This window comes from Amblyraja radiata, chromosome 28 (assembly GCF_010909765.2).
Source record: "Amblyraja radiata isolate CabotCenter1 chromosome 28, sAmbRad1.1.pri, whole genome shotgun sequence".
Taxonomy (NCBI): Eukaryota; Metazoa; Chordata; class Chondrichthyes; order Rajiformes; family Rajidae; genus Amblyraja; species Amblyraja radiata.
The window spans coordinates 29,780,033-30,032,425 of record NC_045983.1 but is presented as its reverse complement, the minus strand read 5'-3'; the positions used below and the strand labels follow the sequence as shown (position 1 = coordinate 30,032,425).

Here is a 252,393-nt window from a genome sequence, read left to right as displayed (position 1 = left end):
CATTCACTCCTCAGTCACACTCGGTGGTGGTAAGCTATTTCTGTAGCCACAGCTGCCCTGGGGCAGACTGACGGAAGCGTGGCTGCCATTCTGTGCCTACGGCCCCTCCGACCACCACCAATCACTCACACACATTCACACACAGGCAAAGGTGGGTGAAGTGTCTTGCCCAAGGACACAACGACAGTATGCACTCCAAGCGGGATTCGAACCGGCTACCTTCCGGTCGCCAGCCGAACACTTAGCCCATTGTGCCATCTGTCGTCCCATAAGTCTAATGTCTTCCTTTGTTTATTCATCTCTTCCACAAATGCTGTCTGGCCCATTGAGTTACTCGATTTACTGTCTGTGGTCACACCAGTTGAATGTTGCAGTGGAATCTCTTGTAGCTGTACACAATACTGTGTAGCCTGTACCAGGGAGAACCCTGTAATACCCTCCTCCAGAGAGAGGATGAAATCCAGCATAGAGAGCTTCAGTAACTTCCCATGAGTGAATGTGAAAGGTAGTACATAGCGGTTGTGTCATCTGAGGAGGAGCCGGACCTATCAAAGTTAATTGCTGCATTACATTGATGCTCCCTTGCAATGTAATACCAAGTCTCCTCTGAATTTATGGCAATAGCACTTTTCAAATTTCATTGTGGTCCTTTTTATTGAAGCAAAAGCATATTACCTGTTAGATACAAAGTGTCTAACGTGACTCAGCAGGTCAGGCAACATCTCTGGAGAAAAAAGGATGGGTGACATTTTGGGTCGGGACCCTTCTATGCTGCGATTCAGATTAGATCATTCCGTTTTCCCTTCCATTCTCTTCCACCTCTTTACAGGTAATCCTGCCTCATATGCTCACTCTTGTTCATAAGGTGGTGACATATTCTGTGGGAATATCTACTGATTTTCACCAGTACTTCTTGATAAGTACGGGTGCCAGAGGTTATGGGGAGAAGACAGGAGATTGGGATTAGGAGGGAGACACACTGTAGATCAGCCATGATTGAATGGCGGAGTAGACTTGATGGGCCGAATGGCCTAATGCTACTCTTATCACGTGATCTTATGATTTGTCTTTAGCTGGGAACAATTCATTTTTCCTGAATCCTTGAAATTAGCAAAACTTTTCTGTTTTTCCCACTTCATGGCCTATCATCTGATGCAACATGAAACAACTATAGGCAACACTAACTACTTATGGCATAGCAGCTACAGCCAGAAATTCATCAAGCATCAACTATTTTGATTGGAGCTGCTCTTTTAAAATTATATTTGCGAACAACAAAATAATTTATGGATATTTCAACATCAATTTCTATTCAAATACAATATCTAGTCGAAGCACCTATCGGCAATTCTTAGAGTGAATGAAAATAAGACCTGAATGGTTGCCAAATGAGTACGTGTAAAACACTTAATTATACATTGTCTGCTTACAAGCTTGCAAACACTTAAATGTAACGTTAGCATATCAAGAGTCTGAAGAAAGGTCCTGACCCAAAACGCCATCTCTCCATGTCCTCCAGAGATGTAGCCTGACCGGCTGAACTACTCCAGCACTTTGTGGTTTTATTTAATTGCACACAACAATCTGATAACTGTGTTTTCTAAATATAGGAAACACTGAAACTACAATATAACTTTGCTGTCCATAATTCTTGCCAGGCATGAAGATCAAACATGCTGTCCAAAAGTATGTATGCGGGCAGCATGAATGTGGCCTGGTGGGAAGGCTACAGGAATGATGAATTTTGGAGGGGGGGCACTTTCCCAAACTTGCAAAGAAGGCAGGATACTTTCTACAGTGCATCTTTAAACGTTTGTTAGAATCATAGAAAATAGGTGCAGGAGTAGGCCATTCGGCCCTTCGAGCCTGCACCGCCATTCAATATGATCATGGCTGATCATCCAACTCAGTATCCTGTACCTGCCTTCTCTCCATACCCCCTGATCCCTTTAGCCACAAGGGCCACATCTAACTCCCTCTTAAATATAGCCAATGAACTGGCCTCAACTACATTCTGTGGCAGAGAATTCCAGAGATTCACCACTCTGTGTAAAAAACGTATTTCTCATCTCAGTCCTAGAAGATTTCCCCTTTATCCTTAAACTGTGACCACTTGTTCTGGACTTCCCCCAACTTCGGGAACAATCTTCCTGCATTTAGCGTGTCCAACCCCTTAAGAAATTTGTACGTTTCTATAAGATCCCCCCTCAATCTTCTAAATTCTAGCGAGTACAAGCCAAGTCTATCCAGTCTTTCTTCATATGAAAGTCCTGACATCCCAGGAATCAGTCTGGTGAACCTTCTCTGTACTCCCTCTATGGCAAGAATGTCCTTAAGGGGTTGGACAGGCTAGATGCAGGAAGATTGTTCTCGATGTTGGGGAAGTCCAGGACAATGAGTTACCCCAGCATTTTGTGTCTCTTCGGGGTAAACCCGCATCTGCAGTTCCTTCCTACTCACTCTTGACCTCGTCATTCTTGCATCTTCTGCCCTGATCAAGAGTTTGGTCAACTGGTCCAGTTTCTTACAATGAGATTCCATGTCAAATATAGATTGTTAACATTCCTGTGAGGTGGTTTATAATGTCTTATTAAAGATCATTGAAGTTAGTGTGTTTCTCAACTGTCCACAGGAAATTATTTTAAAAAATGGTGGTTACATAACAGGATCGGATGTCCAATGTAAATAATATCAATGATTACTATGTTAGCAGAACTATTTACCAAGTCAACTTGAGGATGTACGAACTGTCATCATCATTGTGGCGGATGTTGGGATCAGCAGCCAAACTCCTCAAATCCTCTTGCCAAGAAGATGCTCAGGAGAAGGGTATGTCATACATCTTGACAAATGGCAAACAAATAGAATTCACAGAGTACACCTGCGCCAGGTAAAATAAAATTTGGATTAACAGATAGTTTAATACATCGTTGTCAGTGATGATGATGCAAAACAAATTAGAGGTGGAGAATTACTGTAGTGCTGTAGGAATGGGGCAATAATTGAAATTATGTCACACAGAGGGTGGTGAATCTCTGGAACTCTCTGCCACAGAAGGTAGTTGAGGCCAGTTCATTGGCTATATTTAAGAGGGAGTTAGATGTGGCCCTTGTGGCTAAAGGGATCAGGGGGTATGGAGAGAAGGCAGGTACGGGATACTGAGTTGGATGATCAGCCATGATCATATTGAATGGCGGTGCAGGCTCGAAGGGCCGAATGACCTACTCCTGCACCTATTTTCTATGTATGTGTTTTTGCAATGTATTCAGATGTCCTTGATGCAAAGAATGATAAAGAGAGCTAACCATTGATTTGGGCTTGAAAACCCAATGATTGTTTTTGCAGGCTTCATTTCTCCTGTTGTGGAAGAGAAACTTTAAATTAATTTGCCAGTACGTTTTTGCAGTGCTCGCTGGTGGTAGAACTGAGAATTTTAGCCCAACATTGAACCTGGAAATTGTGAGTCTTGCTTCACAATCCCAACAAGAAATCATTTGGCAACTTTACACCTGCCTTTTTAAAAAAAAATACTTGCTTTTAATTCAATGTCAAACTGAACTGAAAACACTGCTGTACAAAATTCTGCATGTCCTTCACATTTTGTTCTACTAAGGGCCTTTACTGAAGTATTTAATATTATAACAAAAAGTTCATTGAAAATATTGCTGTATCTCATTGACATTTATTACTTAAGTTATTTGGCAAGACGTGGAGCTTAAATCAGTAGTCCAACAAAACATGTACTTGTAATGGAATATCTGCATGTATTGGAGCTATTTTTCCAGAAAATGAAGTTTTAGTGCAGAACAGGCAGAACTGCCTTCTAGCGAAAGGCAGAAGTTGCAAGCTCTGAGGTTGCTCACAATATGATTTATTGTAGTCTGAAGAAGGGTTTCGGCCCGAAACGTCGCCTATTTCCTTCGCTCCATAGATGCTGCTGCACCCGCTGAGTTTCCCCAGCAATTTTGTGTACCTATGATTTATTGTAATACTTGCTAATTTCAAACCTATTTATGATTAAAAAGACAAGCTGAATTAGGAGCTGATCATCCTACACTTACTACAAAAAGCAAGGATGCTCAACCATATAGAGAAAAATAAAGACACAAAGTGTTGGAGCAGGTCAGGCAGCATCTGTGGAGAACATGGATGTGACATTTCCGGTCAGGACCTTTCTTCAGACTAATTCTAGTGGGGTCGGAGAGAAAGCTGATGAAAGGAGGGCCACAACAAAGTCTGAAGAAGGGTCTCGACCCAAAACATCACCCATTCCTTCTCTCCAGAGATGCTGCCTGTCCCGCTGAGTTACTCCAGCTTTTTTGTGTCTATCTACGGTTTAGACCTGCATCTGCAGTTGCTTCTTACACATCTGTCAAGTAATAGATGGATACAGATGATGTGGGCTTTTGATAAGCAGATGGTTAGACAAAGGCCAGAAGTGTAAAGACAAAAGGTGCGTGATAAGGATAGAAGTGCTGTGAATTGTGAAGTCTAGAGGAAATAATTATAGGTGGATTGGGGGGGGGGGGGGGGGGGGGACAGGTGAGAGACCAGGTGGGGCACAGGGAAGAGAGGGGAGGGTGGAAGAAAGGAAGGGCTGTTTGTAGGTTAGCTACCAAAACGTGGAGAATTCAATGTTCATTCCACCAGGTTGGAAGCTACTCAAGCAGAATATGAGGTGCTATTCCTCCAGTTTGCATGCTGTTGGTAATGGAGGAGGCCCAGGACAGAAAGGTCAGTAAGGGGAATGGGAAGGGGAGTTAAAACGATTAGCAACCAGGATAATCCAGCAGGCATTGGCGGACCGAACGCAAAGGTTTGGTAAAACGATCATTGATCATCAGCTGATCGTTGTAGCTATATAGAACCACGGTCATTTATTTTAAATAAAGCACCTCCCAAAGTGAAATCAGTCAGAATCTGTTTTTGTGATCATTCAAATGTACTGCATATGTGTGCAACGTGTCATACTTACTAGCTTTCTTTGTTTTTGGTTTTGTTTCTGAGCCTCACTCATTATCCAAATGAACTCTGCGTTTTGGTGACAGTTTGTGGGTTCCACCTCGCTGGTAGTCATGTTATCCCACACAGTATCTCCCAATTTAACAATGTATTCCTTCATATTTTCTTTACTAGTTCATGAACTATCCTAGTTCACCTCACGGATAGTTCAAACAACTTTTAAATAACCACACTTTGCATCTATTTGCATATGGAATTTGGCTGATTCTTTGAATCAGCGCCACCATTTCAAATCACAGATGTTATTTTCTTTCTTTTAAATCGCTCCTATTTTTAGTTTAGTTTAGAGATACAGCGTGAAAACAGGCCCTTCGGCCCACCGAGTCTGTGCTAACCAGCAGTCCCCGTACACTGGTACTATCCTACACACACTAGGGACAATTTACAATTTTACCAAGCCAATTAACCTACAAACCTGTACATCTTTGGAGTATGTTGAAGGAAACCGGAGATCCCGGAGAAAACTAACTCAGGTCACGGGGAGAACGTAGAAACCCTGTACAGACAGCACCCGTAGTTGGGATCAAACCTGGGTCTCTGGTGCTGTAAGACAGCAAATCTACCGCTGCGCCACCGTGACACTAATGTCCATATTTTCACTCTTTTTGGGGAATGTCCTCTCAGCTTTGTCCCAGACTTTCATTCTACTCTCCTGCTGCCCTCCGAAGATGACTCCCACTTAGATATGCCGACAGCTTTTGTCCCTTATTCTCCAGTTGGCCCATTGAGATATTTAGCATTGCCTCATTAAGGTCAACATACATCAAACTGGCCCATCTTACTTTCTTTCCAATCCAGTGCACAAGCTAGTCCTAATCTTAGTAATGACTTCCTATCCATCCAACTCACCTTACCTGTTTCTTACCTTGTGGACTCTGCCAGCGGATCAACTAAATTAGCTAAGATGGCTCTGCACCCTGAAAGTGGCAACCACAAGTAGAAGGAGCGGTAAAGATGCTTGCCTTCATCGGTCAGGACATTGAGTATAAGAGTCAGGTAATCATGATTCAGCTCTATAAGACTTTGGGACTGGGTCAGTTCCCCTTCTTCAAATTGATGTGAAGGAGGGAGAAAGCTGGTGAAAAGAGCTGGGGATGGGGCAAAGCAAGTGGGGAGGGTGGCGGGGGGGGGGGGGGGGGGGGCGCAGATGGGTGGAGTAAGTGACAAAGGCTAGAAGTGAAAAATGGATTAAAAGACGTCAGGTATTGAGAGGAGGAGTGAACTGTAAAGCCGGAGGGAGAGATATGGGTGAAAGGGGACAGGGGAGAGGGACTTGCGGGTTGGAGATGAGCATATCTAGGATGGGAAGGAAGCAGGGTGGCTGGGAGATGGTGGGTGAAATGTATGTGAGGATGGAGGGAGTGAGCGGGGAGTTTTGGGGAGTATTACAAGATTAGAGAATTCAAAGTTCATACCATTGGGTTGCAAGCTACCACTATCAGAATATGATGTGCTGATCCTCCAGTTTATATGTGGCCTCAATCTGGCAATGGTGGAGGCAATCTTGAGCAAAACACAAGGTTTTGAAAGTCAGTATGGGAATGGGAAGGAGAGTTAAACTGGTTAGCAGCCAGGAGATCCAGCAGGCCTTGGTGGGCCGAATGCAAGGGTTTGGCAGAACGTCGCCTAATCTAGGCTTGGCTTCGCCAATGTAAAGGAGGCCATATTATGAACACCGAATGGAGCAGATGCGGTTGGAAGAGGTGCACTTTTCCCACCATCTTTTCCCTCCCCCTTGTTCCCTTCCACCCATATCCCTCCCTCCAGCTTTACATTTCACTCCCTTCTTCCCTCCTCAACTGACACCTTTTTATCTCCTTTTCACTTCAAGTTCAAGTTCAAGTGAGTTTATTGTCATGTGTCCCTGTATAGGACAATGAAATTCTTGCTTTGCTTAAGCACACAGAAAATAGTAGGCATTTACTACAAAACAGATAAATGTGTCCATATACCATGATATAAATATATACACACATGAATAAATAAACTGGTAAAGTGCAAATAACAGAAAGTGGTTGTTAATAATCAGAGTTTTGTCCGAGCCAGGTTTAATAGCCTGATGGCTGAGGGGAAGTAGCTATTCCTGAACCTGGTTGTTGCAGTCTTCAGGCTCCTGTACCTTCTACCTGAAGGTAGCAGGGAGATGAGTGTGTGGCCAGGATGGTGTGGGTCTTTGATGATACTGCCAGCCATTTTGAGGCAGCGACTGCGATAAATCCCCTCGATGGAAGGAAGGTCAGAGCCGATGATGGACTGGGCAGTGTTTACTACTTTTTGTAGTCTTTTCCTCTCCAGGGCGCTCAAATTGCCGAACCAAGCCACGATGCAACCGGTCAGCATGCTCTCGACTGTGCACCTGTAGAAGTTAGAGAGAGTCTTCCTTGACAATCCGACTCTCCGTAATCTTCTCAGGAAGTAGAGGCGCTGATGAGCTTTTTTGATAATTGCGTTAGTGTTCTCGGACCAGGAAAGATCTTCAGAGATGTGCACGCCCAGGAATTTGAAGTTCTTGACCTTTTTAACCATCGACCCGTTGATATAAATGGGGCTGTGGGTCCCCCTCCTACTCCTTCCAAAGTCCACAATCAGTTCCTTGGTTTTGCTGGTGTTGAGGGCCAGGTTATTGCGCTGGCACCATATGGAGAGTTGCTCGATCTCTCTTCTGTACTCTGACTCATCCCCATCAGTGATACGCCCCACAATAGTGGTGTCGTCAGCGAACTTGATGATGGAGTTCGCACTGTGGTTCGCTACGCAGTCATGGGTATAGAGTGAGTACAGCAGGGGGCTGAGCACGCAGCCTTGAGGTGCTCCCGTGCTGTTTGTTATCGAGGCTGACACATTTCCACCAATACGAACAGACTGTGGTCTGTGGACAAGGAAGTCGAGGATCCAGTTGCAGAGGGATGCGCAGAGACCCAGTTCTGCGAGTTTGGTAACCAGTTTGGAGGGGATGATTGTGTTAAATGCCGAGCTGTAATCAATGAATAACAGCCTGACATATGAGTTTTTGTTGTCCAAGTGGTCCAGTGCGGAGTGGAGGGCCAGCGAGATTGCATCCACCGTTGATCTGTTGTGGCGGTACGCGAACTGCAGTGGGTCCAGGTTTTTGTCGAGGTAGGAGTTGATTTGCTCCATGATCAACCTCTCAAAGCACTTCATCACCACCGGCGTTAGTGCCACTGGTCGATAGTCATTGAGGCACGTCACCTTACTCTTCTTGGGCACCGGTATAATTGATGCCCTTTTAAAGCAGGTGGGGACCTCAGACCTCAGAAGTGAGAGGTTGAAAATGTCCGTAAAAACTCCCGCCAGTTGGTCCGCACAGGTTTTTAGAACACGACTGGGTATACCATCAGGTCCAGGTGCTTTTCGGGGGTTCACCCCTCTGAAGGATTTCCTGGCATCGGCCTCTGTGACTGAGATTGAAATTGCGAGAGCCTTGAGGTGCTCCAGCAGCTTGTCTGAAACGGCACCGATTTCTGCCGTTTTTCTGATCCAGGTAAGTTGTTGGTAGTTGTAGTTGAGCCTTTTCTTTTCCGGAGCTCCGCAAAAGTCGCCGCTGGCAGGCGCCATCTTGCCAGTTACGGTCTCTTCTAACCTTTGTCCGATTCCACACCTCTCTTTTCCAGCTTTCTCTCCCCTAACTCCTATCAATCTGAAGAAGGGTCCCAACCCAAAACATGGTTTGTCTATTCCCTCCACAGATGCTGCCTGACCCTCTCGCACTTTGTGTTTTGATCAAGATTGCAGTTAATTCCAAAATTATATAATTGTTTGAGAGGAAGATATGTGTGTTAGAGTTTCGTGATGCACTGTGGAAACAGGCCTTTCGGCCCACCGAGTCCATGACGGCCATCGGTCACCCATACACTGCTTAGAACCATAGGAAATAGGTGCAGGAGGAGGCCATTCGGCCCTTCGAGCCAGCACCGCCATTCATTGTGATCATGGCTGATCGTCCCCTATCAATAACCCGTGCCTGCCTTCTCCCCATATCCCTTGACTCCACTAGCCCCTAGAGCTCTATCTAACTCTCTTAAATCCATCCAGTGATTTGGCCTCCACTGCCCTCTGTGGCAGGGAATTCCATAAATTTACAACTCTCTGGGTGAAAAAGTTTTTTCTCACCTCAGTCTTAAATGCCCTCCCCTTTGTCATCTCACTTTTGCATCCAACACACTGGGGAAAATTTACAGAAGCCAATTTACCTACAAACCTGCAAGTCTAGGGAAGTAACCGGAGCACCCGGAGAAAAGCCACGTGGTCACAGGACGAATGTGCAGACTCCATACAGACAACACCCGTGATCGGAATCGAACCCGGGTCCCTGGTGCTGAGAGGCAGCAACTCTACTGCTCAGCCACTGTGCTGTCCTGTAGCCACAGGAGACTCCTACTCTATCTGCCTGCCTCTCCTGGCAATCACCCATCTATCTGGCTAAAACGGTGACCCCCTTCCCGTAACTACTGACTCTCTCTACCTCCTCCATGTTCCTCAGTGTGTCCACCGGCTGCTCCAACCAATCCATGAGTGTTTGAGAGGAACTACAACAGAACCTTTCCTGCAGATAGAGTCATCAGGGACACTTGACTGCTCGCTGATCTGCCACATCCGATAGGAAGAGCAGACACCCCAATGACTGGCAAAACTGCCCCTTAATACAAACTCAAAAATAAACCTAGCGGACTTTAGAAATAAATCTTAAACTCCTTAACTTATCCTATCCTCATTTCACCGAAACACAGATATTCATCAAAGCCTCTAACTGCTGCACCACGGTTCTGACACTAACGTGTAAAACTTCCACGACACTTCAATTAGAAATTAAATAATATCAGTGCATATTAAGATAAATGAAAATATGATGTCTGAAGAAGGATCTCGACCCTTCTCAATATTGCTGCCCCATAATGGCCACTCATTTAGAGCCTACCTCCCTTTTACTTGCAGCTGAGGCTGTCAAGCCTAACATATATTTTTTGGAAGAAATTCTGTTCTAGAGAGAGCCAAAGAGAATGACACCGTTACATGGTGGCTGAAGGGAGGGGGGGGGGGGGAGATTCCCATTTGAGGCTAGGGGAACCTTGGAAATGAAGATTCTTGTGGGAGAAATAAAATGTATTCATCACATCATAGAACATTGCAGCATTGAAATAATTCCATTGTCAAATCAAGTATGTGCCCATGTATTGCAAAATATTATAACATTCAATCTTAAAATGTGACAAACCTTGGCTTCAACATTGAAATATTTCATGTGTTATGATTTAATCTAAAGCAGCTGAGTGGAAAACAATTTGTTCATGCTGTGGCAATGGATCGTGATTTGTTTTTGGTCCTTTCCATGCACAGCAAGAAATGTATTTTAAATTACCCAAATTGTTCTCATCTGCTGGCACCAACTTAAACTGCATTCTGGCTTTTTCACATCATGGATTAGCCAAATGTATTTGAACTTCGTTAACAAATTATAATTTCTGGACACACTTAATATTCCACAAAGCTTCTTGTGTGAACGCTGTTTGCAGCAGATGATGTCATTGAAACTGAAGAAATTGCAAAATATAAGCCAGATGTTTGGTCTTACTGAAGTGGAACAATGACTAAAATGTAGTACCTTTAAATGATTGATTAATTGAAGGGTACAGTATGGAAACAGGCTCTTTGGTCCACTGAGTCTATGCCGACCATCGATCACCCGCTCACACTAGTTCTTTGTTATCCCATTTTCCCACTACCCTACAGACTATGGGAAATTTACAGAGGTTAATTTGCCTACAAACCCGCACGACTTTGGGATGTGGGGGGAAACCCAGGCAGTCACGTGTAAACTACACAAGGACAGCTCCTGAGGTCAGGATTGAACCCAGGTCTCTGGCGATGTGAGGCAGCAGCTCTAACTGCTGCACCACAGTGCTGACACTAATGTGTAAAGCTTCCACGACACTTAAATTAGAAATTAAATAATAGCAGGCATATTAAGATAAATGAAAATATGATGTCTGAAGAAAGATCTCGACCCGAGACGTCACCCATTCCTTCTCACCAGAGAAGCTGCCTGTTCCACTGAGTTACTCCAGCTTTTTGTGTCTATCTCCGGTTCTAACCAGCATTTGCAGTTCCTTGCTGCACATCAAATTAATAAAAACTGAATGAAGGGAAGGATGATTAGATAAGGTTATCTAGAGAGTATACATTGCCTTTCACTAGTTCAAAGCTTGATTGACAATGACATACTCAGGTTTAGTCTGTTGCAGTATAGGAACATGCAGTAACCAAATTGTGCACAACAAATGTAGAAATAAGGAACTGCAGATGCTGGTTTACACAAAAAAACACAAAGTGCTGGAGTAACCCAGCGGTTGAGGCAGAATCTTTGGAGAACACAGATAGGTGACGTTTTGGGTTGGGACTCTTCTTCAGTCTGAGTTACTCCTTTTGTGTACAACAAACTCTCATAAACAATAATAAAATAAATTATTTATGTTAAGAATTGGTTGAGATATAAATATTGGACAGGATATGGAATTATTTTTAACTCTTCTTTGGAAAGTGTCATGTATTCTCTTTGGCTGGATGAGCATAAATCATTGAAACCAGAAGGGCAGTTTGAGAAAATGGTTAAAACAGGCAAGATTATCATTGTCTTTAGACATTGAGGCAAAAAGTTGAACTGCCAGGAGGTCACGATGACGCATTATAAAATGCAATGCAGAAGTTTTCAACCTGAAATGTTAACCATTCCTTCCCCCACCCCACAGGTGCTGTTCGATGAACCATGTAACACAAAGTGTCGGAGGAACTCAGCGGGTCAGGCAGCAGCTGTGGAGGGAATGGACAACGACATTTCGGGTCGGGACCCTTCTTCAGACTGATTGAAGTGCCAGCACTGATACTTGCAGAACATCAGGGCAGCACAGTGGTGCAGCGGTAGAGTTGATGTCTTACAGCGCCAGAGACCCTGGTTCGATCCTGACCACGGGTGCTGCCTGTACATAGTTTGAATGTTCTCCCTGTGGCCGCGTGGGTTTTCTCCATGTGCTCCAGTTTCTTCCCACAGACGTACAGGTTTGTAGGTTAATTGGCTTTGTTCAATTGTCAATTGTCCCTAGTGCGTAGGATAGTGCTAGTGTACGGGGTAATCGTTGGTCAGCGTAGACTCAGTGGGCCGAAGCGCCTGTTTCCACGCTGTATCTCTAAAGTCTAAAGTAAAGTTAACATCACTGCTCACAGGCCCCCAATCAGAGAAACACACTTCCACCAGTCTCACGCCTTCTGAATGCGCAGCCCTCCGCTCACCCTGCACCAGTCCCATGAGATGTGGCCTGTCCATTCCCTCCACAGATGCTGCCTGACCCGCTGAGTTCCTCCAGAATGTTGTGTATTGATTAGGAATGCTGTTGTGAGCTGAGAGTGTTACAGAAGAGATTTGCTATAGTGATCCCTGAGATGTGATGTGGTAGACTGAGGAAACTGGGATTATTCTCCCTTGGACATAGAAGGTTGAGTGTTGATCTGACAGAGGCATTTAAGATAATTAGTATAGATATGAAGGTTGGAAACAGGCCCTTCGGCCCACTAATACCACGCTGATCAGCGATCACCCATTCACACTAGTTCTACATTTTCCACTTTCATATCCACTCCCTACACACTAGGGGCAATTTTACAAAGGCCAATTAACCTACGCATCCACACGTCTTTAGGATATGGGAGGAAAGCATAGCACCCGAAGGAAACCCATGCAGTCACAGGGAGAACGTGCAAACTCCACATAGACATGACCCATAGTCAGGATCGAACCCGGGTCTCTGACACAGTAAAGCAACAGATCCACCAGCTGCATCACTGTGCCGCCTTAGGGCATATACACAATGAAGATGATTTTGAAAACAACAAAAAGCGCATAAGGAATGCATTTCGAAGAAGTACTGCTAAGAAGGGTTCCAACCTGAAACGTCACTTATCCATGTTCTCTAGGGATGCTCTCTGAACTGCTGAGTTACTCCATACTTGTGTCTTTTATTTTGCATATAAGAAATTGGGTTTCTCCCGAAGATAGACACAAAATGCTGGAGTAACTCAGCGGAACATTCAGCATCTCTGGAGAGAAGGAATGGGTGATGTTTCGGATCAAGACCTTTCTTCAGTCTAAGAATCAGGTGCACGGGAAACTGGAGATATGGAAGGGTAAGGTGCGAACAAGATAGATCAAAGCAGACGTTGATCAAGGAAACATAGAATGGTTCATTGTTGGCTGTGGGGAAGGTGACTACGAGGCATACAATCAGTTCAATTAGCAGGGGGACAACCACCATTTTCCACTGTAAATGGTGAGGATGTGGAATGCATTACTGGGGCACCACCGAGTCACAGCTGATATTGGAAGAGTAGAGGAAATCTGGAGTGCGAGAGGAAATGCACGGAGTCAGCCAGACTTCCAATGGAATGGAACTGAAAATGTAGAGCCTGACAAAAATAACATAAAAAAATATGCAGTCAGCTATTCCAGCTCTTAAACCTGGTGTCGACCTCAGCATTATTTCCTGTCTGGTTTCATTCCTCCTGACACTCTATCCAAGCAGAAATATAAGTTGTAGAAACAAAGAACTGCAGATAAGTTCATTAGGAGCTGAATTAGCTATTCGGCCCATTGAGTCTACACCACCATGGTTGATCTATCTTGTGCTCTCAACCCCATTCTCCTCCCTTCTCCCCATTACATTTGACCGCCATACTAATAAAGAATCTGTCAATCTCCACTAAAAATACCCAATTGGCCTCTACAGTCATATATGACAATGAATTCTACAGATTCTCCACCTTCTGACTAAAGAAATTCCTCCTCATCTCCTTTCTAAAGTTAAGTCATTTTATTCTGCGGCTGTGCCCTCTGGTCCTAGACTCTCCCACTAGTGAAAACAAATCCTCTCCACATCCACTCTATCCAGGCCTTTCACTATATGGTAAGTTTCAATGAGGTCGCCCCTCTGATGCTGGTTCATACACAAAAGGACACAAAATGCTGGAGTAACTCAGCAGGTCAGACAGTACCTCTGGAGAACATGGATGTGACTTTTCGGACCTTCTCCAGACATTGTTGGGAGTGGGGAGGGGGAGAAAAAAGTTGGAAAAGGGGAGAGACAGGACAGAGCCTGGCAGGTAATAGTTGGAATTCTAAGAAGGATCCTGACACAAACTGTCACCTATTCTTTTCCTCCAGAGATGCTGCCTGACCTGCTGAGTTACTCCAGCACTTTGTGTGTATCTTTTATCTCCAGGTAACAGGTGGACAGAGGCGAGAGGGGGTTTGATAGGCCTATGGTTGGAACAAAGGCCAGATATAAGAGCAGAAGGTGTGAGACAGGTTTGAAGAGTTGCAGATTCTGAAGACGGGGAGGAGGGGGAGGGTTAATGTGAGAAATTGGGCGAAATATAAGTTGATTCAGGCAACCTTGGATATTTTACATTCAATGTACGGTGGTGTAACAGTGGAGTTGCTGCCTTACAGCACCAGGGACCCGGGTCATGACTACGGGTGCCGTCTGTATAAAGTTTGTACGTACTCCCTGCTCTCTCCTGGTGCTCTGGTTTTCTACCACACTCCAAAGACGAACAGGATTGTGGGTTAACTGGTGTTGGCAAAATTGTAAACTGTCCCTAGTGTGTAAGATCGTGCTAGTGTACAGGGTAATCGTTGGTCGGCGTGGACTCAGTGGGCCGATGGGCCTGTTTCCACGCTGTACCTCGTAAGTAAATGGGGTTGAGAGGGAAAGATACATCAGCCATGATTGAATGGCGGAGTTGGCTCAAACCCTATTTCTACTCCCTAGCGTTTTTGAGTCCCTATGAGGGGACGCCGTAAACAGTTTATGTATGTGTTGTTAGGTCTGTGTACCATTGTATGTAGCACATTAGTATCTGCACTGATGTACAGCACTTTGGTCAACGTGAGTTGTTTTTAAATGTGCTATACAAATAAAATTGACTGACTGACTGACTTGATTCAGATTCAGATTCAATTTTAATTGTCATTGTCAGTGTACAGTACAGAGACAACGAAATGCATTTAGCATCTCCCTGGAAGAGCGACATAGCAAATGATTTGAATAAATAATAATAAGTGATAATAAGTGTCCGGGGGGTGGGGGGGTGATTGGCAGTCACCGAGGTACGTTGTTGAGTAGAGTGACAGCCGCCGGGAAGAAGCTGTTCCTGGACCTGCTGGTTCGGCAACGGAGAGACCTGTAGCGCCTCCCGGATGGTAGGAGGGTAAACAATCCATGGTTGGGGTGAGAGCAGTCCTTGGCGATGCTGAGCGCCCTCCGCAGACAACGCTTGCTTTGGACACACTCAATGGAGGGGAGTGAGGAACCGGTGATGCGTTGGGCAATTTTCACCACCCTCTGCAATGCCTTCCGGTCGGAGACAGAGCAGTTGCCATACCATACTGTGATGCAGTTGGTAAGGATGCTCTCGATGGTGCAGCGGTAGAAGTTCACCAGGATCTGAGGAGACAGATGGACCTTCTTCAGTCTCCTCAGGAAGAAGAGACGCTGGTGAGCCTTCTTGATCAGAGTTGAGGTATTGTGGGTCCAAGAGAGGTCATCGGAGATGTTGACTCCCAGGAATCTGAAGCTAGAAACACGTTCCACCTCCGTCCCGTTAATGTGGATGGGGGTGTGCGTGTCGCCCCTGGACTTCCTGAAGTCTACAATGAGCTCCTTAGCCTTCTTGGAGTTAAGGGCCAGGTTGTTGTCAGCGCACCAAATGACCTAAATCTGCTCCTATAACCTACGGTAGACACATTAGACAGCATCTCTGGAGAAAAGGAATAAGGTGACGTTTCTCCAGAGTTACTCCAGATTTTTGTGTCTATCTTCGGTTTAAACCAGCATCTGCAGTTCCTTCCTTTTTATGAAATAATTGCAACCGCTGCACGCATGCTGTGACTAACATTTTTTATTTCAAAATAGACTTTATTCAAGTAATAAATATACACAATACATGATCAGTCTGAAGAAGGGTTTCGGCCCGAAACGTCACCTATTTCCTTCGCTCCATAGATGCTGCTGCACCCGCTGAGTTTCTCCAGCATTTTTGTGCACCTTCGATTTTCCAGCATCAGCAGTTCCTTCTTGTACACAATACATGTACCGTGCAAAAAATACCTCCATCCGACATTCTGGGAGGCTATAAACATACATTCAATTCACTACCCAAATCGCAATTTCACCCCACACCCTCGCCACTCATGTGGCCCACTGGCGTGAAATCCCTTCCCTTGTTTAAGGGGGGCGTCTTCGCCACACCCCATACATTGCAACGCCGCTTTGCCCGTGATACACTGTAGCTTTAAGGTTGTGTCCAGAGCAGCGGATGAAATATAACAGGCTGTGAAATGCTAAGAAACTGCCCGCTTGCGGCTGCGCGCCGCACAACCAGCGGGTTAGCCCACCTAATTGCAGGAATGCAATCGCTCTCTGAGTGACTGACTACACACAGCAGAAAAATAGCCCAGGCGCTTGGAATCTGGCACCGGCCGACGATGCAGATAGAGAGGGGGGTTGGGCAGGGCAAGACAAGATGAGCTGCTGCTGGCATTAAGAAGCAACTTTTGGCTCTTTTAAAAAAAAAGAAGAAATTGCAACAGTAGCCCTTTTTACATTGCACAAGGCGAGAGTGATGGTGGTTATTTCAGGACCCAAGGGAAACCAGCAACCAGATGATACAATGTCGGGTTCGGAACCAGAAGACGACGTGAGGAAGCCAGCTCTCAACACACTGATTATGCAAAAGGTAAGGACGGCTGGTACATTGTACGACCTGCTGATGCTTCTAGCTGTGCGGGAAGGAACTGCAGATGCTGGTTTGCACGGAAGATGGACACAAAAACGCTGGAGTAACACATCGATACAGGCAGGATCTCTGGAGAGAATGAATGGGTCGAGACCATTCTTCAGACATTCCTTCTCTCCAGAGATGCTGCTGCCTAGTCTCACTGAGTTACTCCAGCATTTTGTGTCCATCTTCGATGGTTCCACTTGTCTGCATTCCACGATTTCCCGGTCAGTGCTTCCCTTTCGTGTAATTCCGACTCGCCCAGCATGGACCCCGGCACTATTGATAAAAAAACAAACGCCCCACATTAACAGGTTGTAGCATCCATCCCCGTTATTTACTGACCCACTTCCCTGTCCTATAACCAAAGGAGCTATGCGATGCCGCCTTCCCGTTGGATGTACCGACTGTCAATCCCCAAATCCCGGTCGAGGGTGACCTGAAATTGGTTTACTGGATGTCAGTTATGACATATGGTACGAATATTCACTTCAAGTAACCCATTTTATCTCTATCTGTTTTGTTGTTACCTTCAAGCTAACAATAATCTATTCTACTTTTTCCTTGATCTCCATCCCAGTTGTGTCGTTTTAACACCTTACACTTCCTTGTCTCTGTGTCACCCCCTCCACTGATTCGGTCTGAAGAAGGGTCTCAACCTGAAACATCACCCATTCCTTCTCTCCAGAGATGCTGCCTGTCCCGCTGAGTTACTCCAGCATTGTGTGTCTATTGTATTATCCGTGCCGTGTGACAAATGTGACTGCTAATTGCTGTCCGTTTTACATTCTTTACTGATCCTGAAGATAGACACAAAATGCTCGAGTAACTCAGCGAGTCAGGCAGCATCTCTGCAGAAAAGGAATAGGTGACATTTCGGGTCGAGACCCTTCTTGAGACTGAGAGTCATGGGGATAAGTAAAACGAGAGATATGAAAAGGTACACAACAAATCAGAGCCAGCACCGATGACCAAGGAAAGGTGGAGTCCACAATGGTTCGTTGTTGGCTGTGAAGAACATTGTTTTAAAGGGTTCTCTGCCAAAAACGTCACCCTATCCATTCCCTCCACAGACGCTGCGCGACCCACTGTGTTCCTCCAACACTTTGTATTTTGGTCAAGATTCCAGCATCTGCAGTTTCTTGTGTCTCTATCCTTCGTACATGTTGTCAGTGTGAAATTCGAGTCAGGAAGAACTCTCAGCTTTTCCAACTGGAGGTGTGGGTGTAACTAACCCTCGCTCCATAGACAAGGGAACAAGCATTCAGTATCATTCAGATTCAGCAAACAGATACTGCCGTTCAGTATCGCAGCTGGTTAAGGATAGATGGAAACAAGGCACTGCAGATGCTGGTTTACACAAAAGGACACAAAACTGCAGGAGTAACTCTGCAAGTCAGGCAGGATATGTTCTCCAGAGATGCTGCCTGACCCATTAAGATACTCCAGCTCCTTGTGTCTCTTTTAAGGTGAGGTGGGGGATAAGTGGCTGGTGGGCAGGTACACTGGGATATAGGAAAACACTGCCCTGGTACAACGAAGGAGAAAGAGAGAAATAATCCTACTTACCAGTCGATATTTGTCTCTCAATCCACATCAATAAGTTGTATAAATACAACGTTATAAGATGTATAAATAAATGTTGCTTGGCCAGCGCAAAACCCAACAGTATGAACATTGATGCCTCGCATTTCAAGTGACTCCTGCATTTCATCCCCCCCCCCCACAGTTGGCCCACTAGGTCTACTGTTCACATCCTTGTATTCCAGTCAATAGCACATCTTCCCCAGCCAATAATGGGCCATTTTAGATTCCACCCTTCCTGAGGTTGTCTGTTGCCGGTCCTGTTTTGTTCTGGCCTTCTCCATCTTGCAGTCTAGAGAGGGATTCTGACCCGAAACGTCACCTATTCTTTTGCTCCGAAGATGCTGTCTAACTCGTTGAATTGCTGCAGCATTTTTTTTGTCCATCTCCGATATAAACCAGCATCTGCAGTTCCTTCCTACACATAAATAAATTGTGTGGTTATCATCTTTAATAGCTGCATTTAATCGTTTCCTGCATGATATTGACAATAGTTTAGGAGTACAGTGCTTTATCTGTTGCAAAATGCTTTGCTTCAACTTGAGTGTGTAATGTGTGGCATAACATAAGTACACCTTTTTCTTTCTAGAAAATAGTAATTTCAGGGTATGGCAGGGAAATGCAACAATATTAATATTGACCCAATAAGATTTGCAAAACTTTACAAAGATTTGCAAAAAATTGAGCAAAACTGCAAAACTTGAACAAAACTGCAAAATGCAGATGGCACCAGTCAACCTCGGTTGGAGTGAAAGCCACTTAATGTTAAGAAAGATTTGCACTACGCTCTGTTGCTGAAGATCACTTTACAGAGTCATACAACTTGGAAACTGGCACTTCGGCCCACCTTGCCCATACTGACCAAGATGCCCCATCTGCACTAGTCTCACCCGCCCATAACTTAAAGCTCAAATGAGTTTATTGTCATGTGTCCCTGTATAGGACAATGAAATTCTTGCTTTGCTTAAGCACACAGAAAATAGTAGGCAGTTACTACAAAACAGATAAATGTGTCCATATACCATGATAAAAATATATACACACATGAATAAATAAACTGGTAGTGCAAATAACAGAAAGTGGTTGCTAATAATCAGAGTTTTGTCCGAGCCAGGTTTAATAGCCTGATGGCTGAGGGGAAGTAGCTATTCCTGAACCTGGTTGTTGCAGTCTTCAGGCTCCTGTACCTTCTACCTGAAGGTAGCAGGGAGATGAGTGTGTGGCCAGGATGGTGTGGGTCTTTGATGATACTGCCAGCCTTTTTGAGGCAGCGACTGCGATAACTTTAGTCAGAGGGTGGTGAATCTGTGGAATTCTTTGCCACAGAAGGCTGTGGAGGCCAGGTCTGTGGATATATTTAAGGCAGATATAGAATTATAATCATAATCATATTCATACTTTATTAGCAAAGTATATTTTGCAACATATGAGGAATTTGTTTTGCCATACAGTCATACTAATAAAAAGCAACAGAACACACAAAACACATTTTAACATGAGCATCCACCACATTGACTCGTCCACATACCTCACCGCGATGGAAGGCGAAAAAAAAGTTCAATCTCTTCCTTTCTTTGTTCTCCCGCGGTCGGGGGCCTCGAGCGTTCCGTTGACGGGACGATGTTGGCACCCGTAGTCGGTGGTGGGCCTCCTTGTCGGGGCGATCAAGATCCTGCACCGAGGGGATATATTTAAGGCAGAGATAGATAGATTCTTGATTATTACGGGTGTCAGAGGTTATGGGGAGAAGGCAGGAGAATGGGGTTAGAGTGGAGAGATAGATCAGCCATGATTGAATGGTTGAGTGGACTTGATGGACCGAATGGCCTAATTCTGCTCCTATCACATGATCCTGCATCTCTCTAAACCTCTCCTCTCCAGGTTATTATTGGAAAATAAGCAGTACCAACCACAACAGGAAATTCAGGCAGCATCCGTGGAAAGAGAAACAATGACCATAACAGGTCTTTCCCAAATTGGGAAAGAGACAAAAACAAATGAATGGTGTTGCAGAGAAGATGGGGATAGAAATAGAGGGGGCAGAGGTGATATCTGTCAGGGTGATCCATGTTTGCATGGGGAAGGAAGAATTAATGGTGGTAATTAGAGAAAGATGTTAGAGACAAAGGGAGGTAATACGTTGCAATCTCATGTGGCCAACAGATCAGGCCATGATAATGGAGAGAGAAAACTAAGGCAATATTCCAGATGGTTTGGATACTTGTGTTTAAAGGTGCATAGATGGAAAAAGCTGCCAGAGGATGTAGCTGAGGCAGGTACAATAGCACCATTGAAAAGACATGTGGACAGATATATGGATAGGAAAGGATATGGGCCAAACGTGAGCAAAGGGACTAGCTTAACTAGTATATCTTGGTTGGCATGGTTGAGTTGGGCCGGAGGGTCTGTTTCTCTGCTTTATGACACTCTAAGGTTAGCAATCCACACCAGGGCAGCCCGAGGTTATTCTGCAAGGTCATCCGTGGCCTCCTCCATCATGAGTCAGCAGACCTCCGTCAGTTATAAGAGCATGGGGGCAGGCAAAGTCACTTGGAAAATTCGCAAGGGTTATTGATGTTGACATAGTTTCATATTTATGTTTGATTTGGGATTTTGATTTTCCTTTGGCTTTTATCTCAGTGTTCTTGTAAAATGGATGGTCAATGTCAGAGAAGGTAAGATGGGAACTGATATCATCGTGTATTGGAATTGATTTCATACCAGTCAAGTTAGTTGGCTTCAGACTAGCTGGTGGAATGTTTTTTTTTTTACTATTGCTCTCCTTCCATTTCCTTGTTGTCCTCTTTATCCCCTACCATCCAAAATAGGTTTGAAAGCCAAGAATCCTGAAAATTAATCAGAACATTTCTGTTGTTTAGTTTAGTTTAGAGATACAACATGGAAATAGGTCCTTCGGCCCACCAAGTCCAAGCCGACCAGCGATCCCCACGCACTAGCACTATCCTACACACTAGGGACAATTTACAATTTTTCCAAGCCAATTAACCTTCAAATCTTTTGGTCTTTAGAATGTGGAAGGAAACTGGAGATCCTGAAGAAAACCCAAACGGTTTCATGGGAAGAAGGTACAAACTCCACACAGTCGGCACCGGTAGTCAGGATTGAACCAGGGTCTCTGGCGCTGTAAGGCAGCAACTCTACCACTACGCCACCATGCCGTTTTTCTCCAATTGACTTTCATTGGTTCTGTTCTACTTTATTTTTTAGTTATTCATTCGCACTCTACGCGTAGAAAATTATGAGAGGCATAGACAAGGTAGACAGTCAGAACCTTTTCCCATGGTGGAAATATCAAATATCAGAGGACATTCTTTAGGTGAGGGGAACAAAGTTTAAAGGAAAAATGTGCGGAAAATTACATATATATTTTTGCACGTAAGTTGGTGAGTGCCTGGAATGTGCTGTCGGGGTTGGTGGGGGAGGCAGATACGATAGTGGCATTTAAGAGACTTTTAAGGGACCACATGGATATGCAGGGAATGGTTAGATATGGATTATGTGCAGGCAGATAAGAGTTGGTCTTGGCATCATGTTTGGCAGAGATATTGTGGGCTGAAGGGCCTGTTTCTGTGCAGTAGTGTTCTGTGTTCTTATGCTTGGTATGTGGACACATATTGCTTTGAAATAAGTATAGATAACCTTACTCCAATTTGGGTGACATTGCTATGTATTTGTAAGCACCTCTGAATGGTTTCTTCCAGCAAGTTTAAACACATGCGGACTATTTTTTAACCAGATGGTATTTTCCCCGTCAGTCCTGCTGAGACGTCCGATACAAACTGAGCACTGAGGTAACATTTTGTTATGTGTATTTGCTTTTTAGTGAGAAAGAAATGCTCAAATTAATATTAGTCTTATTGTACAAATTTTCCTCTGAGAGTTACAATATTATTGGATAATATTCGGGAAGCTGGCGTAGAACAGTGAACTACATAATATTGCAAAATGCACAGAGGGAATGTTAATTTGAATGTAGAATAAAATCCAGAATCGTTGAATGTATATTTTCTGCTCTCCCAGCTAATAATCAAGTTATATTAATTTTCGAGGTAATTACAATAGTAATCAATAAAAGAAGATAACTATCAGTGCTTGTAGAGATTTCAAAAGTAAAATAGCTTCTTCCCTTCTGTTCAAGAAGGAACTGCAGATGCTGGAAGGGTCTGAAGAAGGGATTCGGCCCGAAACGTTGCCTATTTCCTTCGCTCCATAGATGCTGCCTCACCCGCTGAGTTTCTCCAGCATTTTTGTCTTCCCTTCTGTTGTCAGGCTTCTGAAAAGTCCTTCCATAAATTAGGTTACAGTCCGGTTCTCCTGCCTCATTGCAGACATTGGACTTAGTTTAGTTTAGACATACAGTGCGGAAACAGGCCCTTCGGCCCACCGGGTCCGTGCCGACCAGCGATCCCCACATGTTAACACTATCCTACACACACCAGGGACAATTTTTACATTTATCAAGCCAATTTACATACATACCTGTACGTCTTTGTCTCTGGAACTATAGCGTTATAATGTTGAGAACTATATTCTGAATCTCTGTATCTTTCCCTTTGCTCTATCTATCGTACTTGTGTTTGGCTTGATTGTATTAATTAACTGATTTGATTGGATAGCATGCAAAAAAAGCTTTTCACAGTACCTCGGTACACGTGACGATAATCGAGTTAAACCTATCAAAGATTTCTAAAGTGTTTTCTATACGTTTTGCTCTTTGCTTCTGCAGTTCCCAGAGGTTGTACCACTGAATGTAGGAGGCATGTATTTTACTACAAGACTCTCCACATTGAGGCGCTATGAAGACACTATGCTAGCTGCTATGTTTAGTGGCCGTCATCATATTCCCACTGATTCAGAGGGCCGATTCTTTATTGATAGAGATGGTACATACTTTGGGTAGGTAACTATATCATTGTTCTTAAGTTATCTTGTTTTCGACAGTCGACATCTGCTGTAAAAGTGCTCCGATATTCAAGCTAAAAATACCGATACAAATAGAGTCATAGAGCACGGAAACAGGTCCTTCGGCCCAACTTGCCCTTGTCAGCCAATATGCCCCATCTACACCAGTTCCATTTGCTCGTCTTTGGCCCATCACCCTCTTACTCTCTCATATCCATGTGCCATATACAAATAAACTGTATTGGAGATAAACAGAATCTTTAAGATTCTCGCTTTAACATCAGATATAACTATGACCTCTTGAGGTTAATCTGGATTCGATCCCGACTTTGGATGCTGTTTGTGCGGAGTTTGCACGTTCTTCCTGTGACTTCATTGGTTTCTTCCAGGTGCTCCGGTTTCCTCCCACATCCGTAAAACGGCGTTGTTGGCAATTGTTATAATTGGCTGCTGTTAATTGCCCCGAGTGAATTGCAGAATTTGGGGAGGAATTGATGGATGTTGGAGAGCATAAAGTGGGTTGGGGCAGGATTAGTGTAAAGATGGGCGCTTTATGGTCAGCACAGATTGAGTGTGTGGAAGGGCGTGCTGCCTTGCTCTATGACACTGTAACCCCAAGTGTAGGTTGTTGTTGCACAAAGCCAGAAAGCCAGAAAGCATCAGTTTGATCCATTGCTGTTACCGTGTTTGCTGTGAGTAACTGGGATGAGAGTAGAGCTACAACAATTAACATTAACGTGTTCGTTTCCAAATGTGAGAAGTAAATTAGGCAGGGTTATTTCTCACCCGAGCATAGTTTAGGAAAAGATGTGTGGGCCAAGTTTTTTTTACACTGAGAGCAGTGGGTGCCTGAGGTGGTGGTGTAGGCAGATACGGTAGCAGCATTTGGACTGGTTGCATTGTGGCTTGGTTCGGAAAAAACTACAAAAAGTAGTAAACACTGCCCAGTCCATCATCGGCTCTGACCTCCCGTCCATCGAGGGGATCTATCACAGTCGCTACCTCAAAAAGGTTGGCAGCATCATCAAGGACCCACACCATCCGGGCCATACACTCATCTCCCCACTACCTTCAGGTAGAAACATAGAAAATAGGTGCAGGAGTAGGCCATTCGGCCCTTCGAGCCTGCACCGCCATTCAATATGATCATGGCTGATCATCCAACTCAGTATCCTGTACCTGCCCTCTCTCCATACCCCCTGATCCCTTTAGCCACAAGGGCCACATCTAACTCCCTCTTAATTATAGAAGGTACAGGAGCCTGAAGACTGCAACGACCAGGTTCAGGAACAGCTTCTTCCCCACAGCCATCAGGCTATTAAACTCGGATCAGACAAAACTCTGAACATTAATAGCCAATAATCTGTTTATTTGCACTTTATCAGTTTATTTATTCATGTGTGTATATATTTATACAATGGTATATAGACACACTGATCTGTTCTGTATTCGTGCCTACTATGTTCTGGTGTGCTAAAGCAAAGCAAGAATTTCATTGTCCTATCAGGGACACATGATAATAAAACTCTCTTGAACTCATTTCAGAGGCTTTTCGATAGGCACATGGATATGTAGGAATATGAATTATGTGCAGACAGACATTAATTCAACTTGGCATCCTGTTCGGCACGGAGATTGTGAGCCATAGGGCCTGTTCCTGTGCTGTATGGTTCTATGTTCTGGTGGGGGAACAATATTTAAGGCAGAGCTGTTAGATATGAAGGAGCAGTAAAATGTAATCCAGAGCTGCCTTTCCAACAGGCTGTGGTGAAATTTTGACAGGTGTAGTTGCATTTTGGGGGTAAAATATCAAGGAGACAAATGGAGTAGATGTATATTGAATTAGTGAGTGCCCGAGTCTTGCTGCAGCGACACACTACCTTGCCTAATCGCCCTGTCCCACGGTACGAGTTCATTCCAAGAGCTTTCCGAAGTTTAAAAAAAAATCAATCTCCTGGTAAGCACGGAGAATGAACGTAGCGAGTACGTCGGAGCTCGGGGACATCTCTTACCGGCTCGTAAAGCGAACGGCAGGTTCTCTGGAAGACACGCTAACGGCAGGTAAGCACGGGAAGACTCGTGAAGATTTTTCAACATGTTGAAAAATGTCCACGAGAGCCCCGAGTACCGACGAGTGGCCATTACCGTAAATCTCCGAGTTCGAATCAGGGCAAACTCGGGAGAGCTCTTGGAATGAACTCGTACCGTGGGACAGGGCTTTTATGTTTGAAGAAAGAGGCAAAACGTATTGTTTTGTTAAATCCATTTATTTATATCCTTGACTTGAGCTACCAGGCTTGGGTGAAACAAGATTCAAATGTAATCGGAGAAGTACTTGTAGAAAGATGATCTTGACCAAATTTAACACCAGTGTTCAAAAGTGAGTGGAGGAGGTGTTATAATATATGCAGCAGATTAATATTAATCAACTTTATAAATATTCGTCTACCCGGGTCATGCACTAATAATTACATTACCATAAAGAGTATTCATCTAAAGTTATACTGTATGTACCATCTTTCTCCTTTCAGAGACATTCTTAATTTTTTACGGAGTGATGACTTGCCCCCTCGTGAGCGAGTGAGAACTGTTTACACAGAGGCACAGTATTATTCCATTGGACCATTGCTAGAGTGTCTGGATGAGCTGCAACCCTTGGCTAGTGAAAAAGTCAGGAAGGCATTTTTGGACTTACTGCCTTATTACAAAGGTGATGTTTTATTGGTGAAAACTTTTTATTGGTGAAAACCGTTAATGACGAAGAGTCCAGCGGGATTTATTCGGACTCTAATGAGATCTAATTTGAACTTGTGTGTGCAGCACACTTGCCTTCATCAGTCAGAAATGGACCCTTAACAGCATTAATGTCTAAGTTCTAGTTTAAACTACTCCGGGTATAAAATTCAGGCAATGATGTTGCATTTGTATAAAACTTTGGTCAGGCCACGTTTGGAGTATCACGTGCAGTTCTGGTCGTAACACTGCAGGAAGGATGTGGAAGCTTTGGAGAGGGTGCAGGAAATGTTCACGGTGATGGTGCCCGGATTAGGGGGTATTAGGTAGATTGTGTTAGTTTCGTTTAGAAATACAACTTGGAAACAGGCCCTTCGGCCGACTGAAGCCACGACGACCATGCCAATCACCCGTACCCTGGGTCTATCCTACACGCGAGGGACAATTTACCGGGGCCGATTAACCTACAAACCCGCACGCCTTTTGAATGTGGGAGGAAACTCTGAGAAAACCCACGCGGTCAAAGGGAGAATGCACAAGCTCCGTGCCGGCAGCGTCCGTAGTCAGGATCAAACCTGCGTCTCTGGCGCTGTAAGGCAGCAGCTCTACCGCTGCGCCACCATGCCGCCCCTTCTCTGGAGCGTCTTCGGTTGGCGGGTGATCTGATGGAAGTTTATAAAATGATGGGAGGCATAGATAGGGTAGACAGTCAACAGCTTTTGCCCAGGGTGGAAATGTCAAAGACTAGAGGGCATTGCTTTAAGGTGAGAACGTTTAAGGGAGGCATATTTTTACAGGGCAGGTCGTGGGTGTCTGCAACATGTTGTTGGATGGGGTGGGATGGCTGGAAGCAAATATAACAGTGAACAGTGCAGGCAGATGGGGTTAGTTTAATTTGATATCATGGTCAGTGAAGACATCTTGTGCCAAATAGCCCGTTCCAATGTTGCACCGTTCTCAGTTTTAATACTGAGATCAAGGAGATGTAGAATGTTCTTGATTTACTTCTGAACTTTACCACATGAGTCACAGAAGACCAGGAATAATGACATAAATTACATTAGGCGTGTGAAATCACAGTAATTTAGAGTATATAATGACTATTGATTCTGTAACTTAATTCCTATGAGTCTGGTCTCAGTACTCTTGTTAATGTGTGCAAGCAAGGACACAAAGTACTGGTGTAACTCAGAGAGTCAGACAGTATCTCTGGAGAATATGGATGGTGACATTTCGGGTTGGGACCTTTCTTCAGACCGGGTATTTAGGCGTCTTGTCCACACAGTTTTAACTTGCACAACCATTTAAAACTGGATTTAATGAAAACATACTAAAGGGTATGCTGCAAAGATAGTAATAAATACGCAATAATCTAACTCAATACTTAGTTATGTTTCCATTATTGTTACAGACCCGTGATAGGTATCACCTTTATTGGCCACAGATCCAATTTCTTAGATTTGCAGTTTTAATCTGAAGGTTAGCATGATATGTATTAAAAACTTAAAAAAATATCTTTTAAGACTTAAGAACAAAATAGTTTAAACAATGTTAATTTCAAAGGTTTACACTTCATTTTCAAAAGGTATTTTTTTCATTTTCCTTTCTTTTTTGAGATCTTGGCACCAACATCTCCCACCAATAAAAATAGACAGCTTCCGTTCATCTGCACACACATTCTTTTCAATGTGTTGCTGCTCTTTGAGGCATCCTGTGCAGTTTTTAATGCTATGGTCATGACCAGCTGCTTTTCCAATTAGTGGAGGATCATGAATAGAAAATCAGCTCCTGCTTCTTTGTGATGCAGAATATTAGGAAATTAATGCTGAATAGAGGACTACAATAACATTTCATTTTTAATCCATCTTGGTTTACTCCAGTGATGTGAGGATCACATCAGATAGAATATTTAAGTTGAGTGAACTCGATTGTACAATAGTCGTAAGTTCATAACTGATCGGAGCAGAATTAGGCCATTCGGCCCATCAAGTCCACTCCATCATTCAATTATGGCTGATCTATCTTTCACTCTTAACTCCATTCTCCTGTCATCTCACCATAACCCCTGACACGTGTACTAATCAAGAATCTATCTATCTGTGCCTTAAAAATATCCATGGACTTGGCCTCCACAGCTTTTTGTGGCAATGAATTCTACAGATTTACCATCCTCTGACGAAAGGAATTCCTCCTCATCTCCTTTCTAAAGGAACATCCTTTTATTCTGAGGCTATGACCTCTGGTCCTGGGCTCTCGTACTCTCCTACTAGTGGAAACATCCTCTCCCCATCCACTCTATCCAAGCCATACTATTCGAACTAGTCAGCGGCTCATCAGTTCTTCATTTATACAAGATGAGTTTTCTAGGTCATTTTAATTATTAACATGAATAGCCATTCGAGATGGGAATAGGGTGTGAATGTGTTTATTGTTAACCTCTGAGTATTTTTATCCAGACTTGCTTTTGGGGCCGAGCTCTTTGCTGATGTACATAGTTACTATGAACTTGATTGTTGATGATCGACTGCTGTGAACCCACTCTCCAATGTTGTCCCAATCCTAAATGGCTCTGTTGGAGTACGTGGGGAGAGAAAGTAGTTGTGGGCGCACGTGTGTGGGAGGGGACAAAGCAAGGCAGCCCAGAAAAGAACATTACTGTAGCCTCGGAAGCCTAATGCGTCTCCTCCTTAATAAAACATTGGCAATTTACTAGACCACAACCAATGGCTTAGCCAGCTGTCCTACTTGGAATGTCTCTTAATATTCCCGATACTTAAAAACATTTAAAGATTATTAAACATTCCATTAAATATATTTCAAAATGATTAAGATCATAGGTTCACAAGTTATAGGAGCAGAACTAGGCCATTTGGCCCATCAAGTCTACCCCGCCATTCAATCATGGCTGATCTATCTTTCCCTCTCAACACCATTCTCCTGCCTTCTCCCCATAACCCCTGACACCCGCACTAATCAAGAAAATATATGTTTTTATAATAAAATGTTTTATTTAACGTCTAAATTAGTTAAATAAAGCATTTAAATAAATGCAATTTGTTCAAAAAATCTAACTTGTCCAGTGTTGATTTAGTGTCTTGGAGCAGTTCCTTTCCAGTGAAATGAATCATCTTGTATTTTCCTCACAGCGCTCCAGTACAAAAGAGCGGTTGGTAAATTGCTAGTGAATTGTGCCCAACATATCTGGGAGTTCTGCATTCATGTGGGGTGTTCAGGTGGTGGCAATTGCAAGTTGAAATATCATCTGCTCTGTTTCAAACTTTTCTCAACTTTTTCCCACTTCTCAACAGCCTATAACTTGCAAAGCAGTCATTTTAACTTTAGGTCAGAACCTTTCATTTAACACAAGGGACTAGAGACGGAAATTAGCTACTGATTGGCTACAATCTCGCATATTTACATGCAAATGTTCATTAATATGCACTGTCCCTATAAACAAAATTTAAAAAAAAAAAAAAAAAAAAAAAAAAAAAAAAGTTAACCTTTTATATCCGGACTGCTGTTTTTGGGAAATATATAACAGGGCAGCACAGGATCCGGCTCTTTGGCCCACAATGTTTGTACTGAATACAATGCTAAAATAAACTCATCTCATTTAGCTGCACATGATCTATATCCCACCATTCCCTGCATACCCATGTGTTTGTCTAAAAGACTCTTACATGCCACTATCGTATCAGCCTCCTCCACCACCCCTGTTGGTTTTTAAGTCTCTGAGCTTGAGGTTAAAACTGTAAATCTATAAGAAAATGGACCTGTGATCAATGAAACATATGATTTGCGGTGTGAAACATTAATTTTGGGGTTTATTGATTTGTATTCCTGAAAAAAACGACATGATAACCATCTAGTTAATAGTCTGGAGTTTGGTGTAAAGTAATCTGTAAGAAGTGATGTCAGGCAGCACAAATGTTTGCATACAAGTGTCCATTCCACAAAGTACATTCTTGTGTCAGGTCAAATTTATTAGCCCCTTAACCTGGTTTGTTTGCTTAAGCAAGATGCCTTTGTGAAGCCTAAAAATGCAGTTATACTTAACAATCTCTCTTACTGGTAAATTATGCCGTTCATTAGATTCCTCGTTTCTCCACACTTAACCACAGCTTATAAGGTCATAAGGAATAGGAGTAGAGTTAGGTCATTCGGCCCATCAAGTCTATGCCGCCATTTAATCATGGCTGATCTATCTCTGCCTCCTAACCCAATTCTCCTGCCTTCTCCCCATAAACTCTGACACCTGTACTAATCAAGCTATGGGAATTATAAATGAAAGTTTCTACTTTCTGTGTTTCATAAAATATCGTAGTGAATAAAGCAAATACATTGAGTTTCATAAGCACCGCTATTTTCCTCTTTAAATTTTTGGTTTCCCCTCTACAGAAAATTTGGAGCGGATAATTGAAATTGCAAAACAGAGAGCAATTCAACGAAAGGCAAGGTTTGCAAAATTGAAGATTTGTGTGTATAAGGAGGAGATGCCGGTGACTCCATATGAACGGCCACTGTACAACACGCTGCGCTTTGACAGAAGTGAGAATGAGACAAAACTCTTTGAGCATCATTGTGAAGTTGATGTGTCCTTTGGTCCATGGGAAGCGATCGCCGATGTCTATGACCTTCTTCATTGCATCGTGACTGACTTGGCAGACAGAGGCATTACAGTGGACCACCAGTGCATTGGCGTGTGCGACAAGCACCTCATAAACTATTACTACTGTAAACGCCCCATCTATGAGTTCAAGATTACTTGGTGGTAACGGAAATGTTGTGATTATTCTGAGCTTCCTTATTTATCTGATAAAATGTTATAAGAAGATGAACTTTGAAAGTTAACACTGAAGGCACCACCAAAACTCGGCAATCCCAATTTCTCGACGTGTTCTGCAGCCAGGAATGTGTCTTGTAACGAGGTGGATGTGATTAGGTTATTTGCAAACTGGAGTGTTAATATACTGTGGCCATTTTTTGTGCCAACGGATCAGATCTACTAATGCCTTAACCTGAATTGTTTGCATGATCAAGGTGTCTTTTTGAAAGCCTCGAAATGCAGACATACTTCACAAAAATCTCTCTGATTAGTATATTATGCAGTTCAATCGTTTCCTCATTTTTCCATGCAAGTACAGTGTGACGGTATAATGTGATGGTATAAAAAATGCAAGGGATATATAAATATATATATATAGTGCCTTCCATAAACTCAGGATGTCCCGAAGCACATTAATGCTAATGTAATATTTTTGATATGTGGCCACTGTTGCAAAGTGTGAAAATGTCTTGTCTGTTTGTGAACAACAGGGTCCCACAAAAGGTAAGATGATAATGACCAAGTGATCTGTTTTGTGACATTAATCAAGGCATAAATGTTAGCTAGAATATATGTTGGTTGTCTCCTTCAATGTCTCCTTTCACATCCACATAGGAGAACAGATTTAGTTTGGTTAGTTTAGCTTATTATTGTCAAGTGTACTGAGGTACAGTGAAAAGCTTTTTGTTGCATGCTACCCAATCAACAAAAAGACAACACGTTATTACAATAGACAATAGGTGCAGGAGAAGGCCATTCGGCCCTTCGAGCCAGCACCGCCTTTCAATGTGATCATATGTGATCATCCACAATCAGCACCCCGTTCCTGCCTTCTCCCCATATTCCCTGACTCCGCTATCTTGAAGAGCTCTATCTAACTCTCTCTTGAAAGTATCCAGAGAACCGGCCTCCACCGCCCTCTGAGGCAAAGAATTCCTCAGACTCACAACTCTCTGTGTGAAAAAATGTTTCCTCACCTCCATTCTAAATGGCTTGCCCCTTATTCTTAAACCGTGGCCCCTGGATTCTGGACTCCCCCAACATCGGGAACATGTTTCCTACAATAGAGCCATCCACAGTGTACAGATACAGAATAAGGGAATAACGTTTAATGCAAGATAGAGTCTGATTAAAGATAGTCGGAGATCACCAATGAGGTGGATGGGAGGTCAGGGCCGCTCTCTAGTTGGTGAGAGGATGGACGGTTCAGTTGCCTGATAATAGCTGGGAAGAAACTGTTCCCGAATCTGGATGTGTGCGTTTTCACGTGGGCTCAGTATAATATCTCGTCTAAATGCCCGCACTTCCATTCTGCAGGATTTCCTCAGTATTACTCTGTAGTGTTAGCCTAGATTTCATAATATCAATAAAGTCATGGGGATGTTGATTTCTTTACAAGCTGTTGTCCATTTGAACCCTGTTCAAATTTCGTGCTGGAGTGATGACCTAATATTTTTTCCCCACAATTAACTTCAATCATATTAAATAATTTAAAACTAAGGTATCGGTGTGGGGTTTCCTTGCTAGAAGTTGGAATTCTCTGAGGATGTTGCAAAGGAGGGTTCAACAGTGATTTTTAATAGAGATTCAAACAGGTAACAGAGAAAAATAGAAAATAGGACGAGACCATTCGGCCCTTCGAACCAGTACAGCCATTCATCGTGATCATGGCTGCTCATCCACAATCAGTAACCCGTGCCTGCCTTCTCCCATACCCCTTTGATTCCGCTAGCCCCAAGAGCTCCATCTAACTCTCTTTTAAATTCATCCAATGAATTGGCCTCTACTGCCTTCTGTGGGAGAGAATTCCACAAATTCTGGGTGAAAACGTTTTTTTCCTCATCTCAGTTTTAAATGACCTCCCCTTTATTCTTAGGTAGGTACATGGATAGGAGAGTTTAAAGTGAAATAGGCCAAATGCAGGAAAATGGAACAAGCTCAACTGTTCAGCAAGCTCAATTGGTCAGCATGGATGAGTTGGGACGAAGGGCCTGTTCATGTGTGGTATGAATTTGATTCTATAACTCTGGCACTGCAGATGGTAAACATTTCTTAAAGGGCTGAGATAGCTTTTGAATGATGGCCGATCTTTGCACATATTTAAAATGTAACTTTAGGCTCGGCCTGGCTATTGCCATTATTATGTCTCTGAAATGTTCAGCATTTCTTGTCCATATTCTTTGAAAACCACATCAATGTTGTTTTTTACATGAAAATCCTGAAGCTGCTGCCAGTGATTGCTACTTCTCCATCTATTGTTTTCCAATCTACTCCACCCCAAACAAGGTAGATTGATAAACTGAGGAAACATTAAAAAATGTACAAATCCATTTCTACTGTGTAGCAAATTCTGGTCTTGAAAAATCCAAATTTATTTATATGGATTTTCATCCTCTCAAATATTTAATTAGATTTTAGACTTAAATTAATTTTATTTTTTAAATGTTTATTTATGTTTCAGCTGCTATTTAATCTTATATATGTGTTGCAACATTTGTTTCGTACTTTGTAAAATATTTAAAATTGTAGTAAGTAGAAATAAAATAACGTTTGAAAATTGCGCTTTATCATGGCTGGTTATCTGTGAAAATTCTTCTCAGTCATTGATTACTTCTGCATCACTTTCATCATCCAGAGATATTCTGGATTTGTTTAAGAAGGAACTGCAGATATTGGAAAAATCGAAAGTAGACAAGAATGCTGGAGAAACTCAGCGGGTGAGGCAGCATCTATGGAGCGATGGAATAGGTGACGTTTTGGGTTGAGACCCTTCTTCAGACTGATGTGGGAGTGGGGGGGGGGGGGGCGGGAAGAAGAAAGGAAGAGGCGGAGACAGTGGGCTGAGGGAGAGCTGGGAAGGGGAGGGGAAAGAGGGAGAAAGCAAGGACTACCTGAAATTGGAGAAGTCAATGTTCATACCACTGGGGTGTAAACTACCCAAGCGAAATATGAGGTGCTGCTCCTCCAATTTACGGTGGAACTTACTCTGGCCATGGATTTGTTTGCTCTCTTGATGGGAATGTCATTCAACTGTACCTTGAACCAGTTCTTTCTTACAGATAAGGTAGACACACAATGCAGGAGTAACCTAGTGGGTCAGGCAGCATCTCTGGAGAAAAGAAATAGGTGATGTTTCGGGTGGGACCCTTCTTCAGACTGAGAGGTGAGAGGGGAAACTGGGGTATGAAAAGGTATAGAGTAGTCCTTTTTACATTCCAGTTTTGCCTGTCAACATTTGGTTCCAATTTACTTGGGACAGAGCCACTCTCATTCCATTGAATTTGGCCAACTTTTATTCATTATTTTATTACAGGTACATCACTAGGAAAGGTAAAGAGGGATATGGGCCAAAGGCAGGCAAAGGCAGGACTTGCTTAGATGGGGCATCTTGGTCGGCATTGACGGGTTCGGCCCATGGGCTTGTTTCCATGCTGTATCTATGTTCAGATTACTTTCTCCTCGGGCGGCAAGGTGGTGCAGCGGTAGAGTTGCTGCCTTACAGCGCCAGGGACCCGGGTTCGATCCTGATTATAGGTGCTGTCTGTATGGAGTTTGTACTTCTCTCTGTGACTGCGTGGGTTTTCACCAAGATCGTCTGTTTCCTCCCACACTCCAAAGATATACAGATTTGTAGGTTAATTGGCTTGGTATAAATGTAAATTGTCCCTTGTGTGTGTAGGTTAGTGCTAGTGTGCGAGAATGGCTGGTTGTCGTGGACTCCGTGGGCCGAAGGGCCTTTCTGCGCTATCTATAAACGAAACTAAATCAAAAGTAAACCTACTAAACTTGGTGTACTTAACCCACTTCATTCCCTAGATCCAGATCTGGCAATGATTACTTGTTTAACCAGAAACATACTCCTTTAGAAATCTATCCAGGAAACCATTTAGAAAGTCTTCATGTTCTCAACCCTCAACACTATTACTCTCCCAATTTACAACTTAGACCAAGGAGATGTAGGGTCCAGAAAGAAATTACAAAACTGGTTCCTGGGATAAATTAAAATACCTTATAACAAACATTTAGTTTTTGCATTTTTTCTGAAAAAGCATATTGGTGGTTCTACTTTTTCTCAAATTCATTGGTGTCTTTGTGAGTGTAATATCCCCCTTACAATTTCTTAGCTCTAACAAAATAAATTACTTAATGCCATAAGACTCATACTTCGTGGCACAGCAGGTTAAAACACTTTATCTACTACAACAAACGTGGATGAACAGGCACTTTAACATTGGAATAGAAGTAAGAAGTCAAGCCCATAAACTCTGAATATAAACACAAAATGCTAGAGTAACTCGGCGGGACAGACAGCATCTCCGGATAGAAGGAATGGGTGACATTTCGGGTTGAGACCCTTCTTCAGACCGCTGACCATTCCTTCTATCCAGAGTTGCTGCCTATCCCACTGAGTTACTCCAGCATTCTGTGTCTGTCTTCCGTGTAAACCAGCATCTGCAGTTCCTTCTTACACAAGCCCATCAACTCTGTTCTGCCAGTTAATAAGATGGCTGATATGTGACTTCATTAACTATCTTGGTTCCAACTCCAAATGCCCTTGCCTAAAATATTCAATTGACCTAGCCTAAAAAGGCATTTAGTAGGGGACAGAGTTAAATGATTACATAGCGCTTTTGCCCAAACAAATTCTTTACATAATCATTTTGGAATTATCTACGCACATGAATTTGAAGAAAAATGAATTACAGGGTAATTAAAGAGAAGTGGATTAGAACTGACTAAACAGCCACAACAGACATGATAGGCAGAATGGTCGTCTGTGCTGTGTGGTCAATGATTCATTGTCGTTCGTTTTGTTCCCACCTGTGGTGAAATCAAACGTCACGACAAAAAGATCCTGAAAATGAATCTCTTGGTAGAGTTCGACCACTGATTTTACAGCACCCTTGGTTCTAGAGCCTTTCCGGATTATCCATTTTGCTGGACCAACAGAGGACACAGCCTCTGAGAGGAATGGAACGGTACCAGAACGGTCTGCATTGGCTGTCGGGGCTGAGGTACAATGTCAGCCTCAGAAGTCTTCTGGGAGAGATTTCAAGGGCACTCTCAAAATTTTGTTGCAATCAAAGGAGGTGCCGGAATATTGGTGGTGGTCTTGTAATTTATCTATCATGATTGTGATTAGCTCGCACATAATTAAACTTTGCCGCTCAGTATCCATTCCAATAGTATAATGGTGACAATGTAAAACCTACAGGATGATTCTGTCTTGAAAGAGCTTTCTGGTCTAGAAAATATGTAGTGTGACGACCCTTATCGTAATTTATGCGACATCAGTTTCGTAATGCTGGGTATTCAAGGTCAAATATAACTATATATATAATTTGGTCTTGTGATATTATGTGTAAATGCAGAGCAGTTTACGCAATAGTATATTGACTCAACTGCAGTTACCCAATGGAAACTTCCTGGTTCTCAGACAAAATCTCAGGAAGAGAAGGAAGTACATGAAGCTGTCAATGTAAAATACTTACAAAACAGCAACTTAACCTTGCACTGAACGCCTTGCACTAAACGTTATTCCCGTATCATGTATCTATACACTGTAATGGCTTGATCAGAGTCATGGAATACAAAATCAGAGATGTAATGCTGAGGCTCTGTAAGGCGTTGTTCAGGCCGCATTTAGAGTACTGTGAACAAATTTGGGCCCCATGTCCGAGGAAGGAAGTGCTGGCGCTGGAGAGGGTCCAGAGGAGGTTTACAAGAATGTTCCCAGGAATGAGTAGGTTAACATATGATGAGCTTTTGACAGCACTGGGCCTGTACTCGCTGGAGTTCAGAAGGCTTACATAATTCTGGGTTTTATCAATAGGTACATGGAGTTTAAAATCGGGTAATCAACAATGAACCTTTACTGAAAATAGAGATTCAAGGAACTGCAGATGTTTAGTTACAAAAAAAGAACACAAAGTGCTGGAGTAACTCAGCAGGTCAGGCAGCCTCTCTGGAGAACATGGATTGGTGACATTTCCGGTTAGATCCTTTCTTCCAAACTTTATATAACAACGACACATTCTTGACGTTAGAAAGGTCCAGAACAAATAACAAAAATAGTTCCTGGATTGAGGGACCAGAGTAACTGGGATAGATTAGAGAGGCTGGGACCGTTTCATTAGAGAAGAGAAAACATTGATACGTATGAAAAATGATGAGGGGTCTGGGTACAGTAAGATGGCATTAGAGCGTAGCGATTCTTTACACGCTGGTCCCAGGTGAGCAGCTACAGTCATCCAATACAATCGCTCCACTCTTTTACGTATTGTACTAGTGCAGGGCTTGAACATAATAATAATAATAATAATAATAACTTTATTTATAAAGCACTTTAAACAACTGCAGTTGCCACAAAGTGCTGTACATGAGAACTCATGAACAAAAAGCTATTACAAACAATTAAAAACCATTAAAAACCGTAAAACGAAGGACTATAAAAAACACACTAAAAATTAAAAGACATTAAAAGCACTAAAAACAGGAACATGTTCATGTACACTGCCAACCCCTACTGTGCAGTGTCTACCATTCAGTGGTGGCCAGTGCTCTGTTTTTTGCTGTGGCCTGTTGGGGAGATGGCGCCCGTATAGCGGATAAAAACAGACTGGACAAGCTAATCAGGAAGGCCGGCTCAGTGGTCGGGGCTGAGCAACGAACGGTCCAGCAGGTGGCAGAGGTCAGAACTCTGAACAAACTAGGTTCTATAATGACCAACCCCACTCACCCACTCCATGCCCTGAAGGTGATCAAGAGCAGCATCTTCAGTCAGAGGCTGATTGCACCAATGTGCAAAACTGAGAGACATAGGAAGTCCTGTTTACCAGCTGCTATAATGCGCATAAATAACTGCACTTTTTTTTTAAATTAATTGTATTTTAACTTGTATTTTAACTTGTATTTTAACTTGTTAAGTATGGAAGCCATTTGAGGAAATGTGTGGTGTTATGTCTGTCTTGAAGCTATCGTGGCACTGTAATTTCCTGTAAAGGATTATTAAAGGTATAATCAATCAATCAACATGGTGCCGAGCTGAACTGATCTCATCTGCCTGCATGTAATCCATATCCCTCTTCTGCATCTCCATGTGCAGATCTAAAAGCCTCTTAAATGCTCCTATTGTACCTGCCCCCACCATCACCTCTGGCAATACCTTCCAGGCCAACACCACCCTGTGTAAAATACTTGCCCCGTACATCTTCATTAAACTTTTCCCCTACGCCTTATAGCTATGGTATAAGGGAAAATGTTCTTGCACAGCATGTGGTTGGAATGTGGAGTGCACAGTGTGCAGGTGTTGTACAGATGGATATCAGTCTGAAGAAGGGTCTCATCCAGAAACGTCACCTATTCCTTTTCCCCAGGGATGCTGCCTGACGTTTCGGGTCAAGGCCCTTCAGGCGAAAGATACAGACGGCGATATAGAGAGATATTGAACAAATGAATGAAAGATATGCAAAAAACTAACGATGATGAAGGAAACTGTCCATTGTTGGCCGTGGGCTAGTGATAACGAGTTACAGACAATGCAGTGATGTCCAAATATGCTCTGAACTACGTAGACTTACTTGGTTTTGTCTTTTTGCACTATTATTGTCTGTTGTCTGTATTGTTTTTATGCATATGTATGTGTGTTTATATATATATATACATACACATACTTAACTTTTATTCTCATTTATTATATTGTTTACAGAGTACTATGTTTACATATTCTGTTGTGCTGCTGCAAGTAAGAATTTAATTGTTCCATCTGGGACATGTGACAATAAAACACTCTGGGCCTCTTGCTCTGGTATCTTTACTCTGGACCAGGGGTGGGGAACCTTTTCAGGTCGGAATGCCGCATTAAGTTAGCTGTAATCTAATAAGGCTGCATCCAAGAAACTGCAATTAGATATACTTCAAAATGTACAATATTTTGTTAAAATAGCCCTTATGACTTACAAATGTTTTAATTGTGGCCGTCAGTCAGGGAGGTTTATTTCGTTGAATCTTCTTTTACTCTTTGGTGTTTTAAATAGGTTCATTTTAAGTTTAAAATAAAAATAATAAAAGATGAACAAAAACATATTAATAGAAATAAAAGGATTTGTCTACATAATTTGGATTCATTCAAAAGGCCGCGCCGCCCCCCCCACCCCTGCACTCTGGACTCTCGAAGCAACGCCACTTTGGATACACAAAAATGCTGGAGAAACTCAGCGGGTGCAGCAGCATCTATGGAGCGAAGGAAATAGGCAACGTTTTGGGCCGAAACCCTTCTTCAGACTTCTATTCTCTTCGCTCCATAGATGCTGCTGCACCCGCTGAGTTTCTCCAGCATTTTTGTCTACCTTCGATTTTCCAGCATCTGCAGTTCCTTCCAAAGATCCTAGAGGAGCTAGGAATCTTTGGTTCCTTCTTAGCCACTTTGGATTCCTTGGACTACAACTCCCATTGGCCACTGCGCTACAACACGTGATCTCGCGCCCTGGGAGAGGCGGCAGCAGCAGCAGCAACAACAAGGTGACGCGTTGCGTCACTGCGCCGCTCTGTGCGTGTAGCGCGGTGACGCCATGACGCCGGGCGGGTTGCCGACGGGGGACGGCGGGCGGGCGGAGCCGAGCGGCAGTTGAAGGAGACGGGACGAGACGAGACAGCGGGGGGTCGATCGATTGATCGATCTGATCTGACGGCCGAGGTGCGAGCGGACGGGACGGGACGGGACGGGACGAGCCGGGCGCGGCGAGTTCTCCAGGTGATTGATGGATGGATGGATGGCGTCCGGCCCAAAGGGCAGCGTCGCTGTGAGGCGGGGGTGTCGCCGACTGACAGGCCCAGGGCCTGGCGGGGGGCAGCGGGGAGACCCGGGCAATCAAACCCCAGGGCCCGGGCGTCTAGCAGTGGGGAGACCAGGGCCAGGTGTCAGGCCCCAGGGCCCGGGCATTGCCAGCTTGGGACCTGGCACCCAGCAGTGTTTGTTTCTGTTTCTGTCGCTGGCTCTGCAGGGAGGGTGTGCCGTGAAAGCCGGGTCCGCCCTTGGGCTGGTTGGCTGGTAAACAGTGAGAGCTAGACCTGGAGCGAAAGGTCGCACTGGAAGCGGGTAGGAAAGATAGGGGTGCCCTCTTACCCCTGTCTGAGAGGTACCCTCCAGACCCACGCCCCCATTCCCCCTGTCTTTCCCACGCTAATAATACAGGTGCATGGAGACGGAAGAGCAAGTTCTGGGAAATCCAGTGGCACTTTTATTGTGTAAATACGCTATTATCCTCAGGTGCTATCCCAAGTTCGATGGAAGGTCATCGTACATTGTTGTGCTCTGACTTTGAGTCAAAAAATATCATGGGTTAGTAGAATATCAAAAAATATCATGTCTGAAAAAGGGTTTCTGCCCGAAACGTTGCATATTTCCTTCGCTCCATAGATGCTGCCTCACCCACTGAGTTTCTCCAGCATTTTTGTCCACCATGGGTTAGTAATCCAGGTTCACATTCATCTGAAGTACCAGTTGAGTGCTGTATTCTGGAATGAAGCATTAAACTGTTCTGTTTTCTGAAGACTACATACACTGTTTGAATCGAGAAATTATTCTGGCGATTAAGTGCAGTTTAGCCAATGTTGTCCGAATAACATCATTTGGTTGTATTCTCATTACTGCCGTTTTTTGTGTCTCAAACTGGATGTTGCTTTTCCCTGTATTGCAGACGAGGCGACACTTCAAGAGTAAATGGCGAAGCACTTTTTTAATGTTTCAAAGTTATGAAAGCAGTCTGTATGTAGATGTTATTTGTCCCACTTTAGGTGAAAATATTGCATATAAATTCTTTCTTCCTCAGTTTATAAAAACATTGTGAAACACTTTATGATATTTCTGTAAAGTGTTGTCCGTTTTTCTCACTTTTTTATTTCTAATGATGCCTGCTTCACGTGCAAAGTTTACAGTTTAAAAATACTGTACACTTCTCTACCCTGTTTTTTTAAACAAATTTTTGAGTATTGTTCTAATGCTGCCAAGTTAATTGCTAATAATAAGGATTTTTGTTTGAGGTTATGATATATGAGTATATCAGTTGATAAGAAAATGTTTCAAACACATTGCAGGTCTGGACATCTGAAGTAGAAGATATTGGAAGGTCTGACAGGGTTTGTGTAGTGATAAATAGGTGATTATTTTGGGTTACTTATAGAACTTGGGAAACGTTAGTGCAAAACCATGCTCTGATATGCAAGAATGAGCATGGTGATAAATGGGTCTTCATCAGATTGGCAGCATGTTATTAGCAGGGTGCCGGAGGGGTCACTGCTGTGGTTCCTGCAGTTAATTATCATTATTAATGATTTAAATAGGCGATGAAGCATACTTTAAATTAATTGACTCTATAAAGTATGATGTCAATATGAATTGTGAAGAGAATGAGAAGAATAGACAGTGAGGTTAAGTGAGTAGTTCAAGGTACAAAATGAACTATAATGTGGGAGTTTATTCAGCAACGCTTGCCTCCTGATATTCAGTTTGGATTTTGCCTGGATCACTTATCCTCGGATTTTATTCCAGCATTGATCCAAACAAGGTGAAACAAATCTAAATCATAGTAGCAGGTTATAGTAAAATTGACTGCCTTTGACACCACTATCACAGGATCTGGCTACAGAAATGTAACTAAATTTATATTTTAACGTGAGCCAGAGACATATCCCAGAAAATGAAACGAAACTGGTGGTAAGAAGGATTGGGTTACTTTTGCAGATAAAGATAGCCAGATAGTTATCATGAATGGAAACAAGCGGACTCTGGTAGTTGGCTGTCACTCCTTTGATATTGTGACAAATCATACTTGATTAGTTGATCAATGGCATAATTGTAAATGTCATTTGATAAATGTCAGCATTTTAATAGAAGAACCAAGAAAATCATTACTGCTTATGACAGATCTAAAATGAATGTTGGGTCACATGCAACTTTATCAGTCTATTTTTATCTTGACATTCAACATTAATCTGCTATCTACATGTAATATGTGGTCAGATGACTGATTTATTGTTTACATTTTTGGACTGCAGATCTTATCCATAAAATTGGAACCTTCCTGCTTTCTTTTTCCACAGTGAAGATGTTGCTTCTGGTCTAGTGCTTTTGTGAAGGAAAATGCTGAGATCTCTCTGGCATTATGTAATGCTGATGTTTAAATGTTTTGATGGCAAGGCCATAAAAATCTTCATAATGCTTTCACAATTCCAACAAGCATTTCAGTTTTATTTTATTGTTGCAGATTTCAGGTTTATCTTGGTTAATATAGACCAATACATGGGCTTATAGAATACAATAAGTAACTGTCTAAATTTTGCTCAATTACCTTTTTAGGTGGAGTTACAAAAACCCACCGCTCTTTCGTGATTATAAATTTCTATAACATCTTTTGCCTTGATGTGAAACATAGAAACATGTGTGCTGTTATTGACCTATTTCAGAAAAACTACAGGAAAAATTGATTTGCTTTCTTTACTGCTCACTTTATCGCGGACAGGATTCTTTACATTTTCACAGATTTGCCGGAATTCGCTCAGCTGCCTTCATAAATGTGCGCCCCTGGAAAATATTTTCAGAAATTAATCACCTTGATGCAGGGCAAATTTAATCTAACACAGTTGGCAGATAATCAATGGGATTAGATTGGCCTCTATCTTTGCATATCATTGATGGGTATAGGTTTATTATTGTCGCGTGTACTGAGGTACAGTGAAAAGCTTTGTTTCGCATACTATCCAAACTGATCAGATATACCAAACATAAATACAATTTAAGTTAAACTCAAGTATAATAGATAGAGCAAAGGGGAAGATACTTTAAAATATAGTTCTCAGCATTATACTGCATCAGTTCCATAGACAATGTCTGCAATGGAGTAAATATGTATCAGACAGTCAGTCACTAGCTTATTTGATATCAATTTTCAACTTATCCTGTGGCTGAATATCCAAATTGTGCAAACCTGGATTCACTTAAGGATTTTGTTTTCACTCAATTGTAACTTTTCCCACCTAACTCCCATTGAATTTAGGATGAGGTTTAATAACGTTATTAACTTGGAGTATTTGGCCCATTTTTGGTTCCCAAACTTAGCATCAAATGTCCAGTAAAATGAAGAGGAGAGAATCAAATGGGGATAATTAAATTTGAATCACTGAATTTGGGGATAGACTTGGAGAGTTAAGTAGAAATATACTTCTGGGTTGAGATTTAAGATTTTTTAATGGTGGAATTTCATAAAATTATTGTGAAAAGTGATGGTAGCATTAGAAGCCTTTATGAATAAATCTATAGACATATTAGATGTTGATAAGTAAAGTTGCTGCTCTTTGAGATTTTATTGCTGGATGTGATACAGCTTTTACAAAATTCCAATGTTTTGTGATCACTGAAGAATTTTATCACATGATTGAGTGTGTGAGTCATTAAACACACAAAGGTTCATGATGAATAAGTACTGCTTTAAAAGAAAAGGAACTTAACAGAGCTTTCCTCAAATTTCTATTTTAGCATGCAATAAAAGATTTTTACTGTACCTCGGTAAATGTGACAATAAACTAAACTGTATTTTCTGCTTTGACTTTTCTTTGGTATTGACATTACTTATATTTCATTTAGTTGTCTCTTCACCCATTTCCTGTCAGGCAGAAGATACAAAAGCTTGAAAGCACACACCACCAGATTTGGAACAGCTCCTTCCCTGCTGTTATCACACTCTGGACCTCTCATAAACTGAAGGTGTAATCCTGATCTACCATTGTGACCATTGTGGCCATTGCACTTTAAAAAAATTGAATGCAGTCAATGTAGGACGTTTAGCTGTCATTTTGTAAATAGCCTCCACATGAATCTGAAAATGAAGAGACAATCTGTTTAAATTATGTTGATTAATGGATGAACATCAGACAGAACCATGGGAATAACTGGGTTATTTTTGATTCATGTTATCTTTAAATCTGCCCAAGATTACGGGTAAAGATTCAATTTAATGTTCCACTTGAAAGGTGGCATCTCTGACAAGCAACTGTTCCGTTAGTACTAAATAGGGTACCATAAATTCAAATGATTATACTTTTCTCAGGAGCATGACTTGACGCTACAATCCCCTCATGGTGAGAGTCCTGCTTTGTAACCACAGTTCGCAATCTGGGCAGAAAAATTGGATAGGAAACCAAAGATCACACAAGCCATTACTGCTTGATCAATTTAAAAGAATATATGAGCTTCTCTTTTTTTTTTAACATAGATCGGGTGAGGGATTCTGGGCATGTTTCTTTAATCATCTTTTTGCGTGTAATTGTACGTTACCGTTAGCATCTGAGTTTGCCCACAGCTTTGAAGAGCTAATTTGAACTTTTACACTTATGCTCAAGACTATCATGAGAGCATTAAGCATTTTGTGTCACATTTAGTTTTATTTACATATTAACAGTGGGTGGGAATGCATTTGAATATTTTGGAATATTCCAAATCAAAAGGAGACGTGTTAGAATAAATAACCTTTTTCATTTCAGATAGCGGAGTCAAGGGATATGGGGAGAAGGCAGGAACGGGGTACTGATTGTGAATGATCAGCCATGATCACATTGAATGGCGGTGCTGGCTCGAGGGGCCGAATGGCTTATTGTCTATTGCCTATTGTCAATGTGGCCTGGGAAGTATTTATCTTGTATGCATCAGATCTTGTCCCAGACCTGAGCTACATCATGAATGTTTTTCCATTTTGCTTTACCTCCTCTTGTTTTTTCATCCTGAATAATAGCAGTGGGTGGGAGGTGGAAGCCATGATAAATCTCCATTGATTGGTGAATTAAGATGGGCCAAATAACCTTCACCATCACCAGTTATCATTGAAGGCTATTTACACTGTAATATCTACATCAATATAAATAAATAGAATTGCTTTTCAGATGCTGGGAATAGTTTGAACAATTTGTGCGAGGAGTGTCATGAATTAACCCAAATTAATTTGACATCTCCACCATTACAGTTGTATCTGGTATACAGTGGTTATTGAAAGATCTAAAATTAAATTTGTCCAGTAGATCAGTTTGATAATCTATGTTAGCGATGACCCAGATATCAACCTTAAGAGTGAGAGCCAGCAGTGCATACTCGATGAATATTCTGTTGCTAGCTTACTACAGCAGAGGTGAGGGGGGACTATTTGAACCTTTCACTAATTTTCTCTGAACAAATTAAACCAAGTTTATCACTTACCACATTAAAATTATTTTGCAGTCAAACGATTCACAATATTAATTTAATAGAGAGGAAGTTTGCATAAATTTTTTTTTTTTAAACCGGATTTCTGTTGCTATTTTATGCATGACTGGATAATTTTCCTTTCAAGATTTAAGCCACAATTTAACTTTACCAAAATCTTGTTTGTCTCCCAATAGAAAAATGAGTTTGAAATCGGAGCGTAGAGGAATCCATGTGGACCAATCAGAGCTACTATGTAAGAAAGGTTGTGGTTACTATGGAAATCCTGCCTGGCAAGGATTCTGTTCCAAGTGCTGGAGAGAAGAGTACAGTAAAGCGAGACAGCGACAAATTCAAGAAGATTGGGAGCTTGCAGAACGGTAATATAATAATAATAATAATAATAATAATAATAAATATTTTATTGATCCCCTCAGGGAAATTCAGATGTCCAGAAGTCCCCAACCAACAAACCCACAGATTCAAAACGAACGCAGACAGAAAATACATAGTATACAATGTGGACACTACCTGAGAGCAATAAATATTTAAAAAGACCAATAATTAACAATTAAAAATTGCAAAATGCATCCCCCTACAGCCTAGCGGTCCGAATTATAAAATCTAATGGCTGCAGGGGTGAAGGATCTCCTGAACCGCTCCGTTCTACAGGGCAGGGAGAGGAGCCGGTTGTTGTTCCGAGTGCTCTTTTGACTCTCCAGAATTACATGGAGGGGATGCCCGGGGTTTTTCAGGATGACCTGCACCTTGTGCCTCATACGCCTCTCAAGCACATCCGTCCCAGAGTCTACTCTCCCCTCCAGCACTGAGCTAGCTCGTTTGACCAGCTTCTTGTTGTTTTTTGCACTAATGCTGTTGCCCCAGCAGACAACAGCGTAGAAAATAACACTTGCAACCACAGTGTTGTAAAAACATGTGCAGCATATCATTACACACATTGAAGGATTTGAGCCTTCTGAGGAAAAAGAGTGCTCTGGCCTTTTTTGTAGAGGGAGTCAGAGTTGACAGACCAGTCCAGTTTGTTATCAAGGTGCACTCCAAGGTATTTATATGTCTGCACCACCTCAATATCAGCCCCTGCAGCGTTGACCGGCTGAAGGGGGAGCTTGGACCTGCCAAAGTTAACCACCATCTCTTTAGTCTTAGTTGTGTTCAGAATGAGACAGTTCTCTTCACTCCAGGCACAAAAGGAACTGGTCAAGTTCCTGTATTCCTCCTCCTGCCCGTTCCTTACACATGCCACAATCGCTGTATCATCTGAATATTTCTGTACGTGGCATGTGTCAGACTTATAGTTAAAGTCTGCTGTATACAGGGTGAAGAGGAACGGGGCCAGAACCGTTCCCTGTGGGGCTCCAACATTGCACACCACTGTGCCAGAGACACTGTCCCTCAGCTTGACAAACTGTGGTCGACCCGTCAGGTAGTCGTATATCCAGGAGATAAATGTGGAATCCACCCCCATCTTCTTAAGCTTGTCATTCAGAATCAGGGGTTGGATGGTGTTGAACGCACTTGAGAAGTCGAAGAACATAATCCTCACATAGCCACCGGGTTTGTCCAAAAAGGAGTAGATCCGGTGCAGCATGTAGAGGACTGCGTCATCCACCCCAATGTTCTCCTGGTATGCAAACTGTAGTGGGTTGAGTGCGTGCTGGACTTGTGGTCTCAGGAGACGAATGAGTAGTCGCTCCATTGTTTTCATGATATGGGATGTAAGGGCCACCGGTCTGTAGTCGTTGATCTCGGTCGGCCGCCCTGCTTTGGGAACCGGCACGAGACATGATGTTTTCCACAGACCTGATACCCTCCCTGACTGGAGGCTCAGGTTGAAAATGGTCTGGAGCGGCTCCGCCAGCTGAGCCGCACAGTCTTTTAGTAGCCTGGGACATACACCATCAGGGCCAGCTGCTTTACCAGGGCGCAATCTCCTCAGCTCAGCTCTCACCTCGTCCGCCGTGAAGAACAGTTGAGGAGATGCCGGCATAGGAGGTGCTGCAGCTGTGGTGTTGGGGGGGCTGCCTCGTGGAGGTGATGGTGGGGGATCAAACCTGTTATAGAACAGGTTAAACTCATTGGCCTTGTCCACGTCTCCTGACGGCTGGCTTCTCTTCTCCTTGAAGCCAGTGATGGTCTTCATTTCTCTCCACACCTCTTTGATGTTGTTGTACTGCAGTTTCTTCTCCAGCTTCCTTTTATAGTCCCCTTTTGCCTGCTTCATACTCCTTTTCAAGTGGTGCTGTACCCTCTTGATTTTTTCCCGATCACCAACCTTGAAAGCCTCCTTTTTCTCGTTTAGGAGGCTCTTGATGTTGCTTGTAATCCAAGGTTTGTTATTGGGAAAGCAACAAACAGTTCTTACTGGCACAACAACATCCCTACAGAAGTTGATGTAGTCCGTTATGCATCCAGCCATCCTGTCGATGTCCATAACACTGTTTAATTCCTGTGGCTCCATCAGTATGTCCCAGTCTGTGCATTGAAAGCAGTCCCTCAGTGATTCACTGGCCTCTGGTGTCCACTTTCTGAAAGACCGGGTGGTTGTAGGCTGTCTCAGTACACAGGGTTTGTAAGAAGGCCTTAGATAAACCAGGTTGTGATCGGATTTGCCAGGCTAAGACACTATAGGCTTCCTTGACATTGACATAGCACAAGTCCAGTGTCTTATTGTGCCTTGTGGGACAGTCAACATACTGTGAGAAGCCTGACAAGTGGGGGTTGATGTTCACATGATTGAAGTCCCCTGATAAGGCAATGAGTACGTCCGGGTGTCGGGTCTGTAATCTCGCGACAGTCTCTTGGATGACGTCACATGCGACTACAGGCTCCGCTCGAGGAGGAATGTAAACAATAATGGCGACGATGTGGGAGAACTCCCTCGGTACATAATAAGGTCTCAGTCCAACCGCCAGGAGCTCAATATCCCGACAACAGATCTTATCTTTCAGTTATGTGACCTGGATTACACCATCTATTGTTCACAAGCAGAGCAAGTCCCCCACCTTTGATCTTCCCACTCGCCTTCGGGTCTCTATCTGCTCGTACCGTAGTGAAGCCGGGGAGATCCACACAGGAATCCGGGATGATGTCCATCAGCCACGTCTCGGTAAATATACTCAGATTTGATCATTTTGTGCTTGGAATGCATGTTTGCAGACTGATAATATATATACAGATCTTTTTTAACCAAGCAACGTGAAGAGTGGTGGACCCAACACGACTCCTGCGGACCATCACTAGTCACTGGCAGCCAATCCGAAAATGCTCTCTTTATTCCAAATCTTTGCCCTCTGCCATTCAGCCAACCTTCTCTCCGTGCTAGTATCATCCCTCTAATACGGTGAGCTTTCATCTTGTTTAGCAGCCTCGCATGTGCCACTTTATCAAAGGCCATCTGAATATTCAAGAAAACAACATCCATTGACTCTCCTTTCTCTATCCTGCTACTTCCTCAACGAATTCCAATAGATTTGTTACGTGAGATCTCCCCATCACAAAATCATGCTGACTTCGGCCTTTTTTAGCATGTGCTTCTAAGTACTCGGAAACCTCATCCTTGATAATAGACTCTCAAATCTTACCACCAACAGGTCAGGCAATAACAACCTATAGTTTCCCCTCTTTTGTGATATAGTTGGCATCTTGGCCTTATTAGAGATGTTTTTGGGGATGATACATTTTCCTCTTATGTGGCTTATCCCTGGGCATACTTTTAATTATCTGTGCAATTCCATCCATGATGTGGTAGTATAACCTTTGAAACCGTGGCCGACTTCTTTATTCCTTTGGGGACCGCCTTTTGAGAATTTTCTTACTTTATCCCTCGGGCCACTCATTTAGATTGGGCAGACAATAAAAAAATAAACGATCATCAGTTTCATCTTCTCTACCTTTCTCTCCGTTATTCAGTACGGTGAATATCTTCCCCCTTTTTCACTTTGTTGGGAGTATCAGTGAATGCACATACAGACAATTCTGCCTTATATAATTTATAAAATGACTGAACAAAGCTTTGTTTAATCAAATGTGAAATGGATCTTTTTGATTGCTTTCACAAGTGCAACAATGTCTGGTGCAGGAAGAAAACTAAACTAAAAGTTGCAGAGCAACTGAAATCTCCCTTATTTTACCCAAACAATGGGTTTTATTCTGTCCTTACTGATTATTTTGTCTGTCTGTGTTGAATAGAATAATCCCCTATGGTTTCATCCACAGTTTACAGCGGGAGGAAGAAGCTGCATACGCTAGCAGTCAGGGGGCTCCGTCGCTAACTTTCTCTAAGTTTGAGGAGAAAAAAACAAATGAGACTAAAAGGAAAGTCCAGACTGTCAAAAAGTTCTTCAGCCCCTCATCCAGGGCTGCACCAAAAAAAGGTGAATACTACTTAGCTGAATAAATGTTTTAATCCTTTATTTTGCAAAGAGAAGTAATGGTTCAGCATTTCGGTCTTGAATTTACAAACTATTTCAGAATTTAATTTCTGCTATAAAGAAATTGATGCTAATATTAAAATCACAGTTGTGTAATTGTGATATTCTATTTTCTATGGGTTGATCTTGTGGCTCCATAAGGAAGGGAAAACCATTCACTTTTGTTTCAGTGCGAATCCAACTGATTTATAAGATCTTATTTTTGAACAAAGCCTCTACTGAACTGGTTCTGTAAAACAACATGGTAATAAAATAGAACTCTGAGAAAAGGAGATTCCTGTGAAAAAATATATAAAATCATCGAGCAATTGGGCCAGATTATATGTTTCTGCAATTTAGACTTGCTGCGATCAACCACTTTGAATGTAATTACGAAATGAAAATGTTAGAAAAAATTAGCAATTAAGAGGAACATTCATTCTCAGGTTGATGACATTTCATCTCTCGATGTAGACACAAGGAACTGCAAATGCTGGTTTACTTAAAAAGACACAGAGTGCCGGGGTAACTGGATCAGGCATCATCTCTGGAAAACATGGATAAAGTTTTGGGTTGGGACCCTCCTTCGGACAGAGTGGGGTGGGGGGGGGGAGAAAGCTGGAAGAGAGGTGGGATCAGAGGTGGGTGGGGGGGTGCGGTGAAATAGGGAGGTTGGGCAGGCAAGGACTTTATTTCTTGGAGCACAGGAGGATGATCTTATAGAGGTATACAAAATCATGAGAGGAATAGATCAGGTAAATGTACCGAATCTCTTGCCCGGAGAATGAAGTACCTAGAAATCTGTGAATATTTACTTTTTATCATACTCTGTGTTTTTTCTTTTTGGATTCTTAGTTCTTTTAATCAAATTTAAAAAAAAAAAATGTAAGTTAGAAAACTCCTCAGAGCTTCTAGCCTATCAGCACTGTGCTGTTGGAAGTGATATGGAAACCCACTCGCATCTAGGAGCACAGTGGGCTTTGGAGCAGTTCAGAAATCTTTTAGCCTCCATAATTCAGGAATTGTTATTTGTATTTGGACCCACGTATCTGTCTCCAAACTGCAATATTGCCCTTTCCTTAAATCTTGTATACATGCTGCATATTTCTAAAGCTATAATCAACTGCAGCATAAACAGAGGAAACAATATTGCTCCATTTCATACACTTCAGTGTTTTCCTCTCATTTGACTCAACTTGTTATTGATTGACCGTATCCAATTGTCTTTATCTGTACTGTTTCTCGACTGGTCCAAATAATGATACATTCAGTTTGTTTCTCTCCATTCATGCTGTTTTTCTCCTTGCTCTTGCTGTCTTTTGTTTTCCTTCTGTGTTTAGTGAATCAAGACAAAGCTCTTAAACAAGGAATAGGTGGGAGGGAATGCAATGCGGATAACATTTTTAGGGATTTGAAGGAGATGTTTACTCCACCTTGGGAGCTGGCTTCTCCTACAGAAGGTAATGCAGCACAGCCTCCAAGCTGTCTGCCGGAACTGGCTGGTATTATACGTTACCCAAACCTGGGTAACTGGGGGTTACTTTTACTGCCCATAGTTGTTGATCATTCAATTTGTTTTTAATCATTAAAATCAAACGCTGTAATTCAATAAATAGCATGCAAGTTTTTTAATCAGGGAATGACATTTCTTAAAATTCTGCTATGTGAAAAATAATTTCAGCTTTTTAAAAGTTTGGTTTCAATTTTTAATATTGTTTATGTAACAATATAAAAAATTAAAACCAAACTTTTAAAAACTAATATTTTAGTTTCAACTTTTTAAAAGTTTGGTTTTAATTTTTTATATTGTTACATAAACAATATTAAAAATTGAAACCAAACTTTTAAAAAGCTGAAACTAAAATATTTCTTGCATTATACCTTTTTTATGCATCTGAATGCTGAGACTTGAGCAAAACATGCAATATGACTTGTTAATGATTTTCTGCTGCACACCCAGTAAAAGTCTGTACCTGTGTAGCAACCTCAATTTTCTGAATCCTTGATGATTGCTGTTAGAGGATGAAATGGGTTCACGCTCCAAGTATCTTTTGAAGAAATTTCTCCCGACCTTCCTCGGGAGCTTGTTTTTTGAAATTCTGCCACTTGGTGCCAGACTGTAAGGCCATTAATATGTATTCAGTAATGTCAGATTTATCCACTGATATTTCAGCGTTGATTTTCACAAGGTAGGGAATTGGGATAGTAAAGGATCTGCTTATATTTTAAAAATCAATAATTTCTTCCATGAATTGTATCCATGGAGCAAATTACCAAGCAAATTACTACCAGTGATTTTTTTTCAATTAAAAAAAAACATTTACAACTGTGGCCATTAAAAAAAATTAACCTCTGCTATACTTATTTTGAAAGATGTTTGATATAAAATATGTATATATTATCTAACTAGCTGAATCAAAGTTCCTTCTGAAAATGATGCTAAGGTTACTATACTGTTTCAGTATATTTTGACTTTAAAATATATAATCCATATCATAAAAGTACGTAGGTGCTTGTATACTGTAACGCTTATGTGCCATTAGCTTTTGTTCCTAAAAATAACAAAAAGGTAATATTTGCAATTGGATTCAACCTTTCAACAATTATAAAATTGGCTTATTAGAGGACAATTCAGATTTTTGGATTAAATATTGATTTGCAGAAAATGCAGGTAAAATTAATACTAGCTCAGATGCATTTATCAGTTTGTTACTTGACCAGTTCATTGGAGCAATGTGACATACTTATGTGTTTATTCTTAACAGCAACCTGTCTAAACTGGTTGCTCTCCCCACTACCAAACTGGTCATGTGGACCGAAACGTCAGTGTTAACCATAAGGTACTATTGACGTTTCTGCTTGTGCAGGTGGGGTGATTGGGGAGAAGAGGAGGCAGCAATAATTGGGATTAAATAAATAACTTGCAAGTGTTGCAGACATGAATAAACTGACCTTTTTATCATAAAGTTAGAAGGGAGTAAAGTGATTACAATTCACTGTATCTGGTATTGCTTGCATCAGAGTGGAAGGGGGAAATCCATATATCTGTAGTTGGGGGTTAAAGATAAGTGGTGTACATTTTCGAAAGTAAAATATACTTGTGGTTTCTTGTTTGAGGCAGTATTTTGCCCTCTGATTTGAACCTGGCCCAGGTGAAAGCAGTGCCAGGCCTCTCTCAGTCCCACAAGAAGTAAGCCATCCCTTTATGTCATTCAGAACAGCTGAAAGATGTTTTAGGCATAGGAAAATATCATTGATGCAAGTGGTATGTTTAGGCCTTATTGCATTTGTGAGCTGTGTGAAATGATAAATGTATGAAAATGCATTTTGACGCTTACAAAAACTAGATCTGATTTATAATATTGGTTACTTGCTGCTGTAATTATGGTGGAAAACCATAATCATTTTGTATTTGTTTCATATGTGTATTTGGGGAATATGTCAGTTTTTAATGTGCTCTGTGTTTATTTGGTAATTACTTACCCTTATTTTACTACAGTGTTTGCTGCCAAATGGCAAGGTGGGTACCAATCTGTTCATCATTGAGCTCAAAATTGTTACAGAACATTCAGAACTATGTTTTTGAGTTATAATTCTGTAAAAGAGGTTGGAGTCATAGAACAGCACAAGAACAACCCCTTTGGTCCACAATGTCTGTGCTGAACATGATGCCAATGCCATCACTTCAGATTCAGATTCACATTTATTGTCACATGTACCAATTAAGGTACAGTGATATTTGCGTTACCATGCAGCCACACAATTAAAAGAATACAACGCAATTAAAAAGAACGATAGAACTTAACATAAACATCCACCGCAGTGATCACTGTGATGGAAGGCAATCAAGTCCAGTCACTCTTCCTCCTTTTTGTCACCCATGTTTGGGGCCTTGACCCTCCGCAGTCGCCACTACGGACGGCTCGATTGTACAGGCCCTCTCGTCGGGATGATCGAATCTCCGACGTCGGGACTTAAACCACATACCTCCATTCCTTGCATATCTATATGCCTCTCCAAGTGTTTTAAATGTCACTAATGTATCTACTTCAACCACCACCAGGCACTCGCCACCCTCTGTGTAAAAACAAAATTTACCATGCACATCTCCTCACCTTAATGCTATGCCCTCTGGTGTTTATTTTTCTATCCTCGGATAAATATTTTGACTCTACCCTAACCATGTCTCTCATAATTTTATATACTTGTATCAGGTCTCTCTGCAACCTCCAGCATTAGTTAATAAACCAGTGCTGTCAAATGGCACTTAACGATACGAGTCCAATTTGACAGGACCTATCACCTCAGAGCTCATCAGACCCTTGGTTCAACATAGGTCGAAGGTGAAGTAAATGCAACTGCCCTCAGCATATACTTTGGTATTGGTGAATTTAATGGGCACTGTTACGAAAACAGTCCAATTGTTGGAATCACATCCTGTACATCCTGTCCCATAGGTCAGTCATCCCAGCCTCAGAAGACCTCTGTAGGAATTCCTCATGGCCGTTTCGGAGGCTGGGTATTCTGTAGTGAGTGACTCGCCTCCTGACACCTTTTCAGCCAGTTGCTGAATGCTGCCCTGACTTGGAAATATATTCTTCATCATGGCTGAATCTAAATCTTAGGACCCTATAACCAACCATGTGGTTGAAATATCTTCAGAAGAACAATCCCGGTATTTCAAAAGGTTGGCTCTGAAAAAGAGGGCATTTTGGGATGGGCAATAATTACCGGCCTTTTCCTAAAGTCCAGATTCCAAAAAGTGAATAAATACCAAACAGTTGTAATACCCTCTAAAACATGTTCTTATTCACCATGGAACAAATAGTATCTTCATCAGGTTAGGATGATTTTTATACACGTGTGGTTGTGCCTACATTATCTAATTATATCACTTTTTTTCTTAACACAATATCTGTGAATGTTTTTTATATACTTATGAGTCTCCAAAATAGTTCCAAATCTTCAGCACATTGCATAAAACAAACATATTTTCTATTATCTTGTTTTTCACATTGATGAATATTAACCTGACTTAAACTTCAGGATTTTAGTACCCCCTATGATTCTTGTGGTGGGAAGACCAGTTAGTTTCATTTTCCTTCAAGAATATAAACAAAGAACCATGAAATATGTGAATAAGCAGAAGAAACCTTGTGTAGGAAAATATATGATAATAGCAGCTGAATCTCACTATATGTTGAAATAATTTCTGGCGTAATCCTTCCACCCAGAAAACTGTCCTCATTCTGTCCTGACCTCACCATGAATCCTCGCCCCATGACCTGATCTGGATAATCCTTAATATACTGGAATCCAGCTGCGTGGTCAGTGTTGGTTTACTAGCAACATAGTGAGATGGCCCTTTTGCTGACAGCAAATCTACTGTGGAACTTTGCAGGCTATTAAAGCTGAAACTTAGTTTTTATAAGTTAATTTTAAAAAAAGCCCTGGTGTTATCAAAAATTCACAGCTTAAAAACATAAATGTATGTTTTGTTAGTTTCAAAATCATGTAATTTTACTTTCTGTCTCCTAATTCTTTGCTCCTTAATTCATATTGAAACCAACTGGTTATCAGATCCTGGTCTGGTTTGACCCGAGTTTGAATCTGAGTTTGTGATTCAGCTAGACTCCTTGGGGACACCAGAGGCAGAGACAACCGACTGATTCTGTTTCCTGAATGTCAATAAATCTTTGACATCCACCTCTTGTGAGCATATCTATGAGTTATTGCAGTTCAAACAGATGCATGCCACTGATTCCTAATGAAACCATCTGCAGTATCCTATTTGTTTGGTCCTATAAGCAATATAAAACTTTATTTTTAGTTGGAGTATTATTAATGAGAATGTTAAAATTATAGTTTGGTTCCCTATCTTTTCAATTTATCATAATAATCAACAGTGATTACCTTTATCCTGTTACCATTTATATCGGCTGAGAATTAAAATCTGTCACCACTTTAAAATCTATCTTAATATGTTGAGTTGTTCCTTTCAGCTAAATCACTGGCAATTTTATTCAGTTTCTGAAATATGTAAATTAGTAACAGTTCTGAGCTCCTTGAAATTAGTTTCAGTAGTAATTATCTCTTGTAGTAAGCTTGTTATAGTTTAGGCCAGTTAATAGAACGTTGCTCTGACTTTGAATTATCAAATTTAATGATAAATATGTAGTATGGAATGTTTCAGTAAAATACAGCTTATAGATATGATTGCCGACATAGAATATTTGGCATGTTACTTTTTAATTATAGTTGCGGTGATTTTGTTTATTAGTATTGCATTGTATTTTCATTTGCAAAATAGAATAGAAATTGCAGTTGGTGATACTAGAGGATGAATATAATCATTAAAGGGTCATTCCACTGTATGCTATTTTACATGTATGAAGAGATGGATCACAATAAATAGGCTCTTGTTTTAAGGATTTTGCTACATATGACCTCTGCATGTGCTGTTGCTGTGATTTTGGTGCCAACATGAAGGCAAGCAAAAAAAATTACGACTTCTGGTGCCTTCGAAATTGATGCAATGAAGTACTTTTCATGATTTCATTGCGCCTTCTCAAACCAAATGCTATGTGATCAAGCAGTTGTGATGAAGCTCTTTGAATGCTAACTTTTTTATTTCTACAATTGTATCAAAATAGCAGACAGCCAGGAAGTCAAAGCCTCAAGTCCCTCCATAAATAGGCAGGCCAGCCTTGAGACAGAACGAGCTACCAAGGAATTTATTGACTTCCTCAAGGTCTTCCGCAGGCCTGGGCAAGATATACTGAAACAATGTAGGGGATTTATTGAAGCTATGCAGCATAAAAAGGTAAGATTTGAAAGAAGTTTGTTGCAGTTATGTTCAACTGAGGACGAGAGATTAAAAAAATCTCTATACATTTGAAAGTTGCACTTAATGCATTGAGACCTAAAGATAAACCTGACACTTGAAATATTCATAGTTTTTAATTAAAATTGACCCATCATATTTATGTCTGGTAATATTTACAAAGCAAATGTTCTATTAAGTTTCCCTTTGAGTTAAACATTGGCATATTTTCCATCTTAACTATTATCGCTGGAAATGACTATCATACTCCAGTAAGGTCTTGTAGACCTACGTGAAGAGGTTTGTCCTGCTTTCTGTTCTAAATGTTGCGAGTTATGTCTTCTATAGACTCTGCATAAAGTACATTTCTGCTACTCCTTAATTTTTTGAAGGTCTTATCAGGTCTTGTTTCTAATTTGCCAGCCAAATTACTTGATCAAAATCTGTCTGTAGTTAACTCTGCAGTAATGAAAAGAGCTGTGTAGTCTCTGCTCATAATGAAAGTCTTTCAAGTTTAGTTTCATTTTAGTGAATCTCAGCTACAATGTCCTTTTGGGCAGGATTTTGTTCTCACGATGATGTCAGCAGTGGCTACCATGTCTCGGTTAGTAAATTTGTGATAGAGCCAAAGGATTAAGATATCAGGATATTGTGTGAATTCCTGACTCGGGTTCAAACTACGAGGAGGTGCAGGACTAGTTGCACTAGTTAACAAATACACACTTTTGAAACGTGAGCTGCCTAACATTTAGCGCAGGCCATTTACTCAATTGACTGGCAAAATAGTGACTAAATTAAGAAGAAAAAAAATAATAGTCCCCATGCCCTTTATATTGACCAGTGATCACCCCGTACACTAACACTATTTTTACCAAAACCAATTAACTAACAAACCTGTACGTCTTTGGAGTGTGGGAGGAAATGTTCATAGGGAGAATGTACAAACTCCGTGCAGAAACACCCGAGATCAGAATCAAACCCGGGTCTCTGACGCTGTAAGGCATCAACTCTACCACAACAACACTGTGCCACCCTGCTTCATAAACAGTCTTGCATATTGGCAAAAACCATTCACACTCAGGCTTTTGTCTCCTTCGCTTCGCTCCACTTTCAGTCACCCTGATTTCACACTAACTGGCTCCCAATGTCTTGGAAATGTTTCCATTCCCTGTAAAATATCTCAGAACCGTGTCTATGCCTTTTGGCTATTATCCCAAGTTTTCCTCCGACATTTTGATTGTATCATTGCCTCTGCAATGGATGTTTAGGATGTTTTACCACAGATAAAACACTACGGAAATGCAATTAAAAAAAATCAAAAAAAATCCTATTGTCAGGGCTTTTTGCAACAACAAAATAAATCAAATCTACACTTGCTGCTGGTCTTGAACTGAATTTGATGCATTACAACTTTTCTCAGGAATTGAATATTGAGGAGCAGTCGGAGTGTGTCCAGGACTTCTATCAAAACATGGTCGACCGATTGCAGTCACACTCCAGTTTTAAAGGTACCTTGCTTAGGACGGCATTTTTTTAATGAAGTAACTCACATAAGATTAACTTGTAGATGCATGGCAGATTAAGTTTAATGCGGATAAATGTGAGGTTATCCACTTTGGTAGCAAATACAGGAAGGCAGATTACTATCTAAATGGCGTCAAGTTGGGAAAAGGGGAAGTACAACGGGATCTGGGGGTCCTTGTACATCAGTCTATGAAAGTAAGCATGCAGGTATAGCAGGTAGTGAAGAAAGCGAATGGCATGTTCGCCTTTATAACACGAGGAATCGAATATAGGAGCAAAGAGGTCCTTCTGCAGTTGTACAGAGCCCTAGTGAGACCACACCTGGAGTATTGTGTGCAGTTTTGGTCCCCTAATTTGAGGAAGGACATTCTTGTTATTGAGGGAGTGCAGCGTAGATTTACAAGGTTAATTCCCGGGATGGCGGGACTGTCATATGCTGAGAGAATGGAGCAGCTGGGCTTGTACACTCTGGAGTTTAGAAGGATGAGAGGGCATCTCATTGAAACATATAAGATTCTTAAGGGTTTGGACACGCTAGAGGTAGGAAACATGTTCCCGATGTTGGGGAAGTCCAGAACCAAGGGCCACAGTTTAAGAATAAGGAGTAAGCCATTTAGAACGGAGACGAGGAAACACTTTTTCTCACAGAGAGTGGTGAGTCTGTGGAATTCTCTGCCTCAGAGGGCAGTGGAAGCAGGTTCCCTGGATGCTTTCAAGAGAGAGCTAGATAGGGCTCTTAAAAATAGTGTAGTCGGGGGATATGGAGAGAAGGCAGGAACGGGATACTAATTGGGGATGATCAGCCATGATCACATTGAATGGCGGTGCTGGCTCGAAGGGTCGTATGGCCTACTCCTGCACCTATTGTCTGTTGTCTATTGTAACTTTTCAAAAACAATTTCTAACTTGATTTAGACTATTCCCAACGACAGAATTGTATATTGTTCCAATCCATCATGGTTTCAATTTTCTTTTTAAATTTCATATCTCTGGTTGTAATTTTACCTTTTCTGACTCTACTCAATCCTTTCACCAGCAGAATGGACTGCTTATTAGTTTATGACCTTTTGTTGCTTGGGGGTGATTACATTTCAGTCGGCCTGTCAATTACAAATACAGGCACCTTGCATTTTACATAGTGGTTACATGCTGGAAAAGTAGCACGTACTTTTAAAAACGAGTAAATTAAACTTATACACGGCTACACTGTCAACGGCAAATTTGAGTGTGTTATTCCAAGAGTGCCAGAGTGTAAACCAAGCTTTATTATTAAGTGAACAAGCAGGTTTTTCAAAAACGCATAACTTAAACATGTGTAATATGCGAGCTGCCAAACCTGGATTTGTTTAATGAAATTGAGAGAAGTCAAAAGTGACAGGTAGTCACTGCCTGTGTTGAAACATACTCTGGGCTAATTGAGGAGCCAATATTTCACACAGTAGGTTATCCTGAATTGGGGATCTCAAAATAAAGGGTTGACCATTCTGGATGGAATAAAGACATTTCTTCTTCCATAAGATAGTGAATCATTGGAATTCTATATCTAATTGTTCGTGTTACCCATCCAATAAATTTACCGCCTTGAGTATGCATACACAAGCACACACTATTTCAACAGGACAGGAAAAGGCAGTCGTGATTCACAAGCCAACAAAACCTATCTCCATTAACCGAGTGATCTAAGGTGAGATAGCTAGAGATCTCACAGCTGCATCTTCGTTCAGTGTTGCATACAAACCTCTTCAAGAAGTCTCTGGAGGCTCAAGACAGGTGGAATTTTTTCTTCAAACATTTAAGGAGACAAGAAATATGGGGTTAGTGCTGGTAACTGGCACTGAGTTAAAAGGTCGGCCGTATCTCTTTCAATGCCAGAGCAGACATGAAAGGCCAAATGTCTAGACTTGCTACCTTTTTGTTTCACTCTCTGGCAGATATCGAACACATAGTTGACTAGGTTTTAATTACTTCTGCACCGTATTACTCTGTTAGTAAAACCAATATTCATTTTTAACAGCCTTTTCAACTTGTCCCCTTCATACTTTTCAAGTCTGTTTCTGCGCGGTCTTCAAAATTCTGTCGTCATTTTTTTTTTAAATTGGATTTTGCTTATTAATTATGTCCTTACAACAACAAGTAGTTCTGACAGATTTTATCTGGCTAATTGTTGAATTTTTAAACCAGAATATTTCAGTTTTGATACTTAGTCTCTTAAATGAACACAGCTGGAGTAACTGCATGTGGTAACTGCACATGTGGTCTCATTGTTTTCTAATGTAAGGGGTAACTATTCATCGATCGTATCATTTGGTCACATCTAGAAAAGTATTGCAATGCTGAACAAGAGTGCAGTTAAGTGATCTCTATCCCCCATAGCTTGGATTGCTTGGTTAAGGCAGATTGACTCTTTCTTTATGAATCATAATTATTTTTGAGTGCATGGGATGTTGCATCTTTGCGGATTTGTATCCCAGGTAGTAAACCTGTGGAGAGCATACAAGGAAAAACTAATTTATCCTGAGACAGTGTGATTATTTCAATATTTGAAAAACAAAATCAAAATGCATCTGATATCTTTGCCTAAGATTCTCTAAATTTCTGTTTCATCCTTCCACTTTGGCAGGTGAAATTTTATTCCTTAATTCTACTATCTGCTCTTATTTCAAAATAGGTAATGATTATCGATGATTTCTTCGCAGTGTGTCGGTTGATGATTGATTTTTAAAAAGAAGGATTTAGATACGCTGTTTCTTAAATGTTCAACCTAAAAATGCAAAATGATTATTTTAAATGTGTGCAACAATTATTTTGTCGATACTTGCAGCAAAATCACAGCATGTGCTTTAATTTTTATATGCAAAACATTCACATTTAAATAATTTATCTTTCTAATACTTTCTGTGATCTCCATATTTTCTCATGATTAAAACAAAAAAGACTTTGCTCTCTGGATGTTCTTATAAAATTAACAATTGATATTTTAGGTTCTCCTGAAGGGATAGAAAAGATCATGGACCAGATTGAAAAGTATATCATGACACGACTCTACAAAACTGTGTTTTGCCCAGAGACTACTGACGACGAGAAGAAAGATCTTGCCGTTCAGAAACGAATTCGGTGAGAATATTTCCTTCAGTTGGATTTTTTTTCGAGTGACGCTCGACATAAAACTCTTGGGAGGGGGAGCATTTAAAAATTAAATAAATGCATCAGGAATTTTGGCTCCAAATCTCTACTCTGAAAACCATTTCAAATATTAATCAAATGTTGTATTAAAATACTTACAGATGTGTCTGATAATTACCTTTTGCTATTTTGAGCTTGTATCGCATAGTACATTTAAAGTTAAGTCTTGTTCAAGTTACTATGTAATATATCTTATTGAAAGTAACCTCCAGAATCTCAACTTTTGTGGCTGAAAAACATAAATATTTTCAGTTTCTCCTTGTGTCAGGCCCATAATATTGCAGAACATTTGTTGCTAAGAAATCAGTGGCCATCACCCTGATTCTCTTATTTTATTCCAGTGTGATCCAATCTATAACATTCGCAGGAGTTATAAGAGCAGTGTTAGGCTATTTGGCCCATCAAGTTCACTCCACCATTCAGTCATGGCTGATCTAACTTTTCTTATCAACCCCATTCTCCTTCCTTCTCCCCATAACCTCTGACACCCTTACTAATCAAGAATCTGTCAATCTCCGCCTTAAAAATATCCATTGACTTGGCCTCCACAGTGAATTTGTGGCGATGAATTCCACAGATTCACCACCCTCTGACTAAATAATTCCTCCTCATCTTTCTCAAGGTCTTGAAGAGATAGTTAGTTGGAGTATAGTCGGCAGCCCTGAGTAACTTCAGTGAAGGATTATCCAGAAATTTTCAGAATTCAAGTCTCTGACATCCTTGTATGGACATTTGGTAGGGCAAAGGTTATGGAGAGAAAGCAGGAGAATGGGGTTGAGAGGAAGAGATCAGCCATGATTGAATGGCGGTGTAGACTTGATGGGCCAAATGCCTAATTCTGCTCCTAGACCTTATAAATGTAAGGTTCTGTAATTCTAAGCTGACAACTTTTTTTACTCCAGGGCATTGCATTGGGTGACACTTGAAATGCTGTGTGTTCCAGTAAATGAGGAAATCCATGAAGTTTACGAATTAGTTGTCAGAGCAATCACTGGTTAGTGTTGTAGATTTTTTTAATTTGTGATTAATGCCTGTAAAAATACTTTCAGGATTATTGGAACTTGCTTTACAAAATTAAATAGTTTAAACCTACATCAAAACCAATATACATTTCTTGTTTTTTTCTTTTGGTATCAGAATCCAACATTGACAAATAGAAAATAGTGGCATGAATTGACCGTTTGGCATTTCAATCTTGCTCATGGTTGATCTTTCAGCCACAATACCATATAACTGATTTCTCCTTGTATTCCTTGATGCCATTTTTGTCTAAACATCTATCTACAGTTACCTGTTGCGTTCCTTAAAAACTATCCATACAATGAACACTGAATTCCTGGTATCCCAAGAAAGTCTCATTTATTTTAACTGTTTGTTGTTTCAATCAAGTCCAGTCCAGGACATCACCTCCAATTCCATATGTTTATATTTTTGCAAACTAAATTCTTATCAGGAGCTTTATCAAAAACCTTTTGAAAAAGGAAATACACCAAACCCATATGTTCTCTTATCTATTCTACCAGTTACATCCTCAAAAACAAAACCACTGTAGGTTTGTCAAACGCAATTTCCCTTCATAAACAAACACAGGCTTTATCTATTCCTGTTGATATATTATTTAACTGTCATGTTACAATTTCAAACTTCCTACTTTACCTTGTACATTTTGGCTAGCTGGTCTGTAGTTTTCCTGTTTTTTTTAATCTCTTTTAATCGTGGAGTTACATTTGGCATTGTTCTATAATCTAGACAATGTTGGTAGATAACAACCAATGCATTTGCTATTATCAACACTCCCTCCTTTATTATTCTTGAATGCAAATTTTCAATTCCAAGGGATTTGTTGGCTTTCAATCCCATTAATTTATCTTGCACTTCCTCGTACTAATTTCCTAGAAGTCATCCTTTTCATCAGAATCTGGTTTCTATTGCAACTGGGGAAGTTATTTGAGTCCTCTTCTGTAAGCAGAACAAAAGGAAAAAGGGGACCCTTCATCAGGACTGGAAAACAGGTGTATTTTAAGTTGTGGAGAAGATGGGGAAGGGGTGGTTAAAACAAAGGGAATATCTCTGATCAGCTTAAATATTGTGGATTCATGTGATAACTAGAAGTATGTTATACTTTATCTGTGTTAAGTGTTGCACCTAGCATTGGTCCAGGCCATGCTATTGGAGGGAGGAATACATCTTTGAATTGTCATTCTTCCTAGACAACGATTTCACCTTTCTATGCATTTTAGGCTTTTTATTTTTCATATTTCAGTTATGTTAAATGCAATTTTATGTTTCAGTGCTCTGCAAACTGTTCTAAAAAAAAAAAGTAAAATATAAATGCTTTTTATGTCGTTTTCAATGTGGCTGGTTCACCTGCTTGATACGAGAGTTCTCTTAAAGTTGATACCCGGACAGCAGTGGTTATCAGACGTTAAACCTACAGCATCTTGTATTTTTAGAAGTTTTCTTTAATGTCAGCACTTCATGGCTTCACTCAGGATGGCAAAATCCAAGCCATTGTGTGAGATTTGACAGCAGCAAATCTTTGAACGTGTATACATTAAGTTGGCTTTTTTTTTTAATGGTAGAAAGTAAAGTTATGATACCTTGATATTGTAAATGTGATTTTCTGAATTTTCATACAGCTGTAATTGAAATGGATTCGAGGCGTGTTCCACGTGAAAAGTTGACCTGCATCACTAAATGCAGCAAACAGATTTTCAATGCCATAAAGATTACAAAGAATGAACCTGCTTCTGCAGATGACTTCCTACCCACACTAATCTACATCGTGTTAAAGGCGAATCCTCCTCGATTACAGTCAAACATTCAGTATATTACACGATTCTGCAATCCAAGCCGACTGATGACTGGTGAAGATGGGTATTACTTCACTAATTTAGTAAGTGTTGTGATAAATTTAAAATGCTTTTAAAGCAGCCAGCATGTTGGACTATATTCAAAGCTAAGTTAGGGCGGCACAGTGGCCTAGCGGTAGAGTTGCTGCCTTGCAGTGCCAGAGACCCGTAGTCTGGGTGATGTCTGTACGGAGTTGCTTATATTTAAATATGTACAAGTAAAATGAAAGGTTATTATGTATTCGAGCAGTTATTTGGTGACCTGTGCATCTTGGGTAAAATGAATCTTTAGCAGTTTGTACATATAAAACTATAGCTCTCCAATGTAACTGTTCAATAATAATAATGGAAGTGTAAATAAGATATGAAGTTTGGTAGTTCTCTGCATTCTAAATGGATGATTGAGGATCAGAATGTAAATTGTGCTTACCTTCTGATCCGTTGGTAGCCGTGTTCCGTTGTAAATCAGTTTTAAAGAGAGGGTTCATGTGATATGCATTCTAATCCTTGGTTCCTGCTCTGATTCTCAGTAATAATAGCATCTGAGTTTCATGTACTAGTTCTTTATGTGTAGGAGTAAACCTCATTATCTGCTAGAAAAATGGGTTAAGAAATGTTGAGAATAGTAAGTTTATGATGAACGCTTTTACGATGTTTGTGAATGTACCAGTGCGTCAAATGCATTTGAGGTAGAAATCTGGCTGTAACTAATTATTAGTTTGAATACTTCAGTATTTACATTTATTGACATTGTTTAAGTATTACTTAATGGGTTTTAACATGAGCTTTTACAGACGATGAAATAACTATACAATAGTACTGATAATTTTGAAATGTCCTTCTTGGTTGCAGTGTTGTGCAGTTGCCTTCATTGAAAAGCTGGATGCTCAGTCTTTGAATTTAACAGAAGAAGATTTTGATCGTTACATGTCTGGCCAATCATCACCTAAGAAGCATGACTCTGAGGAATGGTCCCCTGAAGAGTGCGCAGGAATGAAACAAATGTACAAGAACTTAAATCTTATTTCACAGCTGAATGATAGGCAGCAAAGAATAATTTCAACGGCCAAGCAGCTTGAAAAAGACTTAATTGACTGGAGCGAAGGTGTGACCAAAGAGGTTGAAGATATTATTGAGAAATACCCACTTGATATCAAACCCAAGGGCCAGTCAGTGGTGGCAATTGATTCTGACAATGTAGAGAACGACAAGCTTCCGCCACCAATCCAGCCGCAGATGTTTCTTGGCTGAAAGAATTAAAACTCTTAAAGACGAGCAAACTCTGTGTTAAGGTTTGTTCATTTGTAAACTACATATCGGCTGAGAATTTGGAACTTAAATGTCTTTCTATGTCAATGCTTGAGCTGTTTTTTTTACAAAATACTGTAGTTCCAAAAATTGTAATCGGTACTTTTGAAGTAAAATATGAACGGAAAATGCTGCAAACATGCAGCCAGTCAGATAGCACCCGTGGAGTTTGCAACTTGTACTACTTACTAGCTGAACATTTTCAGCACCGTGTTATTCCTAATACCCAGTTACTGGAGTATTTAGTTTGTTCCTTCTTTTAAAACTAGAAACTATGTTTTATACTTTTGATGTTCTCTGCAACATTATTTTCTTAATGCCTTCATTGAGAATAATTATATTCAGGGATTCTTGTTTAAAGTATCTGAAGAAGTGAAATTCTGTTTAATAATGTGGTTGAGATTTTCACCAGATTTTCAGTGCTCTCACAGTTTATAGATTGTAATTATATATTAAAAACCAGTAGCATTACTATTTTGGCTGTCTTATCTTGGACATAGATTTGTTACAAGATTTTACCCATTGCAGTATAGATGAATTTTTATTTTATCCATTACGGCTTAGATAGATAATTTGGTCATACAGGTTTCCCAGAGCACCATCAAAACTTTAAAGGAGTAATGACAACGTTTTTAGGAGTTCATTATTCCCCTCTAGTATTAAATAATTAAAACTGAATTATCACATTGGCCAAATGCCCTTTTACCTTCCTCTATTTTTAAAATTTAAGCAATGATACGGATGACTTGGTGAGAGGTTATTCCGATGTGACCCGGTAGAACCACTTTGTAAATCTTATACTTGTAGTTAGGTATTCAGTTAGTAAATCGGCCATCTGCAACTATTTATCCTCAATGTGGCTGAAAGAGATTGAAATTCAAACAACAATCAGATCTTGACAAAATATATGCTATTATTTTAACTTTGAATATGCCCTAACTATTTTTGGTTGCTAAATTCTTTTAATTACATAACCTTTTTCATTATTTGGAAAACTGATTTAAATCGTCCGAATGCTTGTGTGTACTTGTTTTTTTAACCCCAGCTCAAATATTTGAAGAAGGAAGCACACACTTACTGTATGTGTTAACACACTTAACTGTTTAACACACTTAATGTTAATGGCACCTGCTATTTACCATTCAGAATGTCTTGCATTCAAATGTAAAATAGATGGGCAGCTAATGAATTGTTCCATCACATTAGTTTTATGACTCTACAATTAACGACTTAACAAGAACTATTCTGTGATTGCATCTCTACTGGCAGTGGTTAAGCTAGATTTGCATTACATAAATAGGGTGATTCCTTTGGCAGTTCGAAACTTCATTTGCTCGAAGGGTATAAAACGCATCATTTAAATATGTCCTTCTATTTTCTTTTCCAGTCTTGAGTTGAGTTGGTTGCTGTAACTTGAAGTAGTTTAGAACTTGAAAGTTGGCTTCAGTACTCTGCCCAAAGGAGGCAACACGCCAACCAATTTTCAAACTATTGATAAGTGTATTTGTGACTATCTGGCTCCCTTTGCTGACAAATAACATGTGGATTCTTAAAGCACACAAACTTGCCACCTTTGTGAAGTACTATAGATTTGTACACTTGAATTTGTGACAGTTATAATTGTTCACAACACTTCATCTAACTTTCATGTACTGGTTATTTGTACATTTTATTAAAATTCCTTCCTGAGTTTCTTGTCTGCCTTGTCAAGCATGCAGATAATACTCTTGTCAAAAACCAAAGCAACCTTGTCTATTTTCTTTCCTCCTTCAGAGAAATCAGTGTAGCTGTACAAACATTTAAAAGAAAGAGAATACATATTCATTTTGTATTTAAGATGTGCTTTTTGTGAATCCTTGTAAAGTAGGTTAAGCACTATTGTATGCAATTGCACTAATTAGTGCACTGTGTTATGTTAGTGAGTGCACAAAATCGCTTAATGCAATGAGTCCATTCTTCCTGTTAAAAGTCATACATAAACAAATAAGATGTTTTTTAAATGTTGCAGGAAATAAGAACTGCTGTGAAAACAAACTACAGTGCCCTCCATAATGTTTGGGGCAAAGACCCGTCATTTATTTATTTGCCTCTACTCCACAATTTGCGATTTGTAATAGAAAAAAACACATGTGGTTAAAGTGCACATTGTGAGATTTTTTTTTTAAAAAAGGCAATTTTTATACATTTTGGAAATGTGTAAAAATTACAGCAATGTTTATACATGTCCCCCCCCCCCCCCATTTCAGGGCACCATAATGTTTGGCACACATCAATGTAATTGAAATGAAAGTAGTCATGTTTAGTATTTTGTTGCATATCCTTTGCATGCAATGACTGCTTGAAGTCTGCAATTCATGTATATCACCAGTTGTTGGGTGTCTTCTCTGGTGATGCTCTGCCAGGCCTGCATTGCAGCCATCTTTAGCTTATGCTTATTTTGGGGGCTAACCCCCTTCGGTTTCCTCTTCAGCATATAAAAGCCATGCCCAATTGGGTTCAGATCAGGTGATTGACTTGGCCGCTCGTGAAGTGACCATTTTTTAGCTTGGAAAAACTCCTTTGTTGCTTTAGGATCATGTTTGGGATCATTGTCTTGCTGTAGAATGAACCACCGGCCAATGAGTTTTGAGGCATTTGTTTGAACTTGAGCAGATAGGATATGTTTATAAACTTCAGAATTCATTATGCTACTACCATCAGCAGTTGTATCATCAATGAAGATAAGTGAGCCAGTACCTTCAGCAGCCATACATGCCCACGCCATAACACCCCCACCACCGTGTTTCACAGATGAGGTGGTATGCTTTGGATCTTGGGCAGTTCTTTGTCTCCTCCATACTTTGCTCTTGCCATCACTCTAATATAAGTTAATCTTTGTCTCATCTGTCCACAAGACCTTTTTCCAGAATTGTGGTTGCTCTTTTAAGTACTTCTTGGCAAACTAACCTGGCTATCCTATTTTTGCGGCTAACCAGTGGTTTGCATCTTGCTGTGTAGCCTCTGTATTTCTGTTCATGAAGTCTTCTGCGGACAGTGGTCATTGACAAATCCACACCTGACTCCTGAAGAGTGTTTATGATCTGTCGGACAGGTGTTTGGGGATTTTTCTATTATAGAGAGAATTCTTCTGTCAGCTGTGGAGGTCTTCCTTGGCCTGCCAGTTCCTTTACGATTAGTAAGCTCACCAGTGCTCTCTTTCTTCTTAATGATGTTCCAAACAGTTGATTTTGGTCAGCCTAAGGTTTGGCTGATGTCTCTAACTGTTTTATTCGTGTTTCTCAGTCTGACTTCTTTGACTTTCATTGGCACAACTTTGGTCCTCGTGTTGATAAACAGCAATAAAAGTTTCCAAAGATGATGGAAAGACTGGAGGAACGACTAGGTGCTGAGAGCTCTCTTATACCTGCATTAAGGAGGCATTTAAACACACCTGAGCAACTACAAACGCCTGTGAAGCCATGTGTCCTAAACATTATGGTGCCCTGAAATGGGGGGGACTATGTATAAACACAGCTGTAATTTCTACATGGTGAAACAAATGTATAAAAATGGCCTTTAATAAAATCTGACAATGTGCACTTTAACCACATGTGATTTTTCTCTATTACAAATCTCATATTGTGGAGTACAGAGGCAAATAAATAAATGATGGGTCTTTGTCCCAAACATTATTGAGGGCACTGTATTTCTAATGGGTTGTATAGAATTTAACACATCATAAACCCTAATTTTATTGATTTGTCAGACATGTTCATACTAATGTGCATGCTTTAAATAATTCAGTAAACTAACTACTGAATTGCATTAGACTTGACTAACTTGGCTGCCTAAGCATTAAAATCAATATAAGAATGGTCTAGTGTGAGACCAGGACATTTATCAGATCAGGCAGAGTAACTACCATGTACACAGTTTGATTGGAGTAATTAATCAAACTATTTATTTTGAGCTCTTGAGGTTTAAGCTTGTGAAAGTAAAGGACAATGCTCTTGGTTTGTGAAGTCATAGAGAATCATGCAGTATGGAAACAGGCCCCTCGGCCCAACTTGCCCATGCTGACCACGATACCCCATCTACACAAGTCCCACCTGCCCACGCATTATTTTATTTCCCCACATCAAACTTGAAGCAAGGGGCTGTATCTGAATGTCTAACTATTGAATAGTTAAAAAGTGGTAAATTAGTTTTAAATCATCTAAATTTGGTCCCCAACTAAATATACAATGATAGGTTTGGAGCAAAAAGATGTGCACTTATTGCAGAAGCATTTCTTGGTGATTCACTTGGTCCATGCTGCCTGCATGGGACTCTGCAATTGGAATGCATGCCAGAAACATTCAAGTTGACAATCATGAAATGGACTGTTCTTGAAATCCTTTGAATTTATTTTTAACATGCACAATGCATAAATAATATAAATATGGATAAAGTTTGCATTCTAACATAAATATGAATTTCATTTATTTTTCAGAATTTTGGAGCGAATTAATAATTTTGGTTTTGGCTACCTTTGATTTCACAAGAAAGAAATAATTTATCATAAACTCATGTTGCTGGGCATATTTCCCCTCAGTGGAACGACTTATTTAAAGCTTTCAATGACTTGAGATTGAGTTTAATTTTAGTGGAAAGGAGGTAGAAAAGTAAGCTTATGTCACTTAAAAAGGTCACAAAAAATGATGGGAAGATGCCTCTTCTACATTAATACAGAACTGGAGACACCTGCAATTGTAACACTAACTTTTTCACCTGTGTGAATCAATCAGGAGGTATTGAAACAAATTGCAATGGTTAGAATTATTTAAACTTGCTGGCATGTCAGCTAATGTTTTAACAAGACTGCAATACTCTCTTTCTTCCGGTGAGCTAATATACTGCATGTATTGAACAGAGAGTAGATAGCACAGAGGGAACCAGGAAATGTTTACATTCACAATTTGGCCTCTGGTTCATCCAACACTCCAAAGTGAAGTTGACTTAGTTGTTCAATGGCTTGAATGAGGAGATTGAAAACAAATTAATTCCTCGGTTTATCAAAGAAGAATCTTTAAAAACTGGTAAACTGGTACAATTGAAGTTTGTATTGTTTCTGCGGATTTTTATTGTATAGTAAAAGTCAATGATATGAATAGGAATATCTTGTCATCATATTGAACATGCTCTTTATTTTAATTACACCTTGTATAAGTGTAACTGCATTAACCGTATGATTCTGTGGTGAATTCACTTTTGGTGTCTAAATGAGTTTTGAATGATTAAGCAATGACATTTGCTTAAATGATTATATACTACAGACTGCACTTTGATTTTAATATGTATAATAACTTTGGTTTTATGTCATTGTGGAAATGTTGGGTACAATATAATCTTTGGATCCTGTTCAAAATAATATGGCATTTCCTGAGCAAAATATTAAAAGATATTTGAGAAATGCACATGACTTTGTACAGCATATCATTCATCTTAGTTTTAGTTTACAGCATAGAATTAGGTCCTGCGGTCCACTGAGTCTAGGCCGACCATTGATCACCTTTAGACTTTAGAGATACAGTGCGGAAACAGGTCCTTCAGCCCACCGAGTCTGCGTCAACCAGCGATCACCCCGTGCACTAACACTATCCTACACTCTTGGGACAATTTACCATTTTTTACCGAAGCCAATTAACCTACAAACTTGTATGTCTTTGGCGTGAGGGAGGAAACCAGAGCACCCGGAGAAAACCCACGCGGTCACAGGGAGAACTGATAAACTCCGTACAGACAGCACCTGTAGACAGGATTGAACCTGGGTCTCTGGCGCCATAAGGCAGCAGCTCTATCGCTGCGCCACGCTGCTGACTGCTCACACTAGTTCGATAAAAGAATCACTACAAATTAAAATATCCACTGTCTCCATACACAGGGGCATCTATTCCCCACACATTAGGGGCATATTTGGAGGCCAATCAGTTTACTAATCTGCTGTCTATCGGTTGTGTCGACTGTACCCAAGGACAGGATCAAATTCAAGTCTCTGGTGCAGTGAGACGGCCCTTCCCTCAATCTTGAATTAACAATCGGGTCTATTGCCTTTAATGACCACAATTGTTTTTTGATATCAATATCCTTAACTGCATGTTACATTCAACTGCATGTTACAGTCACTTTCAAGTGGAAAAACTGAAGAAAAGGAAGTCACAACCACTTCTAATGCATTCAAGCTTACATTTCCCAGTACACTTTGCCAAAGTGATCCCCTCAATCAATCTCACAAGATGGGGTGCTTTGCATATGCCCTCTATCTATCTATCTATCTATCTATCTATCTATCTATCTATCTATCTATCTATCTATCTATCTATCTATCTATCTATCTATCTATCTATCTATCTCTTCTCTCCTCCCCCTCTCCTCACCCCTCTCCCTCTCCCATCCCTCTCTACCCCACCCCCCTTCCCTCTCTACCCCACCCCCTTCCCTCTCCCCCCCACCCCCTTCCCCCTATCTCTCTGTCCCTCTTCCATCACTCCCCCTACCCCTCTCCCTCCCCACTCTTCCACTTCTCTCCCCTTCCCCTCCACTCTCCTCCCCACTCTTTCCCCTCTCTCCCCCACCCCTCTCCCCCTCCCCCTCCCTCCCTCCTCCCCATCTTCCTCATCCCCCCTCCCCCACATCTCTCTCCCCATCTCTCACCCCCTACCCCGCCCTCCTTTCCCTCCAAAATCTATCCCGTTTCCTCCTCCTCCTCTCCCCTCCCTCCCTCCCCTCTTCTCACCCCCCCCCGCAAACGCCGTTGGGGAAACAGACCCAACGGGTCTGCACTTGGTCTAGTTAATATATAAAACTCTCGTCCGGCTGCCTTTCTGCCTTTTGATTTGTTCCCATCGTGTGATGTCACAATGCCCAATGCTCGCAGATGTCCAATCGCAATGCCCAATGCTCGCAGATGTCCAATCGGAATGGATCCATTTATATGGACGGCTGCCAGCTGCATTTCTTCCTTTGATTCACTGCAACTCCGAAACCAGACGCAGAATCGCCGACATCTTTTCCATTTCGGTAGAGATTTCACTTTTCTTTCTAAGTATCCGCTCCTCATTACATTTCGTCGTGTTTAAGTACACGTTTTTTAAATCAAATCCTTCACCCCCCCCCCAATATTTCAAAAATAAACCGGCTTCTCACCCATAGAAGCAGCACCAGCCCCAGCCCCGGTGAACGTTCCAACGTGTGATGTCACAATGCCCGATGCTCACAGATGTCCAATCGGAATGGATTCATTTACATATGCCTTTGCAGGAGCCCCAGCCCCTGGTGAATTTTTATGCTTCTATGTTTCCCTCTCCACACCCCTCCTCCTCTCCCTCCCATCACTCTCTCCCCCACCCCCCTTCCCTCTCTACCCCACCCCCTTCCCTCTATACCCCACCCCCTTCCCTCTCTCCCCCCGCCCCCTTCCCCTACCCCTCTGTCCCTCTTCCACCACTCCCGCTACCCCTCTCTCCCTCTCCACTCTTCTACTTCTCTCCTCCCCCTCTCCTCACCCCTCTTCCATCCCTCTCTCCCCCACCCCTTTCCTCTCTACCCCACCCCTTCCCTCTCTCCCCCGCCCCCTTCCCCTCTGTCCCTCTTCCACCACCCCCCAACCCCCCCCTCTCCCACTTCTCTCCCCTTACCCCACCCCTCTCCCTCTGCCACCCGTCTCCCCCTCCCTTCCCCTCTCTCCCCCACCCCTTCCCCTACCCCTCTGTCCCTCTTCCACCACTCCCCCTGTCCCTCTTCCACCACTCCTGCTACCCCTCCCTCCCTCCCCACTCTTCCACTTCTCTCCCCCCCACACTCTTTCCCCTCTCTCCCCCCACCCCTCTCCCCCTCCCATCCCACTCTCCCCCTCCCTCCACACTCTTGCCCCTCTCCCTCCTCATTCCCTTACCGTGCACAGTCTCTGTCTTTAAGAAGGAACTACAGATGCTGGAAAATCGAAGGTAGACATAAAAAAAAGCTGGATAAACTCAGCGGGTGCGGCAGCATCTATGGAGCGAATTGAATGGTCAACGTTTTTGGCCGAAACCCGCAAACGCCGTTGGGGAAACAGACCCAACGGGTCTGCACTTGGTCTAGTTATTATATAAAAGTCTGTGGCTGCCGCCTGCCGTCCGTCCGTCCGGCTGCCGGCTGCCTTTCTTCCTTTTGATTCGTTCCATCGTGTGATGTCACAATGCCCAATGTTCACATATGTCCAATCGGAATGGATCCATTTACATATGCCTTTGCAGGAGCCCCAGCCCATGGTGAACGTTCCATTGTGTGATGTCACAATGCCCAATGCTCAAAGACATTCTTGCCATGGAGTACAGAGAAGGTTCACCAGACTGATTCCTGAGATGTCAGGACTTTCATATGAAGAAAGACTGGATAGACTCGGCTTGTACTCGCTAGATTTTAGAAGATTGAGGGGGGATCTTATAGAAACCGATGTTGGGGAAGTCCAGAACAAGGGGTCACAGTTTAAGGATAAGGGGGAAATCTTCTAGGACCGAGATGAAAAAAAATATTTTCACACAGAGAGTGGTGAATCTCTGGAATTCACTGCCACAGAAGGTAGTTGAGGCCTGTTCATTGGCTATATTTAAGAGGGAGTTAGATGTGGCCCTTGTGGCTAAAGGGATCAGGGTGTGTGGAGAGAAGGCAGGTACAGGATACTGAGTTGGATGATCAGCCATGATCATATTGACTGGAGGTGCAGGCTCGAAGGGCCGAATGGCCTACTCCTGCACCTAATTTCTATGTTTCCCTCTTCTCACCCCTCTCCCTCTCCCACCCATCCCTCTCTCCCCCACCCCCCTTCACTCTCTACCCTATCCCCTTTCCTCTCTCCCCCCGCCTCTTCCCCTACCCCTCTGTCCCTCTTCCACCACTCCCCCTACCCCTCCCTCCCCACTTCTCTCCCTCACCACACCCCTTTCCCTCCCCCACCCCGCTCTCCCTCCCTTCCCCCTCCCTCCCCTCTCCCCCCCACCCCTTCCCCCTACCCCTCTGACCCTCCCCACTCTTCCACCTCTCCCCCTTCCACTATCCCTCCCCACTCTTTCCCCTCTCTCCACTCACCCCTCTCCCCTTCCCTCCCCCCCTCCCTCCCCACCCCCCCCCCCTCACCCACATCTCTCACCCCCTACCCCGCTCTCCTTTCCCTCCCAAATCTGTCCCGTTTCCTCCTCCTCCTCTCCCCTCCCTACCCTCTTCTCACCCCCCCTCCCCCCACCTGTGTGTTTGGGGAGTGGTTAATGTGAGTGTGATGCCTCTGCCCCCCCCCGCAAACGCCGTTGGGGAAACAGACCCAACGGGTCTGCACTTGGTCTAGTGAGTTCTTAAAACTCTTTTAGTTAAAGCTGTCACGAGAATGAGCTTCATGTTCGCACAGTTGGGCTTATAAGACTTGATATTGCAAAATAGGGCAGCACGGTGGCACAGCAGTAGAGTTGCTGCCTTACAGCACTTGCAGCGCCGGAGACCCGGGTTCGATCCTGACTGCGGGTGCTGTCTGTATTGAGTTTGTACGTTCTCCCCGTGACATGCACAGGTTTCCTCCAAGATCATCGGTTTCCTCCCACAATCCAAATACGTACAGGTTTGTAGATTAATTGGCTTGGTAGAGGCGTAAATTGTCCCTAGTGTGTGTGTGTGGGATAGAGTTAATGTGCGGAAATTGCCGGTCGGCGTGGACTTCGTGAGCCGAAGGGCCTGTTTCTGCACTGTATCTCTAAACTAAAAAACTAAAATAAAGCTTTTCATGCGTGACAATAATAAACCTAAACCTAGTCAAGATCCAAATCCTGTACAGTTATCTTAATAACTTAAAATCCATGCTATTTCCTTTAACTTTGTTTTAACAGTTAAACTTTCTATTGCCTTAACATCAGAGCAGTTTACACGATCGTACCAGTTGTCTACTAATTAAAGGTAACATTGTAGTTTAGTTTTTTTTAAATTCCTAAATCCACGAGGTTGCAACTAAATTTATGATTTAGGTTTGGAAATAAGAAAATATTTCTTAAGTTATTTGCCAACAACTTTGCTGCCTTATTCGGTTGAATCTATCTAATGAGTGGACCTTCAGTTGCCTGATAACAGCTGGTGTGCCTAAATCTGGAGGTAGGCATGTACATCTTGCCCGATGGTAGAGGGGTGAAGAGGGAGTTACTTGCGTGGGACAGGTTCTAGATTATGCTGGCGGCTTTGCTGAGGCAGCGTGAAGTGTAGATGGAGTCAGTAGAAGGAAGGTTGGTTTATGGGATGGTCAGGACTACGTCCACAAACCTCTCCAATTTATTGCACTCGATCTCCTTTCTGTACTCTGTCTCATCATTATTATTTAGTCAGAGGGTGGCGAATCTGTGGAATACTTTGGCACAGACGGCTGTGGAGGCCAAGTCAATGGATATTTTTAAAGCAGAGATAGATAGATTCTTGATTAATACCGGTGTCTGGGGTTATGGGGCGAAGGCAGGAGAATGGGGTTTGCAGGGAAAGTTTGATCAGCCTTGATTGACGGGCGGAGTAGACATGATGGGCCGAATGGCCTAATTCTGCTCATATAACATGATTATTCAATATCTCTTGCTGTTACGCTGCTGAGGAAAATATATACTGGATTTCTCATTTTTATTTAACATGCCCCTTTTATTTAAATTGCCTGTCAATTGTCATTTCTGGGGTTTATTTTATAAACACTCCCTTTTCACCTTGAACAATTCAGTTAAATGATCTTGGTCTGCTGCACTAAATAAGATATCATGTTCAATCTCTTTATGTAACGGGTTCTTTACTATCATTTCTACTTTATCTGCATGTTCCCAGGGACAATAGATGCCTTTTAACAATCAGGTTAGCAGAACCATACCAGACACCATGGGAAAATGACATACGATGAGACAATCTTCCAAAGAGAGCAGCATTGAGCAGCAAAGTGGGCATTTGCATATTTAGTGAGATATATATGCTACATCTGTCAAACGGTGGAAAATAAATTCAGGAAGGGAAATCCTGAAGGGCATATTTATGTAGAAAATTCTGAACATTTTCATTTTTAAAGCTCCCTTGTCCTTCAGTTAATATGTAGAACCAAAGAACTGCAGGTGCGGGCTTATACCGAAGATAGACACAAAGTGCTGGAGTAACTCAGTGGGTCAGGCAGCATCTCTGGAGAAAAAGGATGGCTGATGTTTCAGATCGGATCTGCAGAAGGGTATCGACCCGTAACATCACCCACCCTTTTGTCTCCAGAGATGTTGCCTGACCCGCTGAATTACTCCAGCACTTTGTGTCTATCCTTGTTAATAGTTATGTTCCATTGGGAAAAAAATACAGTTTGAATCCAGCAATGATGTAGAAATAATGTAGAAAAATTACACAGAGCTATTAACAGAATAGCCTTCATTGCACATTCAGTAAAATGCCACCTTGATGTCATTGCAAGAACTCTCACTTCACCTTTGAAATTCAGCTCCTTTGTCGATGTTTGTACAAACACTGTGATGGTGTTTAGATCCGTGTGGACTTAGTGAAATCTTAGGCTAGCAATTGTGAGTAGGTTATTGAAAGCACTGTCAATTGCATCTTCCATCATCTTGCTGGACTTTTTTGACAGGTTACAGCTGATAAATGTCTGCACTATAGCTTTATTGAAACAAATTGGCAATATCTTTCTTCTGACTGATGGAGTAGAGGGGAGATATAGCTGGTAGAAAGAGATGAGGGGAAGGGTTGGGAAAAGAGCAAGAGACAGGTGAAGTTTGCAGATGACACCAAATTTGGCAGAGATGTGGACAGTGAGGAAGGTTGTTAAAGGACGCAGTGAGCTATAGATCAGTTACTGGTATGGGCAGAGAAATGGCAGATGGAGTTTAATCTGAGCAATTGTGAGGTGTTGCACATTGGGAGGTCAAATGTAAGGGTGAAGTATACAGTTCATGGGAAGACCCTTAACAGCATTGATGTACACAGAGATCTTTTGGTGCTAGTCCATATCTCCCTGAATGTGGCAGCACGAGTAGATGAAGTGGATAAAAAGATGTATGGTACACTTGCCTTCATCGGTCGGGTATTAAGTTTAAGAGTCTGGCAGTCATGCTGCAGTTTTATAGGACTAGGGCTAGGCCACATTTGGAGTATTGTGTGCAGTTTTAGACACGCGATTACGGGAAGCAAATGGTGGCTTTGGAGAGGGTGCAGAAGAGTGCAATCTGAAGACGCGTCCTGATCAGAAACGTCCTTTTTCTCCAGAGATACTGACTGGAGACACAGAGTTACTCTATCACTTTGTGTCTACCAGAATGCTACATGCATAAGAGGGTATTAGCTGTAAGGCCAGGTCGGACAAACATGGATTGTTTTCCCTGGAGCATCGGAAAGGGGAAACCTAATAGAAGGATATAAAATTGTGGAAGGCATAGATAGGGGAGACAATCACAATGGTCCCAGGGCGGCAATATCCAAGCATAGAAGGCATAGCTTTAATGTCAGAGGGAGAAGGTTTAAAGGAGATGTGTGGAACAAGATTTTTACATAGAGAGTGGTGGGTGTCTTGAACCCTCTGGGACTGGTGGTGTTGGTTGCAGATACCATAGTAGAGGCATTAAAGAGGCTTTTAGATAGGCACATGCAGTTCCTATTTTATACAAAAGGTGGCAGTATGCATATTAATTCAAACTTAGCTACTTTTTATCAACAACTTTTTTACACCAACACACCCAACGTTGGGGACACATTACCTACCTTGTGATATAATAATCAAACACTAAATCTAAACGAATGAATGTTCTAATTTATTCTCTTGTGTTATCCATTAGTTAAGCATGATTAATAAACATACATGTCACGGTAGAGGTGATGATATACCATGCAAGAGTGTAATATCACACAAAACGTGTTGGCCACAGAGATATGCAGGGAATGGAGGGATATGCATCATATGCAGGCAGATGAGATTGGTTTAGCGTGAAATCATGTTTGACACAGACGTTGTGGGCCGAAGGGCCTGTACCTGTGCTGCACTGTTGGTTGTATGTTTTGTACTACTATATAAGTTTTAGTTTATAGATCCAGTGTGTAAACAGGCCCTTCGGTCCACTGAATCCACGTCAACCATCGATCACACGCACACCAGTTCTATGTTATCCCACTTTTGCATCCTATACACTCGGGGCAATTTACAGAAGCTTATTTAACCTACAACACTGAATGTCTTTGGAATGTGGGAGGAAACTAGATAAAACCCATGTGGTCAGAGGGAGAGCGTACAAACTCCGCACAGGCAGCATCAATAGTCAGGATCGAACCGTGGTCTCTGGTGCTGTGCACTCCACCACTGCCCTACACATTGAAACATGCTTTAAAAATGTATGGGAGGATTTGTGAAAGTCAGATTTTCATAAGTCTGGCATACACACCCTGGGAAGCCCCTGCATTAACACAATGTAAATAGGTGCTCAAAAATTTGAGTATGAGTCTGAAGCAAGTCTGTGTGGGCAGACTCATTACTAAACATTTTGATCTAACGAAGAGTAGCTATGATCAATGCCCTTATGATCTTGAATAGCATAGCAGAAAAAAGTGAAATATATTTCAGAGGAGGTAAATGATTACATTTCAAGGATATGCGTGGGGTAGGTTTTTTATATAGAGACTGGTCAGTGTCTGAAACACGCTGCCACAAATGGTAGCAGATACGATAGTGGCATTTAAGAAGCTTTTAGATAGGAACATGCAGTGTTAGACTGCACCTTAATGCTGTCTCCAATCCAGGTTGCCCAGAAAAATAATCATGTTGCTGGGCAGCATGGGGAAGAGCCTCTGGGACTAAGTCCCATCATCAGGTGTTCAAGTTGTGAGGAAAGAGACGATTGAATTATCAGGAGTATTAGGTGTACAAAATCATGAGATCGGTTAGATGCGCAGAGTCTCTTGCCTGGAGTGGGGGAATCGAGGACTAGAGAGCATAAGGTTAAATGGGAAATATTTTATAGGGATTGGAGGGGTAACATTTTCACACAAATGGTGGTGGGTGAATGGAACGAGTTGCCAGAAGATAGCTGAGGCAGGAACTATCACGACATTTAAGAAGATAAATGTCGTGATATGATACGGGTACATGGATAGGACAAGTTTAGAGGGATATGGGTCAAACACAGGCAAGTGGGACTAATGTAGATGGGACATGTTGGACAGTGGGGGCAATTTGGGCTGAAGGACCTGTTCCAAACACTGTGTGACTCTAGGAGCCACCTGGGATGTCATCCTTGAGGCATTTAAAGTAGAAGCCAAATAGTAAAAATTATTTATTTTTTTAAGAAGAGTAAGGCTGTTTGTAAATCTATTTAAAACATTCAGAGACACAAAAAAACGCAAATATTTTAAACCACAAAATATTTAAAATGAAATCCATGTACAGTTTTATGAGCTAGAGCGGGACATTTATTAAAATTTTGCAGCAGCATTAAATATGATAATAATAATAATAATACATTGTATTTGTTGGGCGCCTTTCAGACATCTCAAGGATACCTTACATAGATTAACAGGAATATAAACATATAATCAGAGTAAAATAAATAATAGAGACATCACAGAGACACAAACTAAAAACAGAATTCAGTCCAAAAACAGAAAATCAAAAACACAATGTGAAGAGAGAGCAGCGGCAGCCAAAGCGCGCCAGCGTCCACTCTCCCTTCATGGCAGCCATCTTGGACAAAGACTAACAGGATTACATTACAGACCAAAAAAAAAATCATATTCCCACAGTGGATACCACTGTGGGGGAAGGCACAATGTCCAGTCCCCACCCCAAGTTCACCCCAAAGTCAGGCCTATTGAGGCCACCGCAATTGCCTCTACGGAGGCCCGATGTTCCAGGCCATTCTCACCGGGTGGTGTTGACCCGGCGTCGGGAGAGTCCTCTCAGCGGCTGGGCCACCTGGAACGGCCGCTTTCTAGTTGGAGACCGCGGCTTCCAAAGCCGACAAGGCTATTAATATATTAATATATATATATATTAATTAATTAATATATATATTAATATAAGATATTAATATATCAAGCTTCAATTAGAGATGGGTTTCATAGACAGGTCACAATCTGTTCGAATTGGCAGCAACATTTGGAGTCATAGAGTCTTACGGCCTGAGAACAGGCCCTTAGGTCCAACTTGTCCACATCGGCCAAAATGTCCCACCTACACTAGTTCCACCTACCTGCGTTTGGCCCTTATCCCTCTAAACCTGTCATATCTATGTACCTGTCTACATGTTTCTTAAACATTGTGATAGTCCATGCCTTAACTACCTCCACTGGCAGCTTGTTCCATACACCGACCACCCTTTGCGTGATAAAGTTACCCCCTCAGATTCTTTTTCCACAATAACCATCAGTACGGGAGCACCTCAAGGCTGTGTGCTCAGCCCCCTGCTCTACTCACTCTATACTCATGGCCGTGTAGCCGGACACAGTGCAAACTCCATCTTCACGTTCGCTGACGACACCACCGTTGTTGGACGAATTACAGATAATGATGAGTCAGAGTATAGAAGTGAGATCGATCGACTGAGCAAATGGTGCCAGCACAACAACCAGGCACTCAATGTCAGTAAGACCAAGGAACTGAGTGTGGACTTTGGACGAGGAAGGATGAGGACCCACAAACCTGTCTATATCGGCTTGGCGATGGTGGGGAATCAAAAGCTTCAAATTCCTGGGAGTGCATATTTTTGATGATCTTTCCTGGACCAAGTACACAGATGCAATTATAAAGAAAGTCCATCAACGTCTCATTTCATCAGAAGACTGCGGAGATTCTGTTTGAATAATCTTTCCACAATTCAGTATGTCAGAGATGAACTTCTGCAGGTGTAGAGTGGACAGAATATTGACTGGTTGCATCACAGCCTGGTTCAGCAACTTGAACGCGCAGGAGTGAAGAAGACTGCAAAAAGTTGTGAACGCTGCCCAGCCCAACATCGAAGGGATTTACTGGAGTCACTGCCTCAAAAAGGCAGCCAGCATCATCAGAGACCCACACTACCCTGGCCACACACTCATTTCACTCTTGCCATCGGGAAGAATATATAGAATCCTGAAAACTGTAACGTGCAGGTTCAGAAACAGTTTATACACTATAGCCATTGGGCTATTAAACACTACATGCCAAAGAAGTGTCTGAAGAAGGTCTTGACCTTAAACGTCATCAATTCCTTCTATCCAGAAATGCTGCCAGTCCCGTTGAGTTTCTCTAGCATGTTGTGTCTGAGCTCTGAACTACATAGACTTGGGGCATTGGTTTTGACTTTTTATGAGTATGGATGTGTATGTAGACACAAAATGCTGGAGTAACTCAGTGGGATAGGCAGTATCTCTGGTGATGTATGTATATGTGTGTGTGTGTGTGTATATATATACCTCCCTACCATCGAGGGGATCTACCGCAGTCGCTGCCTCAAAAAGGCTGGCAGCATCATCAAGGACCCACACCATCCTAGCCACACATTCATCTCTCCGCTGCCTTCAGGTAGAAGGTACAGGAGCCTGAAATCTGCAACATCCAGGTTCAGGAACAGCATCTTCCCCACAGCCATCAGACTATTAAACTCAACTCAAACAAAAATCTGAACTTTAATAGCCTATTGCACTTTATATGCTTATTTATGTGTGTGTATATATATATATATATATTCAATGGTATATGGACACACTGATCTGTTCTGTATTTATTTATGCCTACAATATTAATAATAATAATAATAAACTTTATTACGTACTCGAGGTCCAGACAAGGGGCAACATTACATTAAAAAATGCATTGCATATTAAATAAATATCATAAAGTACATATAAAATCTTAGTATATCACTTATAAAAGCATCATAAATTATATATATTTAAAAGCACAATACATAAGTTAAAAATCCAGATTAAAAGAATGATCAATGTCCTACAACGAGACAACGATACCAGTGTCTCCACAGCTGGGATTCGTAGTGTGTAGTGCTAACCCTTATGTTTGACAAGGCCACAATAATTACATTTTTAGAGTCATTTATCCTGCAAATGAATTTATACATGTGATTTCTTAGGATTGCTTCTAAAGTATTGACTCCTGCAGCCACAAACATATTACTGGCACTACACCATCTAGGTTTCCTTAGCAGTGTTCTCACGGCATCGTTATATGCCACCTTTAGTCTCTGCAAACTTGTCTCCAAAGAATCAACAATATTCTGTTGTGCTGAAGCAAAGCAAGAATTTCATTGTCCTATCTGGGACACATGACAATAAACTAGTGGGGTACCGCAAGGCTCAGTGCTGGGACCCCAGCTATTTACAATTTATATTAATGATCTGGATGAGGGAATTGAAGGCAACATCTCCAAGTTTGCGGATGACACTAAGCTGGGGGGCAGTGTTAGCTGTGAGGAGGATGCTAGGAGACTGCAAGGTGACTTGGATAGGCTGGGTGAGTGGGCAAATGTTTGGCAGATGCAGTATAATGTGGATAAATGTGAGGTTATCCACTTTGGTGGCAAAAACAGGAAAGCAGACTATTATCTAAATGGTGGCCGATTAGGAAAAGGGGAGATGCAGCGAGACCTGGGTGTCATGGTACACCAGTCATTGAAAGTAGGCATGCAGGTGCAGCAGGCAGTGAAGAAAGCGAATGGTATGTTAGCTTTCATAGCAAAAGGATTTGAGTATAGGAGCAGGGAGGTTCTACTGCAGTTGTACAGGGTCTTGGTGAGACCACACCTGGAGTATTGCGTACAGTTTTGGTCTCCAAATCTGAGGAAGGACATTATAGCCATAGAGGGAGTGCAGAGAAGGTTCACCAGACTGATTCCTGGGATGTCAGGACTTTCATATGAAGAAAGACTGGATAGACTTGGCTTATACTCGCTAGAATTTAGGAGATTGAGAGGGGATCTTATAGAAACGTACAAAATTCTTATGGGGTTGGACAGGGCTAGATGCAGGAAGATTGTTCCCGATGTTGGGGAAGTCCAGGACAAGGGGTCACAGCTTAAGGATAAGGGGGAAATCCTTTAGGACCGAGATGAGAAGAAACTTTTTCACACAGAGAGTGGTGAATCTCTGGAACTCTCTGCCACAGAGGGTACTTGAGGCCAGTTCATTGGCTATATTTAAGAGGGAGTTAGAAGTGGCCCTTGTGGCTAAAGGGATCAGAGGGTATGGAGAGAAGGCAGGTACGGGATACTGAGTTGGATGATCAGCCATGATCATATTGAATGGCGGTGCAGGCTCGAAGGGCCGAATGGCCTACTCCTGCACCTATTTTCTATGTATCTATGTAACTCTCTTGAATCTTGTATATTGTTTACAGATTAAATATATTGTATTTATAATATATATATTAAATTGTTTACAGAGTTTACATATTCTGTTGTGCTGTTGCATGTAAGAATATCATTGTGCTGTGTGGGGCAAATGGCAATGAAACACTTGCAATGTATAATAATTGTGTTCTCACCCAGTGAGTGTACTTTGGGGAGGTTTTGATGTTGTGCGTTGTGCGTGTGATCAACGCAGGCAGCGTCGGCCTAGTCACGGGTGGAAGCGGGACGGGCGGACACTGAGCGGCTTCATCACCCTCCTCCTCCTCCACCTTCCCCGTCGACTGTAGGCGGCCCCCCGCCCCTTGACCCCGCCATGCCGAGCCGCCGGCCGCCCCCCCGGTGGTGATGATGATGATGATGGTGGCGGCCTGAGAGATGCCGAGAGGCGGCCCGCAGCGCAGCCCAGCCCAGCGCCGCCGCTTCCCTCCCCTCGCCGCCTCGACAGCACCGCCGGCTCAGGAGGCTCGGCCACGGCCTGAGGATGGTGAGTCCCTCCCCCCCCCCCCCCCGCAACCCGCTGCCAAGCGACGGGCCCGGGCCCCAGGAAAGGCGCAGGCTGCGCTGCTGCCAAGTTCGGAGTAGGCCGCGACCTGTTAAACCCTTCAGGTAGGGGTGGGACCCACAACATAGACACAAAATGCCGTCAGCGGGACATATTGACATATTTGTGTTTGGGCCTCGACCCGAAATGTCACCCACTCCTCTCCAGAGATGCTGCCTGACCCACTGAGTTACTCCAGCATTATGTGCCTTATGTGTAAACCAGCATCTACAGTTCCTTCGTACACATATTTGTCTTTCCTCCACATATTATCCTGAAATCATCTCCACATATTTTACAAACCCATTGTTTCTACCTGCCCCTGCCCCACTGAAATCATCTCCACATATGTGTCTCGCTCCGCCCTGTTTACTCCTCGCTGTTTGTTCCTTGTTTTGTACCTGGAGCTCAGGGAACGAGGGCTTTCCTGCTGTTCCCAATACACATCCAACATAAACATCTCCAAAGAGATTTGCAGTGCTTTAGATTTTAACTTGCTGCAGGGTAATGTAACATTATAGAGTCATACGGCGTGGAAACAGGCCCTTGCCCACACCAACCAACTTGTCCCATCTACACTAGTGCCACCTGCCTGCGTTTGCCCCATTTCCCTCTAAACCTATCCTATCAATGTACCTGTCTAAATGTTTCTTAAAAGTTGCGATAGTACCTGCTACTACCTCCTCCAGCAGCTCGTTCCAAATGCCTGCCACCCTTTGTATAAAAAAAGTGACCCCTCAGGTTCATATTAAATCTTTCCCCCTCACCTTAAATTATAAGGTGATCATTTTGTGTGTCAGAATTAACTTAATGAATTGTTTAAATATCTACTGTGACGTAAGGAGATTGCATCGCAGAATTTTGAACTGTCTGTTATAACAATGTTATGTAATCGATACCATCCATGCTCTGTGACTTGGAAATGTTATTATTGATTCTATTCTTAGTTATGTGGCTGATGCCTCAATCGTGCAGGTGACCTAAAAGAATAGACCATTTAAGTTTTTATACTGGCGGTAGACACAAAATGTAACTCAGCAGGACAGGCAGCATCTCTGGAGAGGTGGAATGGGTGACGTTTCGGGCTGACACCCTTCTTCAGACTGAAGAAGGGTACTGACTCAAACATCACCCATTCCTTTTCTCCAGAGATGCTGCCTGACCCGCTGAGTTGCTCCAACATTTTGTGTCTATAATTGGTGTAAACCAGCCTCTGCATTTCCTTCCTACACACTTTATATCGGTGCTGTTTTGTTTGAAAGAGTAGTTAGACTTAGTTTGACATATTTGTCTTTTTCTTTCTCACCATCGCTTCATTGTCAACGACCTATTGCAAGCTTGTTTAAAGTTATCCATAGAATCAGTTATTCAGTGATTCAATCACATAATGTTCTCTCCTGATTAACTAATCCAGATGCATCAGTCTGAAGAAGGGTTCTGACTCGAAACATCACCTATACATGTTCTCCAGAGATGCTGCCTGACCCGCTGAGTTACTCCAGTACTTTTATTCTCTTTTGTAAACCAGTATCTATAGTTCCTTGTTTCTACGTGAGTTCAAATTCTATCTCAATACCTGAATGTAAAACTAGTTCAATATAGGAACAGGTATTAGTCTAGAATTCAGTCTTAGTGTCAGTAATGGGAACTTTTGTAAACTCTGGTTGTTAAAAACCAAAATGTTCACTTATGCCCTTTAGAGAAAGAAAGCTCCTTTTACTACTCCCTATAATTTGATTCCAGACCTACAACACTCAGAGTAACGCAGCAGGTCAGGCAGCATCTCTGGAGAAACGGATGGGTGACGTTTCGGGTCGGAACCCTTCTTCAGACTGGAAGTAGAAGGGAGGGAACTGAAGGTAGGAAAAGGCAGAACAAATCAGAGCCGGTAACAGATGATCAAGGAATGTGGAGCCCAGAACAGCCCATTGTTGGCTGGGGAAGAGGTGATACAGATAGGTCAGTATGGGAAGGGGACTTAAAATATGTCAATCGGGAGATCGCACAGGCCAATCCCGGACTGACGGTAAGTGTTCAGTGAAATGATTGCCCAGTCTGCGCTGATCTCGCGAATATATAGGAGCACACACACTGACAACAACGGTTACAGTAGATGATGTTGGAGGAGGTGCAAGTGAACCTCTGCCTCACCTGAAAGGACTGCCAGGTGACCCTGGATGGAATTGAGAGTGGAGGTATAAGGACAGGTGTTGCATCTCCTGTGGCTGCAGGGGAAGGTACCTGGGGAGGGGGTGGTTTGGGTGAGAAGGGATGAGTGAACCAGGGAGTTGTGTCTCGAGGGACTGGTCTCTGTGGAAAGGGGTGGAGATGGGAAGATGTGAGTAGTGATGGGATCCCGTTGGAGGTGGAAACATTGACGGAGGATTATGATGAGGATAATGCCTTGGAATGTTCCACATTGGTCTTTCACTAATAAATTGACACGTTCTCCCATGATACCAATTCATGAATCATTATAAACAACTATTCACTGTTCATTTCCTTTCAGAGTTGTTAAAAGCATTATCATTTATTTTTAATGCTGCTGAGTAACAAGCCATGAAATATTTCCATAACTTCAGTTTCTTATTAGTTTTATAATGATTCATTGATTTTAATATGTTTCTATCAAAGTGGTAAGAGTTGAGAAATAACTGTTTGGGAGGAATTTTTGGCCAAAGAACTGAAAACAAAGTTTTCATTAGTGGAATGATTACAATTGTGGATGTGGATGAGGCTATAATTGTATGAGAGTTCTTCCAGACCTACCGATGTTTATCATGTGTGTAGGAAAGAACTGCAGATGCTGGTTTAAACTGAAGACAGACTCAAAATGCTGGAGTAACTTAGCGGGACAGGCAGCATCTCTGGAGAGAAGGAATGGGTGACGTTTCGGGTCGAGACCCTTCTTCTCCAGAGATGCTGCCTGACCTGCTGAATTACTCCAACATTTTGCTCTTTTTTGTAAACTGATGTCTACAGCTCTCGAATAAAATGCTCGGTGTTAAGTTTACATTGGATGTCATTGGAACAAAGTTAATCGGCCAAAGATGAATGCGTTACAGTTGTTTTCTTATGGAATGTGGGAGTGTGGAAGGAGTTATAATAATGAAATATGTAAACAGTTAGGGCCTGGAGGCCCTGTAAATTTAGGAACCGGCTGAGAGAGAGCGATCCCATGAGTTCAGGTCTTTCTTAGAATATGAGAAAAAGAACAACAGTAGTACATTAGAACAACCATAGTCTGAAGAAAGGTCTAGACCCGAAACGTCGCCTATTTCCTTCGCTCCATAGATGCTGCCTCTCCTGCTGAGTTCCTCCAGCATTTTTGCCTACCTTCGATTTTCCAGCATCTCCAGTTCCTTCTTAAACAGTAGTACATTCATACCCTTGTGTCTATTGCATTTTTCAATAAGATCACGAGTGATTTAAATTTTTTTTTACATATTCTCTTGTAATAATTCCATATCCCTTGATTCATTTTGTTTGTACAAATCTGTCAATCTCTGCCTGGTACATCGTTATTGAGCCTTCATAATCCTATTAAGTAGTAAATTCTGAAGATTGGTGACCCTCTATGTGGAGACATTTCTCCTCATCTCTATCCTGAATGGTATGACTCCATACATTTGATTAATAGGAGCTCCATATCTATTCTCAAGCCCCTGAAGAATATTGTACATTTCAATGAGGTCACTTTTCTTATGTACAAACTCTAGTACAAACCTGATCTACTTAATCTCCAGCCTTGCGTCAATTCAACCGTGTCAGAATCAATCTGAGGAACTCCCTTCTCAACAGGTAGGGAAACTAGATGTTCACGTAGTTCTAAAGGCTCAAATGGGACTGGGCCAAGTCAGTACTGAACTGAAATGCACTAAGCTCATTTTGGCAAGTTTCTTTTCCTGCCTACGATGTTGACTAGGTGTATTGCTGTGAACCTACATGGGATTCTGAGCAGGAGTATGTTTGGCAATTCCAGTGTCTTCCTGCATTAAAGAGCGGTTACGTTCCAAGAAAACTGTCCATATTGCAATTTCCTAATTTTCCCAATTGAATCCATCCTGATCAGATATATCTGACAACACTGTGGGAAGCCAAAGAAGAAATTGCAGACACCCTGGCTGAGATATATTAATCAACATAGGACACTGGTGAAGTACCGGAAGACTGGAGGGTGGCTAATGTTGTGCCTCTGTTTATGATGGGCTGCAAGGAAAAGCCTGGGAACTGTAAGCAAGTTACTGAAGAGTATTCTGAGAGGTGAGGCATGCATTTGGATAGAGAGGCTGATTAGGGATAGACAGCATGGAGACCATGGGTACGTTGGAGACCATGTCTTATGAATCTGAGTTTTTTGAAGAAGTAACAAAAAAGTTATAGACATTGTCTATTTGAACTTCATAAAGGCTGTTGATAAGGTTATGTATGGTAGGCTTCTCTGGAAGGTTAGATCGCATGGGATCTAGGGAGAGCTAGCTGACTGGATAGCGAATTGGCATCATGTAAGGAAGGAGAGGGTAATGATGGATGGTTATTTTTCATACTGGAGGCCTGTCACTAGTCGTGTGCCTTGAATCAGTGCTGGGCCCATTGTTGTTTGTGGTTTTAACAACGATTTAGATGAGAATGTCGAAGGTATAATTAGTAAATTTGCAGATGACAATGAAGTGTGTGGTGTCATAGATAGCAAAGATGGTTAACAAAGATTACAGCAGGATCTTGATCAGTTGGGCAAGTGGGCTAAAGAATGGCTAATGCAGATACGTGAGAGGCGTTGCATTTTTGGAAATTTAACTAGGGCAGACCTACACGGTGAATGGCAGGGCCCTCGGGAGTGTTGTGGAGCAGAGGGATCAATGAGTGTGGGTACGTAGTTTCTTGAAAGTGGCTCTACAGGTAGGGTGGTCAAGAAAGCTTTTGTACATTGGCCTTCATCTGGCAGGGTATTGCGTACAGAAGCCGAGATGTTATGTTGCAGTTGTGCAAGACGTTGGTGAGACAGCATTTGGAGTATTATGTTCAATTTTTTGTCACACTGTTCTAGGAAGGATGTTGTTAAGCTGGAAAGAGTGCAGATAATATTTACAAGGATGTTGCCAGGACATGAGGGCCTGATCTATAGGGCAGGCTGGGACTATACCTCTTTGAGCACAGAAGGATGGGGGTGAACTTTTAGAGGTGTGTAAGATCAGGAGGAGAGCAGATAGAGTGAATGCACAGAGTCTGTTACCCAGAGTAGGGAATCAAGAACCAGGGGATATAGGTTTAAGGTGAGAGGGGAAACATTTAATAGGAATCTTTTTCACACACAGGGTAGTGGCTATATGGAATGAGCTGCCAGAGGAGGTAGTTAAGGCAAGAACTATAACAGCATTTGGACAGATACACGGATAGCAAAGGTTTAGAGGGATATGGGCCAAACACGAGAAGGCGGGACTACTGTAGATGGGGCACCGTAGTCGGGCATGGGCAAGTTGGGCTGAAGGGCCTATTTCTGTGCTGTACGAGTTTGATTCCCATTTTATAAATAGAGACGTGATGCTGTAGGAAGTTTTTCTCAACAGTAATGCTCCTCTGGGTGCATGCTCTATAGACAAGGGAATTCTGATTTGTTTTGTAAGCTGTAGAGAAATGGTTGTTGTTTTAATTAACTAGAACATTGTTTGATAGAGTACAGCGCTCAATGGAAGAGATTGCCTTGTCATTTACCAAAGTGAACCTCCTTAAGTGGTCTGTGAACCAGCAGTCTGCGATTGAACTTGCGCAACCACTTCTGTTTTCTGTATACTCTGTGTTTATTTTATTCACATAAATTCATTAAGTGTAAATTTGTATCCTGTAATTCAACTTATTTGGTAATACTTGTGTATTCTGCCCAAGAAAATAACACAAAGCAAATATGTATAGGGCTTGTACACCATCTGCACAGCATATTTACATTTCAATAATTACCTTCTGCAAGCACCTATCATGTTGCATTGTATCCGCATATCCTGTTTTTGAGTTCCTTTTGTATTCAGTTCAGAATACCAGGTAAAGGATATACGTAATTCTGTGGCAAGAGTCAATTAAGGAAAATAATGTTGCACAGAAATATCTCCCTAAAGTTTTGTGGTTGATTCCTTTGGGTGGATTAAAGCTGCCTGTTTTTTTTCCTCCTCGGCTCAGTATTGATCTACTGAGCTATTTTTGATTCCATCTGGAAATTAAGAATTTTTCCTTGGTGTGCAAACAACAAGAAGTAAAACTGGAATAAAAGGTAATTAACTTGCTTGAAGCAGTTTAAAGTCATTGCATTCAGAAAGGTAAATTACATTTTTGTACATTTTTGTGAAGTGATTGTCTCAAGAAAATAGCCATGCAGTAAGAAATGATTTGTCAATTTGCATTTTTAAAAGATGTATTTCATGAACTACTATCTGTAGGATTGCTTGCTTGTGGGAATGTGCATTTTAATTTTAGACTATTAATTGAAATAAAAATTATTTGGATGACAGCTTTATTTCTGGTCAGCTCTTCCACACTTTAAAAGAGCTGTACATTGGATATTTGGATTTTAACTTCGTTCTAAATTATTTTGTGTATCAAAATTGAATATTTATCAACATTGTCACTGAACGCAGCATGCATTCCAAAAATATTTCCGCTGTTCTTCCAAGTACCTAAAAGTTTATCTGCTGCTTATTTTCCAAACCTATACTCAGCTTCAATTTTCATTCAGCATGATCTCATTGTCTCTCCCTAAATAAACCTGACCAGCTTTTAAAACCGACGTACTAAATCATGAATTTAAGTATATCTCACGTTCCCTTCTACTTAAGGCAGTGGATAACATCAATTCTTCTTGTGAGTTTAACAAACCTTCTCTTTTGTAGGTTTACTTAACTGGAACCATGCTGACAGTCCATCCACTGGAGAATCTGAAGGTGTACATCAGCAGCCGTCCTCCCCTGGTGGTGTTTATGATTAGTGTCAGTGCCATGGCCATAGCTTTCCTGACATTGGGATACTTCTTTAAAATAAAACAGATCAAGTCTCCAGAAATGACCGAGGTATCGTTTCTCTTCTATTCTCTCATTTATTGGTTGGAAGTGAATTTAATAAAAAAAGCTCCTGCCATGTTTAATTTTTACAAGATTGCTACCAACAATTCATAGACTAGATTAGAGTGTAACTTTACTCCAAGGTCAATTTATACGGGCTGGAAGCTGGAGTAAAGCAAGGTTAGGCTCTCAAACTTGCTTTTGTATGTGTAAGCAATCTGTCCCTGTTTTCATGCTAAGACTTAGAAGTTTAGAAGAATGAGGGGTGACCTCATTGAAGCGTACTGAATAGTGAAAGGCTTGGATAGAGTGGACGTGGAGAGGGTGTTTCCACTAGTGGGAGAGTCTAGGACTAGAGGTCATGGCCTCCGAATTAGGAAGGGGATGATGAGGAATATCTTTAGTCAGAGGGTCTTTTCCACAGAATGCTGTAGAGGCTAAGTCAATGGATATTTTTTAATGCAGATAGATAGATTCTTGATTAGTACGGGTGTCAGGGGTTATGGGGAGAAGGCAGGAGAATGGGGTTAGAAGGGAGAGGTACATCAGCCATGATTTAATGGTGGAGTAGACGTGATGGGCCGAATGGCCTAATTCAGCCCCTATCACATGACCATGTGAACACGCACTTGTAATTTTAGATAACAAACAAAATCTATGTCACTAATTATAATGAAGATTTTAAAATGTAAACCATTGTTATGTTCATAGTAAATACTTGGTTACCAGACCTCACTTTTTACACCACGAATGCACTATTCAGACATATTATTTTCATCTATTTTGTCAGCGACAACTCAAACTGAAGGCTAGTCTGGGTTGTGATAAGCACTGGCGTTAAAAGCCATGAATTTGTATATGGCCCTGGATAACTGTGATGTTGAGATAACAAGTACAATAGTCATAAATGGGAGAAGAACATTTGGGAGGAGAAAAAAAAAGTGCATTAATATGGAATCTTTCACGTCCCAATAATCAAAAATTGATAGTAACTAGTAGACAAGGTCGAACTTCTTGGGAAAGTTAGTTTCCATAGTTTCATTCACAATAGGGTTCATAGTTATCTTCCAAAAGATTTACTTCATGCTTTTGTTAACGGCAGAGGACTGGTGCTTTGAGCAATATTTATACTTCAGCCAAAAATAATTGGGGAACTTGCTGGGGCACACACTGGCTGTCATGTTCCTTACAAAATGAACCAAACTTTAAAACTTATTTTTATTTGGCACTTTAGAGATGTGGAAGATTCCGATATTAATGCATATATTTTAAAGTAGAATTGCGGAAGAGAGGATGGCCTCTCTTGGTGACTAATGGCTGAAGAAAAAAATACTGTTTAGCCACAGCCTGATTATTCAAGGAATCTGGAGCATTTAATCTTATTAGTTTTCACTGAAAAAGCTTGCCATTTGAGAATGTCGCTTCAACTTTAATTGTACATTTGAAGGGACAAATACATTGGTTAGGAGTGTAGCCTAAAATTGTTCTTTGGCTTTTTGGAGCAGGGAAGTCACTATGTTGTGATAAGGCTTCCACCAAAAGGCAAAAGGCCAGAGGATTCCTTTAATGATGAAGCAGCTATGTCAATAAATATTTTTGTCTTTAGGTCCAGAATAGTATTCTGTTACATTTGTACTAGTCTAAAATTTTATCTTGTGTTTTTTCTTGTACTTCTGATATTATTCGTAGTAGGTGGTTGTTAAATTGTCACTGGTCAATTCTACCTCCTTTCATGTTCCTTTTCAAGTACGTGAACATTTGATAATGATTTTATCAGAGATATTTTTCTCAAGAATTAGCCTCCATATTTCTGTTGAGATTATTTTTATTCCAGTACTTCCTGGTTGGTTTCTTATTTTCCACGAACTTCAACTATTTCACAACAAAATATATTATCTATTGGATAACAGGTAATTCTCTGGTCACTAGACAATAGACAATAGGTGCAGGAGTAGGCCATTCGGCCCTTCGAGCCATTCAATGTGATCATGGCTGATCATCCCCAATCAGTACCCCGTTCCTGCCTTCTCCCCATATCCCCTGACTCCGCTATCTTTAAGAGCCCTATCTAGCTCTCTCTTGAAAGTATCCAGAGAACCGGCCTCCACCGCCCTCTGAGGCAGAGAATTCCACAGACTCACAACTCTCTGTGAGAAAAAGTGTTTCCTCGTCTCCGTTCCAAATGGCTTGCCCCTTATTCTTAAACTGTGGCCCCTGGTTCTGGATTCCCCCAACATCGGGAACATTTCTGGACTCCCCCAACATCGGGAACATAAAAAAAAAAAAAATTATATTAAGAACAAATGCACAAAAGAACAAAAGCACATAAAAGAACAAATCCCCATATTAAGCAAGCACTGATTCGACTTGACTCCTGGCTTGCCAACGCTTTCTATTGAAAGTTTTAGATTCTGTTTAAATTGTGGAGATTATTTCCCCGTAGTAGTAAAATCCAAATTAATTTATAATTGGAAGTGGGCTTGTCTTTTTTTTAACGGTTGCTTTAATTTGTTTTTAAATGTTTTTGTTCTAAGTTTGTTTTATTTAGGAATGGTAAGCATGTGTCTGTAGAGAAACGTTGCTCTAATCAATTGTCTGATCTGCAATCATAAATAAGTGATGCTTCCGGAATGCCAGGAAGGCTCTGGCTGCAGCTGAGGCTGTTGATAGGTTGGAGGCCTACTTGAGGAAGGGTGTTTGACTTCTGTGTTAGAACTTTGAATCATAGTTTTCATTCATAGAACTTCATCACATCTTTGAACCCAATTCAAGTTCCTTTAAGTTCCTTAAAGTCCACAATGTGATGATGAGGAATTACAAGCCTGGCCAGTTTGGTTTGCTTCATTGAAACTGGCCATCTTGCTCACATTTGTTTCTGGAATAATTCTAGAACATAGAAAATAGGTGCAGGAGGAGGCTATTCGGCCCTTCGGCCCTTCGAGCCAGCACCGCCATTCATTGTGATCATGGCTGATCGTCCCCAATCAATAACCCGTGCCTGCCTTCTCCCCATATCCCTTGATTCCACTAGCCCCTAGAGCTCTATCTAACGCTCTCTTATATCCATCCAGTGATTTGGCCTCCACTGCCTTCTGTGGCAGGAAATTCCACAAATTCACAACTCTCTGGGTGAAAAAGTTTTTTTCTCACCTCAGTCTTAAATGGCCTCCCCTTTATTCTAAGATTGTGGCCCCTGGTTCTGGACTCGCCCAACATTGGGAACATTTTTCCTGCATCTAGCTTGTCCAGTCCTTTTATAATTTTATATGTTTCTATAAGAATCCCCCTCATCCTTCTAAACTCCAGTGAATACAATCTTGTGAACCTACGCTGCACTGCCTCAATCACAAGGATGTCCTTCCTCAAATTAAGAGACCAAAACTGTACACAATACTCCAGATGTGGTATTACCAGAGCCCTATACAACTGCAGAAGAACCTCTTTACTCCTATACTGAAATCCTCTTGTTACGAAGGCCAACATTCCATTAGCTTTCTTCACTGCCTGCTGTACCTGCACGCCAACTTTCAGTGACTGGTGTACAAGGACACGCAGGTCTCGCTGCACCTCCCCCTTACCTAATCTAACCCCATTGAGAAAATAATCTCCCCCCTTGTTTTTGCTGCCAAAGTGGATAACCTCACATATATCTATATTATACTGCATCTGCCACGCACCTGCCCACTCACACAACCTGCCCAGGTCACCCTGCAACCTCCTAACATCCTCTTCACAGTTCACACTGCCACCCAGATTTGTGTCATCCACAAACTTGCTAGTGTTGCTCCTAATTCCCTCTTCCAAATCATTAATATATAGGGTAAACAGTTGCGGCCCCAACACCGAACCTTGTGGCACTCCACTCGCTACTGCCTGCCATTCTGAAAAGGACACGTTCACTCCTACTCTTTGTTTCCTGTCTGCCAACCAATTTTCCATCCATGTCAACACCCTATCCCCAATACCATGTGCTCTAATTTTAGTCACCAGTCTCCCGTGCAGGACCTTATCAAAGGCTTTCTGAAAGTCTAGATACACTACATCCACTGGCTCCCCTTCAACCATTTTACTTGTCACATCCCTAAAAAATTCCAGAAGATTAGTCAAGCATGATTTCCCTTTCATAAATCCATGTTGACTTGGACCAATCCTTTTACTGCTATCCAAATGCCCCATTTTTACCTCTTTAATAATTGACTCCAGCATCTTTCCCACCACCGAAGTCAGGTTAACTGGTCTGTAATTCCCCGTTTTCTCTCTTGTTCCTTTCTTGAAAAGTGGGATAACATTAGCTATCCTCCAATCCACAGGAACTGATCCTGAATCTATTGAACATTGGAAAATGATCACCAATGCGTCCACTATTTCTAGAGCCACCTCCCTGAGGTCCCTGGGATGCAGACCATCAGGCCCCGGGGATTTATCATCCTTCAGTCCCATTAGCCTACCCAATACTATTTCTCGCCTAATGAAAATTTCTTTCAGTTCCTCTACCCCTTTAGATCCTCTGTCCACCAGTACATCTGGGAGATTGTTTGTGTCTTCCTTAGTGAAGACAGATCCGAAGTACTTGTTCAACTCTTCTGCCATTTCCTTGTTCCCCATAATAATTTCACCCGTGTCTGCCTTCAAGGGAACCACATTTGACTTTGCTGCTCTTTTTCCCTTAACATATCTAAAGTAGCTTTTACTGTCCTTCTTTATATTCCTGGCCAGCTTCCCCTCGTACATCTTTTCAGCCCGTATTGCCCGTTTTGTTTCCTTCTGTTGTCCTATGAAAGTCTCCAAATCCTCTGGCTTCCGGCTACTCTTTGCTGTGTTATACATCTTTTCTTTTAGTTTTATTCTATCCCTAACTTCTCTTGTCAGCCACGATTGCCTCCTACTCCCCTTAGAATCTTTCTTCCTTTTCGGAATGAAATGATCCTGCGTCTTCCGGATTATGCCTAGAAATTCCTGCCATTGCTGTTCCACCGTCATTCCTGCTAGGATCCCTTTCCAGTCTACCTTGGCCAGCTCCCCTCTCATGCCTTCATAGTCCCCTTTGTTGAACTGCATCACTTCTAGCTTATGTTGACCATCCCAGTGACATCCAGGCACACGTCACTGCTGTCCTTTGTGCTACCAACTGGAAAGATTAGCTGCTGGTCTAATTCATGCACAATCCTGTTTTTGATAACCGATGAAGCATTACCTTTTTAAAACAAAATTGTCCTTGTTTTCAAATTCTTTTATCAAGGTCTCTCCACCTCTCTATCATTGTATTCCCCACCTAAAGTTGTCCTAAAGTTCTAGTTTCATTATCATCATCAATACTGATGGATTCATAATTGTGGTAATTCACAAGTTCACAAGTTATAGGAGTAACATTAGGCCATTAGGCCCATCGAGTCTACTCTGCCATTCAATCATGGCTGATCTCTGCCTCCTAATCCTTTTTTCCTGCCTTCTCCCCATAACCCTCAACACCAGTTCTAATCAAGAATTTATCTATCTCTGCCTTAAAAATATCTACTGACTTGGCCTCCATAGCCCTCTGTGGCAATGAGTTCCATAGATTAACTACCCTCTGACTAAAGAAGTTCCTCCTTGCCTTCTTTCTAAAAGGACACCCTTTAATTCTGAGGCTATGACCTCGGGCCTTAGACTCTCCCACCACTGGATCCACTCTATCAATGCCTTTCATTATTCTGTAAGCTTTAATGAGGTCCCACCTTAACCTTCTAAACTCCAGCGAGTAGAGGCCCAATGCTATCAAATGCTCATCGTATACTAACCCACTCATTCCTGGAATCATTCTTGTGAACCTCCTCTGGACCCTCTCCAGAGTCAGTACATCCTTCCTCAGATATGGGGCCCAAATTTGCAATCATCTGCCATAATATCTCCATAGCACTGCCCAATTTTGACTGATAATGCTTATGTGATGCCTCCTAGAACACTTTACAGCAGGTTAACTGCAGATCTGTGATGTTCTATTTTTTTAACGGCACCCTTGGATCATTAGTTGGAACATTCAAAGGAAGTGCATCTCTCTCCCTTACTTCAAGAAATCTGTCTGTTTAGAAAGGATCTTGACTTAAAACGTCACCTATTTATTTTCTTCAGAGATGCTGCCTGAGCCCAACTACACCAGGTTTTTGTGTCTACCTTCTGTCTGCTTAATCTGCAACTGGCTCTGAGCCCCAGCCCCCTTTGTGCTGGGAAGTTGGATATGAGGAAGCTCCAGTGGCAATGAGTCACTTCACGGTGGCAGGTGGCCAATAAAAATAGGTCATAATTAGTTTGATTTATGCCAGGATAATGATTGTTATTAAGGTTTATGTTTAAAGATGAAACATCAAACACTTAAGCATGGTTTTGTTTCCTGTTAGGACTGGAACACATTTTTGTTGAAGTTTAATGATCTGGACTTGTGTATATCTGAGAATGAAACATTAAAGCACCTCATTAATGAAACCACCACCCCGGAGAGCACTGTAACAAGTGGGCAAATGCGAAGCTCCACTCAATCCCCACAACTTCGGGAAGATCCTGGACCAATAAACATTTCTGTTACAATAACGCTCACACTGGATCCTTTAAAACCCTTTGGTGGCTACTCACGCAATATTACACATCTTAGCACAACGATCTTTGGACATCAAATCGGATTGTCAGGTAAAAGCACTAAAATCAGCAGGATCTTTGTCTGTGTTAATGATCCATTGTTTAATCTTGTGATTGCCTTTTATATCATTTCATATCTATTGCCTAATATTACTTGCAGACGTGTTAATGTTGACTTAATTTATAATGACATTTTAAAATTCTGCCTCCTTTATGCTTAGCAAACAGATGTTTTTTTTAACTTTTAATTATACTGTAATTGTTGATTTGCATGATTCTCATGGAATTGAATTTCCACAAACAAAAATACTTTAGATAGCCAACCGAGTCTTCGTCAACCAGTGATCACCCTGTAAACTAGCACTATCTTACACACCAGGGACAATTTACAATTTTACCGAAGCCAATTAACATACAAACCTATATGTCTTTGGACTGTGAGAGGAACCAGAGCAACCAGAAAAAACACACACGGTCACAGGGAGAACACACAAACACCCGTTGTAGACAGGATCAAACCCGGATCTCTGGCGCTGTAAGGCAGCAACTCTGCTGCCGCACCATTGTGCTGCCCCATGACTTAATGTCCTATAGCGTATCATTTATTACCATTTCATATATAAACTAAATTATCTTAAGATTATAAAATTGAGTTTTGTTTCAGAGATCCCACCTGTAAGACCAAAGTGAGTGACTTACGATTTTGCATGACATTTTCAGCGGTTTAGATCTCTTATCAGAAAACGCAATCGAGATACTTTTTAATTTTCTGAATAAATAAGACTTTGTTTTGCCTTCTAAAAGTGAACGAAAGATGCCGCTAGTGGTGTTGTAGATATGAATGTTTTCTGAATTGATTTTAAGAATTGAGACTAGTTTGTTTCAAAATATTTTTGAGATCGGGTAGCAGATATTCACGAGATTGTGGCTGATGTATATTGACCAACTCCTCTTTTGTTGTCTACTCAACTGTGCAGATTACCATTACCCTTAGTTCCATGATATTTCAAATAATTACCTATCTCCACCTAATGCATATCTGATGATCTTGACTCCCCCACTTTTGGACGGAGAATTCCAGGGATTCACTAACCTCGGTGAAGTTTCCATGCTCCTCAGTTTGATATGATCAGCCCCATATATTGTACCTATGTCCCCTTATTTGTGACCCTCCCACTAGAGAACCATTTCACCATCGACTCTGGCAAGCTCCTTTAGGATCTTGGGCAGAAATGTTTTGGGTCCCAACTTCCGAAAAAGGGTTCCGCCCCGAAACATTGTCTTGTCTATTTCCCTCCACTGACTCTACCCGAGAGGCTGAGTTCTTCCAATGTTTTGTACTTTGCTCAAGATCTGCAGTCTCTTGTGTTCTCCTTAGGATCTTGTATGTTGCAAGAGATTGCCTGTGATGGGGTGGAGGCAAAGGTTTAGTTTAGAGATACAGAGCGGAAACAGGCCCTTGGCCCACCCAGTCCGCACCAGCGATCCTCGCACGCCAACACTGCCCTACACACACTAGGGACCATTTACAATGTTACCAAGCCAATTAGCCTGCAAACCTGTACGTCTTTGGAGTGAGGGAGGAAACTAGAGCTCCCAGGGAAAACCCATGCAATCAGGGGGAGAACGTTCAAACTCTGTACAGATCGCACCCGTAGTTGGGATCAAACCAGGATCTCTGGCGCTGTAAGGCAGCAACTTTTCCGGTGTGCCACCGTGCCTCCCTGATCGTGGCTGATGTATATTGCCTTCAACTCCTCTTTTGTTGTCCACTCCACTATGCCAGTGAATGTTGGCCAGTCGGCACAATTGGTTGCAGTTTGTGTAGTTTTAGGTAGAAACCCCCAAATTGCTAGCAATAATTTAGCTTTTCTCCACAATTTGTCTTGCATGTTGTCTTGCATCTTGTATATGTCTTGCATAAAACAATAATGTTTTATTTTTAATTGTCTACTGCATATTTGTTACTTGCGAGCAAAGCACCAAGGCAAATTCCTTGTATGTATACACATTTGGCGAATAACATTTATTCAACTCAATTCAATTCAAATGAAATTGAGGGAAACAAATTGAATAAAATACCCTGAAAATATTTCTACTTTGTGGTCTGGAGCCTAAGCATGTTTTGAAAGTGTATCAAGTGACTTGTATTCCTGAACAATTAATTACTGATTTTATTTCAATCATGTGATTTAATACACATCAGTTTCATTCTTCTGGTACATTTTGTTACATGTTGCACCCATAAAGTATACAAATAATATATTTACCCCTTCCCTAGTATATGTTGGTCAATGTCGTGCAAAATAGAGGTACCAATCTTTTTAATAAACATTACAAGCATTAAATACATTTCAACATATATAAATTAATTTTAATCAAGATCATGTTCTTTACTTCAAAATTAGCTGCTCAGTGGCAGGCTTTTGAGTATTCATAAAATAATGTGTTGTATTGTGGTTATCTTGTAGGACGAGAAGCACATGAAGAAATGAATATTACATTTACCTTACCAACTTCCTGGAATGCAGATGAATGTATTCTCCACAGTCACTGTGAGCAGATGGTTTACACCACTTGTATGACCGTCACTGCAGCAACTAATGTTTTCCCTGTCACTGTGTGAGTATTGCTCTCTGATGGATTTTTATTAAATAGATCTAGAGAAATCATGTTTTCAATTTTTTTAACACATGAATTACCTTGTAATAATCTTAAAATATTATACACGAGGCACAGTATGAACTTTTGGGGATTGGACATTGTGCCTTCCCCCACAGTGGTAACCATTGTGGGGGGATGTTTTTTTGTGTGTAAATGATTATTTTATTCTGTGTCCAAGATGGCTGCCGGAAGGGAGAGTGTACGCTGGCGCGCTTTAGCTGCCGCTGCTCTCTCTTCATATTGTGTTTTTGATTTTTGTCTTTGGATTGAATTCTGTCTTTAATTTGTGTACTGGTGATGTCTTTACTATTTATTTCATTCCGCTTACATGTTTTTACTCTATTTGCTAAATTTTGTAAGGTGTCCTTGAGACTCTTGAAAGGCGGCCATAAATAAAATGTATTATTATTATTATTTTGAGACTCTCCAGTGGCAGATGACAGATTTTATTAAGTTTATCCATACTTAATTCAGACTCTTTGGTGGGGTGGGGGGAAATAAATGAAATTGCCTGAATTGTGTCTAAAACTTTGGCAGTCTACTGTATTCCATGATGAAATTCAAATTCTGCTTGCTAAGCTATTGTTTTTGGATAGGGCAGACTCTCAAACTACAGCGGAGTTGACAATTCTTACAGCAGCCATCAAACATTAGTTTGAAAGCAATTTTCTGCCCTTGGAATAGCGAGAAAATTAGATTTTCAATACATAGTTGAGTCACAAAATAAAAACCTTGCTTGTTGCAGATGTGCAATAATGGGTGAACTTTAGACTACCAAGAAAATGGAACCAGTTTCTGTTCCTGACCACTCTCATACATATGTGGATTGAATGGTTGGACAAAAATGGGCCTAGTGGCGACTTTTCTTTTATCTACTTCCATGCTTGATCAGCTCCCCAAAATTCTCTGTGATTTTCTGAAAAATAATACACTTGATTGAGATACTTGAGAATGCCCACTATTCCTGAAACTGAATTTATCAGTGACCTTGTATCTTCAGAAATGAGATTGAGGAAAGGAATTAATTAAAAATATAATGCATCTAAGTATATAGATGCAAAATGCAGGAGTCCGGAAACTGAATTTATCAGTGACCTTGTATCTTCAGAAATGAGATTGAGGAAAGGAATTAATTAAAAATATAATGCATCTAAGTATATAGATGCAAAATGCAGGAGTCACTCAGCGAGACAGGCAGCATCGCTGGAGAGAAGGAATGGGACGTTTCGGGTCAAGACCCTTCTTCAGACTGATGTCAGGGGGGAGGGAGATAGATAGATAAGGAAATGTGAACCTGTAAAAATGGGGCAAAGGGAATGGAGTTCAAAAAAAATGTAGAATAGATCATTGTTAGCAGAGAGAAGGTAACAACAAAGCAAACAGATAAAATAGTAAGATTAAACGAGAACTTACCAGTTTGAAGTTTGATCTTTATTTTATGAGGAGGAACGTTGAGGGAATACGTGAAGAACCCCGCCTACGGCGCATGCGTGTCATTCTTCAAAGCAGCGGTGTGAGGTCACAGATAGAAAATAATGACCTAAGATAGTAAGATTATTAAAGAGATACCAGTTTAAGATATGACCATATAAGGGTGGGAGCGGAGGGCACGTATTCCCTCAACGTTCCTCCTCATAAAATAAAGATCAAACTTCAAACTGGTAAGTTCTCGTTTAATCTTACTATTTTACTTCGGAGTCACGTGAGTGACTTCGTGAAGACTTCAAAGCTCTGTGACCTCATGCCGTGGAACGAGTCCAATCTTCACAACTGCCTTGGTAGTTTGGGAGAAATTGTTACTGGTATTTAAAAAAAAAAAAAAACACAATGATACCAACATTTTTAAGCAAAAATTGTAAATAATATTTATTAAATCAATTTATAAACCTTATAAGCTTCAGGTGTAAATTAAATAGAACTCAAAATTTTGCCCGAAAACGTTTCTTCTTTTCTAACTGGTTTGTTGTAATATGTGCGAAACGTTTTCTCTGATGACCATCCTGCAGTTCTGAGGATATTGTCCATCGGTACCTCCAGGCGATTAGCTGCTGATGTAGATGCAGCCCTGGTGGAGTGAGATTTGAATACATTAGTGTCCACTCCTGCCTGAACTAAGCAATATCTCAGCCACCGTGAAATGGTCTGAGTCGAGACTTTATGGTATGGCTTCTTATGGCTAATTAAAAGAGCCTTTTCATTGCCTCTGATAGCCTTCGTTCTGTCCATATATAACATGATGTGTTTTACTACACAGAGACGTTCATCCTGTGGATAGGCTATGAACTCTATCACCTGACCCGCTGATCCTGGTCTATTTTGCTTAATAAGGCCCTGGATCACGAAAATCAGCCTTCCTGTCGCCTCCGTCAAGTTATCCAATCTTAACTTCTGTAATGACTGGACCCTTTGCGCTGTGACCAGCGCCATAAGCATAACCATTTTCATAGTTAGATAGTTTAGCGGTAATGCCGTAGCCGGTGACCAATTCCGTAACATTTTTAGGACTACGCTCACATCCCAGATTTGGCTATATCTAGCCCTTGGTGGGTTAGTGTTAAAGATGCCTCGTAGCAGTTTTATTACTAGAGGATGTGAGCCCACACCCTGTCTTTCTGTGCCTTCCCATAAATAACTGGACAAGGCACTCCTAGCACTATTGACCGTGCTGTAACTGAGTCCTTCAAAGTGCAGGCTTGTGAGGAATTCTAGGACAGCTGGAATATCCACCTTTCTGTGGTCTAGATTGTTGTCCAGGCAGTATTTAGTCCATTTCTTGACATGACATAAATATTGTTTTTGAGTGGAAAGTCTCTGTGCTGCTGTGATCATGTCCACAGTTCTATCAGATAAACCCATATGCCGAAATGGTTCCTTCAGAGTCTACAAACCAATAAATTTAGATAATTATGGCAAGGATGGCTGTCCCCAGTCACCGGATGCACCAGCAACTGAGGACTATGTTTTAAAGTAATATATGGTGTAAGCACCAAATCCTGCAGCACCGAGAACCATGGTTGGGTAGGCCAATCAGGTACTATGAGAATCCCAGATGCCGAGTCTAGCTGAATTTTCCGTAGTACCCGATTGATGAGGCAGAAAGGAGGAAATGCATAAATGAACCATTTCCCCCAGTGCAAAGAGAATGCATCTGTAGCTTCTGCCTCAGGATCTGGTTCCCATGATATATACCTAGGTAACTGATGATTTAACCTGGATGCAAAAAGATCAATATCCGGCCTTCCGTACTTTGCTGTGATATCAGCAAATATCTTTCTGTCTAACATCCATTCCGTATTTTCATTAAATTTTCGTGACCTGGCGTCTGCCACTGAATTAAGTATCCCTGGTAGATACGTAGCCGATAACCAAATATTCCTTTGGATACACCATTCCCAAATATGGTTTGCCAATTCATCACAGGATATTGATATATTTCCACCCATATGATTTATATATGCCACCACCGTGGTATTGTCTATCTGCAATCTAACATGCTGGTTAATCATTCCCGAGCAATAAGATTTTAAACCATAAAAAGCACTCAACATTTCTAAGTAATTTATACCCTTTGTGGTAAGTAGGTTAGTTTCCTGTATATTCCATCTCCCTCCAGAGCTCGAGATGGTATCCGTTGCTCCCCAACCCAGTGCACTGGCATCTGTTTGTAATACCACAGATGGGTTTGGAATAACTATTGGGTTGGAGCTATATATAACATTTTGTTCCCACCATTGTAGTTCTTTTATAGCTCTAATTGTTAGCTCCATAGGCCTATCAAAATGGCCTCTATTAATTTTTAGTGCTCTAATTTTTTCTCTCTGTAAATTTTGGTAATGCAATCGTCCAAATTGAATGGCAGGAAACGTGGCTATAATTTTCCCAATAATCCTGGCTACCCGTCTAATGGATGGTTTAACGGTATTAATAAGCTCTGTGCAATCCTTTTGGAACTCAGTGGCTTTCCCTATAGGTAAAGTCACTAACATATCAAGTGTGTTAATAGTGAACCCCAAGTAATCAATATTAGTTGCAGGTGTTAATCTTGACTTAATTGGATGGATAATGAATCCCAGCTGTTCCATCAATTTTCTTGTGGCAACCACTGCTCTACTAGCCAATTCATAAGTTTTCCCCACAATCAAGATATCATCCAAATATGCCATCACTCTATAGTTTTGTTGTCTAAGAAATGCCAAAGCTGGTTTAAGAATTTTTGTGAATAATCTAGGGGCTGACGTTAGCCCGTTTGGTAGCGCCTTGTATTGCCAAAGCTGACCCATCCAATTAAATTTCAAAAACCGTCTGTGTTCTTCTCTGATGGGTACCGTATAGTAAGCATCTTGCAGATCAATACTTGCCATAAAGTAGCCTGCCGACACTAGCTCTGTAGCAGTACTAAAAGTATCCATTTTAAAATGAGCATATTGTACAAACTTATTAAGTGTTGATAAATCAATAATTATCCGGCAACCCCCATCTTTCTTATGTCTAATGAATATATTTGAGACAAATTCCTGTTGTTCATGTTTGGTTTTTTCAATTACTCCTTTCGTGAACAACCTTTGTATTTCAATTTTTGCTTTAGCTCTGTCTAATTTGGTAAGCATATAAGTTCTGTCCGGTGTATGTTGTACTGGAGGTTCTTGTATGTGTATAAACTCTATAAGATATCCCTTAATACTGCTAAGGATATACCTATCCACAGTTAACTTACACCATGCTTCCAAATGAAATTGCAACCTCCCTCCAAGTTCTGTGCTCCTTATTAATTTTTGAGGCACAGACCCACCTACCTCCATGGTTATCGGTGGTGTTACTTTCTTGGTCTTAACCGAGGTTGCGGAGGGCCTTGAGGTTGAAAGTGGGGTAAATGTTGAAGTGGAGGCTTCCGCATTTTCCATTGTGGGCGTCCCGGGCCAACCCCTAAAAAAGGACGCTGTTGTTGGTTTCCTCTGGCCTCTCTCCAATTTTTCGTACTATACATACTAGTACTTGCTTTTTTAGTCGTCCCATAAGGATGATACCGTTTTCCGACATATCCTTTGGTCGCTTTTATTAGGCCCAACGTTTTGGCCTCTTCCTCCAAATCTTTGACCTGTTTTGATAGGTCACCCCCAAACAACAAATTTTGAGGTTTTATGGCTTTCTGTTTGCACAGGATTGCAAATTTTGGGTCTAACGTTGGCTGAATAGCCCCTTTCCTGATGTTGTTCAGTTCAAATTGAACATTGCAAAACAGTGCTAAAGCGTCTTTCATGTCATTGGACATATCCACATTTTCCAGCCTACGGGCCAAAGCTGTTATACCCGCCGAGAGTCCTTTACTAGCATTCTGTATTTTTATATCCAGACTCCGAATATCCTGCCCCACGTGTCTCCAAATGCTTCGGTTCACCTTGGGTACATTCAGAGCCGCACAATTTCGCGGAGGTAAATGTCTTGCCCATACCTCAGCTAAGGTATCAGTTTTGAGGTGATGGGTCGTCATATAATCAATGCTGGCCGCCATCCTGGCCTCTAGGTCTTTTCCAGTTTCTTCTTGCTGGAAATATGTGTGCACCATGTCCAGCAACTGTGTTCCCTCATCCTCCATATGGGAACGTGGCTCTGACTCTTGTTCAGAGTCCGAGTCAGGCAGCCCTTGAACACCCTCTTCAGATGAGGATGATATGTCCAGCAGCCTTTTCTGGCCATGCTCTGAGGGACTTACACCTGTATGTGTGCGGCTTTTATCCATTTTCTGGAGCCTGACACTATGGAGATGTTCCTCCCACAACCGCTCCAGCCGACTTTCGTGCTCTCCCGCACTAGTCGCTCGCGGGTGTTTCTTTTTAGCCCACCGCTCCTGCCGACTTTCGTGCCCTCGGGCACTAGTCGCACGCGGTTTAAATCGCAACTCGTCGCCATGCCTACCGGCTCTGGTTGCTCCCGGCCGCTGCAAACGCCGTTTTTCGCCGTCCCGGTACTCCTCCAAACAGATAGATGACGGCCCCACATGCTGCAGCCACTCGTACTGTTTTCCGAGCTCTGCAGATGCGATCGCTGCCGGCTGCTCTATGCCCTGCAGCTGGTCATCATCACTGCTATACAAGTAAGTATTTACCGGCGATTTTTCGGGCTCACTTTCCCAGCGGTTCGTTTTGCGTTTCGCCTTCCCGCCCGGTCTAGAATTAGTTTTTCCCGGCGCGGGGTTTGAATCTGGCACAGCTGGCTCAACGCAAACTGCCTGTGCCGTCGGCTGCTGCTGCGGGTCCCCGGCACCTTTACCGCCGACATCCTGCAGCTTCTTCACAGCCTTTCTGCGTCCTCTATCCATTCCTAAAAAACGGTGAAAATGCAGAATCACTTACCTGCCGTCGACCGGCTTTTTAACTCTCCCGTTCAAGGGGACGTCCTCCCCAGGTCCGACACGTTCAATGCGTGTATGCGATATGACACGCATGCGCCGTAGGCGGGGTTCTTCACGAAGTCACTCACGTGACTCCGAAGTAAAATGTGGTCGAAGACGGTAAGACTGGTCGGAGAACTGGGAAGGGGGGGGATGGAGAGAGAGGAAAAGCAAGGGTTACTTGAAGGGGGGGGTGGCTGTTTGTTGGTTAGTTACCTGAAATTTGAGAATTCAATGTTCATACTTTTAGGTTGCAAGCTACCTGTGAAGTGCTGATCCTCCAGTATGCGTGTGGAGAACTGTTCCTACGCGGGTTTTTTCTCTCAACAGCTGTGCCCCTGTGAATTGACGATCTATAGGCATGGGAATTCTGGTTGTATTTAGGTTGAGAAGAAAGCGTTGTTGTTTTAATTAACTAGAAATGGCTATTGCATTAGTTGAGAAAGTTTTGTTATACCGGTAGAAATTACCTTGACAGTTTCCAAAGCAAATCTCCTTAAGTGCTTGTTCGTTATGAACCAACAGCCAGTGATCATAGTCATCGGTAAATCAGTTAAGTTCTCTGAGCTTAATAGTTGTTTGTTCATTATATAAAACGTTGGTGAGGCCACATTTAAAATATTTTATTCAGATTTGGTCACCATTTTATAGGAAAGATGGTTTCAAGCTTGAAAGGGTTCAGAAGATTTAGGCAGGATGGAGAAGGATTATCGTTCAGAACTAAAAGCCAGCAGTGATTGTGATATGGTTGTTAGAAAACTCAGTTTCAAGTATCAGAAGTGATTATAATCTAGATAAAATCGCATTTTAAATGGATATTTGATTTGAAACTTTTGCCTTTTTTGGCATAATCCAAAGAGTGCAAATTGAGTGATGCAGTACAGGGTGTCACGGTGGTGTAAGTAGCACACCTGTCTTATTGCTCCAATGACCTGGATACGATTCTGACCTCTGTCCGTATGGAATTACACGCTCTCCACGTGACTGTGGATTTCCCCTGGGTGTGTTGGTTTTCTAGCTCGTTTAATTAATTGGCTACTGTAAATTGCCCCAAGATGATAGGTGAGTGAGAGAGTTCTAATGGGCATGTGCGAAGGAATTGGTTGCAGGGAAAGATGTGGGAAGTTACTCCAGCATTTTGTGTCTATCTTCGGTGTAAACCAGCATCTGCATTTCCGTCTTACGCAAGATGTAGGAAGTGATGAGATTGCTTGAAGATTCAGTACAGACTAAAGCTCCTGTCCCACTTACGTGTCCTTGGCACGCTAATTACGCGACCTCGTGGTCGCGTTGAGGCGTGACGGTCCCGTGAGATTCGCCCGCGTCTTCATGCGCCCGCACAGCCGTCTGGAGTGCGTGACGTCATTTGAAGATGGACACAAAATGCAGGAGTAACTCAGCGGGACCGGCAGCATCTCTGGAGAGAAGGAATGGATGATTTTTCAGTTCGAGAATCTTCTTCAGTCTGAAAGAAGGGTCTTGACCCGAAACGTCATCCATTCCTTCTCTCCAGAGATGCTGCCGGTCCTGCTGAGTTACTCCAGCATTTTGTGTCTATCTTCAATTTTCTTGGCCCCGCTCTGGGAGTAGGAGTGGGGGCGGATCCCGATCCACAACGGCCGTGAGCCCCAGGCTGAGCTCGGCGATCGTTTGCCTGCTTCTGCTGCTGTTGGAGGTGAGACGTTGCGTCGCGCCAGGGTCTTGGGCCTGTCCCACTTTGGCCGTTAGTTACGCGACAGGCCGGTGGCGCGCGAAGATATAGTTCGGTACAAAATCCCGGAGCGCCACGCGATACCGCGCACAACTCCGTACCCCTCTGCGCTTCTCAGTGGGACAGGCCCCGCGCGCCCACATGATGCCCATGCCCCTCAACGCGACGACGAGGTCACGTAATTTGCGTGCCAAGGACACGTAAGTGGGACGGGCTTTATTTGGCGAATATCCTCCTCCGATGTTGTCTGGAAATATGACAGAAACATCAAGGTGATGAATGGTTGGTGTTCAAAGCAGATAGAACAATAAAATAATAAGACAATTGTGTTTCACAGCCAACCTCCACATTGCATTCCTGAAACTTACAGTAATGCCACCGTCTGGTACAAGATCTTCACCACAGCGAGAGATGCAAATACAAAATACTCGCAAGAATACAATCCATTTTGGTGTTACAAAGGAGCAATCGGGAAAGTTTATCATGCACTCAATCCTAAACTAACGGTCATCGTGCCAGATGTAAGTAATCATCACGCTCTTTGTTTGTAAAACTAAAGTTTCTAATTTTGTTCCACATCTGTTATTTTTTCCTTTTTGGGGCTACGATGACTCAAACTTTTTATACATTAATGTTACGTGAAATTCAATTTTTAATTTTACCTTTCAGTATTGTGTAAATTAAAAAATAGTCTATCTTATTAAGTTGCAGTTTTTGGTAAATTGTAAATTGGCTACACTACTTGACCACTGGACCAAAGCTAATCAGTAGACTGGAAATGTGATGTTTCTAGTTTATCGTATCAGATTCTGTTGAATACTTGCCCCTTCACAGTTTATTAGCTGTTCCAACCTTATTTATTCTTGCAGACATGGGTAATTGTACTTAATACGACGTATCAAAAAGCTGGAGTAACTCGGCGGGACAGGCAGCATCTCTGGAGAGAAGGAATGGGTCACGTTTTGTGTCGAGACCCTTCAGACTCGATCTGAAACGTCACCCATTGCTTCTCTCTAGAGATGCTGCCTGTCCCGCCGAGATACTCCAGCATTTTGTGTCTATCTTTGGTGTAAACCAGCATCTGCAGTTCCTTCATACTCAATATATATATATATATCATGTTGTTATTGCAGCTGTTGAGTCTGGTCTCAGTGGACTACGTGATATAAATTGACCTTTTTCATGTATAATAAATTTCCATTAAATGCACCACTCTATGAGTAATAGAATTAACTTGGCAGTAAGAGTTCTAAGAATACCAATCAAATTTATTGAGTCCATCTGCATCATATCAGGTTTTTCGGTAATTGATGTTGAGATACAATAATGTCAATTAGCGGTACCATTTTGTAGTAACGTGCATTTTCACTTGGCACAGCGTAACTTAAATGGTTATACCTCAACCTCTGGTCAGAGTTAATGGATTCATGGTTGGAGTGTATTGATGGCATTATATTCTCCAGTATGAAACTAGAATGGATCTGTCCACATGACAGCATTTGCTTATGTAGTCGTTTTTTAATTTGCTCAATCCTTGTGACTCTTGTAAAAAAAAGATTGAGCTTTTTTTGAAGGAAAGTTAAAGCAAGGTAGATGAGTATGAATGTTGATTCTTGGCTAATGAGTAAGGGAGCCCCAAAGATATTTATTACTACAGGATAAAGCACTCTAGTCTGACACCTTTGAGGCTGTACCATAGAAAATCCTGTCCACAAAAATTGCCCAAGATCATATTCCTCTGAGCAGGAGAACTGTTTTAAATTATACCCACTCATCAGGCCTCATAAGGGTTCTAAGAACTGTCGATAAATTAGAAACGTTATCGGCTGAGATCATAAATATTGCACTGGTAGGTTATCTACGTACTAGTTTAGATCATAGTTTTAGATCTTAGTTAGAATAGAATTAGTTAATTAAAATAAATCTGTATGGAGTTTAATCTGAGCAAGTATGGTATTGCTCTTCGGGAGGACAAATGCAAGGAAAAATTATACACGTAATGTCAAAACCCTTAACAGTATTGAAGTACAGAGAGGTCTCAGAGTCTGAGTTTACAGCGTTCTGAAAGTGGCAACACAAGTAGATAGAGTAGTAGAGAAGTGTATGGTATGCTTGCCTTCATTGGTCGGGCATTGAGTATAGGAGTGAGGACGTCATGTTGGAACTTTATAGGACTTTTGTTAGGCCACATTGGGAGTATAGTGTGCAGTTCTGGTCACCCCTTTACAGGAAGAATGTTGAGACTTTGGAGAGGTGGTGGAATAGTTTATCATAATGCTGTCTGGACTAGAAGGTAGACTTTGGGCAAACTTTGGATTGTTTTCTCTGCAGTATCGGAGATAAAATCTGTGCAGTGAGAGATTGGATATTAATTGAGCTATTAAAGAAACGTGTATTCTATGTAAGGCAAAGTTCAATGGTGTACAAACTGAGTTTATGTGCTAGTTTACAATGGTCAAGGGTTTATTAACCTGGTGACACATGTTTATTTACACACAAGGGACTGCAGATGCTGGACTTTTAAGTTAAAAAAAAAAACTGGAAAGCTGGAGGAACCCAGAGGGTCAGGCAGTATCTGTGGAGGGAAATGGATAGATGATGTTTCAGGGTTGGGACCCTCCTTCAGGCTGTCAGAAAAGCCAAGGGTTGTGATAATAGACTGCCTGAAAGGGTGAGGTCAGAAGATTCCAAGAACACTTTCAAAAGGGAATTGATTAAACCACTTGAAGAACTAAATTGCAGGGATATGGGGGAAATATTAGGCGAGTTAGATTAATTCCAATAGCAGTTCTTCCATGATTGACCAAATTCCTCTGTGTTATATCATTCAGTGGTTCACTTTAGTGAAAACTACAGTTAAATATGAACTGGAGCATCCAACAAAGCAAAATTACTTAAATATCAGGAAACCAGAGGACACAGAAAATGAAAAATATACCTTTGTGATTTTGTATTAATTTTGATCTTAAAAATGTATTGATTTTATTTACAGGATGACCGTTCACTCATTAATTTACATTTGATGCATACCAGTTATTTTCTGTTTGTAATGGTAATTACAATATTCTGCTATGCTGTCATCAAAGGGCGACCAGGGAAAGTGCGGCAAAACAATAGTGAATTCTGTCCAGAAAAGGTAACTTCTTCTTTTTCTGTGACTCGGACTGATTTAAAGAAAAATTGTACTCTGATCGTGATGCCTATTAAATACAGACACTAATGCAGTACATAATTGTGAGTATTAAATTATTCTCATTTTCCTAATTTAAAATGGTATATTGTAGCATTTACCTGGATCAACACTACAGACTTTTCAACTTAAAAGTTACTAGAGAGTATTCCAAGGGATAAGATATACATGTATTTAGATGGGCAAGGGCTGATCAGGGATAGTCAACATGGTTTTGTACATGGGAGGTCGCGTCTCTCGAGCCTGATTGAGTATTTTGAAGATGCGACCAAAAAGATCTATGACGGTAGATCTGTAGATGTTGTATATGTGGATTTCAGTAAGGTATTCAACAAGGTTCCGCATGGGGTAGGCTGTTCTGGAAGGTTAGATCGCATGGGAAAGATAGCTGGATGGATAGAAAATTGGCTTCATGGAAGGAAGCAGAGGGTAATGGTGGAAGGTTGCTTCTCGGACTGGAGGCCTGTGACTAGTGGTGCGCCTTGGGTGCTGGGGCCATTGCTGTTTGTCATCTACGTCAATGATTCGGATGAGAATGTACATGGCATGATTAGCAAGTTTGCAGATGAGACTAAAGTGGGAGATGTAGAAAGTGAAGATGGTTGTCAAAGATGACACCAGGATCTTGATCGGTTGGGCAGGTGGGCTGAGGATATGAGGGTTATGGGCCAAAAGCAGGCAAGTGGGATCAGTTTAGATGGGGCATGTTGGCCAGCGTGGGCAAGGTGGGCCGAAAGGTCTGTTCCACGCTGTATGACTTGATAGTTAAATGTCTCAGCCTAGAGTATAAATGTACTCATTTGAGCTGGTATTTAAATTATCTAACTATATGTATAACAGATTATTTGTTCAACGTATACATTGAACACCAGAAGTCCCCAAGTTTCATAGTATTATTAAAAATTCAAAATGTTTAAATATTAATATACTGAAAATGTTAATATGATATATTACTTAAGTGTTCCACTATCTGTACTGGACTTTGATAGCCAAATTTGAACATAAATTGGGGCTTAATTTCTAACCAAGAATTTGTGCAGTCAGGAGCATTACTCTTGCTTTCACACTGCCTAACTCTAATTGAACACAAATTACCCTGGAGTAAGGGGTGGCATTTAATGATAAAAACTGATAGAAACTGACCTCACAATGAATTGCTGCTGATCTATTTTTCTAATTTGTGTTGTTTTCACCATTGCAAATTATTTTTTAATTTTATTTTCAGGTTGCACTATCAGAAGCATGAAACAGCTTCATTTTTGAAAATGGACAGGTTGTAGCATTTGCACGTTAAGCCCAAGAGAATGGGTATTGACGCTTTGAATGCAGTATCCTGCAAAGTTGGTTCATTCCAACCAAAGACGTTTTAAGTGCCTGTACTTACTTTGTACATATTTGTAAGGATATATCCAAAAGAAATCCATCAATGCACTTCCGCCACAAGCTAACTGCAGTTTTATTTTACAACAAAATAAATCAAAAGTTTGTCTGCTGCCAGACCATGTGGGTGTATAGAAATGAGGTTCATGTAGATTAACCACGCAATCAGAAGCAAAATTTTTTTTTCTGTTAAAATTTACTAAACCCTTTTGAGGCTTTGATTTGCAAGAATACTTTCACTAAGGTTTTATCAAATATGTAAATAATATGTTGGAAATATGTGGTGTAGTGGTAAATACTGCATTTCTGACACCAATGGTCTGTTGAGTATTTGGAGTTGACGTGTATATGTGGTTCAGCACAATTATCTCTTGTTAATGCTTGACAGAAAAGTCATCATCTTTTGGAAATTTGAAGATTGATGTATAATATAAATGCATTTTGGTACTGCTTGAGCTTGCAGGAAAGGGATACAGAATATGGTGTGTATTTTACAATACTGCTGTCCAACAAAATTGCTTGCTTAGAATTGCCCAGCACTGGCTGTGGACTATGTATGGCTTGCAAGTGTGCGTGCAGTTTTGTTTCCGACCATCATCTAGTCAAAATGTATCGCATGTATAGTACTGTCAGCAAAATGATCCACAAAATTGCCTTAATTACCTTTTTCTATTGGCCTTTATGTCTTCTTGTCTGTAAATGTTGCAAAATCATTAATGTCCCCCTCCAGTACACAACTTTTTTTTTTTTTAATTCACATTGCTTAAATGGAGGTTATTGATTTATTTGAAGCAAGATGTTCCAAATAATAGTCACAAAATATATGGCTTCAGCCCCAGGAATAAAATAACCTATGCGATCCCAGTAGCACCTGAACTTGGCACACATTAAATATCGGTAACAGATTTCTAAAATTGGTTTTGCAGATTCTCAGTCTTTTAAACTACCGAGTTTCTAAAAAAATAATTGCTGTCTTGAACAGAACACAATGTAATCTGGTAAGTCGCAGGTGAAATGTGAATAAACAGCACCGACTTGGCTTGGTTATTGGCTTGGTTTCATATAGTTCCTTCCTGCCATTCATTAAGTTTTGAAATGAGCCCATGTTACTTGATGCACTGAACCTGACCCAAGTGGATTGTTTGTTCAGCCATTGATAACTCTATGGATCCAGATATGAGTGAGAAAGTTTTTCATTTAAAACGTGTGAACAAGTCTGTGTCATTGTGCACTTTTTGGACATTATTTTATTCTCCAAGCAAGTTTCTATGAATCTCTATTTCAGACTTACTGATGTTTGGCTTAGTTTGGAAAATCATTTTTTTTTGTCAGACAATTTTTTTAGATGGGTGTACGTTTGGTTGTGTTAGTGTGTAAGTATGCAGGGATCAAATAGTTAATCACCTGAGGTTACCTTGTAGAAAGGAACAAAATATCCTGGGAATGCATGCAAAATATGCAGGCATAAATTAGTGAATTTAAAATACATTTTAGTCCACCAGCCTTGACTGATGCTTCAGGTTGGCATGATAGATACTCCATGTCGTACATGTGGCACATCTTACTTTGGAGGTGACTTACTTTGTTTTTTGATGCCTTCTGATTCAAATTTAGGGATGTGCTGATTAAGAGCTATTGCTTAAACTAAGATTGATTGCCTATGTAAGTGTAATTTTTTTAACAGTCGCTATGTGGCCTCAAATCTCAGTTCATTGGCAAAGTGCCTGAGCACTAGTTAGGATACCCTGTAGTTTGTTTAGGAAGGAAAAGCTTTGTGACGTGTATTATTTGTTGCATGAATGTAATCATAGCACATTTATTTTATGACAATCTTTCTCATTTCTGGAATTACTGTGCTTTTGGTAAGATTTGCATTTGCTTTTGCTGAATAAAAGAATCCAATAATTACGTGTTGTATTTTCCTTAATTGGACTTCTTAATCCGGAGACCAATATAATGCATCTGTTTGTATGTTGTTACTTTGTGAAGTAAGCTGGTGCTTGCTGCTGACCGAGAAGAGGCAGCCTTCCAAAGATTCAGTCATCTCTTCCAACGGAGGAGAAGCAAATGGAATTTCATTGCTCAGTTTTGTGCAATGACAATAAACATATTCTATTCTATTCTATTCTATCATTTGCTGAGAGGCGTCAACTTGAAGAGATCCCTTGGCAACCAATTGTAATGAAATCATCAATCTGACTGAGCAACCCATCGCATTAAAGCGTTCCCACTGATGACAAACCACACCAACAGAAGCAGCACAATTTATACTGAATATTTGGCAAGTATGACAGGTGCAACATGGTAGACCTGTTGCCTCACATGCCAGAGACCCGGGATTGTTTCTGAGCTTGACGTATGTAGAGTTTGCATGTTTTCTCTCTGTGATCGCATGGGTTCCCACTGAGTGCTCCAGTTTCTTCCCACATCCCATAGACGCTTGGGTTTGTAGGTTAATAGACCTCAGTAAATTGTTCAAAGTGAAGAGAGTGGTTGCAAAAGTGGGATTACAGAATGTATACCTGGGGAAAATCAAGAACATGCAAAACCCACACAGCACCCAAGGTTAGAATCAAACCCAAGTCTCTGGTGCTGTGCGGCAGTAGTAGGAGCAGCAGTTTAAAAAAATAAATAAAGAGATGTTGCACAGAAACAGGCCAATAATATAAAGGAGGACAGTAAAGCTTCTTTAGGTATGTGAAGAGGAAAAAATTAGTTAAGACCAAAATTGGACCCTTGAAAACTGAAAAGAGCAAATTTATTATGGGGAACAAGGAAATGGCAGACGATTTGAACGGGTACTTTGGATCCGTCTTCACTAAGGAGGGCACAAACAATCTCCCTGATGTATTAGTGGCCAGAGGATCTCGGGTGACGGAGGAACTGAAGGAAATTCACATTAGGCAGGAAATGGTGCTGGGTAGACTGATGGGACTGAAGGCTGATAAATCCCCAGGGCCTGATGGTCTGCATCCCATGGTACTTGAGGAAGTGGCTCTAGAAATCGTGGACACATTGGTGATCATTTTCCAATGTTCTATAGATTCAGGATCAGTTCCTGTGGATTGGAGGGTAGCTAATGTTATCCCACTTTTAAGAAAGGCGGGAGAGAGAAAGCTGGGAATTGTAGACCAGTTAGCCTGGTGGTGGGGAAGATGCTGGAGTCAATTATAAAAGATGAAATAGCAGCACATTTGGATAGCAGTAACAGGATCGGTCTGAGTCAGCATGGATATACGAAGGGGAAATCATGCTTGACTAATCTTCTGGAATTTGAGGATGTAACCAGAAAAATGGACAAGGGAGAGCCAAGGGATGTAGTGTACCTGGACTTTCAGAAAGCATTTGATAAGGTCCCACATAGGAAATTAGTGGGCAAAATTAAAGCACATGGTATTGGGGGTAGGGTGCTGACATGGATAGAAAATTGGTTGGCAGACAGGAAACAAAGCAGTGATTAACAGGTCCCTTTCAGAATGGCAGGCAGTGACTAGTGGGATATCACAAGGCTTGGTGCTGGGACTGCAGCTATTTACAATATATATTAATGATTTAGATGAAGGGATTAAAAGTAACATTAGCAAATTTGCAGATGACACAAAGCTGGGTGGCAGTGTGAACTGTGAGGAGGATGCTCTGAGGATCTGTTTGAAGTTTGTTTGGTTGTTTGTCTTTTTGCACAATGTCCGCGAGCATTGCCACATTTGATTTCACTGCACATCTCGTATGTGTATGTGACGAATAAACTTGACTTGATCATATGTTCATCTGAATTCTCTGCAACCTCAGATCGTTTTCTCCTTATCAAAACTCCATTGCCTTGGCCTTAGAGGTATATATATACTCAACAACTAAATCTCTACAGATCTCTGGGGCGCAGAACCAAAGATTCATTACCTTCTGAGAGAAAAACAATTCAATAAACAATAGGTGCAGGAGTAGGCCATTCGGCCCTTTGAGCCAGCACCACCATTTACTGTGATAATCGCTGATCATCCACAATCGGTATCCCGTTCCTGCCTTCTCCCCATATCCCTTGACTCCGCTATCTTTAAGAGTTCTATCTAACTCTATCTTGAAAGCATCCAGAAAATTGGCCACCACTGCCTCTGAAGCAGAGAATTCCACAGATTAACAACTCTGTGTGAAAAAGTTTTTCCTCATCTCCGTTCTAAATGGCTTACTCCTTATCCTTAAACTGTGGCCCCTGGTTCTGGACTCCCCCAACATCGAGAACATGTTTCCTGTTTCTAGCGTCCAAACCCTTAATAATCTTCTATGTTTCAATAAGATCCCCTTATTGCTCCATTCAAAGTCAAAGTTAAAGTCAATTTTATTTGTCACATACACCCGAAGGCGCAGTGAAATGAATTTGCAACATATCAACATATGACAGTCCCGCCATCCCGGAAACTAACCTTGTGAATCTACGCTGCACTCCCTCAATAGCAAGAATGCCCTTCCTCAAATTTGGAGAACAAAACTGCACACAATACTCCAGGTACGGTCTCACTAGGGCCCTGTACAAATGCAGAAGGACCTCTTTGCTCCTATACTCCTCTTGTTATGAAGGCCAACATGCCATTCGCTTTCTTCACTGCCTGCTGTACCTGCATGCTTACTTTCAGTGACTGATGAACAATGACCCCCCAGATATCATTGTACTTCCCCGTTTCCCAATTTGACACCATTCAGATAATAATCTGCCTTCCTGTTTTTTGCCAACAAAGTGGATAACCTCACATTTATCCACATTAAACTGCATCTGCCCACTCACCCAACATCCTCCTCACAGTTCACACTGCCACCCAGCTTTGTGTCATCTGCACCCATCCCATTCCTCCCCACCCGCATCCTAAATGGGCACCCCTCTATTCTGAAACTCTGGCCCTTTTTCCCCTCGATGCCCCTTTGAAGAGAAACAGTCTCCCCCCGGGAGGGAGAGCTGCGTGGTCTGCTCTCCTTTTGAGCGGTTTCCCACAGGAGCCCAGGTGAGCTCACTTGCTCCCGCCCCAGGTGAGGCCAACACACCTGGCCGGCTGCACTAATGGGAGGAGAACGGCAGATGACGCACGCGAGGCTCCCGGGCGGTAACAACAACAACAACAACAACCATTTGCAGAAACCCCAGAGAAACATTACAATGTTTTACAATAAGAGCTAAAAACAAATGCAAATATTTTATTTTTTTAAAACGCGTGTTTTATACGGCGCAGAACTGGCGCGGGGAACGCAATGCATCTTGCAGCCTGGAGCAGTATTTGCAAGGAGGTTGCTATAAACATTTGCAAACACAGCAACAGTACAGCAACGGGGAGGAACCGCTGGTGCTGGACGGTTTACACCGAAGGTAGACACATAATGTCCCGCTGAGTCACTCCAGCGTTGTTGTGCCCATTCAGCTCTGCGGGACAAGTGTGGCGGCGGCGGCGGCAGGTGAGTGGCGCCGGGATAAAGTTCGCGGGGTGGATCTGACGCCTCCGTCCGTGGCCGCTCCCACAATGGGAAGTTTGTCCACAAAAATAAACTCCCACCCGGGGATGATGCATCCTCCCAGTGAAACAGGGAAGACAGACAGAGAGAGACAGACAGACAGAGAGTTCGGATCATTTACCGGGCGGTTGCGACCCCTTCCTTCCTTCCACCCCCTCGGCTCTCCCTTGCTCAACTCTCGCTTCAGCTCAGCAGTCAGATAATCCTCCCCGGGCACAGAGAGAGAGAGGGGGAGACTATCCAACATAAGGGAGACGTGTCATCTCGTCCCGTCCCGGCTCCGCCACCCTGTGTCCGGTAAGTGGCCCGTGTGGGTGTTTGTCGTGTTTGTGTCTCCCTTGCACTGGACTGCGGGTTGGGGTGGGAGTTGCGGCCGGCACGGTGTCAGGTATCCCGGGAGTTACTGCTGGCCGGCCTGCCTGCCTGCTCCGGCTCTTCCCACAAGAGGCCTGTCAATAGCAGTGAACTCAGCCCTGCGAGACGGGTCCCGAAGGCGGCCCGGTGTTTTAGTAGACTTGCTTTCCAGCCACCCTCTGCCTTGTCCTCGTTGTAAATCACGTCTTGCTGCCTGGACGGTTTAAATAGCAGAACTGAACATATTTTCCCCACTGTGATTGTACATTTATCAACTGGGCGCCTTCCTGCTCTTCTTGTTTAACTTTATTCTTTGTACCATTTTCCTTCCAATGCCAATGCAATTCCAATCCCTCCCCCATCCCCCCCCCCCAACCATGTCACCCCCGCTCTTCCCCACCCACATTACAGCCCTCTCTCCCCCCCACCCCCTGACCACCCACCACTCCTCCAACACCCACAACCCCCCCCCCCCACACATCGCCCCGTCCCCAGTCCACCCACCTGCCTTCCTCTGGCCCCAACTCCCACCCCTGCCGGGTGTTCACCATCCCCCCCGACCTCACCCTCTCCCACACCCAACGGTCTGTCCTCAGCAGAGGTCTTACCTTTGTCCCCCTCCGTCCCCATCTCAATGAGTTCCGCGCCCACCATGACTTGGAGCGCTTCTACCGTCGTCTCCGCCTCACAGCGCACTTCCATGGGAAGGAGTCCTCGCCCCCCAATGATGACCCTTTTTCCCGTCTCCAACGCACCCCCTCCTCGTGGAACCCCTCTCGTAAAGTCCCGGCTCTGGAACTCTTTATCCAGAACTGCCGCCGCGACGTCAACCGCCTCAACTTCCCCACTCCCCTGTCTCACTCTAATCTTTCCCCCTCTGAACGCACTGCCATTGAATCACTCCGCAAAAACCCAGATTGGGTTATCCAACCAGCCGACAAGGGAGGTGCCGTGGTAGTCTGGCGCGTCGATCTCTACAAAGCTGAGCCCACGCGCCAACTCTCGGACACCTCCTCCTACTTACCCTTGGACCATGACCCCACTGACGAGCACCAGGCCACCTTTTCTAGCACCATCACTGACTTCATCAATTCCCACGCCCTACCTGACCAAGCTTCCAACCTCATCGTTCCCCAGCCCCGCACGGCCCGTTTTTACCTTCTCCCCAAAATCCACAAACCCGGCTCTCCCGGCAGACCCATTGTCTCTGCGTGTTCGTGCCCCACCGAACTCATCTCCACATACCTTGACTCCATCCTATCCCCCTTGGTCAAATCCCTTCCCACCTATGTTCTAGACACCTCAGACACTCTCCGCCGCCTCCACGCATTCCACTCTCTGGGCCCTCACCCCCTCATCTTCACCATGGATGTCCGGTCACTCTACACCTCCATCCCCCACCAGGATGGCCTCGGAGCCCTCCGGTTCTTCCTCGACCAGAGGAGCAACCTATACCCAGCCACTGACACTCTCCTCCGCTTAGTGGAGTTGGCCCTCACCCTCAACAACTTTACATTTGACTCCTCCCATTTCCTCCAAACACAAGGCAAACTATGGGCACACGCATGGGCCCCAGCTACGCCTGCCTCTTTGTCGGGTACGTTGAACAATCCTTGTTCAATACGTACCAGGGCCCCATCCCCGACCTCTATCTCCGTTACATTGACGACTGCTTTGGGGCCACCTCCTGCACCTACACACAACTGACTGACTTCATCCACTTCACCACCAACTTCCATCCAGCACTCCAATACACCTGGACCATTTCCGACACTTCCCTACCATTCCTTGACCTCACCATCTCCATCGCAGGGGACAGACTCCTGACCGACATACATTACAAACCCACTGACTCACATGGCTATCTGGACTACACGTCTTCCCACCCTGCCCTCTGTAAAGACTCCATCCCCTACTCCCAATTCCTCCGCCTACGCCGCATCTGTTCCCAGGATGAGACATTCCATACCAGGGCATCGGAAATGTCCTCGTTCTTCGGGGAACGGGGATTCCCCTCCGCCACCATAGATGAAGCTCACACCAGGGTCTCATCCATACCCCGTAACACTGCTCTCTCTCCCCATCCCCGCACTCGCAACAAGGGCAGAGTCCCTCTGGTCCTCACCTTTCACCCCACCAGCCGGCAAATACAACACATAATCCTCCGCCATTTCCGCCACCTCCAACGTGACCCCACCACTCGCCACATCTTCCCATCTCCCCCCATGTCTGCCTTCCGCAACGACCGCTCCCTCCGCAACTCCCTCGTCAATTCTTCCCTTCCCTCCCACACCACCCCCTCCCCGGGCACTTTCCGTTGCAACCGCAAGAAATGCAACACCTGTCCCTTCACCTCCCCCCTCGACTCCATTCAAGGACCCAAGCAGTCGTTCCAGGTGCGACAAAGGTTCACCTGTATCTCCTCCAACCTCATCTACTGCATCCGCTGCTCTAGATGTCAGCTGATTTACATCGGGGAGACTAAGCGGAGGTTGGGCGATCGTTTCGCCGAACACCTCCGCTCAGTCCGCAATAACCTACCTGAACTCCCGGTGGCTCAGCACTTCAACTCCCCCTCCCATTCCCAATCCGACCTCTCTGTCCTGGGTCTCCTCCATTGCCAGAGTGAGCAACAGCGGAAATTGGAGGAACAGCACCTCATATTCCGCCTGGGGACCTTGCGTCCGGATGGCATTAACATTGAAGTCTCCCAATTTTGCTAGCCCTTGCTGTCTTCTCCCCTTCCTTAACCCTCTAGCTGTCTCCTCCCACCCTCCCATCCGCCCGCCCTCGGGCTCCTCCTCCTCCTCCCCTTTTCCTTCCTTCTCCCCCCCACCCCCCATCAGTCTGAAGAAGGGTTTCGGCCCGAAACGTCGCCTATTTCCTTCGCTCCATAGATGCTGCTGCACCCGCTGAGTTTCTCCAGCAATTTTGTGTACCTTTGTAAATACCCTTCTCGTGTACTGCATGCCAACTCCCAAATACAGTGTATTTCATGAGCGTTTGATGTTGATTGCAAGATTCTTATCTCCCTCTGGTCTCTGTGGCAACCAGTTGCTTTTGTGTTTCAGCGATTCTACATCTCAAATGCTCTGGCATTGATTATGACCAGGGTTAATAACATGATCACGCACAAGCTGGCATTTCCTGATTTCAATGTTTCGCTTTGCAAATTGTCTTATGGCCTTTGAACAGCTACTCAGAGGAGTTGTGGATGTGGGAGGAAACATAGAGGGTTTGTTGTTCTGAACGTTATTCCAGATTGTAGATATGACATGTCAAAATAGATTACTTTTCTAAACGGAAGCTGCTCCTTTTTAATGCTCAATACTAACAGGAGAGAAAAGATAGACAAAGTGGAGTAACTCAGCGGGTCGGGCAGCATCTTTGGAGAAAAACAATAGGTGACCTTTTGGGTTGGGACCCTTCTATAATGTCTCTGGTTTAAGCCTGGTTTGCCTGTTGTCAGGCAACTGAATCATCCTACCCCATCTACCTCTTTGATGCCCCTCGGACTATCCTTGCTTGCTGGCTTTACCTTGCACTAAATGTTATTCCCTTATCATGTATCTATGCACTGTATATGGTTTGATTGTAATCATGTATTGTCTTTCTGCTGACTGGTTAGCACGCAACAAAAAGCTTTTCACTGTACCTCGGTAGTCGTGACAATAGACTAAACTGAATTGAAGCCCTGCTGGTTCTAGGTTCAAGTCTTTGTCGACATTTGTTCCAACTGGCTGAAACAAACCATCGTATTACTCCAATGAGTGTGTTTCAAGAACACAAACACTTCCTAAACTTTCAATTACCTTAACTTGCAGAATTATGGACGTTGAACCCAAAATGGGGAGAATGGGGTTAGGAAGGAGAGGGAGATCAGCCATGATGGAATGGAGCAGTAGACGACAGGCCGAATGGCCTAATTTTGCTCCTATCACATATGAACACCTGCAGGTTCAGGCTGAACACCTTCGCTCAGCCCACCTGAACCTACCTGCTCTCCCAGTTGCTAAACACTTTAATTCGCCTTCCCATTCCCACACTGACCTTTCCATCCTGGGTCTCCTCCATTGTTAGAGTGAGGCTAAACGTAAATTGGAGGAACAGCATCTCGTATTTCACTTGGGCAGCTTACAGCCCAGCGGTATGAATATTGATTTCTCTAACTACGGTATTCCCTCTCTCTCTCTCTCTCTCTCTCTCTCTCTCTCTCTCTATATATATATATATATATCCCTCCCCCACCCAAGTCACACCAGCTTCTCATTTTCACCCAACAACCAGCTAACAATGGCCTCTTTTTATCATCGTAACGTTTTTGCATATCTTTCATTCATTGTTCTTTATCTCTCTACATCATCATCTATATCTCTCATCTCCCTTTCCCCTGACTAGTCTGAAGAAGGGTCTCGACCCAAAACATCACCCATTCCTTCTTTCGAGAGATGCTGCCTGTCCCGCTGAGATACTCCAGCATTTTGTGTCTATCTTCGGTTTAAACCAGCAGCTGCAGTTCCTTCCCGAACATCAAATGCTCCCTCCACCACCTGCCCTATTTCCTTCTCAAAGAATACTGCACTTTGTTAGCTCTAGTTAGTTCGTATAAACTGCTATATTATTGTTTATTGCATATTTATTTGCTGTGTTATTGGGCCTGTAAAACTGCAGCAAGTAAAGCATTAATTGTTTCATTCTTGGTGCAAGTGACTATGAACCACCCCTGACTTGATTGTTCCTCATAGGACTCTTTACATTAAAACTGAGATTGATAGGTTCTTGATTAGTAATGGTGCCAAAGGTAACAGGGGGGAAAAGGCAGGTGAATGGGATTGAGAGGGAAAAAAATAGATGGGTCGTGATTGAATGGCGAAACAGACTCATTGGGCCAAATGGTCTAATTTGGGTGTCATGTCTTATGATAATCAGTGGCGTAACTCCTCGTTTTCTTTTCCACTCTTCTGTGTCACATCTGAAACTTATATAATCCAGAACATGAAGCTGCCAGTCCTGCCCTTCTCTCGACCACATTTCCATAATTGCAATGACATCTTAATTCTAGCCGTGCTGCAGGTTGGGAGCAAGTGTTATTCTGGAGAAGACATTTGCCAAAGGTCAGATGATTAATGACAACAATCTTGAGCTGAATGTGTAAATACCCATTATCTTATGAAAGTGCCAGACCCATTAGCCGCAATGAACAACATGACACTAATATGCAAAATCTGCAGGTGATAATGTTGTCCATCGGAAGGAATTGATTGCAAATCTGTGGTTGGGTAGCTATGCAATGGAATACTTTATTGTCACATTTGACAAGGCACAGTGAAATTCTTTGCTTGCACACCCGAGGCATGCAAATAATCGCTACAAATGGTGCTGACGAAGTTACAAAGATACCAGATAAAGAAGAAATTCATGTGATTTGGTTTTGGCTTTAGTGTTTTTATCCCTTGACAAATAAAGTGGATTGAACAAAAGGCAAATGTCAGCAGGATACAGGAAAACTGATAAATCGCTAACTAATTATTTAGAAATCACAATAGTTCATTATCTGGGTCACCACGTGACATTTCCCGTGCTTCCTTTAAACTCACTGGGTTTTGTTTACTGCGTTCCCTTGAATCTCCCCAGGGTCCCGTTTCATGTGCTCCCTCAGAACCTGATGAGTTAATTCAGGAAAATGTATACTACTGTGCAACATCTTAAAAATAAGTTAAAAGCGTGTTGGGGAATTACATCCAATAGTCCAGAAAATCTGTGGTCTGGCACCATCGATATCCCAAACATGCTGGATTAATGGAATTTTACTGTTTTTAGGTACAGCATTCAAAGGTAGAGATTTCTAAATCCTTTTGCATTAAATGGAATAATTTGTATGTCTTTGTGTATTAAAAAAAAAAAATGATAAAGGAGGTGACAATGGAATATAAGAAACTAATAATGGAACTATTACAGGTAAATAAAGAGAAAGAGGAACACTAATAACAATTGGTTCTATGGAATCAGTGAATTAATATTTGGGCACTTGGAAGTGGCAGTATCGTAAATTAATATTTTGTGACTTCACGGCAGAAGCAACTGAAATTGCACAAAGTAATAAACAATTAAGGGGCACAATTGAGTGAGGAATTTTTAAGTGAAAAATGTTCTAGACAAACACGTAGGATTATGAACTGACATATCCTATAAATATTGATATTCAGAAATTATCTCCGTATCCTTGTACAAAAAATGAAATTAGCATGCAGGCAGAGGAAGTAATTAAAAAGACAAATGAAATGTTGACCTTAATGGCAAAGGAAATTACCACAATAGGGCTTGACTGGGGTATTGCACACAGCTTTAGTTTTAGTTAACCAACAAAGATATTTTTGGCTTAGAAGTAGTGCCATGAAGGTTAGTTTTGGGTTGAGGTGGCTGTCCTAGGAGATAAAGCTGAGCAAAGTATGCCTGTGTTCTTTGGAGTTTAAAACAAGGGGAAATGATCTAATTGAAAAAAATTCCAACAGATCTTGACAGGGTGGATGCTGTGAGTTTGTTTCCCTGGTGTTCCAGAACTAGGAGGTATAGTCTCTAGATATGGGGATGACACATAATTGAGGTGAGAAGGGATTTCTTCTCCCAACATGCTGCAAAGTTTGAGAATTCGGAAACATTTTCGTCAGATGTGAGATGTTGCAGAACTCCTGAAAGTTTATCATCAGGCGCACTTGTTAATCCGGGATGTGATCTAGTCATATGACAATAAAACACTCGTCATTCTCTTGACCCTTGATCTGGTACGACCAATGTGTTGGAAGGAACTGCAGATGCTGGTTTAAATCAAAGCTAGATACAATATGTTGAAGTAACTCAGCGGGACAGGCAGAATCTCTGGAGAGAAGGAATGGGTGACGTTTCGGGTCGAGACCCAGTTCTTCAGACTTCTTCTGGTACTACCAAGTTGGATTACTGGAGTTTTTCTGAAGAAACAATTTTAATATACAGGGCAATCAAAAGGTATCAAGAAGGAAACTTTTGGAGCCAAGGATCAGATCAACTAAGGTTTTATTGAATATCGGAGTAGTTTGGAGAGACCCTGTAGCCTGCTTTAGGTTCCTATTTATTGTGTCCTTGTGTGTTGTGGATTGTATACATTTTGTCCATTGTTAAACATACTTATAGTAATTGCCATTAATTTTAAAGAGAGTCTTCAATCATAATTTAGTGTCATTATGTTAATATAAAGCGCACTACTCTCCAGAATTTTCCAAAAATGAGAAATGTTTATTTACATTATCCACATAAAAAAGAATACTATTGTAAAGGGCTCAAAAGATGATGAACCCAACTATTGTAGAACTGGTTGAGGTGTGATGCCTTAATTAAACTGATGGATGGGGCAAAAGAGACGATTAAAAATGCCATGGTAACAGTGAAAAATTAGCCATTATCAAGTAGAGTTCCTCCAGAGTTATTGATCGCATTTTGCTTTTAACAAAGATGTTTTGTACTCTATTGCTGTTATCATCCAATTATTCTAATGGCAAAATAGCCTTTATTGCTTTCCTGGAACCCACTTCTTCCTCAAAGTCATTGCTAAGTGAGTTTTCGTAAAGTAACATGCTATGATTGCAGCGATCCGCAGCTTTCCCGTAGGCACTTGTTGTTGATATGTATTTATTTGTAGCTGGTGGATTATTTGCACCATATGTTGACCGTGTAGGGGAGTCCCAACAACAATTCCAAAAATGTTCAACATTGTTGTAAGATGAGATGGGTATCGTCGGAACTGAGAATATTTCTCTTTCAAATCTGTAGTAAGACTTTTTGGAAGCTCCTGTTACTTCACTTTCAGAAAACATTATACTGAGGGAGTTCTCTTGGAGATCTCTGGGGTTGAATGCAGATGAGGCACATGTAAAAGCCATTCGACTATGGAAATTTGCCTTTACAGGATTCGCATCACTATCCAAATATATGAAATAAAATTTGGTCTTTCAGAATTAAAGTGGGGGGAAAAATTAATATAAATTGATTAAAAAAAAACCCGACCATAATGTGAAAGAAACTTGTTGAATTGTAAAGTTTTCAAAGTGCATTTCTTGACACATGCGCTGATCATGTGGCCTTTTCTTTGGTTCAGTAAGTTCCTTCTGAAGAATGGTCTCGATCCGAAATGTCACCCATTCCTTCTCTCCAGAGATGCTGGCTGTCCCGCTGACTTAGTCCAGTCTATCTTCGGTTTAAACCTGCATTTGCAGTTCATTTTAATTTCTAGCAGTTTTATTCCCCCACGCACATTCTTTTATTATTTGCCCTCAAGGTGTCGGAAGCAGGGCCAGGAGGTTTAAGTGCAAGTTGTAAACCTCAAACGACCGCATAAGGGGATTTTATAGGTAAAATGTGATATTATTAACAGAGGTTTGATACTGGCGAAGCGCTTTGTGCAATAACTAAAGCCATCGGACTTGGAAGCTGCTTTTTAATAGTGCCTTGTGATTTAATGCAAATGTTGCCCATAGATCCCTCAGTTCCCATCCTCTCTTTATGGGAACTGAGTGATCTGTGGGACATTTTTGCATTATGCCTATCAATATGCCTATCAAAATATAATTGCATGCATTTTTCTGCATTGAATTTCACCTTCCATGTCCATCCATCTGCATTCTCTTGAATGCCTCGCACCAATCTTTTTGTGTTTCTCTGTGCTCTTGTGCGGTTTGCACATTTTGAAATTGGTCTTCCACACCCACTTTTGAGTCGTTAGCATATCTTAAGAAAATCGAGGGTGAGAGTTTGAATCATAAACATTCTCGCCACCAATGACACGAGCAAATTATCTCATCGATGGAGAATTGAGGATTTATAAAATAAAACATGCCTTAAACATTATATAGAAACGAGAAACTGCAGCTGCTTGCTTGCTTACAAGAAAAAAACTCAAGTACCTCAGCAGAACAGGGAGCATCTCTGGAGAACATGGATAGGTGACGTTTCGGGATGAGACACTTCTGCAGCCTGATGCCTTACACATTCATACTCTGATGGATAATGCTTTATTTTCCATCGTAAACCACTGTTCCTCTTAAGAGCCTAATCTAGGAACATAATCCAAATGCATTTCATGTTGACTTCTCTACATACTTGCCACATTGCTTAAATATCCAGCAAGTGGAGAACTTTAAGCACCATTTACTTAATCCTGCGTTTGGTTCCAATGTTTACATTTGTAATCTTGAGGAAACAATTAATAATTTCCCATATGTATGAAGAAATTAAAAGTAAAATTTGAAAATAATGACGTGATTTATTGTACAACTTGTCATTCTTCTGGCTAGCATAGTTCGTGCAGGCCATTTTGTGCAGGCTTTTCTCTTTTTGATGCACCAACGTTGATTCCGTTTTGATAAAGACTTGTGCTCGGTCCATCAAGGCTAACTGGATCTCCCGGTTGCTAACGACTTCAACTCCCCTTCCCATGCCGATACTGTTCTGGGCCTCCTTCATTGGCAGAGTGAGGCCACATGCAAACTGAAGGAACAGCACCTCGTATTTCACTTGGCAAGTTACGCCCCAACGGTGTAAAGGGTTCAAAGGTCTGTTTATCGTCACGTGTACCAATTAAGGTATAAACTCGAATTGCCATACAACCACACAGGCCATTCTGAAAAGGACTCGTTCACTCCTACTCCTTACTTCGTGTCTGCCAACCAATTTTCCATCCATGTCAACACCCTACCCCCAATACCATGTGCTCTAATTTTAGCCACCAGTCTCCCGTGGGGGACCTGATCAAAGGCTTTCTGAAAGTCTAGATACACTACATCCACTGGCACCCCTTCATCCATTTTACTTGTCACATCCTCAAAAAAATTCCAGAAGATTAGTCAAGCACTTCGTTAACTGAAATGCTGTACATTCAAATCGCTTCTATTGACTGAAGTACTACATATTCAAATCTGCAATGGGTCTTGAATCTAGAAGGATATAACCCAGAATTACTAAACCAACCTGTTGTAAATCTCCAGAATAGCTTTTGATTGCTTATGTTATTTGGATATTAATTTGGCTAATTTCTTGCAGCAAAAAATATTGTGATGTCCGTGTGCCGTCAGTGTTATTGTGTTAAATGTGTTACACTAATTAACTAAAACAAAAACAACTTAGACAAGGCATATTATTGAAAATTCTACATCTGGGTTTGTGGCTGACTCATTTTAACAGGTAACTGCTACATTATGTGCTATTAAGCACGAGTGATGAATATAATGAGACCTTCTGCTTCCCAGAATGGCAACTCTTTCTGAATACTAAACAACATTTATAAAATGAGCACGTACAAAGTATGGCTCTTTTTATATCAGCATTTTCCTAGATTGGAATTTGGGAGAGAGTCATTCTGAGCCAGTTCTAATTAATAACACTTAAATTCAGGCTCTGAACATCAGTAGTAGAATAGTTGACCCCTGTAACTGACATCCAGATGGAGCTTCTGTAGAGATTATTATAAATATCATTTGAGGTCAGTTTATATGTAATAGTCTGTGATGCTGTTAGCAATATTGCTATTCCGAACTCAACCCAAAATGTCACCTATTAATGTCCTCCAGAGGTACTGCCTGATCCACTGAGTTACTCCACTACTTTGAGTTCTATGCAAGATTCCAGCATCTATGGATGCTTGCGTCCCAAAGATTTTTCTTATTCTGACTCTGGTATTTTCTATATTGCTTTAATCCTTCCATTCTGCCATTGGTAGCTGTATCATTACAGAGTCTTGGGTAACCTTGTACATCTAGAACTTCTTATCGAAACCTCTCTGGTCCTTCAACTTGTGTCTTGTATGAAGCTTTTTTAGTCACTTTTTCCAGCAATCTTCCTCCAGTTCAGCATACTCTATTTCTGATTATGTCTCTGGGAAGTTCACTGAGATGTCAATATAGTTGAAAGAAGCCTTCCAGATTTCCCCTTCAAGGTCAATGTCGAGTGTATTGTAAATACATTTGGCTGCAGAAATCATAGTTTGAGCCGGTGGTCTCAGGAGGCCACATATATTTTCAACCGTTATCAATAGATTGGAGATATATGTACTTTTTTTTTTCCTTCTTTCTTTCACCAAGAAATGTTGGAACCAAATAGTTCTTGTCCAACAAGTCTTTCCAGATCGGTTACTCAATAGCCAGAGTCAACATGATTTCTGAAAGAATAATCGTGTTAGACAAACGTGTTGGAATTTAAGGTTGTAGCTGACAGGAAGAATAAAGCAAACTCATGTAGAGTATTTGGAGTTTTAGAACTTTGATTGGGCAACCACACTAGGGATTGTTAAAAAATGGGAGTGCTTTTTAATTGGGGGATATTTACTAGTGTGGATTGCGAAATGATTCGAAGCAGGGAAAACAGAGTAGGAATCTGGGGCCAGTTGCTGCTGGTTGTGATTGTTGGGGGGGGGGGGGGTGATGGATTTACAGAAAGGTTAAGTAAATAAGCAACACTCAAAACATTTTAATTCCAACTAAAATCATAGACTGCAATCAATAAGAATGGGTGATAAAACATCCTTCATGATAATACTCAACCCTGGTTCTCTGCAAGGATTTGTTACCAGCCATTGCTGTATTTCCCATACACTCGCAACTCCTGATATAACTCTATTTACAATTTTGCAGATGATACCACAGTAGTGGGCTGCATCTCACACAATGATGAGATGGGGTACAGGAAGGCGATAGAGAACTTGGTAATATGGTATCAAGACAACAACCTCTCCTTGAATGTCAACAAAATGCTAGTGATCCACTTTAGGAAAGAGGGTGTTGTGCACGCCGCAGTTTGCATCAATGGCGCTAAAGTGGAGATGGCTTGGAGCTTCATTAGAGATACAGCGTGGAAACGGGGCCCTTCAGCCCACCAAGTCCACACTGACCAGCAATCCCCGCACATTAACACTATCCTACACATACCAGGGATAATTTACACTTGTACCAAGCCAATATACCTACAAATCTGTACGTCTTTGGAGTGTGGGAGGAAACAGAAGATCTCAGAGAAAACCCAAAGGGGGGGGGAATACAAACTCTGTACAGACAGCACCCGTGGTCAGGGTGGAACCCGGTCTCCGGCGCTGTAAGGCAGCAACTCTACCGCTGCGCTACCCGATAATGTTCCTAAGCTTAATTATCAACAACAGTCTGGCCTAGTCCAACCACATTGATTCCATGACCAAAAAGCACACAGACACATCTACTTCCTCAGAAGATTAAGGAAATTTGGCATGTTTCCAATATCTCTTGCCAATTTCAAAGATGCATCATGGAAAGCATCCTATTCAGATGCACTACAACTTGGTGCAACAACTGCTCTGCCCAAGACCATAAGATATTGCAGAGAGCTATAGATACAGTCCAGTCCATCATGCAACCAGCCTCCCCTCCCATTGATTCTGACTACACTTTATGTTGCCTTGGGAGTGCAACCAACATACACAAGGACCTCTTGCACCTTGATCATGCCCTCTTCTCACCTCTCCCATTGGGCAGAAGACACAAGAGCTTGAAAGCTCAGACCACCAGATTGACCAACAGCTACTTTCTCACTGTTATCAAATTCTTGAACGGACCTCTGATAAGCTACGGATGTTTCCTGACCTCCCAATCGACATCCTTGCAGCCATTTGATTTTATTTTGTCCGTAACTGTAATACAATATTCTGTACTGTTTCCTGTCTCTTATTTGCACTATATGTTGTACTTGTGTACGGTTTGATTGAACTCTTATTTGGCAGGATGGCATGCAAAACAAGCGTTTTTCTACTGTAGCTCGGTACATGTGATAATAAGTATAATGATTCTTGATTTGTGCGGGTGTCAGGGGTTATGGGGAGAAGGCAGGAGAATGGGGTTGACAGGGAAAGATAAATCAGCCATGACTGAATGGTGGAGTAGGCGTGTTGGGCTGAATGACCTAATTCTGCTTCTATAACTTATGAACGTAATAGTAATAATAATAATAATAAGAGGAAGAACAAACCAATACCTTTTTTAAAAAATGGTGAAAGGTTGAATGAGTAGAGTGACTTGTACATCAATCACTGAAAGTTAACATGCAGGTTCAGCAAGTAAATAGGAATGCAAATGGTATGTTGACCTGTATTGCAAGAGGGTTTGAACATAACAGCAAAAATGAATTGCTCCAATTATCAAAAGCACTGGTGCAATGCCCATCTAGAACATTGTGTACAAATCTGGTCTCCCTTCCTCAGGAAGATCACACTTGCAATATAGAGATGCATTGGAGGTTCGCCAGAATTATCGTTGAGATGGCAGTTTCCTTCCTCTCGCCTCATAAATCGCAATTCTTCAAATCTTTTGTCTCGCACCTTCTGTAATTTTTGTCTCTGGCCTCAGTCCAACCTGTTGCCGATCAAATAACCCCCCTCACCTGTGTCCGCCTATTACTCACCAGGATTTGTCTTGCCATTCCTCTCTTCCCCCCCCCGCACCGCTTGCAGTCTGAAGAAGGGTGCCGATTCAAAGCATGAGTTACTTCTGCTGAGTTCTGTGCCTCTGCCACAGAAGGTAGTTGAGGCCAGTTCATTGGCTATATTTAAGAGGGAGTTAGATGTGGCCCTTGTGGCTAAAGGGATCAGGGGGTATGGAGAGAAGGCAGGCACAGGTTACTGAGTTGGATGATCAGCCATGATCATATTGAATGGCAGTGCAGGCTCGAAGGGCCGAATGGCCTACACCTGCACCTATTTTCTATGTTTCTATGTTTCTCCTGCACTCTGTGTTGTCTCCTGGGAGAAACAGTTTTACATTTTTTTTATAGATGGCAGAGCTTTGTCACCTATCAAAGGTTCTAGAGGAGAAGGGATGCCAAGGGTCTCCATCACTTTGTGTTTTACTCAAGATTTCTGCGTCTGCAAAAGGACATTGCTGGAGTAACTGAGCAGGTCAGGCAGCATCTCTGGAGAACATGGATAGAGGCTGCCTGGCCTGCTGAGCTACTCCTTGTACCCTTTTGTGTGTTGACCAGCATCTGCAGTTCCTTGTTTCTACGTTTTATCAGCACCTGGAGTTCCTTGTGCATCCAAGGTCTTGATCTTGCCTGTCCACACCTCTGTTACTGTGTGCAACTTATCCATGAACCTACTCAAGGATATTCTCAGCCGGCAGAATCAACCATAAAGATCCAGATAAACCTGGGACAATGAGGAACATGAGTGATGAGTATTGGTTGCAGGCTTCCCTCATCTGGTTCACAAGGAATGCATTTAGACATTGAATTATGAACAACACGTGTTCTGTATTAAGCGTTCATGGAGAACACAAATTAACTTCCCAATCACGGAAACAAAGCTCAGAAATCCACGAATGAACGAGCCAATGCTTAAAATCCATCAAACAAACTAGGACAGCAATATCCGTTGTTAAAAACACGTTTTTGATATTACCTTTTCTCCGTCAATCATTTGTTTTCAGCATTGATTTTTGTACCTTACTCTTCCGGAGTGAATGCTTTCCTGTCGCATTTTCCAGTCTGTTGGATTTCCACTTTAATGTGTGCATTAGTTTGATACTGTTTCAAACATTTGTTATTGTTTGTTTGCCAAACTTTCAAAGGGAGTTTGTGTAAAGGGCCTGTCCCACTTTCACGACCTAATTCACGACCTTTTTTACTTGTGGACATTTTTAATCAGGCTAGAAAAACGCCCCGACCTACTTGATGCCTCGAGTACCTACGACTAGCATCACGGCCTTCTACGACCTACCTACAACCTCGCTACGAGTATGAGTCGAGGGCAAACTCGGCAGAGGTCTTGAATTAGGTCGTGAAAGTGGGACAGACCCTTAAGAAGGAACTGCAGATGCTGGTTTAAACCGAAGATAGATACAAAAAGCTGGATTGACAGGCAGCATCTCTTGAGAGAAGGAGTGGGTGACTTTCCTCCAATTTGCGTTTAGCCTCACTCTGACAAAGGAGGAAACCAAAGGGAGTTTTTGCCTTGTGGTTCTGTATCATTAAATGTATTCCTTTTGAATAGCACCTGCTGCCTCTCTCTTGGTTCATCTTTTAGCAGTTGGCACAATTCACCACAATTAATTAATTTCTCATCCAATGGAAAATTTGGTGAATTTATTGTGAGACTCTTCCTTTTCCTTCTCAAGCACGGTAGCAAAGTTATCATTGCTTTCATCAAAATTCTCTTGCTGTCTGATTGTGAATTAATATTTCTGCTTTGTTTGTCATAGTTAACCTAATAAGACTTGTTCTTTTATATTTGGTTCCAGAACATATGATCAAGACAATTATTCATCATTAATCTAACATGGCTTGTTCTCTCTTTTGGTTTCAAAATATATCATTAACACCACTGCCCTGAAACGCAACTGCCCTGAAGATTAGTAGCAACTGTACTCAACTTGACCCAACCCACGAGAATTAAAATCTATTAGGACCATGTTAATTTGTTATGTTTCTGTGATCTCTGTATTAATACCCACACTTGTGACATAGATCTGCAGACAAAACTGGTGCATTACATGGTTTGGAATTTCTTATTGGAAACTATTTTCCTTATATTGCACAAGCTGGGATTGACATCCAATATTCTTTCTCTACACATTTTCCTCTGATTTCCAAGATTCAATTTAAGGTTCAATTTAATTGTCACATGTACCAATTAAGGTACAGTCAAATTTGAGTTTTCCTAACGTTCTACTTCCTCTAACAGGACGGTATAGTGGAGCTGCTGCCTCACATCACCAGAGACCTCGGTTCGATCTTAACCTTGGGTGCTGTCTGTGTGGAGTTTGCACATTCTCCTTGTGACTGAGTGGGTTTCCTCTGGGTGCTCCAGTTTCTTCCCACATCCCAAAGACGTGTGGGTTTTGTCGGCTAGTTGGCCTCTGTAGATTGCCTTTATTGTGTCGGGAATGGATAGGAAGGTGGGATAACCTAGAACTAGTGTGAACGGGTGATCAATGGTCGTTGTGGATTCGGTCTGCTGAAGGGCCTGTTTCGATGCTGCATCCTAAAACTAAGTTTCTTGTAATTTTTAGGTTATTGCTAGTTGATGCATATTGGTACGCGTATTAAGCAAATCTGTGGTTCCAAATCACTTTTTGTTATTCATGCTATGTCTGTTTTTGTACTAAGCATAGAAACAATTGAGTGGGTAGTAAATGTCAAATGAAAGTCCATGTTCACCTTCCATCACAGTGGCAGTTGTATGATGCAGTAATAATAATAATTGGCATTTAGTCATATGTCACTTGTGGAAAGCTTTTGCAATAATTTGCCCAAATTCATTCGTTCCTCAAGTTGTGCCTTTCACATTAAAAAAAAAAAAGTCAGTCGTTACATAGCCCTAAGTCTTCCATTTATAAAATGCGATTTTTAAAAAATTGTACCAGGTTTGGGATGAGGTGGGTGGTGTAGTGATGAGGGTTATGCATATACACAGTGATGGAGGTAAATGCTGTGCTTTCAAAATCAGCGTATGACACTTAAATTAGAAATGAACAATAAGATGTGCCAGCCTTGGAAAATTGATTATTTTGCAATATTTTGATTTTTCCTCGCTGGAGTTTCCACAACATGATGTTGTAGCTGTTTGCCCTTTGCTTTATCTTAGGTAGTTGATTAATTGCCATGGCAACAGAGTGAATATTTGCTTTTGTTGCTAAGGATCTGTTAAAACAACTGGATCTGATTTGTACTGCTCTGTTCAATTAGAGAGAGGCTGAGGAAAAGGGATACGCTTTGCCGAATTTGGCAAAATTGATTTAGAATAAAATGTCACTATTTATTTTCCTTCACTTGTAGTGAGTGAGGGATGAGAAATTGATTTATCCTCAACATAGAATTATCTAGTTTCTGTCAATAAATCTTAAATAATATTATGGTAAACATATTAACTTTGCACAAATGTTATTGTATGTTATCAGAAATCCATTTACCTTTGTAAATCTGAAATAAATGTATAAAGTGCCCTGTAAACTGGAAATGTTGCACCTTGTCCTGATCAGTCTGTATCTGCAGGTTAAAACTTTGGATGTAGATTCAGATTAGTTTGTTGTCGTATACGCCAGCATGTACAGTGTACATTGTAATGATAGATATAACTCTATGCACAATGATTAATGAGAAACGACAGAATGGTGCAAAATTTGTAGTGCAATCTGAAATAGTGCAAAAAACTCAAGTGTAATAAAGTGAGGCCGTTTCAAAAGTCAGGATATGTTCAGTATCTTTGGGAAGTGGGTGTGAAAGAGATGATTGTTTCATGAATTTAACAGTCGTGGGGAAGCAGATGTTCTTGAGTTTGGACATCCAGGCGTTCAAGCTCCCGCATCTCCTCCCAGACGATACAAGAGTGAAAAGGGACATTTAAAAAAAATTACTTTCTGTCCTCTTGAGGCAATGCACCAATCCTACATTTTTTCATTACTCCACATCCCTTTTGAGGATTTGTTTTCACACCTTACCCTTCCTTATCTCTGAGTCTCCCTGCCCTGTGATTCTCAGTCTGAAGAATGGTCTCGGCCCGAATCGTCACCCATTCCTTCTATCCAGAGATGCTGCCTGTCCAGCTGAGTTACTCCAGCATTTTGTGTCTATCTTTGGTGTAAACCAGCATCTGTAGTTCTTTCCCACACATGGAGATGGACATGATGGAAGGAAGTGACTCGTCTGTGATGGACTGGACAATGTTCATTACTCTCTATGTTAAGGCAGTCAAAAGCAGAGCGGTTGCTGCACCAGGCTGAGATGCATCTGGTCAGAATGCTATCTATAGAGCATCTATTGAAGTTTGGGTGAATCCTTATGCATCTTCTCAGATGCCTCCGAAAGCAAATACACTGATGCACTTTCTTGGTCATTGCATCAATGTGAATGGACTCGACCATCTCTACGGCAGTTCAATTGTGAGGACAGGGTTATGTTCACCCCATGCTGGATACAAAATGCTGGAGTAACTCAGCACGTCTAGCAGCAAAAAGACATTAAAATTTCAACGTGCAGGAAGAAACTGCAGGTGCTGGTTAAAACTGAAGATAGTCACAAAAAGCTGGATTAACTCAACGGGTCAGACAGCATCTCTAGGATGATGCATAAATAAATAGTTAAAATAAATGTAAGTGTGAAGTGATGCACTTTGTCAGAAATGATCAACTTGGTGCTAAACTTAGCCACATAGAAATGGCACTACTGGGAGCATCAATATTGGGGATCAGGGTGCAGGAAATGTTAGGCCCAATACCAATGTTATGCCCAATGAACATTTTTTGATTCCTCTTAAAGGATTGGCGCTTTCTCCGTTGCGAGAATGTTAGATAATTAGAAAATGTGACAAGCCTTTGCACAAGATCTGTGTACTTGTTCAAATAAAGTTAAATTATTAAAATCTTGAAGTTGAGAACAATAGAAATTAAGGTAGCTATTTTCTAATGAACGGATGAACCAAGATGTTGATAGGAATAGTTAATGACTGCAAAATAATTGTTCCGTGGTTAGGTTGCTAATTGTTATTGACTGGTATCTGAAATTAAGTGGGTGAGTAATGCAATTTGTTTCTGCTGAGATGGAAAGGAACAATTTCGTGGAATGGTGTAGCAGTTGTTTTGTGTGAAATAGAGTCCTACATCAATATTACAGGCAGCATGCCCGATTGTCCATTCTGCTTTGAGCTGAAATGCCAACTTCTCAAATAAAGAAACTGATATCGGCACCCGTTTGGAAGTTATTTTAAATTATTTGTGAGCTCTCTAGAAATGTTTTTTTTTGTCCAGACACCATTCTTTATATGCCCCCTAGGATTCCACTTTGCTGCCAAGTTTATTTACATCACTTTAAGTAATTCCCTTGCATGTTCATTTTCTGCCAAAGTCAGAGTGCTACATTTTGTAAGCCTAAGCCAACGTGCATGGGTTTTTGCATTATTGCAAGACTGGAGTAGTGATTGTTTTTTGCTTAATTCCACAATGACAAGGTAAGACATGACAAAAGCATAAACCCTTCTACTTCAGCTTTTGATGTTCTGAATGAGTATGGTAACATATTGACATTTTTAGTTTAAGTAAAATAAAAATTGCCGTCATTGTTTTCCCCTTTTAAAATATTAAAAAAAAATCCTTGTCCTGTACTGCTGTGCTTCCTTTAACATTATGGTGTCATCTATAGAATCATGCCTGTATCCAGACAGCAGAAGCTACTTTGAGGTCAAATTAATAAAAAACCTGTGAGTCCACATCCGAAGTTCATTTCCTCAATCTCCGTAATTTCATCTTGTCCATGCTAATGTTTTGCAGTATAACAGACACTCTGTTCATCCTGTGCCCTGAATAATTATGATGATGATTGGCAATAAACTGGAGATAATTGCAGCTTTGTGGAATTATGTTTTCATTATTTCAATTCAGTTGGGTAGAATATTTTAAACTCAAATTTAACTTGGATGAATTTCCCAAGTGCAACTAACTTAAAACATAGTTTTAGCCAGGGCTTTGTCTCTACTGTCTTTTACACCTTGACAGCTCTATTCATCCACTTGGCAAGTTCAAACATGCTAGGCACAAAAAGCTGAAGTAACTCAGCGGGCCAGGCAGCATTTCTGAAGAGAAGGAATAAATGACGTTTTGGGTTGAGATCCTTCTTCAAACTTACTCGAATGGAAGTCTAATCTCCCAATCATATTACTGCGCCTGAGTGCTGTCTTAAATATTTCCTTTTCCACAAGCAGTGCAATTTAACCAAGAACAATAATCATACTGTTATAGTAGCAATAATACGGATGCGTTATCTGAAATATTAACTCTGCTTCACTCTCTCCAGATGCAGCATGACCTGCTCAAAGTTTCCAGCATTTTCTGTTTCTATTTTAAATAGACCAATTACATAACTAACGATTGGGTTTCTAGATTATGCTGTCGAATATCATGCATCACTTAATGCACTTAACATTCATCCATCCTGTTTTCAGATACCTGTACATAAATATTAATAGTGAGGCTGTGGTTATACTTTTCCAGATGAATACCAGTGTAATGATAGGTGCTAAATAAACACACGTCAGCCTTTCTCTCTCCCTGTTGCGGTCCACTTATTCACTGTTGCCAATCTGCATTATTTTCTGTTATGTTGACAAAATCAAATGCTTCACATTTAACGAGGATTCAGGATTCAAATCCAATAGTATGCTGCACAAACATAACGTTAATGACACGTCGATTAAGGTTGAGAATTCTATTCTAAATTCAGTGCACCGACCAAGTAAATTAACTTACTTTAAAGCCAATGATCTTCAAAAGCCATCAACCCTTGCTTGTTCTTACTGCGTTGACGGATAGCAGAGGCATTTTAAAAAGGTATTTAAAAGCTGTCATGAATTTTAAACTGGAGACTTAAGAGTCCCGTAATAATCTTTTCCACAGGTGGCCAGACCCTTGTAGCACGAAAAGCCAAATGCAAATTGGAGGAACAGCACCTCATATTTCGCTTGATTTTGAATAGGAGAGACAACATTAATGTTTAGGTTTATAATTGTCACATGTATCGAGGTACAGTGAAAAACTTTGTTTTGCATAGTATCCAAACAGATCAGTTATACTATACGTTTAAAAAAGAACTGCAGATGCTGGAAAAATCGCAGGTAGACAAAAATGCTGGAGAAATTCAGCGGGTGAGGCAGCAAATATGGAGTGAAGGAATAGTTGACGTTTCGGGTCGAGTCCCTTATTATATTATTATATATATTATTATAGTTGTACGATATGTACAGGTTTGTAGGTTAATTGGTTTGGTCCCTAGTGGGTGTAGGATAATGTTAATGTGCGGGGATCGCTGGTCGGCGTGGACCCGGTGGGCCGAAGAGCCTGTTTCCGCACTGTATCTCTAAACTAAACTAAATACATAAATATAATTGTCAATCTCCAGGACAGTAGAGCAAAGGGGAAGATGCAGAGTGCAGAATATAAGACTCATCCTTATAGCGCATAAGTTCCAGAGACAAAGACAAATGTCCACAATTGGGTAGAGGTGATCAGGTCGTACTCTAGCTTATGAAAGGACCGTTCGGAAGCATGGTAACGGAGGGGAAGAAGCTATATCGGAATCTGATGGTGCGCACTTTCAAGCATCTGTACCTTCTGCCGGACAGGAGCAGGGAGAAGAATGATGGGCAGGGGTGGGGCCAGTCTCTCGTTATGTTTTCTGCTTTTGCGACATGTCGTGAAGTGTAGATAGAGTCAATGGTGGGAAGTCTGGTCTTTGTTGTGGACTGGGCTACATCCACAACTTCGCAATGTCTTGCAGTCTCGGGCTGTAACAGAGATGTAACATCAGGTGAGGTTTGGTTTTAGTTTGGAGATACAGTGTGGAAACAGGCCCTTTGGCCCACTGAGTCCGCATCGACTAGTAATCCCCGTACATTAACACTATCATACACACATTAGGGACAATTTACACCTATGCCAAGCCAATTAACCTACAAACCTGTACATCTTTTTGGAGTGTGGGAGGAAACCGAAAAAACCCCCTTGCAGTCACAGGGAGAATGTACAAACTCCGTACAGACGGCACCCATAGTCAGGATCGAACCCGGGTCTCTGGCACTGTAAGCACTGTCAGGCAGCAACTCTACCCCTGTGCCACCGTGCTGCCCTAGGTTTATTGATTTTATAAACTGTTTGCTCATTCTAAATACTTTCTTCCTCCCATTTAAACTACTGTTATTGGTCTTGATGCCTCCTAAGCCTACGCCCCTTTCATACTATACTTTAGTTTAAACCTCTAATCATATTTCCGAATCTTCACAAATGATATCCTGCAGCTCCAAATTGCACCACTTCATCTCTTCATCCTTGACTTGTTTGTTCCCTTGGATTCGATGAACTGAACCATTCTGCTCCATTGACCAACAGAATCACAGCCTATTTAATTGCTCTGATCCTTACCTAACCCTTCCCTTCCCTTTGGCCCTGACCCCCTCCGAGTTGGAAATGAATATTGTTTCACTGAACACCTTTGCCCAGTCCTCCTGGACCCACCTGATCTCCCGGTTGCTAAACACTTTACTTCTCCTTCCCATTCCCAAACTGACCTTTCTGTCCTTGGTCTCCTCCATTGTCAGAGTGAGGATAAACGCAAATTGGAGGAACAACACCTCATATTTCACTTGTGCAGCTTACAGGGACAATATCCCTTGGTTTGAATATTGATTTCTCTAACTTCAAGTAACCCTTGCATTCCCTCTCCCTCCATCCCTCTCCCACCCAAGTTGTACCAGCTTCTTGTTTTTACTCGTCAAACAGCTAACAATGGCCTGTTTCCTTTATCATTGTAACTTTTTTGGATATGTTTCATACACTGTTCTCTATCTCTCTACGTCATCGGCTATATCTCCATTTCCCTTTCGGCTGACTAGTCTGACGAAGGGTCTCAAACTGAAACGTCACCCATTCCTTCTCTCCAGAGATGCTGCGTGTGTGTGTGTGTGTGTCAGTTCCAATGTGAAGTTGACTGACAGAACTATCAGGTATCGGCATACCTAGTGCACGCAATTTTGATCATTATAAAAAGTAATAGGATAGTTTTCGCAGGGAGATTTGGTATAGATGTAAATTTGAATATTGTTGAATGGAGCATGGTTGGGAAAGTGGAGCTAAGCGTGACTATTTTAAAATTACATCTCCTATTTTTGATCAACCCCAACTCCTAAATTTATTCCACGTGAGGATTACGAAAAGAAGATTTGATTCATAAATATGTTCTCTTGAAGATTTGATTCATAAATATGTTCATTCTTTTTGCAGTTGATCACGTAACTGGTCTTAAATCTCAGTCCAGTCTCAGGGTTGCATCACAATTAATTTTGTGTTTTACTTTCAGTTTACTTTATTGTCACGTGTACCGAAGTACAATGAAAAGCTTTTGTTGCGTGCTAACCAGTCAGCAGAAAGACAATACATGATTACAATCGATCCATTTACAGTGTATAGATACATGATAAGGGAAGAATGTTTACTGCAAGGTAAAGCCTGCAAAGCCCCATCAAGGATAGTCCCAGGGTCACCAAAGAGGTAGATAGTAGTTCAGGACCGCTCTCTGGTTGTGGTAGGATGATTTGGTTGCCTGATAATAGCTGGGAAGAAACTGTTCCTGAGTCTGGAGGTGTGCGTTTTCACACTTCTGTACCTTTTGCCTGATGGGAGAGTAGAGAAGAGGGAGTGGCCAGGGTGAGACTCGTCCTTGATGATGCTGCTGGCTTTGCCGAGGCAGAGTGAGGTATAAATGGAGTCAATAGAAGAGAGGTTGGTTTGTGTGACGGTCTGGGCTGCGTTTATAAGGATTGACTAATGATCGGATATACTATTACGAAACCGCACCCTAATCTTAGAGAAAACAAATTCACACGAATGTCATGATGTATCTGATATCTATGCAGACAAATGTAGCCAGCTTTTGAGGCATAACATCATAAATGAGATTTGTTAAAGCAAATATTTTTTCTTTGCAGTTTATTTAACAATTATTTATGTAGCAATAAATATCGGTGCATTATTCACTTATAGAGTTGCTCAGATACAAGATATTAATGATTTGCTTTGAGATTAATAAAATATTTTTCGATAGCTTCCTGCAAATAATTTGTTTGTTTCCAAGCATATCACCACCTGCTCTTTCCATTAGACATGCTTTAAAATTTGGTATTGAGTGATTTTCAGCACACAATACTTACTAAATACAGTGTTTAAGAAAGAACTGCAGATGCTGGAAAAATCGAAGGTAGACAAATAAATGCTGGAGAAACTCAGCGGGTGAGACCGTATCTATGGAGAGCAGGAATACAGTAATGGTTGAAGTAGAGGTATGATGCAGGATTACTGAATTTATGTCTTATCATTTTATATCACTTGACATGGAAAATGTATTTTGGAAGAGTTGTATGTGGATAGAATGTCTAATAAGGGAAGCTGTTGCTTTGAGGTTTCCTTGTCGATGCCTAGAAGGAAGTACCGTTGAATTAAAAATAATTATAATGAGACTCTGAAGAACAGATTTGTAAATGTCCTTAATTGATGCATAATTCTGATTATTGATAGGCAAATTCAATGGGGTGAACTTTAGACCCTTTCATGGTGGGCTGAAGAGTCACCACACTGAGTCATAATTGCAAGTTTTTAGTTTGCGGAAACGGGCCCTTCGGCCCACCAAGTCCGCACTGACCAGAGATCCCTGCACACTAACACTATCGTACGCACACACACACACACACACACACACACACACACACACACACACACACACACACACACACACACACGCACGCACACACACTTGGGACAATTGACATTAAATTGATATTTATACCAAGCCAATTAGCCTGCAAAAACCTGTACCTCTTTGTAGTGTGGGAGGAAACCGAAGGTCGCGGAGAAAACACATGCAGGTCACAGGGAGAACGTTCAAACTCTGGACAGACAGCATCCGTGGTCAGGATCGAACCCAGGTCTCTGGTGCTGTAAGGCAGCAACTCTACCGCTGTGCCACAGCTTCTGGAGTCCAGTTCATAACATGGAAACATAGAAAATATGTGTAGGAGTAGGCCATTCGGCCCTTCGAGCTAGCACCACCATTCAATATGATCATGGGTGTATCCAAAATCAGTACCCAGTTCTGCTTTCTCCGCATATCCCTCGATTCCGTTAGCCCAAGGAGCTGTATCTAACTCTCTCTTGAATACATCATGACATACACAATGCTCCATCCCGTCTTTAACCCTTTCACTTCTCCCCCACCCCCCCCCCGAGTACCTCAGTTTGCCATTCTTCAAAAGCTAGGTTAAGGCATAGCTCGTTCATCTGTTGACAACAAATCTCTTTGCCAATAAATCAGCACATCAATATATTGCTGAATTCTATCACATTTAATACTACCAAATTTTTTAAATTGGGGAGTGAAAATATGATCAGGTTCTTCAAATTAGATTTTTGTAAAGTTATTTGGTAACAGCACAGTGCCCTACGAATTTATGCCAGCACAATTTTTAATGGTGGAAGATTGCTACAATATTAGGAAGGATTACAATAATATATTTTAGAATGTAAACTTAATTGATCATTAGCAAAAATGATTAATAGTGAATGATAAATGAAAACATTTGGTAGAATTGAAGATAATTGTGTACAAAATCATGAGATGAATGGATCGCATAAACGTGAGTCTTTTGCCCAGACTAGGGGAATCAAGAACCAGAGAACATAGGTTTTAGGTGTGGGAGGAAAGAGTGGTGGGTGTATGGAATGAGCTGCCGGAGGAGATAGTTGAGAGATACCATCGCAACGTTTAGGAAGCATTTAGACTAGTACATGGATAAGATAGCTTTGGAGGGATATGGGTTGAACATGGGCAGGTGAGACTAGTATAGATGGGGCGTGTTGGTTGCTGTGGGCAAGTTGGGTTGAAGAGCCTGTTTCCACTATGACTCTGACATTAATGGCTGACTTGCAGTCCACTGCCATCTAATGACCATATGACAGTCAGTTCAGCTTAGTTTATCTATTCAACTGATTCTGTAAAAAAAAAATAATATCAAGAGTCAAGTCAAGAGTTTTATTGTCATGTGTCCCAGATAGGACAATGAAATTCTTGCTTGCTACAGCACGACAGAATATGTAAACATAATACGGAACGGCAGGTAAAGGTTCAGTGTGTCTATAGACTATAGATCCTATATACACGATAAATAAACAGACAAAGTGCAATAGTAATAATAGACTGTTATTGTTCAGAGCTTGTTTGTTGTCATGTTTAATAGCCTGATGGCTGTGGGGAAGAAGCTGTTCCTGAACCTGGATGTTCCAGATTTCAAGCTCCTGTACCTTCTTCCCGATGGCAACGGAGAGCTGAGTGAGTGGCCAGGATGGTGTGGGTCTTTGATGTTAGCAGCCTTTTTGTGGCAGCGATTGCGATAGATCCCTTCGATGGCGGTGAGGTCAGAGCCGATGATGGACTGGGCAGTGGTCACAACTTTCTGCATTCTTTTCCGCTCCTGGACGTTCAAAATTGCAAGCACGTACAGTTATATATTTTTAAATGGACAATATCATTCAGGAATTTCAAGTATGGAGTTATTCCTTGAAAAATGCTGTGTTAAAGGAATTGGGTGCGAGAAAAGAGAAAGATGAAATTCCCAATTAAATGTTACCTGGATTAGAGTGCTAGGTACACAAAAATGCTGGAGAAACTCAGCGGGTGCAGCAGCATCAAATAGAGCGAAGGAAATAGGCAACGTTTCGGGCCGAAACCCTACTTCAGACTGATGGGGGGTGGCGGGGAGAAGAAAGGAAAAAGGAGGAGGAGGAGCCCGAGGGCAGAGGAAGGGGAGGAGACAGCAAGGGCTAACAAAATTGGAAGAATTCAATGTTCATGCCCGCAGGATGCAGACTCCCCAAGCGGAATATGAGGTGCTGTTCCTCCAATTTCCGGTGTTGCTCACTCTGGCCATGGAGGAGACCCAGGACAGAGAGCTCGGATGGGGAATGTGAGGGGGAGTTGAAGTGCTGAGCCACCGGGAGGTCAGGTAGGTTCTTGCGGACCGAGCGGAGGTGTTCGGCGAAATGATCGCCCAGCCTCCGCTTAGTCCGCTTAGAGTGCTACATGTCTCAGGAGCAATACGATAGGCTGGGTGTGTTCTCAATGGAATGTAGGAGACTGAGGTGTGACCTGTCGGAGTTTTATAAAATTATGAAGGTGGAGATCGGATAAGACTTATTCACAGGGAAGGTACATATTTTCTACTTGTGTTTCGCAATTTTGTGTTTTGCAGTCTGAAACCTGTTAATGCGCTGTGCAGAATTACATGTAATTGATGGACAATTTATGTTTTTACATGTTGTCCAAGTGCCTGTGATTCTGCTGCAAGTAAGATTTTTATTGTACCTGTACCCCACCGTTCTTGTTCGAATGACAATAGACTTGACTAGAGGGTGTGTTTAAGGTGAGAGTGGAGAAACTTAAAGGAGATCCGAGGGCAAGTTCTTCACACAGAGGGTAGTGGGGTTACTGGGCGACCTGGCAGAAGTTGATACAGTTACAATGTGTAAATGACATTTGGACTGGTACTTGGATAAGAAGGAGAAATATGGGCCTAACGCAGGGAATTGTCATTAACATGGAAAGGCATTGTGTTCGGCATGGATGAAGGGCGATGAAAGGTCCAGTTTCTGTCTGATTCCACTGTTGAAGGAACAGGGAAAGAGTGATGGGGGAGGGAAGAGAGAGAAGGGAACAACTAGGAAGGGTCAAGGAGAAAGAGGGGGGAGGGGTGTTGAGAATTGGCTGGAACAAAGGACAGGAAGAGAGAGGGAATAGAAGGCAGGGGGTGTACCAAAGGTCTGATCTCTCTTTGGGGTTACAGAGTCTGGATCAAATCGGTCTACTTCGGCTCCCCATTTCCAATAGGCACTCTCCCACCCCCTGGACTCCAGCTCCCCTCCAGCCTCTTTCTTTGCCTCTTCTCCCCTGGCTCCTGCCGTTAAGAAGAATTCACGGCTGCAGAAGTCAGAGCAAAGTGCTTGTGCTTAGATAGCAGGGCGGGTAGGAGACACTGGCTCAATGCGGTATTGCCTTCACTCTCATGATTCTGGATCCTGGATTCTGAACACGAGCTATATCAGGGGCAAGGGTGAAGCGAGATGTGTTGGTGTGGAGAAAATAATGCGGTAGATGTTGTTCTTCAATAACGTAAAAAATCACGGTATGTATTTTTCTTCCCCCCTATTGATGCTTGATAAAAATGAACACGTTGATTTTCAGTTGTAATAATCAATGTGATAATGGTGATTAATTGATTATCCCAGTTGTGAATGTATATTCAATTTTTAAAATGTAGAACACTCCATTATCCTGTAAACGCTTCATGGCAGAATGTTCCTTCAACGAGGGAGATGCGTTGACCTTTAGTGCTTTGTTTGCTCAACAAAGTGGCTTGAATATTTCCAGGTTAGCAACAGCATTGTGTAATTGTGTTTCTATGGTGATCTCTTGTGATATTTTCACAGAAAAGAAGGGAAAAATTAGCTCTAATGTACCAGCAAATGTGATATTTTACACCATCAGTTCTTATTAATTGAAACCAATCAGGCTTAAATATTTTGTAAAGTGTTTTTTTGGAATCCATAATTTGTATACTTGTACGCCGTCTCTGTACAATAGACGTGCTTGTAACACAATCCAAGTCTTTTGTCGGAGATCAGTATGTAATGCCCATTAGTAGAGTGCATCGGAGAAAGGTGGTTCCTATAGTAACCACTGATAACAGCGCTATTAATCGTTAAAGAATTGATTGCTCCATCGATTCATCGGAAACTTATACTTTGTCCAGCAGATCAATAGTTTGCTCTGAGAGTTTGCGATAAAACTATTGAGGGTTCTGCTGGTGTGACAAATGAAACAAATGAAGGGTCTCGACCCTAAACGTCACCCGTTCCTTCTCTCCAGAGATGCTGCCTGTCTCCGCTGAGTTACTCCAGCTTTTTGTGCCTATCTTTGGTTTAAACCAGCATCTGCAGTTCCTTCCTACACAAAACAAATGAATGTTTGTTTTTTGTGCTTTATCAATGTTTAGAGCATCATTCATTGTCTTGCAACCACCTAGTCTCCCCTTCTTTTGTCTTTAATGGGGGATCTGAGCAGATTACTGGCACGTCACCAGGTCAGGTCTGAGTCTGTGCCATTATTTAATATGATAGATGGTGTTGGTATGCAGATTTGACTGTCTCAATAAATATTATATGGTAGTCACCTATTTGTGAATAAATCCATCTGCCACAGTTAGATCGATGTGGATGTGATCAAGTATGTTCATCCATCGTGTTGGTTCACCCAATACCTGCTGTGGACCCAGGTTGGCAACCACGTCCATCAGGAATCGGCCAGCTCTGTTTATTCTTTTTTTTTTTTTTTTTTTTTTTTTTTTTTTAAATTTATTTATTAGAAGTAGACATATTATACAATGTAATTACATATTATAGTAGAAAAAAAAAACTTTTCATATACATCAGTCATACATTATTAAAATTTTCCATTATCAATTACTTCTGCTTCTAGTATTTTTATTTTTTATAGAAAGCGAGAAAAAGAGGGTAGAAAGTTACAAATAAAAGAGGAAGCAAAAAAAAAAAAAAAAACACAACAGAAAAACAAGGGAGGTGGAATGGGTTACCTGTGATACATCAATGGAGATAGGTTCGTAGGTTATAAAGTATAGAGTATAGTTTTTCATCTGTTCCTGAGTTCAAGTTTCAGCTGGGTCCTCGTGCTGTGCCAGTCTATCCCTTCAGATAGTTAATGAATGGAGCCCAAATTTTATGGAAAAGATCTTGTTTGTCCATTAAGACAAGTCTAATTCTTTCTAAGTATAGGGTCTCCGACATTTCCGTAATCCACATTTTGCTTATTCTGGTGTTAAAATATTTAGTTTATTGTCACATGTACCGAGGTGCAGTGACTAGTGTTTGTTGCCTGCTAACCAGTCAGTGGGAGAGACAAAATGTGTAGGGAGGAACTTCATATGATGGTTTAATTTTGTTGTGTCTAACAGTGGAGAGACAAGACATGATTACAATCGAGCCCCTCTTGGGCAAACCCCTCTTGGTGATAGGTATTAAACTGTAGCACCTTCTGCATCCTTGCTACTCTTGGTGCTTCTTCCAAGTGTAGTTCAATATGATGGAGGCAGCACGCAATCGTTAGCAGAGGGAGGCCTCTGTGTGATAATCAGGAGATCTCCTTGCCCAAGTTTCACCTGATGCCGTAAGACTCCACGGGGTCTGGAGTCAATGTTGAGGACATGCCCTCTCACCTCTGCCATCATCTTTGGTGGTCTGTCTTGCTGGTTGGACTGAACCCAGCCATAGATTGTGATGGAGGAACTGGGCATTTTGTAAGTTATGATTCTAGGAGTAAAGACTTTGTTACGCTGTTTCTTGTCCTCCCTCAGCTAACGAGTGCGTGGTCCAACACTTGGCACAAGTTTGGACGGCACCGTAGCGCAGCGGTTGAGTTGCTGCCTTACAGCGCCAGAGACTCGGGTTCGATCCTGGCTACGGGTGCTGTCTGTATGGAGTTTGTACGCTCTCCCCGTGACCACGTGGGTTTTCTCCAGGTGCTCCGGTTTCCTCCCGCACTCCAAAGATGTACAGGTTTATAGGCTTGGTGAAAATATAAACTGTCCGCAGCGTGTGTCGGGTCGTGTTAATATGCGGGGGGGGGTCGCTGGTCGGCGCGGACCCGGTGGGCTGAGGGGCCTGTTTCCCACTCTGTATCTCCAAACTAAAGAAAGCCTTGACCTTTCTCTTTTCCTTCCTGACGTTCCGTAGCAGGCAGACGCTATGGCTGACACGATATTTGGAAGTACAGAAGACCCGTGGGTTTGTCCCAATGACAGGCAACTTGCACTTCGAGCAAAGTGAGTATTTACAAAAATGATCATTTGACATTTTAAATATTAAAAACAAAATCACAATATTCTCTGAAGAAGGGTTTCGGTCCGAAACGTCGCCTATTTCCTTCGCTCCATAGATGCTGCTGCACCCGCTGAGTTTCTCCAGCTTTTTTGTGTACTTTCGATTTTCCAGCATCTGCAGTTCCTTCTTAAACACAATATTCTCTGTGTTTGTGTAAAACTATTTTGCTAAGGAGACTTAAGAAAATGTTCCTGACGCCAGCATGTCCAAAAAATTATTGCATGGTAATTTTCTTTTAAACTGCTGTGCAATCATTTGGAAATTGCGATGGTTTGGCATTTAGCTCACAAGGTAATGTCTGCCTCTCAACACCAGAGACATGGGTTTGATCCTGGCCTCGGGTGCTGTTTGTGTGGAATTTGCACATTCTACCAGTGGCCGAGTGAGTTTCCCCCGGGAAACCCAAATACCAAAGATGAGCAAGTTTGTCAGTTAATTGGCCTCTGTAAATTGCCCTTAGTGTGTAGGTAGGTGGATGTAACGTAGAACGTAGAACTAGTGTGAACGGGTGATCGATGGTTAGCGTGGACTCGGTGGGCTGAAGGCCTGTTTCCATGTTGTATCTCTGATCTAACCCCCACAGCTCTCATACTCTCCTCCACCTGCCTCGGCCCTGGTTCCAGTGTCCTCAGACACGCATCGTGTCCCCGCTTCCCAGTCTGCCTTCCTACTCAATGGTCCATGGTCCCACCACCGCCCCCCGGTGTGAGATGCTTGCCTGGTTCCCACGCTTCCGTCCACTCATCAGGGCATCACCTCGTTAGTAAAGAAAGCAAACTCAATGCTAGCATTTAATTCAAGAGGGCTTGTATACAAAAACAGGGATGTAATGCTGAGGCTCTATAAGGCGCTGGTGAGGCCGCATTTGGAATACTGTGAACAATTTTGGGCACTATATCTGAGGAAGGATGTGCTGGCTCTGGAGAAGGTCCAGAAAAGGTTCACAAGAATGATCTCGGGAATAAGTCTGAAGAAGTCTCCCACCAGTGGGAGAGTCTAGGACTAGAGGTCATAGCCTCAGAATTAAAGGACGTTCTTTTAGGAAGGAGATGAGGAGAAACTTCTTTAGTCAGAGGGGGGGTTAATCTGTGGAATTCTTTGCCACAGAAGGCTGTGGAGACCAAGTCAGTGGATATATTTAAGGCAGAGAGAGATGGGTAGATTCTTGATTAGTGCAGGTGTCAGAGGTGATGGGGAGAAGGCAGGAGAATGGGGTTAGGAGGGAGAGATAGATCAGCCATGATTGAATGGCGGAGTAGACTTGATGGGCCAAATGGCCTAATTCTGCTCCTATCACTTATGACATGACCTTATGACCCATGCAAAATGTCCACTCACCGCGGCTCTGGTTTCCGCACACTGTTTAAACTCAAGGTGGACACCAAGTACTGGGGCAACACAACGGGTCAGGCAGCATCTCTGGAGAATATAAACAGGTGACGTTTTGGTTCAGAGCCCTCTCTTCAGACTCTTCATAGTCCATCGAGTCTCCGGGTCCCACCGGTCAAACTAGTTCTACGTGATCCTACTTTTGCACCCACTCTCCACGCACCAGGGGGCAATTTACTGAGGCCAATTAACCCACAAATGCTCTGTGGGCATAAATTAACCCATTAATGTTCTGGTGATACAACATCTTTTGAGACTGATAATAGAAGCTGACAAAACACTTCACAGCTGACCGCCTTAACGCCAAGGTCCTTATCCCTCTTCAATGCAAATTCCCAAGATAGCATATTCCCTTTGTCACTGCAGCTTGTGTGATGAAAGGACTGTGGCCAAGGAGTCCAGTATTTGACACCTTTTGTGGCATTATGTGATTGAGAATTGATTTTTTTTAAACCCGGAACAATCGACAATAATGATGATTTGCAGGATGTTTGGCTACAATCAGGAGATTAGACCAGGTACTTCCCAGTGTGAAGGAAGGCTGCAGATGCTGGTTTACACCGAAGATAGATGCACAATGCTGGAGTAACTCAGCGGGACAGGCAGCATCTCTGGAGAGAAGGAATGGGTGATGTATCGGGTGGAGACCCTTCTTCAGATGCTAGTGTGAATCAGGCTTGAGCATCTAGCATGATCTTAGCACTAGTTCCATAATGCCATTATGGCATTAGGCAGCATTGGCACAAAGGGCTGAATGGCCTCTGTACTGTACTGTTCAAGGGCCAGGTACTTAACTGTTTATTTACAATATGTGATTTGGTTGCTATTGTGACTTGGTATGTAAATGATTTAGATTTTCATATTCTTCAAATTGATGATGATGTGTGTGTGTGTGTGCGTGTGCGCATGTGTCTCTGTGGGGGAAATAAAAAAAACGTATGTATTTACGTAGGCCAGTTGCTTTCCAGCTGTTATCAGGCAACTAAATCATCGTACCACAGCTGGAGAGCAGTGCTGAACTACTATCTACCTCATTGGTGATCCTCAGATTATCCTTGTTTGGACTTTAGTCTATATTCCACAGAGATACAAAGAATACTTGTGAATAGACACAAAATGCTGGAGTAACTCAGCCGGACAGGCATCATCTCTGGAGAGAAGGAATGGGTGACGTTTTGGGACGAGACCCTACTTCAGACTCTCCAGAGTTGCTGCCTGTCCCGCTGAGTTATTCCAGCATTTTGTGTCTATCTTCGGGTTAAACCAGCATCTGCAGTTCCTTCCTACACACTTCTTTGGACTTTCCTGACTTTTCTCTTGCACTAAACGTTATTCCCTTATCATGTATCTATACATTGTAAATGGCTCGATTGTAATCATGTATTGTCTTTCCGCTGACTGGTTAGCACGCAACAAAAGCTTTTTAAGTATCTCGGTACACGTGACAATAAACTAAACTGAACTGAATCTGTATGTTCTTTTTACAATAGGCTCAAAACTGGCTGGTCGGTGCATACAAATGAGTCTATCAAACAGCGACAAAATCAGATGCTCTCTAAACCTGAGATTGAAATTGTCCTGGATGTCATCCAGAGAGCCGAGAGGCTGGAGCTGATCGAACAAAACCGCATTGGGTGCGTCAAACCGTTTTGCCAAAATCCACAATGTGTCTTGTAAATCTTTACACGGGTCTTTGACTCTGGTAGAAGCAGCAAGAGGTTCATTTCCAGGTTCGAAAACTGTTTGTGGAAGAGTTCTGTGCTGCTTTCATTCCCAGGCGCACTCTGAACACTAATGCCCCTGTCCCACTTAGGAAACCTGAACGGAAACCTCTGGAGACTTTGCGCCCCACCCAAGGTTTCTGTGCGGTTCCCGGAGGTTGCAGGTGGTTGCCGGAGGTTGCAGGTAGTGGAAGCAGGTAGGGAGACTGGCAAAAACCTCCGGGAACCGCACGGAAACCTTGGGTGGGGCGCAAAGTCTCCAGAGGTTTCCGTTCAGGTTTCCTAAGTGGTACAGGGGCATAAGTGTGTTTGACAGCACACGAATAGCTGAAGCCAATTGTGGGTGTAGGTCGAATGGAAGAATTACTGGGTCAAAATATAAAACGTTAATCAATGGTAGCACGGTGGCGTAGCGGTAGAGCTAATGCTTTACAGCGCCAGTGTGGGAGGAAACTGGAGCATCCGGAGAAAACCCACGCAGGTCACAGGGAGAACTCACGAACTCCGTACAGAGTCAAGATCCAAACCAGATTTCTGGCTCTGCGAGGCAGCAACTGTGCCGGCTTATAGAATTAGTGTGATCAGTGGTTGGCCTCGACTTGGTACCGAAGGGCCTGGTTCCATGCTGTATCTCTAAACTAATCTAAACAATCATTTGATGTGCTACCTGAAACTATGAGAAATTGTAAAATCAACATTTTATCCAGATGACCTTTTCTACTAACATAGAAACACAGAAAATAGGTGCAGGAGTAGGCATTCGAGCCTGCACCACCATTCAATATGATCATGGCTGATCATCCAACTCAGTATCCCATCTCTGGCTTCTCTCCATACCCCTGATCCCTTTAGTCACAAGGGCCACATCTAACTCCCTCTTAAATATAGCCAATGAACTGGCCTCAACTACCTTCTGTGGCAGAGAATTCCAGAGATTCACCACTCTCTGTGTGAAAAATGTTTTCCTCATCTCGGTCCTAAAAGATTTCCCCCTTATCCTTAAACTGTGACCCCTTGTTCTGGACTTCCCCAACATCGGGAACAATCTTCCTGCATCTAGCCTGCCCAACCCCCTTAAGAATTTTATAAGTTTCTATGAGAACCCCCCCTCAATCTTCTAAATTCTAGCGAGTACTAACATACCATGGTACTGATATTTCTAAATACTGGTGCAAAAAGCATAATGATTTATCAAGATAACTCTGGGAATGAAAGTGATAAAGCACAACAATAATCTTTTGCAGCATCGAAGCAAATGACAGGATTCATCTCAAATCTGGAATCATGGCACCACCTGGTGGAAAAGTGATGTAGAAACAATAGTAAAATAATGGCGTCGAACTGCACAAAAGCAGGTCCTTTAACCCACTGAGTCCATGTGATCAGACTGTTTATAACAATTCTATTTTATCCTCCCTGCATTTCCAACGCACCATGGTCAATTTACAGTGGCCGAATGAGGCTGTTTGTGTGTGTGTGTGTGTGTGTGTGTATATGTATGTGTGTGTGTATATATATATACATGTGTGTGTATATATATACATATATACATATATGTGTATATACACATGTATATAGAATAGAATGCATAGAATAGAATGCAATTTATTGTCATTCAAACCTAGGTTTGAACGAAATATAATTTCTACAGTTTTTTTTTTTTTTACATTACAAAACAATCCAAGACCCAAACTTAACACAGTTTACATAAACATCCATCACAGTGAGTCTCCAACATCTCCTCACTGTGATGGAAGGCAAAGTCTTTATCTCTTCCCTTTGTTCCTTCTCCCGTGGTCCAGCAGTACAACTGCAGTGTCGAGGCGAACTGGGGCTCCGATGTTAAAGCCCCCGGCGGGCGATGGTAAGTCCTGAGGCCGTTTAAGCCACGCCGGGCGATGTTAGGCCCCGGCTCCATGTCCTTAAACCCGCGATTCCAGCGGGAGAAGTCGCCGTTGCGGAGCTCGGAAAAGCGGTCACCCACCAGGGACCTGCGAGCTCCCGATGTTCCTGTCCACCGGGTCTGCGGCCGGTGCCTCCGAACTCCAAAAGTCGGGTCGCAGCCGCGCGCCACCACAGCTTTTCCCGCTCCGAAGTCGGCCAGCTCCGCGATGTCAGTTCCGCAGGCTCTGCAACTGGAGCCCTCAGGTTAGTCCCGGCTGGAGGTCGCCGCCGGCTCCACGATGTTAGGCCCAACGACATCCGAGACCCGACAAGGAATAGTCGGGTCCCCGCACAGGGAAGAGATTTAAAACGGTTTCCCCCACAGCCCCCCCACCACCCCCCACATATACACAGCTAAAAATAAAAATAAAAACTAACTCAAGACATACATTTAACAAGACAAAAATAAAAAAAGACAGACGACTGTAGTCGAGCCGCTGCCGTTAGGCGCCGCCACTGTACCACTGTAGCAATATACATACATATATATACATACACATATACATACGTATACACACATATATGTATGTGTATATATGTATGTGTATATGTATATGTGTATATATATGTGTATGTATATACATGTGTATGTGTATATGTAGTTGTATGTGTGTATATATATGTATGTATGCATTCCCACCCCTCTCCTCTTTCCCCTCCTCTCCCCCACGCCCCCCTCCTCTCTTCTCTCCAATCCTCGGCACAGTGAAATAATGTTGGGGTCCGGGGATGAATCACCCCGTGTGGGGGTCGGGGGGGGGGGGGGGGGTTGGTGAATCACCCCGTGTGGGGGTCGTGGGGGGGGGGGTTGGTGAATCACCTCGTGTGGGGGTCGGGGTCTGGTGCCGTTGCAGCACGGTCAGTGACTAGTGGAAGCATTCTTTCCAAATCCACTCTATCAAGGCCTTCAGGCATCTTGCTCACTGAGAGTTCCCGCGCATCGTCAATAAATATATCCATAATAACAAATTGAAGACAACTTGAGGCTTGAAATCCCCACTGTAGTAAAGTCCGAAAAAATAATTTCCATTGTTCAATCTGGGACAATAAAACAATCCTGACTCTCTTGATAAAGCAGTGGGATGAACAGCATTGGTGGCTGACAATGAAATGTTAGACAGGGCACCAGGTGATCTACTCTGCCCTTCGAGTGTTCTCATGCCCAACTTCTTAGTAATGTCTCTTTCAAAGATCTGGTTACTATTTCATTTCTCCTGCACTGAAGGGCCAGCTTAGCCAGCAAAATATGATGAAAGTTCCCAGGTTCAAAAAGTTAATTCCTCTGCCTGTCCTTTTAATTATTTTGTTTTGGAGATACAATGCAGAGACAGGCCCTTCGGCCCACCGAGTCTGCTCGGACCAGCGATCCCCGCACTCTAACACTATCCTACACACACACACACTAGGGACAATTTGCAATTATACCAAGCCAATTAACCTACAAACCTGTACGTCTTTGGAGTGTGGGAGGCGACCTACACAGGTCACTGGGATAACATACAGATTCCATTCGGACAACACCTGTAGTCGGGATCGAACCCGGGTCTCTGGCGCTGTAAGGCAGCAACTCTACCGCTGCGCCACTGTGTCACCCCCAGGTTCCTTGGAGGCTGTGAAAATAACTCTTCCAGATATTAAGATTGTATTTTTTTTGATTCGTAGCATTTGAGTTATCGTGTTGCTTTGTGGAAAGTTATGGCCTCGTGTTAATGAAGTTTAGAAGCCTTGATATGAACTGGCCAACTTCCAAACATAAAGTATTGATTTCATAAATTAATTCAATTTAAGTTGAAGCAATATTTATCGTACACTAATAACATTTGTAGAACATTAGCAGGTTGTGCAGGCTTGTTGTAAGTTCTGACTGTCATTGGCCATGTTATGACGTAGAAAATGAGGCAGGATTTTTTTAAATTAGGTTTTTATGATTGCCATCCTTGAGCCTATCATTGCAAATGTTGATTGTCTGGGTATTTTAATAAGGTGTTGTTACTAGAATGCTTTAAAATACGACGTCAAATTGGATTATATCGCATTTCCACCTATTTGCAGTCGACAAATTACCATTCATCTTTTCATGTAATGCATTCTGAATAATCTTCCGCTAATACGTTCTGCTGATTGGAATGACAGATTTACCATAATCAGGGGATTTGTAATCGGAGCAGTACATTTATTTGCTTGACATTTGGAGATGAATCCTTTGTAGAGCACTGTGTTAGAAGGAGGCGCAGCGGTAGAGTTACTGCCTCACAGCTCCAGAGACCCAGGTTCGATCCTGTCTCATGGTCCTCTCTGTACCGAGTTTGTACGTTCTCCCTGTGACCGTGTAGGTTTTCTCCGGTTTCCTCCCATATTCCAAAGACATGCAGGCTAGAAGGTTTTATTGGCTTCTGCAAATTGCTCCTAATGTGCAGCATGTGAAACTGGGCCAACATGGAACTAGTGTACAGGTGATTACTGGTCAGCGTGAGCTGAAGGACCTGTTTCCACGCTGTATGAAAAATGTCGTTTTGAGAAGGCTCCGCTCCTTCAACGTCTGCAGTGAGATGCTGCAAATGTTCTACCTATCGGTGGTAGCCAGTGCAGCCACCTTCTTCGCTGTCGTGTGATGAGGCAGCAGGGCGAAGGAAGCGGACGCCATAGTATTAACAAGCTCATCAAGAAGGCTGGCTCCATCCTGGGGCGGAGTTGGAGGGGAGGATGCTCCTCAAACTGCGGAGCATCTTGGACAACACAGCTCACCCCCTCGATTACACACTGGTCTACCTGAGGAGTACCTTCAGCAACAGACTGGTTCCACCAGGATGCAGCACAGAACACCACAGGAGATCCTCCTTGCCTGTGGCTGTCAAACTGTACAACTCCTCTGCCTTCTCTCATGGGGTAGACTGACCCCCCCCCCCCCCACCCCAATGTTTGCACATCCTCAACCTTTCCACTCGTCACTTTAATTTCATGCTTCATGTATTTTGTTTTATGACTGTTGGCAGATTCATTTCCCTCCTGTGATAAATGAAGTTCTATTGTATCTCTAAATTAAACTCAGTGGGTCAGGCACCTTCTTCAGACTTTGGAGTACTACACAAGATTCCAGCATCTGCATTTCCATGAGTCCATATACTGATGAATCCTTGTTAGGTAATCAGTTTTAACAAACTTGTGAACTACTTTATGGCAATTGATTGTGCTTTGGATATTGTTCTGATGCCTGCCGGCAAATGGTTAAGAGCCCTGAAGTTCTGATTTGTCTATTCTGCCGACATGGACTGGCTGAATCTTATGTTAATGCATATAAACCCTGTTCCAATTACAGGATGTGCTTGATTGAATGCGATTTATTAAAAAAATAAAATATATATATATATATTTTTTTAATTAATTTAAAAAAAAAATTTTTAAACTGTCCTAAACCCCTCTTAACTTTTAGTTTAATAATCTCTGCGTACGTTTTGGAGCCTTTCAAGTAAATTCACACAGGAGCCATAATTCCCTGAAAAGCCATGAGTTTTTACTAATAAGCCACTTCATCTAGGAAGTGATAGAATTATCTGCCTGGTGAAGTTTAAAGTAATATTGTTAACACAGCGGAACTAGGTTCTGATACCTTTCCAGCCTCCATTCCACAAATCAGTGGCATTTCCACTTAGTCTTGATTGTTTCTGTGAACAAGCATTCACAAGTTATTTTTGGGTTGTGTAGGAAGGAACTGCAGATGCTGAAGATGCTGCTTGTCCCGCTGAGTTACTCCAGAATTAGGTGTCTATCTTTGGTCCAGCATCTCCGGAGAGAAGGAATGGGTAACGTTTTGGATCGAGACCCTTCTTCAGATTGAGAGTCAGGGGAGATGGAGACATAGAGATATGGAAGTGTAAGGTGTAAAAAATGTCAGATCAAAGCGGAAGTTGATCATGAAAATGTAGAATGGATCATTGTTGGCTGAGGGGAAGTTGACAATGCTGCGTGCATTTTCTTTCACTTACTTGTGGCCCATAATATCTGTAAACTATCCACTCTATCTTGTTGGCTACAAGGATGTGCATGGCCCAGATTTTGAGTGCTTGGAAAAGCTTCATTTAGTTTAGTGTAGAGATACAGCGTGGAAACAGGCCCTTCGGCCCACCGAGTCCGGGCTGACCAGCGATCCCCGCACACTAACTCCATCCTATGCACACAAGGGGCAATTTACAATGAAACCAAGCCAATTTACCCACAAACCTCTACATCTTTGGAGTGTGGGAGCTAACCAGAGCTCCCGGAGAAAACCCACGCAGGTCACGGAGAGAACATATAAACTCCATACAGACAAGCACCCGTAGTCAGGATCGTACCCGGATCTCTGGCGCTGTAAGGCAGCAACTCTACCACTGTGGTAGAGTTGATTGTACACAACTTTACGTGTAAAAGCTAAAATTTAAAGCTAAAAAGCTAACTAAATTTAATTTGTAATCTTAAATATCAATGTTTTTTTTACTGATGAACCGTCATTATGCTTCATAATTAAATAACTTTCTTCTTGATTCAGTCGTCTAGTTGAACGCTTAGAAAATATGAAGAAGAATGTGATTGGAAACGGCCAGTCCCAGTGCTTGCTATGTGGGGAGTTGCTGGGATTCATGGGATCGACATCTGTCTTCTGTCAAGACTGCAGGAGGGTAAGATATTTGTATTGGACAGTTTTGAGAGTATTTAGATAATACGGACTCTCCGTGAATCTAACATTGTGTATCTATCGTGTAATAGGCGCCTTGTACGATCTCTCACTTACGTAAGCAACTCTTGTAAGTAATTGATGGTTGGCGAGGGCCCAGTGCGCCGAAGGGCCTCTTTCCATGCTGTATTTTGTTAAACTACAATACTTTTGCTTTGAGCAGTCTTTATCTTTTTCACTTATTCTATCCTAACTTAAACATTCGAATGAAATTTGTTTAAAACATTGTAATCGATTTTGAACTTTCAAGTTCAAGTAAGTTTATTGTCATGTGTCCCTGATAGGACAATGAAACTCTTGCTTTGCTTCAGCACAACAGAACATAGTTGGCATTGACTGCATGAAATTAGTCCAGATAGAATGAGTTATTTCACTGGTAAAATGCATGCACCATTGTCACACATTGTTTTCGCCCAAATTGCATGTAAAACTTGCGACGGTTGCATAGCACCCATTGGGAAATAGACCTAATCACTTCCATGCAAGACTAATCGCTGGGCATCAGATGCTTTCCTGTTGTCAGTCCGCAGTTAATACAGTCTTGAGTCACATGGTGCATGTTGTCCCGCACTGTTTAGTTTAGAGATAAAGCATGGAAACGGGCCCTTCAGCCCACTGAGGCGGTGCTGTCCAACGGTCACCCCTACACTAGTTCTATGCTACACTAGTTCCTATCGTCCCGCATACACTCGCGCAGAAACCTTTTAGCTTTAGGTTTTCTTGAAGATGACCTGAAAATAGTATCCAGCCACATTTCTTGTATCAGAAGTCAAATGGTATTTAATAGTCTCCACTTTACCCTGACATTTTTGGTCGGGACCTTTCTTCAGACTGATTATTCACCCACAATCGGTCTGAGAAGGGTCCCGACCTGAAACATCCATGTTATACAGAGACGCTGCCTGACATGAGTTACGTCTCCTGCACCTTGTGACCTTTTTGTGTATCAACCAGCAACTGCAGCTCTTTGTTGCCACACAATAAACTGGCTTGTTCGTTACTTGTGCCATAACTTCTCCAAACTAGTGTGGAATGGAGGCTATCAATGGGCCAGCAATCCCAGTGTGCAGCTCATAAGTGAATTCCTGATGAAGAGGCTGCAATCGGTGAAGGGAATATCACGGAATGATTCTCCAAAGTGCTGGCCTTGGGAGAAGCTGTGTGAAGTGCTGATCCTTCAGTTTTACCGCCATATTCCTGAAGCCTGCATGATGCGCTCCCAGTTTGGATAATGAAGGACATAAGTTTCTTTAGAAGAACCAATTTTAACGAGCTGGTAATGTAAATGCTGCAATCTGTGACAACATTACCTGCTAGAATGAGTCTGAGCCGTCACCAGCAGATAATTAAAACATGCAGTGTGGAAACAGACCCTTCAGCCTACCGAGCCCACGTCGATCATCGATCATCGATCACACCAGTTCTATGTTATCCCACTTTCACATCCACTCCAATACAATACAATACAATACAATACAATACAATACAATACATTTATTTGTCATTTGGACCCCGTTGAGGTCCAAACGAAATGCCGTTTCTGCAGCCATACATACAAAACAAAAAAGACCCAAGACCCAACACAATTTACACAAACATCCTTCACAGCATCTCCTCGCTGTGAAGGAAGGCAAAAAAAACATATCTCTCCCCTGCACTCCCCTCTCCCCCCCATGTCAGAGTCAAAGACAGAGTCAAAGCCCCCGGCGGGCGATGTTAAATGTCCCGCAGCCATTAAAGCCACGCCGGGTGATGCAAGGCCACGCACCGGGTCTTGGTGTTGGAGCCCCGGCGGGCTCTTGGTGTTGGAGCCCCCGGCGGGCGCTCACAAAGTCCCGCGGCCATTGCAAGCCGCGCGGGGCGGTGATGTAGGCCCCGCTCCAGGTAATCTTCAACCCCGCAACTCGGGCGGGAGAAGTCGCCATTGCGGAAGCCCCGAAAAGCGGCCTCCCACCAGGGACCCAACACACTAGAGGCAATTTACGCGAGTCAATTCACCTACAAATCTCAAGTTCAAGTGAGTTTATTGTCATGTGTCCCTGTATAGGACAATGAAATTCTTGCTTTGCTTCAGCACACAGAACATAGTAGGCATTTACTACAAGGCATTACTGCCCAGAAATCTGCACATTGCTGTGATGTGGGAGGAAACTGGAGCACCTGGAACATGTCACAGAGAGAACATGCAAACTCCACACAGACAGCCCCCGAGGTCAGGATCGAACCCGGGCCTCTGGCGTTGTTAGGCAGCAGGTCTACCAACTGCCCCACTGCACATCTCTACTGCCCCACTAATACATCCACAAGTGGTTTAAATTTCTGCATCGTAGATTACAAAAAAATGATTTCAGCTTAATGTGCAATCTTTCTAGTATCGCAAACTAAAACTCAGTTGATCAAAGTCATCACCCAAAAATTTAGTTTCTTTTGTAAAAACAAAGTCAAGTGTTTTTTTAAATGTTTAATGTCATGTTCCAAGTAGTCTGCCCAGAAATGGTCTGATATAATAACAAGTCTATCTAGAATTTGAAACTAAGCCTAGTCTGTGTTCCCTTCATTGCCTTTTGTACAAAGATCATGTGATATTATTTTATGTTTTGTTTTATCTTCAAGTTACCTTAGTAATTGATTTTCGGCACCTGTGGATTAATAAAGATACTGGTTTTGTTTTCTCACAGTTGGATTTCCACTAGCATAATAACATTCTTCTCTTCTTGCTGGAGATGATTACATTTTCTTTCTCCCATGCCGAGCATGAACTGAGCTTGTTCATAGTCCATCGTCTGTTTAGATCTAATTTTATATTGTTGATCGCTACAGTGCTGAGAAGATTATTAAAGTGGAGACTATTAAGTGGAAATGAAACACCTTAAATTGTCAGTATTTAACATCTGATGCAGGAAATGTAGTTGGATCTCATTTTCAGGTCATCTTTGGATTGTATTGAGTCAGGTTATTGGAAGTAATGAAGATATTAGCTCCTGGAGTATGGTGTTTTGTTTCTATTTCCCCATTCTATGATTTTTGTTGTTTCCTCTCTTCTTAGGATGTTTAGTTTTGTTTATTATTGTCACATCTACCGAGTTAAGGCCTTGTCACACTTTCCAGAGTTACTCACGAATTCTCCCGAGTTTTCCCCTTGATTCAAACTCGGAGAATGTTCGTAGGAGTCCGTAGATATTTAGTAGCGGCTCGTAATGCCAGCCGTAGGTACTCGGGGTATCAGGTAAGTCGGGACGTTTTTTCAGCATGTTGAAAAATGTCCACGAGTAAAAAAACTAGCCCCGAGTACCTACGGCTGGTATCTCCGAGTACATTCCACTGCAAACGCAGGAGATGCAACACCTGTCACTATATCTCCTCCCTCTAATCTGTCCACGGACCCCGACAATCCTTTCAGGTTAGGCAGACCTGTCACTTGCACCTCCTCCAACTTCATCTGCTGTATCCATTGTTCAAGTTGTGGACTCTTGTACATCAGCAATGGGTGATGTTTTGTGTTAGTCTGAAGAAGGGTCTCGACCTGAAACGTCAGCCATTCCTTCTCTCCAGAGATGCTGCCTATCCCGCTGAGTTACTCCAGCATTTTGTATCTATCTTTGGTTTAAACCAGCACCTGCAGTTCCTTCCTACCCTTGTAACAGAGATGATTAACTAAAGATAAATAGGTACTTGAACGTATTAGGTAGCATCTCTAGAGAGAAGAATATACATGAATTCCAGCTGTCCACAGTGTACAGATACAGGATAAAGGGTTTAACATTTAGCGCAAGGCAAAGGCTGATTTCAAGATAGGTTGAAGGTCTTCAATGAGGTAGATGGGAGGTCAGAACCACTTTCAAGTTGGTGAGAGGGCAGTTCAGTGCCTTGATAGCAGATGGGAAGAAACTGTCTGTGAATCTGGAGGTATCCGAGGCCCAGATTCTGGAAAAAATGAATACAACAAAAAAGTATTGCCATGCGATGTAAAGTCCGTTTCTCATTGCTGATTTTATTGTGGTATTAACACAATATTACTGCTATGCTTATCGATGTGAAACCAGATGCCCATCAACTTACACGTAATGTGTTTATTTTTACATGATAACAATACAACCTTTCTTTCCCACAGATTCTTTCAATGGTATATTATGTACCTAGGCCCAGTGAAATTCTGTGTTTGCACAGTTCAGTACAAATCTTACTATACAAGAGGCTACATTATACAAGTGCAAAAGTGTAAGAATAGTGGATTACACTGTGGCCGTACACAGTGGTCACCGTGTTTCTGGTGCCATCTTGTACCCCCAGAGTTGTTCAAACTATTATAGTCTTAACTTTGCCAGAAAGGCCTTTTGTTCTTTGTTTAAAAAAAAATAAAAATAAAATCCCTGCAATTTCAGGTTTGGCTAAATTTAATTTGGTTTTATTTCTTGAATGAACGTGATGCTGATCTGTTTGGTTTGGCTGTTCTAGATCTCTCCTCCACGTTCTTTTCTGTCCAAAAAGTACCTTCCTTCCGTATCGTTACTGCCTTTGCTTTCGTAGACATTCAAAATTCCTTGACTGAGAAACTCTTTGTGAGGTGCTGAGGGTGTAAAAAGCACCATGGTACTGTAAGATATTTTATTATTTCTAGTGGGTGGGAAAGAATTTCAAATCTTTGAATTTAAGTTCGCCATTATGAATCATGAAAAGCTGTGATGGCCATATTTATTGTTCAGTTCTAGCTTGGCAGTAGTTTGAAATGCACACTAGTTGGTTTGTGTGAAATAATTGGTTTGCGAAATACATTTCCTTTTCTTATCATATGAGCTGTTGACGGTAATTTGATTATTTTCTAAAGTAAATATTTGGTGCCCTTTTGAGATGGCAATTAAGTTTTTGACAATGCATTTAAAACTTTTTTTGCGAAAGGTAATTTGAGTAAAAGGAAATTTGAGTAAAAGGAAATCGCTGAGAAATACAAGTGCTAAAATAAACAAAATATTGGAAATACATAGAAGGTAGACCAAAAGAGTGGTAAAGGAGCTTATTAGTTTTGGGTTTGAACTTGTCATCAAAAAAGGATGCAAGAAATCAAATCATCTTTTTAATATTGAATAAAACACAAGCAAATGGATGGAAATAACTGATCGCTCTCGACCAAAGCGAAATACAGTGGATGTTTTAAATATAAACTTGGAACCAAATACTGGAAACACCCTGCGGGCAGGAGAAAAAAAAAGATCTTTCAGGCCAATGCTCCATCATCATCAGAACTGGGTGACGGGCAAGTTAACACAAAAGCTGGAGGATAGCAGGAGAGGCTGGTGCAAAAAACAAAATGGGAAAGAGATGAGAGCCGGTGGTGGATGCATAACTATCATCTTATTCAGCCAATTGAAATACATAATTGGTGCAAAAAAAGGTAGAAAAAAGAAATGAGAGGATTAACTTGGGAAGAGGAATTTGCAAAGTTGGGAAGTAAAGATTGGACTTTCACAACAAACTCGCTGGCACCTTGTGTTCAGATTGAGGTCTCATGGAAACAAGTTCAAATTATGGGATTTATTTTGGGGATGAGTATTTAGTTTGGTTTAGAGATACTGGCCCTTCGACTCGCAGAGTCTGCGCCGACCTGCGATCCCTGCACTCACGCACTGTCCTACACACACTAGGGACAATTTGCAATTATACCAAGCCAATTAACCTACAAACCTGTATGCCTTTGGAATGTGGGAGGAAACTGGAGATCCCGGAGAAAACCCACGCAGGTCACGGGGAGAAAGTACAAACTCTGTATAGACAGCGCCCGTATTCAGGATTGAACCCGGGTCTCTGGTGCTGTAAGGCAGCAAATCTGCCACCGTGCCACCCTGTATTAGATCTTTTTAATCTATAAAGGGATATGGGATGCAGTTTGGGTTGGGTTTGGGAGGCAGAGAGTGGTTAGCAGTAGAAATGGTGAATTTTTGCGCAGAATATTAAAAGCTTTGTTTTGTCAGTGAGGAATTCCTCTTTGTTTCTTGATGCACACACTGCTTTGATTATTAATGTTTTGGCCGAGAATGATGTCCAAGTCTGGCAGCTTTACAGAACTGAGCTGACAGCTCAAACTGGTCCAAAGAGTGCAGACAGTCTGCGTTCAATTTAGCTTGTAAATTAGATTGGTAACATCGGGACACAACAACTTGACAGCCAATTCATGAGTTTCAGCTTAGATTTACTTCATCAACCAGTGACTGGCATGACTGACAGGTGTTATACTGGCCTGTGGTGAGCTAAGTCCACATTAAACATAACTTTCCCATCCTTCATTCATTTTTAGTAGTACAGTTTTTTGTGTTTATAAAAAAAGAAAAAAAAAAAGTTGTATAATTACATTATCAGAATGACTGATGATATCTCACAAACATTCCTTAATATGTCTACTTGGGGGTACAGACATCAGGATTCTATAAATTATATCAGTTATCTATGAAATAGTCAGGCATCTTTCTGGGCAAGCTAGTTTATTATGGTGAAGTGTTCAAAAAGGAACTGCAGAAGGGTTTCGGCCCGAAACGTCGCCTATTTCCTTCGCTCCATAGATGCTGCTGCACCCGCTGAGTTTCCCCAGCAATTTTGTGTACCTTTATTATGGTGAATCTTTGCTCAAAATCTATTAACAGCATTATCAGCCTAAATATGCAAGCGATTGTATGATATTGTGCAGATAACATAGGTAAGCTCTGGCCCAAATCTTATAATGTTTTGTTCCCTTCTATCAGGAAAAAAATATATTTTTGATATGATTTTGAGACATAATCTTTGGACTAATTCTTAGCAAAGTCAGGATTTTAAAGCTAGGCTCACCACAATATTGTACTGGGAGATATGGATTCAATTTGTTTATTTCTAGTTGGCTTTTAAGAGGATTGTGTTCCCTAATTGAGAGCTTTTCTGTGACATTATTGAAGCCTTTCCTATGTTTCATCCATACTGATTTTTTTGTTGTTGTTGCATTTTTGATTTGGATTAAGCAGAGTTCAACGCCTTCAAGCTTACACAAATTAAACCAGTAAATTTGGCTCTTTCCACTTTTGAAACAGCAAAGAGGATTTATGATGCTGCTGGATTATTAAGTTGTCAGAATGATACATGGGCAAGCATTTGCTAATTTGTTGAGATAAATTTCTGTGTTGAGTATAACAAACCCTAATCATATTACTTGGAATACAAATCTGCTATTGTATATGTGCAATTGTGGTTTTTTAAGAACAAAAATGTTATGACTTGAGAGAGTTATTAACTATGTTTAGTGCTTATAAATAAATAGAAATTGCACGTCACAGGAAGCCGGAGGATTGGCGAGTCTGGAACAGATTGGGAAAAATCATGAAGTGACAAAGATGAGTGATGGGACTAAATTATAGAAAAGTGTCCAGTTTTTTATGAATGTTTAAGCAGATAATGTGGAGCTATTCAGATATCTGTCGCAGCAGAACATTAATTAAGGTTTGGATTGTTGGGCACTAACAAGTTTAAATCAGCATGGAATTGTCTGACAGACCCGACTATTCTTTTGAAGGTGAAACGGAGAGGATTAATGAAAGTGGTGCTGCCGCTTGGATACTTGCAGACATTCAAAAAGTTTTGAATTATCCGGCTAAAGGATAGGTGGCAGAGATTAAACCTGAATGATTTAGTTGATTGGAGAGTAGTGAGCAGTGGGCTGTTCCAGGCATCAGTATTTAGACATTGTTCTGCTTGTTTAGTAGAAATGACTCAAAGCTGGCTCAAAAGTACTGTCTTAAGGTTTGCAGATGTTACTAAACCTGGCAATGTAGTAAGATGCTCTGCATGGTGAAATGGACAAGCACGGGATACACATCGCAACACAGTGACTTTAGAAAAAGTTCAAGTGATCTGAAGAAGGGTCTCGACCTGAAACATATAAATTATAAAAGGACTGGACAAGTTAGATGCAGGTAAAATGGTCCCAATGTTGGGCGAGTCCAGAACCAGGGGCCACAGTCTTAGAATAAAGGGGAGGCCATTTAAGACTGAGGTGAGAAAAAACATTTTCACCCAGAGAGTTGTGAATTTATGGACTTCCCCGCCACAGAGGGCAGTGGAGGCCAAATCACTGCATGGATTTAAGAGAGATTTAGATAGAGCTCTAGGGGCTGGTGGAATCAAGAGATATGGGGAGAAGACAGGGACGATCAGCCATGATCACAATGAATGGCGGTGCTGGATCGAAGGGCTGAATGGCCTCCTCCTGCACCTATTTTCTATGTTATCCTTGTTCCCCGGAAATGCTGCCTGACTTGCTGGGTTGCTCCAACAAGTTGTGTGCTTTTCTGTATTAACCAGCATTTGGATTTCTTTGTTTCTACATTCAGGAAATATTTATCAGTTCGACACCAAATGCTGGAGTAACTCAGCAGGACAGGCAGTATCTCTGGAGAGAAGGAATGGGTGACGGTTTGTGCCGAGACCCTTCTTCAGACTGAGAGTCAGGGGAGGGGGAGATACAAAGATAAGGAAGTGTAAGGTGTGAGAAAGACATCAAAGGGGATGGAGATCAAGGAAAATGTAGAATAGATCATGGTTAACTAGGAGAAGGTAACAACAAAGCAAACAGAGATAAAATGTAATCAGGGACAGGCAGACTGGACGGAGCACTGGGAAGGGGGAGGGATGGAAAGAGAGGGAAAGCAAGGGTTACTTGAAGTTAGAGAAGTCAATATTCATACTGCTGGGATGTAAGCTGCCCAGTGAAATGAAGTTTGTTCTGGGCCTCACTCTGATGATGGAGGAGGTCAAGGACAGAAAGATCAATGTGAGAATGGGAAGGGGGAGTTAAAATGTTTAGCAACTGGGAGATCAGGCAGGTGAATTTGTGGAATTCCCTGCCACAGAGGGCAGTGGAGGCCAAATCACTGGATGGATTTAAGAGAGAGTCCCCTTTCTGCGGAGTTTAATGTTATAATAGAGCGATTGTTCCTACTTTCTTTTTCTTTCTTTTCTAGGGTCTACTTTCTTACTTTACTTCCTTCTCTAACTTTCTAAGGGGCTTTCTTTTCCCAACACTCTCTTGCACTTCACGACTCTTGCGCACTTTCTTTACTTTCCTTACTTCTATCTTTTTCTTAAAGCTCAAAAAAATGAAGCGGTACAAAAAATGTATTAAGATATATGTGTTGTGTATTATTGTAATTTACCGTACTTCTAATAAAAATAATTATAAAAAAAAAAAAAAAAAAAAAAAAAAAAAGGATTTAAGAGAGAGTTAGATAGAGCTCTAGGGGCTGGTGGAATCGAGGGATATGGGGAGAAGGCAGGGGTTATTGATTGGGGACGATCAGCGATGATCACAATGAATGGCGGTGCTGGCTCGAAGGGCTGAATGGCATCCTCCTGCACCTATTTTCTATGTTTCTATGTTTAGGCAGACTGAGCGGAAATGTTCAGCGAAACAATTGCCGAGCCGACGCTTGGTCCCACCGATTTGTAGGAGTCGACACCTGGAATTGCGGATACAATAGATGATGTTGGAGGAGGTGCAAGTGAACCTCTGCCTCACCTGAAAAGACCGTCGGGGTCCTTGGACGGAGTCAAGGGAGCTGGTATAGGCATCTGAAAAGAATATCGGGGTCAAAAACAGGAAAGTAGACTATTATCTGAATGGTGGACGATTAGGAAAAGGGGGAGATGCAACGAGACCTGGGTGTCATGGTACACCAGTCATTAAAAGTAGGCATGCAGGTGCAGCAGGCAGTGAAGAAGGCGAATGGTATGTTAGCATTCATAGCAAAAGGATTTGAGTATAGGAGCAGGGAGGTTCTACTGCAGTTGTACAGGGTCTTGGTGAGACCACACCTGGAGTATTGCGTACAGTTTTGGTCTCCTAATCCGAGGAAAGACATTCTTGCCATAGAGGGAGTACAGAGAAGGTTCACCAGACTGATTCCTGGGATGTCAGGACTTTCATATGAAGAAAGACTGGATAGACTCGGTTTGTACTCGCTAGAATTTAGACGATTGAGGGGGGATCTTATAGAAACTTATAAAATTCTTAAGGGGTTGGACAGGCTAGATGCAGGAAGATTGTTCCCGATGTTGGGGAAGTCCAGAACAAGGGGTCACAGTTTAAGGATGAGGGGGAAATCTTTTAGGACCGAGATGAGGAAAACATTTTTCGCACAGAGAGTGGTGAATCTCTGGAATTCTCTGCCACAGAAGGTAGTTGAGGCCAGTTCATTGACTATATTTAAGAGGGAGTTAGATGTGGCCCTGGTGGCTAAAGGGATCAGGGGGTATGGAGAGAAGGCAGGTACAGGATACTGAGTTGGATGGCGGTGCAGGCTCGAAGGGCCGAATGGCCTACTCCTGCACCTATTTTCTATGTTTCTATGTCTTTGGTCTGAGTTGAGGGAGGAGGTATAGATATTTATCAGTTTGTTGTCAGGGCTGAGAAGTGGTGGGGTGCTTAGATTGTTCACTTTGACACCAAAGCATTGAGATCTTCAAGGTGACAGTGCAGTAAAAATTCCCCTGGTTTAGGCCAACAGCAAAGAATCCTAAAGTTAGAATGATTGGCTGAAGTTGCAGAGGGGAGGTGAAGGAGGTGCTCTTGTATTATCTGTCTTTACCTACCGGTAATAATAATTTGCAGATACTAGTTTCAATTTTTGTTTTGAGAAGTGTTGGATGAATGCTTGGGAATGGATAGCTTACACAAAAACATGGGACTAATGCAAGTAAGTAAGTTTATTGGCCAAGTATTCACATACAAGGAATTTGCCTTGGTGCTCCGCCCACAAGTAACAACACGACATACAGTGACAGTTACGAATGACTCAGAAAACACTAAACATTAATAATAATGAAACATTAATGATAAAACACCATTGATCAAGTATGTGAACCAACAAAATACCAGATCAAAGGGAAGCTACAGATTTTTGGCTGTTGAGTAGAGCAACTACTCATGGATAAAAACTGTTTTTATGTCTGGCTGTGGCAGCTTTGACAGTCCGGAGTCGCCTTCCAGAGGGAAGTGATTCAAAGAGTTTGTGGCCAGGGTGAGAGGGGTCAGAGATGATCTTGCCCGCTCGCTTCCTGGCCCTTGCAGTGTACAGTTCATCAATGGAGGGAAGGTTGCAGCCAATAACCTTCTCTGCCGATCGGACGATTCGCTGCAGCCTCCAGGTGTCGTGCTTGGTGGCTGATCCATGTGATAACTCTTTCAAAGATGGCATTGCTTATTTATTTTCACATGAATCGAGATACGGTTAAAAGCTCTTGTTCCATCCATGGTGGATGAATATGATTCTTCTGTGCTCTGTTTCCATGCAAGTGTTTCTACTTATGATTATATGCAATCACACCATTTAGATTATATGCATCTTAATGTTGCCTCAACAACTTGGAAAGACATTTAATCAAATGCTATGTTTCTGAGGCAGAGAATAGATGTAGTTGGGAATGCATAGTCACAAACGTACGTGGTAGAGAAAGTTGGTGAGAGTTTAATAATGAAATATATGAATAACTTTATATAATAAGGTGGTTGAAGCAGATTTTAGATTGGGAATTTCAAAAGACAATTGGTAGAGGATGAGAGAGGATGAGAGGTTTAGAGAGGATGAATTTGCAGAGTTAGGGGGAAATAAATTGGAGAGCTTTCAAGCAAGTAGCTCGGGCTTCTCCAGAGTGTTAGTTCAATTGTTGTTTCATATATTTATGCAAGCCATTCAGATATTGCTTCACGCTCATAATGTCAACAATAAAGGGCAGTGTTGAGTCATTTTAATGGGATATTATGCATCTGAAACACAGAATAGGATGCCATTAATCAATACAGTGAAATTAACAGATAAATATCTTGTTCAGCTGCAGTCAGGTTTTCCATTACCCAGTAATGATATTGGGCTACAAAAAATTAGATGTTATCCAGCTGCTAATAACTTTAGTGAAAAAAGGGCACGTAGAATATTGTTGCTTTCATTTGTGTTAATAATAGAAGCAATAAAAGCAGAAGGCTGCTGAGTCTCTCAGACTCCTGACGCACTATCGTTTAGAGCAGTAGGAAGGAACTGCAGATGCCGGTTTAAGCTGAGGATGGACACAAAATGCTGGAGTAACTCAGCGGGACAGACAACATCTCTGGAGAGAAGGAATGGGTGGCGTTACAGGGTAGAGACCCTTCTTCAGAAGAAGAGTCTCAACCCGAAATGTCACCCTTTCCTTCTCTCCAGAGATGCTGCCCGTCCTGCTGGGTTACTCCAGCATTTTGTATCTATCTATTGTTCAAAGCAGTGTGTGCTTCTTTAAAGTGAATGAACCTGGTCCGACTACATGTTTTGACTCGCACTTTTATGATGTGGTTTCCCTAGTATAGCTGATATTTTATGGTATGTTTATTTCTTGTATTGTTACATGTAATCTACCCGTAAAACTGTAGCAAGCAAGAACTTTATTGTACTGGCCCCGATGCACGTATCAAGTCTTTCTTTTGACTTGAAATGCTCACTTTCAGAGTAGTGTATCATTCTGATTGTGCAAACAAGAGAGAGTTAGATAGGGCTCTTAAAGATAGCGGAGTCAGGGGATATGGGGAGAAGGCAGGAAGAGGGTACTGATTGGGGATGATCAGCCATGATCACATTGAATGGCGGTGCTGGCTCGAAGGGCCGAATGGCCTACACCTGTACTTATTGTCTATTGGAACATGCTGCCAATTAGTGATGTTAATCAAGAAATAATTTCCACTTTTTTTACCTCTGTTAAATTCATCAAAGTCTCTTTGTAATGAAAACTGTAAATGCTGGAAATCTGAAAGAAAAACTGAAAATGCTGGAAACACTCAACGGCATGTCGGGTAACATTTGTGGAAAGACAAACAGAGTTAACATTTTAGGTCAAAAGCTTGCCAACAGATTTTGGTCATGTGGCTGTTTTCGCTCCTTGGCTGTTTTGGAAACATTGTAAATTGTTGGCTGGGTGATGTTCGAAGTCGAAAGGAGAGATGGTATTAGAATGCTTTGGCTCTACATGTCTATGTAATATGCCATAATCATGTGCAGGTGACCAGATGTTCTTAAGCATTAAATTATTCTGTGTATCATGGGGCCAAGGGAAGGTTCAATAGCTGAATGTGATTTGAAGGGAAAGGGAATTAATGACTGGCATTTTACAGCAACCTCTGCTGAACCTCTGGATGCAAACAGAATGTTAATCGCTCAACAAAGGTTTCACCAACTACAATTCACAGCAGTGTGAAGCATCGGCATTCAAAAGTGATGTGAATGATAATGAAGCAGACCTTTAGTTTTTATTTAAATTTGCTGCCTAATATTGTAGTGGGTTGGGACGCATAACTTTTTTTTCCCCTATAGATTTGCGGCACAGTGGTGCAGCGGTAGAGTTGCTGCCTTCGATCCGGATTACGGATGCCGTGTGTGCGGAGTTTGTACGCTTCCCCCCGTGACTGACGTGGATTTTCCCTGGGCGCTCCGGTTTCCTCCCACACTCCAAAGACGTACAGCTTTGTAGGTTAATCGCTTTCGGTAAAGATTGTAAATTGTCCCAAGTGTGTAGGATAGCGCTTGTGTGCGGGGAGCGTGGGTCGGTGGGTCGAGGGAGGGGCCTGTTTCTGCGCTTTATCTCTGATCTGAACTAAATTATGGGGAAAGTGGAAAGCACTTTTGCACACGATTACATTGGTTCACAACACTGCAGAGGTAGTTTCAACACACAGCGTAATTCCAACTAAATAGTGGGATTACATGGTTCTGAAGTTATGTGCAGGTTATTGCAGAATCTCATCTTGACTTCAGTGGAAAAACTGCAGTCATGGCAACGGGCAGTTGAGGTTTACAGAGGCTGTTTACTCATTTCCCTGAGGGTTTGTTGTCCTCCTGTTGAAGTTATTTAGGAAATGGAGATCCCTATGGATTCTGATGTCAATTAAATATGATTAGATTATGAGAGTTTTAACATTGCAGTGATGTGCGAACAAAAATACAGATAGAATAAGGTGATGTAAAAAATAAGACGTCCTTTTGTCTGTAATCTATCTATAATTATTGCACTTATCGTAAAACATTTTCTTGCAATTTATTATAAACTAATGAATCTCAATTTAAGATTATATTGTGACCATTGTTTTGCCCAGAGCTACGCATAAATGATAATAAAGCTGTAAAATACTTGTATTTAGTGTGATTGCTTAACTCGTTCATGAAGTAAAAATTCCTTCTTTTAATTCATGGTACTTTTTTGCAATCATAATTTATTTTTCAGGCACAATTCAGAATTACTCTCGCCAGGGCATAACGTTTTGAATGGAAAATGCTGGCTTCGTTTCACCATATTTTGATTTGATCTTAATAATTCCCTGGGAAGCAATATACAATTGGCTGACAATGAGTATTTGTTTGTATTATTATAAGGAATGCCTGGTCTCTGTTGAATTGGATGCTGCCAGTATGGTTCTGCAGCAAAGATTTGGCAAGCGGCCTGCCCAGCTGCTATTATTTTTAAGAGACAACTTGGATGTTTTTGGGGCGCTGTTATTTAGGAAAAGGATACTTCCAGAACTTGCTGAATGCTATTCAGACAAAATAAGATCGGTTCTGTATGTATGTGCAATGTGTGCGTGGGTGCATGCAAGGGTTGCTAATATATCAGGAATATCAGGGAGTTTCCAGGAATGAAATATTAAATCTTTAGGAAATATTAAATTTGCAGGAAAGGAACAAAGTTATGAGAGCATTTATAAAAAATAAAAAATGTTTATCATAGAGACATAGAGTGATACAGTGTGGAAACAGGCTCTTTGGCCCAAGCTTCCCACACTAGCCAACATGTCCCAGCTACACAAGTCCCTACCTGGCAGAATTTGGTCCATATCCCTCCAAACCTGTCCTATCCATGTACCTGTCTAACTGCTTCTTGAATGTTGGGATAGTCCCTGTCTCAATTGCCTCCTCTGGCATCTTGTTCCATACACCCACCACACTTTGTGTGAATAAATTACCCCTCAGATTCCTATTAAATCTTTTCCCTTTCACCTTAAACCTATGTCCTCTGGTCCTCGATTTCCCCCACTCTGGACAAGAGACTCTACCCGATCTATTCCTCTCATGATCTTATACACCTCTATAAGATCACCCCTCATCCTCCTGTGCTCCAAGGTATAGAATCCCAGCTGATCAACGTCTGCCTATAGCGCAGACCCTCTGGTCCCGGCAACATCCTCGTAAATCTTCTCTGTACCCTTTCCAGCTTGACACCATCTTTCCTATAACATGGTGCACGGAATTGAACACAATACTCTAAACGTGGCCTCACCAACATCTTATACAACTGCAACATGACCTCCCACCTTCTAAACTCAATACTCTGGCTGATGAAGGCTAATGTGCCAAAAAAAAATTTTGACCACCCGATCTCCCTGTGACCACCTTCAGGGCGCACCTGCACTCCTAGTTATTCGTCATCCGTTATCCCTTTTCCTTATTTTTATTTTTTGTTTTTGGTTGTTAAAATATTGGCGAGAATTGGGTAAAAGTATTTTAGGGTAGTGGTTAACCATCAGGTGATGAGGGGTCTGATCACTTGACAATTAGGTTGTGATGGCACTCAAGTTTATTGCCATGTGCACCCTAACAGTGAAGTACAGGAACAATGAAAAACATGCTTGCAGCAGCACCACTGACATATAGAGATCGACACTAGTTTCCACCAGTGGGAGAGTCCAGAACCAGAATACAAGGATGTACCTTTAGAAAGGAGATGAGGAGGGAATTTGTTAGTCAGAGGGTGCTGAATCTGTGGAATTCATTCAAGGCTGTGGAGGCAGTGAATATTTTTAAGGTAGAAATTGGTAGGTTCTTGATTAGTAAGGGTGTCAGGGGTTGTGGGGAGAAGGCAGGAGGATGGGGTTGAGAGGGAAAGTCAGTTCAGCCATGATTGAATGGTGGGGTAGACTTGATGGATCGAATGGCCTAATTCTGCTCCTACAACGTATGAACTTATGAACACATCATAAATTATACAAGACAAGGAAAATAAATAGTTTGCAAAACAAGACAATGGTGCACCAACACAATCAGAAACAAATGCAAGATATGGAAGTGCAGGAGGTGGGCCTTGTCATTCTGTTGCTGAAATGGGATTAGGTTGGTTCAAGAACGTGATGGCTGTAGAAAAGTAGCTGTTCCTAAACATTGTTGTTTGGAACTTCAGGGTTCTGTACCTCCTGCCCCACAGTAGCAGCGAGATGAAGATAAGGCCGGGATGGTGGTGATCGTTGATGATATATGCCGCCAACTTAAAACATCTGCCTGGTGCAGGTGCTGACAATGAGAAGGAAGGCTGTGCCTGTGATGGACTGGACCGGGTCCACCTCTCTCTGCAGCCTCTTGCGGTCCAGTGCATTGGAATTGCTGTACCAGGCCACGATGCAACCAGCCGGGATACTTTCTACACAACAACTGTAGAAGTTTGTTCGAGTATTGGCAGATGTGCCAAATCTCTTTAAACTTCTGAGTATTTTTTATGAGTGGTTGTGTTGTATGACCGTTATCTAGATCTAAAGGGGCCGTTTGGTTGGAGACACAATGATCATGTATCAACGCCTCCAGCAATTTATCTAAGCAGAATTGATAATCCTTAAACACTTTTTTTTTTTTTTTTTAAACGACTACTAATTTGCAACTCGTTGATGGTTTTTTGATTAAATATTGTTCCCCTCCAGCAGATGGCAGAGCAGTATTCATCCACTGGCCCGATTTAGTGTTGGAAGTTTATTAAACTTTCTCAAACTAAATTCAATCCAGACTTTCAGTTTTAAAGCCATAATATTTATCAGTGTTGAGTCATTGAAGTGCCTTACCCTGTGGTAATATCCGTATCTTTTCATGTGTGTATAGAATCTAGCATTAGCGTGAAATTAATATGACTGAACGATAAATTAATTTTTATATTTGGTTCAAGAACAAATTTCCCTCAGTTTAAAAAAAAAAAAAATAATGTTATATTTATCATTAAAGATGTCACCTCCATTAATGCTTATGTTTTCTTTTTATTGGAAAATGAGTGAAGATCATTGGAAAATATCAAAAAGTTGTAAAAATGTTTTTATTTCTATTTACAATGCAATAGAACTTTATCGATTTCCCTTCTGGGATAAATAATGTTGTAGCATATTGTGAATAGAAATAAAAACAGGATGAGGCCCTTGGGCCCATTGAGTTTATTTTGTTGTTCAACAGGACCTTGGACAGCACTTGTTGGTTTGCTTATAAAAGTTCACCTGAGTTGGCTGCTGTACATCAATCTAGTTTTTTAAACTTTTTACGATGTTTCGGTTTGCTGCACCTGCGCGTATTGTCACCGATGAAATCACTGACCATGGTTAATTCTACACAGTGACGCAATCGTAGAGTTGCTGCCTTACAGCACCAGAGACCCGGGCTCAATCCTGACTATAGATGCAGCGGAGTTTGTAGGTGCTGGCCGCGTGAGTTTTCTCCGGGTGCTCCGGTTTCCCTGAATGTCCCAAAGACGTGCAGGTTTGTAGGTTATTTCGTTTCTGTAACTTGTCCCTAGTGTGTAGGATGGAGCTAGTAACAGCTGATTGACGGTCGATGTGGATGCATGCGGTGGGCTGAAGGGCCTGTTTCCAGGCTGTATCTCGAAACAAAACATTTTCCACTTTCATTTAATGCCAAAGATCTTTTAATTTTGCTTTTAAACACACTCACTGGCAGAGCATCGATAAGCCACCTTAGGTAAAAGATTCTGACAATTAGAAATTTCTCTGCATTTCAATCTTAAATAGTCACCCAACATGGAAACGGGGCACTTTGGCTCAACTCGCCCATTCGATCCAAGATGCCCCAACCACAACAGAACCACCTGGCCACGTTTGCCGCATAACCCTCTAAACATTTCCTATACAAATGTTTAAATTTGGACATTTTTCTGTTCAAATGTCTATTAGATGCTGTTATAGTACCTCCCTGCACTATCTCTTCTGGCAGCTCGCTCCGTATACCCACCACCATGGAAAAGTTGTCCCTCAGATTCCTATTTAAATCTTTCCCCTCTCACCTTAAACCTATGCCCTCTGATTCTTGATTTCCCCTACTCTGGGTAAAAGACTCAGTGTATCTACCCCTCACGATCTTATACACCTCTATAATCTCACCCCTCATCCTTCTGTGTTCCAAGGAATAAGGTCCACCCTGCCCAACCTCTCCCTATAGCTCAGATCCTCAAGTTCTGACAATATCCTCGTAAATCTTCTCTGCACTCTTTCCAGCTTAACAATGTCCTTCTTCTAACATTGTGACCAAAACTGTATACAATGCTCCAAATAGTTGATTTTTTTTCTGAGACCATGCCTCCTAAGCTCAGATTCTTCAGTTTCCCACAAAGGAATTATGTTTATCCAATGTAGAAAATCTGAGGAAGGATGTACTGGCGTTGGAGAGGGTCCAGAGGAGGTTTCCGAGAATGATCCCAGGAATGATTGTGTTAACATATAATGAGCCTTTGACAGCACTAGGCATGTACTCGCTGGAGTTTAGAAGGATGAGGGGGAACTTCATTGAAACTTACAGAATAGTAAGAGGCCTGGATAGAGTGGATGTGGAGGGGATGTTTCCACTGGAGGGAGAGTCTAGGACCAGAGGCCACAGCCTCAGAATAAAAGGACGTTCGTTTTGAAAGTGGATGAGGAAGAATTTCTTTAGTTAGAGGAATAGAGAATCTGCCACAGACGGCTGTGCAGGCCAAATCAATAGTGTTGTTCAAGGCGGAGATTGACAGATTCTTGATTGGTACGGGTATCAGGGTTTATGGGGAGAAGGCAGGAGAATGGGGTTGAAAGAAAGAGAGAGATCAGCCATGATTGAATGGTGGAGTGCACTTGATGGGCTGAATGGCCTAATTCTGCTCCTCGAACTTATGAACTTATGAAAAAATATTTCCGCTGCTTTGATTGTTATATACCAAACTAAGAGATTAATAGCAGCCTCCCACAAGGTACCCTGCAACTATTACTTTATAAATGCACTTATACAGAGTACTGATGGACTAAGCAATGGAGCTGCCACAAACAATCAGTCTAAGCATCATTGTGTGATTGCTTCAAGTTACATGCGTATCAAATAATACACTGGTGCAACATTTCATTCCATTTTATATTTATATTTGGCAGTTGCAATTCATTCATCCATCTGTGAATAAAGGAGCAAAATGAAAAGATACAGGTTGTTATGTATCAATAAATGGAGTTGTGGCAATTGTTTTGTTGTAGAGAGAAACAGCATAGAAACGGGAAGTTTTGGCCCATCTAGTCCATGCTGGCCATCGGCCATCCAGTTAATCCAGCAGTTTGTGTCTAACTTCATTTTAAACCAGCATCTGCAGTTCCTTCCTACACACTTACACTAATCCAATCCATTTTATTCTCTCCATATTGTTATCAATTCCTCCTGCATTCTTTCACTCCCTACATACTTGCAGGGTCCAATTAACCTACCAACCCGCATAGCTTTACGAAAACTAAATTTCACCCCATGAAAATGCACGTGGTCACAGGGAGAACCTGCAAACTCCACACAGACAACATCAGAGGTCAGGATTGAACCCATGTCTTTGGCACTGTGAGGTAGCATCTCTGCATGCTGCACCGCTGTGTTTAAAAAAAAAATCTTGTCAATAGAATACAATGATGGGCTTGACACTCTGATCCCTGTGTTCTAAAGTATTGCCAAGATTTTAAAGAACACAGAGTCACTGCCTTGCACCCACAGAGATGTGGGTTCAATCCTGACCTCGGATGCTGTCTGTGTGGAGTTAGGCCATTACCTGTGGAGAATGATCGCGATGTGTCCCAGCTGATCACTGGGCAACATCAGCAACTAGAGGAGAACAAACCACTGCACTGTGGTCTAAAATGGTTACAATTTAATTGTGGTAATTGTAATTTAAGATTATATTGCTTTAATAATAAAATTAAACAATTTTGGTTCATCTTTCTTGGTGTTGTGTGGCAGAGATTTTGAAAGGGTGATTAAATGGAAGATCTAATAGAAGTGTTAGGTTTAAACAAGAAAGCATTTGGATGTCTGTACACCATTTATACATCTTCAGTAGAGATGCATCATTGCCAGAGATTACCTCTGAGTTTGGCTTGTGTTGTATGATGGTGTTCGGGCCATGCCACACTCTTCTGGCATCTGCTCGATTGAAATGAAGCCGTTGCTTGTTATGGGATTCCCTCTGGCCATCCCTGATCATCTAGTGAAGATTAGCCTAGGTCGCCTTGTACAGTCCGGTATTTTTCATCTTGAAAGCCTTTGATCTGCACTTTAGCAGAAAATTGAATCTCTCCATTCAGCTTTAAGACAGACCCTTATTGTATTTCTTGGAACACAGTCGACAATCCATTTCTTGATGAAACCAGGGGCTACTTCAGCACCAACTCACCGACTCGTAGCGGCACAGCTTGTAGAGCTGCTGCCTCACTGCGTCAGAGATCAGGGTTTGATCCTGACCTCTGTGTGGAGTTAGCATGTTCTCCCTGTGACCCTGTGGGTTTCCTCCAGGTGCTCTAGTTTCTTCCCAAAGACCTATTTGTAGGTTAAATGGTCTGTGTGTTGTCTCGAGAGTGGATGAGAAAGAGGGAACGTTTGAACAGATGATTAATGCTGGGTGTGGACTTGGTGTGCTGAAGGGTCTGTTTCCATGCTGTACTTTAGTTTAGAGATATTGTGGAAGCGGGACCTTTGGCCCACCATGTCCACACCAACCAGCGATCCCCGCACATTAGCGCAATCCTACGCTAGGAACAATTTTTACATATATATATAATTAACCTATAAGCCAATTAACCTACAAACCTGTACGTCTTTGGAGCGTGGGAGGAAACTGAAGTTCTTGGAGAAACCTCATGCGGTCACGGGGAGAACGTACAAACTCCGTTCAGACAGCACCCTTAGCCAGCATCGATCCCGGCTCTCTGGTGCTGTAAGGCAGCAACTCTACCGCTGCGCCATCGTGTCGCCCTGCTGTATCTCACTAAAAGGAAAAACAGTTCTGAAGTCCGTTCACAGCCTCCTTAAACCCCTGCTGAGTTGTTCTTGTCATTGATGCTTTTGTGCTTCAGTCTCTGTCTTACAAACTGGCAGGAGCAGCACCGACAGATGACCATGTTGGCTGAAATGAGGGCAAGTGATGAAACAATAGACGTACTTGGTGGTGGTGCAGCTGTGAACAAGCATGTTAGCATCCCGCTGGTCAGTACGTTCCTGTTAGCGTGATTGAAGTCTCTGGCGATGATGACCTAACTCTGTATCATCTTGCTGTCTCGAGAGAGTTGATGATCAAGTATAATCCCACCTTGGCATTGGCTTGGGATGGCTTGAAGACCATTGACAGGTTGTGGAGATGAATTCCCTCGGTGATGAAAGGGACTGTAGTTCAGGGGAGTAGAATTGAACTCAGCCGCATCAGTGCACCACTGAGCCTTGCAGAAAAACCAGCTACCACCACCTTTCCCCCTGCATGAGGAATCTGTGCCGTCTACAATAGATGGAGAAACCGTCAAGTTGTACAGCAGGGTCAGGTGAGTCGGATACAAGACGTGTTTCAGTGAACCAAAGAACACGGCTGTCCCTTGCTGTAAACTCCTCAAACTTGTTATTGAGTGTGTGATAGCTAGTTAGAAAAGTGCTGGGAAGGGCTAGTTGGATCCACATTGTTTCAGCCATACCAGAATTCCCCCACCCCCCCGTTCCGGCCACCATGCATCCTTGTTTTAGTTTAAAAAAATATATAGTTTTAGTTCTTGGTTCGTTTTACTTCTTGCTTGGTTGGAATCCGCAGCTGTGCCAAAAATTACAGCGAGATACAGCGTGAAAACAGGCCCTTCGGCCCACTAAGTCCGTGCCGACCAGCAATCACCCCACACACTAGCACTATCCTCCACACTAGGGACAATTTACAGAAGCCAATTAAACTACAAACCTGCACATCCTTGGGGTGTGGGAGTAAACGAGAGCATCCGGAGAAAACCCACGCGGTCACAGGGAGAGTGTACAGACAGCACCTGTAGTCAGGATCGAACCCGGGTCTCTGGCTGTGCCACCGTGAAGTTGAAACCTACCACAGCACAGGACCAAAGAAAATATTTAAGAATTCATTAGATAAGTTGTTGAAAGCAAAGAAGAGGTGAATGGGGTTGGCACGTGTTATTTTTAGAGACATACAGGATGAAAACAGACCCTTCAGCCCACTGAGTCCAGGCCGACCATCAGTCGCCCATTTACACTAGTTCTATGTTATCCTAGTTTTGCATCGAACTCCCTACACACTGAGAGCAATTTGCAGAGGCCAATTAGCCGACAAATCCGCACGTCTTTGGGATGCGGGACAAAGCCGGAGCACCTGGAGGAAACCCATGCGGTCACAAGGAGAGCGTGCAAACTCCACACAGACAGCACCCATGTTCGGGATTGAACCCAGGTGTCTGGCGCTGTGAGTCAGCAGTTCTACAAGCTGCTCCACTGCGCTTCTGCTGCCGGTGCGTGTGTGTGTGTGTGTGAGATAAACTCCAACAAAAATGGTAAACAGCCTGTTGTGAAGTCTCAATAGGTGATGAAAGTTTAATTAATGATTTGGATATGTTAAATAGAATTTTTATTCATTTAAACTTTGCTTACAAATCTAAAGGAAAATGGGATTGTATAGTATCAACAGAAATAATTACATTTCCATTGAACGAAAAGTAAGACCAGAATTATTTGGCAACTTATGGAACAGTTAACAATGGCTTTATAATTGAAGAAGAAATTAACTTCTGGATTTAAAAGGTTTTTGAGACTGTGTTTGATGTTGCAAATGATAATTGAAAATGTGCTCGGAATTTGAAATATCTGTTGAGAATGCCATCAAACTATAATATGGATCAATCACGGAAATACTGTACTCCCTCAAAAGATATCTCGCATTGCAGATTATTTTCATGAGGTTTTTGCGTTTTTTTAAATGTGAGCTCTCTTTGGTCACAGAGTCGAAGAAATGTAATTTGTTCTTTCAATAGGAAGAGGAAAATAAAAATTAAATTAATTGATCTGGTGAAATAACCAAATGGCTGGGTTTGTAAACTGCTTTCCAACATTTACTTAAGCTGCTATGAAGCTGGCATTTACAAGATTTGCAACTCCAACAGTAACAGTTTTTTAGTAACCGCTTAGGTAGTTGCAATACTTAAAGTGCTGGAGGAACTCAGCAGGTCAGGCAGCATCTGTGGAGGGAATAAACGGTGGATGTTTTGGTCTTTAATTCTATGATCATTTTGCCCTACAGAAATGATGCATCACAGTAATACCTGATATCGTACAGTTACGATAAAATCTTTAACCTATTATTATTATTATTATTATTATTATTATTATTATTATTATTATTATTGCGAGGGTTGTGATGAGGCAGGGATGGAGAGAGGATATTTTTTGTGCAAAAATCATGGGAGAGCTTGGAGGTAGATCATAGAATAGTACAGGAACAGGCCCTTCGGCCCACAATGTCCATGCTGAACATGATGCCAAATTAAACTAATGTTCTCTGCCTGTGCATGATCCATATCTCTCCATTCCCTGCATATCCATGGGCCTATCTCAAAGCCTGTTAAACATCACTATCGTATCTACCTACACCACCACCATTGACAGCGCGTTCCAGTCACCTGTGTAAAAATAAGCTTGCCCCACAACTTCTTCATTGTTTTCCATAAAGCTGTGTCCTCTACTCTTTGACATTTCCATCCTTTGGAAAAAAGTTCTGACTATCTACCCTATCTATGCCTCTAATAATTGTATAAAGTTCTATTAGCATTCCCCACAGCCTCTGAAATGATAGAGAATTTAAAAAAAAAAGGACCAATTAAAAAAAATATGTTTCGAAAGGAACTGAACATAATGGGACGAGCATAAATGAGAGTTTCTTTGTGAATAAAGTAACTGTCGGTGCCTGTGGATGTTGGAGGATGGTTCATTATTAGTTTGATAACTAACGTGCTGATTTTTTTTTTCTTTTGCAGAAAGTCTGCATAAAGTGTGGAATAGAGACACTTGGGAACAAGCGGAAACCGGTTTGGCTTTGCAAAATATGCAGCGAGGGAAGAGAGGTAAGTTACAGCAGTTGTGAATGTTGTGCAGTTTAGTTGTCCTTCTTTATACTAAACTGAGTGTTTATGTACAAGATATGCGGCACGGTGGCGCAGCGGTAGAGTCGCTGCCGTGCAGCACTTGCGGCGTTCGAGACCCGGCTTCGATCCCGACTGCAGGTGCTGTCTCTACGGAGTTTGTACGTTCTCCCCGTGACCACGTGGGTTTTCTTCGAGATCTTTGATTTCCTCCCACACTCCAAAGACGTATAGGTTTATAGGTTAATTGGCTTAGTATAAGTGTAAATTGTAAAATTTTCTCTTGTGGGTGTAGGATCGTGTTAATGTGCGGGGATCGCTGGTCGTTGCGGACTCGGTGGGCCGAAGGGCCTATTTTTGCACTGTAGCCTTGTGTGCAAATTAATTTCTAGGCAGCAAACTTTTGCAAATGGTTAATATTCACTTTAGTATGAATAATTATTAAGATATCTCTTTAATGTTACATTTTTTAAAGAATGATACATTTTATTGAAATGCATTCAAGTATTTATTATTTTCATATATCCTAAAGCAGTGTGATAATTTTTAATGTGGCTCTGTATAAGCTCGCGCCAGTTCATGTGAATCTTAAAATGTTAGATAGGTTTAATCGCTAAGGCAGTCCATTTCTAGTTTTGCTTTCAGAAGTATTTTCACTTACTAATTATTACGCTCAACTTGTGGAACTAATTCATTGTAGGTCCATATTAAAAATTAAATGCAAAGAAAAATCAATTTTTATTTTTCATCTCTGTCACTTGGCAATAAGCTCCCAACAAAATAAAATGTTGAAAACTAATCAGTATTGAATTATTTCTGTCACCATCAGCAACTGATAAAATTCATCATGATAAATGTGTAGAGATATTCCCTAATTTTATGAAAGTTTCAGTTATAAATTCTTTTGGGGTATTTTTTGCATGTTTTTTTCTCTATAAGGAACAATCTCTAATGTCAGGGGAAGAGAGAAATATTAATCACAAAAAGCTGGAGTAACTCATCTGAAAGCTTATTTTCCATGCGTTCCTGTATCTACACAACTTAAAAAAGCCCAAATCTTTCATAACCCAACATTGATAATATTGATAGGTAGGAAAGAACTGCAGATGCTGGCTTAAATCGAAGGTAGGCACAAAATGCTGGAGTAACTCAGCATCTCTGGAGAGAAGGAATGAGTGACGTTTCGGGTCGAGACCCTTCTTCAGTCTGAAGAAGAGTCTCGATCCAAAACGTCACCTATTCCTTTTCTCTAAAGACACAGAGTGCCGCAGTAACTCAGTAAACGTCACCTATACATTTTCTCCAGAGATGCCCTCTGTGTGGGCAGCATCTCTGGAGAAAACGTATAGGTGACTTTTGGGTCGGGACCCTTCTTCAGACTTCTTCACCCTCATTCAGTAAAATGGGACTTTTGTCTTTTACCTGTTGGTTTATGAATGCAGCCCAGATCTCATGTTCCAACTGCATATTTATTTTAGACACAAAATGTTCAGCGGGACAGGCAGCATCTCCATTCTTTCTCTCCAGAGATGCTGCCTGTCCCACTGAGCTACTCCAGCATTTTGTATCTATCTTCGGTGTAAACCAGCATCTGCAGTTCCTTCCTGCACATTTATTTTGATCGGTTTAGCAAATGAGAGACTTCACTTGTATTTCTTACATCAGAGTTATAGAGTCATCAAGTCTTACAGTGTGGAAACAGGCCCTTTGGCCCAACTTGTCCACATCAGTTGCTTCTATTTGTTCAGATTCAGATTCAATTTTAATTGTCATTGTCAGTGTACAGTACAGAGACAACGAAATGCATTTAGCATCTCCCTGGAAGAGCGACATAGCAAATGATTTAAATAAATAATAATAAGTGATAATAAGTGTCCGGGGGGTGGGGGGGTGATTGGCAGTCACCGAGGTACGTTGTTGAGTAGAGTGACAGCCGCCGGGAAGAAGCTGTTCCTGGACCTGCTGGTTCGGCAACGGAGAGACCTGTAGCGCCTCCCGGATGGTAGGAGGGTAAACAGTCCATGGTTGGGGTGAGAGCAGTCCTTGGCGATGCTGAGCGCCCTCCGCAGATAACGCTTGCTTTGGACAGACTCAATGGAGGGGAGCGAGGAACCGGTGATGCGTTGGGCAATTTTCACCACCCTCTGCAATGCCTTCCGGTCGGAGACAGAGCAGTTGCCATACCATACTGTGATGCAGTTGGTAAGGATGCTCTCGATGGTGCAGCGGTAGAAGTTCACCAGGATCTGAGGAGACAGATGGACCTTCTTCAGTCTCCTCAGGAAGAAGAGACGCTGGTGAGCCTTCTTGATCAGAGTTGAGGTATTGTGGGTCCAAGAGAGGTCATCGGAGATGTTGACTCCCAGGAACCTGAAGCTAGAAACACGTTCCACCTCCGTCCCGTTAATGTGGATGGGGGTGTGCGTGCCGCCCCTGGACTTCCTGAAGTCTACAATGAGCTCCTTGGTCTTCTTGGAGTTAAGGGCCAGGTTGTTGTCAGCGCACCATGCTGCTAAGTGCTGGACCTCCTCCCTGTAGGCCGACTCATCGTTGTTGCTGATGAGGCCAATCACCGTTGTATCATCTGCATACTTGATGATGGTGTTAGTACCATGTACAGGTGTGCAGTCATAGGTGAAGAGGGAGTAGAGGAGGGGGCTCAGCACACAGCCCTGTGGAACGCCGGTGTTCAGGGTGAGGGTTGAAGAGGTGTGCTTGTCTAACCTAACAGACTGGGGTCTGTTGGTTAGAAAGTCCAGTATCCAGTTGCAGAGGGAGGGGTCGATGCCCAGGTTACCGAGTTTGGTGATCAGTTTTGATGGTATAATGGTGTTGAATGCTGAGCTGTAATCGATGAACAGCATTCTTACGTAAGTTACGTATTTGTTGCCTACTTCTTGCGAATGAAACATAGACCAAAGGAATAGTTAGATCTCAAGCCGGGTGTTGAGCAGCCAGGTTGTTGTCCCTGTTGGCGTCAATGTCTGCCGGGCCCTGACACAGCTCCATTTGGTGGGTGGTAGAGCGGGCACCCAGAGATGACATGGTTGGCTGTCTGTTGTTCTGCTCCGCATTCACATGCTGGGCTCTGGCGGAGCCCCCATCTCCACACGCTGGCATTGAAACGCCCAACTCCAGTACCATGTCCGTTGAGCTTCACCCATGCTCCTCTGGGGAGGTCAGACCCTGGACAGCTTTTATCTGGTGAAGAGACGCAGAGACAACAACCTGGCTTCTCAACACCTGGCTTGAGATATAACTATTCCTTTGGTTTATGTTTCATTCGCAAGAAGAAGAACAACCTTCTAGAGTCATAGAGTAATACAATGAGGAAACAGGCCCTTTGGCTCGTACTGCCCAACAGTTGCTTCCATTTGCTGCCGGCCTAGAATCATAGAATCATAGAAAGTAGGTGCGAGAGTAGACCACCAGGTCCGTCGAGCCCGCACCGCCATTCACTCATGGCTGAACACTAAACAGACACACTTACCCACAAACAGTAGACACAAGACACAGACCACAAGACACTACCCTCCCCTTTATACCGCTATCACCCCTCTCCACCCCAAGAACCGCGTGATCTCCTGGGGGAGGCAAAAAAACGGATAAAAACCCAGGTCCAATTCGGGAAAAAATCCGGGAAATTCCTCTCCGACCCCAATCCAGGCGATCGACACTTGTCCAGGAGATCACTCAGGTCTTACTATACTAACCATACCTAGGTCCATATCCCTGCCCTCTCCCCGTAGCCCCTTATCCCCTTGGCAGCTAAAAAACCATCTATTTTTGACTTAAATATATTTAACGTTTCTGCTTCCACTGCTCCCTGGGCCTAAACCATCTTCTACTTTATGCCCACATAGCACCTTCCACTGCCATAAAATCCTGTGCTTAAAAAAAAGCTTTCCTCATCAGCAGTATTAAGAAGGACATATAAGAACATTACTGGGTAAAACAGCAATTTGCGCTGCTGTGACCCGACACCCGGAGATTCGGAAGCTCCTACCGCAGGTCTGTGGACAGTAATACCGGGAGCCCGCGGGTCCCTGGTGGGAGACCGCTTTTCGGGGCTTCCGCAACGGCGACTTCTCCCGCCCGAGTTGCTGGGTTGAAGAATAGCTGGAGCGGGGCCTTACATCACCGCCTCGCGCGGCTTGGAATGGCCGCGGGACTTTGTGAGCGCCCGCCGGGGCTCCAACACCAAGAGCCCGCCGGGGCTCCAACACCAAGACCCGGTGCGTGGCCTTGCATCACCCGGCGTGGCTTTAATGGCCGCGGGACATTTAACATCGCCCGCCGGGGGCTTTGACTGTCTTTGACTCTGACATGGGGGGGAGAGGGGAGTGCAGGGGAGAGATATGTTTTTTTTGCCTTCCTTCACAGCGAGGAGAAGATGCGCTGTGAAGGATGTTTGTGTAAATTGTGTTGGGTCTTGGGTCTTTTTTGTTTTGTATGTATGGCTGCAGAAACGGCATTTCGTTTGGACCTCAACGGGGTCCAAATGACAAATAAATGTATTGTATTGTATTGTAATTTTCCAGGAACTGAATTAAGTCAAAAAAAAAAAATGTCTATTATAGTTTTGGCTGACTCTTACAAAATAAAGTGCACAGGCATCAATATTCTTGCATGAACTATTTCTCCACACATGGTTCAAGCACAATACAAATCTATTATACTTTGTACTCAAACCACAGTGCAGACTTTGCATCAAGCTCCAGCGGTGTTCATTGATTAGTCAAATCGCACAGAGCCAGATTTTTGTTGAACGTATTGCGCAGTTGGAATGGTGCATGGTGATTGTTAATGCACAAGTAGACAAGAATCTCGTGCTTCAGAAAAGCTACCCTGTGAATAGTGAATTGCCGTGAGATGGGAGGTTAGCTTTGCTCTGCTGTAGCTTTGTCAAAATGGTAACCACTCTGTGAATTTCACAAATTTGCTAGATTTGCATGTTAATTGCTCATTCCACTAATTTCCATTTAAATCTAGTAATTAGCAGCAAAGTATAACCAGAAATTTGAATTGTTGTCAGCATCTGTGCAGAGTGAATTAGAGTTAATGTTTTAGGTGGGGATTAAGTTTCAGTTTGGATGAATGCTAAATGATGTTACGTATTAACTGTAAATAAATATTTACAATACACTTTCATTTACGTTGCAACAATGAATCTGGATTTACAGAAGCTTCAGAAGTTCAAGCTCTCATCTCTTGTGCAGATATTAGTTTAGTTTGGAGATGGGTGTGGAAACAGGTCCTTTGGTCCACTGAGTCTGCAATAACCAGTGATAATCCACACACTAGTTCTATTCTACACACTGGGGACAATTTACAGAAGCCAATTAACCAACAAACCTGCACGTCTTTGGAGTGCAGGAGGAAACCAGAGTGGGGAAAAAAAACCTCACACAGTCACAGGGATGCATGTGAATGTACAAATTCTGTACAGACAGCATTTGTAGTCAAGATCGAACACCGGTCTCGCGCTGTAAGGCAGCAGCTCCCCTGGTGTACAACTGTGCCACTCTGCTGCCCCTTATGGTTAAGGGTGATTTTACTTCGGAGTCACGTGAGTGACTACGTGAAGAACCCCGCCACGACGCATGCGTGTTATATCGCTTTCACGCTTGCGAAACGACAGGCGGGGTGGAGCGTCCCCCGCAGCGGTAAGTTTGAAACCGCGACCTGCAGGTAAGTGATTTACTCTGCGGTAGTTTTTGTCCCCGCGCTGTTTTTACACAGGGGGGGAAGCTGGACAAAATAGTGTCCACAAGTGCTGCGAGTGAAGCTGGCTGGGGAGGACCGCGAAGTTGCGGGAGCCAGCAGCAGCTGAAGGCACAAGCCCCGTAAGGGATCAGCTGTGCCGACTTTTGGTCCCGCGCCGGCCAGAACATCACGGCCGGGCGGGAGACTATTCAAATGGGGCCGTCGACTTTTTGGACAAGTCGAAAACGGCAGGAGACGGGGTGGAACGACGTTCCCCCGTAGCGACAATTTTAACCAGGACCTGCAGGTAAGAGCTGCGGTCTTTTTGTGTTTTTACCATGCTGATTACAGGTGGAGAAACCAACGGGCTGCGACAAAGCTGGTGGGCTAGATGGGATCAGCTGTGCCTGATGTCGCCTCCGCACCGGCCAGATCCACTCCATGGCAGTAAGGACAAAGCTGGTGATGGAGGACCGCGGAGCAGGGGGCAGCCAGCAGCAGCCAGCGGCACTCGGATCACCGATAGTGGGATCAGGTGTGCCCGATGTCGCCTCCGCACCGGCCAGATCCATGCAGCCGGGCGGAAAGGCTAGACACAAAAACAAACAAGGTCGTGGACTCAGAGGAATCCGACTTTGAAGAACCGCGGGCGGCCAGCGACCGAGAGCGCTGGAGCCGGATGGAGCGGTGTGTGGAGCATTTGCTCCAATGTGACAGACTCCGGGAGATGGAGTCGGGTCACTGTGGGCCCTATGATAAACCCACAGCAGTACCTCTTGAAGGGCTGCACAGTGCTTCTACCTCATCAGAGGGGAGCACTGCGAGTCAGTTCTGGGCTGACCTGGAAGAGGGGTCCGCAGAAGGAAAGACAAGTGTGCAAGGGGTGCAGGGACAAGAGAACCTACTGGACTAATAAAATGGACTCCAACAAACACTACAGCCAAAAACAGCACCCCTACGCACCCACCAGCAGAACTGGTGAAAGCTCGAAGGCCCGGTATTCAAAACATGAGTCTTTTTAGGCCATGGCCCAGGCCGGCCTTCTTGGAAGATGCGGGGACCTCCAACGCCAACCAAACCGAAAATCCAGACACCAGCGCAACAACAGCAGCGAAGAACCTACAAAAAGAAGTAAACCTGCCACTGGTAACTATGGAGGTAGGTGGGTCTGGTTCCCTACAAAATACAGGGAGCATGGAGGTTGGTGGGAGACTACACTCTTTTCTGAATGCATGGAGCATGTTAACAACCGATACTTACATCTTAAGCAGTATCCAGGGATATACAATAGAGTTTATACACAAGTACAGCCCTCCAGTTCAACATATACCGAACCGAATGTTCGTGCCTTCTGATAAAGAAAAATCAAAAGCGCAAGCTGAACTGGAGCGGCTTTACATAAAAGGTGTAATTGAGAAAACTCAACACGAACCATTAGAATTCGTGTCCAATATATTTATCAAAAACAAAAAAGATGGTGGTTGTCGCATCATCTTAGATCTGACAAAATGGAGACCTTTGTTACTGCTAAACAATTAATTTCCAAAGGTTACTTCATGGCCAGCATCGATTTAAAAGATGCTTACTATTCAGTGCCTATACGAGGTGACCACAGATGTTACTTAAAATTCAACTGGATGGGCAACTCTGGCAGTATAAAGCACTGCCAAATGGGTCATCAGCCCCAGGCTGTTCACAAAAAATTTGAAACCAGCCCTAGCGTTTCTACGGAAACGTAAACACATGGTCATGGCATATTTAGATGACATACTCATTGTGGGCAAAACTTTGGAATTGGCCAAACAAACTGTAACAGCCACAAAACAGTTATTTGAAAAACTGGGATTTATTATCCATCCAGTTAAATCTAAACTAACGCCTTCCACTACTATGGACTATTTGGGGGTTTCACCATTGACTCAGTTCACATGTCGGTGACTCTGCCTAAGGGAAAGGCTAGAGATTTAATAGAGGCTTGCAATAACCTCATTGACATCAGCAAACCATCCATCAGATTGGTAGCAAAAGTAATTGGCAAATGGTGGCTGCCTTTCCAGCCACACAATTTAGACCTCTACATTACCAAAACTTACAGAGAGCAAAAATACAAGCACTCTAAATTAATGCAGGTCACTTTGACAGACCTATGAAACTACCAATCAAGCTAAAATTGAATAAAATGGTGGATAGATAACATCTGGCTTTGTTCCAATCCAATCATTGTCAGTAACCTTTCCATGGTACTACAAACTGATGCCAGTGCACTTGGGTGGGGAGCCACCAATACCATCACCAGCTGTAGAGGTAGATGGACTGCTCAGGAGGCATCATTATTACTCACACTGGGCATAAACTACCTGGAAATGTTGGGTGCATTCCATGGCCTAAAGTCATATTGTACTGGATCATATCACCAGCATGTTAGACTACAGATAGACAATACCACCGTGGTAGCATACATTAACCACATGGGTGGAAACAAATCGACATCATGTGACAATCTGGCTAATACAATTTGGCAATGGTGTATCCAGAGAGATATTTGGATATCAGCCACTTACCTACCAGGAAGACTAAATTTAGTGGCAGACACCAGGTCACGCAAATTTAATGAAAACACCGAATGGATGTTGAATAAAAAAGTATTTGCTGATATTACAGCAAAATATGGAACACCAGATATCAATCTATTCGCATCCAGACTTAACCACCAGTTATCAAATTATGTTTCATGGGAACCAGACCCTGGGGCAGCGGCGACAGATGCATTTTCGCTGCATTGGGGGGGAAATTGTTTATTTACGCATTCCCTCCTTCCTGCCTCATCAGTCGGGTATTAAGGAAAATACAACAAGACTCTGCGTCTGGTATTGGTAGTACCTGATTGGCCTACTCAACCATGGTTCCCAGTGGTATTAAACATGGTATTAGAACCATGTATCACCATCCCACATAGACCAGATTTATTGCTACATCCTGTAACAAGGGATAGCCACTTATGCCATAAACAATTGAACTTATTAATTTGTAGAGTTTTAAAAACACCTCTACTACAACTGGGACTGACGGACCGAACAGTGAACATGATCTCGGCGGCCCAAAGACAGTCAACCAAAAAACAGTATCTGGTCTATGTCAGGAAGTGGGCGATGCACTGCCATAAAAACAACATCACCTACAGAGACATGAACATCCCGTCTGTTCTGGAATATCTGGCAGGCCTCCATTATGATGAGGGGCTCAGTTACAGTGCCATCAACTGCGCCAGAAGTGCCCTATCGACTTACCTATGGCAAGGGACAGAGCGTTACTCTGTTGGGACTCACCCACTGGTAACAAAACTTATGAGGGGAATTTTTAATACTAATCCCCCAAGAACCAGGTACTCCCAAATAGGGATGTAAGTATTATCCTGAAGATGCTCAGGAATTGGTCTCCAGCAACAGCTTTGTCCCTACACAGACTGACATTAAAAACAGTCATGCTAATGGCATTGGTCACGGCACAGAGGGTACAGTCACTGCATAAACTAAGACTGGACAACATGACTTCCTCAACAGAAAATATTACGTTTCATATCTATGAGTTAGTAAGCAGAACAGACAGGGATCAGCAGGCCTCAATATACAATTTAGGTCATACCCAAACAGATGACCATCTGTGTATAATAAGACATCTGTCGTTATACATGGAGAAAACGAAAATCCTAAGAGGCAATGAGAAGGCACTTTTTGGTCAGCCACTAGCAACCACACAAAAGAATGACGGTCCAGACCATCTCAAGATGGCTGAAACAGGTGCTAACACAGGCTGGGGTGGATACTAATATTTTAAAATCTCATTCCACCAGGGCTGCAGCTACATCGGCAGCGATACAGTTGGATGTACCAATGGACCAAATCCTCAAGGCAGCAGGATGGTCTGGGGGAAAAAACATTCCAATTATTTTACAATAAACCAGTAATGAAACCTGGAACGTTTGCAGAAACAAATTTAAGTTCTGTAAATTAATTTAAACCCATAAAAAGGGGTTATAAATTTGTGTTAATAAATTTTATGATTTCAATGTCGAATTCATGTCCAAATTATGTTAACACAATTCCTCCTACAGTCATCAAGGCAGACGTGATGCATGGACTCGTTTCCACTGCATGAAATCACAGAGCTTTAAAATCTTCACGTAGTCACTCACGTGACTCCGAAGTAAAATAGTAAGATTAAACGAGAACTTACCAGTTTGAAGTTTGATCTGTATTTTATGAGGAGTTACGATGAGGGATTACGTGCCCTCCGCTCCCACCCTTGATCATATACTTAACTGGTATCTCTTCTCTAATCTTACTATGTTTAGTCATTACAGTTATCTGTGATTTCACACCGCTGCTTTGAAGAATGACACGCATGCGTCGTGGCGGGGTTCTTCACGTAATCCCTCATCGTAACTCCTCATAAAATACAGATCAAACTTCAAACTGGTAAGTTCTCGTTTAATCTTACTATTTGCTTTCAATCCACTTCCGAGGGTTCTAGGGTGGCTGAAATATTCATGATGGGGTCCACGGTCACACGTGGTGCAGACAATGTGGCTTCTTCTTCTTGCGTATGGCGTGCACAGCCTAAAGTTGTAAGACAACTTGCTCTGTTTGATCTTCTGTTTGTGCACGCCAGGTTGATTGCATTCGTTGAAACGGGGTGGACCACATGAAGGTTGCAATCTCCCACCCCACAACGTGGCTCATCCATTGGAGTTAATTGAGCAACATCAATAACAACCAGAGTATTAACGTACGAACTGCAAAGTTCTGGAGAATCTCAGCAGGTCCGACAGCGTCTGTGAAAGAAATGGGAGGATGATGTTTTGGGTCAGGCCCTTCTTCAGACCTGACCTGAAAGAAGGATCCCGACTAGGAACATCACCTGCCGAGTTCCTCCAGCACTTTATGTTTTACTTAAGATTCTGGCATCTGCAGTTTCTTTTGTGTCCATATTAACATGCAAATTGTTGCTGCCACAGAAACTTTGATAACGAGTCCAGGGCTGTAGCAAATTCAGCCGGAAACCATCGAAAGGAAGCACAGATGAACTGAAAACCTTCCCTGGTGATGTTTTTCAAGAATGAGGGGAAAAGGAGTGGACTACGCAATGCAAGGGGGGGGGGGGGGGGGCCACAATGAGGCCTGATATCTAGGACAGGGTTCGGCAATCTATGGCCCACGATTTTTTTTTCCACTTCGTTTTTGCGACCTGGGCAAGCGAGCTGACCTCCCTCCCCTCCCCCCAGGATTTCCGCCCATGGGTCTGAAAGAGAGTACAACTGCCTATTAAGTTGCCAGACATTGGAAACAGACCCGCAAAAATAGGGAGGCACTTTCTAACACAGCTCAAACTGGATTGGAAAAGTACCTGCAGCTATGCAGCTGCAAAGTTGTACCTTGACACATTGCTGGAAAGCAATAATTGCAAGTTTGAAACCAACCACAGTGGCATAACAGTACAGATCGCACAAATACATCAGATCGATCATTAACTTAGACTGATGCAAATCCAGAGTGATCGTGTCTGCTTTGAAGCACCAAGTTACGAAGAAAGGGAAGAGGCTGGAATAAAAGAATGCACTTGCACAATCGTTCCTTCGGCAAACAAACAAGGGCAACTCTTTGGGGACTAAACTCGCATTGAACAATATCTAGTGTCCATTTTGTGAGATTTATCTGCAGAGCTACCGGGACTTTCCCTTGTCTACACACAGTGTTATAAAAGACGGTACAATAGAGCAGCTGGTAAAGCTGCTGCCTCAGCGCCAGGGACCTGGGTTTGATTCTGACCTCGGCTGCCATTTGTGTGGAGTTTGCACGTTCTCCCTATATCCATGGGGGTTTCCTCTGGCTGCTCAGTTTTAAGACGTGCATCTTTGTAGGTTAATTGGACTAGTGTGTAAGGAGTGGATAAGAAAGTGGGATAACATAGAACTGACATGAATACTTGATCGATGCTCATGAAGGAACTGCAGATGCTGGAAAATAGAAGGTAGACAAAATTGCTGGAGAAACTCAGCGGGTGCAGCAGCATCTATGGAGCGAAGGAAATAGGCAACGTTTCGGGCCGAAACCCTTCTTCAGACTGATCCTGACTTGAATACTTGATCGATGGTCAGTGTGGATTCAGTGTGCAGAAGGGCCTGTTTCAATGCTGTATCTTTCAATCAATTCAATCAATAATTCTTTTTCCTTAATCTTTCTTTCTGGTGCTCGATCTCTTTTTATCTTTTCTCTGTCGTTTATCTATAATCCTCTTCGCGCCTCTCTCTCCAATCAGGAGATAAAGAAGTAGTTATTGCTGGACAAGTGGGCGGCACAGTGGCGCAGCGGTAGAGTTGCTGCCTTACAGCACCAGAGACAGCGCTGTAGACCCAGGTTCGATCCTGATTACGGGTGCTTGGAGTTTGTTCTTTCTCCCTATGACCTGCATGGGTTTTCTCCTGGAAGCTCCGGTTTCTTACCACACTCCAAAGACGTACAGGTTTGTGGGTTAATTGGCTTGGTATAAATGTAAATTGTCCCTAGTGTGTGTAGGATAGTGTTTGGGAGTGGGGGATTGTTGGTCGGTGCGGACTCGGTGGGCCGAATGGCCTGTCTCCGCGCTGTATCTCCAAACTAAAGTAAAAGCCAAATGGATGTTATAGGCCTGCGATCATCCCGACGAGAGGGCTTGTACATTGGGCCGTCCGTAGCATGTGAATGTGACAATAAATGTGAATGTGAATCTAATCTGAATTTAAAATTGGTTAATTAAATACATTTAATATTGGTGTGACGATAAGGAAACTTCAAAATCATTTCAAAGAAATCCCATCTTGGTCATGAATCCACTTCAGGGAAGGAAGTTTGTGTTTGTTCCCTTAACATAATATGACTTGAAGATAGATGCAAAAAGCTGGAGTAACTCAGCAGGACAGGCAGCATCTCTGGAGAGAAGGGATGGGTGACGTTTGGGTCTAGACCTTTCTTCAGACTAGTCTATCTTTGGTTTAAACCAGCATCTGCGGTTCCTTCTTTCACATACATATGATTTTGAGATGCACAGCAAATGTGGTTGATTCATACTGTCTGAAAAAAAGCATTCAAGCTCCTCAGTTCAAGGGCAATTAGGAATAGGCAAAAAAATCTGCTCCTGGCCTCTGTGATTGAATAATTGATAAAAATAATCGTTGAGCAGATGTCAGTCTTGCAGCTGCGCTGGAAGAGCTTGGCTGGAGCTGCAACCGATTCTGGAACACAATTCTTCAACATTACAACGAGAATGTTTTTGGAGCCAAAAGACTTTTCCGTATCAGCTTCAATATCCAGAGTTGCTTTATTATTCTTTTTTTCCCCTTAAATGTCAATTTTTATGAAGATAGACACGTAGAGCTGGAGTAACTCAGTGGTTCCGACCGACAGCATCTCTGGAGAAAAGGAATAGGTGACGTTTCGGGTCAATACTGCTCTTCGGGTCTGACCCGCTGTGTTACTCCAGCTTTTTGTGTCTATCTTCGGTTTTAACCAGGATCTGCAGTTCCTTCCGACACATTCTGTCTGTTAATGTTGGTGATCTATGTGTTGCTACAATATTTATTGCCTGTCACTAATTGTGAAGGCGCTGGTGAGATGTCACCTTAAGCCAATTTAATCCTCATGAAATTTCTTTCCCCCAGTGCTGTTGTTCAGGGCGTCTCTGAGTGAGACTCAGCAATGTTGAAGGACCTGTGATAGTTGGGGCTTCATACGGTCATAAGTGAAAGGAGCAGAATTAGGCCATTCAGCCCATCAAGTCTACTGCGCCATTCAATCATGGCTGATCTATCTCTCCCCCTAACCCCGTTCTCCTGCCTTCTCCATAACTCCTTGACATCCATACTAATCAAGAATCTATTTATCTCTGCCTTGAAAATACCCATTGATTTGGCCTCCACAGCCTTCTGTGGCAATGAATTCCACAGATTCGCCACCATCAGGAGGTAGCTGAGATGTTATTGCTTCAGTCTTGTTTTCCTCAGCTGATGATTTGAACTTTGAATTCCTTATCTTTATACTCGTTGGGCATGTTTGTGTGGCAAAGATAGACACAAAGCGCTGGAGTAACTCATCGGATCAGGCAGAGTCTCTGGAGATAAAGGACAGTCGACATTTCGGGTCGGGTCACCCTCTTCAGACCTCCCATACAAAGGGTCCCGACCCAATATGTAATCTATCCTTTATCTCCAGCGATGCTGCCTGACTCGCTGAGTTACTCCAGCAATTTGTGTCTATCTTTGGTATAAACCAGCATCTGCAGTTCTTTGTTTCTACACATGGTGTGTAGCAGTGCTGTAGTAGGTTACTTTGTAAATACTTTTCCTTCTCAGTATCTGTGCTGTCTGAAGAAGGGTTTCGGCCCGAAACATTGCCTATTTCCTTCGCTCCATAGATGCTGCTGCACCCGCTGAGTTTCTGCAGCATTTTTGTCTACCTTCTGTGCTTCAATGGATCTTATAGGTTAGATTTCTGAGGCTCAAGTTAAATCCATAATTGATAATCAGATCCCAATCCCAAATTCACTGATATTTTGCATACAGGCACAAACACATTTCTGGTTGTTTGTAAATCGGATTGTACGCAATTTGCTTTAGGTTTTTTTTTGTCGGTTATTGTTCAGGATTTTATAAAAAAGAATCAATTTTTATAATGTATCTAATTTCATTAAAGCTGAAAGAGTTGGGAAACAACTTTAGCGAATTGCTGTACTTCACATATATTTAGTGATGGTATCATTGTAATTAAAATTCTCTTTGAGTTTCTCAGCAAATTTGCATTTGAATCAACGTGCCTAAATTTGTCACAAAGTAAAGTGATAATGAAATAGCAGCGTGGAGCAGAATTAATGCTTCCGAGAACAGAGCTGCACCGTACTCTATCAGTTTTACTTATTGGAATGGAAACCTTGTCTTTGGCTACATTTCAAGTTTCTTCATAAAAAGGCACACTTGGGAGGGAGATCATGGAGGGTGGAAGAGTTTTATTCTGTTAAATGATAATTTGAAATGCATCAAATGTCATCACCCAGTGTGTGGGAAGGAACTGCAGATGCTGGTTTAAATCGAAGATAGACGCAAAATGCTGGAGCAACTCAGCGGGACAGTTCAAGTTCAAGTTCAAGTGAGTTTATTGTCATGTGTCCCTGATAGGACAATGAAATTCTTGCTTTGCTTCAGCACACAGAACATAGTAGGCATTTACTACAAAACTGTTCAATGTGTCCATATACCATTATATAAATATATGCACACATGAATAAATAAACTGATAAAGTGCAAATAACAGATAATGGGTTATTAATGTTCAGAGTTTTGTCCGAGCCAGGTTTAATAGCCTGATGGCTGTGGGGAAGTAGCTATTCCTGAACCTAGTTGTTGCAGTCTTCAGGCTCCTGTACCTTCTACCTGAAGGTAGCAGGGAGATGAGTGTGTGTCCAGGATGGTGTAGGTCTTTGATGATGCTGCCAGCCTTTTTGAGGCAGCAACTTCGATAAATCCCCCCTTTGGGTCTCGACCCCAGCATTCTCGGTGTCGTCTGCAAACTTACTAACCAACCCGTCTACATTTATGTCCAAGTTACTTAGTAGCACCTTGGGAAAAGCTCAATCAAATTAAAGTCCCACCCACAAGCCATGCTGACTTTTACTAATCAACTCCTTCCTTTCCAAGTATAGATTGATTCTGCCTCTCAGACATTTTTCCAGTAGCTTCCATACTACTGACATAAGACGCACTGGCGTATAATTGCCTGGTTTATCTCCGTGTCCTACTTGAATAAAGGAACTACATTTGGTGTCCTCCAGTCTTTTTGTACCTTACCAGTGTCCAGTGCCGATTTAACAATATCCATCAGTGCTCCAGGTATCTCAACCTCTGCTTCCCGTGGCAGCCTGGAATATATATCATAGGCCTTGGGGACTTATTCACCTTTTTTCTGTGAAGACATCTGATACTGTCTCATTTTTAATGACAACATGCTCTGAAATGTCACAAGTTCACGTTATGGGTGTACAAGTAGGCCATTCGGCCCATCGAGTCTACTACACCATTCAATCATGGCTGATCTCTGCCTCCTAATCCCATTTTCCTACCTTCTCCCCCTAACCCTTGACACCCGTTCGAATCAAGAATTTATCTTTCTCTGCCTGAAAAATATCCGCTGACTTGGCCTCCACAGCCCTCTGTGGCAACGAGTTCCACAGATTAACTACTCTCTGACTAAAGAAGTTCCTCCTCACCTCCTTTCAACGTGTCAACATCTCTCTTGCTGAAATCTCCAACTACGAAGCCATTCTTGGTGAAGATGGAAATTAATTATTCATCGCAGACCTCCCCCACTTCCTGTGGTTCTATGTGCATTTACCTTTTACTTTCCTTCCTCTTTCCTTGCTCTAAATGTACTTCCATCACGCCTTGGGATTTTCCTTAATCTTAAATACTTGTTATATTTCATGGCCGATCTTTGCTCTTCTAGTTTATTTCTTAAGCACCACCGATACATCCTCCATAGTTCTGAAAGACATCTTCAGTTTTCAATACTCCATACCTTCCATCCGCTACCTTTCTCTTCATCAGACTCTCAATATTTGTTGACATCCAGAGTCCCTGGACATGCTGTCCTTGCCTTTCACCCTTTGAGGAGCATGCTGTCCCTGAACTTGCAGGGTATCACAAGGGCGGCACGGTGGCACAGCGGTAGAGTTGTTGCCTTACAGCACCAGAGATCAGGGTTCGATCCTGATTACGGGTGCCATCTGCATGGAGTTTGTATGTTCTCTCATGTGCTTTGTCTAGCTTAGTGATAAAGCGTGGAAACAGGCCCTTCGGCCCACCGAGTCCGCACCGACCAGCAAACCCCGCACATTAACATTACCCTACATACACTAGGGACAATTTTACATTTATACCAAGCCAATTAACCTACATACCTGTAACATAGAAACATAGAAAATAGGTGCAGGAGTAGGCCATTCGGCCCTTCGAGCCTGCACCATTCGCCATTCAATATGATCATGGCTGATCATCCAACTCAGTATCCTGTACCTGCCTTCTCTCCATACCCCCTGATCCCTTTAGCCACAAGGGCCACATCTAACTCCCTCTTAAATATAGCCAATGAACTGTGGCCTCAACTACCTTCTGTGGCAGAGAATTCCACAGATTCACCACTCTCTGTCTTTGGAGTGTGGGAGGAAACTGAAGATCTCTGAGAAAACCCACGCAGGTGACAGGGAGAACGTACAAACTCTGCACAGACAAGCACCCGTAGTCAGGATCATACCCGGGTCTCTGGCGCTGGAAGGCGGTAAATCTATCGCTGCGCCACCGTGCCGCCCCGGTGCTGTTCAACATATTCTCTATTTTTAGAGCTGAATGTAGAATAATGTGATTTTCTGATTTAAACATATTAGTTTGCACTGCATCCCCAGTACATTGTACCCCAATGTGTAATTTAGCTAATTCAAAGTACACCCAGGAAATTGAAACAAGTAATTAACTGCTGTTTTAAATTGGTGTAAGCATTTATGTTATTGAGATCTGTTGAAACAGGAAGGGGATTTTCTGACTTCAGAAATTTAAACCTGAATGATTTTCAACAGCAGATTCCAACAGAAAGGGTCTTTGCTGAGTTGGAAAATTGCCTGCTCAATTTAGCTCAGTGGGCATCAATGGCACCTGTGAATTAGTGAATTGTGACTTCCACCCCAGTACCAGGGTTTGAGCGTATAATTTAAGCTGACATTTCACTGCATTATTGAAGGAGTGTTACATTACCAGTGCTGAAGTCTTTCAGATGAGACATTGCATTCTTGTCCCGTCTGTTTGATCTGATTTGTTGTAAAAGGATCTTTGCTATTAACCTGAGAAGAATTTACTAAATAATCTCGTTTGTACACAAATTCTTGATTTTCATGCCCCCTCTGTGAGCAACTGCTGAATGCTTGCCAACAGCAACGAATCCTTTCGATAAGAAAAAGTGTTGGTTGTCAAGTTCTCTGAGATACGTAGGAGTGACGAGGTGTAAATTAACAACGGTTCATTTGTTTACGTTGGTGAGTTCACTAATGTATTCAGTCAACAGAATTATTATTATTTTTTAAGATGAGGCATTATTATCAGATATTTTTGTCTGTTGACTTACATTATGAAGACAGTATAGCCACATGCAACAAGGCCAAATGGGTGCTTTGGGCCCACCGAGTCCGCGCCGACCAGCGATCACCCCGTACACTAGCATTATCCTACACACTGGGAACAATGTACGTCTTTGGAGTGTGGGAGGAAACCAGAGCACTCGGGGAAAACCCACATGGTCACAGAGAGAACGTACAAACTCCATACAGACAGCATCCGTAGTCAGGATCGAACCCGGGTCTCTTGCCGCCAAAAGGTAGCAACTCTACCGCTGCGCCACCGTGCAACTCCACCAGGGTTTAATTATTTGAATGTTTTGGTCATACTTAAGCCATTTTCAAGGAAAAGAGAATTTACTTTAACAAGTAGACGCATTTTCTTTTCTAGTAGTTTAGCTTGTTGTGGGAAGTGTAGAAGCCGGGCGGAGCAGTGGTGCAGCAGGTGGAGCTGCTGCCTCATAGCGCCAGAGACCCGGGTTTAATCCTGACATTTGGTGCTGTCTGTGTGGAGTATGCACATTCTTACAGTGACCATGTGGGTTTCCTCCCAGTGCTCTGTTTTCCTTCCACATCCCAAAAGTCCTGCAGGTTTGTAGGTTAATTAGCCTCTGCTAAAATGCTCCTAATGTGTTGGGATTGGATAGAAGAGTGGAATAACCTAGAGCTAGCGTGAATGGTTGATCGATGGTTTGCGTGGACCCGATGGGCCAAAGGTCTTGTTTCTGGGCCGAGTCCATATGCTGAATTAAACAAAACATATTGTGATCTTGAACTTGGAGCCTGAAGCCAAATTGTTTTCATTGAAATGTGCGGATCAGCACTATTCAGGATCCCAATATTTTAGAATCCAATTTTAACAGCAAATGTGTCTTCAGTTTATTGCATATTGTACAGGGGTCTTTTTCCTGACATTTTCTGAAAGGATCAGCACTCTGAAAGGCATATAATCAGCACTCTGGGATGAAATTCTGCTTGGCTGAAAATTAAGCCCATGTAATTTATTTTTCACAAGTTAAAGTATTAAAGGCGTTCCAATAAATATTGAAACATCCCAAATATTCTGCTACACATGCAATTGTATCCAGATGTTGTTGATCTCAACATGGATCCACTTGGTGGCAGTAGTGGTATTATGTTTCCTGGTTTAAAAATATGGTTGAGTTGTTTTATTGAAATCAGATTGGCTATCTTGTGTAATATTTTGGGGGGTTTTATCTTCATGTTTTATGATGTACAGTTTATAAAGCAAAATAGCCATGTAGCCATGTGCAGAGCATCAAGGTGAATCTTGGATTAGCTGATAAGAAACATTCTTCGTCCATAATTAGGCATGAAGTGTGAAGGATAATATGATCACGGTGTTGTTAATTTGTTAACGACAATTGCTTTCTCCCCATATGGTGAGGAACCAAGATTTTTTTTGTACAGAAATAAAGTAAGTAGAGCTCTACTGTTTGAATGTGTGAAAGATAGATGAATTCCTATTTAATGCCATCAGAGTTGCTGACCTTATGAATTAATTGAGATCTTTCTGCACTGGAGTACAATTTTGGGGAATTAAACGTTTGCCACTCAATCCTTGAACCAATTCCTTTCACATCTTTCTGCTTTTTTAGTTATCACCCGACGTACATCAATATCACAGTTTTGTCCTTTTCTTGTTTCCCCGTGAAGTCACGTCTTCATCTTGACGTTTCTGCTCTGCGATTCTGGCTTTAAAGACGAATGCTGCACTGGCGGACAAACTCCGTGGAGACAGCACCCAGAGTCAGGATCGAACCCGGGTCGCTAGTGCTGTAAGGCAGCAACTCTACCGCTGCGCCACCCAGCCGCTCTATTTGTAGGATGATGACAACAAGCTATGATTGCACTGCCACATCCCAAACCCCAATTCTGAGTCATTGACTTGGAAGTGATTGTTTGAATGTTTGATATAAAATGTGCAATGACATATGGTAAAATCACTTTCAGGCATAGTTTGATTCTGATAAATGCAGGAAAATGTGAACTCGCTTATATCAACGCACTCATCAATAACTCCCTTTAGCTTTTATTGGATTTGCAAACAGGTTGTTGTTAGTTTGAAGTGTCATCACTGTTGTTATCAAGAGAAATATAGCAGCTAATTTATTCATTACAAGTTCCAATCACACTGTCTGGAGAATAGATATGAGTGACAGATTGGCTTTGCATCAGGTTGTCTTTTCCAAGGCAGTCATACTACTCACCACAAGGCAATAAGGGTTTAGCTATCATCTGCTGAGTGAAGATGTTCCACAAGAGTGTTTGGCCAGAATGTAAATGATTTTTGTAGAGCATAAGCCTCTGGGGTGTTTTTTTGTCAATCCAAGCGAATACATCTGCTGGCCTTGGCTATAATGCAGAAATGGGTGGTGACGTTGACTGCATTTGACTTTGTGATGTTTCACTAGAGAGAGTGTCATCTCAAGTCAATCGTGAGTTTATGCACTTGCATGTAATGACAACAATAACGTGTGCGCTGAATCACTGTGGGCTTGCATGGGCAGTAAGTACTGTAAACGCAACCGATTGGCTAACTATCGTGACCCCACCCTCGTGGATAGGTGGGAATGTTCAGTATGGATTGAGGGAAGAAGACTTCCTAATGCCCCTGTCCCACTTAGGAGACCTAAACAGCAACATCTGATGACCTTGCCCGCCACCCAAAAAAAAATCAAGGTCGAGGTGACCTGCAGCCTCCTACCACCTCCCACGCATATGTTGAAAACCTTCCTCAACTATGAAGAAAACCGGCTTTGACGACCTGTGACAAAAAAATAATCGATTTTTAAAACGGCAACCTATTTTTAGTCGAGCCCGGTTTTAAACATGATGAAAAAATAGCAGCAACCTAGATGAAGCCTCGACCACGCGGAAACCACTTTCGACCATTAGGTAGAGTGACCAAAACCTCCAGTGACCTCATGGAAACCTTGGGTGGTGGGCAAGGTCACCAGAGGTTGCTGTTTAGGTCTCCTAAAGCCCATGTCCCACTTAGACCTAAACAGCAAGCTCTGGTGACCTTGCCCGCCACCGGAGGTTTTGGTCACTCTCCCTAATGGTCGAAAGTGGTCTAAATCCTGATATTCACTACCTGCAATGCCATGGAAATATTTTCACCAGAAGGACAGCAGTGATTCAAGAAGGTGGCTCACCACCACCTTCCCCATGTAACCTTATGCCCTTATTAATCAAGAAGCAGACTCGATGGGCTGAATAGCCTAATTCTGCTCCTATGTCATATGGTCTTGTAGTGACCACCACCTTGTCAACGGCAATATATAATGGCCTTGACTTAATGGGATGGAATCAGCAATGACCTACACCTGGTAATATTTAATATAACTTGAATTTTTTACTTCAAAATAACGCTTACTCCTGAAAATATATACAGGGAACACAATACAATCAGTTCATTTCTTTCTTTGCATTCATAGTGTCATCAAAATCAATATATTCATCGTGTCGATCAAATCAGTGCATTCCACTTGCTGAGCACCCTTGCTATGTGTCCTTTTTGAACAATATACTCATCAAATGTTTCAGAGGTTGTTACAGGGGGGCCCAAATCCTTTGTGCTGGCTGCATCAAGCTTTAGTGCATCCTTTAGTACGAACTTGTGCAGCCTGGATTGTGCCAGTTGGCAGCGTTCACTCACAGACATTTTATTGCACTGGAGAACTAATACCCGTTGTGCAGAGAGGAGTTGAGTTATTCCCAACCAGTGAAAGAACCACAGGATGTGTGAACCTGTCCTGGAGTCCACGCTTTCATCGATCACCCGTTCAGACAAGTACCATGTTATCCCATTTTTGCATCCACTCCTTGCACACTAGGGGCAATTTTATAGTGGAAAACTAACCTACGAATCTGCACATCTTTGGAATGTGGGAGGAAACTGGAGCACTTGGAGGATACCCACGCGGTCACAGGGAGAACGTGCAAACTGCCCACAGACAGCACCCGAGGTCAGGATCGAACCTGGACCTCTGGCATTGTGAGGACTATTGACCATCACTGTATCCAATCTTGGACTGCAACACTGGCAAGCAAGGCTTGTTGAATTGTAAATTTCTTTGTGGGAATATGCATTAAAGGATATCCTCCAAAGAAATAACAGGAGCGTTATTTTCCAAACCTGAATTTTCATTTTAAATGCCTTTGTAAGTTTTATCACTTGCAAAATTTCAAGCAAGCAACTTGATCGGTCGTTTTTATTTACTTGGGGATCACAACCTTGAAATAAATAGTTTTCTCCACATTTGTGTATCACATGTATTTGTTATTATGATGAAATACTGTATTCTGCTTCTGTCTTCCCTCTAAGTAAATAGGAAGGTTTATAGGACTGTTTTTTAGAGAATTGCAATTTTTGAAAAAGATAATTGCTTTGGGAAAAGTACTTGACCCAGTTCCCTTTAGTTTAGTTTAGAGGTACGGTGCGGAAACAGGCCCTTCGGCCTATCGAGTCTGCACCAACCAGCAATCCCCACACGTTAACACTATCCTACACACACTAGGGACAATTTTACAATTAACCTACAAACATAGAAAATAGGTGCAGGAGGAGGCCATTCGACCCTTCGAGCCAGCACCGCCATTTATTGTGATCATGCTGATCGTCCCCCATCAATAACCTTGTACGTCTTTGGAGTGTGGGAGGAAACCGAAGATCTTGGAGAAAACCCACGTGGTCACGGGGAGAACGTACAAACTCCGTACAGACAGCACCCGTTGTTCGGGAACGAACCCGGGTGTCTGCCCTTGTCAACGCTGCAAGGCAGCAACTCCGCCTCTGCTCCGCCGTGCCGCCCCCTAATTGTACAGTCATAGAACCACCAGAAATCAGATGAATGATTCCATGGATTTACATTGTTCATCTGTTCACCTCCTATATTTAGTATGCTCTTTGTATACTCATGGTTATAATGGGACGTCCCCTTAGCCATCATCTATATAGACATCAGCTGGCGCTGTGGCTTAGTTGGTTAAAGCGCCTGTCTAGTAAACTGAGTTCGAATCTCAGCAGTGCCGATTTAAGAAAAACCTGAAAGGGCAACATTTTCACTCAAAGGGTGGGGAGTATATGGAACAAGCTGCCAGCGTAGGTAGTTGAGGCAGGTACTATCACAGCATAGACATTGAGATAGGTATATGGACAGGGAAGATTTAGAGGGATATGGGGCAAACGGGACTAGTTTAGATGGGGCATCATTGATGTGGACAAGTTGGGCTGAATGGCCTCTTTCTGTGCTGTATGACTATCTGGGAATGACAGACAGGGACAGATCTGCTTGCTCTATCAAGCCCTCTTAACCGTATCATTACATCAGAGGATTTTTTGGATGTAGTTCCAAAAGAAGATAGTCACATGTTTAAAAAAAACACGGTCAAAGAACAAACAGATTTCAGTCATCCCAGTAGTTAGCATCACTGCTGACAATTCTTTCTTTGTTTCTTCCAAAACTATTTCTAATGCATCAGCTTTTTTTCATCTTTTTTTCTATAATCCTACTGAGCTTCCAAATGTTATTTACTGAGTATTACAATCACGGAGCTATACAGACCTTGCTTGGCATGGAAACAGACCCTTTGGGCCTACATGTCCATGCCAACCAAGTTATCTGACTGTCGACAAAAATGCTGGAGAAACTCAGCGGGCGAGTCAGCATGTATGGAGCAAAGGAATAGATGACGTTTCGGGTCTCGACCTATTCCTTTGCTCCATAGATGCTGTTGCACCCGCTGAGTTTCTCCAGCATTTTTGTCTACCTTTGATTTTTCCAGCATCTGCAGTTCTTTCCTGAACAAGTTATCTGACTGAGTTCGTCCCACTTTCCTGTGCTTGGGCCATTTTCCTCCAAACCTCTCCTATTCATGTGCCTATCCAATTGTCTTTTAAATGTTGTAGTTATTACCTGTCTCTACCACTTCCGCTGACTACTTGTTCCCCATATGCACCATCTTCTGTGTAGAAAACGGTGTTCCACTGGTCCATTCTAAATCTTTCAAGTCTCACCTACTTTTAGACTTGTCCACCCTGGGAACAATTTCCACAATTAGTGGTGGATTTGCACATTTTACAGATTCATGGAAGTTTAATTAAAAATGTTTAATATAACCAATTTCATGGAAAATCCCTATACACGCTTCACAATTATTTGCAATTATATTATGTTTAACAATAGAACTTTGGCACAGAGCTAATTAAAAAAAAAAATTGTAATCATGTTTTGTAGATTTGGAAGAGATCTGGTGCTTGGTTTTACAATGGATTGCCGAAATACATCCTACCATCCAAAGGCTCTGCTGGAAACAGTGAGCTATATTTACGGCCCCTTCGATTGGAAACCTTGCAACATGGGAGAAATGTCATTGTCAACCGTTCGTACAGCTGGGCAAGAGGAAGAGGTTAGTTATTTTGATGTGCATAAGTTATGAGAGTAGAATTCGACCATTGGGCCCATCGAGTCCACGCCGCCTTTCAATCATGGCCGATCCCTGCCTCCTCATCCCATTTTCCTGCCCTCTCCCCATAACACCCGTTCTAATCAAGAATTTGTCTATCTCTGCCTTAAAACTATCCACTGACTTGGCCTCCACAGCCCTCTGTGGCAATGAGTTCCATAGATTAACTACCCTCTGCTAAAGAAGTTCCTCCTCACCTCCTTTCTAAAAGAGCGCCCTTTAATTCCGAGGCTATGACCTCTGGTCCTAGACTCTCCCACCAGTGGAAACATCCTTTCCACATCCACTCTATTTATGCCTTTCAATATTCTGTAAGTTTCAATGAGGTCCCCCCTCAACCTCCTCAACTCAAGCGAGTAGAGGCCTAGTGCTGTCAAATGCTCATCATATGCTAACCCACTCATTCCTGTGGAATTATTCCTGTATACCTCTTCTGGGGTTTTTTTCACTTTTCTGCAGGCAGGTTGGTGTCAATTGAAAAATATCCTACACCATCCTTTGTTTCAACCTGCTCCAGTGTCTGAGAACATTATTTATCACTTTAACATGCAAGCATCGATATTTCCTACCCTGTCATTCTTTAATATCCACCACCCAGAAACAAGTTATCTTTTTCAGCCTAGAATTAAGACCATAATTTATCTTCTAGTAAACCCGAAATGATCACTCTTCACGTACACTGGTTTAAATAATCTCCTATCACTTTTGATGTGTAGTTCCATCTTTTATGTGATATCCTTTATCTCATCAACTGGGCAACAGTGGACAAACTTCGAATCGTAATTACTTTTTTATAAAAATGGTTGGCTTTCTCCCCCGATGAAATCTGCAACTACCGTGATCTTATTATCCTCATGATTTATTTGTCTTTGATTCCTCTGTGTAACCCCTTGATGCAGATATCTTACTCATTCCAGCTCTTGTCAAAGCAACAAATAATTTTGTTCCCAAACAAGTTTTCGGCGGCACGGCAGTGGATTGCTGCTTTGCAGCGCCAGAGACCCGCGTTAATTGTCGATGAACATTACATTTTTCATGGGATCATCTTAATTTCAATCAGTGGCGAACTCCCAGATCACTGATTCCCCAGTAATAGTACGGGGAGAATGTAAAGAGTTGCTTACTCCTCCTTAGTTTTAGAGATACAGCGCGGAAACAGCCCACCGAGTCCACACCAACCAACGTTCACCCGTACACTAGTTCTATCCTACACTCTAGGTACAATTTACAGAAGCAAATTAACCTACAAACCCGCACGTCTTTGGAGTGTGGGATGAAACCGGAGCACCTGGAGGAAACCCACACGGTCGCAGGGAGAATGGACAACCTCTGTACAGACAGCATCTGTAGTCAGGATCGAACCCGTGTTTCTGGCACTGTAAGGCAGCAACTCTACTGCTGCGCCACCATGCCTATACTTAAAGACTCGTGGAGAACTAGGCAAAATGCATGCCTTTTCCCTCTCACCTGACTCTCTGTCTGAAGAAGAGTCTCGACCCGAAACATCACCTATTCCTTTTCTCCAGAGATGCTGCCTGACCCTTTGATTTACTATAGCATTTTGTGTCTATCTTTGGTGTAAAAAAGCATCTGCAGTTCCTTCCTACTCAAAATTATCGATGCTAGGTTAAGAAGGATTTGGGCTTTTTGAAACTGCGTGGGCACAGGGACACATGGAAAATAAGCAGTCAGGTGAGGGGTGAAACCATTAGTTTGAATGAACTATCTGAATAGGGAACTCGTGTGATTAGTTATTACGTTTGAGAGTATGCCTGTGACCCTCTTTGGCATCTAAATAAAGTGAAGTTGCGATAAATGTATGAAATGTATTTATCGGTGGAGAGAGATGCATACATTCTTGGTGCAATGAAACAGGTGATTTATGTTGTTGTACTGCCTCTGTGTATGTGTTGTCATGACTTAAAATAATAGTTTTCGTTTCATGCCAGTGACTATTCTCAGTTCAGTAGTAATGTGAAAAATTACTTCTGTGCCCACTAGATGGTCGAATTAAAGGCTGAGTTTCTATTTTATGGAGTACATCATGTGGCCCATGGGTAGAATTGCTGCTTTACAGTGGCAGAGAACCGGGTTTGAGCCTGACTGAGTGCTGTCTGTATGGAGTTTACACGCTCTCCCTATGACCACGTGGGTTTTCTACGGGTGCTCCGTTTTTCCCCACATTCCTAAGACGTGCAGATTTACAGGTTAATTGACTTCTGTAAATTGTCCCTTGTGTCTAAATAGAACTAGTGTACGAGTGATCACTGATCGGTGCGGGCTGTTGGGCTGTTGGGCCTGTTTTCACGCTGCATCACGACACTATGCTCTATACCGCACTCATCTGAACTAGTTCTAAATCTGCCAGGGTTGTTGTTTGTTTCGTGGGCCTTGGATTTCTTGGACCAGCTCTTCACCTTAAATACAACTTCACTTGTAAATTCAGGAACAGATGGGGGAGTTAAGTGTAAGGAACAAGTGGCAGGAGGTAAGAAGGAGGTGAGAGTGACATTTAACGAGAAGGCAAGTGTGCAATGAGCTGCATGTCTGACCCCCTGTTTTGCGACTGGTCCCAGCACCGGGTGCGAGGAAATCAGCGATTCATGCTTTAACTGAGGTGATGCGTTGGGCACACGACTTTTCAGGCAGCCCAGATTTACCACAGCCAAAGATGGTGCATTTGCGTAACTATCTACTATGATTACCCTTTAATTATTGATTGTCCCTCAAGTGGAAACACTGTTTCTTACATTTTGTCTCTCCTGCCTACTCATAGTTTGTAAAAGTTTATATTAAGTCATCTTTGCGTTTTTAATAGTTTAGTTTAGTTTAGAGATACAGTGTGGATACAGGCCCACCGAGTCGCACCGACCAGTGATCCCCGTACACTAACACTATCCTACTACACTAGGGACAATTTACATTATATACCAAACCAAATAACCTACAAACCTGTACGTCTGTGGAGTGTGGGAGGAAACTGAAGATCTCGGGGAAAACCCACGCAGGTCACGGTGGGAACGTATAAACTCTACAGGCAAGCACCCGTAGTCTGGATCGAGCCCGGGTCGCTGGAGCTGTGAGGCAGCAACTCTACCACTGCGACTGAATCAGTCACTGCCACTGAATCAGTTAGAGACTATTGGCTGAAGCTTGTGGAGGATAAATTATTGCAATGGTTTTTTAGATTATTTCCACTGTTGAGTGTGGGACTAAGTGAAGATATTAGGACCTCATACTTCAACATGCAAGGGTTTCGACCCGAAATGTTGCCTATTTCCTTCGCTCCATAGATGATGCCTCACCCGCTGAGTTTCTCCAGCATTTTTGTTTACCTTCGATTTTCCAGCATCTGCAGTTCCTTCTTAAACAAACTAGTCTGAAGAAGGGTTTCGGCCCGAAACGTCGCCTATTTCCTTCGCTCCATAGATGCTGCTGCACCCGCTGAGTTTCCCCAGCAATTTTGTGTACCTATGTTAATATTGAATGGTTTTTCAAAGAGATTTTAACTGATACATTGCAAATTAAGCACAACTTAAATGCTTTAAGTTTCTATAGTTTAATTACCTTGAAGGACAAACATATTGATCTATTTGTTGTAAAATATAACAGGATGAACACTTTAGGGTGGTAGAATAACTTGAGAAGCTGCAACATATTTGTATTTCTTCCAAGTGATGGAATATGATCATGTTATTTACTGTGCCAGTGAATTCATTTTTTTAAAACTATATTTCACAAAATCAAACATGATTTGCCAGTAATGCCAGTAATACATTTCTGAGGGATGTTAGAAAGATGTTTGTGTAACTTATTTAAATCATGATACAAACATACATTTAACTGTGAGTCCTTTCTCACTACTTTTGTAGGTTTCAACATACGATTTATGCTGTGGTAGATTATTCCGTTCTAATGCGGTAACATTCTCTGCAAGAAAATTGATTTTATAGACAATAGACAATTTTAAATTTTACATTGGCAGTAAGCAAGCATTCTTGAGTAATTCACAAAATGGAGTAACTCACCGGGACAGGCAGTATCTCCGGAGAGAAGGAATAGGTAACGTTTCGGCTCGAGACCCTTCTTCAGACTAGTTAGGGGAAGAGGAAACGAGAGATATAGACAATGATGTAGAGAGATAAAGAACATTGAACGAAAGTGTTTCAAAAAGGTAATGATGATAAAGGAAACTGGCCATTGGTAGCTGTTTGTTGGGTGAAAACGAGAAGCAGGTGCGACTTGGGTGGGGGAGGGATAGAGAGAGAGAGAGAGAGAGAGGGAGAGAGAGGGAAAGCTGGAGTGACTCAGCAGGACAGGCAGCACCTCTGGAGAGAAGGAATGGGTGACGTTTCAGGTCGAGACCCTTCTTCAGACCCGATCGAGGATAGTCCATGGGTCACCAATGAGTAGATAGAAGTTCAGAGGATTGAATGAAATGCTTACTTTGAGCTTAGCCAATGTTACTCTCCACTGACTAACACTGTAATATGATTCAAATCCTTCCACCATAGATAGTTTACAAGGTATTATTTTATTTGGATGTGTCTTTTTTACCTCCACCTGATTGATAAAATATTGGAAATTACAATAGTTTCATAAACGTGCAAATTCAGGATTACGATTTGTTTACGACTTTTTTAAGGTTTCTTTCCATCTATTGAAAAGATAAAGCAGAATGCTTTAGAGTTAGGCACAAAAAGCTGGAGTAACTCAGTGGGTCAGACAGCAGGTCTGGAGTTTTGGGTCGAGACCCTTCTTCAGTCTTGACCCCAAATGTCACCCATTTCCTTTACCCAGAGCTACTGTCTGACCCACTGAGTTACTCCAGCTTTTTGTGTCTATCTTCTGTTTAAACCAGCACCTGCAGTTCCTTCCTGCACATTTCGTATATGTTTAGTTTAGTTTAGAGATACAGCATGGAAACAGGCCCTTCGGCCCACCGGGTCCGTGCTGACTAGCGATCCCCACACATTAACACTATTCTACACACACTAGGGACATTTTTTTCATTTACCAAGCCAATTAACCTACAATCTGTACGTCTTTGGATTGTGAGAGGAAACCGAAGATCTCGGAGAAAACCCACGCAGGTCACGGAGAAAGGTGTAAACTCTGTACAGACAGCACCCGTAGTCAGGAGGTTTTTGTCAGTCTCCCTACCTGCTTCCACTACCTGCAACCACCTGCAACCTCCGGGAACCGCACGGAAACCTTGGGTGGGGCGCAAAGTCTCCAGAGGTTCCCGTTCAGGTTTCCTAAGTGGGACAGGGGCATAAGGCAGCAACTCTACTACTGTGCCACAGTTTGATTTGTTATGGTACAGTTTCGCTGACAATGTGGTTTAGTTGTTTGCTGAGATGGCAGGGTGCGTAGCTTCACGCATCTTGATGTTCCATAAATCAGTGGCTTGGCAGTTTTGAGATAAGGGACAGTGGAAGAGCAGGATGAAAGCAATTTCATCTGCTGTTTTGAAGGAAACATTTTCCTTCCGAGGCTGTTGTTCACATTGACACTTCTCTCGCCATAATTAATCATCAATGACAAGAGTTCATGACACACTATAAAAATCAAAAGCTCCTCTAAAATGTCAGGGAGAGCTGACGGTAAAATTGCTCAGAGTCGAATGATAAAGAGAAATTGAGAGGTAACGCTTTTTTTCAGTAATGCCTCCTGTTTAAAGAGGTATTTTCTGGACTTGGTCACATTGCAAACTCTGTTAGGTGGGAGGATTTGAACTGTATTAGTGTTGATGTCAGTGGTGAGTAACATTAGCTAGGGCTCCAAGTTGGCATTTTATTCAATCCTCGGAGTTTTCTGCAGGGCATTTTAGGTCAACATTGCGATCAGTTCTTAACATTTTTTTTAAGTACTTTGAAAATACTTTGCTGCACTTCCCAGGTTTCAGTGAAGAAAAGCCATTTTTTCCCCCCTGGCAGTATTCACAGCCATGCATTTCCAAATGTCATATTGTTGAACAAGGATCCAGGATCTACACGTATACTTTAAACGTAAGGCTCAAATTTAGCTTTACTTTTATACTCACTATCTTCAACATATAAAGCTCAGAATCCTTGATATATTTTTCTGACCTTCTCCCACGCTTTGAAGTAACAGGCATAAGATCCATCCACCTGCACATCTTCTTTCACAGCTTCAGTAATATTACGATTTACGATAGTTTCTTTCACTGCCTTGTTTGCAAAAATATTTTTTTAACATTACATTTCTCTGCACAGTTGCATCTGCTGACTTTCCCAAGCTGCCTTTTTATCTTGCATCCCTTCCACTGTGTGCTCCAATTTGCTATTATCAGCACACTTGGATCATTTCTGTTGTGTTTGTGATCAAATTATCACCATAGAAGGAAATCGAAGACCGTGGAGAAAACCCACGCAGGTCACGGGGAGAACATACAAACTCCGTACAGACGCGCACCCGTGGTCAGGATCGAACCCGGGTCTCTGGCGCTCTTCGGCAGTAACTCTACCACTGCGCCCCCATACCACCCTAAAGAGCTTATTGAACAGTTCCCTTGTCGTCTTGTCGGGGTGCAGCCAGGAAAGCAGAAAAGTACAAAGAATGACGTGGCAGAATGGAATGCATTGGAAAACCAGCAGTAAATGAACCGCAAGCCACGTATTTGGGTAGAGGAACAGGGAACGCACAGCGCTGTGGATGTGCGGTGGCCGTGCGTGGGAGAGAACACTCAGCAGAAGCTGAGAGTACGAGTTCTTGTTGGATTCATGTACTGGTTCTGGTTGAAAGTTGATGTTGCAATGTTTAAGCTGAAAAAGAACCTGTTATCGTTTGAGGCACATTGACATTTTGCTGTGCATGAAAGGTTTTGAAATTCTCTCACAGGAGTTGCGCTTTGTAACTGGCTATAACAGGAATGGGAAGATGATGGGATGAAGTGCGTTTGATGGCACTGGGCCTGCACTCGCTGGAGTTTAGAAGAACGAGGGAGGACCTCATTGAAACGTTCCGAATAGTGAAATGCTTCGATTGTGTGAATGAGGAGACGATGTTTCCACTAGTGGGAGAGTCTTGGACTAGAGATCATGGCCTCAGAATTAGAGGACATTCCTTTAGGAAATACAGTACATGAGAAAGAATGTCTTTATTCAGAGGGTGGTGAACCTGTGGAATTCTTTGCCAACGAAGGCTGTGAAGGCCAAGTCAATGGATATTTTTAACGCAGAGATGGATAGATTCTTGATTAGTACGGTGTCAGCGGTTATGGGGAAAAGGCAGGAGAATGGGGTTAGGAGGGAGAGATAGATCAGCCATGATTGAATGGCGGGTACACTTGATGGGCCGAATGGCCTAATTCTGCTCCTATCACTTGTGACCTTATGACCTTGTAATTTAAATTACAAATGCGTATTCTTTAGTTAGCCACATATTTTGTACTGACTTTTCTTTACTCGGGCATTAATAAGAATATTTTTGAATAAATTATGATTGTAATCATCAATCATCATTAATTGTAATTGTTTCAAAGTTATTTGAGTAAATGCTATTGATGGATGGTTATAGAGTCATACTACAGGGAAACAGACTCCCGTTGACCTATCTTGTCCATACCAACCACGATGCCTTTCTAAGCTAGGCCCATTTACCTGCATTTGACCCATGTCCTTCTAAACCTTTCCTAATCCACATACCTGTCAAACTGTCTGTTAAATATTGTTATTGCACCTGCCTGAATCACTTCCTCTAGTAGTTTGTTCCAACATTACATCGCTACTCCTACATTCAATGCCCGACTGACGAAGGAAGTTCTCTTCACCACCCTGTCCATCTGTGACACCATTCAAAGGGGGAACCAAATACAGTTTTCTTAAGTCTCTGTGTTCTCCAACACTCCCCAGGGCCCTATATTTCACTGTGAAAATCTTGCCCTGGTTTGGCTTTCCATAAAGTAACACCCTGCATTTATCTGAATTAAACTCCATTTACCATTCCCAGCACAGAGATGATATAAAGTTGGTTTTAAATTAGATGTTGGGTAGTCTCGGATAGAAACATAGAAAATAGAAGCAGGAGGAAGCCATTTGGGCGCCAAAATTGAATACTTTGTAACTTTGTAACTCTGGACGCCCGCAGCAACGACTGCGGAGGGTTTAGGTGCCAACCACGGGGGAAAATGGAGGAGGACTGGCCAATTTTTGTGCCTTCCACAACAGTGATGAATGCTGTGGTGGATGTTTGTGTTAAATTTGTATTGTATATTGTGTGTTTTTCTTTTATCGTACCACTGTTGGCAAGTTTATTTCACTGCACTTTATGTGCAAGTGACGAATAAAACTTGACTTGACTTGATTTTGTCGGTGCCCTTTATGTGACAACTCTATGCATACATTGGGTATCAAAGAATATCACTGTGACTTGTCACATGTGACAGAGTATCATTCATTATTTTGTTCATGTGTGTGGGCTTTATATAAGTTGTGCATTTGTAAACTGGGGGGGATTATTCACCATGCTGACTGCATGCAGAATATTCTAGCTGATGATATGATTAATATCACTGCACTCTACCTGCAGTGATATTACCTGCTGGATTATTAATCTAAGGACACAACCTCAGGGTCTGTGTGTACACAACTCTGTATTATCTACAAAATCAAAAGCCCTATTATGAATATATTAATACCAGTAAATTATACACATAATCTAGTGCTAAATTACTGTGCGTTGTTATAAATCAAGTGATGAATTTCAGTTAATTAATTTCTCATGCAAATGTTAAAGGTTTTCCTCTCGCTGTTATGAAGAACATCAAATATTTGGGGGATTTTACCTCACTAATCTTTACTTGTTCCATTGAATTAAAAAAAAAAAAATTTACCCAGCTGATCAATCAAGCCTGCAGCTATCATGAAAACCCAGTGGGGGATCCATATTTTAGTCAAGTATTTTGATTTGACATATTAATTTTTGTGTGAGATTATCTTGGTCAATATTTAAACCTTTTCTAGATTCATGTAAATTTCTAAACCCTAATAATAATAATCTTTATTGTCATTGTACAAGACAACGACATTTTGTTGGAGCAGTCCTCCAGCTGCACAGGAATATGAGTATAAAAATACGTTTAAAAAAGAACTATTAAAAAATTAGACTATAAACATATAGGAGTATGGGCGGGTGTGTGAGAGAGAGGGGGGGGGGGGGATCAGTGTGGGAGGGGGATAGAGTTCAGTAGTGTCACAGCTCTATGGTAGAAGAATAATCATGTAAAGCTCCCAAAAAATATTGTGTTTTTAATGAAGTAACCACATTCGATTATTGCAGCTGAGTTGTGTTTCAAATTCATGTTTTGAGGACATTATTTAACACTGTGACTGACTGTAACGATTTTCACCAGACTTTCACCAGACCACTCATGCCTTTAGAAAGTTATAGAGCCATATAGCGTGGAAACAGGCCCTTCAGCCCAACTTGTCCACGCTGACCAACATGCCCCATCCACATACCTGTGTTTGGCCCATATCCCTAAAAACCTATCTAATCTATGCACCTAAATGTTTCTTAAACATTGCTATAGTACCTGCCTCAACTACCTCCTCCAGCAGTTCGTTCCATACACCCAGCACTTTTTGTGTAAAAAAAAAGGTTACCCCACGGGCTTCTTGTAAATCTCTCCCCTCTCACCTTCAACCTGTGTCTTCTGGTTCTCTATTTCCCCAACTCTGAGCAAAAGACTCTGTGCGTTTACCCAATCTCTGCTGTAAAAAAAAAAATCAAAGTCAGATCAGTGGAGAAGCCAACATTATTGCAGATGTTTTTGTGTCGGCCAGTCGTTTTATCATCTGCAAGCAGTTAGAAAAATATAATAATTGAAAGCAAATGAAAGTACTTTGATGCTAAAAGATAACACTTTCAAACAGTGGTGCACTATTCACCTATACTGTAATAAAATGTACCGATTCCAGAATGCAATAGTATTCTTTTACTGGTTTGAAGTTTGTTTGAGCATAAAGTCATAAGGAATAGGAATAGAATTAGGGCCATTCGGCCCATCAAGTCTACTCCGCCATTCAACAATCATGGCTGATCTATGAGGTTTGAATGGAGATGAGAAGTAAGAAAGGCAAGAAGTCACTTGTGGGAGTGGTGGTGATGTGTAGGTTACGTACAGTAACCACACAGTATGACAAAGGCTGGAATAACTGGATGTTGTCAGAGAAATGCAGCATAAATAAATAATGGGGAATTTAAACAATGTATATACTGGTGAAATCTTTTGGAATACACAGAATAGATTCATTCCAATAAGAAAGAGAAACATCAAGGGAAGAGCCTAACATGTGGTTAATGATAATGGCATTCATTGACTAAAGGATTTATAAGTGAAGGAAAATTGGGTTAGAAATAAAGCTAGTCAGAAATGTGAAGACAGTGAGTTTCCAAAGGCACTTAAAAAAAGTTAACAGTTTGAGCATTGTTCCTCTAGAAAAGAAGTCTTAGTTTAGTTTGGTTTATTGTTGCATCTAGTGAGGTACAGTGAAAAGCTTTTGTTGCGTGCTAACCAATTTGTGGAAAGACAATACATGATTACAATCGAGCCGTCCACAGTGTACAGATGCATGATAAAGGGAATAACGTTTAGTGCAAGATAAAGTCCAGTAAAGTCTGATCAAAGATAGTCTGAGAGTCTCCACTGAGATGGACAGTAGCTCAGGACTGCTCTCTAGTTGTTGGTTGGATGGTTCAGTTGCTTGATAGACTTTCCCTCAATCTAGAGGTGTGGCTTCTCACACTTCTATACCATTTGCCCAATGGAAGAGGAGAGAAGAGGGAGTGGCCAGGGTGTGACTCTCCTGGATTGTGTTGGTGGCCTTGCTGAGGCAGCATGAAGTGTAGATGGAGTCAATGGAAGGGAGGATTGGTTTGTGTGATGGTCTGGGCTGCGTCCACAATTCTCTGCGATTTCTTGCAGTCTTGGATGGAGCTGTTCCCAAACCATGCTGTGATGCATCCCGACAAAATTACTTTCTACGGTGCATCTATAGAAGTCTGTGGAATTAATAATGGAAAACAAGATGAATTTAATCAGTCGCTTTGAATCAGTGGGAGAATCTGTAAATAGAAATGACTGTTTAAAGTAATCAATGATCCGTTTAAGACGTATATGAAGTGTCTTTCTCTTAACGCACAATGAGTCTTTTGGACTCTTGCTGAAAGGCTGGTGGAAGTTGAGCCTTTGACTATTTTTAAGTTGACGGTGGCGCTGGCTATATTTGCTGGCTTACAGCGGCAGAGACCCATGTTCAATCCTGACTATGGGTGTTGTCTGTACGGAGTTTGTAAGTTCTCCCCGTGGCCTGCATGGGTTTCCTCCAACACTCCAAAGAAATACAGGTTTGTAGGTTTACCGGCTTCTGTAAAGTGCAAATTGTCCTTAGTGTGTTGAATAGTGCTGGCGTCGGGTTGGTTGCCGGTCAGCGCGGACTTGGTGGGCCAAAGGGCCTGTTTTCCACGCGCAGTATCTCTAAAGTAAATTCAGAAATGGGGGGTGAAAGTCACCAAGGATGGACGAAAATGCAGAGTTGAGTTTGTAAACAAATCAGCCATGATGTTATTAAATATGGCAGCAGGTTTGAAGGATTGAGTGGCCTTAAATTTGTACGTTCATTTTCCTGCAGTATCTTTCATGATCCCAGGATCACCCGGCATTTGATAGCCAATAAAAATGTTTTTGAAATGTAGTTACTTTTAAGAAAATGTGGCGGCAAATAGTGAAGTAACAATTATCAATTAATCTTGATTTTTGCAAAAGAGTCATAAAGTGTGGAAACAGGCCCTCGGCTTAACTTGCCCACACCGACCAACAGGTCCCATCTACACTGGTCCTACCTGCCGCAATTTGGCCCTTATTCCTCTTACCTGTCCTATGCATGTATCTGGCCAATTGTTTCTTAAACGTTGCAATAGTCCTTGCCTCAACCACCTCCTCTGGCAGCTCGTTCCACACACCCACCATCCATTGTGTGAAAAAGCCACCCCTCAGATTCCTGTTAAATCTTTCCCCCTTCACCTTAAACCTGTGTTTTTTGATTCCCCCTACTCTGGGCAAGAGACTCTCTGCATCTGTCTCCCTGATCTATTCATTCCCCTCATGATGTTATACACTCCTATATAAGATCAATATTTAAATAAGTATTAGGCAAGACACTGGGAAAATTCTCAACTTCCCTTCAAAATTATGCATTTATGTTTAATTAGAAGAGCATCCCAGGGTTGGGCTAATCTCTCTCTTGTATGACTGCATCTCGAACAGTGTAGCACATTGACAGCATAGCACTGGCATGTCAGCCTCGATTTTTATGCTCAGTGATTTGGCACTTGAACCATAACTTGAAGTATTACCAGGTGAGCAAAGCTGAGCCACAACAGTGTCAGTAAAAGGTTTTGTTACCAACATTTAATTCACACAACTTCTTTAGTGTTTTGGTTTTGAATAAATCAGTCCTGTTAAATTTTATCCTTTGAATCATTCATTTTTTTGCAGCCAAATATCATCGAAATCTATCATTTCAGATTCAACGGTAACACCTTAAGTTCAATTCATACATTTTTTATGTTGGCAAAGATTGGAATTGATTCTGAGATTGTATTTCTGATGAAGTGTTTGTCAGGATCAATCTGTGATATTTGATTCCTGAATCTTTATAAGAGATTTTTTAGAAGCATTCTCACACTTTACCGCTCTGGATTCCGTCTAGAATGTTGCTTATAAAAGGAATGAATGTCGCATGCCTCTTGCATTTCCCATGGGTAGATAGAAGGCAGTTCTGTCAGCTGTACTGAGGTCCAGCAATTTACTGGGGCATTCATGATGGAAAGTCATCACATGAGGTGTTAGACACAAAGTGGTCATAGTCATCAGGTCAGGAGGAGTAGAATTAGGCCATTCGGCCCATCAGGTCTACTCCGCCATTCAATCATGGCTGATCTATCTCTCACTCCTAGCCCCATTCTACTGCCTTCTCCCCATAACCCCTGACACCTGTACTAATCAGGAATCTATCTTTATACTAATCAAGAATCTATAAACACAAGGCCTCCACAGCCTTCTATGGCAAAGAATTCCACCACCCTCTGACTAAAGACTTTTCTCCTCATCTCCTTCCTAAAAGAATGTGCTTTAATTCTGAGGCCATGACATCTAGTCTTACACTCTCCCACTAATGGAAGCATCCTCTCCACATCCACTCTATCCATGCCTTTCACTATTCTGTATGTTTCGAAGAGGTCCCCCCTCATTCTTCTAAACTCCAGCGAGTACAGGCCCAGTGCCGACAAACGCTCAGCATAGGTTAATCCACTCATTCCTGGGATCATTCTTGTAAACCTCCTCTGGACCCTCTCCAGAGCCAACACATCCTTCCTCAGATATGGTGCCCAAAATTGGTCACAGTATTCCTTACCAGTGCCTTATGGAGCCTCAACATTACATCGCTGTTTTTGTATACAAGCCCACTTGAAATAAATGTGAGCATTATGTTTGCTGGAGCATTATGTTTGCTGGAGTAGCTCAACAGGTCAGGCAGCATCTTTGGAGAAAACGAATGAGGTGATGTTTCGGGTCGGGACCCTTCCTCAAACTGCGAGTCAGGGTAGATGGAAACTAGAGATATGAAAAGGCACAAAGAACAAATGAATGAAAGGTGTGAAAAAGAGCCAATCAAAGCCAGCCAGATGATCATGGAGCGGTTCATTGTCGGCCGTAGAGAAGGTGATAACGAGAGGATACAAAGAGTGAACTGAGCAGGTCAACAGTGAAACTCGTTGGACGACTAGGGTGGGGGAAGGAACGAAAGAGGGAATGCAAGGGTTACGTGGTTAGATAATTCAATATTCATACCGCCGGGTTGTTAGCTGACCAAGCAAAATATAAGGTGCTGTTCCTCCAATTTACGTTTGGCCTCGGTCTGACAGTGGAGGAAGCCCAAGACTGAAATGTCGGAATGGGAATTGGAAGGGGAAGTAAAGTTTTTGGCAACTGGGAGATCACGTCGGCTAAGACAGACTGTGTGAAGGTGTTCATCTCTGGAGAACAAGGATAGGTGACGTTTTGGGTTGGGACCCTTTGTTCAGACTCTGAGAGCAGCAGGAATCACAGAGGGGGAACATTGAGAGAGGGTCTAGCAGATCTTCCGTCGGAGAGAGGAGGAGAAGGTCTTCAAAGTGGGCAGACATTGAGCAGATTTTGCAATGGAGCAGACAAAATGTAGAAACGAGGAACTATAGGGGCTGTATTACAGAAAAGGATACAAAGTGGTGGAAGAACCCAGCTGGTGAGGCCACATCTCTGGAGAACATGGATAGGTGACGTTTCAGGCCAGGACCCTTCTCCAGACTCACGTTTTTCAGACTGAAAAAGGGTCCCGAACCAAAACATCACCTATTCTTGTTGTCCAGAGATGCTGCCTGTCCTGCTGAGTTGCCTCGTACCTTGCACATTGTATCCTTTCTTTGTAATCAGCATTGCAGTTCCTTGATTCTACATGAAGTGTTGGAATTGGGGGGGGGGGGTCTAGAATTCAGAACCATTCAAAAGATGTTGAAAATTATTTAAACTTAAAATAGAAAAACATCGATGATTATTAAAAATTATGACACTTGACATTTACAAGTTCAAGTTCACATTTATTGCCACATGCACCAATTAAGGTACAGTGGAATTTGACTTCACAGCACACACAAATATACATTGGAATAAATGAAAATAAACCACCTTTGATCCTTGCAGCCATTTTTTAATCAATATGGTCTCCTTTATCAGAAACCAATATCAGAAAAATATTGCCAGCAGCTTACTTCAACTTCAGAACTTTGCAATTTTTTTGCTGCAAATTCTGGGCCATTAACCTTATGAATCACGAGTTTTTGAGCATCAGATCTGTTTATACCGAAGATAGAGATACAGTGCTGGGGTAATTCAGAGGGACGGGCAGCATCTCTTGACAAAAAAGGATCGATGATGTTTCGCGACAGAACCCTTCTTCAGACTGAAAGTGGAGGGAGGGAACTGGGGCTTGGAAGAACTTTTCCTACCTCCAGTCCCCCCCCCCCCGCTTTCAGTCTGAAGAAGGGTTCCGACCCAAAACATCACCCATCCTTTTTATCCCATTCCCATTCTTATTTCTCCAAAACCTCCTCTTCATAGTTTAATGTAGACACAAGGAACTGCAGATACTGGTGACAAAAGGGACTGTAGATGCTATTCTGAAGGAGTCTGACCCTATCCATGTTCTCCAGTGGTGCTGCCTGACCTGATGAGTCACACCAACGCTTTGTGTGTTTTTTACATCAAAGTTGAAGTTGGGATGGTTCTCCGTAACCTGGAAATGCTTTGGGACGATGTTTTATGTTTGTTGTTTGGTTGTGCTTGTTTGAGTAAATTTATTCTTACCCAGATAGAGCAGAGCTTCTCCAAACATAGCATTCATTGCAGGGTACTCTTGCCTATTTCTTTAAAGTATGCAGACCCTTTGTTATTTTATGACACAGCGTGACACTCAAAGTGGTCGCTCCCCTGAGGTGAAGGGGGTGATGGACCTTAACATTAAGGCATTAATGAGCAAATTCCTCCATGCTCAGTTTGCCCATTTGACTGACTCACTTGCACTAATTTCCCCTCCTAATGCAATGACCTTGACAGAAACTGAAGTGGAAGTACGTTTACCAGACATTACAACTCCAATTTGTCACTCACAAGATAATGCTTTTAGTAAATGCCTTTTACCAGCACTGACTGGTCCATTTAGGACCAGACACCTTGTAAATTTATACAATTTTGAAAGAGCTCTTATGATTGCTGAAGTATGCCGAAAAGAATATGAACTATCCCGGGGAGTCATGATGATTCTTCAGCTTGCAGGATTCCATAATAGCACAGACATTCCTACCATCCCCTCAGGCACCCCAGCATTGATGTCTTCATGATAGCCGAGTTCTGGTGTAAATTGTTTTTTTATGATAGTTGAATCAAACATTCAGAAAACTTTTTAGGTGCTGCTGGTGAGTAGTCTCAGAGGTCACGATCTCAAAGACACGAGGAGGAACATGATCCCCTGAAAATGATTTCCCCGTGGATCACGTGATGGTCTTGGCATCTTGTTCGGCACAGACATTATGGGTCTGTTCTTGTGTTGTACGGTTCTATGTCTTATGTTAAAAGCATCAAACCAAATTTCTGCATTTTGTGAAGGATTAAACAAGGCCTTCAAATGCAGGTTATTTTTCGCAACTGGTGACGATTAAAATGACACCATTAACGTTTACAAGTTAGAAATCGAATGTAGCATGAGGAATCCACTAGACATAGCAGAATTAGGCCATTTGGCCCATCAAGTCTGCTCCACCATTCAATCTTGGCTGATCTATCTTTCCCTCTCATTCTCCTGCTTTCTCCCCTTAACCTTCGACACCCTGACTAAACAAGGACCTATCAATATCCGCTTTAAAAATGCCCAATGACTTGGCCAACTCAACTGTTAGTGCAACGAATTCCACAGTTTCATGACCCTCTGGCTAAAAAAAAATCTTCCTCATCTCCATTCTAGAGGATACGACCTTTTATTCTGAGGCTGTGCCCTATGGACCTAGACTCTCCCAATAATGGAGTCATCCTCTCCACATCCACTCTATCTAGGCCTTTCATTCTTCTGTAGGTTTCAATGAATTCCTCCCTCATTCTTCTAAACTCCAGCGAGTACAGACCCACAACATTCAGACATACATTGTACGCTATCCAGCAGGAAGGTACAAGCCAGTTCTTTCTCTCAAAATCATGCCTAGTGAAGATTAACGGATTTGCGGATAATTTGTATATGTATTTATAGTGGTGCTCGTGATACCTGTGTAAAACTGGTTGTGAAAGCTGAAAGAAGACACTGTGTGAAATCTGGAGGTGTTCATTTTGGCCCATAGTTTAGTGTTAAAAACAGGTTGAATTATTTAAAGTATATTGTAAAATTTCGGTGCAATGAATAATATATAATCAATAGGTACACTGTGCCCACCAATAAACGCAATAATTAAAGTTATACATTCCATGTAACCTGTGCATTTTAATAACCCTAGTGATTCAGAACAATATACCCAGACTGTATCTGAAGAAGGGTCTCGACCCGAAACGTCACCCGTTCCTTCTCTCCAGAGATGCTGCCTGGCCCGCTGAGTTCCTCCAAACAATATTTCCACAAAGAATTAGAACTCTCTGCAGTTGACGGAGAGGCACTTGTTAGTTTAGTTTAGAGATACAGCGTGGAAACAGGCCCTTCGGCTCACCAAGTCCGCGCCGACCAGCGATCCTCGCACATTAAAGCTATACTACACACTCTTAAGGACAATTTTACGCTTATACCAAGCCAATTTACCCTACATGCTTGTACGCCTTTGGGGTGTGGGAGGAAACCGAAGATCTCGGAGAAAACCCACGGGGAGGACGTACAAACGCTGTGCAGACGGCACCCGTAGTCGGGATTGAACCTGGGTCTCCGGTGCTCCAAGTGCTGTAAGGCAGCAACTCTACCGCTGCACCACCGTGCTGCCCTGGTCTTCAAAAAATAATGAAAGTCTTCATTAGTATTGAGCAGATCGTTAATCGTTTCATGTGTGAAACCGCACACAATGCATCATACTGAGGGAGGAATTATTTATATCGTCCCAAGCAATATGCAGTGTCATTTAAATCATGAGCGCATAAACTATTTTTCGGATCCTGTTGGGTGAATTACCTGCTGCATTTGCTTTTTATTACATCCTTGTGCAAATGAATTAAATCAAGCGGATATAACAAGTCAATATATATGTCACAGAGCTACCTGTTATTCATTATCACCACGCCATTATGTCTTTAGCACATTATATGTCCACTATGGTTCTTTATCAAGTCTGACATGATTTGGCATGGAATCAGCTAGATTCTGACAGTCTCTGAGGATTTTATTAATCTCTCTACCACAGCTGTATAATGGCCTCTTTGGGCTTCTATCTTATGGTACAGCCCTTTCCTTTCAGGCTCTCCTTATTGATTGACCACAAATGCTCAGTCGGATTCGGGTCAGGACAGTTACCGGGTCAGTCCAAGACAGATCCCCTTCTGCTGGACAATTGGGTCACTATCTTTGATGTGAGGACGGTGTAAGGTCTTGCTGGAATAGCCCGAATCCATCTGGAAAAATCATCCCCATCTCCGACTCTGCTCTTCTCTGCAATGCATCGATATGTTGCACTGATCTCATCGTTCCGTCAACTCGGTGCAGCGGGCCAAAACCGTCATGGATGAAGCAATCTCAGAACATCTTCTTCTCAGGATGTTAGATGAAGGGGTCGATGTGACATTTTCACACCAGCCCTCCAACTGATCTCCGAGCATGTTGGCTATGTTGGCCCACAACCCGGAAATTCAGTGAAGAAAGCAAATGGTATGTTAGCTTTCATAGCAAAAGGATTTGAGTATAGGAGCAGGGAGGTTCTACTGCAGTTGTACAGGGTCTTGGTGAGACCACACCTGGAGTATTGCGTACAGTTTTGGTCTCCAAATCTGAGGAAGGATATTATTGCCATAGAGGGAGTGCAGAGAAGGTTCACCAGACTGATTCCTGGGATGTCAGGACTTTCATATGAAGAAAGACTGGATAGACTCGGCTCATACTCGCTAGAATATAGGAGATTGAGGGGGGATCTTATAGAAACTTACAAAACTCTTAAGGGGTTGGACAGGCTAGATGCAGGAAGATTGTTCCCGATGTTGGGGAAGTCCAGGACAAGGGGTCACAGCTTAAGGATAAGGGGGAAATCCTTTAAGACCGAGATGAGAAGAACATTTTTCACACAGAGAGCGGTGAATCTCTGGAACTCTCTGCCACAGAGGGTAGTTGAGGCCAGTTCATTGGCTATATTTAAGAGGGAGTTGGATGTGGCCCTTGTGGCTAGGGGGATCAGGGGGTACGGAGAGAAGGCAGGTACGGGATACTGAGTTGGATGATCAGCCATGATCATATTGAATGGCGGTGCAGGCTCGAAGGGCCAAATGGCCTATTCCTGCACCTATTTTCTATGTTTTTATGTTTCTAGATGGCTTTCATCACCTTACCCAGTGTTCACATGTCCCATCTTTATATTACAAGGCCCACTGGTATTGTTTCTTCTTCATTGCAGCAGTTAGGTGATTTTCCCCCCCCAGGTCTTCTGGCTATAAGACCAGCTTCAATAAAGGCATGGCGTACAGTGCTTGAACTTATTGAGACTTCAGGGCATTGCTCGTCTTTCTCAGATCCTCCTTACTTTCCCAAATCAGCAAGGCCTCATCTCTTGGAGTCGTCTTTATTTTGCGGCCACACGTATCCATCCTCTTGGGAGATAGCGATCCGGTTTTGGACCCTTGCTTGACAGTCCTTTTGCAGTTTAGTTTATTGTCACATGTACCGAGAAACAGTGAAAAGCATTTGTTGCGTGCTGTCCAGTCAGCGGAAAGACAATGCATGATTACAATCGAGCCATTTACAGTGTACAGATACATGATAAGGAAATAACGGTTAGTGTCAGGTAGAGCCAGCAAAGTCCGATTAAGGATAGTCCAAGGTCACCAATGAGGTAGATAATAGTTCAGCACTGCTCTCTGGTTGTGGTTGGATGGTTCAGTTGCCTGATAACAGCTGGGACGAAATTGTCTCTGAATCTGGTGGTGTGCGTTTTCACACTTCTATATCTTTTGCCTGATGGGAGGTGGGAAAAAAAAGGGAGTGGCCAGGGTGTAGCTCATCCTTGATTATGCTGCTGGCTTTGCCTGAGGCAGCATGAGGTATAGCTGGAGTCAATGGAAGGGAGGTTGGTTTGTGTGATGGTCTGGGCTGCGTGCACAATTCGCTGCAATTTAATGCGGTCTTGGTTGGAGCTGTTCCTAAACCAAGCTGTGAAGCATCTTGATAAAATGCTTTCTATGGTGTTTTCTATTTCTGTATCCTGGATGCAGAAGCTTGGCTCACCTCAACCAACTTTGCGATCTCTCGCTGTGACTTCGAGCAATGTTGATGCAAGTTTTTATGATCTTTGTTGCCTCCTTGGAGTGATATCCATTAGGTGAGTTACTTGACGAGTTCTTCTCAAATGATGATAAATAACAGGAAATGAATACCTGGAGAATGAAGAATGGATAAATAAATATTATTGGAGAGGTTTATAGGGTTTTAGGAGAATATAAGAATAAATGGTGGACATAGAAACTCAGTGAGATGATGAGCCATGATCATATTGAATCTCGGTGCTGGCTCGAAGGGCTGAATGGCCTACTCCTGCACTTATTTTCTATGTTTCTATCATATGAAAAAATAGCAAAATCAGCCCGTGATGCAATAAATTTGCACAAAGATGTTCAACAGGGGACCCTAATGACCATGAGAATGTAAATACGTTGTGTGGGCATGTGGATGTGGTGTGTTATTGATCACAGTTGATTAGTGAATGGGGGAATTTGGGACTGAGACTGTCTTGCACTTGTGATGCTGAGTGGGGTGGCAGGACCTGTTCAAGATGTTGACAGAAGTATTCCTGCCGACAGACTGACATTCCAGCCGACTGAAGGAGAAGTAGAGAAACACGTGGAACCGCCGATGCTGGAATCTTGTGCAAAACACAGAGTGCTGGAGGAACTCAGCGCGTTAGGCAGCATCTGTGTCGGAAATGGACAAACGTTGTTTTGGGTTGTGACACTTGTTAAGTCTGAAGAGAAGCAGAGAGTGGAGCTGGGATATGATTCAACTTACCAGCAGATAGCGATACTAGTCTTGGACTGGTGCGGCACGGTTGTGCAGCGGGATAGTTGCTGCCTTACAGCGCTTGTAGCGCCAGTGATGCGGGTTCGATCCCGACTACGGGTGCAATGTTAGCAGGTTTTTCTTTTTGGCAGCTGACTTGGTCTCGACCCGAAACGTCGCCTGTTCCTTCGCCCCATGGATGCTGCCTCACCCGCTGAGTTTCTCCAGCTTTTTTTGTCTACCTATTAGTCTTTCAGAAAGGTGTGTGCAAATGTTTGTACTGGCTTTCTGGGAATGAGGGAATATTACCAGTGTTGCCAGATGACTTTCAGAGGGCCTACACTCAACACCAATGTCCCTGACATAGGAGGAACATCAGAAAAAATCTGGTTTAGGTTTAACAATTTAGCAAATTTAAAAAAAAGTTAGGTTTGCGAGAGGAAAGATTGTTAGCGGGGAGAATAATTGTAAAATATTGTGAGCCTAATTCGACACAGTGTCGCAGCGGTAGATTTGGGTTCGGCCCTGACTATGGGTGTTGTCTGTACGGAGTTTGTACATTTTCCATGTGGATTTCCTCCGGATGCTCCGATTTCCTCCCACAATCCAAAGACATGCAGGTTTACAGGTTAATTGGGTTCTGCAAATCTCCTCCAGTGTGTACTGTAGGGAGTGGATGCAACACTGGGATAACAGAACTGGTGTGAACAGGTGATTGTTGGTCGGTGCAGACTCAGGCCAAAGGGCTTGTTTCCACAATGCATCTCTAAATGAAATGTAACTATTATGTTTCGCTCTGGTGGTTTATACATGGTTTATGACTAGTTTTTCAAGAAACTGACAAAAATATAGTTGGTATGTTAAATTAATTTCCCAGGTTTTGTTTGGTATTGTGAATCAAACGATTACAATTGTTGTAGTGAATATGATATTTTGTCACTTAACATGCCCCTGCAGTAGCAGATATGTTATTCTCCCACACTCCAAAGACGTACAGGTTTGTAGGCTAATTGGCTTGGTAAAATTGTAAATAGTTCGTAGTGTGTGTAGGATGGTCTTAGTGTTGTGGGATCGCTGGTCGGCACGGACACGGTGGGTCGAATGGCCTGTGCCCATGGTATATCTCTAAACTAAACTAAACTACTGCACTTCAGAGGCCTGGTTTGAAAATATTTTGGAACTTCCTAGGCCACATACTTTGATGCTTATTTGCAAGTCACTTTTTCTTTCCTGCTTGTGTTCAAGTACAATGTGGACGGTCGGTGAGTTGTCGCAGGATTGGGACAGTGCAAGCCACAATCTAAAGATCAGACAGAACAGTGAGCAGTATACCACAGCCCCACAATATCCGTGTCGAATGAAGCCAAGTTAAACTAATCCCCTCTGCCTGCACGTGATGCATATCCCTCCAGTCCCCTCATATCCATGTGCCTATCTTAATGTCTCCTAAATGACACTTTCATATCACTCAGGATGTTTTCTGGAAATATTATTTTATGTGATTATATGATTCTGTAAAACAACTTAGAAAGTGTTAAGGGCCTGACCCACGAGCATGCGACTGCATGCGGCAAGCGCGACCAAACCGGAAGCGGGGGCCGCGCGGAGGTCGAGTGATCCCGTACGAGTTGACGTGAAGTTCGAGCGAAGTCCGCGGGAAGTTCGCACGTGACGTATGGCGTCAAGACGCTGTGTACGGCGTCGAGGCGGTGCGTATGGCCTCAATGCGGCTGCGGGCCGGCAGGCCGTTGCCGCGCGGAATTTTTGGACAGTGTCAGTTTTTCGGAGCCCCGCGCGATGTCGGGACCAGCTCCGCACAACTCGATATGGCGCCGGCGATCGGTGGGACCGGCCCCGCGAGGCCGTACGGCTCAAGCGACCACGTTAGGTCGCGCTTGCCGCATGCAGTCGCATGCTCGTGGTACAGTCCCTTAAGACTTTGATAATCCATTCAGTAGAATCAGACATTGATGTACATAATCGGCCCCTCCTGTACAAACATGCAATGGATTCTGGTTGATAAATGACAATGACCATGTGATATTAGATTGATGAACATTATAGTGAGTTTAGTTTAAGTTTAGAGATACAGCGTGGAAATAGGCCCTTCGGCCCAACGAGTCTGCGCTGACCTGCGATCCCACACACTAACACTATTCTACACACAATATGGACAACTTATAATTTTTACCCAAGCTAATTAGCCCACAAATTTGTATGTCTTCGGAGTGTGGGAAGAAACCCGAACTCTCGGAGAAAACCCACGCAGGATACGGGGGGAACGTACAAACTCCGTACAGACAGTACCCGTAGTCAGGATCGAGCCCGGGTCTCTGGCGCTGTAAGGCAGAGAAGATTTACGAGAATGTTGTCAGGACTGGAGGGTCTGAGCTATAGGGAGAGGTTGAGTAGGCTGGGACTCTATTCTTTGGAGTGCAGGAGGATAAGCGGTGATCTTATAGAGGTGTATAAAATCATGAGAGGAATAGATCGGGTAGATGCACCGAGTCTCTTGCCCAGAGTAGGTTATTTGAAGACCAGAGGAAATAGGTTTAAGATGAAGTGAATCTGATGGGTAACTTTTTCACACAAGGGTGGTGGGTGTATGGAACAAGCTGCCAGAGGAGGTAGCTGATGCAAGGACTATCCCAATGTTTAAGAAACAGTTAGACAGGTACATGGATAGGACAGGTTTGGAGGGATGTGAGGCAAACGCGGGCAGGTGGGACTAGTGTAGTTGGGACATGTTGGCTGGTGTGGGCAAGTTGGGCCGAAGGGCCTGTTTCCACAATGTATCACTCTGTGACTTTATGAGCAGAGCAGCAACGGGAAGATGTGAAAGTATAGAGAATATTCTTGGGAGATCTTTCGGTATGGATATACGGGTGGAACAGAAACAAGAATGGGGTGATAGACAATAGACAATAGGTGCAGGAGTAGGCCATTCGGCCCTTCGAGCCAGCACCGCCATTCAATGTGATCATGGCTGATCATCCCCAATCAGTACCCCGTTCCTGCCTTCTCCCCATATCCCCTGACTCTGCTATATTTAAGAGCCCTATCTAGCTCTCTTTTGAAAGCATCCAGAGAACCGGCCTCCACCGCCCTCTGAGGCAGAGAATTCCACAGACTCACAACTCTCTGTGTGAAAAAGTGTTTCCTCGGCTCTGTTCTAAAGCGGTAAGCCATCACTTTCATGAGACTGTGTTAAAGGCACTCCCAATAATGAGCGGGAATTGGAACAGATGTGCAGGGAGATCACAGATAGCTGTAAAATTTGTAGGGTGATTTTACCGGGAGATTTTAATTTCCCTAATATCGACCGGGTCACTCACAGTGCAAAGGTCTTGGATCAGGTGGAAATTGTTAAACCGTAGCTTTGGGACAGTTTGCGTGTCCTTAACAATAAAACAAAATTAATGACCAATGACCTGTCACTGTAATTTGTAGATTTAATCGTGCATTAACTGATAATTACATGCTAAAAAATTTCATGTTTTTCAAATGCCTGATTATTTCATAAAATGGTATGAAAATCGATTCTTGCCTGTCAGTATTAATACATGTTACTACTTTAAACATTGAAATAGTCATTCATTTTTGCATGAAAAATATATGAGAGCTTGTCACTGTTATTGATCCCTTTCTCTTCCTCAGCTAAAGAGAAATATTGTGCAATGTGGAGGTTCATACAAGACCTTATGGGAATAGTAGTTCTTTCTGTGGTCATGTGAACTGGAGAGCAGGCAATGAATTAAGTTGTCAATAGCTTCTGGCCTTGCACCACACAGCTAATAATACTGAAGACATCATTGGTTAGTTTAGTTTAGTTTAGAGATACATAGATACGATAGACAATAGGTGCAGGAGCCATTCGGCCCTTCGAGCCAGCACCCGCCATTCAATGTAATCATGGCTGATCATCCACAATCAGTACCCCGTTCCTGCCTTCTCCCCATATCCCCTGACTCCGCTATCTTTAAGAGCCCTATTTAGCTCTCTCTTGAAAGTATCCAGAGAACCAGCCTCCACCGCCCTCTGAGGCAGAGGATTCCACATCTAACATGTCCAATCCCTTAATAATTTTATATGTTTCTGTAAGAATCCCTCTCATCCTTCTAAATTCCAGTGAATACAAGCCCAGTCGCTCCATTCTTTCATCATATGGCAGTCCCGCCATCCTGGGAATTAACCTTGTTAACCTACGCTGCACTCCCTCAATAGCAAGAATGTCCTTCCTCAAATACAGTGCGGGAACAGGCCCTTCGGCCTGTCGAGCCCATGCTGACCAGCAATTCTCTGGAACAATTTACAATTTTACCAAAGCCAATTAATCTACAAACCTGTACGTCTTTGCAATATGGGAGGAAACCGAAGCTCTCGGGGAAAACCCACGCAGGTCACGGGGAAAACGTACAAACTCCATACAGACAGCACCGATAGTCAGGATCGAACTGGATCTCTGGAGCTCTAAGGCAGCAACTCTACCGCTGCGCCACCGTATCGCCCTTGCTTGTCAATAAAAAGGTTCCACAATTAACACAAATGGTCCTACCAAAGCAAAGATATTTTACAGCTGTGTCTGTAATGGTGGATTGAGCCTGCAAGCAACCAAATTATATGGCGCCAAATCGTGCAAACATAATTTGATATCTTGATAATTTGTAAGAATACGAAGTATAAACTATTATTTCACTTATGCTATCAACATCTTGTATTTCACATAAAACTTCAGGCCTTTTTGTTTTCAGAATTACATGCAGACTGGCATTGTATAAATAAATGAGAATTGTATTGTCAATTGTAGCTGCTTGAAAACTATTGTAAAAGGGTTTGAAAGGAAATTGATAAAGTATAATATTCCATTGGTTTTAATGGAATGATACTGCATTTTATGTTTCACCTGGCAGTAAGCAATCTGAATAAATGATTAGTACATTGGTCAGCTACACAGAACCAAAACCATTTATTTGTCTTTTAAATTTTATTCGTGTTATTATGCTGGACATCTTAATAGCTGTTCAGCAGCATGTTAAGTTCATAAGGTCGTAAGTGATAGGAGCAGAATTAGGCCATTCGGCCCATCAAGTCTACTCCGCCATTCAATCATGGCTGATCTATCTCTCCCTCCGAACCTTATTCTCCTGCCTTCTCCCCATGACCCCTGAAACCCGTACTAATCAATAATCTATCTATCTCTGCCGTAAAAATATCCATTGACTTGGCCAGTTAAAATAGCTTTTGTGATAACGAAAATATATAGGGAACTGCTACTTATTATTGAGGTTTGTTTTTGCTGTTGTCTGAAAAAAGATAGCTTTTGCCCCATCAGCAGTTTGCTGTAGGATCCAGGGAGAAGGCAGGAGAATGGGGTTGAGGGGTAAAATAGATCAGCTGTGTGAATGGCAATGTAGACTCGATGGGCATTCTATGTATGCCTTGAGTTTTGGAATCATGTAATGATCAGAATAAATTTGCACTGTCTTGAAGTATGTGAGGTGGCAGAGCTGCTGCCCGGGACCAGAGACGTACAGTTTTGTAGATTAATTGGTTTCGGTAAAATTGTAAATTGTTCCAGAGACCCAGGCGCGATCCTGACCTCAGGTGCTGTCTGTGTGTCGACATGTCTGAAGAAGGGTTTCGACCTGAAACGTTGCCAATTTCCTTCGCTCCATAGATGCTGCCTCACCCGCTGAGTTTCTCCAACATTTTTGTCTACCTTCGATTTTCCAGTATCTGCAGTTCCTTCTTAAACAACTCCCTGTCATCACGTGGGTTTCCTCCGGGTGCTCCGGTTTCTTCCCACAACCTAAGGATGTGCTGGTTTATGGGCTAATTGGCCTCTGCAAATTGCTCATGGTGTGTAAGGAGTGGGGATAATATAGAACTGGGTGATCGATGGTCAGTGTAGACCTGCTGAACTGAAGGGCTGTATCCATGCTGTATCTTTCATTCATTCAATCAATCAATCAATCAATCAATCAATCAATCAATCAATCAATCAATCAATCAATCAATCAATCAATCAATCAATCAATCAATCAATCAATCAATCAATCAATCAATCAATCAATCAACCAACCAACCAATACTGAATGTGTGGAGAAGACGCTCTCCAACTGAACAATACTGTGCTGGAGCATTTAGTTAATGCATGCTTCACTCTTCAGCCACAGCACCTCCCTTCATTATAATCCTAAACTCGTCATTTGAATTTCTGCTGCATTACAATTTTATTGCAAAAATATGTTAAGCTCATTTGGAAACGCCATTAATTTTTTGCTTCTGTTTTAGTTGTCTCCAGTGACAGTGAAAGTGAGTCTGAGTGCAGTTCATCGAGTCAAGATGGTAATGATTCCACGAGCAACTCGACAAATTACAAGGGAAGAAAACAAAAGGATGAATCGGGTAGGAAACCGAAAGGCACAATAGCCTTTTATTCCGAGCAGTTTTTATTAAAAAAGGCGTGCCTCAATAGAAAACCCTTTTGACAAATGGTTGCCCTTTAGTTAATTATACACTGTTAAGTATAAACGACAGAACAAACAAACAACTTGACTCCATCATAGATCCGCTGATATAAGGATCAGCAATTAACTGAAGAGTTAAATGATTAAACTATTTCATTGGAGCCAGACCCGCACTTTGCATTCAATGTATTCCACTTTGCATATAACAGAAAAGAAAGTAAGGGTAACTTGGTCCATGGAGATTACTTTTCCAAGAATGGATACATTTGTAAGATAAAATGTGAGAGTGCCTAGAGAGCCATTTGTTATATTCATATTGAGTGTTCTCCATAAATATTCATTGGCACAAAACACAGTTGAGTAGATCACACTTAGAATATGGTGTGCAGGTCAGTCTCCATCTTCTTAAAAGGATATAGAAGCACTAACGAGACTTCCAGTGCTGATACTGGAACTGAGAAGGTACTGAATGAATAACCAGGGTATTTAAACAAGCTGTCGGCCATTGAAACAAGCTCTAGGCCACCATCCCATGGGATCAATTGATATCTATATTGCTAAAAGTCTGATCTTGACCACTTCCTGTTGGTCTGTATATTGATTTTAGAAAAAGCGCCGCCACTTGCGTCTTACTCAGAGTCCCCCTCCGCTGCGCAAGACAATTTTTCCCATCAATGAAAAATAAAAGAGTTATTAGTGTTTAAAAAATGTTGAGATTGTCTCTCCTGAAGGCCACGCCCCTTCCGGAGGGACTATAAAACCGGGAAGTGTTGAGTGCCTCAGTCAGTCTGCATACTAAAATAAAAGTACAAAAGTGGCAATTTGAAGTAAATATAGTAATCCTGTAAATACTCAGCTGGCCAGGTGCATCTGGCGTAAGAAACAGAATTGACATTTCAGGTGATAGAAGGCTATGGATTTGAAACATAAATCCTGTATCTCTTTGGACAGGCGTTGTCAAACCTGATAGATATTTCTAGCATTCCCTGTTTACATGCACAACATATGCTGTACAGGTAAAAAGTCCATTGGACACTGGGCTGCTGAAATTTTATTTTATTGTTTTAAATTACTATTTATATTCTCTGTAAACAGTCCTGCAGTGTGTTACACCTGTTAACCATGGGTCCACTGATAATATTACAGGTAGCCATCATCTGGCCAGCCCCTCAGTTGCAGATCCATCCAACCTCCGTACTGAGCGTGGAAGAGGTTTAAGTGCCACAGAGAGCCTTGGTGCTGACAATAAGAATGGTTTTGGCAAGAAATCACTAGGTTAGTACCACAAAGTTACCTTTCAGGTTTCTCTAATTCATTGACGGTTACATTTTAACACTCCAATGTAAGCTTGAATACATCTGCACTGTATATCATGAGCTTTAAAATCTTGGCAATTGCAAGTTTATTCTGAAATTATATCTCAAAGAAGAAGTGTGAATTGTAAAGGCCGCAAGTGAAATTCTCCAGAGTTTCCTATTGCAGTAAAGTAATTACTATGGAATAAGGCAATTAAAATGAAGCAGTATTCCTCTTGCCAACTAATTTATAAATCTATATTTAAACTTGTCATAACCCACTTTTATTGTGCTCAGCTGAAATTAAGTGTTTATTTTCATGAGTAAAGTTAAGGAATGTCTCTAATGTTGTACTGTAATGATCTCATTTTCTGATCGATGTTTGCTTACATTACGATTGCTGTTTGATTCAATTGACGTATATGAAATTGCCAATCTTGTTGTTAGAAAAGAGATATTAAACTTAGGGTAAACAGGCATTGGCCCAATAAAATAAGCTTGTCACACTGTCTCTCCTAGTTTGAGAGAACTTTGTTTTTAATCCTGAGCAGGGGCAGAAATCCCGAGGGGGGGGGGAAGCAAGGGGACACACGTTCCCCCCCCACCCTGTTTTGAGAGGTGGGGGACGATCCCCCTCATTTTTTGTAATCCGGATTTTAAAACTCCGTGAAATCTCCGCTTTCTGCGAGACAGTGGGGGTGGGACTGCTGACTGAGGGCGCCGATTTTACGAGAGAGATGTCGGTCAGCAGGCAATGGGGACGGGACCATGATAATTCAGCGCGATGATTGTAGGAGGGAAGTGTCGGTCAGAGGCAGAAGTAGGGGGGTGGGACTGAGGATAGAGCGCGGTGATTGGAGGAGGGAGACGTCCGTGGGGCAAAGATCAGAGCGGAACTTGATTTGCGTGCCCAGGTCAAGCGAAAAACTCTCTGCAGCCCTGGACACAGACCTGCGCCTCATCCACGGCCAGGATCGATCCCGGGTCTCCGCACCGCCACTGGACCATCCCCCCCCCCCCCCCCCACTCGAGTGCCCCCCTCCACGCCCGGGGGTGGCCAGACCGGAGCGGTGTCCACAGCCAGCACAGAAAAGCAGCGCTAAACCCAGCTCAACTCTGCCTGTCAACTCTGCCTGCCAACGACGGCCCAGGTTTACAGCCAGCGTGGAGAAGCAGCTCTAGCTCCACGGCTCCCGACTGGTGTCCGGTCAGTCCAGGCCGGGCTGTAGGTTAACCCAGCGAGACAGGCAGAGTTGAGCTGCATTTAGCGCAGCTTCTTCGCGCTGGCTGTGGGCCTTACGCGATTTTTTTCGGCGACTGCTGGCACCCGTCACTAATTAACATCCATAGGGCCCACGGCTACAGCCTCCAAAGCCTTGTGTGTGTGAGTATGCGCATGCATGCGCGGCCGCCAAGAAATTGTGTCCCCCGGTCCCCTCCATGTTTTGATAGTGATTTCCGTGCCTGATCCTGAGTAACAATGGAGCAAAGGCCAGAGTAATCCTGGGAGTTTGATGATTTAGTTTGTACATACACAGTCGGGTTATTAAAGTTGTGGAATGTAGTTAAGTTCTATCAAGAAGCGTGTGTTGCCATCTGTGATATTGAACGGCATCATGTGGATAATATGTTTTAAAAAAACGATTTAATTAAACAATAATATAACACCAGCTGAACAAATAAATTGAAGACATGGGGATTATCAAAGTATAGATGAGTAAGGGCTTTCTTCCACTGAAACCAACACTCATCTATCAGAATGCTGCTTGTTCACGCGCGCGCGCACACACGCGCACACACACACACACACACACACACACACACACACACACACACACACACACACACTCACTCACTCACTCACTCACTCACTCACTCACACACACACACACGCACGATTAACGTGCAGATTTGTCTCGTGTTTGAAGACAAAATCAAACATAGTAGTTTGATGCCATTACATGGTTTCAAGCATGATTATACAGCTGTATACATCTTATCTGTTTTACTGTTGTAATGTTCTTTTTACAATCCGTTCTCGGGGTATCTAAATCTAAATGTTATTAGTTATTTAAGTAATGACATCGGATGGAAGCTGCAAACCCAAATCTCGTTGCACTTAAGTGCAATGACAATAAAATATATTATTATTATTATTATTATTGCTATGTTTAAACAGTATTTGGCAATCGTTTGGTTAACTTTGTGAATGTTCTAAGTTTGATTGCTTATGGTGAATGAAAAGGGAAAATATCTTTTAAGCAGTTGATTGGTTATGTGAAAAAAATGTTTCTGTGGAAAATGAGCACAGATTTACATGAAATCTTTGGTATGAGAATCAGAAAATTCTACAACTTCACTTTTCTATTGCTTTGCAATCAAAAACGATTGTCTTCATAGAAAGTTCCTAATGCATTTGTTTTTTAGAAATTTGCACGGAAAAAGATTCTCTCAAATTGTTTAAGCAATTGATGTTACTCCTTTATTGATAAAAGTTGTTATCCAGAATTCTCCATATTTTATGCATAAAAACTTTAATAAACATTCCACGCCAATCAAGCTCAATTACAGATATTCATGTTTACCATAAACACTCTGGAAAAGTCCGTCATGTAACTTAATCTGGAATAAAATTAGTTTTTTTATTAATCAATGTCTCTGTGCAGCAAATCAGTTTGTAATCAACATATTGGTGTTGAGAATAATTCCATTATTTCCTTGTGGGGCTGCAGAGATATCTGGTTGGTGCAGTATAAATCTGTGCGGTGCATATCTGTGTTTTGGTTCAGGCTGGTGTTAAGTTTTTTTTCCCTTTGTGCAGTAATTTTCATCATACAGTCATTTTTCATGACTTCGGAAGGCAGAAATATGACATTTTTTTTTGATTGCTGTTCCTGTCAGAACCACCTTTGTCTATCTTTGTTTAAAAAATGCAATTAGTGCCGGTAACTTCCATGTTGTTTTGTAGTGGATATTTTCGAGTTTCTCTCACCATGGCAATAATGATGCAATTTACAGTCACTGACAAAACAACATGACAACCATTATTAGTGTTGCTATTTAAATGTTAATTATAAGCTCTGACTTTGTATATATTGCAATGTGGAGTTTAGTATGTTTCTTAGCAGTGCCGTGGAAAATGCCTGTGTACAGTTTTAGTTAGGAACCATTGTCAAATATGAGTAAAATTCTCTCTTTATTCCAATCGGAAAGTTTGCCTTCACAGCAAAAAAAGATAAAGGGATCGTAAATGTGGCCATCACTAACTTATTTGGGCCAAGTAGCATGTTGCAATGTTGTATTCTGATAAGATGAGTAATTAAATTAAAATGGTGCTCTGAATATTACTACCCTCCAATGAGAGTTTTGTTTTAAATGATGAATTAAAATCTTATTAGTTTAGTTTGGAGATACAGCGTGGCAACAGGCCCTTGGGCCCATCGAGTTCATGCCAGCGATCCCTGTACCGTAACACTATTCTACACACAAGGCACAATTTACAATTCTTATCAAAGCCAATTAACCTACAAACCTGTACGTCTTTGGAGTGTGGGAGGAAACCAGATCTCCCGGAGAAAACCCACGTGGTCACGGACGAACGTACAAATTCCATACAGACAGGATTGAACCCGGGTCTCTTTAAGGCAGCAACTCTACTGCTGTGCCATCGTGCAATTACTGTGTTGGATGCTGCAAATTGTCTTTCCAGTTCCATGAATCCACAGTTTTCGTCCTTTTAGGATCAAGTGTAATGTTTCAAAATAGAAGTTTATTTTCTGCGAGTGGTCCTTCAGCAGTGAGTTGACCCGATGCATCTTAAGTTGTTGGGTGTATTGTCTGCTCTGTAAATTGTTTTAAATTGCATTTCTTTATGTCTGCTACAGGTTGACAGTGAGAGGGTACAGGGTCCAGGCATGCTCCTGGTCTCTATCATCCAAGGATTGCCCATTTCCCCTTCCCAAGACGTCCGGGCTGGAGCTGTGGATTCTGGTGCCATTCGAATAAAAGACATACCTAACAAGTCCTATAGTCCTTTTTTTTTTTTTTTTTTTTTTTTTTTTACCAGGCAGTTTTAACTCTGGAATGTCTATTGGATGTTTGGTTGGATATGGGGGAAAATCTGTGCTGTCATAATTTGTAGCTTAATCTCGCATGTTCCGATGACTTATTCTAGGGTGTTTTCGTGAAGGTTTGGCTGCTACTTGTCACTGAGATCACAAGGACCATAGGTTTATGGAATAGCCATTGAGTGTCAAAATGAATAATTGGTGGGTGATTTTGTGTAGATAATCATTTTTGTGACTAAATGCAAAATGGGGTTAGTTTTATATTCTTCACTTCACTAAGAAGGGATGGTGGAGGAGCTAAAATCTAACTTGTGGCTGGATGGTGTTGTATTTGTAATTGTATTTGTTAGCTTGCAATACCATGGTAATTTATGGTTGAACCCTAATGTTCTAATTGATCCCTGTCATGCTCAAATAAACTATTTCATGATGTGAAGTTGTTGAAATAAATGTTTAAAAAGTATTATATTCACTTACGCACGTGGTGCTTCTGTTTACTCCCTTTGGTTTCCTTTCCTTTTAAACATTTCTGATTTATAATTAGTTTAGTTTAGAGATACAGCATGGAAACGGGCCCGTGTCTGCGCCAAACTACGATCGCCTGTTCCCAATAGTTCTATCTCACTTTCACATCCATCTCCTACGCACCAGGGGCAATTTTACAGAGGCCAATTAACCTACAAACCCGCACGTCTTTCGGATGTGGGAGGAAGCCGGAGCACCTGGAGGAAACCCACGTGGTCATAGGGAGATCGTGCAAACTCCACAAAGACAGCACCTGAGGTCAGGATCGAACCTGGGTCTCTGGTGCTCTATCAGCTGCACTGCTGCACACCCTAAAGAATTCATATTAGATTCGGAAGTTTGTTAAGATAGTTTTTTGTATGATTCCTTAATAATGGATACACATTTATATACATTTATGTCTGATTAGGATTAGATTTGATTTCATTAAGTTTTTGGCTTTTTACAGCGAATGAGGGAATGTAGGATAGGGAGGGGGTGTACCGGATAACTTCGAATGCATCCCAAGTTGTTGGACAACGTCTACTACTCTAAGAATTGAAATTATTAATAATAATAATAATGGATGGGATTTATATAAGCGCCTTTCTATTACTCAAGGCGCTTTACATCGCATTATTCATTCACTCCTCAGTCACACTCGGTGGTGGTAAGCTACTTCTGTAGCCACAGCTGCCCTGGGGCAGACTGACGGAAGCGTGGCTGCCATTCTGCGCCTACGGCCCCTCCGACCACCACCAATCATTCACACACAGGCAAAGGTGGGTGAAGTGTCTTGCCCAAGGACACAACGACAGTATGCACTCCAAGCGGGATTCGAACCGGCTACCTTCCGGTCGCCAGCCGAACACTTAGCCCATTGTGCCATCTGTCGTCCCATTATTATTGGCTGCAACATCCTCACAACCTCCTCGGGTTCGTGGACGATAGAACAAAAAACACATCTCAACATAGTTGGAATCCACGGAATAAAAAGGGCAGTGAAAAAAAACGAAATGGAATTGGCATAAGGAGGGTGGTGCAGTTTGATTGCTTCATGGACTTGGGGCAGATGTGCTATAATGCCCTGCGGGCATTACTACTAGTTCTGCTGCTTTTGCTGATGCATGTTAATGCTTTAAACTTGAAGTTGGATGCTCAGGAACATTTTCATAATATACAGATGGCACAAAGCTTGAATATATAGAACATGTGGAGGAAGATGGGAGATTAAATTTAAAGCTGAGATACATAAAGAGGATTTTTTGAAAGGAAGATTGTACGACCAAGGATGAAATTCTAAAGGGTGGTCAGAAGTGGGATGATCCAGGAATGTATGGACAATGCCTTTGTATGTGGAAGACAGTTTAAGGAAATGAAGTTGACATAAAAGGCAGGAGTAATTCAGCGGGAGAGACGGCATCTCTGGAGAAAAGGATTGAAGTCTGAAAAGAATGGTCTGAAGACGTCACCTATTCCTTTTCTCTTGAGATGCTGTCTGACCCACTGAGTTATTCCAGCTTTTTGTGTCTATCTTCGATGTGAACCAGCATCTGCAGTTCCGACACACGAGGAAATGTCATGTTGATCTTTATAAGTAGACGTGTTCTACAGAATACAGAAACAAGAATGTTGTGCCAATCCCCTTTTAGATAGTGATTTGGCCTTAACTGGAGTATGTTGTTTAATACGTTCAATGCGTTGGAACATTTTGGAATAATTCAAGGAAAAGAGACTGATAGGTTGCTGATAGATTGTTGGAGCGCAGATGATTCACAGGAGATATTATAGAGATGTTCCTAAACATTGAGAGTCCAAATAAAGAGAGAGAGATTGCCCATTGACAATACAATTGAAAAGCAAAGGAGATAGATATATAATGATTGGAAGAATCAAACCATTGCAGTGAATTAGGTAAAATAAAATTAAAGTTTTCAACTATGACAGCAGAAGATACATGACATAGCTTCCTTCGATACATGACATTTATCTGTTTTGTAGTAAATGCCTACTATTTTCTGTGTGCTTAAGCAAAGCAAGAATTTCATTGTCCTATACAGGGACACATGACAATAAACTCACTTGAACTTGAACTAACTCAAAGATTATTGTAACAGTAATCAACAACACAAACAATCAAATCCATCGGATCTCTTTTTTTGTAATTATAATGAGAGCTTGCATTTTGAAATAATTGCATGGAGGCACAATTGGTTTCTGGAATGTTGGTGATCAGTGATAATTACCAGCATATATTTTATTAATTTTTCAAGCGGTTGAATGTAGACACAGAATGCTGGAGTAACTCAGCGGGACAGGCAGCATCTCTGGGGAGAAGGAATGGGTGACGTTTCGGGTCGAGACTTCTTCAGGCTGGGAAATGTTACTTTCATAGAAAAATAACTGAGGTGAAGTTTTGCTGCAGTTCAAAACCTCTGAAGCTTATTTTGCCCATATTTCATCTGAATTCCTCGTACTCAACCCATTTGTACAGGAAGATGATGTTGAGTTGATTGGATTCCTTGAGGACGGCTTAGCTATTTCAGTGTGTAGGAGAGAACTGCAGGTGCTGGTTTACACCGAAGATAGACACAAGGTGCTGGAGTCTTCTTCTTCTTGTGAATGAAACATAAACCAAAAGGAATAGTTAGATCTCAAGCCGCGTGTTGAGCAGCCAGGTTGTTGTCCCTGTTGGCGTCAATGTCTGCCAGGCCCTGAGCTCCATTTGGTGGGTGGTAGAGCGGGCACCCAGAGATGACATGGTTGGCTGTCTGTTGTTCTGGAGTAACTCAGCGGGACAGGCAGCATCTCTGGAGAGAAGGAATGGGTGATGCTTCAGGTTGAGACCATTCTTCAGACTAATTGCAACACAGTAATAAATAGTAACCTGTATGTTTCCTTCTACAAATAAACTTGAACTATTAAAAGATTTACTTTGCAGATGCATTGTTCATTGCAAGTGCTGAAGCATTAGGGTGGAACATTCTAATGATGCTAAGTGAAGTCAAATATTCGACGACAATAAGAACATTTTGAGTAACACACCAGTACCACGATCAATCACATCGATGCTAAACAAGGTGAGTTTTTACTCTACACTTGGGAGCAAAATGCAGGATTGGTTGCCAGTTCTTTAATGTGCAACCAGAGAAATTAAATCTGAATAGACCCCAATACATTTGCATTCATAAATCATTGGCATAAAAGCATAAACAAATGTGGTCTGTATCTCAACATGAATGACTGGCAATAACTTAGTTATACGTACAGCCCCTGTCCCTGTTGTGGGGAATTTCCTGTAACTGTAAACATTGATTTTTTTTCTTTGATGAAGAAAATTTTGCAAATGCACTTGTCATGAATTTAATACATCATTTGCTGCAGTAAGCCTTATGAGTCTTCGAAGTGGTTAGCTTCAATCAGCCACCATTACGGCCAATTTAGAATGGAATGCTGAGCAGCCAGCTACGTGGTCACATCAAGCCTGGCTTCTGCTTAATGAAAAGCTGTATTTTAAAACAAATTAGGTGCCCAAAGATAAGATCCCTGACATTTTCCTTCAAGTATGCAGAAATCTAAACATTATCTGGAGTCTGATGATTGCCAATCAGATCTGGCATTTAAATGTAGTTTGAAAATCATTCTGAAAGAGAGAAAATGCCTAGTTTAATTCTGAGGTGGACGCGGGGAGGATGTTTCCACTAGTGGGAGAGTCTAGGACCAGAGGTCGTAGCCTCAGAACAAAAGGACGCTCCTTTGGGAAGGAGATGAGGAGGAATTTCTTTAGTCAGAGGGTGGTGAATCCGTGGAATTCATTGCCACAGAAGGCTGTAGAGGCCACGTCAATGGATATTTTTAAGGCAGAGATTGATAGATTCTTGATTAGTACGTTTGTCAGGGGTTATGGGGAGAAGGCAGGTGAATGGGGTTGAGAGGAAAGGATAGATTAGCCATGATTAAATGGTGGAGTAGACTTGATGGGCCGAATGGCCTAATTCTGCTCCTATAAAATTCTTAATGGGTTGGACAGGCTAGATGCAGGAAGATTGTTCCCGATGTTGGGGAAGTCCAGGCCAAGGGGTCACAGTTTAAGGATAAAGGGGAAATCCTTTAGGACCGAGATGAGAAAAACATTTTTCACACAGAGAGTGGTGAGTCTCTGGAACTCTCTGCCACAGAAGGTAGTTGAGGCCAGTTCATTGGCTATATTTAAGAGGGAGTTAGATGTGGCTAAAGGGATCAGGGGGTATGGAGAGAGGGCAGGTATGGGATACTGAGTTGGATGATCAGCCATGATCATATTGAATGGCGGTGCAGGCTCGAAGGGCTGAATGGCCTACTCCTGCACCTATTTTCTATGTTTCTATCACTTTAGTATGATTTTATGTAGTAGAACTAGCCTGGTTTTGTCACGTATACATGGGAGGCATTAAAGTGGTTGAATAAATCGAGATTAGTTTCTTTGCAAAACTGAATTGGAAGTTTTTAATTGGAGTGTCACCTCCATTGAAATTAATGCAAGGAGGTGCAATAAAGATAAGAATATCAGAGAGCAGGATTGGAGTCGTTCAGTAGTTCTCTCGGTCCATTGAGACTGCCCCGCTTTTCAATAAAATAACAATACCATCTCCTTTTTCTGCGCCAGTTCTCCCTTGAGTTCATTTTCCTGATCTTTCAAAAGGTTTATTTACTTCATCTCTAAATAGCCTCACATCCTAGTGGGGCAGAGACATTTCTGAGATTCACCACCCAGCTGTTATCAGACAACTGAACCATCCTACCGACAACTGAGCTACACTCTACCGCATTAGTGACCCTTATGCCCCATGTCCCACTTAGGAAACCTGAACGGAAACCTCTGGAGACTTTGCGCCCCACCCAAGGTTTCCGTGCGGTTCCCGGAGGTTGCAGGTGGTTGCCGGAGGTTGCAGGTAGTGGAAGCAGGTAGGGAGACTGACAAAAACCTCCGGGAACTGCACGGAAACCTTGGGTAGGGCGCAAAGTCTCCAGAGGTATCCGTTCAGGTTTCCTAAGTGGGACAGGGTCATTAGACAATCTTTGATTGAACTTTGCTGGAGTTCATCTCACACTAAGCTTATTATTCACATTATTCCCTGTATCGTATTTGTTCGCTGAGGATGGCTCGATTGTAATCATGTATTGTCGATCTGTTGAATGGTTAGCACGCAGCAAAAGCTTTTCACTGTACCTCGGTACACGTGACAATAAACTATACTCGACTAAATTAATCCTCTACGAGCAGAGATTCTGATACACTACTGATTGCCCCTAATATTGCAACTCTGCCTCCACGTTCAAGATCTTGTGGAAACATCTTAACATCAATACTCAGGCTCTTGGATGTTTCGATTAAGTCACTATTCATCTTCCAAGCTCTAAACATCATAGATCCAATTTCTATACAGATCAATAAAGGACCAGCTTCCCAATCCTCTCATCAACCGTGGTTTATTATTTTAATACTGAATTATATGAATCCTTTCAAAAATAAACACTGATATATATGTAGTAATCTGAACTGGTGATTGTTGCAGACACGTATAACTTAATGCTGTGATTAAATTATTAATTGGAAAGATAGCACAAAACTGTATAATGGTCCTTTACGTGACACAAATGTAATGACTTACCAGGGAGATGCTTCCATCACTTTAATAGTATGTGTAAATATAGAATTTGATTGGGCAGTGCAATCATAACTTTGTTGCCTGGGGCAATTTATTCAGGTCTTGAACTTATAAATTCTAACAGAATGGAAGTAGAATTGGCATGTGCGTAACCCATTGGGCCCCAGGAACTTTATTTGTACAGCTTAAAACAAAATGGCAAAGTGCAGTTGGAAATCAGCCACGATTTTATTAAAGAGCAGAACAGGCTTGCAGGGGGTTTTGCTCCCATTTTGTGTCCTCATAAGGGCGGCACAGTGGCGCAGCAGCAGAACGTGCAAACTACGTACAGACAGCACCCGGGGTTGGAGTCTCTGGGACCCGGGTTCGATCCTAACTCCGGGTGCTGTCTGTGCGTAGTTTGGACGTTCTCCCCGTGACCTGCGTGGGTTTGCTCCGGTTTTCTCCCACACTCCAAAGATATACAGGTTTGTGGGTTAATTGGCTTCAGTAAAATTGTAAATTGTCCCTCGTGTGTGTTGGATAGTGTTGGTGTGCGTATTTATCACCAGTTTGACGTCACTGTCTGAAGAATAGTCTCGACCCGAAACGTCACCCATTCCTTCAGTCCAGAGATGCTGCCTGTCCCGCTGAGTTAGTATAGTATAGTATAGTATATCTTTATTGTCATTTTCCTGAGTACTCACATACCCAGAGGAAACAAAAAAACGTTGCTCAACCAGTGTCCATTCAGTGTGCAGTAAAAAATAAATAGAAATAAAAATACATATATCATGAACAAATTAAACACTCTACTCTCTACTAAACATCAACAGGCGTTCCGATCGGCAGCGGCACGACAGTGGCTCTGCTGCAGTGTGTCCAGGTTGGTGGTTGGTGCGCGATACTTTGGCAGGGGGCGGAGTCCGTTTATCAGTCTTATAGCCTGCGGGAAGAAGCTGAGGAGCATCCTGCTGGTTTTGCAGCTAATGCTCCTGTACCTCTTCCCAGATGGCAGGATGGAGAATATGTGATGCGATGGGTGGTAGGGGTCTTTGATGATGGAGATGGCTCTGCTGATACATCTCTTCCTGTATATGTCCAGCAGGAAAGGGAGTGGAGCACCAATAATCCTGCTGGCGGTCTTCACAATCCTGTCTAGTTGGTGCCGTTCGTACGCCTTGCAGCTCCCGAATCAGGAAGTGATGCCGTAGGTTAATGTGCTCTCGATTGTCCCCCTATAAAAAGTTCGTAGGTGTGTAGTGGGGAGACCTGCTTTCCGTAGTCTTCGGAGAGGGTGTAGTCGCTGCTGGGCTCTCTTGACCAGTGCTGTGGTGTTGGTCGTGGACGTCAGGTCATCTGACAGGTGGAGTCCTAGGAACTTCACGCTGCTGACCCTTTACTCCAGCATTTTGTGTATCTGAAAAACAAAAATTATTTTCCCCTTACATTATTCCCTTATCGTGTATCTGTCCACTGTGAATGGCTCGGTTGTAATCATATATTGTCTTTCCGCTGACTGGTTAGCACACAACAAAAGCTTTTCACTGTACCCCGGTATATGCGACAATAATCTAAATGAACTATTTATACCAAGAACATCCCAGTTTTCCCGGAAACTCTGATGTTTAAAGGAACTGCACTCCATTTTGCAGTCTTTGTCTTCCCTGATGTTTGTGACTGGTGGTCTTGTAGTACTGAACGTGGAACATGGCTCAGGAACAGACCCTTCTGCCCACAATGTCTGTGCTGTGCTAAAATAAACTAATCTCTGCTTGCACATGCCCCATATTCCTCCATTCCCTGTATATCCATGTCCCGATCTAAAAGCTTCTTAAACGCTACTTTCGTATTGCCCCCACCACCGCCCCTGGCAGCACGTTCCAAGCACCCTGCGTAGAATGACTACCCCACCCATCGCCTATAAACTGCCTTCCACATATATCTACGCTCCATGGCTAACGGCGGTACACATCATTGTCACTCTCAGAGTAATTCCAGACTACGTCTGCTACTGCCATCTGTTGTATCTCTACTTGCACACAGAGGAGAGAAAAGTTCATCTTCTTTTCTCATTCCACAGAGAAGGCAGAGTGGGCGAGGGGGGGGGGGGGGGGGGGGGGGGGGTGGTTTACTGGCATTACACGTTTCCACAATCCACAAGAAGTATGATTAGATTAGATTAGATTCAAATGTATTGTCATTGCACAAATACGAGTACAGGTACAACGAAATTCAGTTTAGCATCTAATCAGAGTGCAAAGCAGTAACATTTATCATTTATTCCTGAGACTCCCCTGCGAACCCACTGGCAGGGACACCTGCCTGGAGGCCGACACAGTTTCCACGATACTTAATTCCAACCTGCACATAGGAAGATGTCTTTGGTGGACGCTGCACTCCACCAGCATGTAGAGTCCCTTCTGAACCATTGGGAATACTCAACTACCTCTTCCATTATTGCAGCATACATTTGTTAAGTACCTGTGGAACTGTGGAGCAGAATTAGGTATTCGGCCCATCAAGTCTACTCCACCGTTCAATCATGGCTGATCTATCTTTCCCTCTCAACCTCATTCTCCTGCTTTCTCCCCCCTAACCCCTGATACTCGTATTAATCAAGTCCATCAATAACGCTGCCCAAAGAGCAGGGTGATGGGACCACGGACAGCAGCTTCAAGAACTAGGAATAAATCAATAAAGATCAGTACACAAAAGATAGACACAAAAAGCTGGACTAACTCAACGGGACAGACAGCATCTCTGGAGAGAAGGAATGGGTGACGTTTTGGGTCGAGACCCTTCTTCAGACAAGATCAGTACATAACCTGATACCATGCGAAGTGACATAGAGAAACGAAACAACAGTTTTTTAGGACACTTGTAAACTTGGTGGGAGTGGCTGCGCTGCCTTGCAGCTGCGGCTCGCCTGCAGTCCGTTTGTCTTTTCTGTTTTTTGTTTTCTTTTGTCCTGTTTTTGCGGTTTGTTTCGGTTTGTTTGGCTGTGTGTGTGTGGGGGGTGAGTGTGGTGTGTTTTTTGGCTCTTCCTTCGGGGGGATGAGACTTTTCCTGCCGTATCCCCCGTCTCCGTCTCCGTCTGCGCTGAGGCCTATCGCGGAGCTGGCGGCCTCCAACTGCGACCGACCTCGAGGCTGTGGAGGCTGTGGAGCAGAGCCAGGACTTACCAACGCGAGCCTGGCCGACTTCTGGGTTGTGGTTGCGGTGCGGCACAACTTCCGACCCGACTTTGGAGCCTCGGAGGCTCGGCCGCGGGCCAGTGGGCCAGTGGACGACATCATCGGGAGCTCGAGTTCTGTTTTCCGGAGCTCCCGCAACTACAGCTGCGTCCGCTGGACTGGAGGATGGCAGCTTCCACCGCCCCGGGCCGCGGAGTTTGAACCGGCCCGTTTGCGGAGCTCGGATTCAGCCTGCGGGACTTACCTACCATCACACTATCATCACGGGTCATAACATCGGAGGCTTGGATTGCCTCAGTGCAGAGGGAGAGCAAGGAGGGAAGATACAATGACTTTGGGACTTTAAACTGTGTTGAGTGTTTGTTATTTATTCTATGTTATGACTGCAGGCTAAACCATATTGTTTGTTTTGTTTTTGTTTTTGTCTTTTGTTTTTACCTTGTTTGGGATGTGTTTACCTTGTGTGGGACTAAAGATGGAAATTAGCTACTGGCTACAATCTTGCATATTACATGCAAATGTTTTATTAATATGCACTGTCCCTAATAAAATCAATTCAATTCAATTCAACATCATGGTCACCCAAAAGCCATTAACATGCAGCAAAATATATGAGTATTTCTTGCCTTTGGAGATTTAGCCAGCAATAAATCAAAATAACCTTTGAGGCCACTTTTGTTTGCAGAGGTTTACTACCTTTCTTTGAAATGGGAAAAAAAAAAAAAGTCTTGAGCTCCAACAGATTGTGTTGGAATATTCAACAGCCAGGAGTGTTTTACTGTCATATGTCACTCCTGAAACAGAACAATGACATTTTTACTTGCAGCAGCACAACAGATAAATAAGCATATTGCCCGAAGACAGACACAAAATGCTGGAGTAACTCAGCGGGACAGGCAACATCTCTGGAGAGAAGGAATGGGTGACGATTCGGGTCGAGACCTTTCTGCAGACCACATATTCTCCAACTGGTTCAAAATTGACAACTTGGGGGAAAAAAAGAGAAATTGTTGCCGTTACATAATGCTACAGTCACGGCATTAAACAGTGGGTTGCTCAAGTTATTGTGCATTGAATATGTGGCACACTTATTTTTTAATAATTTTTGATCACATCCATTAAAGTCTTTTCCCCAAGCCTTTTCCATGATGCCGGGATAGCACTTCTACACAAGGAAAATTTCCAAATTCATTGCAAGCGCCATGTGTGAAATGTGCTCAACACAGTGTTTGACACACACAGCTAGTCTACAGTGCATATCAGAGATAACAGCCCTGCTGATTTGATGATTCAAACACCATCTGCAGACACAAACCGTAAACCATGCGAACAAGTTCCATTCCCAGCCGCGTAGATCTCAACCTGAATATCACTGAGGATTTTGGCGACACGGGGAATTTTTGTTGTCTTGCAGCTGAGTTGAAAATATGTACGGTAGTCAGCTCTCTTTTCCACATCAGAGATTGAAACTAATCTGCAGCCCAGAATTTGTGGATGCAATACTGGAAATATTGTCAGCAGTTCTCGTTGAATGAGGTGCAATGATTTTATTTGGTGTAAGGATCTTTTAATTCCTGATAATCTAATGCATGATTAGAATCTAATTCCTTTGGAATATTTATTTCAAAGTTCCTTTGATTTTTAACACACTGAAACAAAATAATTTAAAAAAGATTTGTTACTTCATCTTCTACCTTAATCAATGCATGTTTATTTTCTCTGCCAAAATGCTTAAAAAATATGTTGGTTGGTGTTTAATGCAAAAAAAACCCAACTCGCTACATACTGTAAATTTGAAATAAAAGCTTAAAATGCAGGAAATATTCAGCTGTATGGGCAGCATCTGCAGGAGGAGTGAAACAATGACTTTTCATTGGTATGTTGTGTGTGGGTAACTCTTTTATGGGCATAGAGTGACACTGTGTGGAAACAGGCCCTTCAGCCCAACTTGCCCATACCAGCCAACATTTCCCAGCAACACTAGTCCCATCTGCCTGCGCTTGGTCCATATCCCTCCAAACTTGTCCTATCCATGCACCTAAAGCCCCTGTCCCACGAGGCGAGTTTACCCAAGAGCTCTCCCGAGTTAAGAATTTTTTTTTCACACTGTTGAAAAAACTTCACGAGTTTCCGTGTTTCCTGAGTACCTGCCATTAGCATTACGAGCCGCTACGAGACATCCACGAGCTCCAACGAACCCGCTACGTACATTCTACGTACTTACCACGAGTTTGATTTTTTTTTAAACTCGGGAGAGCTCTTGGGTAAATTTGCATCGTGGGACAGGGCTTTAACTGTTTCTTAAACGTTGGGATAGTCCCAGTCTCAACTACCTCCTCTGGCAGCTTGTTCCACACACCTACCACCCTTTGTGTGGAAAAAGTCACCCTTCAGATTCCTATTAAATCTTTTCCCCTTCACCTTGAACCTATGTCCTCTGGTCCTCGATTCCCCTACTCTTGGCAAGAGACTCTGTGCATCTACCCGATCTATAGCTCCAACCTTCTAGTCCTGGCATCATCCTTGTACATCTTCTGTGAACCCTTTCAAGCTTGACAATATCTTTCCTATAACATGGTG

General features: G+C 42.3%; 4 protein-coding genes across 15 annotated transcripts; all 4 read left to right on the top strand.

Annotated features, from left to right (window-relative positions):
- Positions 1 to 16,404: 16,404 nt before the first annotated feature.
- On the top strand, positions 16,405 to 35,391 carry kctd7 (potassium channel tetramerization domain containing 7). Of its 3 annotated transcripts, none has more exons than XR_004416117.1 (5): positions 16,405 to 16,824; positions 23,198 to 23,367; positions 25,905 to 26,083; positions 30,505 to 31,512; positions 35,381 to 35,391. XR_004416117.1 is itself a non-coding variant. In XM_033046197.1 (5 exons), exons 2-5 carry the CDS (start codon positions 17,340 to 17,342, stop codon positions 30,879 to 30,881), a joined length of 729 nt encoding a protein of 242 aa, XP_032902088.1. In that variant the 5' UTR covers positions 16,733 to 16,824; positions 17,237 to 17,339; the 3' UTR covers positions 30,882 to 31,688. The 3 variants fall into 3 exon arrangements, 2 of the variants coding, with proteins under 2 accessions (XP_032902086.1, XP_032902088.1); XM_033046197.1 differs by lacking the exon at positions 35,381 to 35,391 and adding an exon at positions 17,237 to 17,342 and having other exon boundaries at positions 16,733 to 16,824; positions 30,505 to 31,688; XM_033046195.1 differs by lacking the exon at positions 35,381 to 35,391 and having other exon boundaries at positions 30,505 to 31,688.
- A 4,090-nt stretch (positions 35,392 to 39,481) lies between these two features.
- Positions 39,482 to 70,713, top strand: rabgef1 (RAB guanine nucleotide exchange factor 1). 6 transcript variants are annotated; one of them, XM_033046190.1, is made up of 11 exons: positions 39,522 to 39,683; positions 45,356 to 45,538; positions 49,395 to 49,552; positions 53,088 to 53,108; positions 56,242 to 56,411; positions 57,832 to 57,919; positions 60,917 to 61,049; positions 62,021 to 62,112; positions 63,758 to 64,014; positions 64,823 to 65,262; positions 69,750 to 70,713. In XM_033046190.1, exons 2-10 carry the CDS (start codon positions 45,360 to 45,362, stop codon positions 65,219 to 65,221), a joined length of 1,497 nt encoding a protein of 498 aa, XP_032902081.1. In that variant the 5' UTR covers positions 39,522 to 39,683; positions 45,356 to 45,359; the 3' UTR covers positions 65,222 to 65,262; positions 69,750 to 70,713. The 6 variants fall into 6 exon arrangements, with proteins under 6 accessions (XP_032902085.1, XP_032902084.1, XP_032902081.1 ...); XM_033046194.1 differs by lacking the exon at positions 53,088 to 53,108 and having other exon boundaries at positions 39,482 to 39,683; XM_033046189.1 differs by lacking the exon at positions 69,750 to 70,713 and having other exon boundaries at positions 64,823 to 67,360.
- A 13,126-nt stretch (positions 70,714 to 83,839) lies between these two features.
- tmem248 (transmembrane protein 248) lies at positions 83,840 to 115,095 on the top strand. 3 transcript variants are annotated; one of them, XM_033046186.1, is made up of 7 exons: positions 83,840 to 84,142; positions 91,078 to 91,254; positions 97,620 to 97,905; positions 100,326 to 100,476; positions 108,955 to 109,138; positions 111,610 to 111,851; positions 113,033 to 115,095. In XM_033046186.1, exons 1-6 carry the CDS (start codon positions 84,140 to 84,142, stop codon positions 111,835 to 111,837), a joined length of 1,029 nt encoding a protein of 342 aa, XP_032902077.1. In that variant the 5' UTR covers positions 83,840 to 84,139; the 3' UTR covers positions 111,838 to 111,851; positions 113,033 to 115,095. The 3 variants fall into 3 exon arrangements, with proteins under 3 accessions (XP_032902077.1, XP_032902079.1, XP_032902078.1); XM_033046188.1 differs by having other exon boundaries at positions 83,855 to 84,142; positions 111,610 to 111,753; XM_033046187.1 differs by lacking the exon at positions 83,840 to 84,142 and adding an exon at positions 85,948 to 86,058.
- Positions 115,096 to 118,750: 3,655 nt separating this feature from the next.
- rph3al (rabphilin 3A like (without C2 domains)) lies at positions 118,751 to 240,595 on the top strand. Of its 3 annotated transcripts, none has more exons than XM_033046184.1 (9): positions 118,751 to 118,977; positions 149,409 to 149,494; positions 152,432 to 152,575; positions 159,132 to 159,261; positions 183,388 to 183,474; positions 207,645 to 207,816; positions 234,948 to 235,061; positions 236,270 to 236,398; positions 240,303 to 240,595. In XM_033046184.1, exons 2-9 carry the CDS (start codon positions 149,418 to 149,420, stop codon positions 240,305 to 240,307), a joined length of 858 nt encoding a protein of 285 aa, XP_032902075.1. In that variant the 5' UTR covers positions 118,751 to 118,977; positions 149,409 to 149,417; the 3' UTR covers positions 240,308 to 240,595. The 3 variants fall into 3 exon arrangements, with proteins under 3 accessions (XP_032902075.1, XP_032902074.1, XP_032902076.1); XM_033046183.1 differs by having other exon boundaries at positions 149,406 to 149,494; XM_033046185.1 differs by lacking the exon at positions 118,751 to 118,977 and adding an exon at positions 146,406 to 146,782 and having other exon boundaries at positions 149,406 to 149,494.
- Positions 240,596 to 252,393: the final 11,798 nt, after the last annotated feature.

Excerpts from the sequence above, each read along its gene's own strand:
- kctd7 (XM_033046195.1), top strand. The coding sequence starts at position 16,711 with ATGGTGGTTATTTCAGGACCCAAGGGAAACCAGCAACCAGATGATACA. Across the intron at positions 23,368-25,904 it reads AGAGATGGTACATACTTTGG|AGACATTCTTAATTTTTTAC; the intron begins GTAGGTAACTAT and ends TTCTCCTTTCAG. Across the intron at positions 26,084-30,504 it reads CTTACTGCCTTATTACAAAG|AAAATTTGGAGCGGATAATT; the intron begins GTGATGTTTTAT and ends TCCCCTCTACAG.
- rabgef1 (XM_033046190.1), top strand. The coding sequence starts at position 45,360 with ATGAGTTTGAAATCGGAGCGTAGAGGAATCCATGTGGACCAATCAGAG. Across the intron at positions 61,050-62,020 it reads GCCGTTCAGAAACGAATTCG|GGCATTGCATTGGGTGACAC; the intron begins GTGAGAATATTT and ends TTTTTACTCCAG. Across the intron at positions 64,015-64,822 it reads GGTATTACTTCACTAATTTA|TGTTGTGCAGTTGCCTTCAT; the intron begins GTAAGTGTTGTG and ends TCTTGGTTGCAG.
- tmem248 (XM_033046186.1), top strand. Across the intron at positions 91,255-97,619 it reads AGTCTCCAGAAATGACCGAG|GACTGGAACACATTTTTGTT; the intron begins GTATCGTTTCTC and ends GTTTCCTGTTAG. Across the intron at positions 97,906-100,325 it reads ACATCAAATCGGATTGTCAG|GACGAGAAGCACATGAAGAA; the intron begins GTAAAAGCACTA and ends GTTATCTTGTAG.
- rph3al (XM_033046184.1), top strand. The coding sequence starts at position 149,418 with ATGGCTGACACGATATTTGGAAGTACAGAAGACCCGTGGGTTTGTCCC. Across the intron at positions 152,576-159,131 it reads ATCGAACAAAACCGCATTGG|TCGTCTAGTTGAACGCTTAG; the intron begins GTGCGTCAAACC and ends TTCTTGATTCAG. Across the intron at positions 235,062-236,269 it reads AAAACAAAAGGATGAATCGG|GTAGCCATCATCTGGCCAGC; the intron begins GTAGGAAACCGA and ends ATAATATTACAG.